The sequence below is a fragment of the Ochlerotatus camptorhynchus genome, unplaced genomic scaffold, assembly GCF_037179485.1.
Source record: "Ochlerotatus camptorhynchus isolate MF236.1 unplaced genomic scaffold, CSIRO-AGI_Acam_v1.1 ptg000153l, whole genome shotgun sequence".
NCBI lineage: Eukaryota > Metazoa > Arthropoda > Insecta > Diptera > Culicidae > Ochlerotatus > Ochlerotatus camptorhynchus.
This window is the reverse complement of record NW_027040643.1, coordinates 43520-331877: the sequence shown is the minus strand read 5'-3', so window position 1 is coordinate 331877 and position 288358 is coordinate 43520. Positions and strand designations below refer to the sequence as shown.

The 288358-nt window shown below is 41.2% G+C and overlaps 3 protein-coding genes and 1 pseudogene across 3 annotated transcripts in view; 2 read left to right on the top strand and 2 right to left on the bottom strand.

The window, feature by feature from the left end:
• The window catches only part of LOC135701286 (uncharacterized), a 2826-nt gene extending 2139 nt beyond the window's left edge, over window positions 1–687 (top strand). The window contains exons 3-4 of the mRNA XM_065222027.1: window positions 1–532; window positions 600–687. The exon at window positions 1–532 is cut by the window's left edge and continues 1569 nt beyond it. Of these exons, the coding sequence (XP_065078099.1) occupies window positions 1–532; window positions 600–673 (606 nt within the window). The 3' untranslated portion in view covers window positions 674–687. The remainder of the gene's footprint in view (window positions 533–599) is intronic.
• A 29582-nt stretch (window positions 688–30269) lies between these two features.
• Window positions 30270–30830, top strand: LOC135701288 (uncharacterized; annotated as a pseudogene).
• A 109-nt stretch (window positions 30831–30939) lies between these two features.
• LOC135701291 (uncharacterized) lies at window positions 30940–53966 on the bottom strand. Its single transcript, XM_065222030.1, has 3 exons — window positions 53856–53966; window positions 31182–32174; window positions 30940–31115 (listed from the first exon to the last, which is right to left on the bottom strand). Exons 1-3 carry the CDS (start codon window positions 53871–53873, stop codon window positions 30954–30956), a joined length of 1173 nt encoding a protein of 390 aa, XP_065078102.1. The 5' UTR covers window positions 53874–53966; the 3' UTR covers window positions 30940–30953.
• Window positions 53967–82077: 28111 nt separating this feature from the next.
• On the bottom strand, window positions 82078–276257 carry LOC135701285 (uncharacterized). Its single transcript, XM_065222026.1, has 9 exons — window positions 276252–276257; window positions 241736–242195; window positions 121360–121554; window positions 113276–113676; window positions 96726–97327; window positions 85438–85777; window positions 84805–85368; window positions 84143–84742; window positions 82078–84023 (listed from the first exon to the last, which is right to left on the bottom strand). The coding sequence occupies exons 1-9, from the start codon at window positions 276255–276257 to the stop codon at window positions 83568–83570; spliced, it is 3624 nt and encodes a 1207-aa protein (XP_065078098.1). The 3' UTR covers window positions 82078–83567.
• Window positions 276258–288358: the final 12101 nt, after the last annotated feature.

Genomic DNA, 288358 nt, shown 5'->3' with positions numbered 1-288358 from the left:
CGTTTCAAAGGTTGGAAAACATCCAGTATGAGCTCGGAACCGATTAATGTCTGGACCACTACGACTACCACGAGACCTAGAATGGCGCGTGTCGGAAGAGTGAAACCTACGGAACCCCCACCGGTTCAGGCCAGTTACAGCGAACAAGTGGAACGGTCCGAGCCCAAAACTAACTTGGAAGAATCGATTGACGATCGACGCCAACGAAGGACTCGACCTGTCAACCGTCAATCTAACCGTATTCGACCGGGAACAAGTTCAGCGGAAATCATGAGCATTGGACCACCACGGGAACCTAACGGTCAACCTCGAACTGGAATACCCCCAGCGATGCAGGACTTTATCATCCGCAAGGTGAAGGAACACTGCGATAAGTGTAGCCCTAATAACGAGGTCATAAAAAATCCAAGAAGCAGAAGTGCATCACCAGCCAGATCTTACACGCCTTCCAGAAGCAAAAGTTCCTCCAGTTCACGTCTACCGCGAACGCAAACTGTGGCACCGCCGACTAGTCTCTTCGGGATGAATCCACGTACGTTTGCGACCTCCATCATCTTAGAAAATGACCATTTCAATAATTCCGCATTATTTTATTCTAGTGCGAACCATATTTCAGATGGAAATCTTCAAACCATGGAGAAATTTGATGAACGGCAAACATTTAACATCCTAGAGACTCAATGTCGTTACCCAGTCAGGAATGCCTTCACCTAGCTCTATGTGTTTTTGCTTGTGTGTGTGTGTTAATCTTATCGTTAGAACTGTCAAAATAAACAACATTTATTGTAAAACTAACATCCTTTTCTTCTTTCTAAATTCTCCCCCCGAAAGCTACCCAAGAACGCTCAGCAAACGGCAACTGTTTGGTTCCGAGAATCCTCTGCTCCAGTTGGGTAATAACAATCCTGAAAATTTGGTCCAATCGACTCGACATACATTTCACACCGTTAGGAAAAACATTGCCGAAGCTATCCGTAAGCTAACCAATCAACCAGAGCCAGTCATTGCTCTTCCACCAGAACCCACGGCGGCAGCTGCTGAAGCCGTAGCAGACATCAGAAAAGAGATCAGCGGAGGTCAGCGAGCCGCAGGTCAGCGAGCCGCAGGTCAGCGAGCCGCAGGTCCTCGTATTCGAAGTGACAACCCTCGTGAAAACCGAATACGTCGTAGAGGTGGGGGCCTGGTGGGAGCCACTCTCGATGGACTCGATGACTCACTTTGCACATGCGATCGATGCATTCCCGTCCCGAGGGCACGCCGACAGGGCACAGTAAGCAGGCAACGCGAACGACCTCCAATTCGTGAACAACGCGGTCAACGTGGTCTTCGGAGCCGTAGACCTGGACTGATCTCGGAAGGATCCAACGGTGCGCCCATTGTTGCTCCTCAAGTTGACTCTAATGTACCGCTCGTGGGAGCGGCAGGGCCCATCGTAGCACCTTCGTCGAGCAGTTCACCGGCGATTATGGACAGTCTGATAGGTGCATGGCGGTCGTTTTCCAACAGCCTTGCTAGAGCTTCATCATCTCCCGGGGGAGGTTCTGAGGTACTTGTCGGCAGTGCTCTTGGTGGTGGCGAAGGAGGAGGAGGAGGAGGAGCAGGAATGGAACAGTATCCCATGGCGAAGATGGTGGGTTCCATGACGCATGAATTCATCGACGGATTCCGGACGCAGTGGGAGAGCAACAAGAAGCCAACTGAAAGGCCAAGGCAAAGCTCCAGGCTTACCAAAGCGGTTCAAAGTGGGATCTCGAAAAGTATGAGCACCTCGAAGAAGAGCTAAGATGTGCTGTGATTATTTATTGTACGCCTTATGTTATTATTTATTCAAATTATCTTAAAGGGTGATAATCTTTAATTTTGATCCGATTTACAATGCAGGGGTTCGTGGCCGTATGTGGCTTCTTCAAACCAAGCTCATTTTAAAGAAAAGTAGTTTCATATGAAACTCAGTCATCTATTCACGTAATAAATAGGCTGTTTTTTAAATACTCCAACTGTGAAATAGAATCGAAGAACAGTCCTAGCATTTTTCCGTAATGATTTACGTTTGACGTTTCCTGATCTTCTTGTTGGAACACTCTTAAAACTTTGTTTGAAGTTTGTTTTATGCGACAACACGCCGGAGACCTTATTGTACCATCATTCAAACGGCCTTTGAAGTCATCGGCAAGCTAGATGCCGTGCTTTGGTTTGTGGACCTAAACTCCAATGAGAATCGAGTTTTGCCTCATCATTCATTGGATTTCAGCTTACCAAGGACATAAGTTTTTTTTTTTCAAAAGCATCCTCGCCTGCTCGCATCCGGAAATACACGCTAAATAGCGTTAATTTGTGCATATTCAAAGTCTGTCAAAACAACGGAGGGTTCCAGCTTAATTTTGAAATCCTTAGCTGTGCGCTTAAGCAGCTTGAATGCATTAAAATAATTGATTTCTTTCTTGTTAGGTAACAACATTTACACAAGTGATATGAATATGCAGTCGCTGCCGTTTCGGAGAGAGCCATAGATTGTGATGAGCTGCCTAAAGCCATTTGGCGCACACGGAAAAGTGCCATAATTAAAATATAGGCTTTGGTGACTTTCTAAATATTTAGCCATTTTGAAATCCAAGATGGTGGCTTCTGGTTATATTAAAATCTGGGAAACATTGTCAAATTCCCTTCAATGTGGGTAATTTGGAATCTGGTTGACGTCTAGAGAACAAAAATCGAGGGCCAACGTCATTTTGCAATCCAACGGCTTGCTGGTATAAAAAATGTGGGAAACATTGTTAAATATACTTCAATATGGGTATTTTTGGAGTAGGGGTGACGTCTAGAGACCGGAAATTGATGTCCTACGCCATTTTGGCGGCTTCTGGTATAAAAAATCTGGGAAACATTGTCAAATACACTTCAATATGGGTATTTTTGGAATCGTCACGAGACCGGAAATCGATGTCCGATGCTATTTTGAAATCCAAGATGGTGGCTTTCGGGTATACACAATCTGGGACACATTATGAAATACCCTTCAATATGGTTATTTTTGGAATCGTGGTGGCGTCCAGAGACCAGAAATTTTTATCCAACGCCATTTTGAAATCTAACATGGTGGTTTCTGGTTTTATCAAAGTCTGGGAAACACTGCCAATTCTTTTCAATATGGGTATTTTGGAATCGTTCTTTAGTTCTGGCTGGCATCTTTTCTGGACAGCAGATAACTCCAGGCAATATTTCTGAAATTGGCGTTAAATCCAATATATTACAGCTCACTGTAAAACTTACCACGACAGCTTCTTTCTCATTGGCGTAATTCTCAGCGTATTTCGATCCATTATAAGTGAATCTTTGGTCTAAGTAGACTGCAGCTAGTAGTAAAATTCTTCTTTATTTTGATTTGTTATGTGGTTTACAATTGCTAATACAGGGCAAGAGGTTAGTCAGAAGGGCTCTTCATCTTTGGTGAACTTTTTGATTTTGTGTTGTACATGTTGTGTTTTACTGTGTAATGTTTTTCAATTTTCTTCTTGTGAAGTATGTTGTTTGAATGTTTTAATTTGTTATTCTACCTACTTAACCTTACTTAACCTAACGTGCCAAATCCCTGACGATCTGTTGATCGGATCGCCTACAGCAATCTCTGAACCTTGCGATGGAGTCAGCTCTCTGTAACTCCAGTGTCTGAAGACCAGTCAGGCGGTGGACCTCAGAATTTCTAGTCCGCGGGGGACTGTTAAGGATCAACCTAAGGATCTTTTTTTGGATCCTTTGGAGTTTGAGGTGATGGCATTTGGCGCAACTCTCCCAGATTGGCATCCCGTATTCTATTACCGGAAGGATGATTTGTTTGTAGACAGCAAGCTTATTTTACAGGGACAGGGTAGACCTCCTGTTGATGAGTGGATACAACGATCTTATCAAGATGTTGCACTTGGTTTTGGTTTTGTCTACGTGCTCCCTGAAAAGAAGCTTGCTGTCTAGTGTTAGCCCGAGGTACACGACCTCTTTGGACCATTCCACCACTGAGCCATTTAAGCAGATCTTATTATTCTCAGACGGGACAAGTCTGGCAGATTTTGAGTGTGGAAAGATAATTACCTGGGTCTTTGCCGCGTTGATACGGATCTTCCAGCTGTTGAAGTATTCAGACAGGACGTCCAGGCCTCTCTGAAGTTTGGCAGTCAGAGCTCCGCTGACCCTACCCTTGTAGACGATGGATGTGTCATCTGCGTACAGAGACAACGATCCACCATCAGGGAGAGCCGGCATATCGGAGGTGAACAGGTGGGGCCAAGGATGCTTCCATGTGAAACCCCGGCACCGATTTGATGCTATTCAAAGATACTCGGAACGTCCTGTCCGATAGATAGTTGTTTATTATCTTCACTAGGAAGATTAGAAGACCGTAATGCTGTAATTTGAAAACCAGGCCATCATGCCAGACATTGTCGAACGCTTTTTCAACGTCCAACAACGCCATGGCAGATGTTTTCGAAAATCAGTGCCAGATGGTTGTAGAATCTGGAACTCAAGTGTTTGAGTACCAGATTCAGGATGTTGTCGAAACCTGGGGCCTTCATGTTTTTAGATGATTTGATAAAGGCCAACAGTTCGTCAACCGTAATCTCGGATTCCTCTGGAAAAATGTTAGGAATCTGATGAAGATTGGTTACATTTTCAGCAACCTCAGATTCATGAGGGCTGACGATGTTTTGTCCGAGATTATGGGAGCTGACGAAGTGTTGACCTATCTCGGCAGCCTTCTCTTCAGGAGTTATCAGATGAACCACTGGGTCGCCGTAACGATCCAGTGGGGTCAGTGGTGAATGGGTCTTGGCTTATTTTTGAGAATTTTAGTTAGTTTCCAAAATGGCTTTGCACAATCTGGGAGAGAGCAGATCCTGTTAGCAAAGTCCTGATTTCTGAGGTCCACCATCCTGGCTTGGATTGGTTTGATTACAGTGGGTCTTAAGGACAGGCAGACCAGAGCGTTGGTACTGCCTTCGGATGGTGTTACGGAGTCTTATAAGGTCTTTGGTAGATCTGTCAAGGTTCAGAGTATTGCTCACCTGTCTGGATACTGGCACGTGTTGTTCCCTGGCCCGGGATATCACCTCCTCAATGGAATGCAGACACCGGTCAACGTCTTAGGGCGTCTCCGGATAATGTGAGCCTCTTGCAGGTCTGCCACGGATCCATCCCTAGCGTTTGATTGTTTCGGGCAGTAGGCTGCAATGATGGTGAGGGGGCCGACGGGTGTGAAGACTTCCACTCCCAATGCTTCAACCATTTTCAGCTGGAAACTGGGTAACAGCCGGCAGCAGATGTTGTTCCTGGTAGCGATGGCCACTCAACCACCTCCAGAGCAACCATTTTCAGCTGGAAACTGGGTAACAGCCGGCAGCAGATGTTGTTCCTGGTAGCGATGGCCACTCAACCACCTCCAGAGCTTGTCCGATCCAGCCTCACGAGCCGGAATCCAGGAATAAATACGTTCATCTCCGCTTTCATGTGAGTTTCGGTGATGATAGCGATGTCGATGCTATGATAATTTTGCTCTTGAGCGAGCAAGCGTTCCAGTTTGCGATTTTGATGAGCTCACGGTCCATAACTGAGCATGAAGGTAGCCACAGCTTGGAGCTGGTCGGATTTGTTTTTGATGGTGTTGGCAATGTCGTGAATCTTGAGGAAGATGATCAGTAGTTCCGCTGCAGTGAACCAAGAACCATCGTTGATTTCGGGCTGCGGTAGGGACGGTCCACCCTGACGCCAGTTTAGCCCAGGGCTGTGGGGAGATCCTGCGGCTGTGGAGCAGCAGTCGTCTGTTGACCTGAGTTTGCAGGGGCTCCGGAAGTTTGATCGTTCATTTCCGGTACCTTCTTGCGGCCGGGCTGGTTTCTAGTCGATGCTTTCTTCCGGATCTTGATGTACTCGGCGCGCTTCGGGCAGGCCTTGCTTGTAGTTTTGTGAGCAGCACCGCAGTTGGCGCAGATGCGATCGGCTTCATCGAGTCTGTCGCAGGTGTTGGTTTTGTGTTGGATGCCACACTTGATGCAGCGGCTGACCATATGGCAATTCTTTGTTCCATGCCCGAACAGTAGGCAGTTAGAGCATTGGGTGATTCCACGGCTGACCGGCTTGTACCACTCCCACTTAACCACTATGTTGAACAGGACGCGGATGCCCTGGAGGTCCATCAAAGTTGTTGAGTTCTTCTCAAGGTGAACCAGGTATAGCTGGTCGCGGTACTTGATGGCCTTGTTGTGGCGGGCCATCTTGTGAATTTGGACCGGCTTCAGTCCATTAGCCACCAGCTCTGCCAAGAGGACGCCTGTGTCCATGTCGTATAGTCCGCGCAGGACCACCTTGAACGGCTTAACAGCCTCGATGTCGTGGGGAAGTACTCCACCAGTGATTGGTCTTTACCGCCTTGTAATATTTCAATGCCGGAACCATCAGTTTGTATCCTTCCGTGCACAGCTGGATGGTGCACCGGACGCCCTGCGTGATGAAGAAGTTTATTTTTTCCCGCAATCCTGGAGGGAAGCCCTTCACGTAGAAGGGCGGCATTCTGTCCTTCTTTGGCGGTCCTGTTGTTTCCGTCACCGGTTCTGCACCGTCCTTCAGAACGGAGAACCGATTGTTGTCGAGCAGCTTCTCCGGGGCTGTCGCACTGTCACTGTTGTCTTGAGGCATAGACCGTTTCCCGGGATTGCTGGCACTCGAGATTTTTTACACATGGCTGGGTTAGCGAGAGGGTCACTATTCAACGCGCGAAAAAACGGAACAACGCAATCGAACGAACGAAGAGAGCGAGAGTAAAAACGTCGACTGTACTGCTCAACAGCCTGGCAGCGAATGATTATAGCCTGCAGCTTTGAAAGCGTTGATCCCGTTTCTCCATCGATTGAAGTAGGGAGAATGGTATACAACGCACCCCCTGGGCAGAACGCACCAGCTGACTTTGATTTGAGTTTTTCAAGGCTTTTACGTAACTTTTTTGTGGTCTTATCAAGTAGCACTTCTAGCATAGTATCTGAACTCAAAATCCTGCATGATAAATCCTAGAATTGGATTAAAAATTCCAAGAAAAACTAAAAATAAAATGAAATATTGCGTCTTACCCCGGGGGTGCGTTATGTACTGTTCTCCCCTACATTGGCGTATTATAAGCGGTTGTTCTGTAGATGATTTTACGCGATTATAGCTTTAGTCCACTGGTAAAAAAAACTCGCTTAAGCCACAGTCCACCGTCTGAACGCTTTTTGAGCACAAATATAATGGCTCAAACGTGGTAGTGAACTCCACGATGAACTCCCAATGTTGTGAAATATCTATGAAGTTAAGCAAATGTAACAATTTAATATTTGAACATATAGGTATGTTGGAAAAGTTAAAATTTGGCCTAAAGTTCTTGTTCTACGATCAGCTACAACTTTGCTCAAGTCCACTTTTTAATTGAATTTCTAGATAATTAGTTATTGATTGATTTCTAAACCGATAGATTTGACACTGCAATACATGTGCAATACTTACCCAGTTCAGGATACTGATCTCCAAGTTTGTTAAAAAAAAGTAGAAGGGTCTGTGCCTAGGGGCACGAACGGAAGCTTGACGTAGGACCGCTAGTGGACGGAACAAATGTGAACATTTAGTTCTTTTAATTGATCAATCATCAATTATCTTAACTCTTTCCGTTTTTTATTTGCAAGCGTATCAAATTTATAAAATTTATATCAAAGAGAAAGTTGATGAAGAGAATCCAAGATACTGTCAACTTGAGTATTTTCGATTCATCTACCCGACTTTAAAAGGTGTATTTTGATTTTTTGTTATATATGAATTTTTAAGTTTTTGCATTTTGGTATTAAAGTGTATTCAATTCACCCCTCACAGGATTTCCTTCCGAATTATATGAATGGGGCGGGGCGGAAAGTATCGTTTGTGCAGTATATGTAAAAAATGAGGGACTTCGAGAGATTGAACTCGTGAGAGCTAATTTACTTACAAATTTGATTTTATTGGCTTTCTGGGGAATGAATACACACTCAAAACGAATTATTCCCACTTCTCTCAAATTCTATTGGATTTTTAAAACTTTCTACCAGCGTGTTCTGGAAAATGGTCGGATGATGATTAATCTCACCAATACATTTGGGCCTACAATTCCACACCTTCTATAGAGACCAGGTTGAGCCTTGATAGCTAGCTGCTTGCTGGAACTGATGACCTTGACAAATGTCCAAATAATACTCTTAACAAATTTATGGTGGTCCTGAAGACGACCGTTTTGTAGAGATGGTTGAGTAATGCTGAGCTGAGCACGACGAGCTACTGATTCCGATCCTAGCCTAGCGGTGGGACTTCTTCCTCCTTCTTTATGGTTGCTCATATGAGCTCTGCAGCTCGCTGCTTGCAGGCAGCCTTTCGTTGTTGTTGTTGAAAGCACTCCTGCTACTGCTGCTGCTGCTGCTGGACTGAACACCACCACTTACGGTGATTGAATGAGCACCGTTCAGTGGGACCGCATCGAATTCGATTTTTAAGTTTGTGTTAGGGAATGCGCTGTTTTCAGGCATTCGGTGATAATTTTGATCACCATTGCAACAGTTGGACATTTGGTATTTTTCAATAGTGACCTATTGAAAATTAACTAGGTGTTCATTTTAGCAGATTGGTAGATAAATTTCCAATCGTTTGGCTTGTTTAGAATTCAAATCTACTGCTATTGGTCGAAACCTGACCTCTTTTCGTAATGCTGTGCATTTTGGTTTTTTTGAAATTGCGTGGATTCTATAGATCCTGTGGAGATCTATCTAGCCCTGATGTATGCGTTGGTAGAGGGAAAACTGTATACTTTGCGGGAGACGATGTCTTAACACTCGATAGCAATTTTAAGAAATATGAAGTAAAACAAATTCTAGCTAGTTCAGCATGATGATTTTGTTTGATTTTATTTATTTGTAAGTCGCCGGGAAATACCAGCTGGCGATTTGTTTTTTATGATAACTCCTTACTTGAAAACAGGCAAAAACTCACAAACAGGCTGCTTTTCCATGGTATACAGTGTGATAATTCAATGCAAAAAATTCTATAATCCACATTAAATTTCATATGTAAGCGCCGATTGAAACAATCTTTTCGACGTCACTACAAGGGTGATTGATTAAACGAAAGAAACGAATCGTGCGGAATGAAAGCCGAGGAAAAACTAATTGCACCAATATATTCAGGCTTACAATTCCACACCTTATATAGACAGGTTGAGCCTTGATAACTAGCTGCTTGCGGGAACTGATGACCTTGACCAATGTCCAAATAATACTCTTTAACAAACTTTTGGTGGCCCTGAAAAGGACCGTTTTGTAGTGATGGTTGAGTAATCTGAGCTGGGTGTTCAACACGGATGAGGCTGTCGAGCTGTATGTCGTTTGGAGCGAGGGTGACACGCTTGGCATAGATGACCAACCCGCAGCGACTCACGAAGAGCTACTGATTCCGATCCATAGCATAGCGGTGCAGTTTCTTCCTCCTTTGATGGTTGCTTATGTGGGCTCTGCAGCTCGCTGCTTGCAGGCAGCCTTTCGTTGTTACTGGAGAACAATTTTCAACGCCACACGCCAAAAACACTGCTACTGCTGCTACTGCTGCTACTAATTTCGACGATCGAACACCACCACACAGTGGTGTGGTCGTTGGAAGCGTGTGGTTCTGAGTATGGCGATGAGTGTGCAAAATATTACGCAATTCCATCCTCTCTATTCGCACGCACCCGAGGATTGGAGGCGAATGCCACTTCGACTTGTTTCGTCTACTTACTACTCTCTGACGACTGTGCTGGGGAAGCAGCATATGCATGTAGGTAATTGGTAGATTTGTTAGTTAATTCGACGCTTTTGGACAATGCTGGACATTTACCAGTTTTTCAATAGTTTCTTGTAGAAAATCAACATTCGGAAGCATTGTTATCGATGCGTAGCCATATTTCTGATCGATTGGTGATAAAATTATTGAAAGTGGACCAGGGGCAGCTGAGTTATTAACGTTCATAATCTTTCTTAATTTGTTACATGTTCCATTTTCGGTTTTCACAAAGTGTACCCCCATATAGAAATCAAAGACGTAGTCCTACGTCAAAATGTGTATGACAAGAAGCATCTCGTAATGCCTATTCCACCTGGTTACTCCCGGAAGCGGAGGAAGCTTTGCGGATGCCTGCTGGAAAAGCTTCCGAAATTCGCTCTTCCTGTACGCTTTCGCGATACGAATGAGTTCCTTCAGTTTGTCGTTGAACTCAGTTGTTTTAATAACATCGTTCACGACGAGATTCGCACCGTAAAAGAGACAGTCGTGGGCCACTCAAGGTTGTTTTGTATTCCTTGATAACAGTTTTGAAATATTCAACTTCTTCCAGTGTCGTGCTATCTTCCTCTTGCGGAGTCGCGTTGTTTTCCTCTTCGTATTCATCAGCCATATTTTCTGATACAAACCATTTTTCCCACTATGCCAGGTTAATGATAGGGTAAATGTTGGCTTCGGCACCCATTGACTGTTTTCGGCAACCAAAATTTATACGTTAATTTCACTATGTTTTCCCATCAACGCACTTCCCTGAATGTGTCCAAACGATTGTTTAGCCTTTCAGCTTCAATCTGATTATATTTGAACGATCGAGCAATCCAGTAATGCTACATTTTTCTTCAAATAAAGCATACGCACTACAAAATGGGGTTGATTTCGAGTTGCCGATAATAGAACAGCTGGTTAACACGCAGTTCTAATGAGAAGGTTGCCGAAGAAAAAGAGGCTGCCGACAATAGTCACACTCACCTGAGAAGTTTGGAGCGTTGTAAAAACGCTTTCAAAACGTTTTGAAAAATTCTGTCGATTGGAATGGATAGAGAAGCAAGCAGCAGATGAATGTAAACAAACAGACACATCATATATGTGCGTAACGCTGAGAAAATGCTAGTAGAAGTGCAGACGCTGCTTAGATTGACGAGAATACGTTAATTCCCCTACTATAAAATGATAGAGATGAAACAGGTCTCCAAAAATGTGATGGAGATAATATACGCCGTTTAATTGATAATGATGATATCACGAACGTTCTCTCAAACGATAGGGATGGATAATAACATCTCCATCATTCATAGGTTCTCTGCTGATAATATCACTCTCACTTATATCAATGATAGGGATAATACCCTCTATCATCTATCATTTTGACGTAGGACTACGCCTCCCAAGTAACAATCTAAATGCTTGGAAGATTTATTCTTATTTTATCATTGTTTTATCATAGCATCCCTTCCAGCCTGTGGTTGTATTACGGTTTTGTGTGCTTGTCATAAAATTAGGCCGTCAAGTCGTCTTTAAAACTGTTTTATGACTACTAAATTAAAACTCAGACTTCATAGTTTTAACGGTAGCTGTAAGGTGGTTCTGCATCACTACTTATAACTGAAGAATAAAACCAAAACAAAACATACAATTATGTTTTATGGTACACTTTTTATGACCGATATAAAACTTGAAGCAGTCTTAGACCTTCATTAAAGCTTCATTACAACTATCATCTATTTCAGAGGCCTAAGATTCACAGATAAGAAATATACTGCTACAACAAAAAATACTCTGAAATTTTTTGTCATTATAAAAAACAAATCTATTCAGATATATGAAATGAAAACCCCTTCAGTGTTTGTGAACACGATGAAGATGAGACGATCGACAATATGAAACTCCTGGAGGAACTACAGTTATACGATCCCTACATAAGGCACAGTGCGGTGAAGGAGCTCTTAAAAATATTGAACAAGCGGCTTTCCGATACACTTCCGAAAGATCCACGAACCCTTCTTAAAGCAACGCCGACAGTTTCACTAAATCCGTTTGGAGATGGCCAGTATTGACATCACGGCTTTAAACCTTGTATTGAAAAAGCTTTTAGTGGATCCAATAAGCATTTCTTACATCTTGATTACAAGCGAAAATAGGAGGATCGCTTGGAATGTTGACTTTTTGACAGGTGGTCATGGTTTTTGTTTTGTTTTGATTCGCTGTACCGAATAAAACCAGCAAGCTAGTTATATAGCTTAAATATAACTTAACGCTCTCAATTTGGACTACGAAATGCTAAGATACAACCATTAGGTTTATGTTATGCTATAGAATTCCAATCTAGGAGAATATGTTATATTGAGGTATTTTTAAGGAGTAGCAAGTTATGTCGCCGTATGAACAAATTTCACACAGTATGAATAATTACGCTTTAATTGATAGGCAATAAAACACTTTCATACATCTATGTATAATTAAATAATATGTGACTGGTTATTGCTCAACAGCAGTAACAGTTTTGTACTAAATAGATAATCTTTGAATGACTCTTTAATGCATGGTGCTAATGCAGACTAATTAAAAATATCCCTATATTTTAGTATTCATATGGCGCACTAAATTTATGCTCCTATTTGGTATAATAATCACCATAAATATTGCACGGCATGCTGTGAAGCATATACAGATTGGTTTAAAATTATAATAAAGTCGTCTTATTTTCAATGTACAATAATATCAGCCATTATTACCAACTGACAAGGATCATGATTTCACATCAAACATCGAAAGAATAAAACCACAATAAAATATTTCTCAATATTAACTATCATCCAAAAACCCCAACATAAAACCTTCAAAGTTGTCAAAATGTTTTGCGTTTCATGTTTTATCAACTTCTTCAGGAGCGATTTATGCAGTTGTAATATAGTTTTATGGTAGTCATTAGAAGGCTGTTAAAACTTTCTGACCTGGAGGAGGTTTTATGTTTTCATTTTTAACAATCACGTCTAGAGTGTGATAAAATAGACATAAATCCTATGCTCCTAAAGTAGTTCGCATATCAAGTTTTAATGACTGCATTAAAACTGGGCCAATTGGCCATGACATGGCTGTATTGCGGTTCTCAGGAGATTGTTAAAGCAATGTGGTCGTCAGTGAAGGTTTTATAATTTGGTTATATCAACTGCTATAAAACATAAATAAAACAAAAATTGTTGCTTGGGCTGTGATTTCTATATGGGGGCACACTTTGTGAAAACCAAAACTGGAACATGTAACAAAATATGAAAGATTTTGAACGTTAATAACGCAACTGCCCTGGACCAATTTTAATAATTGTATCACCAATCGATCAGATATATTTCTACGTATCTGTTAAATTTAAAATTTCATAATTTTTCAAAATGTTGCTATTACAAATTACAAGAGTGTGCAACTGTTGCTAAGAAAATTAAAATTATCACTGATTCCCTGCGAAAAGCGATTTCCCTAACACAGATTTCAAAGTTGAATTGCGTCCGGTTTATTCAATCACCGTGCGGTGAGTGGTGGTGATCTCCAGTACACAACGAAAAGCTCCTCGCAAGCAGCTACCTACCAAGGCTGACCTCGACCGCTGATCGGGTTCAGTTCCAATCACCGTGTGTGGTGGTGTCTGGTCGTCTGCATCAGTAGCAGCAGTGCTTTCGGCGCGTGGCGTTGAACATTGTTCTCCAGTACACAACGAAAGGCTACCTGCAGCCCACATGAGCATCCATAGAACGAGGAAGAAGTCGCACCGCTGTTGATCGGAATTAGTAACTCTTCGTGAGTTGCTGTGGGCCATATATGTCAAGCGCGTCATACTAAAGAGTATAGACCTTTTTGACGTGTAATCGTCTTTCTCTATCTAACGCACATCAATGAATTGACGGTTTGTTTTCCCACTAATCTGTTTCCCTCTTGCTCGCACTCGTTCGATTTAAATGGTACAGTAGTGTGCGCCGATTAAACGTCAAAAAGCTCTATAAACAGGTAGAACCCACTCAAATTCCTATTCCTACACAAAACACAAGCTCCTGCTGCAGTTAACAAACAAGATTTTTTATATATGACCACGTAGTCGTACGTCACCATTGCGTACAACCCCATACGGCTGTCCTTTGTAGTTTTTTTCTATCAGTGATAGTATCATTGATAGTTCTATCATGTATGTAAACACAAACGTTATAAAAAAACACAGTTTAGGTAGCACTTTCTTGTGATTGCTTCGATTTCCAATCATTACAACTTCATACGCAACAGAAACACTTGAGAACGGCGCCGGTGGTGTAGTGGTAAGCGTGATTACCTCTCACCCCAGCAGGCCTGGGTTCAATCCCAGTCGGCGCCGCCGGGATGTTCTGAGGCATAACATCTCTAATCACGCCTTCCTTCGGATGGGAAGTAAAGCCGTTGGTCCCCGGGTCATGAGTTGATGGGTCGATAGGTAGGGTCCAGGTGTGGGAGCTGCCTTCCTGGCACGTCGGTAGCATTGGTGCTCAGCACGGAAAACAAGATCGACGGAAAAAACAAACCAAAGGAAAAAAAAAAAAAAAAAAAGAAACACTTGAGAAAACAATCACACATTCAAGCTCGCATCATAATGGGCTTGTAATATTTTTTTGCTTTCGAGTGAAAAAGTTTAAAATATCACCACAGGTATCAGTAAGATGTAAGTCTCTAATGGTAATTGATGATTTGCAAACCTGTTGCTAAACATAATCTGTATACGCATAGAAGTAAACATGGAAAAAAACATTCCCTCCCCCTATCGAATTGTTCCAACACCCTTAACCACTAGAAATGCAACGAATCGAAATCATTGCTAAACAAACGTAATAAAAATTGCCGTCTTCCTTGGCATGCATTCCATTGAAAAAATTTGTTGGAATAATGATTACTTTCCTATTTTATAACGTAGGAAGTTATTAAATAACAAATTTTGTCAACGCTGTCGAATGCAAACGCAATCGGAAGCTGCCAAAGCTGAGTGATGACAACGCTTCGTGTTTTGATTTGCGCTATACCGTCTGCTCAGTGGTGTGGGTACGTACATGCATAGATGTTGGTGTGCGTGTTGCTGCAGTTCAACGTTCTCTCATCACAAACTAATTGGCACTGTTATCTGTCTCTATAAATTCCAAAGAGTGAAGGGGGTCTGATATAATCCGATTTATTATACCAACGCCGTAGATGGACGCCATTACAAACAAAAGACGAATTTATGTAAAACTACACACAACAAGAAAACGCAGCACACGGAGGCTATTTCTAGTATATAGCGAGCTATGTGATAGAAAACTATATTATAGCCCATAGGAACACCTAAACTATGACGTGATACCTAATAGTTATGACTTGCAAGTTAAAGTTTAGATCTATGACATAGAGCCAAATTCATTGTCGTGTGTACACTCTAGCGATAGTTTCTATATCATAGTTGCAAGGTATAAACTATTCCATCAAGCCGGAATAGTTCATAGTTTATTGGTCTTAGTTTTTTGGCAGCAGTCTGTGCGCGGCACTTTTATTTTTGTTTTAGAAACCACTCATAGACATCTTATCAAAATGAATTCGGAGTTGTGTTCGGAATATGGACTCTGGAGACTATGGGATGATCCACCGGAAGATCCGCAACAACAGTAAAAGTGCTCAATTCATGAAACTGATCGTAGAGCTCCACGGTTTTTTAGAAACCACTCGTAGATGAATTATCACAATAAATTCGGAGTTGTGACCAGAAAATTTAGACTGGGGACCACGGGATGGTCCACTAAAAGATCCGGAACATTCGTAAAAGTGGTCAATTAATGAAATTGATCCTAGAGCTCCCCGGTTTTTTTTCAACAGAATTCCAAGGAATGAATTTCAAAAATTCCGTTAAAAGCACCTAGAAGTTATTAAACACTTAAATACCACCTAGAAATTATCCATGATGATAAATTGAAAAATTATGTCTATGAGCAGTTCTAAAAAAAACATAAAGTGCTGAGATCAGTTTTCTTGAACGATCCACTATTTTTATCCGGATAATAATAATAATATCCGGATATTTTGGAGCACCATCCAATGGGGTCCATTTTCCAGTTACAACTCCGATTTCATTCTGAAGAGACGTCTATTATCTTCCAGGGGAGCGTCTATGATGTTCCAGAGGAGCATTCATGGTCTCCAGGGTTTATTTTTTCGATCATAACTCCGAATTCATAATTATAAGACGTCTATGAGAGTTTTCGAATAATACGGTGTTGTTGGATCAGTTTCATGAATTGACGACATTTACGGATGTTTCGGATCTTTCGGAAGACCATCCACTGCACAAGTCCCAAAGCCATGTTTAGGAAGACAACATTTTTGCGCAAAAACCGTCAGTTTAAGGTAGAGTCTTGCGGAAAGTTCCTTCATATTTTTTGGCCGATCTTTTAATGTTTGTGAAATTAGGGTGGTCGAAAAAATTATTATTATTATTTGAGATAGACTAATGCAATGTTGTTAAAAGTTGTAGAACAATCAATTCAAAGCATTTTTGTTTATGACACTAAATTTATATCTCTTATGGTTCATGAGTAATGATTTTTTTTAAACAAGCAGGTAAGGGTGGCCCCCTAAAAAACAGATTTAGTTGAATAACTTTTCATACGTTCATTTCTCGTAAAAACATTGTTTTGGACACATTTAGAACTTATGATGCCGCATATTGATGACGCAATCATGTTGCTATCTTTTTTATTAGAAAGTAATGGATATATTCTTCGATTTTTTTTTTAATTGTCAATATCTCTAAAAGCAGTAACCCGGTTTTCAAACTTTGGATTTCATTAGAAATATCGTGTTTTTCTTCATTTTTGGTGAAAAAACGGTGAGAGTGTTTCTTGTTTAAAGTATTTTATTTATTTTATTTTAAATAGTCAAATTTTTTACCAAAAACAAGCCATACATTTTCAAATAAAGGAGATATTAACTTAGTCGCTCCAGCAAAAACATGAGTCATAGAAAGTTCTGAAAGTATTTAAAACAAAGTTTCTACGAGAAATGAACTTATAAAATGATATTTAAAGAAAGCCGATTTTCTAGGGACCACCCAAACCTGCTTGTTTAAAATAATCATAATTGTTGAACCATAAGAGATAGAAATTTGAAATTAGAGCAAAATTGATTAAAATTGATTATCATACAACTTTTTAGAACACTGCATTGGTCTATTTCAAATATTGAAAAAGTTTGTATTTTCAATTCACCAATTTTAAACCCTAATTTTACTAACAAAAAAGATTGGCCAAAAAATACGAAGAAACTTTCCACAATACTCCATGTACCCAAAAGTGATGGTTTGGGTGCAAATATTGTTGTCTTCCTAAATACGGCTTGGGGACCTTTGTGCACTGGTCCCAAGTGTAAAATTTCTGGTCATAACTCCAAATTGATTCTGATCAGATGCCAATGAGAGGTTTTGAAAAAACGGACCATTTCGTGGTCCCAATGGTCCATTTTCCGGTCACAACTCCCATTTTATTCTGATGAGACATCTATGAGTGATTTCGAACGATCAGAAGAGCTCTAGGATCAGTTTCATGAGTTTACCTCTTTAAGGGATGATTTTGATCCTCTGGAAGGCCATTTCGTGGACCCAAGAGTCAATTTTCCGATCACAACTTCGAATTCATATTAATAAGATGTCAATGAATGGTTTTGAAAAAAAAAACGCTGAGTTCTAGGATAAGTTTCATGAATTGACCACTTTAACGGATGTTCCGGATCTTGCGCATATTGGTATCCTGCTTGGTAATAACCGGTGAAACATTCTCCAGAACATAATCAAAATCCTGCTTTGTCATTTTGACAAAATTACGGTAGTATGCTGGATCTTCGTCACCCAACTCCTTCAGAAGATTAGTTTCGATTCCGAAGCCTTCACACCAAGCAATCCATGATGTTGTCCAGATTGTACCACTTCTCCGCTTAATTCGCCTCTTCAAGATGAGGTACGCTAAAGCTGCAGTAATTCTTTTCTTTTTTATCTAAAGCTATCAGAAGTACCCATTTTTGCATTCCTGAAACTATTTTTTTATGATGTGCACAGGTTCATTAAGCGAACAAAAATGAAAAAAAAAAATCAATCGTGTGTACACTCGAAAATTCTATTATATAGCACTACGTCATAGTTTTCTACTTTTTTTTTTATTATAGTCACTTTAACACTCTTGGGTCATTCGTGACTTGTCCGGGGGTGAGATTTGAACTCGTGACTTTGGCGTGAGAGGTATGGATGTTAACCACTACGCCGGGGTCGCCCCCTATAGTTTTCTACTACATAGCTACTATTACGTCAAAGTTCATAAATCGGCTATGTCATAGAGAACTATAACATAAATATCATGCGCCGTGTGGCGACACCTTAAGAAACACAAATGACAAATCCCAAACAAGACTTTCGAAAACATTATTTTATTTTAGGAATTCCTTGCAAAAGGTGAAATAAAACCACCGAAACGTCGAAATAAAGCGTTTTCGCTGCATATACAGACTGAAAAAGCCGAATAAACTCAGATCATATGAATCGCACCAGTCGCAAGCTCTCACGGTTCCTCAATACTAACATTTTTCGGTTAGCAAAGAAAGCTATACGTGATTATCATGTAACCTTACTGTCGTATTTCACCTTCAAATCAGCAGCAGTTGTGCACACGACTGTCTTCCACAACAATAGTTTACAGACTGAATTTTTTTTTTCTCTCCTCATCCCTCTTCACTCTTCCGGTCTGATTTAGCGTTTTTCATTTACGTTTTTCCGTCATCGTCAGAACGATTGATCGCAACGCCATTTCCTTATGCGTTTTGTGAAGTGTGTCCTGGATAGCCTCTACACTGTAATAAATTACTTAAATATTCCTTCTCGACCAATTATTATTTCTTTATGTCTTACTGTTAAACTGACATTTATTTCATTCACAAACACTCTTATTATTAATTTAATTATAACCATGCAAATTGTTTACTACATTTCTCATTGCCTTCACTTGTTCAAGTATTAGTTCCTACATCCTTCCTGTTCTCTACTCTTGGATTATCAAAATAAAGGTAAATAACAAATTAATTTCAATAATCATTCTTTATTTTTAGGAAAGCATCGTCGTGACAATATTACATCATGTAATTTTCAGTTAAATTTGACGCATAGAAAATTTTAAAATAAATTTGCTATTCTACCCGACTTATTTCTCATGCAGACATAAAATTCATTTGGACAAAAGTTACTCAAAATCGGTCGATCAACAACCGAAGGATTTTCGAAAATTTTAATTTATTTTCGTTGTGTCAAGTTTAAGTGCAAATTCACCAAATGGAACACATCCCAAGTCTAGATTTGCGCATTTTTTCGTTAATAACTTGGGTACAGAACCGTTTCTTGTCGTGTTTGTCGTATAATAGCTTCTTTCATCGATCTGTGTGCTGAAAATAGCTGGGAATGTCTTAACATGGCCGTGAGGATACAAAAAGAAAGTCGACGAAGATAATCTGTCAATGTTACTTAGGACCTAATGCATTGTTCAGCTTGATTTAATTCTTATCGCGTCAGCAAAATGCTAGGGGCTGCTGAGCCACCCTATTAAAAAAAACTATCCTCGAACGATAACCCAAATGGTCGAACTATTTCACAAATGGTTTGGATGATACCCTAAACACGTCGTTAAGCAAAATAACCATACAAATTTCATTAGGGCAGCATTTTGTTGTTGTCACCGACACACTTACAACCAACACAAAACAAATACATATATTTTTTTTTTACCGTGTCCTCGCAATCACATGGTAGCCACGGCTGAATGTCGTTCAATTATGTTTGACGTTTGCTTTTATCCATATTCGTCAATAACTCAAAAAAAAAACCTCTTGCGGTCCGCTTCAGCTTTTGATGCGTCCTGGTGGTTGTTCCTCAAGTTTTTAACTTTTAAACATTTTTTTACTACATCTACTGCTACTCTTGGATGATCAAAATAAAGGTAAATAACAAATTAATTTCAATAATAATTCTTTATTTTTAGGAAAGCATCGTCGTGACAATATTACATCATGTAATTTTCATGATTGGAAATGTACGTTTTCATCATTGCTCAGATGCGTATATACAGTTGCTATGACAACTTCGTTCAACTTGCCTCGTTTCGTGCACTGCAGTTTAATGAAAAACGTGATACACGAAATCTTCAAATCGTGAAGGTCGCTTGATTGTGCCCCTGTTACGGAGCGAACGAGATTCCCCGGTGGACACAGGAATGTTCTCCGATGAACGTGAAGTTCCAGTGATCGAAGGAATATTCTGCGCTGAGTGCGAAGATCGATTTTCCTCCGTTGGATCAATGTTTTTCTCTGTAGTTCCATTTATGTGTTGCTCAACGTCTTCGTCATCCGCTGATTGAAGTGGAGGAGCAATTTTGATCTCTCGGACGTTTCTCGTGTACTGGATACCCGTTGTACTCATAACCACAACCTTGGCCCCGTCCCTCACAACTACTCTATACCGCTCGGAGGAAAAAGTAGGGTCGGTTTTGCTCCTTTTCTGCTGTGCCAAAAAGACTACATCTCCAACGTTGATATTGGATTCTTTTGCTCCACGTACAGAATCTGCATATTGCTTGCTGGATAGTTTATACTCTGCATCCCGTTCACGAACGTTGGTGACATCAATGTTGTTGCTTTCAGATTTGTTCCAAAGGCCAGGGAATATTCCCCGATATTTCCATCCTGTCATCAACTCAAATGGAGTCACTCGCAGCCTCGAATGTGGCACGAGCGTGTTGTGTCGATGAACAAAGTCTTGGAGTGTCGTTCGCCAGTTCTTTCCTTCGAGTTTCGCAACAGACAGCGCCTTGATGATACCTTGATTTTGCCTCTCAACCGCCCCGTTTGACTGGGGGCTGAGAGGTATTGCTTTGCGTATATCTACTCCCTTTTCCTTCCAAAACGAGTTAAATGCCAAACTTTGGAAGGGAGGACCGTTGTCGCTCTGGATTACTATCGGTAAACCCCATGTCTGGAAAATCTCACAAAGTGCAGAATTTGTACTCCCCGCATCAATCGCTTTCATTTCTACAACCGCAAGATACCGAGAAAACGTGTCAATTACAACCAAAAATTCGCCTGTCCCGAATTGAGGAACCGTCAAAAAATCAATTTGGAGGATCTCCCATGGTCCATCCGGCATCTCCCTTGTTATTAATGGCAAAGGTGGGTTACGTCTAGACAGTAGAGTGCATATCTCACAGTCTTTGATAAATCGTGCTACCTCATTGGACATCTTTGGCCACCAAAAATACTTTCGCATGATCCGTTTTGTTGCCATTTCGCCCACGTGACCACCATGAACTGATGTGATTGCCTTTGCACGAAGCTTTTCCGGCAATATAACACGCTCGTTCTTGAACAATAATGACCCCATACAAAATAGGTACTTCCTCTGCGCCTCATACGATCGTAGTTCTTTAGGCCATTTTTTGCACGTCAAAGCTTCTCGCACTCTTTGCAGCTCGATGTCTTCCTCGGACATGACTTCGATTTCAGACCAAGTTATTTCCATCCGTTCTGAATCCAAAGCATAAAGAAAGTGCTTGTCATCGTCTCCATCAAAAGGTTCTGCTACTTGCGTCTCGGACACCAGGCGAGATAGCACGTCAGCTATGTTTTCATCTCCTGGTACGCGTTTGATGATGAAATCATATGGCTGCAAGCGCAGCGCCCAGCCTTCGGCGCGAGAAACTGCTTTTCTCCCCAACCGATGATTTGTGTTGAATATAAACTGGTTCGCCTCAGCATCCGTCCAGATTACGAAAGTCTTCCCTAGCAGGTAGTAATTGAATCTTTCAACACCCCAGACTACAGCTAACGCCTCTTTTTGAGTCTGAGGATATCGCTGCTCGGTCTGAGAGAGTACTTTCGATGCGCATGCTATAATCCTTGGATTGTTAGCCTCATCATACTGAATAAGTACTGCTCCTAATCCGGATGGTGATGCGTCCACAAACAGTTCAATACGATGATTCGGATTGTAGTATCCCAAGGTTTTTATGGATTTTAGCGCTTTTTTCTTCAGGTACTCAAACTCCACTTCCTCATTGTAAGTCCAGTAAAAAACGTCAGAACTGGCCAAAGCTCGCAGACATTCGGTTTTTGTTGCCCGGTGAATGATAAATTTGTCGACGTATGTAATCAGGCCCAAAAAACTCTTAACTTCTGCGCAGTTCGTGGGTCGCCGGAATTCCCTGATTGCGACAATTTTACCTTCTTCAATTTGCCATCCGTGGGGTGTCAAGATGAAACCAATAAACTTTACTTCTTGGCTACCAAAGATGCACTTACTTTCATTCAGTTTTACATTATGGTTTGCCAATCTGGAGCGTACTTCGATCAAGTTTTTGTCGTGTTCCTCTTTTGTCAGACCAAATATCAACACATCGTCCAAATAGTTCACACAGCCTTCGCATTCTCCGAGTATCTTTCGCTGGAGTGCTTCCTGGAACAAATCAGGAGCATTGCACAATCCAAATGGCAACCGTACGTAGCGAAACATTCCAAATTCTGTGTAGAAATTGGTTAAATGCCTTGACTCCTCGTGCAGTTCAATATGGAAAAACGCATTTGATAGATCAATCGTTGAGAACCAGGTTGCTCCTTCTAGCTTTGCTAGGATTTGTTCCAACGTAGGCATAGCAAAAGGAGTTCGATAAATGTATTGGTTAGGTCCTCTTAAGTCAATAACCAATCTGAAGTCGTCCTTTCCCTTAGGAACCATCAACATAGATGAGCAAAACGATGTGTCCATATCATCAGTTACCGGTTCAATAATATTTGCTGCAACTAAATCTTTCAGACGTTCTTCTACCCAAGGTTTCACTGCCAATGGAATATTCAGGAACACATTCCTGCATGGTGGCTTCGTGGTATCGTAATAAATTTTCACAGCTGGGATGTTAAATTTCGGAAATATTTCACTGGCAGAAATAGTTGCAATTTCTCCAGCATGTTGATGGCATTCATTTATAGTCGTAGCTTCGGTATAGGGACGCACTGGTACCTTCAATCCCAGCATCAATACACTGTATCTACATGCAGTTGATCTACTCAAAAGTGCACGAGCTTCGTTAACGACGTAGAACTTTTCTAATAGTGTAGGCCTGTCGTCAGAAATATACAGGTACGCGTGAAATGTAGCTTCAACCTTGATTTCTCCAGACGCAGCATACGCTTTTAGAGAACGGTCGGTTTCGAAACTTACGTTGTACATCTCGTTCTTGCACCTTGCATCTGACATGATTTTCTCAAACGTAACCAAAGTAAACGTATTTACTTGAGCCCCTGAGTCTATTAGAAAGGAACATTTTAGTCCAGCTACTACAGCCAAGATGACTCCGTCGTTGAGTTCTTTAGGCCTACGCTCAGTATGGAATAGATCCGTGAATGAATGGTGAACAGCATTGAGGCTAGCAGCATCATGAAAATTATCAATCACATTAGTCTCGGGATTCACTGGATCCACACGATCAATAACTTTACTTTCAACCGCAGAATCCGTACACACGATGACTGACAAATCAGGATCAATTCCCTGTGATAATATGATAATGTATATTGAAATAAACGCTTTTTCATGAATTTCAAAAGTTCAGAGGATTTTGCTTTAAATAATATTTACACTTACATCACCATGATCAGCTCTGTTACTCTTGGTATCTGGTCGATCAACTTTATGATCCCGATTTTCGTCCTTGATTTTCTCTTCAAACGAGGACGACTGCCCAAAACTTGCGATGATTTGCAAATTAGATTTTAATTCCTGTTTCAATATAATAATAGTACATAATACAAATTAAAAAAAACTATTTAGTAAATATTGAAATTATTTTATTTGATAGTTTAGTTCCATATCTGTGTCAGTTCATATTTCTTTATAATGATAATCCATTGATGACATTTAAATGTTTAATCGAGTGTTTAATAAATGTGATGTATGTTCTACTTATTTGACAAGCATTCTTTCAACGTACCCAATCTATTGGTCATCGATATGCTCACTTACCGGTTCATCAACTTTCGATTCTTCTTCGGACTTGCCTCGAACCTCAATTGCTGCAATCTTATTTGGTGGGGCATCCAACATCTCTCCTCCCGTACGTTTGAATGATCCAAAGCACACTCTTTGAATATGCCCAACCTGTCCACATTTGTTGCAAATTTTGTCCTTGACGTTACAATTGTCGGGTGAGTGATAAACTCCACCACAGCGCCAACAGTTTCTTTCCGATGAAGCGTTGTTCCGAAAACCTCCGCCTCTATTCAGCCGGGATTGAAATCGTCCTCTGTTCATCTCGGGTTGAAAATGTCCACCTCTGTGCATCCTTCCTGCTCGGGTAGCGTTACCACGATAACTTCCTCGTGGATAAACGCCGCCACGAAAACCGAAGTCAGTTGGATATCTTTGCTGGCGAGCGGCATCCCAGTTGGAGAAAGATCTAACTGGTGCGACCAGTGCCGGTCCTTCATTTCCGTATCTTCGCGTGACATATTCTTCGTTAAGCCGGATAGTCTCGATTTCCCGCACCTTATCCACCAAGTCAATAAAAGTACCCTTCCGGCTAAGCATTTTGAGAGCTGTGGTGCGTACATCCCGATTCCTTGCATGTTCAGCTACCGTGGCAACGATTTGCTCAAACTCCTTACCCTCATCGAATTCACAAAGACGGGCAGTTGAACCAACACGTGTAAGGAAACTGAGATCCGTTTCATCAGGTTTCTGAGACATCATTGCCAGCTTTCGTCGCATCAGCATCACTTCGGACCCAGACCCGAAATAACTCTGAAGTCGATGCAACGCGTTTGAAAAAGGTTTCTTGTCTGGATCTGGTGACTCGGCGTCTGACTTCGTGTTCCTAAATATCTCGAGCAGACGGGCACCAGCCTTCACTTTGAACACCGTAAACTTTGTCATTTCGTCCTCTATGCCGGCTAGCTTAAGGGAATCACTCAGCAAGTCCTTCCACTGCTCATATGTATGACGGTAAATTCCGTCATCGTCCGTTGCTTTACATTCCGGGACATTAATAGACGCAACAGAGAGCTGATTCATCGATGATAAGAATTTCGACTCTTCGAAGCTGGAACCCGTTACACGTCTCGTACTGCTCAATCCATTGTCAACATCGAATTCAATCTCGGGCTGTTCCTCCGGTTCCGCCTGTCTGACGCCATCTTGCTGTGAAGCTTGAAGCTCTTTGTTCACTTGAAGACTACGTTCCAGCGCTTTTTCCAGAGCCGCGTTCTTAGACCTTGCATTCGCCAGCTCTCTGGCCATCTCTTTGGCTTTCTTTTTCTGATCACGCGGCGTTCGAACCGATTTGCCTAAAATTGAGAAAAAAAAAACAACGGTCTTAATATACAATTCTTGATTTCTTTCAAGCATGCAGGAACCCACTCTCCCTGCATTAATTTTTATTATTTTTTTTTATTTTAAATATCTATCATTCTAATACTTAAGAACAGTAACCCACACGTTCTGCTTCATAGTTATTATTATCACTTTCTTATGATTTTTGAAATAGTAGCCAACCCGCTCTGATCCATTTGGAATTCATTCAATCATGCAGTAGCCCACGCGCTCTGCTTCATTTTCTTTCTTCAGAGTAGTAGCCCACTCGCTCTTCTCCATTTCATGTTAACAATGCAGGAACCCACTCGTCCTGCATGCATTGTAATTTTGGTTGTTGTTTCAAAGCTCTTAATATTTTTTTTTTTTATTTTTACTCGCGTTTTCTAGGAAAAATACTCACCTACCGACGACGCCATGTCGTATTTCACCTTCAAATCAGCAGCAGTTGTGCACACGACTGTCTTCCACAACAATAGTTTACAGACTGAATTTTTTTTTCTCTCCTCATCCCTCTTCACTCTTCCGGTCTGATTTAGCGTTTTTCATTTACGTTTTTCCGTCATCGTCAGAACGATTGATCGCAACGCCATTTCCTTATGCGTTTTGTGAAGTGTGTCCTGGATAGCCTCTACACTGTAATAAATTACTTAAATATTCCTTCTCGACCAATTATTATTTCTTTATGTCTTACTGTTAAACTGACATTTATTTCATTCACAAACACGCAAATTGTTTACTACATTTCTCATTGCCTTCACTTGTTCAAGTATTAGTTCCTACACTTACCTCTGTTGATGTTTGAGCTGCGCAGTAGCGAATTATTTTCTCATGCCTTTCAGAGCTTTCATGGGCTTTCCTATTCAAGCTGTTTTTATATCTTGCGGTTTCAACGTCCAACGCATTAGGAAGGTGATTGTGCGGAGTTGTGAAGAGCAATGTTTGGCCTTACTCGAACCTGGCATTTATTTCCTCCTGGGCTTTATTCGCAATATAGATCGCAGACCCAGTAACATGTTTTCGTAGTCTAAAGAACCTCGCCTCACCTGTTACCTCGCAATAAAAAAAGTTCTTAACTGATATTTTTCTTAATATCAATTCCCCAGTGATAAATGCATATTTTTATTTGATGATTCCGGTAACACTAATGAATCCACTAAAATGGGATACATATTGTTGATCAATAAGTAGTTAAAATCCAGCATTTCCATAGAGAGGGGGGGGGGGGGGTTTATTAGCCCACGTTCCCCTTATTAGGTGAACTGAATCCGAATCAGATAATAAATCCTTGTGCTAAGTGTAGATTCAGCATAAGCTCTAAAAAAGATTTCTTATAATGAACAGATGCGCCTAAATGTAGGCGTTTCCATTAAAATAAAAGCGCTGAGTCACCTCGCTTTTTTACTGAAAACGAAGCCACCTCAGATAATGAGTCACTTTTATTTAGTTATGAGTATCGTTTACACATTCGTATGGAGACATTTCTAAAAGCGTAGGTCACTCAGAGCATGAGTAACCTAGGCTTTTAGAAAATTTTCCACATGAATGAGTAAACGTGACTCATTCTCTGAGAAAGGTTCGTTTTCAGTGTAGAAATAGGAATGAGAAAGAGTAACTCACATCTAAGTAGAAGTAGCTGACTTTCTGAGTTAGTTTGGTTTCCAGTGCACTCAAAACTGCTTTTTAAGTCGTATGCAATGTTGCAAGCAACGAAAGCTTCCCACAGTAAACTACAACGAACATCAACGCCTCTACATATCGACATGAGAAGCTTCAACTTGCTTCGCAGACAAGTGGTTTTTCATTCAAAATCACTAAAAAGTAGATTCATAGACTTACTGAAATTTTTCTTGCTTATCCTCAAAAATCTTCTCAAATAGGGGAAATGGCTCTAATTTTGGCCTATGGATCTAAGATTGGGCCCATCGCTAAAAATCTACTATTTAACAATTTTATCTAGATGAACGCGTCATTGGGACGGTACTAATGTATATTTTTGGTCGCTATTGGAAATTTAGTCGAATGCTGAATTTATGTATGGGCCCATATTAGGGCCATTTAGGCCGACATTACATCCATTTCCCCTATGAGGAAAGTAAACGAAAATTTTACTCAGCCTATGAGTAGGAGAGAACAGTCCATAATACACCCCTGTGGTAAAATGGCCCCGTGCGTTTTTTCATTGCTTTCCTATTACTGATTCTGGGATTTAATATGCCATAATGCTAGCTCAATCGGAAGGCTTGGGGCCTTTTTTACCCCAGGAGTGCGTTTTAGACCATCCTACCCTATACAAATAGAGTGAGTGAGAGGTTTCACTTATTGGAACAGTTTTTCCTGGAAAATCGAGGCAAATTTTACTCTGTCTATGAGTGAAGACTCCAAATCAAGAAGACTGGCAATTCTTCCAGAATCCAACGACATATACAGTAGAGCTGCGCTCGAGTGAAGGTGGAAGTACTACATAGAAAAATGAGCAAATACACAAATCTTTCTTCTGAGGTTGTAATCCAATTGTACCAATCAAATTCGTTCGAAGTATCTACCTTTGCGCGGCAGATGACGCGATTGTGTCGGTCTCATAGCGGTCGCATGAGAAAATGGAAGAGTTGCCTGTCTTCTTGATATGTTGTTATAGCTATGAGTAAGCTACGGTTTTGCAAATTGGAATGAACTAAACTCAAATATGAGTTGGATTAATGTCGTGTACGTTTGGCTTATCCATGTTGAGCTATATACCCAACCGAGAAATGTCTCTGTTGTTACTGAGTTGGTTGGAAATTCTATCTAACATTCTGTTGTTACTATTTGTTACTCTAAGTGGGGTATAAGCGTGAACAGAAGGTTGAAAAGCATAACAAACTGGCGTTAATCATTGAAATTTAATCGAGGAAGAACATAGATAAAGCCTAAATGTATGCTTCCTTGACATATAAACATTATGTGAATTTTGCACCGCAGCATTTCGGAACCAGGACCTTTTCAATTTTACCAATTTAAACAAGATTAGAGCAATTTTTGTTAAGCATATGAATTGTAATATCTTGTCAATATTCTAATACAAAATTTAAATGACATTGTATTCAAATATGGATTCACTTTGTGTATTCAACGGAGGTCTTCCATAGCATGGTTATTTTACCCCCATCTGCCTTACAACAATTAAATGGAATATTTTTCCCTTGGTTTTTTTCCCGTCGATCTTGTTTTCCGTACTGAGTTAATGCTACCGACGCCAGGGAGGCAGCTCCCACACCTAGACCCTAGCTATGGACCCATCAGCTCATGGACCGGGGTCCAACGGTTTTACTTTCCATGCGAAGGAATTCGTGAACAGAGATTTTATGCCTCAGAAAATCTCGACGGCGCCGACTGAGATTGAACCCAGACCCTTTGGAGTGAAACGCAGTCATGCTTACCACTACACCACCGACGCCCCTATTTCTTCTTCTTACTCGCATTTCAAGTGTGGCAAGTACAATTTGATTGATGCAATCTATTAGCTACATGGTTCATCTTTCGGCTCAATAGCTCAACTTTTTTTTATTAGAAAAATAGTAGTTATTTTCAACAATACTACTTGTTACTCTAAGTGGGCCTTCCTTAGCTCAGTCGGTAAAGGCGCAGCTACGAAGCAAGACCATGCTGGAGGTGGCTTGGTTCGATTCTCGATCCGGTCTAGGAATTTGTCGGGTTGGAAAATTATTCGACTTCCCTGGGCCTAAAGTATAATTGTACTTGCCACACAATTATACTAATGCAATAATGGTACAGGCTTCGAAAGCTTTCAATTAATAACTGTGGAAGTGCATCTAGAACACTAAGTTGAGAAGAAGGGGCATTAATGTGCCCCATGAATTTTAGTGTGGAAAGCATAACCATCAGGCGTCAAGCATTTAACTTCAATAGAGGAAGAACATAAAAAAGTAAAGCCAATATCAATTCACTTTGTGGATTAAACGGAGATTTTCCTTATTAAGAGCATTTCACCCCATCTCCCCTATTAAAACGCCACATTACGGACGCGATCGGGATTATCCAGTCAGTTGTGATTCCGTAGATGTGCTCCTTTCTCAAATTGTTCCTAAGAGTGCGACAACCTAGGTTAAAATTACGAAGCCAGTCAAATATGAACCAAATTACTTTTTCAAACAACCTGTGCCTGATCCAGGTTCTCTGGTGAGCAATTAAACCTTGCTAAAGTTACGCCATGCTCCATAGAGACGCATCCAACTCTAAATCATGTTGGTTAATAAGCTACATGGAAATCCTCATGAAATACGTGAATCATGTTTTGATTATTTTTGGGAGGTCTAAAATTAATTTAAGAACATCAAGTTCAGCACGGGAACCTTTCTCTGCTTTATAAATTTTTAGTTACAAACAAACCTCGCTTTGCACGGTCCACAGGTAGCATTTTTGCTTATACAAGTTTGTTACTTATTAAAAAAAAAAACATTGTTCGGTATCTCTCAGTGGATTATTTTCAAACAGGCGTCGAATGAAAGGTAAAAGGCTATATTTTCAAACGGTGGAAGATTTAGCGATTTTTGTTTTTTTTTTTTTTTTTCTGACATCCAAATACACACCGTGATTCTCTATCACGTGTGCTAACAGTGCGTGATCTTGTACTTAGGGGATTGGAATTGACGAACAGCATTGCTAAGTTCAGTACTTAAACTCATGTCAACTTCGACAAGACGGACCTGACTTATCCAGAATACTGGGAGCACCAGAGTACGCAAACTGCAGATATAGTTCGCTCATAGGTATCCAGAAGCATATGTGACTTCTGATCATTATCTCCTCTCATTTTAAGCGTGATGGGAGTGCTTTTCTTAGGAAAACAATCTTACAATTTCCACTACAGAACAGCTACCATCTGAAAGGTCACCATGCGTTCGTGCTTTTCTCATTCAAGCAGCAGCGTTTGTTATGTTTAAGGTAGCTGACCGAAACCCAAAACAAAACCGGCACTAGTCACAACGAGGCGCGCCGAAAGCGGATGCCAATTTGCCCTTCCGTCAGACATGAGTCGTATTCCGCAGAATAAACTGCTGATCGAGGCAAGTCAGCATTCGATCATCGGCAAAACATGGTACGTATCCACTGTCGAAGGTCACTGCCAGTGCCAGTGCTGCTACTCGTAACAAATTGTGCACTTTCGTTTCAGTTGCTGCTCATATCGCTGCTGAATGTGACCACATTGATCTTAGCCGTCGGCTGCAGCAAAGTTTCCTGGCCAGCCCTGGAACAATCAGATGAGTATTTCAATCCACTGATGCAATCATTTTCCAAATTTCCCTTTCACGATATCTACGAAACGGCTCCATTGCCAGCGGATCTGCTACTTCCGGGCTCTCGCTTTGTTAAGGTGAAACCGCTGCGGGAATGGTCACGGAAATCCACGAAGGACTTGCAGGGTATCAACGGAGAGCGTAAATTCCGAATCTGTGACCTGCTGTCTACGGTGCTAAATGGACGGGAGCATAGAAGGAATGCTGGCAAAAACCGGATGCGGCCTGGGAGGCTGCGAAAGTTGATTAAATATTGTAAGCAAAACTAGGCTTATATGCGTTCACTTATTACTAATGTTAAACCCTTTGTGCATTTACTATACATTCTGTAAACAACGTAATTAAAAATGTACAAAATTTGCGTTTATTTTCATTAAACTTATATGAGTATTTTAGGTAAATAAACTAACAAACTCTTTGTTAACTTGCCGCACTGTATCGACAGCATCACCCACGACAGGTACCCCTCCTCCTCCTCCAGCAACCGACGATATGAACTCCGCTATGACCTTCATCATCATTTGAAACCTCTCACCTGGATTCCAGTTGGTTGCCTACAAAACAAACGAAAACTTTCAATTCACTTCAAAGATCCTCCCCCATTGCCAACCACAACTCACCACTGAGTCTATGGCATCGTTTAGATTGAACACCACAGTCGGTTTATTAGACGATCCTCCCTCGCCCGGATCGCTCTGCACGGAATCCGCCGAAGATACCCAATCGAACAGTCCACCCTGCCCGAAGAATCCCAGCGGACCTCCGTGAGGTCGTTGAGGCTTGTATCCTCCCGTACAGGGATAACCTCCGACAGCATCGTAGAATACGTTATTGAACACAGCTCCCCCACTGGAAGTTCCCGTATCGTAAGAAGCTCCCGTATCGGATGCCACCCCGTGACCGTTGTAGTTATTTGATGGGGAGTAGTAATTCACATCGGCCAGCACCAAATTCAGCGGAGGAATCAAAGTTTTTGGATCGATTCGATTCCCATTCGAATCACGACCCGTTCGGAGTCGATTGAAGAGATCATATGGAATGCACGGCTGACCGGGCCTTCGTCGTTTGAATTTGTACTTGTGCTTGACGCGATTTTCACCAAATAGGTTACCGAATCCACCAAACTTGTTATTGTTGGTGAACAGCAGATTGTTGAACGTAACTGGTTTGCTACCGGAAGTGCTGCTGCTGCTGAAGTCTTCTGCAGCATTCGGAGGATCAACACCATCCTCTGCATCTCCATCGTCATCGTAATCATCTTCCGGTTCTGCTTCTATCGGTTCGTCATTTTTCGCCGGCGGAAGTCTATTGTAGTTAGCATTTGGATATCGATTGAACGTTTGCTTGGTTGAACCAATGGTGACATAAGGTCGGAAGGTGGTCGTTGTTCTTCGGTAATCGTCTTCTTCGTGTTCGTACACGTTGTATCGGCTGTAGATATCCAGACGTTTGTCCTGACTGTAACCGCCTCGGATGCTACGACCTTCAGGTTCGGGATGCTGCCCAGAGCGAGAGCTGCCGTTGCGGTCGCCATTCGTTTGAGTGCCGTCCGGGAAAGTGAACGGTCTTGCATGGGTTATTTGGCATAGTACACTTAGTAGAATAATTTGTATCTGAAAAGTAACAAGACAATATCAAAATATGAAGAACGCAAATTTGATTTATTTACGTGATAATTCTGATGTCATAAGATAGCTAACTTAAGAGCGGTGTTCGTAAAATCATCTCATTCATTGAGCCTCTCTGAGAGAATAAACTCCCTTGCGAATCTGGCAAACAAAACTCACGCATGAGATTCTCATGCGTATTTTCACGCACTCACACGCACCACGCTAAAAATTCATTCCAGCCTAAAATTAAAATAAAACGCTAAAACGTCAATTAGCAGCATGCCCATGCATGTTGTATAAGTTTTCCATCCATTGATGCAAAACAACAGTAATAACAATTAATAACGCCAACATTTAAAGCAATACATTTTTCAACCTGAAACTCATCGATGATTTTTGCACAGTTGAATTTTGCTAGGCTTAGACATAGGCGAATAAACACGTGATGAGATTTGAAACAAAATGGTGAGTTGACAACCTGGAAGGAGCGGAATACCTAGCCCTGGTCCTCACAAGTTCCTACTTCACGACTCCGCGAGTCACATGACAACAAAAGACTACCAGCTGAAACATGGACACAGCTGGGTGGCGTAGCTTGAGCAATGTTGCCAGTCCGGCAATAGCAAAGTGAAGAGGTGCGACGCGAACACTGGCGCGTTAACCATAGTACGGTGATAAAGGAAATGCTTCACCAAACCCGAGCGTCTGTTGTCTTTAAGACCTTGGCAACTTTCCAGAATGGTCTGGAGCGGTCGTCCAGATTCGGGACATGCCGCCCGAAACTTTCGTTCCGGAGTGAGACCATTCTGGAAGCAATCTCCTTGTTCAGATCGGCCATTTCACGTTTCCTAGCTTGATCTCCAGTCCTTTGAAGCTGGCGTCTACGAACATTTCTCAGGCGCATTAAGAGTTGGGTGTGGGAATCAATGGCAATAAACTTACCCCTCACAGGAACTCGTCGGACGCACGCCTCGTCAGCCACGGTTATGGCTTGGTGGAGTCCCTCCAACGCTCGGTCGATGTCCTCCACGGAGTCAAGCGGCGGGTTGTCGATGATGTGCCTGTCTACCACGCGTCAAAACTGGGCCCAGTTTACGCGATGGTAGTCCTTGCGCAGGCTTGGAGCAGGAGCCACATTGCAGCCCAGTTCAGCCACCACCGGTTGGTGGTCGGAGCTGAGTTCGTTCAAGGCTACCGGCTTGGACAAGCCGATATTTGTCAGAAACAGGTCTAGCGTTGATGGGTTGCCCGCCGGTGAGATAAATGTTGGCTCATCCGAAAACCAAACATGGGACAGAGTGTGGTATTTTATTCCTTTCTTGACGACGCCCGCAACACCACCCCTCCTGGAGCTGGTGCGATCAAGCCGGATAATGTTGTGGTCAGGCAACCAGAAGCTGTCGCCGGACTTTAGATGGGTCTCGGTTAGAAGGCCCACGTCGATGCTGTGCTTGCGGAGGAAGTCGGCAAGCTCAATCTTTTTTGCTCTTACAGAGCAAGCATTCCAGGTGACGATAATTAGCGGTTTAGACGCCATACTGGATGATGAACTTACCGAGCACTTGGATCTGTTCGGGCTTATTGCTGCACTTACGAAGAGCACCGGACATGTTGACGAAGATTTCCATCAGTTCATCCGCTGAGAACAGATCGGGGTTGTTGTTTTGCGCTGTTGGTTGTCTCCAGAGTCCAGGAGGGGATGGAGAGCTTTGGCCAGCAGAATCACCGGAAGTTGCTTGAGCTGAATGCACCCGCGAATTCACTTGCCTTTGCTGAGGAGCACGAAGAGGCGGGAAATCCTCCGTCCGAAATGCCGGGACTTTGTCCTTATTGCGTCCTGGTTGGTTGTTAGTTGCCGCCTGTTTTCGGATGCGTTTGAAGTCCTCGCGTTTGGAGCACTGTCTGTCGGAACCTTGATTAGCACCACCACAGTTAGCGCATTTTAACGCCACGGCTCCATCCGCAGGGCAGTGGGAAGTGGCGTGTTTTTGAGCGCAGTTGCTACAGCGTGGCTTGATGTTGCAGTTGCGAGTACCGTGTCCAAAGTTCAGACATCGTTAGCACTGGGTCACATTGCGATGGCCTCCACGGTATGGTTCCCATCGTACGATTATGGAGTAGATTGAGCGGATAGCCTGCAGCGCATTCAGCGTCACCGTTCCCTTCTGGAAGTGCACCAGGAAAAGACAATCCGGGTACGTCTTCACGTTTTCGTCTCTCCTCATCATCCGAAATACAGCGATTGGGGCCAGCTTGTACCGGTCCTTGAGTTCTTCTTCGATCGCCTTGGGATCAACATCCGGTAGACCCCTGATGACTACCTTGAAAGGCTTTTCACCGGGGATGTCGTGCGTGAAGTATTCCGCATTGGAATCCTTCAGGAATTTGACTGCGATTTCGTATTCCGCTTTCGTCCGGAGCATCACCTTAGTGCCGATCCTGCTGATCTTGTACTCAGCTGCGATGCCCAGCGATGCGAAATCGCCAATGAGCGTCTTGAGTGGCACTACCTTCACCACCAGTGGAGGAAGCTTAATTTTCGGAGAGGTATTTGTTGTATTTGGGAGGGGGGGGGGTGTGGGGGTTTAGGAGAGGTTGTTGAGGGGGAGAGAGATTGTTGTGAAGGGGGGAGGGGGAGAGATTGTCGTGAAGGGGGGAGGGGGAGAGGTTGTTGTGAAAGGGGGAGGAGGTTAACATACATTACTTTTCCTCATTGTCACGCCGTGATCCACCTTTAGCCCCTGACCTAGTCCTGCTTGATGCAGGACCTAGTGCCGCGCCGTCCGAAGCGGTACTGAGCAGAGGCTTTTTTTTTTGACTTTAAATGATCTTTATTTCTTGTGTTTGTGTGGTTTACATGTATGAATTTTTCAAGTGACACAGATGCGTCTTTTCAACTTTAGTACAGTGAGATTTTAATTATTATTTACAGTTTCTAGTCCTATCAGGCCTATTTTCTAAAGTATGACCACCTTGGTGGGATTGGTTTGATTTGAATTGGAAAAAGGAGTCTACTTATAACTACTATTTACAACTACAACTAACCTACAACTACTATATACACCTAACCTACTATATACAAATTGCTTATCAAAGCATGTTCTGATAAATTACATTTTTGTGCAAATTTAGTCTTAATTTCGTTAATTTTGGAATCTATTTTGGCAATGCCTGCCTCTTCATGTAAATTTGTTATTCTAGTGTCGAAAGGACGATCAAGAACCATCCTCAGCACTCTATTCTGAGCGACCTGAGTTTTGTTCCTGTGAGTCTGTGCACATGATTCCCACACCGGAGCTGCGTAGAGGATCGCAGGTGCTATGATTTGTTTGTAGACGGCCAGTTTGTTCACCCTTGAGAGGCGGGATCTGCGGCAAATCAGCGGATACAGACATCTAGCCACGGCAGAACATTTGATTACGGTTTTCTCCACATGCGAGCGGAATAGGAGCTTTTCGTCAAACAACATCCCGAGATAGGTTACTTCGGCGGACCACTCAACCCTTGTGCCATCCATAATTACAGTACAAGATGGAGCCGGTTTCAGTTTGGGCGATTGCCGATGGAGGAACATGATCGCTTGTGTTTTGGAGGCATTGATTTTGATTTTCCACGTGGTGGCATAATCAGCAAAGGCGTTAAGGCATCGTTGAAGTTTGTTCGTTATTTCGCGAGGCATCCTTCCTTTGAAGGCTATTGCGGTATCATCTGCGAACAGGAAGAACACGCAACCGTCACCGAGAAGAGGAATGTCGGAAGTATAAATGCTGTAAAGCAAGGGGCCTAGCAAACTCCCTTGCGGGACTCCTGCTGGGATGGAAAACGTGTCTGAAAGACAACCATTCAACGATACCTTAAACGACCTTTGCTGGAGGTAGTTACGGGTGATTTTAACCAGATGTAATGGGAAGTTGAAGTTACAAAGCTTGTACACAAGTCCGTCATGCCAAACATTGTCAAACGCCTTTTCAACGTCTAACAAGGCCATGGCTGTGGACTTGGATACAGCTTTGTTACTTCGGATGTTATTCATCACCCGTACTAGCTGATGATTGGTGGAGTGCCCCTTTCTGAACCCAAACTGTTCCGGAAGGAGAATGTTATTTTCCTCGACAAACTTGATCAAACGATTGAGAATGAGTTTCTCGAACAATTTGCTCAGCACTGAAAGGAGGCTGATTGGTCTGTAGCTTGAAGGCAATGTTGGATGTATACCGGGTTTGCGGATTGGTATGATTTTTGCTACTTTCCAGATGCTTGGAAAGTAGTGCAGTTCCAAACATCTGTTGAAGATAGCGGTTAGAAGAGACTGCACTTTCATGCTGAGTCTCTTCAAGATCAAGTTGAATATACCGTCAAACACGGGAGCCTTCATGTTCTTGGTGCATTTCAGCGCTGAGCAAATTTGTTGTACTGTAATCATATCCGCCGGAGGCACGACACAAGGGGAGGCATCTAGGTTTTGAACGCATTGCGCAACCTGATATTCGAGCGGACTTTGGATATTCGAGCCAAGCAAATGCGATGAAGCGACATGCTTGCCGATCGCATTTGCTTTCTCCTGTGGGGTGATTAAAAGCCGATCGTCATCATTTTCGACTCTGAGAGGTGGAATGGGTTTGGGACGAGTTTTCAAGACCTTGGCTACCTTCCAGAATGGTCTGGAGCGGTCGTCCAGATTCTGGACAACACGCCCGAAACTTTCATTTCGGAGTGAGTCCATTCTGAAAGCAATCTGTCTGTTCAGATCAGCCATTTCACGTATTTTGCCCAGATCTCCAGTCCTCTGAAACTGGCGTCTACGAACATTTCTCAGGCGAATCAAAAGTTGGGTGTGGGAATCAATGCCAATAAACTTACCCCTCACAGGAACTCGTCGGACGCACGCCTCGTCAGCCACGGTTATGGCTTGGTGGAGTCCCTCCAACGCTCGATCGATGTCCTCCACGGTGTCAAGCGGCGGGTTGTCGATGATGTGCCTGTCTACCACGCGTCCAAACTGGGCCCAGTTAACGCGATGGTAGTCCAGGCTTGAAGCAGGAGCCACGTTGCAGCCCAGTTCAGCCACCACCGGTTGGTGGTCGGAGCTGAGTTCGTTCAAGGCTACCCGGATAATGTTGTGGTCAGGCAACCAGAAGGGGTGCACGACGTTAGGCATACGGTCGTTAGGCATACGGACGTTAGGCATAATGTACGATAGGCATAATGGACGTTGGGCATAAAGGACGTTAGGCATAATGGACGTTAGGCATAATCTACCGGATGAATTCCAGAAGGATGATAATGGAGACCGTCTATTGATTGCTGACTTCGGTGACAATAATGAAAGAGCCTTAATTTTTGGAACTCATGAACGACGTCTTGGACAGGCAAAGTATTGGGTTACAGATGGTACGTTTGCCACAGTTCCTTGTTTGTTTCGGCAACTCGTCACTGTTCATGGAAGTATCTCTCCCTCACATCAGCAGACGGTTCCGCTAGTTTTCATTCTGATGACAACAAAATCAGAATCGTTGTATCGAAAAGTATGGCAGGAAATCCTGGAAGCAGCAGGTATGTTTTTTGTTATTGAATAAAAAACCACAGAATTAACCATTATTGATTTCATGAGCTGTTCTTTGGCATCATATTTTATTCAACCTTGGCTGTTTTTTGTTATTGTATGAAAAATCACAGAATTCACCATTCTTTATTTCATGAGCTGTTCTTTGAGGAAAACCTTTTCTTCTTTGACTTTTGCAATATGTGTGTAAGAATATATTACAACAATTGTGTGATTTTTTTATTTCTAGATGCGATTGATTTCAAGATATAGTTCAAAACTAAGCTGAGTTTTCATTGTAAGATTACTTAACCACTATCGCTACTAATCATGGATCTAAGTAAATATGTAGATACGTCACTTATGATATGATAAATAATGGATTCCAAACTGTGCTTATTAAGTAAACTATGTTTGTTTAACTTGTATCATTTTTTATTCAACGCTAAGCCTAATTTAAGCATTGTTTACAGGTTTCTAGAGTTGCACAGCAGCAAGAAATGTTATGCCTATCATCCATTATGCCTAACGTATATTATGCCTAACGTCCATTATGCCTAATGACTTTATGCCTTACGTCCATTATGCCTAACGTCCGTATGCCTAACGTATTTATGCCTAATGGGGTACACTCAACCAGAAGCTGTCGCCGGACTTTAGATGGGTCTCGGTTAGAAGGCCCACGTCGATGCTGTGCTTGCGGAGGAAGTCGGCAAGCTCAATCTTTTTTGCTCTTACAGAGCAAGCATTCCAGGTGACGATAGTTAGCGGTTTAGACGCCATACTGGATGATGAACTTACCGAGCACTTGGATCTGTTCGGGCTTATTGCGGCACTTACGAAGAGCACTGGACATGTTGACGAAAATTTCCATCAGTTCATCCGCTGAGAACAGATCGGGGTTGTTGTTTTGCCCTGTTGGTTGTCTCCAGAATCCAGGGGGGATGGAGAGCTTTGGCCAGCAGAATCACCGGAAGCTTCTTGAGGGGGGGGCGGGTTGCACCCGCGAATTCGCTTGCCTTTGCTGGGGAGCACGAAGAGGCGGAAAATTCTCCGTTCTGAATGCTGGGGTTTTGTCCTTCTTGCGTCCTGGTTGATTGTTGCTTGACGCCTGCTTTCGGATGCGTTTGAAGTCCTCGCGTTTGGAGCACTGTCTGTCAGAACCTTGATGTGCACCACCACAGTTAGCGCATTTTATCGCCACGGCTCCATCCGCAGGGCAGTTGGAAGTGGCGTGTTCTTGAGCGCAGTTGCTGCAGCGTGGCTTGATGTTGCAGTTGCGGGTACCGTGTCCAAAATTGAGGCACCTCTGACACTGCGTTACGTCACGATGACCGCCACGGTATGGCTCCCACCGTACGATGATGGAGTAGATCGATCGGATGGCTTGTAGCGCATTGATCGTCACCGTCCCTTTCTGGAAGTGCACCAGGAAAAGACAATCCGGGTACGTCTTCACGTTTTCATCTCTCCTTGTACCGGTTGATTTCGGCTTCGACCATCTTGGGGTCGAAGTTTGGTAGACCCCTGATGACTACCTTGAAGAGCTTCTCACCGGGGATGTCGTGCGTGAAGAATTCTGCCTTGGTATCCTTCAGATATTTCACGGCTACTTCGTACTCCCCTTTCGTTCGAAGCATCACCTTGGTGCCGATCCTGCCAAGCTTAAACTCAGCTGCAACGCCCAGCGATGAAAGATCGCCAATCAGCGTGTTGAGTGGGACTTGCTTCACCACCAGTGGAGGAAGCTTCATTTTTGCTGCACTCGGGCTGGCAGCAGTGTCGTTGTCGACGGCGTCGCCGAAATCACCAATGACGCTGACGTTCGTCGCGGTGGCATCGTCCCGTCCACTCGCACCATCGGACTGGCCTTGATTTTTCTTCTTTTTCTTAGACCGCTTCACCATGGCTGAGGTGGGATTCCCTACATCGGTGGGAAGAGTAGCGTACCTATTCGAAATAGGTACACTCAAGCTACCCTCACCGCTGTCCTTCTTCTCCGTTTTCTCTCGGAGCCTGCTCCGGGAGCGCTGTCTTCCCATCACACGAAGCGACCGACACTACTGACGACGCGATTAAACTGCGAATGTTTGGAACAAACTAGAAACTTTAGAACAACTCGACAGAGCGAGCAAAGACCGAACTGTACTGCTTGACGTTCAAGCAGAGAATGATTCCACGAACAACACGAGCAGTTCGATGCTGAAACTGTAATGATGTTGAGCAGAGGCATGAGAGCAGCGCTGATTTATATCTTTTCAGGTTCAAGCATAATGATGTGCAACCAAGTGGTATTCGTTTATGATGACTGGGTTTGGGAAAAAGGCTTATTTCATGAAATCAGTGATAAAATTATCATTTGTACATTTTCAAAAGTTTAATTACAGAAAAATTGGAAAAATATTTATTTCAACAGGTTTCCTATCGATTGGCGTATTTGGATTTTAATTTCATCTATAAATGGCAAAGTTACAGGCGTTCAAAACCTTACACTCCTTCACCACACATTATTTTTGATTTGCACCCCAGTATAGTCGACAAAGACGTAGTTCTACGTCAAAAAAGGTACAGTATCAGCACCTCCCCTACCAGTGTCTCCTCGAGATCGTCAAGTCGACGATGACAGGAGCACATAACAATAGCTGCAATTTCCAAACCTACGACTAGATGCTTCCATTCAGATAGCAACTTGAGTGCGGTACAATCGATAGAAATGTTTCAGACACATCGTCGGTACATGAGCAGATCGGTGATCATCTTTTTTTGTCAGTGGTTAGGGGGAGGGGATACCCCTCACCATCCCTCTCCAACTGGGGAGTTTGGTAAAGAGAGATGATCAACCCGATTCGTTCCTTCTTCAAAGTTGTCCTTGCTCGCTTTCTACTCTCTATATACAATTTTCACACTGCCGTACTCTAACGGAACCAACAACTCTATACTTCCATCTACTCATCCCAAGTAACAAAATGAATTTTATGGTACACTTGAAGAAGTATTCAAGACAAGTTCTATAAAACTGAACATAAAACTAATTATTCTACAAAGCTACTCTAAAACAGCCATAAAACCATCATAAGACGAAGGAGGCCCATACTAAAGAAGGTTCTCAAGACTAGTTTTTAAGGTTCGCTTAAAACTTGACATTCCTATCGATACATGCTTATATTGGCATTCAAGATCTCTTTAAACCTCTGATAAAACTACGACAAGTTGTCATTGTGTTATGTTTTTCTCTTCAAGAGTGCTTCCAGTACGTGATAAGTTTGTTTCACAGGTTCCAGTTTTTGCTAGATAGGTAGCTTGTTTCTTGATGGAAAATCTGTTCGAGTTATAAATTCTTCGATTATTTGTTATTCCTTTACCTATAACGATGTGAATAAAAATTGGTCATGGAGATATTAACAAAGACGATCATTTTCGAGCTTGTAGTTCAGCGATTTTCCATGCTGTATTTATTTTACCGTCGTTAAGCAATACAAAAGTTCGAAAAATCTAACGCGCCTCGACGATATTGCTTAAATATTGATTTATTTAAAAATAATAATTTTATTGGCAAAGTGATAAATTTGAAACAGGCAGATTTTTTATGATTTTGAAAGGGATTTTACAGATTCCTTTGTCAAATCCAGAACCTTATTTGGAACGGTAATAATCAGTTGACATAACTGAAATCGAATGATTATTATTGTCATTTATGTGTCAATGGCTACATTCCGAGAATGTCAAAAGCAATCGCCATCATTTTCAATGGTTTGAAATAAACCCCTAACAAGATTCTGTTAAGACTAATCTTTCTTGCACAGAACTATGGAGGAGCGTGATAAGTTCAATTAACCTTGTTGTTTTCTTGAATAAGATCAGTTGGGCTTGAATACAATTAGTGATTGATATTCAAGACAGATAAGTTTTATGTAAGATCGCCAATAGTTCAGTGCTTCTATCACAAACATTGCAAATGTTAACGTTCAAATGAAAAGATCTAATAATCAATTGTTGTTGCTAATTCCAACTCCATCTTGATTTTATTAATTATTCTAAACAACACAACTTATGTAGAACTGTACAATGAAAACATCGCGATGTAATTAAATGTTTTATAAAGTATTGAGAAGTAAAGTGATTTGCAATGAATAATTTAATTTGGAATATTTCTTATACCCCCTAGAACCTTTTGGTATGTAAATTGCAGTAGACTAGAAAATAGCTCGTCATCGAGTTTGTCATTTGAGCATCGGAAGGATTGTTCTCCGGCTTTGTTTCCTTGTGTCTTTGTATACCTATTCGCACCTGTTCGTCTTGTTTTGAAGTCGATGCTTGCTGAGATGAAGGCATGTTAATATATTGGATAGGTTTTACTCAATTTCCGTTTGTAAGATCCACTATTTTTCATTTTTTTTCCACCTGTTGGCGGCCATTAGTTTTGACAGTTTGTTTATGTATTTTAGGAAAGTCTTTCTCAAGAGTTTTTACTCTTGGTTAAAACCTTTTTGTTTTAAGAAAGTTTTATGCCAGCATTCTCAAAATACATTAAATTTATAGAAGAATGCCATAAAACTTTTTCAAAACCGTTCTCAAGTTTTATGAAAGCTTAAAAAGAAGGCTTGATAGGGAGTTGAAGTGTCTCTTAAAACTGTTCATAAGGTCAATCACACATACAAAAGATGGAGTTTTATGGAGGCTTCTACAAGTATTCTTGAAGCACTCTTCAGAAATATCAATGATATGAGACTAAGTTTACTTGAAAAAAGCCATGGTAAAACCACATAGACTCAGCCATGCTTTGATAAAACCACCATAAAACATGGTTAAAACCAATTAACATTTGGATTGTTACTTGGGATATATCGTATAAATGACCACTTTAAGTGAAACTTATAAGCTATAGCATATTCAACTATGTAGAATCTTAGATATTATGTTAATAACAATATATATCTCCCCTGATGTAATGTACAAAGCTCTCTGGAGAGGCACATTTTGTCGGGATATCGAAAAACTTTGTATTGAGCATGTAGATGATTCGAAGATCTTATTGTGTCTCATATATGCTCTTTTTGATTTCATGTTGTATGTTTGGGATCTACGAGCATTTTTGGATACATATCTTTGGATAACATCTTAGATAACAAGGTCTCAACTTCTGAATAATTTGGATGTCGTACACCCAACAGGGAAATGTAAGATTATATTACAGATATGAAAAGTATGCGGGATTTGCAATATTTCACGACATGAACAGATTTCTGTAATGTGGTCGCCGGAAGGTTTTTAAAAAAATTCGTAATTTTTCTGCTAACTTATTTTTTTAACAAAGTTTGTTTCTTCAAAAACATTGCGTCTAGAAATTCATCTCGTGAAGTTTGTTATACAAAAAAAATGCAATCTGAAAAAAACCTTGCTTGTACGCTGCACTGGAACAAAAACCTCACCAAAATAAGAAAACAAGATTTTCTTGATTTTTCATGCTTCTATATTTTTTTAATATATTTCAATATATGCAGCTTAAAGTTACAACAAAATAAAAACGTTATATTTTGTTTACAAATTTTGAGACGTGTTCAAAAACTGAAGTAATTCGAAGCTTCTTGTTTTCCAAAAAGTAACCATGTAATAGTTACGCCTACCAGATATAAACAATTTGATCAAGAGACAAGTGATATAATAAAATGGGTACTTTGGGCTCTTTTCTAACAAGTTATGAGATAAAAACCTTTAAATTTGAATAATGTCTTATTTTTTCAACGATATAAAAAAAAAATTATTTTTTATGTTTTTTTGTGCTGTTTCAGACTTGAAAAAGTTGTAGAATCTTGCACGATCAGATCATATAATTTATGGACGAATGAAAGTTTACGTTATTATGAACACATTGGCATTAGAATCTCGTCCGGAGTCGTCCGGATTGGCGATTGCGAGCCATTTGAAAATGGCATGTTTTGCATCATTTCGTGGCAAAATTTTATCCCTTTATAAGGTCATACTTCCAGAAAACTTCCATAACACAACGGTTTTCTGCAGATACCTATGACAAACTTACCGAGTACTACTTCTGTCGTCCTTTAATCTTTTACATTAATTGTGGTACTAGATTAAAATTACACTTCAGTAAACTACTCCCGGTTTGATACCCATGGCCAGCATAATTTTACTAATGTCGCTAATCTTTTAAATCTAGTACCTCAATTGATGTACTAGCATAACGGAGTGTAACGCTAGAAAAACCATGTGTCATTAGTTTATTTTTATAATTTGTGCGTGTAGCAAAAGTAAGGTTCCTTTGCCTTGTAATTCAATGTTTATCACAGACCGTTTTCCCCATAAAGTATTTCACTTTTCAGGTAGATACTGGAAATTTTGAAAATTAGCGAGTACCATTTGGTTGTAATACTCTCTCATACACACACACACACACACACACACACACACACACACACACACACACACACACACACACACACACACACACACACACACACACACACACACACACACACACACACACATTTACCCATTCGATTTTACATACACTTAGGTTCGTTAAAGCTAAACTAGCAGAGCGTCATAGCTGGCGATAACGAATGAAAATAAAGCAGAATATGTGCACGGTAATCGCAGTGGGACTACTCAATAAATGAGTAAAATTTTACTCATAAATGAGTAAAAGTTATTCTACTTTGGGTCTAAAATAAAAAAATGGGTAAAATTTGTAAAGCTTCCCTCGGAAATGCATAACTTTTAGTCAATATTGCGTGCTTTATAGTCTGATGATCGAAACAATCGTTATGAACAATGAAATCGCAAGCTATGTTATTAAAACTTTCGTTATATTTTTTTTTTTATTTGACCCATTCCACGTGACGTTACAATGGTATTGATCAATTTTTATGAGCTTTTGCATTGTAACTGATAAAAAAACTAAAGGAAACCCCAAATCTTTTTGCAGATTTGGAAAGTACGTTGAATTTCCTGTAAGAATTGTTCAAAAGTTTCTGATATGAGTAACCAACCCAAGTAGCATTTTAAGTTTTATAAAATACTACAAAACTACTAATAGCCGGCGCCGGTGGTGTTGTGGTGCTACTAATGTAAGCTACTAATAGCCGGCATCGGTGATTGGCACTAGATTGCGGAACAGAGACCGACGTTAAATAAAGGACAGAAAAAATACAAAGCTACTATAAAGCAACATCCATAAAAACCTGGTCAAGACTGCTTTGCCATTGATGCATCCACCAAAACCTCATTGTTGCTAGAATCTGTCTAGTTAGCCCACCCTGGAGAAGGTTCTGAAGGGTATATTTTCGAAGCTCTTTAAGACTGATTTACTGCAAAATGGTTGTACGATAAACGCATTGAGATCCATTTCAAAACCGTATTTAAGCTACAATAAAAGGTATTTGGCAACAATTAAAACCATTATCCGAGCCATTTACCCTAACTGCTTGCTAGGTTCACTAGAAAAACAACAATCAAGATAAAAAAGGATTTATAAATACCATCCGATCTTATCAAAAAACAAAACAAAAAAACTGATCGTATAACAATCCTGCCAAATTTCCAAAATTATAAATTAGTTCTCATGAAGTGGCCTAGTTTTAGGTGCCATATAAAATTTGATGCGAAGTGTACGTGAAAACATTGAAAACTAGAGTCCGCCCACGGAAAACATCGATTTTACAAATTATTTTACATTAAGAAAAAGAAAATCTCTTAAATAAAGAAAAAAAAAAAAAAAAAAAAAACATTAAGAAAAAATATATTCTTCAGACCGATCATTAAGCTTAGCCAAGATTTTTGTTTCTCATAATTTTTGCATTCTAAATATTTTCTCATTACTAAATTAACAAAAATAAAGTTATTTCCAAGGAAATATAGATTCATTCCGTCTCGCACGCTGAGCCGGTCAAGTCGCATCGGTCTCGTTGTACGACACTAGTTTTTGAGTTTTTGAGTTTTTCCCCACGCGAGGGTTTTTTCTCGCCAAAGTTAGTTGGCATAGTGTTAAGACAACTAGTGCGCGAGTGAGGAAGCCGTTAATCATACGCCGAGCGCTTTGATTACGGTCCAGCTTTAACATCAACATCTGTAAAATCATCACCACTATCGGCCCATTGATAGCAACAACGAAAGCACGTTAAATTGCCTACCGAGGCAAAAGAGGCATACCAGCTGCAAGGCTATCGACCCAACAGCCGTTGGGGAATACAATAGCATCGCACCAGTCATCTGCCGCCTCAGTGCAATAGGTATACCGTGTCGCTTTGTTTTCACCAGTATCGCATCTCCCCGCATGGTCCAGTATTAGATTAGGCTGGGTCATAATTAGGGTGATCCAAAATCTTGTAAATAGTATATATCTATAATTTTTTTTTTTTTTCTCTTGATTTTTTTTTCTCGTACTATTTTTAAGTAGAGTATAGTTAGGGTGATCCAATTTTTTTTTCTCAGTATATATATATATTTTTTTTCTATTTTTTTTTTCTTGGTTTTTTTTTTTGTTTCTTTCATATTACTCTTTAGTAGAGTAAAACTATATCATTTTTTTTTTTTTTTTTTTTGTTTATTTTTGCATTTTTGTTTTTCTATTTTTGATATTATTTGAAATTACTGTAATTATTTGTAAAATATTTACCAAAAACATCATTGCGGTGATATTTAACCGCAATGGATGAAAATGATAAAGGCGGGGGATGGTCGCTTTCCATCTCAGACGACGAAACTCTTGATTCCACCTCACACGAAAGTCTCGAGGAAGTTGTGGAAATGGAAACCCTTGACGTTCCAGTTGACTCGCTCTCCAGCAAAAATACTGGAGCATATCCCAAGAAAAGATATCGCCCACAACCCTCTCCCCCACCATCTCCTCCTCGTCCACCTGCACCCCCCACACCATTGCCCCCGAAAACCTCTGCGCTCCCCCGCCTAAAGGCTTACCCAGAAGCCTCGAAAGGCCCATGGGTTGTTTTTTTCCGGCCCAAACAAAAACCTTTGAACATTCCGAGGATCTCTAAGGATCTAACAACACATTTTTCGGCCGTTACCGATATTTTCAAGGTAACACCAATAAAACTGCGCGTTACCGTTGATGACCGGAAGCAGGCTAACCAAATTGTTGCGTGCGAGCTTTTTTCATTGGAATACCGAGTCTACATACCCAGTAGTGAGGTAGAAATTGAAGGAGTGGTCACCGAAGCGAGTTTGACTTGTGATGATTTCTTGGATCCCGATTCCTTCGGAATCTTTAAAAACCGTGCCCTGCCGAAGGTGAAGATATTGGACTGCCTTCAAATGCAGTCAGTATTCGTAGTAGGCTCCAAAAAAACGTATTCCTTGTCAAACTCGTTTCGTGTGACCTTTTCGGGTTCAGCGTTACCTCACTACGTCGCTATTGGCAAGGTTCGGCTGCCTGTACGTCTGTTTGTACCTCGGGTAATGAACTGCTCGAAATGTAAACAACTTGGTCATACATCGGACTACTGCTCGAACAAACCACGCTGCGATCAGTGTGGCGAGCAACATCAAGAGGGCCCTTGCGGTGCTCCTCCAAAATGCGTGTACTGCAAGGAAAGCCTGCATACCCTGACTGACTGCCCGAGGTACAAACAGCAGGGAGAAAAACTTAAGCGGTCTCTGCAAGCTCGCTCCAAGAGAACACTAGCAGAACTCTTGAAGAATACCGCTTCATCTTCCCAGACCACACCAAAAAACAGTAACACGTTTTCCATTTTGCCAGTTGATGATCTAGACTCTGACTCAGAGGGCGGTGAGGGTAGTCCGTTTGTCTTTAAAGGCAATACGAGAAAACGAGCAAAAAAACACACCACCGAAAAGCCTCGTAAGGCCACTCGTACGGACCACCCTCCCACCTTGGAAAAATCAAGAGGTAACGGAAATGCACCGAAACCCATTCCACCGGGTTTTCAACCTTGTAATTATGACAAGAACTTTCCGTCACTTCCAGGATCATCTAAAACCCCAGATGTCCCAGTTTTTCGGCCAGAAAAGCAGCTGAATAATCAGCAAGAACATGCCCCCATGTTCACGTTTTCTGGTATTGTGGATAGCTTCTTCAGTATATTCAATATCTCTGACTCAACGAGGAGCATTATTAATTTAGTGCTGCCAATGGTGAAAAATCTTTTGAAGCAACTAGCTTCTAGGTGGTCCTTCCTTGCATCGATCATATCCTTTGATGGATAATTCTCCGAATGAGGTCGGGGATATGATCTCTGTTCTTCAGTGGAACTGTAGAAGTCTTATGCCAAAACTTGACACATTTAAATTTTTAGTTAACAACTCACTTTCTGATGCATTTGCCCTTTGTGAAACATGGCTCTCTTCAGACAACGATCTTGCTTTCCACGATTTCAACATTATACGCCTTGACCGCGCAGATTCGTATGGAGGGGTGCTTCTGGGGATCAACAAGCTCCATTCCTTCTATAGAATCGATCTGCCTTCGGTGACAGGCATTGAAGTTGTTGCATGTCAGGTTAATATTCGAGGTAAATGCCTCAGTATTGCCTCAGTATATCTTCCACCGAAAACCGCGATCTCTCGTCAAAGTTTCGCGGATATCTGCACGGCTATGCCGGAGCCACGGTTGATCTTGGGAGATTTTAACTCTCACGGTACAGGCTGGGGGGAACTGTACGACGACAACCGCTCAACCTTGATATACGACATGTGCGACTTCTTCAAAATGACAATTCTGAACACCGGGGAAGCAACACGAGTAGCCAAACCTCCAGCAAAAATAAGCAGATTAGACCTCTCACTTTGTTCGAGTTCACTATCGTTGGATTGCTCGTGGAAAGTAATTCAAGATCCCTACGGTAGTGACCATTTGCCAATCAAAATTTCTATTACCAATGGTTCATCTTCTACTCGCTCGGTCGACATCGCGTACGATCTTACGAAAAACATTGACTGGCGAAAATTCGCGTCCGCGGTTCTTGATGCCAGTCAATCGGTTGACGTACTTCCTCCGCTGGACGAGTACTCCTTTCTCGCGCGTGTCATCATCGATTGTGCGCTGCGAGCACAGACGAAACGTGTTCCGGGTGTTTCCGTCCGCAAGCGACCTCCCACCCCGTGGTGGGATAAGGATTGCACCAACGCGAACAGCGAGAAGTCCGCCGCGTTTAAACGCTTCCGCAAACACGGTAAGGTCGGGGATTTCGAGCGGTACACCGACCTTGAGAAAATCTTTAAGGACTTAATTAAAGCAAAAAAACGCGGATACTGGCGTCGGTTCGTCGATGGTTTGTCGCGAGAGACTTCCATGAGAACACTCTGGAATGTCGGCAGGAGAATGCGAAACGCGTCATCACCGATTAATGAAGACAAGGAGTACTCGGACAGATGGATTTTCAGCTTCGCGCGGAAAGTTTGCCCGGATTCGGTACCGGTTCAAACCAACGTTCGTGATCGTCCGTCGGGTAATAACGAAGTAGATTCCCCGTTTTCGATGGTGGAATTCTCACTTGCTCTCCTTTCATGTAACAACTCAGCTCCAGGAATGGATAGAATCAAGTTCAACTTGCTCAAAAATCTCCCAGACGTCACGAAGAGACGCTTGTTGAACTTATTCAATCAATTTTTGGAGCACAACATTGTTCCGGATGATTGGAGGGAAGTAAGAGTTATCGCCATTCGAAAACCCGGTAAACCCGCGTCGGATTATAACTCGTACCGTCCCATCGCGATGCTGTCCTGTATACGGAAATTGTTGGAGAAAATGATTCTTTTTCGTCTAGACAAATGGGTCGAGTCGAATGGTTTACTTTCAGATACGCAATTTGGATTTCGGAGAGGCAAAGGAACGAGCGACTGTCTTGCGTTGCTTTCAACTGAAATTCAACTGGCCTATGCGCAAAAACAGCAAATGGGTTCAGTTTTCTTGGACATTAAGGGGGCTTTTGATTCTGTTTGTATCGATGTCCTTTCGGATAAACTCCACGATAGTGGGCTTTCACCAATTATGAACAACTATTTGAGCAACTTGTTGTCTGAGAAATATATGAGCTTTTCTCATGGAAACTCGACAACTTCACGAATTAGTTACATGGGTCTCCCCCAGGGCTCATGTTTAAGCCCCCTTCTTTATAATTTTTATGTAAAAGACATTGATGGTTGTCTTGATGAAAATTGCTCGCTTAGGCAGCTTGCAGATGACGGGGTTGTGTCCGTTATAGGGCCAAGTGCACCGGACCTGCAAGGACCATTGCAAGATACCTTAGACAATTTGTCTACTTGGGCTATGAAGCTGGGTATCGAATTCTCTCCGGAGAAAACTGAGTTGGTTGTTTTTTCTAGGAAGCATCATCCTGCACAGTTACAGCTTCAACTAAAGGGTAGAACAATCACTCAAAGTATATCTTTCAAGTATTTAGGTGTCTGGTTCGATTCCAAAAGCACGTGGGGAAAACATATTGCGTATGTGAAACAAAAATGCCAACAAAGAATCAATTTTCTTCGTACAATTACCGGAACTTGGTGGGGAGCACACCCGGAAGATCTGATCAGGTTGTATCGAACAACCATCTTGTCGGTTCTAGAGTACGGTAGCTTCTGTTTTCAATCCGCGGCGAAAACACATATCCTGAAGCTGCAACGGGTTCAATACCGTTGCCTCCGAATCGCGCTTGGCTGTATGCACTCGACGCATACGATGAGCCTCGAAGTACTCGCGGGTGTTCTCCCACTGACAGATCGTTTCGCGGAACTGTCCTTCCGGTTTCTTATCCGTTGTGAAGTAATGAACCCATTGGTAATAGAAAATTTTGAGAAGCTGCTCGACAGAAATCCTCAAACAAGATTCATGAGTCTCTATTACGAGTACATGACGCTGGAGATTGGCCCTTCTTCATTCAATTCCTCTCGTGTTTGCCTCCAAGACTTTTATAGTTCCTCTGTAAATTTTGATCTGACCATGTTGCAAGAAATCCGTGGAATACCAGATCACCATCGGTCGATGGTTGTTCCCTTAATTTTTGCAAACAAGTACCACCATGTTAGTAACAATAAGAGTTTTTTCACAGATGGGTCAACTATAAACGCTTCCACTGGATTTGGAGTATTCAACGAATTTCATAGCGCCTCATATCAACTGCAAAAACCCTGTTCCGTATACGTTGCGGAACTAGCAGCCATATTTTACGCAGTAGAGCAAATTGCCTCACTACCATCTGATCACTATTTTATTTTTACTGATAGCCTTAGCTCGTTGGAGGCTATTCGATCAATGAGGCCGATGAAACACTCCTCGTATTTCCTGACCGAAATCCGAGCTAAATTGAGTACTTTATCTAACTGCTCCTATACTATCACCTTAGTTTGGGTCCCATCTCATTGCTCAATTCCGGGTAATGAGAAAGCGGACTTGCTAGCTAAGGTGGGCGCTATGGAAGGCGATATTTTTGATCGACAAATCGCCTTTGCGGAATTTTTTTCAATTACCCGTCAGCACGTCCTCACCAACTGGCAACAAAAATGGAATGAGAGTGATCTGGGAAGATGGTTACATTCTATTCTCCCACAGGTGTCGAACAAGCCATGGTTCAAAGGATTGGACATGAGCCGTGACTTTATACGTGTCATGTCAAGGCTCATGTCCAATCACTACTCGTTAGACTCGCATTTCTTCCGAATCGGGCTCGCAGGCAGCAATTTGTGCGCATGTGGTAGTGGCTATCACGATATCGACCACGTACTTTGGTCATGCACCCTACATTGTGTTGCTAGATCCGAGTTATCCGCATCCCTCAGGGCCCGAGGAAAACAACCTATGCGGCCCGTTAGAGACATCTTGGCGAGCCGAGATCTCGATTATTTTAATTTAATTTATGTGTTTTTAAAACGGATCGATCTGAGGATTTAGTAGTTAGTGTCATCTTGTGTTCTCTCAAGTTGCTAGGTCTCCATCGGTGTACCCCCATGTTTGTCTTTTTCTCCAGTATGTCGCTTAGTTCTAGATCAAGAGCACATTGCTCTAAAAAACCTTGTGTTCTCAATCCCTACCCTGCCACCCGTTTGTTACAATTTGTTACCCCTAACCTCGAGAAAGCCGCGAGTAATCGGCCCCCGCTTTACTAACGTTAGTTTTAAGTAATTTTGTACCCAAACGATGAATATCGGCTCCGCAAAGCTACGGCAAATGAGCCTGGAAAAATAAACGCATTATAAAAAAAAAAAAAAAAAGGAAATATAGATTGAAAATCGAAGATTGTAAAAAAACAAACAAAATAATTGTAATATGGCCGATGCATAAAAGTTGTTTTTCATGGGCCATTTGTGAAAAGGTTATATTGCTTTCAAAAAATCCTTAAAAAATTCATAAGGTTTTGAAATGGCTTTTATAAAAAAAACTTGTAGGCTGAATTGTATTTATCTTAAGCCATTTTGCTTGATCCTTACCCGTTCAGATCTATGGCAGCATTTATGGCGGCATTACAAAATGTTAAACGTCAAAGTTTGTTTAAATTTTGATAGTTGCGCTGTGCGATTCAGCGTTCTTCCAGGCGATTCTCTCCCGATGGCTTGGAAGCTGTTACTCAGAAAGTGTTCACAACATTTCGCATTTCGCACAGCTGTAACCTCGATCATTCCCGAAAAGATCGCCTTCTTCCGGATGGTTCTGGAAGTGCACCATCAAACGATACAGGAATTTACGGATGAATGATTTTTTTTTCCAAGTCATGACCCTTTCACCGAATAAAATTGCAGCTATGGATCGGAAACAAACTAGTGTCCGCTAACTGATAGTTTCAGTGGTTTGCTGTCGGTACTGACGCAAGTTATTCCAATCTTCATCTATTCGCAAGGTCTGGGGAAGGCTGGTCTGTTTTCAGACGTGCTGGTTTTTCTGAAGAACTAATTTTTACTGAAATCGACGTCCCTTCGGTCGTAAGCATCGCTTGAATTTTTCCTCCAACTTCGTTTATCTTTCGAGATATCCTTGTCATAAATTTGGTTTTTATTCACTATGAGGATCCATCCTTAAAGTTAAATTTGTAAACAGAGGAGATTTTATGATACACTTTTAAAAGCCTAAAAGGCAACAATATATGCCTTTTACTCTCATTTTAAACCTAATAGTTTTATGATTGCTTTGATAATGATAGAACAGGTTTATAGAGTATTTTATCAAGACATTAATCAAAAATTGCTAATGAAGTTTATGATTGATTTATAGAACAGTGTTATGGTGGGATTGAGAACTACTTTAAATTTAATTTTAAAACAAGACAGTTTTTGACTTCTCGCCAGACTGTAAAAGTTTTTTAAACCGGTAAAAAGGTGAACTATTAAGCAGGAACGTTTTATAATGTGAAATGCTGTATTTAAATTAAATGGATTATTCATTGCCATTATAAAACCATTATTAATCAGAGTGGATGCCAAATGATTGCAGAATTGTTACTTGGGAAGTTGAATGGTTGTAGTGGATTAGTGCGTTCGAAATCGTTCTGAACCACTCAAATAAGAAATTTTTAATCAATTATTGTAGAAAATTTATCACACTTTCCAAATCTGCAATCATATTTAGGGGTAAATGTTAAATTTTATCAGTTCTAGTATATATTATCTGTCATAAGAACAGGGAAATAGGTGCATACATGCTGGTAGAATGTTTCTATTAAATTTATTCTATGCAACATATGCAGAGGTTGTAATGAATCTAACCTTACATTGAATGTAAGAGAAATTTGTCTCGCGTGTAGGTCAACCCAAACAAATGTTTTTTTTTCGGATATTTTTCTGTTTTGTACTATTACTGTGTCCATATATTAATTTCCACCAGTGTATAATCAGCAAAATAGTCGACGTTTTAAAAGCTTCAATATGTCAGTGCAAACAGTGAAAAAAATTTTAGTAGATATAATTGAGCTTTTTTCAGCACATACAAATTTCAACTTTTGGCATTGAGATCCATTCTGTTTGAAAGCGATTGACTTAAAAAAATATCCACTACTATTCCATTGCGCAGGTTCAGATAAAGGTTTATTACTTATTTGCCTGGCAAACTTTACTTGTTCGGAAATATTATATTTTTTCAGCACACTTGTGATAACTTGACAGGTATTTTCCGAAAAACCGCACAAGAACTCATAGGCAAATACCCAGAACATATCACTAACCAATTTCGTTTCGCCCATTGCATGTAGAGTTTATTGAATGCTCGTTCTCACATAATCACAACCACCGCAACAACATTTCAGTCACTTTAACGAACGATCCACTCATTACGAGATTCGCGAGTAAACTGAATTTTGAATAACAAACAATCCAGTGCAAAAAACCTTTTTTCTGTCGAAACCACCCATTTCAGATAAATCGCCTCCGTGTGCCAGCGCGTCCCCTCTCCCAACAGCAACGAGACAGAGGACAAGAAAAAATAAACCTGACCAATTTACCCGGGGACATACTGATCCACTCACACATTTCACTAAGCAAAGAATAATCAACCGCTAACGAAAAATTCATTCATACATTTTACAACATTGGCCGATATGGACAAATTTACAGCCACAACGCTCCCCCACCGTGATGATGCGCGTTGACACCTATTCTCATTTCCAGCTGCTGCTGCTGTTGATGACTGATTAATCTGCTAGCCCAACAGACCCAGATTCGTCGTCATTCAGTAAACAAAGACCATTGTGCACTCAGTAGCAGCGAGAGGTTCGTCGTTTGCCGGACACCCAAAATCGCTGGCAAGTTCCTGTAAATGGTATTTGACCATCAGCCAGTCAGTGAGTGGTGAGGCAATCCAGAGTGTTTGCGAAATGTTTCACACAGTTGACCTACCAAGCGCCACTGCTGTTGACTGCTGTGGTTGATGCAAATTAGAATTAAACCAAATTAAAGCATGTGTCATTTGCTATCACGATCAGTTCAGTATAAAAATATCGAAATCATGATCTAAGACCCATCGACAGTGTTCACTAATCGAACCGCCCACGCCACAAGGTATGTCGCAATTTTCTACTCACTGAAACAGAAACCTGCTTCGCGACAGCGGCAAAACCTGCAGCAACACTCAATTCCTAAACAGAAAACTATGACGTCGGCGTCGAAACCAGCTGTTAAGGCATTTGCGTACGGTTCGATTGATGACGTTACGGAGCCATTGAGAGCGCTGCTTCCCACACGGTTTACTATAAAAGGTACGAAGACACGTTTCTTGGCGAGTTTGAGTTGTCTACGAATATTTCGCAAACTTTCAGCGGCTCAAAGAATCGACTACACAGCAAAAAAATAATTTTGATATCACATCAAAGTGGATGCACTACAATCATGTCGAAAATTTCATGTAATTTTTATGACCACATAAATAAACAAATGCAGTAAAAGCAGCGTAATGTCAGTTCATGCATTGTATTAATGATAATTTTGTCCTTTTTAGCAAGTAATATTACACCATATTTTCGACATGATTGTAGTGCATCCACTTTGACGTGATATCAAAATTATTTTTTGCTGTGTATTAAACACAAGGTAAGTTGGTCTAAGGCCATTTAGGAGCTGTTCGGGGCTGATCAACTTTTCCCGCGAAAAGTGATCTTAAGGAGTGAATGATAATCCGTCTAGCACGTTTTATTTTTTCATCCGAAACACACAAAGGTGTTTTTCTTATGCAATGTCGGCTCTTGGAGAAAACACTTTGCACTATTGATTCTAAGAATCAATTGCCCATTCGTCTTTACTGTAATAGTAAAGCAATAGTTTCGTTAACACCTCTTTGACGGCGGTTAACTTTTGCCGCGTCAAAGGAAAACTTTCCACGGCTTCAAATGATTTGTAATTGAAATGTCCATAACAATAATGATAGTAACATTGGATAATGCGATGCATTACATAAAATAGCCGACCTTGGCACGTGTTTGTAAAATTTTTGGGCAAACGTAGTGAATAATATCTGCATTTTAGGGTGCCAATGAAAATGGTCATCTTGAATTTCCAAAACCGACCATATGAGCAGTTCCACGCAGACTCGCAAATCGTTTCGGATCGATGTTTGTAGAATTACATGTTGTTTTACATCCAGTTCGGGTCACTATAACCGTCAAAACGCATCTCTGTGGTGCTTAGTTTTTTCACTATTTTTTTCTGACTAACTCTTTAGTTTGTCCAAGTAGTGATATACGGATCACCGAACGATTACTTTCCCCTGCAAGGATATCCACAAAGCCATCTGGAGATCACCTGACCAACACACAGAAAACCAAATCGATCACGTTCTAATCGACGGGAAACTCTTCTACGACATTATCAACGTCCCCACTTACCGCAGTGCGAACATAGATTCGGACTGCTACCTAGTTGCAGTATGCATGCGCTCAAAACTCTCGACGGTGCACAACACCCGTCGAGGTCGAACGCCGCGACCCAACATTGAGCAACTACGGGACGCCGGAGTTGCCCAGGACTACGCGCAGCTGCTGGAAATTACGCTATCCACGGAAAAGCAGCTTGGTGCAGCTTCTCTTGAAGATGGCTGGAGGGACATCCGTTCAGCCATAGGTAGTACTGCTGCAACGGCACTAGGTACTGCAATCCCGGACCGAAGAAATGACTGGTTTGACGGCGAATGCAAACTGTTAGTAGAGGAGAAGAATGCAGCACGGGCGAGAATGCTGCAACACCGCACGAGATTGAATGTGGAGCGATACAGACAAGCGCGGAACAGATAAAACTCGGTTTTCCGAAGGAAGAAGCGTCAGCAGGAAGACCGAGATCGCGAGACGATGGAAAATCTGTACCGCGTAAACGACACACGGAAGTTCTATGAGAAGCTAAATAGTTCGCGCAAAGGCTACGTGCCGCAAGCCGATATGTGCAAGGACTTGGACGGTAACCTTCTCACGAACGAGTGAGAGGTGATTGAGAGGTGAAAGCAGTACTATGACGAGCACCTTAACGGTGATGCAGCAGAAAACGAAGGTGGCACGGCAACATACCTTGGAGCACGCACAGAACACGACAGGCTACCGGCCCCTGATCTTCAAGAAGTTGAGGAGGAGATCGGTCGGCTGAAGAACAACAAAGCAACTGGTGTAGATCAACTACCAAGTGAGTTATTAAAATACGGCGGTGAAGCACTGACTAGAGCACTGCACTGAGTAATTGCCATGATTTGGGAGGAGGAGATATTACCGGAGGAGTGGATGGAAGGTGTCGTATGCCCAATCTACAGAAAAGGGTGACAAGTTGGATTGGTGCAACTACCGCGCAATCACACTGCTGAGCGCCGCCTACAAGGTACTCTCCCAAATTCTATGCCACCGCCTGCCAGGCGGGATTCATAGGTGCCCGCGCTACCACGGACCAAATTTTCGCGATTCGGCAGGTTCTGCAGAAATGCCGCGAATACAACGTGCCCAAAATCTGTCAGCAGATTATGCACGAGTACGGATATCCGTATAAGCTGACGCGATTGGTCAAGGCGACGATGGATCGAGTGATGTGCGTTGTTCGAGTATCGGGAACACTCTCGAATCCCTTTGAATCTCGAAGGGGGTTATGGCAAGGTGATGGACTTTCGTGTCTGTTGTTCAACATCGCGCTAGAAGGTGTGATAAGAAGAGCTGGGATAAACACGAGTGTCACGATCTTCAAGAAGTCCATCCAGCTTATTGGCTTCGCCGATGACATCGACATCATGACACGCAACATTGAGACGATGGCGGAAACGTACATCAGACTGAAGGCGGAAGCTAGGCAGATTGGACTTACCACCAACGCATTGAAGACGAAATACATATGAGGAAGAGGTTCTAGGAAAGACAATGTTAGCCCCTCCCCCGAGTTCAGATTGATGGAGACGAAATCGAGGTGGTCGTCGAGCTCGTGTATTTGGGCTCACTGGTGACCGTCGAAAATGATACCAGCAGAGAAATTCAAAGACGCATTATGGCAGGTAATCGTGCTTACTTTGGACTCCTCCGGACGCTCCGGTCGAATAAAATTCGCCGCCGCACGAAGTTGACTGTCTACAAGACGCTGATTAGACCGGTGGTCCTCTACGGCCACGAGACCTGGACTATGCTCGTGGAGGACCAACGCACCCTTGGTGTTTTCAAACGGAAGGTGTTGCGTACCATCTACGGTGGAGTGCAGATGGATGACGGAACGTGGAGGAGGCGAATGAACCACGAATTGCACCAGCTGCTGGGAGAACCATCCATCGTCCACATTGCAAAAAATGGGCGGCTACGGTGGGTTGGGCACGTCGTAAGAATGCCGCACGACGACCCAGTGAAAATGGTTCTCGAAAGCGACCCAACAGGAACAAGCAGAAGAGGCGCGCAGCGGGCAAGGTAGATCGACCAAGTAGAAGGCGACCTGCGGACCCTTTGCAGACTACGAGGCTGGCGAAGTGTGGCCATGGATCGAGTAGAGTGGAGACGAGTTCTTCGGACAGCACAGGACAACAAGGCATTAGTCTGATTAACGACGACGACGAACGATTACTGCCAAATATATGAGTTTATTAGAGCAAAATAATAAGTAAAAAACCCAAACCATTATTGCTGAGAGTGTGAACCACAAACAAGCTTACCAAGCCTACCATTGTTCTATGAACTGTGTATATCGTATACACTAGTGAACATTAATATAAGGACACTGTTCGAACCGCTCGGGATCGACTGTAGCAAATCCCCCGTCCAACGAGTGACAGCTGACGCAGGCGAATTCGGCAACGTCACTCCACGCAAGTTTACATTTTCAATTGGAAAGAGAACTATTGAAACAAAAGGAACGTTTGGATGATGGTTACAAGTTTCTAAAGTTAGTTATGAATAATCTGGATTTATTTTCTATTGTTGTGGAAAAGGCAGTCTAAAATAGAATGTATTGAAGTTATCCAATAGAATTGTACGGCAGAAATAGTTTGAAAGTGAGAAAAGGGCAATCCTAATAGTGATTTTTGATTTCTTAGGTTGTGTTGAAGCTGCATAAGTCCTGAAACAGATATTTCAGGTTTATTGTCGGTTTATCGATACAAATATTAAGTTTGATAGTTTCCATGAATTTAAACCTAAAACTTTAAGCTTACACTAGATTAGCAGAAACCGATTGTTGCTAGAGAGTACCGGAGCTCGCACCAGTTGGTCAAAAGGATAAACTAAAAAAAGGACCGTTCTAATCCGAACATTTCTCAAAGAATTTTAATCTTGTTCGGAAGATCGCGAGATGGCACTGCCGGATGAATGTGGATGAATCGATCGCACACCACCCTTGGTGCTGTCAGACATGCTTCGAGACGAAATCCTGAAGCCGTAAGGGAAGCAGCACTGTTTAATCACGACAGAAATGGAGCATGGAGCTAGAACTCAGGTGTCTGCAAGAAGAGTATGCGTTGCAGCAGGAGTATATGTAGAAAAGGTATGACGTAATGGCATCGAAGATGACAGCAATGACGGTGACGGTGTTGAAAATTATCGAAGCTCGAATATGAGCAGCGTTAGTTGGACCAGGAAGTGGATCGATAAGCAGCTAGAGGCGAAGGGAAAGCCTGTTCCCTTCAAGGCCTACAGTCTTGAGGCGATTCCGAACCCTGGGTCAAGCAACGCGTGAGGATTCGGGGGAAGCCATCCGTCAACTCCCTTCGGTCCCCATAAGACTCCGTCGTTACCTGAGCCGGTGCATCCTACGGACACAATACCGAACTCTAAAGGGTTGGAAAACGATGAGGAAAATGATGAACCGTTGGTACCAAACCACCCACAACCAACACCGTCTGTCAGAGAACAATCGCAAGGGCAGCCCTCGCTACACCCCTTACCACAGCTATCGCAGGATCCATCACCGAGACCCTTGCTGCACCCGTCGCCGCAGCCTTCATTGCACCTTTCGCCGCAAGCTTCACCGAGACCCTCGCTGCACCCCTCATCGAACCCTTCGCCACGCCACTCACGGCACCCTTCACCACCTCGTTTACCGCATCCTGCGCCTCGTCGCTCACTGGATCCCTCGGTGCATTCTGGGGAGCCAACGTCGAATCCAAACAGACCGAGGAGATAAGAAGTAAATAAAGTTCAAGACCCTCATCCTCAACGTAGCACGCCGCGGGAGAATAGGCACCCACATGTCGCACGAATTCCTCATCCCAGTCCTAGGGAAGTTCAAACGGAGAGAATATTCGGTTCAAATATTAGCCAGACAAGTGTGGCCAAAGAAGCTTCCGGAATTTTCGGGGGCACCCGGAGAATGGCCAATTTTCATTACTTAGTTCTTACGAGAATTCCAATGTGGCGTGTGGGTTCTCAGATGTTGAGAATCTGATAAGGTTGGAGGAAAGTCGTAAGGGCGTGGCTCTTGATACTATACCAAGCAGGTTAATCCTACCCGCAAAACGTTCTAAAGGTGATTGAAACATTACGAAGAATCTACGGCAAACCGGAAATTCAGATTCGTTCGCTGATTTTGAAAGTGTAGGGGACCCACCAAAGTCGGAGCGGCTTGACATCAAGTTTGGCATGGCCCCTCTGGGATTTTACGCCAGTTCTCAATTTAGTGTTCTTTGAGCACTTCCACAATTTTTTCAACCCCGAAAAATTCATAAACAGGACTGGGAATCGAGCTCAACTACCTTCAGCATGGTCTTGTTTTAAAGCTGTGGCTAAGTGAGCTAAGTCAATGACAATCAAATAAAAAATAATTAATCAAAAAGAACACCATGAGGACGGTTTCAGTCCCGGGCTTTGAATTGATGGGTCAATATGTAGGGTCCAGCTGTGGAAGCTGCCTCAGTACGGAAAACAATAGTGACGGAAAACAAATCAAGGGAAAAAAAGTTTTCACATGCTTCAAATAAAAAAAAAACGTTTGGATACAGGCAAATCTGTTGTCTATAATTTTTTGGTTCTAAGATTCCAAATATTTGGTATCAATGATCATTAATCAGGGGATGGCAAGCAATTAAAATATATATGAATGAATGTCTTCACGGAGGAAGGTGGTTCTTATTCTCTATAAAACGATCTGCGTAGTTTATGAACAAACCCAAAGTAACTGTCAGTCGATCTTCCAGTTTAATATACTCGATTAAATCATCTACCGCGTTATTATGCATCTACTGTAATGTGCTGTTCTTGTATATGAAAACAAACAATAAACCTATAAAGTTTAATGCCTCCGCCACGGCAGCACGGGCAGGAACGAATATATCGATACCATAAATTGGTATGGATGAGCCTGGCATAAGAGGTAAAATACCAAAAAATAATACCAAAAAATGTTCCCACTATACCATTACAATACAAAATTATGATAAGGGAACATGCATAAATGACGTAGCATTTGAGGGGGGAGGTGAGGGTTTCAGAACTTGTGACCGGCCATGTATTGGATATAGCCAAATAAGCTACAAGGGGGGGAGGAGGGGTCTAAAATTGATCAAAAATATGCTACGTCATTTATGGATGCTCCCTAATGCAATACCAAAACAATACCACTGAGGTATTCTTTTGGTATCCAAATATAAATGTTTGGTATTTACAAAGTATTTTCCATGTAGTTTTTTGGTATTATTCTTTGGTATTTTACCGCTTATGTCAAGCTGGTCAATACCAAATGTTGGTATTAGATCAGAATTAGGTATTCATTAGTTATTTTCTCCTGCTCGGGAGTACGGCCAATAAATCGGTCTCAGGAATAAATCATTGCAATTGAGGATTGCATCGATTTTTGCCTGAAATTATTAATTATGTTGTTGGATATTTGTTCTAAAGTCTCAACATTCGAAATTCTATTTACCTCGGTAGTACTGTACCAGAGAGGCAACTTTAAAACCATCTTCAGAACTTTGTTCTGAATCCTTTGAAGTGCTTTTTTTCCTGGTAGTGCAACCCAGCACTTGCTTTCGTTTCCACCTCTCCATAGTGTATCGTCGATTCACCTTCACTTATGCTTCTGAAATTCTGTTGATATCAACTTCGGAGCTGTCGAATTCAGATTAGTTATATTATGTCATATTTATTCGATACATGTTAAATCGACTTTTAGGTGGCCATATGGCCCTGTGATTATTGTTTTGAGTGGCCATATTTCGTTGAGTAGATGTGATTTGATATGACAATGATAGATAACAATTTTGACTATGTTGAGCCATAATTCGGGATATCTGGAACCGGTTCTACGGTGGTTGTTCGGACCAGTTCTCGAAATTATTTTCCACAGCAGAATGGTTTGTTGCACAGTTTGAAACTAAATTTATTTCATATTAGTTTGTATAGTTGTATATAATCTATTTAATAACTCACATTTATGGTTTCTTTGTTCTTTTCAGGTTACGTTGACGGAAGCCTTTCCTGAACTTCGAATTGCATCAACAATCTAAATAAGAGTGACGATTTTAATCACTGTCCCAAAAAATGATTGATTGTGATTGTTGATTTTAATCACTGTCCCAAAAAATAATTGATGCTATCCTTTCCGCATGGTCCTTCACTGACGTTTAGGATCAACGTCTCTTGCGCTTCGCAGGTAGGGTATGGCGCAAGGTGTATTGATAGTGCTAATAAGGTTCGGTTATTAAATGTTAGAGCTAATGGTAATATTTAGTGGAGTAGATATGATTTGAAATATGGTTAACAAAAATAAAAAAAATAATCATTTAGAACCATAATCCTAAATATATGTAACCTGTTCTATGGTGGCCATATGGGTCTATAGTTTTCGTTTTCTGAGCCGATTGTTATTATTTCTTCAAATATTAGAGAAATCAAATTTTACCTCGATGAACCATAATCCGGAATTCCAAAACTCGAAGAGACGAATGGCATATAGCAATAGATTCATGTCAACGGGATCGGAAAATGTTTCTGTGTGCGTGTTTTTTTATGTAGTAAGGTTTAGGAAAGCTTCAAGAAGCCTGGCCTGTAGTGCAGCTCCACTAAAACCCATTCCTTACTCTCTCCTCTGCCTGGATCCCCCCGGGACCACTGTGAAGCGACTACTTCGGGGGGTGGCTGTGCTCATGCACTTGTCGTACTCTCAGCGCTAGCTGGCGTTGCTAGATCGCTGCTCTTCTCTCCATTTACGCTGCAGCTCTGACATAATCTGCGTGACTGCCCTGCTGACGGCATTCCAAGAGTCCTCCTCTCGACACATTTCATCGACGACATTCTCCACGTTAAGGACGGGCATCTCCGTTCGCACTGTCTCGAACCTTGGACAGTCGAAGACCACATGCTCCGGCGTTTCATCGACGTTGCCACACTCCGGACAGAGGGGTGACGCTGCGTGTCCAAACCGTCAGACAAGAACTGCGTTAGGTGGAAGTTGACTTCTTCGTGTTTTCTGTTCACCCAGGTCGAAAGAATCGGTATTAGTCTATGTGTCCATCTACCGTTCTCCATCGTGTTCCACTCCTGTTGCCATTTAGCCAATGACTCCACTCTCACAACTTTCCGTACTCTTCCGGCTTCTCTCCATCTGTAGCACTCGGTGTCCTCCGCCAAGGTGATGCCGATAGGAATCATTCCGGCGATAACGCATACTGCTTCCGACGAGATGGTTCTGTTCGCACTCACGACTCGCATGGCCATGAGCCGGAACGTACTGCTCAGTTTTCTTTGGTTCTGCTTCGTTTCCAGTACTACAACCCAGGGTGGATCTCCATACCTCAGTATCGATGACGACACACTGGCCAGAAGACGCCTCTTGCTACTGCTGGGACCAGCGTTGTTCGGCATGATTCTGACAGGCATATTCGACGTGGCTGTTGAAGTCTAGCCGGTCATCGAGCATTACTCCCAGGTATTTCAGCACACTTTTCGATGCTATGGCGTGCTCCCCGACGGTGATTTCAATAGCTTTTCCGTTTTGTGGTGGGCTATCTGCAGCTTCGCTCCTTGCATCCAGTTACCAATCATGTAAGTCGCTAACACTTCCACCTCTTCCAGCGTCTCGCCTGTTACCGTCAAGACGACGTCGTCCGCAAAGCCAACAATCTCAACTCCTTTGGGCAGTTTCAGCGTTAGCACGCCGTTGTACATCTCGTTCCAGAGCGTTGGACCAAGGACGGAGCCTTGTGGAACTCCCATTGTGGTCCTAATCGATCTCTGTCCCATGTCTGCTTCGTAGACCAGAACCCGGTTCTGGAAATAACCCCTCTGGATCCTGCACTGGTAGTCAGGGTTTCTCATTCTATGCAGCACTTCGGCGATGGCCTCCCAGCTGGCGTTGTTGAACGCATTCTTGACGTCGATCGTTATCACGGCGCAATATCGATCTCCTCTCCGCTTCTGTTTGGACGCCTTCTCATCTCTCTCGACCACTGTCCGAATTGCATCCACCGTCGATCTCCCTTTCCGAAATCCGAACTGCCTCTCCGACAATCCGTGCTCACTCTCCGTTGATTTCGTCAGCCTGTTTAGGATGATCCTCTCCAAGAGTTTTTTCCTGGTTTCGGCAGCAACACTAGCTTCTGTATCTTCCACCTGTCAGGGCATGAAGTAGTTCGCCTCCTCGTGGTGTGCCCTGGAAACGTTAATTATCGAACCCAAGGGAGAGATATTGCGGCTAAACGAACTACCGCAGAGTAGGGACGCTGGAACCCCATCCAGCTCATCCCAGGAGGTTGAGAAGCCCTGCACAAACCCTCGTTGTGCAAAGGCAGGAGTGACACCGGGTTCTTAGAGTGCTTAGCACACGCAGCTGGTAAGCGGTCACATCTGTCCTGTATGGGTCCTGGACAGCTGGCTGGCTATCACGTCTGCTCTAGAACTCAGGCGAACAACGAACAGCGAACAACAAGAGGAAGGCCCTGCACAGCTGCTCACTGTGCAGTAGCGAGTGTCACGTCGGACACAACACCTAGTGATGCGCCATAGCGCAACCGGCCCCCTCCCATGACGTAATGCTTTCGGGCGGTTCCGGGGAGGGCAAGGGCCTAGAGCACAGGGTAAGGTTTAGTGGGTCGGAAGAGCTACTTCTCCCATCCCCACACCCTGAGTTATCTTCTCAGGTGTCTAGGAGCAGATTCCCCCCTGTAAATATAAAAAAAAAAATGCATTTCTTCAGCACTATCCTGAACATGTCCGGGGATGACTGGATCGCCGCTTTCAACGCTACGTTGGGGATTCCATCCGGACCGGGAGCTTTCTTCACCTTCAATCTTTTCACCTCTGCTACGAGTTCTTCGTTGGTGACTTCGACGTTATCTCCATCTCCTTCACCGTACGGTGTAGGTGGGTCGTGCTTAATCATAATCCGGAATATCCGGAACTGGTTCTACGGTGGCCATATGGCTCTATGGTTATCATTTTGAGATCCATTGGTCATATTTCATCGAGTAGATGTGATTTGATATGTCGAATGGTATGGTTATGAAAGATAATAAATTGGACCATATGGAACCATAATACGGAACATCCGGATTCGATTCCAAGGTAGACATGGGTTCTAATGATTGTTCTATATTATTTTCTTGAGTAACAAAAAATAATATGTTGTCGCAATGATAAGTAAGATATATGATAAAGATTGAAAAAAAAACACCCCCGTGCCAACACATCCTTATGTTAGAACCACTCAGCGGAGTGATGTTAAAACAAAATTCAATTTATTCGGCCATAGCATTTCAGAGATACACATTTTTGAAAATAAAAGTTTGTCCCGAGCTTTTACGGGTTAAAGCAGTAAAATTTACGTAATTTTACCAGTTTTTTTGGTGCTTTCACCATACTTAAAAAAAAATATGTGCACGATGGTCCCCCGGCGAGACAGGGGGTTGGGGCAGGCCCAACAAGCCGCCCTAAAAAAAACAAAGTTGCAAATACTGAAGAAAGAAATACAGATCGGAACAATCGGCACAGACCTACGCGACGAAATAAGGACTACGATTGGAAACTCGGAACATGGAACTGCAAATCGCTCGGCTTCCCGGGTTGCGATAGGTTAATCTATGATGAACTTCAACCACGCAACTTCGTAGTCGTAGCACTGCAGGAACTTTGCTGGACGGACAAAAGGTATGGAAAAGCGGGCATCGAGCGGCTACTTTCTACCACAGCTGTGGCACCACCAACGAGCTGGGAACCGGCTTTGTAGTGCTGGGTAAGATGCGCCAACACGTGATTTGTTGGCAGCTGATCAATGCGAGGATGTGCAAGTTGAGGATTAAGGGCCGTTTCTTCAACTACAGCATCATCAACGTGCACTGCCCACACGAAGGGAGACCCGAAGACGAGAAAGAAGCGTTCTATGTGCAGCTGGAGTAGGTGTACGACGGCTGTTCGCAACGGGACGTCAAAATCGTCATCGGCGACATGAACGCTCAGGTAGGACGGGAGGCAATGTATAGACCGGCAATCGGGCCAAACAGCCTGCATGCCGTATCGAACAACAACGGCCAACGATGCGTGCAGCCTCTCGGGGTATGGTAGTTCGAAGTACCTTTTTCCCCCGCAAGGATATCCACAAAGCCACCTGGAGATCACCTGACCAACACACAGAAAACCAAATCGATCTCGTTCTAATCGACGGGAAATTCTTCTCCGACATTATCAACGTCCGCACGTACCGCAGTGCGAACATAGATTCGGACCACTACCTAGTTGCAGTATACATGCGCTCAAAACTCTCAACGGTGCATAACACACGTCGAAGTCGAACGCCGCGACCCAACATTGAGCAACTACGGGACGCCGGAGTTGCCCAGGACTACGCGCAGCTGCTGGAAGTTGCACTACGCACGGAAGAGCAGCTTGGCGCAGCTTGGCGCAGCTTGGCGCAGCTTGGCGCAGCGTGGCGCAGCTTCTCTTGAAGATGGCTGGAGGGACATCCGTTCAGCCATAGGTAGTACTGCTGCAACGGCACTAGGTACTGCAATCCCGGACCGAAGAAATGACTGGTTTGACGGCGAATGCAAACTGTTAGTAGAGGAGAAGAATGCAGCACGGGCGAGAATGCTGCAACACCGCACGAGATTGAATGTGGAGCGATACAGACAAGCGCGGAACAGACAAAACTCGGTTATCCGAAGGAAGAAGCGTCAGCAGGCAGACCGAGATCGCGAGGCGATGGAAAATCTGTAACGCGTAAACGACACACGGAAGTTCTACGAAAAGCTAAATAGTTCGCGCAAAGGCTACGTGCCGCAAGCCGATATGTGCAAGGACTTGGACGGTAACCTTCTCACGAACGAGTGTGAGGTGATTGAGAGGTGGAAGCAGTACTATGATGAGCACCTCAACGGTGATGCAGCAGAAAACGAAGGTGGCACGGCAACATACCTTGGAGCACGCACAGAACACGACAGGCTACCGGCCCCTGATCTTCAAGAAGTTGAGGAGGAGATCGGTCGGCTGAAGAACAACAAAGCAACTGGTGTAGATCAACTACCAAGTGAGCTATTAAAATACGGCGGTGAAGCACTGGCTAGAGCGCTGCACTGGGTAATTGCCAAGATTTGGGAGGAGGAGATATTGCCGGAGGAGTGGATGAAAGGTGTCGTATGCCCAATCTACAAAAAGGGCAACAAGTTGGATTGCTGCAACTACCGCGCGATCACACTGCTGAGCGCCGCCTACAAGGTACTCTCCCAAATTCTATGCCGCCGTCTGTCACCATTTGCAAGAGAGTTCGAGTTCGTGGGGCAATACCAGGCGGGATTCATGGGTGCCCGCGCTACCACGGACCACATTTTCGCGATTCGGTAGTTTCTGCATAAATGCCGCGAATACAACGTGCCCACAATCTGTCAGCTATGGCAGATTAGGCACGAGTACGGATATCCGGATAAACTGACGCGATTGGTCAAGGCGAAGCAACTATTGTTTCCAAACCTACGACTGGATGCCTTCCTTCGAATAACAACTGAAGTGCGGTAAAAAATTGGTAGAACTGTTTCAAACACACAGTTGGTACTTGAGCGGGTCGGTTTTCATCTCTTTTTGCCAGTGGTGGCGGGGTGGGGGACACCCCTCACCATCCCTCTCCAAAGGGGGAGTTTGGTAAAGAGAGATGAAAAAACCGATTTGTACCTTCCTTAAAAGTTGTCCTAGCTCTCTATTCTAATATCTATATGCAATCTTCACACTGCCGTACTCTAACGGAACTATCAACTCTATGCTTTCATCTACTCCATCTATCGTATAAAAAATTACCACTACGGTCTGTTATTCGAAATTAGCATCTTCAACTATGTAAATCGTTGACTTCACGTAGAAGTAATACTAAAACATATAGTCAAAGTAATTATTATTACATTTATTTATATAATTAATTATGCTTCAATCAATCATAATTACCTTAAAAAATGCTGCGCCTTCATCACAATTAGTCACGTTCATTACCAATTCGCAAATTCGAGCTTATCCCCTCCCAGCCGAATTTAAATGACATCTTCTTCAACCATACGTAAAGTCGTCCAGCACTTTTCAGTCGGCAAAAATACCCCATTTAGGCGATAATGAATCGCGTGAATATTTATATTTACTTGAACACAAAACTGTTTACTCACCATCACCAACCAGGGCTCATTTTTACAACCGACGCCACACATTTTTCAGTTAGGCCGTGTTCGAGTGGAAGTGGGTGTTTGATCTTCGTCAGCAGTGGCCAATAATGACCGATGGCGTCAACGCGGTCGCTTTGGATCAACGCTGAAGCGGAACGAATCTTTCTTGTCTGTTTTTTTTTCGGTTCCAGTCGACCTTGACCGGTATCTCCTTTGTGAGCCGATCGTGCGTCAGTGGTGTGGAAATCGTCATCGTAAAATGTAAAACCGGAGGAAACAGGCGAACCTTGGATTTTTTTTTATTAAAAACAATAATTTATTTCAATGTTTTCCTTTCAGCTTACTATTCTATCCATCACTAAACTGTACTTGTGTTCATTCTTGCTTGCTATGGTTTTTTTTTTTCATTTCTGTTTAAGTAATTATATTTTGTTAGTAAGTGAGATAAACAACATTCTTCTTCGTGTTAGTTCAATCTTGCAAAGTTCGATTTAAAGATACACATTTCCCCCCTTAATTTCTTTTCTATAAGACTGGAATTTGCATTCCAGCTACAAGTTTTTTTCTTCACCAACGTTCCAAAATAACGATCAAATTTGATGCAATTTTCACTAGCTTCATTCTCGAACCGCATGTCGGACCACCCTAAATGATGAGTTTCCAATAAATACTTTTTGTTTTGCTTTTCTTTGTGTGTATATATATAGAGGGATTTTGAAATTGTTTACATTCGAAACAAACTTTTGAGTTGCTGACTTTCTGAGATTCACTTACAGCGAGCGTGTTGCTAATTTTTTCACTCTTTTTCCTGCTTCTACTGTTTTTTGTTTTGTTTTTAAGTACATATGTATTATAAGTATATCTCTCAATTGTTATCTACTTCTCCTTTTCTTGGATGCTTGTTTTCCTGTCCAGAGTCCTTATGGTTACCAAAGTTGCTTCAAGTCTAGAGTAATTTTCTTCAGTATTTTGAAATGTTGAATCCGGTTCGCTACAGCAATTTCATACTTCATACTTTTTGTTTTTTTGTTTGTTTTTATTTGCTATCAATTGTCAGTATTTGTGTATTTATTTCCACTTGTGTTTGCTGCTGCTTGTTTGGTTCTATATTAGTCTGTGAATGTATTCGTGTATAGTCACTCTATCGCTACTCTTAGTTGGCAATACATGTGTATGTGATTTCCAAAAACAAACAAAAAGTGTTGCTTCTTTGTGTCCGTTGTGCGATGTACAAGATTTCTTAACTGCTACTTAATTCCATCCCGTTTAATGAATGCGAATGCGATAATGACAAACTACTTCAATGGGTTAACTTAAAGCAAAAACTTAACCATAAAATAAAATAAAATGAGAAGACTTTCGTGATTATTTGATGAATAACACAGACGATTCGAACTAAAGACAATTTGGACATTCTTTGGTGAATTAAGGATTTCAAGTAAGAGAACTAAAATACTTGCTGAATAAACGACAACGATGAGCTCTGTTTGGTTGATCCTTGCTTCCTTTGGCACTAAGTATTATATTCTGCTGCAGCTTCTTTGTGTATGTGAGTAAGTGAAACTCCTTGGTATGTTTTTATGTTTGTGTGTGTGTGTGTGTGTCTTAATGTTTTGAGGCCAAATTTCGGTTCCCCTTCTTACAATCGAAATTAATTACATTTTATGCATCAAAATGGGTGCGCCCTTGAGCTTTTTTCATGTTTTATTGTGCCTGCTTCTATGTGTAGTAGTAGTAGTTGTTGTTGTTGTTGTTGTTGTTGCTATACTTAACTTCTTTTGGTTTTTGCTTTGTTTGCATTACTAGTGGATTACATTTACGTTTAAGTTTTAGTAATATCTTCGGTATGATCTGTATGAATGTGTGTTGACTCAAGTGCTATATGTACAGGTTTGCAGTTCCATGAGGGAGATCACTAACGGGGTTCCACAGGTTGAGATGAGAGTGGGATGCAATGATGATCTTCTTGGCTATGTGGGGCTAGTTAAACATCTTTGTTGTTGATTCTTATTTTACACAATGCTTTCTCGTGGTTCAATTAATGTGTAGATCAATTCGCGTGTTGAGTTTTGCGTACTTATTTATCAGCTTTCAAACTATCTAAAACTTGCCTCAATTTCATGTTTGGTGTATTTTACTTATTGTTTTGTTGCTGCTATTTTGGGTGTCACTTTTGATTTTTAGTTTAAGAAGATGGTACATTGAGATTTCGAATTAGAGAAGTTACATCATACTACCCAAGTAACGTTTCATGTTTTACTTAGTTGGAACATGCCTTGCTCCAAGACTTTGAAAGAACCATGATCGTTACTAGGATACTCAGGATACAGAATTGTGTTGCAAGAAAATACTGTCAACCGTGGTTTCACCCAAGCTTTGAAGTGGCTGTTTTGTATAGGAATTAATGGAGTTCTTTAACACTCCGAACACGATGCCTCCGATAAAATGTGTGACGGCAAATTGGCAATGTTTGAAAAACCATAGCTCAGCAATTTATCGATCGACTTTAAATCAATTGATTTTGAATAAATCTTTTAAGTATGAAGTTTTAAATGGTTCCAGTAGATTTAAAATTTATGAATAAATGACTGAGCTATAATTTTTCAAACATTGCAAGTTTGCCGTTACACATTTTACAGGAGGCATCGTGTTCATTTCATAATATAAGGGCACTGAAAACCTTTTATTGCGTCAATTTCTTTGAGATGGTGCCTGAAAATTGCACCAAAAAGGTGCATGAAGGGATGAACTTCAATGAAATTTTTGCTCAAAAAAAGTGTATCACAGTGGTGCATACAAAAAATTTCTGGTATAATTTAAATTTTTTCAAGTTCGTTCATGTAACTTTCCAGAGAGGTGGTAAATCGAAGAAAAAGCTTTTGATTGAATATTTCTGGTGTAAAAATATCATCGAGGTGGCGCATGGAGGGACTAATCAAAATGAATAACTCTGGTGATAAAATTGAATCACGCTTAAAAATTTGGAGGTGCACATTTAACTGAAAATTTCTGATGGAAAGTTCGCAAGACTGTGGTGAATGTAGAAGCAAGGTTTATTCATTTTTCTGGAGCAGATTTTTCATTGAAAATTTATGGGGGAAAATTTGCACCATTCTGGTACATGAAGAGGCAAAGTCTGAAAATTGCACCACAAAGGTGCATGGTGAAACAAACTTCACTGACAATTTTTGGTGCACCGTTCTGGTGAATGGAAGAGCATGCTTTATTGAAAATGTCTGGTGCAAAATTTGCATCGCTCTGATAAATGAAATGAACAGAACACTTGCACTGATCTGGTAAATTAAGACACGAGCTTTATTTAAAATTAAGCTATATTGAAAATTTCTGGTGGAAAATCTGCACCGTTCTGGTGAACGGATGGGCAAGCTTTTCGGAAATTTTTTGGTGTTAAATTTGCATCTTTCTGCGGAATAGAGAAACAAACTTTTAAAATAATTTCTGGTGTAAAATTTGCGCCATTCTGATGATTGGAGGGAAGCAGCTTTACTGAAAATTTATGATGAAAAATCTGAAAATAGGGTAAAGCTTTATTTGGTGGAAAACCTGCAAAATTCTGATGTTAGGAGAAGCAAACTTTTGAAAATGTCTGGTGGAAAATGAAAAAAAAAAGAAATCTGCACCAATCAGAAGATTAGAGAAGCAATTTTTAACGGTGGAAAATTTGCATCGTTCTGGTCAATTGAAATTTTCTGGTGTACAATTTTCTGGGGGCAAGTTTGTATTGAAAATTTCTGGTGTAAGATTTGCAACATTCTGCTGCATGGAGGTAAAATATTCACCCCAATGTCAGTATACTTCTTCTAGACAAATTAACATAAAATACTCTTGAAATTGCACTTGTTTCTAAAACGGGAAACATTGAAGTCAAATACATTGTAGCATCTATTAAAGATGCGCCACATCCTCCGCATGGGCTCATTCCATCCGTAGTTGGTTCGTGAGAGGCGGTTGTTCAGTAATGCATGCAACTTCAAGAATGTCCGGAACTAGGAGGGAATTAAGGGGGTATTCCCAATCTTTTGCCTTTTTTCGGCCTGTTTTTCAATTTTTTTTTTTCAAGGAAAATGAATAGTAATGCGCCTAACTCTTTGGGATTCTTGTTTATTGAACATTAAAGTTTACAAATAAATTTTTTTCGACATAAAAAAATACATTATTGACGTCACAAAATGGCGGCAAACAGACCCCTGTTCGCCGCAAACGCCTGGACGGGCGAAGACTTTTCTCTGGAACGGCTTCATCTGAAACAGATTTCGTGATGAAATTAATAATCTGCATAAGATTCTCTGGAGCTTCTCCCGTTGGCAGCAAAAAATCTTGCAAATTAACAAAATGGCGGCCATATGAAAAAACAGGCGATTTTTAGCCCGCTTTTTTGCAGCTTTAAGGTGCTTCAAACAATGTTAAATGTTAATATTTTTGGCTGAAAGTGGGAGAAGCTCCAAAGAATTTAATAAGGAACAAAATGCGCAAAGATTCAAGTCAATATCTCTTATAGTTTCTGAGAAAAATTTTCGCCCAATAAAAAAAATGTGGTTTCGAGAAAAACGCGTTTAAAGTTTTGACTTTAGTTTAAACCATTTTGGGGGTTCTTACCATTAGTCAGCTATGCCTGGACACCGAATTCGCTGATCGGAAAACGGCTTGGGGGGATGAAAGTATATAGTCTAAAGTACAAAAAAACGTGAAAAAAAAATTTGATTTTTTGAAAAAAAAAGATCGGGAATACCCTCTTAAAAGATCTTTTAGAGTAAGTTTCAACAGCTTCAGGGCAGTTTGGAGAGAACAAAAGACCCTCAAGACAGTTCCAATTATTTGTAGAAAAGTTCTGAAAAATTTAAGGGTGTCCTTAAAAATCATAAAAGTTCAGAGCATTTTTTGAAAACTTCAGGGATGTTCCTAAAACTTTAGGGAATATCCGAAACATTCAGAAAAGTTTCAAACATTTCTGGAAATTTCCATGAACTACAGGAAAGTCCAAACGTTTCTGGAAGTTTGATGATCTTTATGGGTAAGTTCCAAGAAAATCACGCTTCAGGAAAACTTAGTGAGCTTATATGAAGCTCAGAGAACTTCACGACAGTTCGACTAAAAATTTTAGAAACTTTACATAAATTTATATAAACTCAAGAAAACTTCAGGTTAGTGAGTGCTGATTGAACCAGCGACCGAAACGGATGTGTTTTGTTTCTTCTGTGCTTTTTTTTTTGCTTCTGAAAACCTTTTCGCATGCGTTTTGTTCTCGAGTGACTGGAGGTGAACTGGTGATCGCATTTAAAAGTTTTGAATACCGTGCGTGATTTTTTTGATCTCTTGTTGCTTATGCAATGGTTCTTGGTGTGGTCTTGCGTTTTTCTTTGTTGCCCCGTACAACCTCTATTACGCTGATATATTTTTCTGTTGCTGCGATGAGCAACTTCTTTGTGTGGTGTTAAAGAAGACAGTCCGAAAATACATGACCTTGATTATGCGTGGAGTGCGTTCTTTTGTGGCAAACATACTTTTGAACATAAAAACCAATAAATGATCCATAAAATATTGGAAAACGTTCCATAAAAAACATCCAAATGTTCCATAAAACTTCGGAGAAAATCCTTAAAAAAGTGTGAATGATCCATACAAAATATCAATATGATCCATATTTAATGTAAAATTTAGCAACACAATTGTAAAAATGTACCGCTTAATTTCTAAGGAATGAGCATTGAAATTGTACGAATTACCCATAAACATATTGCAATTGATCCATAATACATTCAGCAGTGAACCGTATACTACAGAAAGTGATCCTTAGAAAATCATGTTTGCGTACTTAAAAATATAGCCATGTTCGTATTAATGAAAGCAACTTCCTCAGAGCAGTCTCGTTTTGGACAGTTTGAAGCTGAAATAGGTTTTATTAAACTAATATAAAATCAAAACCAATCTTAATGCTTATAAGGTGGCAAAAGGAACCAAGAAGTCTGTCTCAAATAAACAACCTAGCAGAAATAATAGAGTGAGGAGTGATGCCGCAACCGAATCTGGAAAAGGAAGTACCAATGTGGTCAGCCTGGAAGAATCCCTAGACCAGTTGCTGCAGGAGAAAAGCGCAAATAAGAAAGCGCTGGAAAAAAAAAATTCCTCCCAGTGCTGTAAATTTTCATTTCATTCGATTGAAGATGAACCACTACAACCATTCAATCAATTCTGTGTAAACGAATTCTCACATGACCATAATTTGAAGAGCCCCTTTCTCATTCGAAGCTCATTGTCACTGTCAATTGAGTCACTCAGTATCATTTGATATACGACAGTGGAGTATGGAAGAAATCCAGGAAAATGGTCCCGAACAGACAAGTCGACCCGATGTCGGATCAATGTAAGGCTAATTTAAGGTCGATTTCGACCCAATGTCGTGTTAATGTCGGGTCAATTTTGGGTTTTTGTCGGGTCAATGTCGGGTCAAAATCGGGTTGGGGTTTGATAGAAGTCAGGTTGGTGTCGGGTTGGCTTAGCTTTTTCGCCGGAATGTCGACCAGAGCTCCGTTTGTGTGTAGGTTACACTCAATCGAATGATATATAGCGTTTCTCAAATGAGAATGATCCATGCCTTCGTCAAATGACTAAGCAACTGATATCACCCATTCGGAGGAGGTCCCCTTTGATAGCGAATAGCTACTTTTCTCATTTTCATCAAAAATGTTCAAATGATTTTGAGAATTTACAGAACTGATTACTCCATGAAAAGCGATAGGAGGCTGAGCGGGAGATTTTCAAACCGAGAGTTATCTTCCGTCACTCTTTCAACAAAGATTTGGCTAGATTTAGCATTTAGGGATTCAATTATTATTTTAGTTAAGCACTCAAACGATGTAGAATGAGCTACTTACTAGTTACTTAGGGTAAATCATGTATATAGCGTTTAGGAACAAATTGTAGGTTACCAGATTTTAGGATCAAACTGTAGTATCTAGATTAAGCAAATATAGGGTTATTAAATTCAATATTTGCACGCATTCCACCTCCAACTAACCTACTTCAGTAGCTACATAGAGGTAACTTTAAGAAGGTCCCGAAGAAATGTGCTCAACTTTTTGGCTAAGCTCTGGTACTATCTTCGGTCCCAAGCTTATCAATGCACCCCTATAAAACACGAGAAAATCCACGAACCCCTCATTTTACCTGTCAAACTTTCATAGCGAATCAAAACAAACATTGTGTAGTACTATAATTTTGACTAGAATGAGGTACGTTAATCGATTTGCTTGGGACCAATAGGCAAGTCAAGTAGTGAGCCAATTTAAAATCGTTAGTTTCGTATTGATTGTTGGTAGCTAGTTCACTACAAATAACTACAATTTAATTAAACGATAGGTGTATTAACAAATTTAGGCAATTAAAATAATTTAGCTGTAAAACGTTTTTTAAATGGTTTGGAATTGTATCTTCTTTTCCTCTTTTTTTCTCGTTCATACTCCGACCTATCTAAGGTTTGGTTCAACGGAACTGTGAGTTCACAGTGCCGTTGAACCAAACCTGACGTCTGTCATTTTTGACAGCGACCGTTACCGTAGCTCTCTGAATCCCCCACAGGGTTGTTACTGGACTTGGCGGTACAGGGTTATTCCGATATTCCGAACAGCCATGATCCATAAATTAGACGTATATTATTCACGTTTTGGACACTGTATTATTAATTTTGATCCATAAACCATGAAAAATTGCTCCATTACTGCTTAACTACTTAGATTTACTGTCCTGCCGTGTTTTTAGGTAGATGTGCGGAGCGATGGTCAAGCGTCTAGAATTAGCTTCCAAAAGAAGCTTCTATAATAATCTTCTTAAGAAAAAATGAAAAAAAAATGTTAATTTTATGGATCATACCTAGGGTAGGTGTTCCAGTTGTTGGTAGACGTGCTTATTTTGGTGTGTTACAATTATAGTATAATATACATATGTTTTTTTTTTAATTTGATCAATAAACCTTGGAAAATTGCTACATTACTGCGTAGCTACTCAGATTTACTGTTCTGCCCGTGTTTTTTTTTTGTCAGAAGAGCAGAACGATGGGCGAGCGTCTAGAATAAGCTTCTTAAAAAGTTTCTAAATGAAGCTTCCATAGGAAACGTCTTAAGAATATTATTATAGAATCTTCTTTTGGAAGCTAATTCTAGACGCTTGCCCATCGCTTCGCACATCTACCTTAAATACACGGGCAGGACAGTAAATCAAAGTAGATAAGCAGTGGAGCAATTTTTCAAGGTTTGTGGATCAAAATTTAAAAAAAATAGTGTCCTAAACATGAATAATATACGTCTAATTTATGGATCATGCCTATATTTTTAAGTGTGCAAACTTGATTTTTTATGGATCACTTTCTTTAGTTTAAGGTTCATTGCTGAATGTTTTGGATCAATTGCAATATGTTTATGGGTAATTCGTACAATTCCAATGCTCATTATTTAGAAATTTAGTGGTACATTTTTACAATTGTGCTGCTAAATTTCACATAAAATATTGATAATATTGATATTTTTTATGGATCATCCACACTTTTTTAGGGATTTTCTCCGATGTTTTATGGACCATTTGGATGTTTTTGATGGAACGTTTTTCAATATTTTATGGATCGTTTTATCAATTCTAAAGGTGCAAACTTAGGGCTGCCTTCTTTTGTACGTACGAGCTAGAAGAGCGTTATCAGTGATTGCGGTGGTTCAAGGAAAATTAAATAAAGCATTTCTGAAAACATGACGCTGCAAAGTCTCTAGGCCAATCGGGTGAGATCTTTCCATTTTATCTATTTATGTTTTATTTTTTGTCACTGATTTATTAAATGCTCTATATTGACGAATAGAGTTGCCAAATCATTCACCCTCCCACTAACACAACTCTTTCCTTCCTGTGACACCTATGAAGGTAGTATGGGTTCCCTGCACCTTCTTAAGTAGATGTTGGATTAACTTTCCCTTCCTTCCCCTGCGATTGTAAGGATGTGGCCAGGTGTATAATGCGATGCTTGTATTGTAGATTTTATTTTCGTGTGGGGAAAATCACTAATCCCAAGTGATATTTTCTGCGTCAACACTCGATATTTTCTGCAAAACGTATTAGTTGACCATTATATAGCCACCCACGATTTGTACAATCGCATATGCTATGCTATGCTATGCTATGCTGCTACTCAAGAAAACTTCAGGTTAGTTAAAAGTTCATGTCATGGCGGTCCTATTACCATCCAAAAACTTGTGGAAACTTTGGGAAAGTTCCGAAAAATTCAGGCGGATAAACTTTGGCAAAACTGCAGGAAGATGTTACAAGAACGAAGTCCAAAAATCTATAAATTGGTTGTATCATGATTGTCGGGAAAACTGCGGGAAATGGAATAAAAGTTTTAGTGCTTCAGAAAAACTAAAAAAAGAACTGTTTGCTAGTTCCATTAACATTCCGAAAAATTGCGATATTCTTATGAGAATTTTATGAAAATCCCACGGATTTTAGTGGAAGTTCCGAAAACTTTAGGGTAGTTCTGAGAACTTAATGAATGTCCAGAAATAGAGGAGGTTAAAAAAATGTTTAGGGTGAGTTCCGACAGCTACAGGGCATTTAAATTACTTCCAGGAAAAATTTTGAAACTTCGGTGAAAATCGATAAGCTTAAGGACAGGTCCAATCATTTCTGGAAAATTTCAGGAAAATCAGAAAAATTCAGTGATTTTTAGAGCAACTTTGAAAACTTTCGAAAACATCCTAAACATTCAGAAAAGTTTCAAAAATCTCTGGTAAGTTCCAAGAACTGCAGGAAAGTTCAGAAGTTTGCGAAAGTTCAACGATCTTTATGGGTAGGTTGTAAAAGCTTTATGAGTGAGGTTCCAAGAGCTTCAGGAAAAATTTTTAAACTTATATGAAGATCTATGAATTTCACGGCAGTTCCGTGAACTTCAAGCAAAATTCAGGTGAGTTCAAAGTTCTTATCAGGGCAGTTCCATTACCACCCAAACAACGTTAGGGAACGTTAGGAAATTTCAGAAAGCATCAGGCGGAATAACTATGGAAAAATTACAGGAACATTAGGGATGTTACAAGAACAAAGGCCAGAAAACTTTGAATAAGTTGGTAGTATCATAAGAGTAAGGAAAGTTACAAAAAATGCAATGAAGTTTCAAGAACTTCATGATAAAAGTTATAAGCTGTTTGTTAGTTCGTAATCGTTCGCAATCGTTAGTACGCAGTCGTTCTGAGAACTTCATGGCATTTCCACGGATTTTAGCGGAAGTTCCGAAAAAACATGGTAGTTTTGAGAACTTCAAGAACGTCCAGCACCAGAGGAAGCATAAAGGTCCTTTAAGGATACGTTCCGACAGTTTCAGAGCAGTTCCAAAACTTTCAGGAAAATCAAAGAATTTCAGGTCAGTTCCATTAATTTCTGACAAATTGCCAGGCTTGATGGAGCCAAACTCGCGAGTCTAAAATGAACCGAGCGTAGCATTTTTCTGAAGAGAAGAATTCCTACTGACAAATCATTCCACTGTACCTCACAGCTTGTGAGCGAAGAGGGTTAAAACCAAGGGCCTGACATGCTGCCATCTTTTCGTAGCTAGCATAAAAATGTGATCACATATCAATCTAAGCGGTCCCAGAGCGTGAGCCCGCTCCTATGCTCGCTATGGAGACTTGTTATTAATAGAGATAGGGGTGCCACCTCCTTGGTTAAAACCAACGGGTGGAGGTGGCTGTTAAATACGAACAATCGTCACCTACCTCGCATAACTATAGTCACTATATTTATAGTCTGTCGGAGAGAATTTCGATCTTTCAAAAAGCGGACCCAATTCAATATATTGTAGACCAACAATTGAAAAGCTGCTATCAACTTTTATAATAAAAACGTTGATTATTTTTTTCTCGCCAATTGAATGCAAATAACCAGCATAATCGGAAACTTTCCCCAACGCAAAGATGATGTTAGTTTGCGTAGGCAAGCCTTGTGTCCCGAGAAAAGGGTTTCCGAAGTTTTGTTCGCAATAGCTGATGTGCTCTTTTCTGTTGTTGGTCGTGATTTGCTCGATTGGTTCCACTATTTGACAGCTCAACTGGTTCCCGAGATTCTATCCGCCAGACTATGAATATAGCGACTATACGCATAACTGGTTCCAAACGTATACAAGCCTTAAGAAACCTACAGGGTTTGTTAACGTTTGGTACCAATTTCATAAAGAATGATCATTAGGCTGATTGGACATCACGCCCCCCCCCCTCCCAGGTTAAAACGGGAGTGAGGTTTGCTGCCATGTATTTTCATGTTTTCTTTCAAACGCTCTTACCACCTCTTACTCTCACCCTGGGTGAACTCGCTTGGATCGACATCGACATCGACATGTATCCGATCGACTTTTTCATTTGTCAACTTGTCACTCCCAACAAAGTTTCCCCATTTTTGGGTAGGTTCAGTTTTGACCGATCTGGGTGGATTCTACCCAAATTTGGGTAGTTTTGAAATAGCGTGTGTAGACTCGAAAAGTACACCTAACTTCAAATCATCCTCTCTCTAATTCGCTCTTCCTCTCTTTCGGGGAGTTTTTGTTTACTTCTTCCATATAGATCAGTGCACGGTCCCTAACCTCACTTTTTGCTCCCTATCATTTTGCTTCTGAGTAAAAGAGATAGCAACGAATGGGAGCCAAAACAAACCACCCAAAACTGTCAAAACTTACGGGTGAGAGAAGAGTGCGGCAAATCTTCGTGAACTGATCAATTCCTGCCACCACTCACAAAGTAAATGTATTTGAAAACCTCCTGTGAGTTTGAGAAGTTTCATCAAGCCTACAAATTTCAGCAACTTGACAGCAGCTACCAAAACTTCAGTTGAGTTTGTTGATTTTTAGGTAAGTAGCGTGGAAGTGTTTAATGGGGTGTTTACATCTGTGCGGATTTGCTAGCGCTAGTGTACTAGCCAACTAGCACGAATTTCAGTTGCTCCTGAAATCTCATGCTGGTTGACGCTGATGCCATGTTTACATTATGCTAGTGAACTTTTTTGAAATAGTATAAGTGTAAACACCCCATAAACCAACAAAGTAGCTAAAATAACACAACAGTTTGCTACTTCAAAACGCAGAAGTACAAAGGTTGCTGGAACCAAAACCCCGATCAGTACTTGGCTGTTAATCAAACAAAAAGCCAAGTGTGCACGATTAGCAGTAGGTACAGTTGAATAAAATTTGAAACCACCCAGCAACACTAATCAATCGCAACAATGTGGCCGTTCGGTTATACGGAGAATTTTGAACAAACGATATCCACACACGACGTGGTGTCGTATTCTGTTGACGGTGTGGCTCTCTGCATCGCGCTGCTACCATAGAGGTAACTCTAAGACCAGAAGGTCCCGAAGAAACGAGCTCAACTTTTTGACTCAGCTCTGGTACTATCTACGGTCCCAAGCTAATCGATGCACCCCTCGAAACATAGAAAAATTCCACGAACCCCTCATTTTATCTGTCAAACGTTCATAGCGAATCAAAACAAACATAGTGTAGTACTAGAATTTCGACTAGAATGGGGTACGTTAATCGATTTGCCTGGGACCAATAGGCTAGTCAAGTAGTGAGCCAATTTAAAATCGTTAGATTCGTATTGATAGTTGCTGCTACTGTGGAGATGGCGTAGGAACGCCAACCACTTGAAAACCCTGGAAGCAACCACGAGACGTATGCAGCTCAATGACGCGCTAGTATAACTTGCTGACGCCGCAGACCAAAGTCCAGAACGAGCCCGTTTGAAAGCAAAGGAAGAAGGAAGCAAGTAAATATATCAACTTTGTAAATTAGAAGAAATATAAAAAAACAGCTAGTCTTTAACAGCACTCCATAGTGGTTGCATCTTATTATGATGACAATCCAAGCGGCCTAGCCGGTTCCTTAAGAACCGACTTGGGCAACAACTCCTTAGCGTAACTGAGAGCTTCAAGGCAGTTCCATGGTTATCAGTGCAATTTCGGGAACTTCTGATAAGTTTCGAGAACTTCAGATAATTTGCAAGAATTAACTTTCCGGCAGTGGCTAAATATTTAGGAAAATAGTTAGAGCCATTAAAAATCAAAAATTAAAAATAGTCCAGAGAACATGAGGAAAGTTTAAAAAATTTAAAACAAAATTTGAAAGGTTCATAGAAAGGCCGACAACTTCCAGAAGTTTAGAGATCTTTAGGGCTGTTTATTAATTTTAGGGAAACTCCAGGAATTTAAGGAAATATTAGAGAACTTCACTAAAATTATAGAACCTTCAAAGAAGTTCAGATGAATCAAAGTAAATTCCGAGGATTTTGGAGAAGTTCATTGAGCAGACTGCGGAATAATAAGACAGCTTCTTTAAAATCACGGGCACTTCAGGAATGCTTTGAGAGTTTCCAGGTGGTTTTATTAGCTTCAGGAACTTTTAAGACGTTCTATCAGCTTCAGGGATATCCAGAGTGTAGGGTTCTATCTCAGTCCGTGACACCTCTTGAGAATCTCAATAATTTTCACAACTAATCTCCCTACCCTGTGCACCACTCACCTATTCTGTCGGTGTCCTTCTCTCTCTCTCTCTTTATCATTACCAAGGGGTGAGACACTTAGTTTAAGAATCATACTGGTAATCATCAACTCTACACAGAGATCTTAGGGGAAGTCAAGATAACTTCGGAGAACTTCCAATGTGGTTGAGGAAAATTGTGGAAACTTTAAAGAAGCTCCTTGAACCTCAGGGAAGCTAGGCCTAGAGATCTTAAGAGAAGCTCAGGACAGTCCCAATAATTTTAGGAAAGTTCAGACTTTCGGGGAAGTTTAAATATCGTTAAAGGCTTTTATCGATACATTAGTATATGTATATGTACAGTATATGTTTGTAACTAAAAGGACTCGTTATTGGGTTCCACCTCTTGCTTATCTCTATAGCTAAGGGTGCTTCCTTCTGGAGTCCCCATTATTTTTATACCCGGTACCTATAGGGGCACCCCTCATGAGTTTTCAGAGACGAACCAGTCTACGGCTGAAATACTAATAAAATAATTGCAATGTAATAAATTCAGGATAGCACCATGAGCTTCAGGCAAATTTTGAGAAACTTTATGAGATTCCAGGAATTTTATGAAATTCCAGGGTAGCTTCGATAACATCAAGGAGGACCTCAGGACAGCTCAATCAACTTCAAGGAAATTTCAGGAACTTTGCAGAGGTTCCATCAATCTCAGGGAATATCCGAAAACTTCATCGAAGTTCCGAGATCTTCAGAGAAGCCCTTATAACTTCAGTGATGCTTAAAGATCTTTACGCAGTTTCAATATTTTCAGGGATGTGAAAGGTCAGTGAAATTCAGAGCAGTTCCATTAATTAAGCCAGCCGATTGCTGAAAGTCTCTTTAATAAAAAAAAATAAGAAGAAGACCTTCAATTTAAAGAAAATTTTCAATTTGTAAATCGAAGATACCAACAAGATTTCCGAAATGGCCCATCCCTTACCACAAAACTTTTGCCTGCCACATTTTAGTCATTGCAAACACAAGTCTGTTCATTCAGAGAAAGTTTCATGTGACGCTCACCAATCGTTACTCAATGTCAGTTCGAACAAATGCCATTGTTTGCATTGCTTCAAAGATTTGTAAAAATTAAAGAAAAGAAAAATTGCCAGCGATCAGGGCATAGGATCGCTTCAAACATATAGAAATATAAATCCGATGGAAAATTTCCATCCCTAGGAAACTAAATGTTGCATGTGATTTTTTTTAACATTCCTCCGAGGAATAGGCCGACATTTTAGATAAAACCATATGTACAGGATTTTCAATAGCTTAACATAAATTTCATGTAGAAGATAACGCGCTTCGTTTTCAACAATTACGTTTCATCCGAATAATTCGATAAACTAGAGAGTTAAACGGTGCTTTTTTTTTGCATCCAAGCGATGGCGACTGTTTCAGTCGAGTTTTTGTTGAGATTCTACGCCTATGTACAATCCACGTATTTGGTTTTTTTTTTGGTATTTCAGCTTCGGTTTCCTAGCCAATTATTCATACCCCTAGCACTATAGAATACAAATATTACACGAGCAATAGAGCTTTGAGCATTCCCCAGAGCGCGCGTACCTTGAACGCCCGAACCTTTGCAGCCCTAATGTCCCGTTGACACAAACCTTGACAGTAATCGTTGTTTTCGCCGACACCATTGCATTATTCCATGCCACATGATGGCACTGCTGCAGCCACTAGACAGAGGTTATCGTTGATCCTAAAACTATCTCCATCCTCCGCTGTCGTCGCCGCTAGCCAGCGATTATTCTCCTCCTCCTCAGTGGACGACTGTGGTTCAATTCGTATCGTGACATTTATCTAATCACCGTGTCAGACGTTCATCGCGTAGAATACGGCTCCCTGACCCTGGGAAGCGGCAGTATTCTGGGCAGTGCTGCCAGATTGCATGGAACCTCCAGCGGAGGTCGGGGGACCTCCTGCAGCTGTCGGTGGCCCATGACCCTGGGATGTTGGTGATAGTAAGTTGTTGGAATCGCTTGGTTGAACGCTGGCCGCCCCTTCAGGAGCACCTCGTTCGCTGAACTTAACACCACCTTTGTCCAAGGGGTATTGCGTGTAGGCTGGTGGTTTACCCTGTGGGGCATTGGGAGCATTGGGACCGTTGGGGCCGGAAGTAGCGGTCGTGGCTGTAGATGCATTGGAATTTGATCCCAACCGCGGTAGAGTGGAGTAGTGCGGCGGCAGAGTACCTCGACCGGCAACTACATGTAGCTGCATTCCCGGGAGTGGATAGCCTACTGGTACCCGGATGGTTTGCTGGGTAACCTGAAATACGGAGTTGGTTAGATGCGGGCTTACAACAGACTGATGATGAAAATGAAAATAATCTACAGATGAGTGATTGAATGGGAGATCTACTAAAATCACAGGTTCAGAGACCTCACCTGTTGATACTCAACAATATTGTGCTGCCGGCGGTAGTTCTCCTGTTCTTGAGCCGTGTACTGTTCGTAGGTTTCTGCGTTGTACGGGATCAGCACCATAGTTTGGTGGTAGTTTCGCAGCGGAGGCGGAGATTCTGGTCTACGCGTAGGGCTCCGCGCAAACTTACCGTAGGCCGCTTGATTCGCTTGATGGTGTATGTGATGAGCCGTGTGCACAGCGTGATGTTGAGTGTGGATTTGCTGGGATTGAACGTGAACCGTATTGGCCTGGATGTTGCCAGCTGGCAGTTGAGCACAGTTCTGATAGATAGCCTCCTGACCATGATAGCTATGGCGTGCTTGAGCTGGGATGTGATAGTAGTTGCCGTGTGGATCGACGGCAGTGACCATATTGGTTCCTGTTGTAGCAGCCGCTGCTACGGCCGCTACAGCTTTGGGCTGCGCACTTTCAACCGGGTAGTAACTCCAGGAGGCGGTGTGTTGATGAGTGGTGATCTGCTGCTTGGCTGCTGCCAATTGCATGCTATTGGCCGTGTGAGGCCGCGGAAGCGTGTTCGACTGAACGGTTTGCGTTGGAGCCACACTGGTTTGAGATTTTGCCTGTGAAAGAAAGATGAGTTAACGAGTAACGGCTTCGTGATCGTCTGAAGCTGAATGGTTACCTGAGGTGGCGTTGGAGTTGCCAGTTGAGCTTGCATCTGTTGAAGTATTTCATTCGTAGAACCAAATCTCGGCTTGATGCCTCGTACCGTCGGCCGTGAGTTGAATCCGTAGTCATTGTGCTCGTCGTCATCCGATCCGGCCCCAGAAGCCGGTGCCGAAGTGGACGTCTCCGCACTGTACCGTTTCTTCAGTCGTTCCGTTCGAGCTCCCTCTTGCTGTACAAAAGCGGCCAATTCGTCCGATTCCTGGCCAGGTGTTCCGGCAATAACATCCGGTGCCACCTTCTTACCATCGTCATCGTGCAAGGCGGCATCAATGTCCCCTAAACTGTACTCGGTGCACTGGGAACTGCCCATCGAATTCCTATCGCCGGGATGAGCCAGCGTGTAGTACGACAGATCATCGCGTTGACCAGCAACGCATGCCGTTAGAGGAGCTAGCGTCGAAAGGAACTGCCTTCGCGAGTCAGCTTGGCGCTGTTGCGGTGGTTGGTGGATTTGTGTGTGAGCGCCTTGGATCTGAACCCCCATTCCAATGTCAGGACCAGCCGGACAGCGACAGTCCTGTGAAGTATAAGTCAAATCAATTGAGTTCACGTAAACAAAATAATCGCACCCACTGTGAGTACTTACCTGCGGAATGATCACAATCGGATTCTCGTCTGCCTCCGGGATTTTGTCATGCCGCCGATCCCGATGGAACAGATCGGTTATTTTCTTGTAGGTGGAACCATTGGAGCCACTCGATGAACTCGAGGCGGACGAACTCGGCGAGAAGCTCTTGTCTGGAATGTACTTCGGTTGCTGGGGATTCTCCTCTCCGGCCGGGCTGTCCCGTCGTTCCATTTCGTTGAGGTCACCATCGTTCATCTGGTCACCGTCGGGCCCCTCGTCGATGGGATCATCGATGTCGCACGTTAGCTGTCGGATGCGTTCCTCCAGCGAGGTGACGTCCTTGACCGGGATCTTTTTCCTGCAATGGGAACGGTTTTAGTGTTAGTTATGGTTTACTCTCAATCAGTAGCCGCAGAGTAATGGACATTTAATCATACATTAAATTTAGGGTTTTTGTGTGGTAAAAGTTATTATTGAAAATGTCCTCAGAAAATTCCAAAAGGTTTAATTGCCTAACTTAAAGAGCCAATAACAGTAATAACAGTGAGTAACTTCAAAATATAAGGCAATGAATTTTTGAATCTATAAACTCATAGGTGATTTTTACGCTGGTGAATTTTGCAAGGCCCATAGGCGAATAAACTCACGCATGAGATTTGAGTTTTTGATTTTTTCCGAACACTGCAGTGTTGGCAAATGAACAACAGGGACGCTGAAGTAACTGAACCCCTATCAGAGAAATTGGCAACACGGCGAGTAGAGAGAATGACAGCCAGGCGGTGTTTTGAAGTATAACCTCATTCCTTTTGTTACAGTGCGAAATAAAAACACGTTGTTTTTTCAAGTCCGATATTTATACTTTATTTTGACGCGTTTACGAATTCCCCACCGTTAATTCCACTTCGGAACGTCCACCTAATGCCCATAGGTTATGGGCCCAGTTCGGGAATCGTGAAATCGGGACGAATATCGGTGAAAAAGGAAGTTTTTGCGTCGTGGTCGGCGGTCGGTATCGAAAGTTTGTTTCGGCTGCTGTTTGCGTTTTGCGGAGGAGGTACAGTGTACCGCATAAATACTTGTACCGATCCGATAGCTGTGAGCATGGCAGATCCCGAAAAATTTGCCATCAGTAAGCTTGGAAACAGCAACTTTGCGACGTGGCGTTTCCAAATGGAAATGTTCCTCACACGGGAGGAACTGTGGCATGTCGTGGCAGATGACAGACCGGATCCGTTGACGGACGCGTGGATACGCGCGGATAGGAAGGCCAGAGCGACGATTGGCTTGTGTCTTGAGCAAAGCCAATACATCCTGATCAAGGACTGCACAAGTGCAAAAGCGGTTTGGGATGCGCTGAAAGCGTATCACAAAAAAGCTACGATTACGTCGCAGCTATCGTTATTGATCCGGCTGTGTGAAACGAAGCTGAGTGAATCGGGAAACGTAGAGAAACATCTACTGGATATGGATTCGCTCTTCGAGCGCCTGGAAGATGCTGGTCTCAAGCTGGAGGAGAAACTGAAAATCGCCATGGTACTTTGGAGTATGCCAGAGTCGTACCATTTTCTAGCATCGGCTTTGGAAGCTCGCCCCGACGGTGATATCACCATGGAGCTGATCAGGACTAAGCTGCTGGATGAGTACCGGAAGAGACAGGAACGTGCAGGAAAGTCGGACGCTGATGAGCGGGTACTGAAAACGCAAAAGGTGAGCAAGGACGTAGTGTGTTTCTTTTGCAAGAAACCAGGCCATTTCAAACGGGATTGCCGAAAGTGGCAGGCTCAAAACGCGGATACGCAGGGAGCATCCGGAAGCAAACCTTCGAAGGGCAACCAGCGGCAAGCGAAGGCTAAGCAGGCGACGGATTCGAGTGATGGAGCTATTTGTTTTTCGGCGAGTGAAACCAATGAAGCCATCTGTGCAGCAGTGAAGCCGGGAAAGTCGTGGACAATTGACAGCGGTGCGTCGTGTCACATGGCTAACAAGGAAGCTTTTTTCGAAGAACTGGAGGAATCACCTGGTGTGACGGTGAGAATGGCTAACGGAGTCTGTACGAGATCGGGTGGTCATGGTTGCGGAACTGTGAAAGTTTGGAATGGCGCCGAAGGATCAGTCGACATCCAGCTGGAGAAGGTGTTGTATGTACCGGAACTGGACAGCGGGCTGTTATCCGTAAGAAAAATCACTGATAACGGATATAAAGTGCTTTTCAAGCAAGATACCGTCGAAGTCCTGAGCAATACGAACAAAGTTGTCGTTCAAGGTGAGGGGTGTGGAGGATTGTACGTCCTTAAGGAGGAAGAGCGTGTAACGCTGGCGGTAACTCATAAGCACACCGTGAATTGCCAACATACTTGGCATCGCAGGTTCGGCCATCGCGATCCTGCGGTAATGGACCGACTGCAGAAGGAACAGCTAGTGACGGGGATGAAAGTGGTCAATTGCGGAGCGAAGATCGTTTGCGAGTGCTGCATGGAGGGAAAGATGGCCCGACTGCCATATCCGCAGCAAGCAGCACGGAGGACGACAGAACCGTTGCAGCTTATCCACACGGATCTGTGTGGACCTATGTCAAACGTGACTCCAGGCGGTAAGAAATACTTCATGTCGCTGATTGACGATTACAGCAGGTACATGGTGCTCTACCTGCTGAAGGACAAAGCGGAGGCGAAGGACTGTATCAAGGATTTTGTACGGCTGGTGCAGAATAAGTTCGGAAGAAAACCTCGGGTGATTCGCTCCGACCGGGGCGGTGAATTCGTCAATAAGGAATTGAAGCGCTTTTACCTGAATGAAGGCATTGAAATGCAGCTGACGGCGGGATATGCACCACAGCAAAACGGCGTGGCAGAACGCCGTAACCGCTATCTGCAGGAAATGGCTGTCTGCATGCTCCTTGACGCTAATATGGAGAAGCGTTATTGGGGTGAGGCGATTGCAGCGGCAGCATCCGTGCAAAATCGTCTGCCATCGCGTTCGGTACAGAAAACTCCGTTCGAGCTGTGGAACGGCGAAAAGCCAGACCTGAGTCACTTGAAGGTATTCGGGTGTGACGCTTTCGTATATATTCCGGACGCGAAGCGCGGGAAGATGCAGAGCAGAGCCGAGAAGCTAACCTTCGTCGGGTATGCGTGTGGTTCGAAGGCACATCGTTTTCTGGACAAGAGGTCTAACAGAATAACGATCAGTAGAGATGCTAGGTTTGTGGAGCTTGGTCCAGAGCTTCAGGAGGAGTCGAAACTCCGCGAGTCGAACCAAGAAAGAGATCCGCCGAAGACTAGGAATGATTCACCGGAGCGGCAGGTTGCCGAGGAGATCGAAATTGATTTTTCTGGTGGAAAGAGTGATGCGGGCAGTATCGCCAATGAGCCTGACTTTGAGGGTTTTTCGGATTCAGACGAAGAGTACTTCGGATTCGAAGAATTGTTCCGAGACAACAATGAGCCTCGCAATGAGCCTAGGAGGTCACAGCGTAGTAATCTGGGAACGATGCCGAGTAGATACGGAGATTTCGTGGTTGGAGTAACTCAAGTTGCAGTAGCGGAGCCAGTCAGTTACACCGAAGCCGTGAAAGGTCCGGACAAGGACAAGTGGGTCCGTGCTATGGACGAAGAATATCAGTCGCTGTCGGCGATGAACACTTGGTCGCTCGTACCGTTGCCAGCAGGACGACAGGCGATTGGATCCAAGTGGGTTTACAAGCAAAAAAGGGACTCATCAGGACGTGTAACACGTTTTAAAGCCAGATTAGTCGCACAGGGATACGCGCAGCGGTTGGGTGCAGATTTCGGAGAAGTATTTGCTCCAGTCGCGATGCAATCAACTTTTCGAGTTCTCTTGGTAGTTGCGGGACATAAGAACTTGGAAGTGCGGCACATTGATGTAAGGAACGCATATCTCAACGGGCGGCTGGAAGAGGAGGTGTATATGCGGCAGCCTCCGGGGTACGCTGTTCCTGGAAAGGAAGAACTGGTGTGCAGGCTCCACCGAAGCCTGTACGGACTGAAACAGTCGGCGAAAGTTTGGCACTCCACCGTGAAGAAGGTGTTGCTGGAGATGGGATTCCGGCAGTCCGAGTCGGACGTCTGCTTGTTTATGAAGCAGCTGAACAGCGGAGAGTGGGTCTACTTACTACTTTACGTAGACGACATGATTGTGGCGTGCAGAGACAAGCAACAGCTAGACCGGCTGGAACAGGAGTTGCACAAGCGATTCGAGATTTCCTGTTTGGGAACAGTGAACCAGTTTCTGAGGATCAGAGTTCGTAAGGACGAACAGGGATTCTATTCTCTGAGTCAACAGGGATCTATTCGAGAAATAGCAGTGCGTTTCGGTCTTGAAGGAGCTAAAAGCTCGAAGTTTCCTTTGGACCAAGGTTACCTGAAGTACCAGGAGAGTGAAGCTTTGCCGAACAACATCCAATACCAAAGTTTGGTGGGAGCACTTCTATACCTGGCGACAAATTCAAGACCGGATATTGCAGTAGCAGTTTCATTCCTTTTGTTACAGTGCGAAATAAAAAAAAGTAGAAGGGTCTGTGCCTAGGGGCACGAACGGAAGCTTGACGTAGGACCGCTAGTGGACGGAACAAATGTGAAGAGCATTTCGTTCTTTCAATTAATCAATTATCTATTATCTCAACTCTTTCCGTTTTTGAATTGTAGGCGTACCAAATTTGTAGTAATATTTTTCAAAAAGAAATTTAAGATTAAGAGAATCAATCAAAATCACTTGCACTGCACCCCTGATTCCAAATTTGGTTACAAGATTACAACTCTGGAGAGCATTTTATGTAGTCGTTGGGGGTTGTGATTCTGGACAAACAAGCTCAGATAAATTCTATTTCAACTCTTTACTGATGTAAGCTTGATGGCCCTGAAAAGGGCCGTTTTATTGAAGAGGACATCCATGGCCACTTACGCTTGGCGTGTTTATAGTGTAGGTGACAGCATCACGGACCTCATTTTCCAGGAACACCTTCAGTACACCTCGTAGATCAGATCGGAGATACGTTTAACACCACCACGGCGAGCCAGACGACCGATGGCGGTTATCTCGAAGAACTTTGCGATGACGCTTGGCGCATTGCTGTTCACCACGCCATCCGAAGCGAAAATGAGCTAATTCCACACAGCAGTGCTCTTTTATATCTTTTCAGGTTAAAGCAGAATGATGTGCAACCAAGTGGTATAAAAGCTACAAAGACTCCTCCCATTATGAGTAGTTTGCTATCAAGTAGCGACACTGGCTTTTTTTCCTTTTGCATACACGGCGAATGAGAACGACCCAAATTTGAGTTTAGTTCACTCATAATTGCCAAAAGTGCAGGAACTCAGCGATGAGTAAATTTGTCTCATGGTTTCATAAAAAATCTGCCAGAAAATGAGGAAATTGACGCAAACTTTATTCAGTCTCGGAGTAGTACCAATAGACTGAGTGAATCCAATCTTTACTTTTCTCAAATTCGGGAATTTTTCCCTGGAAAATCGTTGAAAAACCTGGGAAAACATGAGGCAAATTTACTCATCGCTGAGATCCTGCACTTTATTTCTTATATCTGAGATAACTAAACTCAAATTTGGGTCGTTCTCATTCGCCGTGATATCACCCTGAAAGATATCGGTGCCGGTGGTTAGCATGATTACCTGTCACCACAGCAGGCCTGGGTCCAATCTCAGTCGGCGCCACCGGCATGTTCTAAGGCATAACATCTCTGATCACGCCTTCCTTCGGGAAGTAAAGCCGTTGGTCCCCGGTTCATGAGTTGATGGGTCGATAGGTAGGGTCCAGGTGTGGGAGCTGCCTTCCTGGCACGTCGGTAGCATTGGAGCTCAGTACGGAAAACAAATCTCGCGTCACTTTTCAATAGGTCCTATCTACATTGATCGATTCTCTTCATCGACACTCTCTTTCGTAAATAACTCGCCTTCACAAATGTTTCCTGCCGTCTTCGTCGAATTAGATGCTAGATTGTTGCTTCTTCCATCGAAAATATCCGGCCGTGTCGATTCAAAGTTAATCAAGGTTGATCAAAATAATTTGTACCACTGCGGCCAGTTTGATTGCATGAGCATTTTGTGTGGTCGTTGGTTCTGAATATGGACAAACAGGCAGATGAATTCTATTCCTACTCTTTACTGTAATAAGCTTGATGGCCCTGAAAAGAGCCGTTTTGCTGCCAAAGTTGATGATGATTTAAACTCCGAAACCAAACAGAGTGCGTCTTCAAAACGTAGATGACATCCATGGCCGCTTACGCTTGGCGTGTTTAGTGTAGGTGACAGCATCACGGATCTCATTTTTCAGGAACACCTTCAGCACACCTCGTAAATCAGACCAGAGATACGTCAGACACCGCCATGGCGAGCCAGACGACGGATGGTGGTTATCTTGAAGAATTTGCGTTTGGTTCTGAATATGGCGATGAGTGTGCAAAATATTTGTGCAATTCCATCCTCCCTATTTGCACGCGCCCGAGGATCGGAGGCGAATGCCACTTCGACTTGTTTCGTCTACTTACTACTCTCTGACGACTGTGTTGGAGAAGCAGCATATGCATGTAGGTAATTGGTGGATTTGTTAGTTAATTCGACGCTTTTGGACAATTACCAGTCATTTACCAGTTTTTCAATAGTTTCTTGTTGAAAATCAACATTCGGAAGCATTGTTATCGATGCGTAGCCATATTTCGGATCGATTGGTGATAAAATTATTGAAAGTGGAGCAGGGGCAGCTGAGTTATTAACGTTCAAAATCTTTCTTAATTTGTTACATGTTCCATTTTCGGTTTTCACAAAGTGTACCCCCATATAGAAATCAAAGACGTAGTCCTACGTCAAAACACTTTGTTTTTTCAAGTCCGATATTTATACTTTATTTTGACGCGTTTACGAATTCCCCACGGTTAATTCCACTTCGGAACGTCCACCTAATGCCCATATGCAGAAGTCTATGGAACTAAAGGAAAGATCCGAGAAATGCAGGAGTATTCCAATTAACCTTAGTAGGCTTCAACAATAGAGGGAATTTTAGGAGGAGGTCAGTTCCATTAGTTTCAGAAAATTAGCGGGAAATTTTAAGAAAGTTCCCAGATTTTCAGAGAACTTCTGAGATGTTATTGAGTTCTTCACAAAAGTACAAAAGTTCACGGAAGCTCAAACATTTTAAGGACCGTTCAATTAAATTTAGGGCAGTACAACAAGCTTAATGAGAACTGGAGAACTATAGAGAAGATTCGAGATATTCAGGGAAGAACAGAGATCGTAAGAGCTGTTCCGTTGACATTAGATATATTTTTTTTTAATTTCAAATAAGTTTCGAGAACTTCGGCGAATTGTTACAATTTTAGAAAAGATCCATGATCGTTAGTAAAATTTAAGAAACTTTAGGAAGCCCGTAAAATTTTAGGGACGCTTAAAATTTTTATGAGAAGTATTGGGAGCATCAAGCTAGTTTCTCAAACTAAAAAAAAACTTCAATGCAGATTTATTAACTTCATGAAACATTTTGGGAACGTTCAAGTAGTTCTGAATAACATAATTATATGAAAATTCACTTGGATTTCTCCGCAGCATTCGCTTTGCGTTCTGCGTGAATTATTTTAGAAATTCGCTTGTAACGCTTCTCTGAATTTTCTAAAAAAATATCACCAGAACATACTCAAAAAAACTTCTCGCAATTCCATTGAAATATTCCGGAGAAACTATTCTCCAAAGTCTCCTAAGAATGAATTTACATTGCTCCACACTAATTCCTTAGATTCCTCCTCATAATTTGTTTGGCAAACTCTCCTGGCATTCTATTCCGAACTCCATTGAAGATCTCCTGGAGTTATTCCCAGATTTAACTGTAATCCTTATTTTAGCATTCCCGTCACTCCCAAGTATTTTCCATTAATATCCAAGGACTTATGCTCCGGATTCATTCATGAACAAACTTCATGAAATTATTCTCAGAAAGCCCTTGGAATTTTCCTTTGAAGTTCACAGGAGTTCTGCTCCTCAGAAATTCCTATGAATTTTCATTAAAATTTATTATGAATTAAATTTAGGGTTTTGGCTATCTGCGTTGTTTGGTGTTTTCTCCCGGACCAAAAAATTTATGACATCGCGAGTGATAATTTTAATTTCAGCTTAATTACGCGCTGTAAGGTGCGTGCAAGAGTTCGGTACGGACGGTGCTGCTGTTGGTTCACTCGCAACTATTTTTGCAAAAAAAATTACGTGTTTTCGACCGAAATTGACGTTGAAAGTGTATCAAAAGTGCTTCTGAACGTGTTTTGCAGTTGTAGGGGAAATGCAGGTAATGTCGGCCTAAGTGTCTCTAATTTGGGCCCATACATAAATTCAGCAATCGACTAAATTTTCAATAGCAACCAAAAATATCCTTTAGTTACGTCCCAACAACGCGTTCTTCTAGATAAAATTGATAAATAGCTGATTTTTAGCGATGGGCCCAATCTTAGATCCATAGGGGAAATTTGCACATACCCAGTTGATTTCCAGTGGAAATTCCATATCACAAAATTGATCACCGAGTTTCTTTTTTTTTTGTCGTTCGACGACGACGGGTTTGCTTTCGCGAGAGTGACGTTTATTCGATCCGTTTCTTTGCACGTGTGGGTTTTTTAACCAGCAGTGTGTATGTGTGCTTGTGATTTGCATTGCCTCCCGGGAGGCCGGTTCACCGTGTTTGGATGTCACGCTTTCGGTGTGTAGTTCTATCGAGAGTCTCGTCACCGTATGCTAGTTTGAACACGGTTCGGTTGGTAAATTTGCCGGGGAATGTGCTGATAATGTGTCTGTCGCGAGTTTTGGTGGTGATTCGGTGACGTTGCCGTTGATCAGCGAGATTACGACTGAAGGATGCCTCGCTGGATATGCCCAAGACTGGTCGAGCGGTAGCTGATGGCCGTAAACAGTTCCTGGGGAAAGCACTAGACGTGAACCTCCTCCAAGATGACCATGACAATACAAGAAAATTCGTTTTCGTTGAAGGAAGTATTGCAACAAAGTTAATACTAGGGGAAATGGATGTAATGTCGGCCTAAATGCCCCTAATTTGGGCCCATACATAAATTCAGCAATCGACTTAATTTTCAATGGCGACCAAAAATATCCATTAGTACCGTCCTAATGACGCTTTCATCTAGATAAAATTGATAAATAGCAGGTTTTTAGAGATGGACCCAATCTTCCCCGTTCACATTACAGCGTATATTAAGTGATATACGCTGTCTTGCAATGAGCTCTCATACATCTAGTTTTCACTGGAAATCTTCTGGATGAGTGCTCATTGCAAGACAGCCTATAAAACATGATATAAGGCATAGTCTGTACGAGGTATTAGATCCATAGGCCAACATTAGAGCCGTCTCCCCTATTAGATATTTTTGCAAACAGTGACAAATAGCAGACATGAACCTCAAGTGCAGGTGTCGGGCAAAGGTGGCATATCCTAGACAAATGGTAAGTTACAAATTCGCTGTTGTTGTCGTCGTAGGCGCCGTCGTCTTCACCGTCGTCTTCAACGTCGTTTTCACCGTCGTTTTCACCGTCGTTTTCACCGTTGTCTCCGCCGTCGTCTCCGCCGTCGTCTCCGCCGTCGTCTCCGCCGTCGTCTCCGCCGTCGTCTCCGCCGTCGTCTCCGCCGTCGTCTCCGCCGTCGTCTCCGCCGTCGTCTCCGCCGTCGTCTCCGCCGTCGTCTCCGCCGTCGTCTCCGCCGTCGTCTCCGCCGTCGTCTCCGCCGTCATCTTCGCCGTAGACAGTACCGTTAGAATAATTAAAATTAACTATCAGCCGCTGAAACTATATGAATTATAGCGTATTTCTGTTTTTCATTACATACCAAGAGAAATTCGGGAACGTAATTTCATTTGAATAGCTTGTTTAACCAGGGCTTAAACAATCGACACGTTGGTCATGATTGCCTGAACAATGCGTAAAGAGCAAAACGAAACATTAAACGTCGCGTGAAAGTGGAGCTTAATGAAGGCCTAAGTACTCTTTTGTAGCTTTGAGTTTTCGGGTTTGAAAGATCTTCGGTTGTAGTGGCTTGCTTACTGAGCACAAAAACGAAGTCCCAGGTCCTTTCATATTGAACATGTATGGTAAGATCGCTAGTTTATCGTGTATTTTGTAAAACTTTTCGTTGTCGTCAGTGCTGGGTTTGAATAGTTATAACAACTTGACAAACGGTATGATGTGATGTGAGGGGCTCGGTGACCTTACAGCAACCGTTTTTGCTTACTGAGCTAAACATCATGAGTCTAATCTCAAGCCCATCCACATTAGAGATTCGTCAATCGTTTTATTTGTTAACATGACTACATGGTAATAACATCAACTCGATGATTAAAAATGAGCTCATCTGCCTAGTGGCAAACTTTTTTGCTTACTGAGCGAAAGAACATGAGTTCAATCCCAAGCTCCTTCGCGTTATACAATCGTTAGGATATCAATTCAGCTTATCGTTTACCAAAACGAACCCTGCTGCAAGCCCAACCATCTTACCCAACATCCCTGTGATGCCTCGTGGAAGTGCAGGAGGACTCCTCGGTTTCCATCTAAGCGAGTGTCACGTCAACACATTCCTACCCATTCCTCTCTTGTCCTGCGTTCAGGCGCGGCTGGCGCTGGTATTGCCTAATTTGAGATCACCAGGTTTTACACATTGAGGATGATTGCTAGTCCCAAGCATCGTCTATTGGTTCTCTGTGTAATTACAGCTGGTCTGGCAATAGCAGAGTAGCAACCGTTGGCGGTCAATCAAGCTCATGCTCAAAGTTTATATCGTACATAAGTGTTTATGATATACTAATTAAATGAGACTAAAATATCAAACAAAAGAACTACTTTTCTTCTCTTTGGTAACTTTTGTGTTACAAATATAAGTCTCTATTTCTTCAACAAGGTTACTAAAATCACTATTTTTGACGGCATTGATCGCTACCTGATATATTATTTTTGATTGATCACAATCATAAATGTTTTCCAGGTGGAAATAAACTGCCGTCTCTTCACCTTCCGTTTCCAATATTTTCCTGATAGAGCTGCCAGTCAGCCGAAAGTAATCGGATCAAACTTGTATGCCTAAAATAAACCACCAACGAAACGAGCCACCCACAATCAGAATTCTACGAACGAAAACCGATTCCTGTACGTTTAACCAATGCAAAAAGGTAAACCCTAAGGCCAGCATCCTAATGAGAGCTCTTCCACGAAATTGAGCGATTCTTTTTCATCAGCTAATTACCGGTATTCATCTAAAATTCTCACCCTATCCCAACAAGTGCTGAATGTACTTACTTTGGTTCATATTTGATGAGCGACCGGCGCAGAGTATTCCTTTCGATTGTCCTCCGGATGGTATCGGTTTCACCTCCGCCTCCTCCAGGACTTCCACCGGTGGTGGAATTCACCACCGAGCCGCTTCCGCCTCCACCGACGACACTGCTGGGGTTGATGTTATTACTACTGCTATTGCTGGTGATGCTGTGCTGATGGACCAGTGAGGCCTTCTTCGAGTCGTCAAATGCCTTCAGTGCCTCCTGAGTTAGTGCCGTCGGATTGCCGGCCGTGGTGTTGGCATTGGTCGTATTGACCGTGGCCATCATCGCACCCGTAGCCATGGTCGTGGTGGCCGTCGTCATGGCGCTTGCCGCCGTAGGGAACAACTGCCGAACGGCCGAGTTGGGCCGCAGAGCATTGTGGAACAGACCGGACGAGTGCCGTTTGAGCGTATCGGACATGTAGTTGATCGGTTTGCCGGATCCCATTTCACCTTCGCCAAGCCCGGATTGGACTTCTCCGTCGCAGCACGCCTCCCGGATGGTAGATTCTTCGTTAAAGCGAACCGATCGCTTCGAACTGGTTTCCTCGTCCGATGTGACGTTGGTCGAGTCATCGTTCTGGAATATACAAAGAGAAAGCATTAGCTATATTTTTTTTCATCTGATTGCAGATTGAGATTGAGCAGCAGTGGGAAATGCTTTCCCAACAGGTTTTTAAGCACTCTAAATTGCCAATCTACAACGTCATTTACTTCATGATCCCCCCTATCTGTAGACATCCCCTCCCCTTATTTTAAATACTACACGTTAAGCTTTCGATTTTTATTGGGTGGATTTAGCGATTCGCTGAAAGCTGTCCTTTTCACCAACAGGAAGATTTATGGTCGATGGCATCTTGAGTTTTGCGAAAATAACCGAACAAGGTCACGACCGGTTGTGGTTGAAAACATCCCCCTCAGTGCCCATTCATCCAGTCAGTCCATTTGCTTTGCACTTGGAAAAATCAATCTGCAGTCAAAAGCATGTTTCACAATCATTTCTCGAGCTGACGCGAACCACACAAAAAGAGCACCGAACATGTTCGGAGTGGCTTGGAGAAGAAGGATGAACCTATACCATTTGAAAATCGATATCGAACCATACAATAAATATTGGCACACATTTGCAGTCTAAGCACGTTCGCCAGAGCTAATAAAACGCTATTTGACGGGAATGAAAAATTCATATTTTCCATTGCACGCATTGGAAGTGCTCTGGATCGGAAGATGGCGGTGGAGAATGCAGCGTGGGGATATTTTATTGCTACTCTTCCTTTTCGTCACACGATTATTGCTCGGTTGCTTTTGTTCAAGCAGAACGACATTTATTCGTTCGTCAAGCAAATCCATCATCATTTCGATATCTGCTGACGAATGACTGGATTGACGAAATTGTGGATGCTCGGATCTTGAAGTCGAGTTGAAGAATTTGAGGTGGAAAATTTAAGGAGTAAGCTCACTTCTGAGAAAAAATGTGATTTTTCAAGCGTTTCAAATGTTAGAACCCTAGCATGACTTTGATTGATGAAGTAAATAGATACCGTATGCGTGATAATGTTTGCACCATTGAGTAATGACAAAATTAAAAAAAAATCTGAATAATTTCATTTTTGAGTTTTTTTTATTTATTCAAAGGGGGTATGTTTCCCAGAGTCTTAAACTATGTTAATCATCGATCGAGTTTTCACTTGCTGCAATTACGGCCTCCACACGCTTCCGGAATGCACGGCAGATTCTAATAATGTAGTCTGGATCCATTTCTCTCCAGGTTGACCCGTACCTGTTTGCCTGAGGCTTGCTGTACTCGGGTGGCGTTTAGAACAGGCCTTGGCCTTGATGACGCGCCATATTGAGTAATCCAGCGGATTAAAATCGGGGCTGGATGGCAGCCACATATCCTTTGCCCAGAACGGAAGATGTTCCTGCAACCACTTCTGAGTGCGGTTCGAGGTGTGGCACGGAGTCCCATCTTGTTGAAATACAACATTTGGCTTCGGACCGTACTTTTATTTGATCCACGGAAGAACATACTTAATTAAAATCCCGATGTAGACCTCCGTGTTGACCTTGTCGCCTTCTGGAATGAACACCGGGTTCATTTTTTTGCCATCGGAAGCCACCAATTCAAACACCATAACGCTAGTGGGATGCTTGGTCAGATACACGTTCGTGTGCTCGTCGGCCACGTCTTTTACCGGAAGAGAACTAATATACCGGTCGGTTCTGGAATTTGATACGGGATCGACGGTAAACATGCTCTCGTCGGTGAACAGGATTACCGGATTTTTTCGCTTAAGAAAGTTCAAGATTTTCTTGCATCGTTCGACTCGTAGCTCCCGGATGCGGTTGGTAATCATGTGAGTTTTTTTTCCGTGTCCTCGGCTTCGCCCCGCAATCTTCCTTTACGATCTTCCGTGCCGTAAAGTCATTGTTACTTTGCCATTTTCCTTATTGAACGCACTGGAGTCACCCGAATTTTCCCTTTGATAGCAGCGATAACCCTCGGAAGCCGAGCTGACCTCGGACGAACTGTGGCCACATTCGCGGATAGTTGTCCTTTCTTTTCTCGGTCTAAAATCCTTTTGACGGTCCACCGAGACACTCCCACGGCGATTGAAATGTCTTTTTGCGACATTTGCGCGTGGGACAAATCACGAATACGCGGCCACTTCGTCATGGTGCAACTGTCAAACTAAGTAAATCATTTTCTTTCATACACAGCCTACTACGGTATGAGCTATTGAGTTCTCCAAGCAGGATCTCACGAACACTACACTTATAATATAATTTTACACACACTAGCGTATACTGTTATGTGCACGGTAAGAATCAAACACCATTTATGAGTAAAAGTGAACCCATTGTCAATAAAAGTGACACTACTAATTAATGAGTAAGTCTTATTATACCAATTAAGTAGTTAGCTACTGTTAGCAGAAACTCATTGTTGTTAAAATCATTTACTCATTAATGAGTAAAGCCACTTTTATTAAAAATGGGTTAACTTTTACTCATAAAAGGGTATTTGACTGTTACCGTGCAAGCGTACGGTTTGTTTTCGTTTTGTTGTTTATTTTTACTTCAGAATGACAGTTCTTACAGCAAACAAAAAAATTCTCACAGCTAACAAAAAAAATCATCTCACTAACACACGCATATCGCACCAATACGAACCCGCCTGGAGAGGACTATAGGTTACGTGCATGCAAAGAAAACCAAGGCATTGTGTGCACAGGTGAAACGGGAGCCTTATTTGTACGATGGTGCAAACATTATCACACATACGGTATCTACTGAAGAATTTTACTGTGACATCCCGAAATTTGTTTATCATCAATAATATCCAATCAACAACTACAAACGAGCATTTCGATGTTTTATTCGCTTGTACTAAATATCTTGTCGTGTTGACCCTTTGTCTGTACCTTGGGGTCAATTTGACCCCAACACACTTTGACAGGCTAGAACTTTTATATTTCTAGGTAGAGCAGGAATTAGGGCGTAACAGCTTTTGTAAACAATGACTTCTATCGCTGATTTCTAGGAATTCAAGGCACGTCCACGCAGACCAACATAACCATCGGATAGGGGAAGGTTTTCCCTACCCGATGAGGTTGTTGGTTTGCGTGGATGAGCCTTAAATTTCTAGAAATCATCAAGAGAAGTCATTGTTTACAAAAGCTGTTAGGCCCTAATTCCAGCTCTATCTAGATTTGCTAATAATTTTTTCTAATGCATTCATGATTGGGTGTGTACTCTGGGAATCAGTTATACTTGAACAATTATCTCTTGCAACAATTTTCCTGAAAAACTAGCATTCTCTGTACTCTGGGGTTAATTTGACTTCAAATTCGTCTTCTTCTTCTTCTTCTTTCCTTTATTTAACGTCGGTCTCTGATCCGCAATCTAGTGCCAATTACCGACGGACATCAATTGCTATCCATTGAATCTGCAGGAAGGAAGGCAGCTTCCACACCTGCGTAGGATATCGCACCCATTCAACACACATGTGCCGGGACCAACGGCTTTACTTCCCTTCCGAAGAAAGACGTGACCAGAGATTTTTATGCCTCAGAAAAATCCCACCGACATCGGCTGGGATTGAACCCAGGCTGATTGGGGTGATAAATCAGTCACGCTTACCACTACACCACCGGCATCGGCAGTACTTCAAATTCAAATTGCCGTATCTAAACGATAATTAAATGGATTAACATAATTTAAAATGTTTTGCAAAGTTAATTAAAAAATTAAAATAAAGGGGACATAACTCTCGTGGGGGAGGGGTAACTGTAAAATTGTGGCCATGAATTTTGGGATGTTAATACCACATTATCGTCACCATATGGGATACTGTTTTCTTCAGAAAATACAGTCAAGATTCCTAGTACGGTTAATAGGGACTAACCGGCATTAACGAATACACGTTGCATATGGGAGTAGACCTAATTGGGACCAAGCACTGATTGTACGGCAATTTGAAGAGATAACTTCCTGATGTCTTTGGAGAAGTTGTTAAGCAGATAGTTGGCCACAGTCAGTTTCCGGTAGGAGACAACTCTGGTCCTGTGGAAGATCCGGAATATCTTTAAAAATGGTCAATTCATGGAAATGATCCTAGAGCTCCACGAATTTTTCGAAACCACTTATAGACGTCTTATCAAAATAAATTCGGAGTTGTAACCGGAAAATGAACCCTGGGGACCACGGGATGGTCCACTAGAAGATCAGGAACATCCGTAAAAGTGGTCAATTCATGGAACTGATAATGTAGCTCCGTGTTTTTTTTCTTAACCACTCTTAGACATCTTAACAGAATGAATTCAAAATTGTGACCAGAATATGAACCCTGGGGACCACATGATGATTCACTGGAAGATCCGGAACATCCGTAAAAGTTGTTAATTCATGAAACTGATTCTAGACCTCCGTGGTATTACCGGTATACCGGTAAATTCGGAACATCAGTAAAAGTGGTCAATTCATGAAACTGATCGAGAACTCCGTATTTTTTCGAAAACTCTCATATACGTCTTCACATTCAGGTTCACATTCAGCCAAATTACTTCTTGAAGTAGGTATTACATTCCCTAAAAATTTCATGACAATTGGTTGATAGATTTATTTTTGGGGAGTACAGTCAGGTATCCTTATTGCCGGATTCCTTATTGCCGGTATCCCTTATTGCCGGATCCTTATTGCCGGGCTATTCGCGAATAACGATACCCACAGCTTATGGGATTTTCACTAATGGGGGCTGTAGTGGATTATCTCATTTGTTTCAATACATAAAGCTATACTGTCTTCGACAAAGTTGCTGTACTGGGTTAGACCAACAAGCCTGTGCCATTGGATTCAGGTTAAATTGGGAACTACGTCGCTAGAGGCGCTTCATTTTTATGTTACTTATGACGGGCGCTATAATATATGGATCATATTTCCAACATAGAATATTTCGTGATCCTGTCCATATAGAAAGTAACTGTCTTCAGAAAAGTTGTTCAGGTGACCAAGTCCTTTCGGATGGTGGCCATATTAGTTCAGAACTCTCTCACTACGCAGCGCTAGTGTGCATGTGAAATTCCTATATAAACTGTATCTCGAGAGCCTGGCCATATAAAAAGTTGCTGTTTTCAGCAAAGTTGTGCAGGTGATCAAGTCCTTTTGGATGGTGGACATATTAGTTCAGAACTCTCTCACTACGCAGCGCTAGTGTGCCTGTTAAATTCCTACATAAACTGTATCTCGAGAACCTGGCCATATAGAAAGTTGCTGTTTTCAGCAAAGTTGTGCAGGTGATCAAGTCCTTTCGGATGATGGTCATATTAGTTCAGAACACGCTCACTACGCGGCGCTAGTGTGCAAGTAAATTTCCTGTATAAGCTGTATCTCGAGAACCTGGCCATATAGAAGGTTACTGTCTTCAGCAAAGTTGTTCAGGTCACTAAGTCCTTTCGGATGATCGGATTTCAGAACTCTCACACTACGCGGCGCTAGTGTACACATGAACTTCCTTAATATGTTATGTCTCCAAAGCTTGTCCATATAAGATGTTGCTGTGCAATGTGAGAACAGCAACCGGAAAAGGGATGACGTGTAGAGGCCGGAAATCGATGTCAGATGCCATTTTGGAATCCAAGATGGCGGCCATCGGTTCAAGAAAAACTGTCAAATACCCTACAATATGGATATTTTTGGAAAGGGGACGACGTGTAGAGGCCGGAAATCGATGCCAGGCGTCATTTTGGCATCCAAGATGGTGGCCATCGGGTCAAGAAAAACTGTCAAATACCCTACAATATGGATATTTTTGGAAGGAGATAAGCTGTGGGTATCCTTATTCGCGGTTCCTTATTCACGCCCCCGTTACCCCGGCAATAAGGATTCCTGACTGTACTTCTAAGTGATGCAATTTAAATGTGAACACCCTTTACATTATTTCTTGCTAATTTCCATACTTTTTAGTTCTGAATACAACCAATGGCTGCCGAAAATGTAACCTCTAAATCACGTTTCGCAGAGTTACTGCCATACGAAAGATTTTTTGTAATACTTTTCCTCGGAAAAAAATACCGTTCCCATATTCGTGAACTGCTGCCGTGAACTATAGTTCACGGTCCGCGCGAAATGTACACCGTGACCTATAGTTCACGGCTCTCGTTCACGAATATGGAAACGGATTTTTTTTTTGCTAGTTATCATTTTGAGGTTGACGCAAAGAAGAATACTAAGATTAAACTGTCAGATGAAAAACTTTCTATTTTAGTGTCCTCTTTCACGGTCCCTTTCATCCAATGAATACCCCCCGAATGCAAGGTAATTTTGTGGTTTTGCTGCCCCTCGATAGAGATGAATGAGAGCACATGTTTGAAACGATCGGTGATGATCCTCTGAAGAAGTTAATGCTTATATCGTCATGATATAACCGATGACAAATATTTTACTGTTCGGTTCGCTAAAATTTAAGCGCAATATCGCATAAATTAGCATTGTATGTAAGCTTGTAAACGATTTCGCTGTTTATGCTAAGTATAGCTCAAAATTAAACAAAGGGAGATTTTTCGCGATCGACGCATTTCGCGCCAAATCGTATTCGGAGCTGGCAGCACCCTCTCAGATTTCAATGAAATTTTCTGGATGTGTGGACCTTGACTTAATATGCCACTTTGCATACTAAGTTTTTCCAAAATTTATTGTAACATTTGGGAAGGGCCAAACTTTTTCTGCCGCTTTTTTTTTCAAAAAAATATTATGGAAAAATGACAACTCCTACAAAAATGTGTTGTATAAATGACTTTTAGGAAATTGTCCAAGTTATCGTAAAAAAATACTGGAAAAAATTCATTTGAGAACTACACTGAAAAAAATCAATTTTAAAAACTTAAAGTCGATTTAAAAAAAATGGCCATGTTTGATTTGGATCAAACTTTGCCTCAAGATAGGTAATTATGTTTACTACCAACCGTCCATACATCGCAAAATGGGCACTTTTAAGGAAAAAAAGTTTTTCTTATAAAAACTTTTTCATGTCTGAACTGATTTTTTTTTTGATTTGCCATTTTCACACAAAACTAAACCAGTGAAGCTCAAAATCATCTCAGAATCCAATTAAGCTAAATTTGCGATTCAATTTTGTCTAATCAGCACTTAAGTTCACTTTGATTAATCGAGAATTTCATATGAAAAGGGCTCATGATGCATTTCTCGTCTCATTTCGATTATCTCATTTCTATTTGGACATGTAGACCTTGTCAAAAAATATCATTCCCTTATTCTGTTGTCTACTACTGATGCAAAATTTGATAATATGTGAGAGAAAAAAGACAAGATTTTTCATACATCATTTATTTATAAATTTTCAATGTTTTAAACCTATTTTCATACGTGCTATTTTTTCCTTTTCCCAATCAATTTAAATATTTTTGTTTCATCTTCTGAATTAGAATACATTTTTGCCGCTACTTTGTCACCAGTTATAGGCACAAAACTGTGGAATTTCTGTGTGCCAGATATTGTCTTTGTGCTGTTATATAGTTCTTCTAGTTCTTCCGACATTTCGATGTACTGTTCAGTGGATATGTACTCGAAATGTAGTTTTGTGATATTTTTATCTGTTTGTTCAACTGCCCAGTTATATAATTCTCGTGGAGTTGTTATGGTGTTTCCATAATCTCGAGCAAGACTAGCTCTCTTTGCCATTCGCTTGAGAGTGCCACCAATGGCATAACAGTGACCTTTTCCATGAGACGTTGCAAAAAAATGCCATGCTGCTTCTAATCCACGCTTTGACTGAAATCTACACAGACTAGCAAAGTTTTTTTTTATTTTGTATTGTGATGCTGCCCCATCTGACATAAAAGTTATTTTAGAAAAATCTATCGATTGTTTAATAAAATCTATCATTTTTGAGATGAACAACTGAACTGCAACTCTATCGTGATTCATTACTTCTGATATGATAATGAAGCTAACATTTTCAAGTTTATTGTCTTTCTTAAAATAAACTTCAAATGGATGTATTGTTGCTTGAGAATTATTCCAGTGATATCCTTGAGCAGCGTTTTGGATAATGAATGAATAATTTTCAGAAAAATCACAAATTGTTAGAATTTCGCCTTCTTTTAATGATTCTTTTTTATTTCTTAGAAAAGATCATTGTTGTTTGTAAATAAAGTCATGAGTTATAAGTTTGTTAATGTTATCAATGAGATACGGAACCAATTCATCAACAGGCTTTATAATCGTTTCCAAAATACAACGATCAGTATTCAGCCACTGTTGAAACACAACATCTTGTTTGTCATTTATTTATTTATTTATTTATTTGTCTGCATCAACAGGCTGTGTATAGCATCAATGATGATTTAAGTAACTTATATAGGTAAGTCAAAAAATAAAAACTAAGAATAAAATACATAAATAAAGCACACAATCATTCACGGTTAACTGTGCCAGAAAAGAACGATGATAAGTATCTTCGTAGCAGCTGTCGAGGCATATGGAAATCGAAGATGCCCGAGACTCGATTGAACACTCGTTGAAGCCCACCGATTGCACCGTTAATGCCATAGTTTGTGCGCTGAAGTGGCAATCTCAGCATAACGTTGTTACGTAGCGCACGGGGATGGACGTTAATGTTGACTTGCCCCAAGATTGCACTGCAATCAATTCTACCTTGTAAAGTGTCCGCAATGAACAGGGCCCTAGAGGTGTCTCTTCTAGTTCGGAGAGGCTCCAGATAAATCAGCTGGTAACGACTTTCATAGCTGGGCAGATGAAATGGGTCTCTCCAAGGCAGCTTCCGCAGAGCGAATCGAAGAAAACGGCGTTGAACGGACTCAACTCGATCAGCACCATTGTTGTAGTTTGGACTCCAGACCACAGCACAGTATTCCAGAATGGATCGCACCAAGGGACAGTACAGTGACTTCAAACAGTAGATATCGGAGAAATTCTTTGCTATCCTGAAGATAAATCCCAATGTCCTAGACGCCTTGTCGACAACGTACGAGATGTGCTGCTTGTACGTAAGTTTAGAATCCAGAATAACACCCAGATCTTTCACATGGTTCACACGGTCGATTACAGTGCCGATAAGTTTGTATTCAAATGTGATTGGTTCCTTCTTCCGAGTAAAATTGATCACTGAACACTTAGTGGGGTTAACCACCATTCGGTTCAAATTACACCAGCTGGCAAAGGCTTCGATATGCTTTTTCAGGAATACAGATGGAACGCCATCGGGTCCTGGATTGAAGGACGACTTGAGTTGTGATGCGGCAGTGGAAATCATCTCGACGTTGACATCCATCGCACCCAGTGTTTGACCGTACAGTGGAACATTACTAGCTGCTAGGGTAACGTGTTCGTCAGTTAATCTCTCATTCGTGAAAACACTGGCGAACTTCTCAGAAAACAAGCGACAGATCTGCTGAGGAGTGGAAGCAACTGCTCCATTCAACACCATTGAAGAAGGTAGGCTGGATTCCTTGCGCTGCTCATTTACGTAATTCCAGAATGACTTCGGGTGCGACTTGAGTTTCCTTTGAAGCCCTCGTTGATATCGCGAATAGCATCGACGGATTACTCGCTTGAACTCATGATTGAGCCTAACGTAGTGACGTTTCAGCGAAAGCGTACGATACTTAGTGAATTGTCTTAATGCGGCTCTCTTGGTCGACTTCAACCTACGCAGTTCACTCGTCTGCCAGGGAGGATGAGAAATTTTACGGTGAACTCTTTTCGGAACGTGCCTGTCAATAACATAAGCCAAGACAAAAAAGCAGCGGTTTCAACATTATCAGGATCGAGGATGCTCTCCCAATCTATACTAGATAGCACGTTGACGATACTACGGTGATCGGCTTTCCGGAAATCGTATGACACGGTCGTGGAAATGTCGTCAAAGACCCGATCGTGATTGTCAGCAACAGTGACAACCAAGGGAGGGTGATGATGTACTTGCTTTACTAAATAGTGGAGAAGGTGCCGTGGAGATGAAAGGAGCGGTGTCCTGAACGCTAACGAAGCAGAGGTCCAGGCTACGGTTGTTTTCGTTGACTACGTGGTTTATTTGAGATAGTGTTGCTGTACTATAGCAGTCGAGACGGCTAACTGATCCTGTATGAAATACAGAGTGTACAGGGTCTGGGTAGAGAAAGCCGCTGTGAGATGGTTTCCAGGAAACACCGGGTAGATTGAAGTCACCCAGAACGATTATCTAACGATTCTAATAGCAAAGTAAGTTCCTCTTCAATATGTTCATTGGAAGCACACTTTTCGCAAGCACGGAAAAAGCAATCAGTTGTTCTAGTAGAAATATTATAAAGCATTTTTTCTATTATTGCATCTTGTGACATAATTCTTAAACTGTTGATCATTAATTTTACATTTTCATGAATTGTACAAATACATACATTATGTATACCAGTAGCTAAGAATTCTAAGTTGCTATAAGAGTATCGGATTTTGCGTCAGTAGTAGACAATATAATCAATAAAATTATTTTCTAATGATATAAGCCCTTTTCATATGGAATTCTCGATCAATCCAAGTGATTAGTTGCTGATTAGACAAAATTGAATCACAAATGGAGCTTCATTGGGTTCTGAGATGATTGATTTTGAGCCTCACTGGTTTAGTTTTGTGTAAAAATAGTACGTAAAAAAAATCAGTTCAGACATGAAAAAGTTTTTGTAAGAAAAACTTTTTTTCCTTAAAAGTGCCCATCTTGCAATGTATGGATGGATGGTAGTAAACATAATTAGCTGTCTTGAGACAAAGTTTCATCCAAATCGAACATGGCCATTTTTTTTAAATCGACTTTAAATTTTAAAAATCGATTTTTTCCAGTGTAGGCAGATCTCCACAACTTTCACGACCAACATTACGCTTTGATTGTCATGAAAGCCTTCCGAAATCATATATGGTTCTAATCGGAATGGAATGTGGCCCTTGCTTTTTTTGATTTAACCTGGGCGTGCCTAACGTCTAAATTTGCATAGATTTCAAAATTCAATTAGCTTTAAAAACACTATTTCTCAATCTTTTTCTTCACAACAAGTTGCATTTCGTCGGGAATCTATTGAAGTTTTTGAATCCATCTGAAATCATTCAGATCAATACATGGTTCCGGAGTTATTCCGGTTCCCGTTGGGGTCACTTTTGGTCGGCATTCGCTTTACTGTTCTGTAATAAGTATACACACGATGAACATCATGTTTTTTCTCTCAAATGATGTAATTGGACCAATGCCAGCTATACTGACGTTCCACGGTCATATTGGGCATCCTGGAAATGTTCCGGTGTCCCCGGGGAAGTGGCCAATTCTCACCAAGAACCAAAACCTATCGTGCAACACATCAAACTTCATGATTTTACAAATCTTGGGCGGTAATGGCCTTATTGAGAGTCCACGGCTGCACTAGCTCTCCCGGGCATGTCCTGATGCCCCCGGGGAAGTGGCCAAATTTCAACAAGAACAAAAACCTATCGTGCAACATATCAAACTTCATGATACATCTTTGCCTGTAATGATCTTATTGAGACTTCACAGTCACACTAGCCCTCCCGACCATGTCCTGGTGCCCCCGGGGAAGTGGCCAATTCTCAATAAGAACAAAAACCTATCGTGCGACATATCAAACTTCAAGATTTTATAAATCTTGGCCTGTAATGGTCTTATTGAGAGTCCACAGTCACACTAGCCCTTCCGGACATGTTCCGGTGCCCCCGGGGAAAAAGCCAATTCTCAACATGAACCAAAACCCATCGTCCGATATATCAAAATTCATTATTTTACAAATCTTGGCTGGTGATGGCCTTAATGAGAGTCGACGGTCACACTAGCCCTCCCGGGAATGTTCAGGTGCCCCTGGAGAAGTGGCCAATTCTCCACAAGAACCAAAACATGTCATGTGACATATCAAACTTTATGATTTTGTTGAACTTGACCGGTAATGGTCTTTTTGAGAGCCCACGATTCCATTGGCCCTCCCGGGCATGTTCCGGTGTCCCCGGGTATATTTTCAATTTTTAGACAAGAGCCAAAATCCATCGTGCGACATATCAAACTTCATAATTTTGCACGGCCAGCAATGGTGTTGACAGCTAAGAGTGGAATAGCTATGAACAACAAAATCGGGTGTTTTTCCGGGTCCTGACCATGTAATGTGTGATTCACGAAAATATTAAGCGTCAATTCTTAATCAATTGAATTACATTTTAATAACCTTTGCGGACTAATAAGAGTGCTTTTGAGGACATTTATTGTGTATCATCTTGCCGCTTTCATCTTGCAAGAATGTGATGTCAATTACTCAAGGTCTGACACAACTAGCATCAACTCAAATTAGGTTCAGTGGTTATCGAGATATGTGGACTCTAAATAAGGCCAATACTGGCCGAGTTCGACACAAACATGAAGTTTGATATGTTTTTTTTTTTTAATAATTCGTTTATTTTTAAGTTTGATATGTTGCACGATGGGTTTTGGTTCTTGTTGAGAGTCGCCCACTTACCCGGGGACACCGGAACATGTTCAGGAAGGCCAATGTGATCGTGAATTCTCTATAAGACCATTACCATCATATAAAATGTTATATATCACACGACGGGTTGTGGTACTAATCAAGAATTGTCCACTTCCTCGGGGTACCGGAATATATGCGCGAGAACCCCAATTTGATCGTCGACTCTCAATGAAACCAAAACTGACAGAGTTACGTTAAGGTGTTTCGCTGTGAGATCCTTATTCTCGTAGCCACTTCGAAACTTTGACTGCACAAATATCAGCTTCTACGTACCACAATGAAACTGTTACTCCACGTTTGCTGTACTGCAGCATATATGAAGTAGCAATTTCAGGTGAAATGGTGCATTATTTTCCGATATGTGTGTAATTGAAAATTCGCAGTGGAAGTGCATGTATAGCCTACGTGGTGGCCATTTGTGGACTCTACAAGGAATCACTCCAAATTTTGAAGTTTGATGTATGGCGGGTTATGGTTCAGATCGAGAATTAATAATTTCCTTGGGGCACTTGTACATTGCCGGGGGCACTGGGACATTCCCGGGATGGCGAATATAACCATGAACTATCAATTAGACCATTACTGACCGATATCAGAAAAATTATAAAGCTTGATGTGTCGCACGACAGGTTTTAGTTCTAGCTAAGAATTAGTCACTTCTCCGAGGGCACCGCAGCAAGGTCAATATGACTGTGGGTTCAATAAGGTCATTACCGGCCGAGTTTTGAAAAACCATGAAGTTTGATATAACGCACGACGAGTTTTGGTTCTTGTCGAAAATTGCCTACTTCTTCGGGGCACCGGAACATGCCCGAGGGAGCTAGTGTGACCTTTGACTGTCAGTAAAGCCGTTACCAGTTTTTTTAAAATGATAAACTGTGCTGTATCGCACGACCAGTTTTAGTTCTTGTTGAAAATTGACCACTTACCCGAGGGTACTGGGGGTGGCCAATGTGAACATGTCATCTCAATAAACCCATTACCCACCGAGTTAAGAAAGTTTGATTTATCGTACACACTTAGTTTTTTTTTCTTCCGAGCTCGGCTATGCAAATCTCGGCAAAAATAAGTTTTACTGAGATTTCAGCAAAAGTGTCATTTTGATTGCTGAGTCTCGGATAATGCTAAGCTGAATCTCAGCAAACAAATGAAATGTTTGCTGAGATCTCAGTAAAACATTTTTTGTCGAGATTGCACAGCCGAGCTCGGTAGAAAAAACTAAGTGTGTACGACGGGTTTTGGTTCTTGTCGAGAATTGGCCACTTTCTGGGGGCACCGTAACATTTCGGAAGGCGCTAAAACACGCCCGTGAGGGCTTGTATGTCCGTGAACTCTCATTAAGACCATTACCGGCCAAGATATGTAAAATCAAGAAGTTTGATATGTCACACGATGGGTTTTGGTCCATGTCGAGAATCGGCCACTTCCCCGGGGGCACCGGACCCACAGATGGCGCGTGGGTGAAAATGGAAATGACGTTTTGATATCTGTCAAATTGCATGGCATTTTTTTTAGTAACTTATAATTTTGGATTGACTTATAATTTTTGTAATTGTGGATCTCAAAACTAGGAGTCGCATGACCAGTTTTGGCTTTTTTGATTCGCCAATGGCTAAATAAATTCTTACACAAGTGTCGGATCGTTTTGCGATTTTTGAAGAAAAATTTTCTTGTAAAATTTCTTAGGGAGTAGTTGGATTGATTAATTACTATATGACAATGGGTGACCTCCTCAGATTTTAATTTGAAAAAGTAAGTTTTCCCATTTAAATTCCTATGTAAATTTAAAACCCCGGGCGCTAAAATATAGTTACACCGACCGACCTGAAATTTTACACAGTTACTCTAGGACCCAAAAGGTCCCCGGAAATCATACTGGAACTGGAATATGAATGTTGTCTCACCCTACTAAACATACCATGTAACCAATAAGCCCACTAATTTACCTTTTATTTATATTAAAGCTAACATACGGCTAAGGTGGGGCTCCGGCACATTGATTTTAACCATATTATTGGTAGACAAGTTGGTTACTTGGTATTTCCCTCACTGTCTTTCCACCAGTCTAATCAAAAATTGTGTGTTCCAACTTGTTCATTAATGCATACTTTACCCGAGCAGGAGAATATAACTAATGAATACCTAATTCTGACCTGATACCAAATTTTGGTATTGACCAGCATGACATAAGAGGAATACCCGAGCAGGAACGAATATCTCGATACACCTTAAATTGATATGGATGAGCCTGACATAAGAGGTAAAATACCAAAAAATAATACCAAATAAATGTTCCCTCAATATCATACCAATACTAAATTTTGATAATGCAATACCAAAACAATACCACACAGGTATTCTTTTGGTATCCAAATATCAATTTTTGCTATTTACAAAGTATTTTGCATAACATTTTTTGGTATTATTCTTTGGTATTTTATTTCTTCCCGAGCAGGAACCGATAGCTATCGATAACAAATGAATATCTTAATGTGGTATGATACCAGATGCTTGTGGTATAAAACCTTGATTTGATATTATTCAGTTATCGAAATAATTTGTAAAATATCAAATGAATGCCAAAATAACAAAATGTGAGCTTTCAGTTCTTAGACAATAACACCTAAAAGAATAATTGAATTGATATTAGAAGACTTTCAAAATAACAAACTATGGTATTCTGGCATCTTAAAAAGCGTCTGTTATCCGTTTGTTATTGTAATAACTAAATTATTTATTAGTTCGTTATGCTTAGAATATTTTTGAGGTATTATTTTTGGTATTTTACCTCTTATGTGAGTCTCACTAATACCATAAGTAGGTTGCCTGTTATGCTATTTTCATACCTGATTTTGGTATTGATAAGTTTTTTTTTTCCTGCTCGGGAAGAGGTAAAATACCAAAAATAATGCCTCGAAATTTTCTACGAATAACGAACTAATAAATAATGTAGTTATTACAATAACTAACGATAATCAACGCTTTTTTTGATGCCAGAATACCATATTTTGTTGTTTAAAGGTCTTCTAATACCAATCGAGTAACTTTTTTAGGTATTATTGTCAACCCGAGCAGGAGAAAATAACTAATGAATACCTAATCCTGACCTGATACCATAATTTGGTATTGACCAGCATGACATTAGAGGTAAAATACCAAAGAATAATAGTAAAAAATTTCATGTAAAAAACTCTGTAAATAGCAAAAAATTATTTTTTGATACCAAAAGAATACCTGTGTGGTACTGTTTTGATAATGCATTATCAAAATTTGGTATTGGTATGATATTGTCGGAACTGTTTTATTGTATTGTATATTTATTATTGAAGAATTTCCCTGATTTTCCAGGATATCCCAGGTAGTAGACACCTTTTAAAATAGCGTGTAAAAACGTAGATTGTGTAGATTGCTCCGTTTTACTTCAAAATTGAGAAGGTCGTATAACCGATCCTACATACTAAATCGTAAAATTAAAATAATTAATCCAAACATCTTACCTGAGCCGACTGCTGTGCTTGTTGATTGTGTTGCTGCTGCTGCTGCTGAAGCTGGTGCTGTTGCTGTTGTGATTGCTGCTGTGCCTTTTGGTTTTGTTGCTGTGAATGCTGCTGCTGTTGCTGCTGCTGATGTTGTTGTTGTTCATTTTTCCACAGTTTGCCACCTTTCAGAATGCCACTAATTGCCTGTGCCGTGCTTAATGGTTTGTGTTTTCCTATTTCATAATGACTATTGACAGTGGGTTGCTGTTGCTGCTGTGAGCCAGGATCTGACCCGGTTCCCGACTGCTGCTTCTGTTGCTGCAACTGTTTCTGCTGCTGCAGCGTCCGGAGGTCGTTCGGATTGGCACCAGCAGCTAAAGGAGGCACTGCTGTGGAACCGGTCTCGTTGCCCGATGTCACTGCAATGATAGTGGTAGTAACCGGAGGAGGTTCGGAATCAGTTTGGGTTTTCTGAATAATTCTCCGCTCGGTCACGGTTGTCATCGTGATGGTTTCGACGATATAGCGCTGCTGGGTTTGGGCTTTGGACGACGTTGTTGACGACGACGTCAACGATTGGCTCTTATCATCATCATCACCTGGGAGTTTGAAAATTCAGTTCAGTTCGGAAAGGGGTTTTCCCGTAGTCCGTGGTAATCAACGGGGGGGATTTGAGCGATGTGTTTAAGGTAACATCACACGCACAGGTCATGCAAATATAAAATAGAGAAACACAATCAATTATGTAGCACATTGATTTTCCCCGAAACGGGAGGTGCATCCAACCTAGTGTCAAAAAATGCAACGCTAATTGTGCTACATATGTACTAAAGGCAAGGCAGATGGTGGCTTGGATGTTGCTATGGTGAATATTGATTCTTGCACCCTGTTTGTGCGAAATGGGTACTATATAGCTGATACGTGTGGAATGTTTCTACGAATGGGACGTGAAGTGCTTCAGAGGGTGCGTGAAATTTGTGTAGATACGTGGTTTGAAGCATGAATGATAGCACTTTTGGGATTCGATTGATTTTGCCGGGATTTAGCAATCAGTGTGAAAATAGCTTCATTCCAATGAGCTGTGGATGAGGTCATTGAGATGAACTGTCACGTAAAATTTGCTTTGGACTGGTTGAAAGGTGATCCTCAACTGACTTTTTGTTGATCCAAATTTGGAACTTGTTTACAGCACGAAGTCAAATAAATTGACAAATGAAACTGTTCACTTGTTCGATAATAATGAGGGCGACTTTATTTTAATTAGCAGTTAAAATGACTTTTTGTTTAGATGAAAATGTGTTCAGAGAGCAACTTTGTTGAGTTAACTGTGTACACATAATTCAGATACGTTTTACTAACACTGGTTTATGGGTAAAACTGCATTGAGCTCACCATAAACCATAAAATACTAACTACTGAAAACATAGATTGCCATTAATAAAATGCAATCAATTTGTTTTGTTAGCTATCGATATCTGAGTCGTAAAATACTTCCACCAACTAGCGTTGGCCAGACCCTCATCTTGATAAACCAAATCCCCTATCATTGATCTTTCCCTTCAGGCTCATTTCATTGCCTTAGTATATAAATAAGTAGGTGGTTACCCCAAGGCAGCGCCTACCGATCACTAATCGTTAAGATATGAATATCTTAATTTGCTATGATACCTTATTTTAGTATGCCTGTGGTATAAAACCTTGATTTGATATTATTCATTAGTTATCGAAATATTTTGTAAAGTATCAAATAAATACCAAAATAACAAAACGTGCCCGAGCAGCAATTGGGGCTTCAAAATGGTTAGTTGACAACCTGGAAGGAGCGGAAAACCTAGCTTTGGTCCTCACAAGTTCCTAACTCACGCCTCCCCGAATCATATGATAACAAAAGACTACCAGCTGAAACATGGACACAGCTGGGTGGTGTAGCCTGGACAATGTGGTCAGTCCGGCAATAGCAAAGTGAAGAGGTGCGACGAGAACACTGGCGCGGTAACCATAGTACGGTGATAGAGGACATAGAGGGCTCAAAACGGCGTCTGTTCTCCATGTTAGGAGCGGCTGATCACCGTGGGACTCTAAACAGAGATGTGCACGATGGTCCCCCGGCAAGACAGGGGGTTGGTGCAGGTCCAACAAGCCGCCCTAGAAAAAAAAACAAAGTTGCAGATAATGAAGAAAGAAATACGGATCGAAACAATCGGCAAAGACCAACGCGACGAAATAAGGACTACGATTGGAAACTCGGAACATGGAACTGCAAATCGCTTGGCTTCCCGGGCTGCGATAGGTTAATCTATGAAGAACTTCAACCACGCAACTTCGAAGTCGTAACACTGCAGGAACTTTGCTGGACGGGACAAAAGGTATGGAAAAGCGGGCATCGAGCGGCTACTTTCTACCAGATTTGTAGTGCTGGGTAAGATGCGCCAACACGTGATTGGTTGGCAGCTGATCAATGCGAGGATATGCAAGTTGAGGATTAAGGGCCGTTTCTTCAACTACAGCATCATCAACGTGCACTGCCCACACGAAGGGATACCCGACGACAAGGAAGAAGCGTTCTATGCGCAGCTGGAGCAGGTGTACGACGGCTGTTCGCAACGGGACGTCAAAGTTGTCATCGGCGACATGAACGCCTTGCTAGGACGGGAGGCAATGTACAGACCGATCATCGGGCCAAACAGCCTGCATGCCCTATCGAACGACAACGGCCAACGATTCGGGTACATTGCAGCCTTCCGTGGTATGGTACTTCGAAGTACCTTTTTTTCTCAAAAGGATATACGAAAAGCCACCTGGATCAACACACAGAAAACCAAATCGATCACGTTCTAATCGACGGTACATTCTTCTCAGACATTATCAACGTTCGCACGTATCGCAGAACTTAGTTGCAGTATGCATGCGACCCAACATTGAGCAATTACGGGACGCCAAAGTTGCCCAGGATTACGCGCGGCAGCTGGAAGCTGCACTACCCGCAAAAGAGCAGCTTGGCGCAGCTACTCCTGAAGATGGCTGGAGGGGCATCCGTTCCAACATAGGTAGTACTGCTGCAGCGGCACGAAGTACGGCGATCCCGGACCGAAGAAATGACTGGTTTGACGGCGAATGCAAACTGTTAGTAGAGGAGGAGAACAACACTGCACGAGATTGAATGTAGAGCGATATAGACATGACACACGGAAATTCTACGAGAAGCTAAATAGTTCGCGCAAAGGCTACGTGTCGCAAGCCGATATGTGCAAGGACTTGGACGGTAACCTTCTCACGAACAAGTGTGATGTGATTGAGAGGTGGAAGCAGTACTATGACGAGTGACACGGCAACAGACCTGCGACCACGCGCAGAAGACGACAGGTTACCGGCCCCTGATCTTTAAGAAGTTGAGGAGGTTAGCTGTCGGCAGGAAAACAACAAAGCAACTGGTGTAGATCAATTACCAAGTGAGCTATTAATATACGGTGGTGAAGCACTGGCTAGAGCGTTGCATTGGGGAATTGCCAAGATTTGGGAGGAGTAGATAGGGTTAAATACCCCATTTCCGGCCTATTAAGCACAACCCGCATTTAATCATTCTTAATCTAGCGCAGCTTAGCACCAAATGGAATGTTATTTTTACTGATGGCTTCTAAATTTATTTACCTTTCCGTATGTACCAGAATATTTGATAAAGAGAATCCCATCGTTGAGATATTGTCAAAAATCTACGGATTCAAAACTCGGCCTAACGCATTGAAACGCCATTGAAAGGACAATGAATTTACTTCGGCCTATCGGATGAAGATAAAAATTGATTCGGTCGGAGCACTTCTTTTGTTTTTGGGAATAATGGGTGCAAGCCTTCATATCACGCATTCTCATTGACTTCGTTCCGTAGCTTATTAACTAAAGTATCGTACCAAACGCATAATTGACTTGGTAACTCTGAAATCATGGATTTATTTGAAGTTTTCTGCTCGATAGGCCCAAAATGGGCGATTAGGCCGAAGTAGTTCTCTACCCTATTACCGGAATCTACAAAAAGGGTGACAAGTTGGATGCCCCGCCTACAAGGTACTCTCCCAAATTCTATGCCGCCGCCGCCTGTCACCATTTGCAAGAGAGTTCATGGAGCAATACCAGGCGGGATTCATGGGTGTCCGTGCTACCTCGTACCAAATGTTCGCGACTCGACAGGTTCTGCAGAAATGCCGCGAATACAACGTGCCCCCACATCATTTGTTCATCGATTTCATATCCACATACGACACATCGATCGTGATCAGTTATCATCTATCAGCTTATCAAGGCGAAGATGGATCCAGTGATGTGCGTTGTACGAGTATCGGGTACACTCACGAGTCCCTTTGAATGTAGAAGGGGGTTATGGCAAGGTGATGGACTTTCGTGTATGCTATTTAACATCACTTTAGAAGGTGTGATAAGAAGAGCTGGGATAGACACGAGTGGCACGATCTTCAAAAAGTCCATCCAGCTTCGCCAATGACATCGACATCATGGCCCGCAACTTTGAGACGATGGCGGAAACGTATATCCGACTGAAGGTTGAAGCTAGGCGGATTGGACTTGCCATCAACGCATCGAAGACGAAATACATAAGAGGAAGAGGTTCTAGGAAAGCCAATGTTAGCCCCCCATCCCGTTTTCAGATAGACGGTAACGAAATCGAGGTGGTCGACGCGCTCGTGTTTTTTGGCTCACTGGTGTTCAGAATAGATTAGATTAGTGATCAGGATCACAAGCGTATCGTGAAAGCGATTAAGCGGAATTCCAATGTTTTGGTCAAGGATGTGGCCAAAAAGTTGAATCTGTCCAACTTTCGTTCAGACTCTGAACTTCAGAGAGCCAAAGACCGGGAGGGACGTACAAGGCTCCAAATCGTGAAGAACGGCAAAATACGGTGGGAATGTCATGGGCCCGGAAACTGTACACCCTTATCCTGACGAAGCCTCATTGTCTCATCATGGATGATACTGTCAAGGTGGACTTCCGGCAGCTTCCAGGGCTACTGTTCTTCACCGCCCAGCACAAGTTTGATGTTCCAGAGGAAGTAAGGAAGCAGAAACTTTCAAAGTTTGCCAAGAAATACATAATTTGGCAAGTGGTCTGCTCATGTGGCAAACGGAGTGCGTCTTTCTTGACTACCGGGACTGTAAACGGGGAGATCTACTTCAAGAAGTGTCTACAGAAGCGTCTGCTTCCTTTGTTGAAGCAATACAAGGGCCCTGCAATCTTCTGGCTGGATCTAGCTTCGTGCCACTATTAAAATGTTGTCATGGAGTAGTACGAAGCCAACGGGGTCACTTTCGTACCCAAGGACATGAACCCTCCACTCCCCCCCCCCCCCCCCCCCAACGCACAGGAACTAAGGCCCATTGAAAAATACTGGGCTTTTATGAAGCAGGCACTACGGAAGCATCTCAAGCAGGTCATACATATCTGAGAAAGACATGAAGAAAAAGTGGGTTTCCGTACAGAATAAGCTGCAGCCAGATGTTGTATAGAACCTAATGAGTAAACTCAAGCGTAAGGTGCGAGCGTACGGTTATGGTATTGAAGTTGAATTAAATAAATATGCCAAAAGCTTACTAATGGGTTATATTTTATTTATTTCCTTGATATGTTTCCCGTCACTATTGTTTTCCGTGCTGAGCACCAATGCTACCGACGCCAGGGAGGCAGCTCCCACACCTGGACCTTACCCTTATCGACCCATCAACTCATGAACTAGGGACCAACGGCTTTACTTCCGTTCCGAAGAAAGGCGTGATTAGAGGTGTTATGCCTCGGAACATCCCGGCGATGCCGACGGGGATTGAATCCTGGCTTGCTGGGGTGAGAGGCAATTACGTTTACCACTACACCACCGGCGCCGCTGTTTTTTGTTGTCTGAAAGTTTGAAAAGGATCGGTCAACTAGGTAATTTTCTATAGCGTTTTTTCCGTGATGCAATTTGACGTGGGGCACCCTTTAGACGAAATTTCTGCTGAATTAGTGCCCGTAAACCGGACGATCATCCACCCTAACAAGTTAAATTTTTGATTTCAGCACTCGTTGGCTTAACAATTCTACCGCTCGTACAGTTCATATCTAGTTGATATAAATGAACTCTTACCTTTCCTAACAAACAACTGGTCGTAAACAGCGACTGAAAATGACAGCTATAGCTCTGCTCATGATCCAAGTTCACGATAGCAAGAACGAAATGGGTTCATGGTTCACGAAGTTTTTTTGGGTTAAACTTAACAGGCGTGAACTACAGAGCACCTAAATTTACACTACAAAATTGGTGTAAATTTAGGTGCTCTGAGACTGACATTTAAACGAGCGTCAATTTTGACATAAAATTGAGTCATAATAGACGCAAAATTCAGCTCAATCCAGCGTGCTTTCGAACTTTTCAGTCTCAGAGCACTTAATTTTACATGACATGTTTGTTTACGTCTCATCCTTTTTGTCAAAGATGGATTTCGTCACGTGTAAGATTAGGTATTTCTAAGTGTGTATGTTCATGGATTTGGGATTAAATTCTCGAACATCCGAATTAAGTGATCAAGTTTACGGGAACAAACGCATTAATTCAGATGAACTAGTAGCACCGACGAACCGACGTGACAGCTCATACAAGCTACTTTCAAATTCGTGCCCAACACACCACATGCGTTAAACACTACCGACATCAACTTATCCAATTGCGTCATATCATGAGCATGGACACGAACCCACGTATAATGTATATTACCTAGGTTTGCGTCTCACCTCGTTTGACAATTTTAATTGTTGGCAAACGAAATGCTCCTGTGGCATGTCGGTTCGTCGATGCTAGCAGTTCATAAAATCATGATTTTTTGTTCACGAATAACGGAACGTTTTTTGTTTTTTGCATGTACCAATTTGGGCCTTACACTATCTGCCTTTAATATTAGTGGGGCAGGAGTTGATGAAACTTTCTAAAGTAACACAAATTTGAGATCTTCAACTTCAAAGTAGGTCAGTAGTGATTGGTACCGTAAAATGTTCTATTTGATGAGACTGCTGGGAATAGCCAGACTGAAATCAAGTCAATCTGTACCAAAATGTATCCTTCTAGGGCTCGAAGGAGTTTACAAACATTTGAAACAACTGATATTATACTTACTGGCCAATTAATTGGGACATTTCGTATGTTGTTGTACTTATGCAGGGCACCATGAGTCGGTATATTTATAGTCTGGCGGATAGAATTTCGGGAACCAATCGAGCATATCACGACCAACAACAGAAAAGAGCACATCAGCTTTTGCGAACAAAACTTCGGAAACCGTTTTCTTGTGACTCAAGTCTCAGCTACGCAAACCAACGCCATAATCGGGTTGGGGAAAGTTTCCCCTATCCGGTGATGCTGTTAATTTGCGTTCGGTTGACGAGGAAAGAACTATCAAAGTTTAATTTATAATCCTTTTCCATTGTTGGTCTACAATATATTGAATTGGTTCCGCTTTTTGATAGAACGAAGTTCTATTCGCCAGACTATGAATATAGCGACTATAGTCGGTAGTGGTAAAAATGGTTCACTCAAGAAGGCCTGCAGAATTTCTGACAAAATTTGTGACACCATGCGTTTTTGTCCTGTTGGAGTGGAAAAAGTATGTGCCAATAGAATTTACCGGGAAGTCACTCAAAATCTTCGCCTGATAAATTACATTCATTCAATGAATGAGTGCAAAAAGTTTGGGTAGGGATCCACTTACAAGCATAACCGTCAGATAGACAGAGTTCTAGAAGCATTTCAAATTATTGATTGACTGGATTTTATGAATAGCTAAAATTCGATGACGTTGAAGCTGCGTTACGGAATAATGCACAATTTGAAATTTAGCGTCCAATCATGATGATTGCAATCTCGTTCCCTGGCTGCTGGCCCGTTGCGTTCAGGTGATTGATGATGATAAGAGGAAAAGTGTATGCATTCGGTTTGATTTTTGCTACTGGTCGAAACGATCTCGATGCTCCTACCTACCGATAGAGATGAATTTGATTTGCTCACGTGAAATGCTGACGTGTGAGAGTGGAAAAAAAAAGTGATTGAAAAAATAGCACGCTGCAACAAAACTTACCCTGTGAGGCGTCCTGCACCTGTTTGATGGTGAGAAATTTAGGCCGTTCCTCCCCGGCGATGATTTCCTTCTGGGTTATTCTCCGCTCCGGGGAGGATTTCTGCAGGGGCACCAGCGCTATCGGGAGGGTCGCATGAGGCGGCAGCGGGGCTTCCATCGTGGGCGAAATGTCGTCCGAACATTGCGAATCGCATTCTGCAAGGGGTGGGAAGAAGACGGAAGACAGGAAGAAAGAAAATTAAAATTAATTTCAGTTTTTAATGGCTTTAAGAGTCTAGCGACGGTGGCGAAGAAATGCCGAAGAACCTGCAGGTCGCGAAAAAGTTGCTCTCACGGGAGGAGCCAAACAATTGCGTTCAAGTTTATGAGCACTTCATGACAGGCGTTTTAAATTTTTTATTGCAGTTCATGTTTGGGTGGCGGTGAAAGTTTGATGAAGGATAGCCTCTCTGACAAACGAAGGTCAAAATATACTGTCCACACGTGTTGTATGTGAATGTAAGAATTGATCCCTCCGGTGACTTTTACATTCTACGAACAGTTTCTACAAGCAAATTTTTAGAAAGTCACCCCTCAATTTCCTTGGAAGGCGTTGAATCGTCCGTGAGTTCATTAGCTTTTTCTAAGGCACGTATCAAATTAAGACTTTTGGTCTCTCAAGACGGGTTTTTCTCCCGGGAAGATATTTATAGAGAACAAGTTCCAACGATTAATATTACATCAACATTGAAATCGAAACGGTGGCGGTGGGGAGATGGACAGAAAAGTTGTTTTCAAGTTTCAAGCCTTATCTGCCTCAGCATTCCGCTCTTTGTTGTTGGTTGCTTTTTAGAGTTCCATTCCCATACAACCAAACACACTTACTGGAGCAAACATCCGGAGTAGTATTTCCAACCTCATTTCCCGGGAACATGATTTTCGTTTTCCGGGATTCCATAATTTCCGGGTAATTTGAATAATTATTCAAAGATAGCTTTCAAATCAGCTAAATTTCATTTTATCCTTTAAAATGTGAGTGTGAGTATGAGATGTTGCTTCTGATTGACGATGATGGTGACTAGGGTTGTATTATTGGTTCTGGTTGTACTGGTAATATCGGGTGGTTTACAATACCGGTATTTTCGGTACTGGTCCTTTTCAAATTTTCAATTTTTGATGATAAATTTATTTTAAAGTATTTTTAGTACCACTGTCAACGAGTATTGATTTTGAAATATTTTTAAAAACGCCATGAATCACCAAACCGCATAGAACAGAAATGAAAAAAAAATCTCTGAATCAAAAAGTAGAAGAGGCTGTACCTGAGCACGAACGGAAGGTTGACAATTGTTTTGCCCTTAGTTCTTAAAGTTGCTTAAAATCTATAAACTTAAGACTCTTTAAATATTGCAAATGGTGACCGGTTGTTTGAAAAGAGCCAATCCACTATAGGGGAAATAACTCTAAAAAAGATTGGGCCCATCGCTAAAAATCAGCTATTTATCAATTTTATCTAGATGAAGATGATATTGGGACGGTACTAATGGATATTTTTGGTCGCTATTGAAAATTTAGTCGATTGCTGAATTTATGTTTGGGCCCCAATTAGGGGCATTTAGGCCGACATTACATCCATTTCCCCTACGAAGTGGAATGGATACCAACAGAAAAATAGTTGAAAATAATAGTTATTTAAACAAATATTGAAAACATGGTATTTGGGGCTAACCAGGCTAAAATAGTATATTACAAGCTGGAACCATTTTTATTTGATCTCTGGGGCTGTCCTCAATTGCTGGATTAAATTTAACTTGTGGTTAAAAGTGACAGATGTAAAGTTAACGATTAACCTTGATAAACGAGCGTGATTATTACTGACATTCAAAAAGGTAGATTTTAACAACCATGTATGTACGAAAACTGGTTGATCGTTGATAACACAGGGATTTTGAAGCATGAAAAAAATCATGCAAAATGTCACTTTTAGCTTCGAGTTAAATTTAACATGCCAAATGGGTCATAGCAGGAGATGGTTTTCTGTTGAAAAAAGTAGAAGGGTCTGTGCCAAGGGGCACGAACGGAAGCTTGACGTAGGACCGCTTGTGGACGGAATAAATGTGAAGAGCATTTAGTTCTTTTAATTGATCAATTATCTATTATCTCAGCTCTTTCCGTTTTTGAATTGTAGGCGTACCAAATTTGTAGTATTTTTTTCAAAGAGTAATTTGATTAAGATAATCAATCAAAATCACTTGTACTCCTGCTTCCAAGTTTGGTTACAATATTACAACTCTGGAGAGCATTTTGTGTGGTCGTTGGCTCTGAATATGGACAAACAGACAGATGAATTCTATTCCTACTCTTTACTGTAATAAGCTTGATGGCCCTGAAAAGAGCCGTTTGCTGCCAAAGTTGGTGATGATTTAACCTCCGAAACCAAACAGAGTGCGTCTCTGTCACTTCAAAACGTAGATGACATCCATGGCCGCTTACGCTTGGTGTGTTTAGTGTAGGTGACAGCATCATGGATCTCATTTTTCAGGAACACCTTCAGCACACCTCGTAAATCAGACCGAAGATACGTCAGACACCGCCACTGCGAGCCAGACGATGGATGGTGGTTATCTCGAAGAATTTGTGTTTGGTTCTGAATATGGCGATGAGTGTGCAAAATATTACGCAATTCCATCCTCCCTATTTGCACGCGCCCGAGGATCGGAGGCGAATGCCACCTCGACTTGTTTCGTCTACTTACTATTCTCTGACGACTGTGCTGGGGAAGCAGCATATAAAGGGTGATACGGTCAAAATTTGGTCAATATCAACTTGACGTATTTTTTTCAATTTTGCATTTAAAAAACCTGAACACCCCTCATTTTGAAGGTGTGTGTGTGTGTAGAATGTTGCTCCTATTTTGATTTTGGAATTCACTCTTCAGTTGTCAAAATGCCGTCCAAGCAAGAAGAGCAGCATATCAAAATTTTGCTCGTGCATCGCGAAAATCCGAGCTACTCGCACGCAAAGTTGGCAAAATCGCTAAAAGTTGCCAAATCAACCGTTACAAATGTAATTAAAGTGTTTGGGGAACGTTTGTCGACAGCCAGGAAGTCTGGATCGGGGGGAAATCGAAAACCGGAAGCCACTGAGACGACAAAGAGAGTTGCCGGTAGTTTCAAGCGAAACCCTAACCTCTCTCTCCGAGATGCCGCAAATAAGCTGGGTGTATCGTCTACAACCGTGCATCGAGCCAAAAAACGAGCCGGACTATCGACTTACAAGAAGGTAGTGACTCCAAATCGCGATGATAAACAAAATACGACGGCCAAAGCGCGATCCCGGAGGCTGTACACGACGATGCTGACGAAGTTTGACTGCGTGGTAATGGACGACGAAACCTACGTCAAAGCCGACTACAAGCAGCTTCCGGGACAGGAGTTTTATACGGCAAAAGGAAGGGGAAAGGTAGCAGATGTTTTCAAGCACATGAAACTGTCAAAGTTCGCAAAGAAATATCTGGTTTGGCAAGCCATCTGTACCTGGGGCTTGAAAAGCAGCATTTTCATAGCTTCCGGGACTGTCAACCAAGAAATTTACGTGAAAGAGTGTTTGAATAAACGTCTGCTGCCTTTCCTGAAGAAACACGGTTGTTCCGTACTGTTTTGGCCGGATTTGGCATCTTGCCATTACGGTAAAAAGGCCATGGAGTGGTACGCCGCCAACAACGTGCAGGTGGTTCCCAAGGACAAGAACCCTCCCAACACGCCAGAGCTCCGCCCAATTGAGAAATACTGGGCTATTGTCAAGCGGAACCTAAAGAAGACCAAAAAAACTGCTAAGGGCGAGCAGCAGTTCAAGGCAAACTGGCTTTCTGCCGCGAAGAAGGTGGACAAGGTGGCTGTACAAAATCTGATGGCAGGGGTCAAGCGTAAGGCCCGGCAATTCGGATTTGGAAAAGCAGAAGCCTAACTGAATATTTTTCCTGAATTTTATACTAATTGAACTTGAAAAAGAAATTTAATTTGATTTTTTAAATAAACGATTTCACCGATTTACACGCGTTTTCCCTTGACTAAATTTTGACCGTATCACCCTTTATGCATGTAGATAATTGGTGGATTTGTTAGTTAATTCGACGTTTTTGGACAATGCTGGACATTTACCAGTTTTTCAAAAGTTTCTTGTTAAAAATCAACATTCGGAAGCATTGTTATCGATGCGTAGCCATATTTCTGATCGATTGGAGATAAAATTATTGAAATTGGACCAGGGGCAGCTGAGTTATTAACGTTCAAAATCTTTCTTAATTTGTTACATGTTCCATTTTCGGTTTTCACAAAGTTTACCCCCATATAGAAATCAAAGACGTAGCCCTACGTAAAAAAAAGTTGTTGCAACACGATTAAAAGTTTTGAGAGATATTCAAAAATGCTAAAAATTGACAAAAAAACCCAACTTACACACTATACAGCAAAACAAAAATAAACAAATTCTATTCGACTACAGTAAAGGTTCGATTTCGGAATCAGATAAATTTTGACTACTTAGCTTTCCACAGGTTTTAATAATTGCTAAGTTGACTATCTGATCACGCCCAAAGTTTAAAAATTATCCGAAAAATATTAAATAGAGTTGCAGAGCTCAAGCAAATTAAAGATATTGGGAACGTGTTGCTAAAATCAGACCCTTACAGTGCTGAGAATTTATAGTGTAAAATTGACTAGTTTGATTAAGTTTCTTGAGCGGGATCAGTAGATAATGAATTTTGTTTTGTGATAAATGTGTATTATTATAAGAGAAGTAAGCGATAAATTATTTGTATCTATATTTTTTTCGCAAAAAACATATCGATGCAATATCCAACCAGTGTAGTTTACTGATGATTCGATGATAGTCCCGACCATCACAAGAAATTTAAAATCAATTTTTTTCTAAATACTTTGCAAACGTTAGTGAAAATTTGCTTTCCCTTCTCTCTTACGCACTGCATCAGCCGAAAACTCTCGTTCCAGGCTTCTTTTCCGGATCATGGTGATCAGCAAATTTAGCAATCAACCATTTTGTAAAGCATCTGCATTAATTTTCCATCAGATGCCACTGCTGTTGTTTACGGGGACATCTAGCGGAAACTACGCTTAATCAGTTTTCCGTTAATTATTCACAGAGGACAGTACAGCGCAAAACAACTTTTAGCTTTAAATTATGTTTATTTCTATAATTTGTGTGGTTTACATGTATGCATTTTTTAAGCGACACAGATGCGTCTTTCAATCTTTAGTTCATTTGAAATGATTGATTATTATTTAAAGTTCCTAGTCCTATCAGGCCTGTTTTAGAGAATGACCACCTTGGTGGGATAGGTTTGTTTTAAATTGGAAAAAGAAAACTACTTATAAATACTATTTACAACTACGACTAACCTACAACTACTATATACAAATTGCTTATCAAATCATGTTCTGATGTTTTGCATTTCTGCACAAACCTAGTCTTAATGTCAGCAATTTTGAAATCTTATTTAGGAACGTTGGAGATCGGAAATTCTTGTATCGAAAGGACGATCAAGTACTATCCTCAGCACTCTATTCTGCGTAACATGGATTATGTTCCTGTGAGTCTGTGCACATGATTCCCACACCGGAGCTGCGTAGAGGATCGCAGATGCTATGGTTTGTTTGTAGACCGCCAGTTTGTTTACCCTTGAGAGGCGGAATCTGCCGCAAATCAGCGGATTCAGATGCCTAGCCAAGACAGAACTATTGACTACAGTTTTCTCTTCATGCGAACGGAAGAGGAGCTTTTCATCGAACAACATCCCGAGATAGGTTATTTCAGCAGACCCTTGTGCCAACTAACGATTTAAAATTGGCTCACTACTTGACTATCATATTGGTCCCAAGCAAATCGATTAACGTATCCCATTCTAGTCAAAATTCTAGTACTACACCATGTTTGTTTTGATTCGTTATGAAAGTTTGACAGATAAAATTAGGGGTTCGTTCATTTTCCTATGATTCGAGGGGTGTATCTATTAGCTTGGGACCGAAGAGAGTACCAGAGCTGAGCCAAAAAGTAGAGCACGTTTCTTCGGGACCTTCTGGTCTTAGATTAACCTCTATGCTTGTGCCATCCATGATTACAGTACAAGAGGGAGCTGGTTTTAGTTTGGGTGATTGCCTATGGAGGAACATGATTGTTTGTGTTTTGGAGGCATTGATTTTGATTTTCCACGTGGTGACATAATCAGCAAAGGCGTCAAGGCATCGTTGGAGCTTGTTTGTTATTTCACGAGGCATCATACCCTTGACGGTTATTGCAGTATCATCTGCGAACAGGAAGAACACGCAACCGTCTCCGAGGGGAGGAATGTCGGAAGTGTAAATGCTTTGAAGCAAGGGGCCCAGCAGACTTCCTTGCGGGACTCCTGCTGGAATGGAAACGTGTCTGAAAGACAACCATTCACGATACCTTAAACGACCTTTGCTGGAGGTAGTTACGGGTGAATTTGTGAATCAATGTAAAGGCAAGTTGAAATTACAAAGCTTGTATACACGCCCATCGTGCCAGACATCGTCAAACGTTTTCTCGACGTCTAAAAATGCCATGGCTGTGGACTTGGATACAGCCTTGTTACTTCGGATGTTATTCACCGCCCGCACTAGCTGGTGATTGGTAGAGTGCCCCTTCCTGAACCCGAACTGTTCCAGTAGGAGAATATTTTTTCCTCGACAAACTTGAGCAAACGATTGAGAATGAGTTTCTCAAACTATTTGCTCAGCGCTGAAAGGAGGCTCATTGGTCTGTAGCTTAAAGGCAATGTTGAATCCTTCCCGGGTTTGCGGATTGGTATGCTTTTTGCTACCATCCGGACGCTTGGAAAATAGTGCAGTTCCAAGCATCTGTTGAAGATAGTGGTTAAAAGAGACTGCACATTCATGCTGAATTTCTTCTAGATCAAGTTGAATATACCGTCAAACCCGGGAGCCTTCATATTCTTGTTGCTTTTCATCGCTGAGCAAATATGTTGTACTGTAATCATATTCGGCGGAGGCATGACATTAGGGTAGGCATTGGTTCTGAACGAATTGCGCAACCTGATTATCAAGCGGACTTTAGATAGTCGAGCCAAGCAAATACAATGAAGCAACATGCTTGCCGATCGCATTTGCTTTCTCCTGTGGGGTAATTAAAAGCCGATCGTCATCATTTTCGACTTTGAGAGGTGGAACGGGTTTGGGATGATTTTTCAGGACCTTGGCTACCTTCCAGAATGGTCTGGAGCGGTCGTCCAGATTCTGGACAACACGCCCGAAACTTTCATTTCGGAGTGAGTCCATTCTGGAAGCAATCTGCCTGTTCAGATCGGCCACTTCACGTTTTTTGCCCAGATCTCCAGTCATCTGAAACTGGCGTCTACGAACATTTCTCAACCGAATAAGTAATTGGGTTTGGGAATCAATAGCAACAAACTTACCCCTCACAGGAACTTGTCGAACATACGCCTCGTCAGCCACGGATATGGCCTGTTGGAGTCCTTCCAACGCCCGGTCGATGTCAGCTACAGTGTCGAGCAGTGGATTTTCATCGATGTTGCTGTCCACCATTCGTCCGTACTGCACCCAGTTGACATGGTGGTAGTCTTTACGCAGGTAGCTTCTAGCAGGAACCACGTTGACACCGACTTCAGTCACCACCGGTTGGTGGTCGGAGCTGAGATCGTTGCACGCCTCCAGCTTGGATAGTCCGATATTCGACAGGAAAAAGTCCAGGGTGGAGAGGTCTAAGTTGGTTCGTCCGGAAACTGCACAGTGTACAGTCCATGTTATGCGTGGTCGAACAATAGACATCCGTTTCGGTTTCACTGGTAGTTCCTCCAAGCTTCATGGCGGCCATTAGGTCGCTCCCAACGATTAATCTGGAACTAGTACGGGTTATGGCGGTTAGGTCGTTCTTGAATTGGATTCCTAGTCCGTTGCTTGTGATACACTGGCGTGAGCAGTAAACAGTGATAAACTGGACGTTTCCAGTTGGTAATTCTACCTCCACAGTCCAGGGCCTCGATGATAGAAGTGCGAATGTGGGGCAGAGTGCAGAACTCCCTGGAGCTGGTGCGATCAGGCCGGATAATGTTGTGGTCAGGTAACCAGAAGCTGTCACCGGACTTTAGGTGGGCTTGCGGAGGAAGTCGGCAAGCTCAATCTGTTTAGCTCTTACAGAGCAAGCGTTCCAGGTAGCGATAGTTAACGGTTTAGGCACCATACTGGATGATGAACTTACCGAGCACTTGGATCTGTTCGGGCTTATTGCGGCACGTACGTAGAGCACCGGCCATGTTGATGAAAATCTCCGCTAAGAACAGATCGGGATTATTTGTTTGAGCAGTTGGCTGTCTCCAGAATCCAGGGGGGCTGGAGAGCTTTGTCCAGCAGAAGATCCAGACGTTTCTTGAGGGGAGCGGAACCCGTGAATTCGATTGTCCATGAAGAGGCGGAAAGTCCTCCGCCCTGAAATCTGGGGCCTTATCGTTCCTTCGTCTTTGTTGATTGTTGGTGGACTCCTGTTTTCGGATGCGCTTGAAATCTTCGCGTTTAGGGCACTGTTTGTCGGATCCTTGGGTGAGCACCACCACAGTTGGCACACACCACAGCTTCATCAGCAGCACATTCGGAGGTGGCGTGGTTTTGAGCGCAATTGCCGCAGCGTGGCTGAATGTTGCAGTTGCTGGTACCGTGTCCTGACACCGTTGGCACTGAGTCACATCGCTATGGCTGTCCAGCTGACGATGATGGAATTGATTGAGCGGATGGATTTCAGCGCTTTGAGCGTAGCTGTTCCCTTCTGTAAGTGTACCAGGAAAAGGACATCCAGGAACGCCTTCACATTCTCGTCCCTCCTTGTCATCCGATAGACGTCACTTGGGGCCAACTTGTATCGGTCTGTGATTTCAAATTCGATAAACTTCGGGTTGAAGTTCGGTAGGCCCCTGATGACGATCTTGAATGGTTTCTCACCTGGAATGTCCTTGGACCTTGGAAGTCCTCAGGTTTTCGACGACCAAGTTATACTCCGCTTTCGTACGGAGCACCACCTTGGTGCCGACTCTGTCCAACTTGAATTCAACCTTAACGCCCAGCGACGCCAGATCCGCGATGGGCATTAGGATGGGCATTTTTCACTACCACCGGAGGTAGCTTCACTTTTGCCGCGTTGATGTCGGCATCCTTGTAATTTTTGGCAGCGTCACGGAAATCTCCGATATCGCTGACGTTTGTCACAGTGACATTGTCGCGACTAATCGTACCATCGAACTGGCCCAGATTCTTCTTCATCTTCTTGCTGCACTTTTCTGCCACAGCTGGCTGGGTATTCCCATCGATGGAAGAACAGCAAACCTTTTCGATGTTGGTACACTCGAGCTTCCTTCACCGGGTTTCACGAGCGATGCTTCCCCATTTCGGGGCACACATACACAAACACCGCGAAAGAGAGAACGCGAACACTATCGCAACACCGAACTGAACCGCTAGACGGTCAAGCAGAGAATCGATCAAATTGCCAGTGGAAGCGATTTGGCAGACCCTTTTGTAGACGAACTGCTGCTCTTCCTATTCCACAATTCTTGCATAATCAGTTTTTACCGAACTCCGATCAGATCGACCGTCTTGCCAGAAAGCGCTGTGGAAGGCAAATTTACGCACCAGCTGGAAAGTGATGTCCGTGCGAGAGAATATATATTCATTCCATCTGCCGCTCTTCTGATAAGCTCGCGAAATATTCCTATTTTGTTCGTTAAATTTCTTAATTGTTTAACTATTTTCACTATTTGTACTATACACCAAAAAATTGCTGAATAGTGTCTCTGTCAAACGGCATATTGCACGACATATTTTCCTTAATAGTTTTGAGAAATATACGTTTGAAAACACCCCCCATTTTCGATTCACACCTCAATTTCAATTTCGTTATGTGACCTCCAGTATAGTAAACAAAGACGTAGTCTTACGTAAACAAAAAGAAAACTTCATTCGGGCTGTCAAAATGACGTTCACTACCACTCGAACTTCGAAATAATATTTTTTCTTCAAATTTGTCTCAGAAGTCGTTTCGATCAGAAGTGATACAATCTTCAAAGACACAATTTTGAAAATTTAACAAGATTCAAATTGGCCAAAATATTATCAAAAATGAGAATCATTGGCCATAACAAACAATATGCAAAGTTTCATGCAAATTCGGAGAAGGTCAAGTTTTTCTGATTCGTCATGCGGCGTAGAACTGCTCATTTGTAAAAATAAACTTCCGAAACTCTTATAGTTTCAATGACTTTTACTCTGTACCGGGATCCCGAAAATTCCCGGGTCATAGGTTTTTATTTCCTGATTCCCGGGAAGTTGATTCGCGGGAAAATTGAAAACCACGCTCTCCGAAGGCTCAGGCTTTTATTGCCAAGAGGCATTCGGATTCATCCTCTATTCATCCTCGCAATTTATCGCTTTTAATTAATTTAAGCTTAATTTTTGCCACGGGCATTGTGGTGCTTCTTGGTGTTGGGAAGTTAGTGCGAATAGCAACAGCCAGGAGGAAGTACGAAGCAGAGATGATTGTTCGAAACCAAATTAAATACGGTTCGTAAACTTGAAAACAAACGATGGAAATTGGAAAAGTTTATTTACAGTAAATGTATCAACGTATGGGCTGGAGTGATTAAATAAGCTTATTGCTTACTCGATTGAATTCAGTTTTGGTTAGAGGTTAATCGGATTGATAGGTTTGGTTTAGTTGTATGGGATCTATTTTGGAGAAAAGGAAGATTGCACAACAATGCTTGTTATGAGGATGTCGTAAACGTAAAAGAAATGGAAATCTACCAGGAAATGGACGACAAAGCATTACACGGTGTTTGTATGGAGAAGCTTTATAACAAAAAAATAAGCATCGTTAAATCTTTCACTACTTAAATATAAAGCTTTTTACCTTTCATGTGGTACCTGTTTAAAAATAATCCACCGAGGGATCCCGAACAACTTTTTTATATATGTTTTATCACATAACCATACAGTAAAGAACAAACATGTATAAGTACAAGTTGTTGCTAGCTCAAGACCGTTAAAAGAGCGATTTGCTTAGACCTTTAACTTATAATACAACGAAAAGTCCCAGTGCTTAACTTTTTCTTCTAAAATTGATTTCAGACCTCTTAAAAATTAATAAAATATATTTTACATAACTAAAGAGGCATTGAATATAGCTTATTAACCTAAATAATTAAGAGTTTTATGTGCCTCTATGGAGCATGGAGCATCTTTAGCGTGGTCTAATTGCCCACTGGAAAACCTGGATTAGAGAAAGGTAGTTTGCACAAGTCGTCAGGTTCACATTTTACTGGCATCGGTGAAAACCTAGGTTTTATTTGTCACACTCGGCTGCCGACAGAAGCGGCATGTGTGTCACATGATTGTCTGTTTACTCGCCAGAAACCATTGTGTGGTCCTCCTCATTGTTCTTCATCAGCAGTTCTTTCGGTCGATGCGTCGGCGACTTTGGAAAGCAACCGTTTCGTGATGAATGTGTGAGTGCTGACCACGTTTTGCGTCCATTGCTGCAATGGAAGCGCTCTGATCTCCGTTGGCAAATCTGCCATACAGTGAACCTACTGGAAGCGTCTCCCTGGTGGAGGAGGCTTATTGGATAGCGGAAGATAAAATGTTTATTGTGCTGTACCTTTTGACTATAGTTTTAAGATGCATTGGATAGTAAACAAGAATCCTCGGCTCTGTAAAGTTAATTCGGTTAAGCCTTATAAAATAAATTAATAAAAAAAAAGTTTCACAACGTGCATATAAAGTTCCAACAGAACTTTCTGGCTGCTTTAGAAGCTATAGAAAGCACACGAGGAACTTCAGGCTCAAAAAGAATCCTATGCGTACTCTTAGTAACTTGAAGTTCAAAAAAAATTCAAATAGCATCCCTAAGCACTTCTTAGAAAATTCAGGCAAGGCTGAAAACATGGCCGCAACAAAGTTCCGAACAAGTTCCCAGCGGAACTTCTTAGCAACTTGAAAGTTTTAAAAAGGTTCGTCAAAGCCCACATGAAACAATCCGCACAAGTCTTCATTACGAATAAAATTTCATGTACGTAAATATGAAATGATCAGTGACTCAAATAAATCACGTGAACACGTGTATTCGGTATGCAATCTACGAACGCTAACCACTGTGCCACAAGTGTGCAGGAATACCGTGCGGGCAAACACCAATTTGAAATCCATCAAGGTCTTGTGTTTCGTATCCAAGTCAGTCAGCTGGCACTGAAAACTCCAACAGTAGGCGGAACAACAGCTCACTTCAATATATCTCAGATGGCTTAGCGGTTCGTACTTGGGCTCTCACGCAGAAGGACTTGGATTAATTCTTCAAACTGCTCTAATGCTACTACTAATGATGTCAAATCAATACACGTTCATGCCTGGTTTTGTAAATAACTTTCATAAAGACCTGACTTTAGAATTAGCTTTCATAAAAGTGCGAACTAAATATAAAATTGGAGTAGAGGTCAAAAAGCCTTTTTTAACTTATTTTCTAACAGTGCCGTTCAAGTTCTTCCTGAAGCTCATTGGTATGCTCATCAATGAAGGTACCAGAACTTTCAAGTTCTTATAAAGACTTAAAAATGAGGCTGCTTAGATTTCTATAGACCAGCTTCAACCTCAAATAGCCTTTTATCAGAACTTTTGGTTACTTGGGACGCATGTCCAGAGTTGCGACCGATCACAATCACGATCGTCAAACAGCCGATGGTAGTAACGCTTGGTACATTCCTATCAATCTGCTTGTCGAGGCACTCTCTATGACCATCCAACAAATAGATGAAAGAAGTAAAAAGCAACTGGTGATTGCAGTTGCTGCTTTGCTTGCTTATATGAGTGTGTTGGTGAGTGAGCCCAACAGCTTTCGTTTAATGTTGCCTGCTTTGTTTGTAACTCACACAGTCGCGCGTGCCGGGATGAACTTGGAATGCGTAAGCATTGTTTTCATTTTCTTCTGTCGTTTCGCTTTTCTCATCATCGCACTGCAGAAGTCTTCACTGTTTTCGTTGCGTTTTACATCATCAGCAGCGAGTGTTACGTTTTGCCTGTCAGCAGCGACCATTACTGATGATTGTTGTTTGCCATGGCCAGGGCTCTACATTTTCGAAGCTCTAAAATGAGCTCGTGTTTTGTTTCTCTCATACATACGTGTTCGACGCTTCATTTCTATAACGCCTAGCTAGACTATCAGCAAGAAACGAAAATAAAAAAGCAGGACGCTTAGAATGAAAGGCTGGCTGTGGAACTTCACGTCGTTGCTTCGCTCATCGCTTTCAATGTAACTAACGTCGATTTTCTAGTTAAACGAAACCTCATTATGGCTTTCAATCCCCTTTCACGAACACTCTATCACCGCTCTTTCTATTTGTTTAAAATGCGTTATTTCCCGTTTTCGATCATTTTTTTTTAGATAAATATATGGATGGAAGATAAATTAAAAATATCTTTAAGTGTATCCACGTGAGAAATGCTTTAAATATCTATTTTCATTTTCCGTCATATACGTCATGAAACCTCTATTGATGTGTTTTATGAAAGAGAAAACTATCAAAGTCGAGCGCTCTTTCACTCATCCGTTTCACAGAGGCTTGAAAGAAAGACCAATGGAGCCACGGGAGAAAGAGAGAGAAGCGATTGAATATTTGTTTGTGCACGCCGACTGAGGTTCTAGAATGCTGCGAAGCAGTTCGACTTTAACAGAAAAAGAAAGCCAGCAGCCTCTTCGTCGCATCGATTTGGTCGATTGAAGCTGATATTGTGACGCCCTGGCCATGGCTCTACCTCTCACTGCGTGACAAAACGTTCTATCAGCCATAGTCCGTTGATGCGTTGACGAGTGTTGAGTGAGTGTCATGATATTTTGCATCACTGCGTACGTCTGTTCTTCACTTATTTTGGGAGTAGTGCTAAAACAACTACGAAATAACGTGACAGATTACTTAAGAAAAAAAGCATTCCAAGCAAGCAAGCGTTTGAATTTATGTTTGCAAAAGCAGACACGGATATATGAAAATTCATTCTTGTATTATTGTAAGATATTTTTTTTTTTCAAAGGAAATTTGAAGAGATTTTAGAATTAATTGCAGGAATAACCAACTTATTTCTGGGAAAATTAAGAGATTTTTGGAAAGAATTTTTTGAGATCAGAGTAGAATTTCTAAGTTGCTCTGTGGAAAATTCCAAAATGATTGTGAAGAAGATTCCATTATCCGGAAAAATACAAATGGTATCGAATTTTAAAGGCACAATTGCAGACGGATTTAAATGAGTTTCGAGAATAATTCCAAGAGCAGAGAATGTATAAATTTTATATATGTTGGACGTTGGTTGTTGCTCCAGTTGAAAAACATTCTTGAAAAATTATCATCAATGTTGTTGATTTCCGTTTTTTTTTCCCGGCGATAAAGGGTGATACGGTCAAAATTTAGTCAAGGGAAAACGTGTGTAAATCGGTGAAATCGTTTATTTAAAAAATCAAATTAAATTTCTTTTTCAAGTTCAATTAGTATAAAATTCAGGAAAAATATTCAGTTAGGCTTCCGCTTTTCCAAATCCGAATTGCCGGGCCTTACGCTTGACCCCTGCCATCAGATTTTGTACAGCCACCTTGTTCACCTTCTTCGCCGCAGAAAGCCAGTTTGCCTTGAACTGCTGCTCGCCCTTAGCAGTTTTTTTGGTCTTCTTTAGGTTCCGCTTGACAATAGCCCAGTATTTCTCAATTGGGCGGAGCTCTGGCGTGTTGGGAGGGTTCTTGTCCTTGGGAACCACCTGCACGTTGTTGGCGGCGTACCACTCCATGGCCTTTTTACCGTAATGGCAAGATGCCAAATCCGGCCAAAACAGTACGGAACAACCGTGTTTCTTCAGGAAAGGCAGCAGACGTTTATTCAAACACTCTTTCACGTAAATTTCTTGGTTGACAGTCCCGGAAGCTATGAAAATGCTGCTTTTCAAGCCACAGGTACAGATGGCTTGCCAAACCAGATATTTCTTTGCGAACTTTGACAGTTTCATGTGCTTGAAAACATCTGCTACCTTTCCCCTTCCTTTTGCCGTATAAAACTCCTGTCCCGGAAGCTGCTTGTAGTCGGCTTTGACGTAGGTTTCGTCGTCCATTACCACGCAGTCAAACTTCGTCAGCATCGTCGTGTACAGCCTCCGGGATCGCGCTTTGGCCGTCGTATTTTGTTTATCATCGCGATTTGGAGTCACTACCTTCTTGTAAGTCGATAGTCCGGCTCGTTTTTTGGCTCGATGCACGGTTGTAGACGATACACCAAGCTTATTTGCGGCATCTCGGAGAGAGAGGTTAGGGTTTCGCTTGAAACTACCGGCAACTCTCTTTGTCGTCTCAGCGGCTTCCGGTTTTCGATTTCCCCCCAATCCAGACTTCCTGGCTGTCGACAAACGTTCCCCAAACACTTTAATTACATTTGTAACGGTTGATTTGGCAACTTTTAGCGATTTTGCCAACTTTGCGTGCGAGTAGCTCGGATTTTCGCGATGCGCGAGCAAAATTTTGATACGCTGCTCTTCTTGCTTGGACGGCATTTTGACAACTGAAGAGTGAATTCCAAAATCAAAATAGGGGCAACATTCTACACACACACACCTTCAAAATGAGGGGTGTTCAGGTTTTTTAAATGCAAAATTGAAAGAAATACGTCAAGTTGATATTGACCAAATTTTGACCGTATCACCCTTTATGTCCTCAATCGAGCGTGAAATATTCAGTGAGTAAAGCTGTTGCCAAGGAGTAGGTCATTCCGCACACCAATCTTGGGTCATCTTTTTTGTCAGTGTGCCTCAAGTGTGCCGCTTTTGTAGGTCATAGAGCAAGCTGCGATTGTTTGTAAAATACCCATCCCGGAAACCTGGTATTTCTGACACCTTGAATGTTTTGGTCTGAAATCGCAAGGATAAATCGGATTAAGGATGACGCGGGAAGTGGCGGGTGTTCAAAATTTTGGTGAATTAAGGGTAGTAATCGGGTCCAATTAACTGCCTCTTTCTTTTGAGCCTACTCTAGAACCTACATTTCGTATTTAGATCTATAAGGTAACGGCTGGTCTGAGTTCCTCTGGCATATTCAATTAGAGGATGTTCCTAAATATACAGTCAAACATCACGTATTGTTCTGAATAATTTCAATGACAGTTGTCCAGCAGTGCTCCCATTTTAATTACAACAATCCAATGCCTACGAGATTGTGCCAAAGGTATGTCGAAGGTATGCCAAAGATGTGCCGATGGATGTGCCCAAACTGTGTCGAATCTAATTTCAGCACAATGTGCTGAGTGAATTACCCCTTGGCTTTTGCTCATTTAGAAACATAATTCGTAATTCCGAAAAGCATGTTCCGCACAGTTCATTTGTAGATCAAATCAAAGTAAAGCTGGTTCCGTTTTGATTCGTTGTATTTGAGTCCACCTACTTGATCTATAATGCATAATTGAAAAAATATTGAAATTCATTATCCAAAATCAACGAAAAATATGAAGGCTTTGTAGATTCTGTTCCCATTTTATGAAAAGACCTAACCGAAATAATGAACATCGCGTAAAAGTAGAACTTAGTGAAGGAATAGGTGCTTTTTCGTAGCGTCATGTCTCCGGATTTGAAAGATCGTAGTTCTGATATGACTAAGACAGACGTTTTTGCTTACTGAGCTGAAAATCGTGGGATCAAACCCAGGCTCATCATAGTTTCATAGAGTTTCATAGTGATATTGCTTGCTCATCGTGAAAATTATCGTCGTTTTCGTCGGTGCCGGATTTGAATGGCTACAACAACTCTGAACAACTTGAACATAAAAAAATCCGGAAACATTCTGTCAAATCTGTCATTAAGGATTTTTTTGAGTAAAATTTTGCAAAATTTCAGTGAATCAAGCTAAGGGTGTATAGAATCACAGTGGACATTGGTTGTCAGGCAAAGTTCATTTGTTTACATCATGGCTTCACCGGTGCAAGCGCGTTGCGATTCGATCCTGCACGCTCGAAACGAAAATCCCGGTCTATCCGCTCCTGGCAGTTTCCGGTCAAATTCATGGGCAGGAATGTTATACCTCGGTTGACCGGAAGAGTTTTCCGGAAGAATGTAAAATCAAAAAGAAGTGGAATTTCCCCTAAAAGTTTCTTGTCTGGCAAGCAATTTGCAGTTGTGAGCTGAAAAGCGAAACTTTCGTTATTTCTGGGACCATGAACCAGCAAATTCAAGGGGAGTGCCTACGGAAGAGACTACTGTCTTTTTTGGAGCATTATAAGGTGAATTGCCTATTTCTAAATGCACTGTCAAATTCCACCAAACAGTGGTACAGTGAAAATGGCGTCACAGTGGTTCCTAAGTAGAATATTGAATCCTTGCAATATTCCAGAGTTAAGGCCAATTGAGGAATACTGGTCAATTGTGAAGCACAAACTGAAGAAAAAGAGTTGAACTGCAATTGACCTGAAGGATTTCAAGCGGAAATGGAAGCCAAACAAGTGGGAAAAGTTTGAGCAATGGCCTATGGTAAGAAGGAAGACTGAAACAATGTTATTACAATAAGAATAAAATCTACTTATGTATAGCTGTTACATTGAACTATGAAAAATAGAACGCATTTTTAAATCCTAACAAGATTTTCGTGTCCGGATTTTTTCTTGTTCAATCTTTAAGTGGTGTAATGTGATATGAGAGGCTCAGTGACTTTAGAGCGACCATTGTTACTTACTGAAAGGGGTTGTTTATTAATTTATTTGATAAAACTCAATTGAACTAACTTTACAGAGCTGAGGATTCTTGTTCACTATAAAATTCATCGTAAAACAAAAGTCAAAAGGTTCAGCACAATGAACACTTTGTCTTCTGCTATCCAATAAGCCTTCAGAACGGGAGCCGCTTCCAGTAGTTTAATTGTATGGCAGTATCGTCAACGAGGGGCAGAGCAGCAATGGACGCAAAACGTGGTCAGCACTCACACATTCATCACGAAACGGTTGCTTTCCAAAGTCGATGACACATCGACCGAAAGGACTGCTGATGAAGAACAATGAAGAGGACCACAACAGCAGTTGCTGCCGAATAAACAGACGATCGCGTGACACACATCGAGAGTGGTCTACTTCTGTCGACTGCCGAGTGAACACTGGCTGAAAGAGGGTTAACGAATCTTGAATGTAGAATCATGCCCCTCTACATTCAAAATTCGTTAGCCTCCTTTTTTTCAAAACGAACCTTGTTGCATACCCAACCCTTATATCACAGGAGTGGAACTTCGGATCAGAAAGTGGCTCCACTTGACATTTGCGAACACTAGCGCACCTAGCGGTAGAAGGCATCTTCTACCTGCAGTTAGATAGGCAGCATGCTATGATAGTGAGAGTGCACATAGAAAGCTCGTGTGGAACACTACCACAACCCATCAGTTGGTATGCACATGAACTACAACTTCTACATGACCTTCTGCATCAAAATGGTGACAGAAGGTAGACTAGTCTTCGAAAAACCAGGGATTTACGACATTATGACAAAAATCGAAGGAGCTTGTAACCGTTGGTTTCATATACCCATTTGCATTGACTCTGTCAAGTGCATTAACATAGAGTAGTTACTCGTTTCAACGCACCTTGCATTTGGTAGGCAAGTGCTGCCATCTGTGTGTCACAAATCTGTGTTCATTTTCTAAGCAAATGAATTGGGTCTACTCCAGTATGTCTTACACTGTAAATCCAAGCTAGGGAAGAAACATAATTATCGGGCTGAATAGTAGGGGACTTGTCAAAAAAATGAACAGGAAAATTGTAGGCGAATCCTCTGGAAGTCGGAAAGTTGCCATTGAAATTGACCATCACCTGAGGCCTCCCGGTTGACCGGATCGACGGTGAGGTGACCATTGAAGAGCAGAGCATTACCAACAACTACCGTAGTTCATCAGCACCTGCGTCCAATAGTCACCACCACCACCACAGCACCCTCATGAAGAACCGTAAGTCGCGCTGGTTATGATTTTTTCTTTGTTAAAATCCGATATGCATGCAGAGTTAGGACATAAGACAAAACACGAAAATTGTTAAAATTGTAAAATTAGTAGACAAACACATACACAAACAAGTTAAAAACGTGATCACGTAGTAGTTTGTAGTGAGGTTAAATGGGGAAATAAATAATACCCGATGTACGAAGTTCAATTTTCAAACCACAAATTAGTAGCTTTTCTAATAAGGTTCAACAAACCATCATTGTTTTTTCAATCATCATCAAAATTCTGCCAACGAAAATGTCATCATTGCATTCTACTGGCCTACCAGAACACAGTGATGACATTTTCAATGGCAGAATTTTGAATTTGAACGAAAAAACTGCTTTTGATGATTGAAAATTCAATGATGGTTTGTTGAATCTAAAAGAAGAAGAAAGTCTTCCTTGGTTTTCACACCTTTTATTTGAATTCGTTCTACTACGTTGAAAACTTCATACAAAGTGGAAGTTTCCCACCCCTCGCTTTCTTAACTCTTGCCGTGGTTTGAAAAGGTAAGGGCAGTGTAATTAGAAGTTTCGACCCTGGCCGATGAACCCTTTAATGTTCATCCAGTTCTTGATAGTTCTTCTTTATGCTGCGATTAAAGTGTCAGGCATCGGGTAAAGCCTAAAACGACCCTGGGAGCGTTCCCTTCCACGTTTGGACTATGGGAAGTAAAAAAAGGAGTTACGAGCTCTCAAGGCGAATCCCGTTACCCATAAGAATATTCGAGGAAGAATTGCAGAGGAAGCTAAAAGGTTCCAAGACCAAATCACGATGGATTTGGAAGAAAATATCGTGTGCCTGAAGTTGGATTCAACGACGCAGCTTCCTAGGTGCGAACACACAGTACCTGGAAAAATGATGAATGGTGGTAAGGACTCTCAGATCACCTGACCAACACGCAGAAAACCAAATCGAATCACGTTCTAATCGACGGGAAATTCTTCTCTGACATTATCAACGTCCGCACGTACCGCAGTGCGAACATAGATTCGGACCACTACCTAGTTGCAGTATGCATGCGCTAAAAATTCTCGACGGTGCATAACACACGTCGAAGTCGAACGGCGCGACCCAACATTGAGCAACTACGGGACGCCGGAGTTGCCCAGAACTACGCGCAGTAGCTGGAAGTTGCACTACCCATGGAAAAGCAGCTTGGCGCAGCTTCTCTTAAAGATGGCTGGAGGGGCTTCCGTTCCACCATAGGTAGTACTGCTGCAGCGGCACTAGGTACTGCAATCTCGGATCGAAGAAATGACTGATTTGACGGCGAATGCAAACTGTTAGTAGTAGGTAAACGATCTTGTAAATTATAGCTGTTATACTGAGCCTTATGTGGTTTCACATTAAATCTGTTTGTACTTAGACATGCATGGCTTAACCTTTGAGACAAGCGTATATTACTGGTAGGATCAACCAGAATGCAGCACGGGCGAGAATGCAGCAACACCGCACGAGATTGAATGTGGAGCGATACAGACAAGCACGGAACAGACAAAACTCGGTTTTCCGAAGGAAAAAGCGTCAGCAGGAAGACTGAGCTCGCGAGGCGATGGAAAATCTGTACCGCGTAATCTACACACGGAAGTTCTACGAGAAGCTAAATAGTTCGCGCAAAGGCTACGTGCCGCAAGCCGATATGTGCAAGGACTTGTACGGTAACCTTCTCACGAACGAGTGTGAGGTGATTGAGAGGTGGAAGCAGTACTATGACGAGCACCTCAACGGTGAAGCAGCAGAAAATGAAGGTGGCACGGCAACAGACCTTGGAGCATGCGCAGAAGACGGCAGGCTACCGGCCCCTGCTCTTTAAGAAGTTGAGGAGAAGATCGGTCGGCTGAAGAACAACAAAGCAACTGGTGTAGATCAACTACCAAGTGAGCCATTAAAATACGGCGTTGAAGCACTGACTAGAGCGCTGCACTGGGTAATTGCCAAGATTTGGGAGGAGGAGATATTACCGGAGGAGTGGATGGAAGGTGTCGTATGCCCAATCTACAAAAAGGGCGACAAGTTGGATTGCTGCAACTACCGAGCGATCACACTGCTGAGCGCCGCCTACAAGGTACTCTCCCAAATTCTATGCCACCGCCTGTCACCATTTGCAAGAGAGTTCGTGGGGCAATACCAGGTGGGATTCATTGGTGCCCGCGCTACCACGGACCAAATTTTCGCGATTTGACAGGTTCTGCAGAAATGCCGCGAATACAATGTGCCCACACATCATTTGTTCATCGATTTCAAATCCGCATACGACACAATTGATCAAGATCAGCTATGGCAGATTATGCACGAGTACGTATATCCGGATAAACTGACGTGATTGGTCAAGGCGACGATGGATCGAGTGATGTGCGTTGTTCGAGTATCGGGGACATCCTCGAGTCCCTTTGAATCTCGAAGGGGGTTACGGAAAGGTGATGGACTTTCGTGTCTGCTATTCAACATCGCGTTAGAAGGTGACACGAGTGGCACGATCTTCAGGAAGTACACCTAGCTTCTTGGCTTCGCCGATGACATTGACATAATGGCACGGAAGTTTGAAACGATGGCGGAAACGTACATCAGACTGAAGGCTGAAGCTAGGCGGATTGAACATGCCATCAACGCATCAAAGACAAAATACATGAAAGGAAGAGGTTCTAAGGAAGACAATTTTAGCCTCCCACCCCGAGTTCAGATTGACGGTGACGAAATCGAGGTGGTCGATGAGTTCGTGTATTTGGACTCTTTTTTTTTTTCCTTTGGTTTGTTTTTTCCGTCGATCTTGTTTTCCGTGCTGAGCACCAATGCTACCGACGTGCCAGGAAGGCAGCTCCCACACCTGGACCCTACCTATCGACCCATCAACTCATGAACCGGGGACCAACGGCTTTACTTCCCATCCGAAGGAAGGCGTGATCAGAGATGTTATGCCTCAGAACATCCCGGCGGCGCTGTCTGGGATTGAACCCAGGCCTGCTGGGGTGAGAGGTAATCACGCTTACCACTACACCACCGGCGCCGTTGGACTCATTGGTGATCGCCGAAAATGATACCAGCAGAGAAATTTAAAGACGCATTATGGCAGGGAATGGTGCCTACTTTGGAGGACGCTCCGGTCGAATAAAATTCGCGCCGCACGAAGTTGACTGTCTACAAGACGCTGATTAGACCGGTGGCCCTCTATGGCCACGAGACCTGGACTATGCTCGTGGAGGACCAACGCGCCCTTGGTGTTTTCGAACGGAAGGTGTTGCGTACCATCTACGGTGGAGTGCAGATGGATGACGGAACGTGGAGGAGGCGAATGAGCCACGAATTGCACCAGCTGCTGGGAGAACCATCCGTCGTCCACTTTGAAAAAATTGGGCGACTACGGTGGGCTGGGCACGTCGTAAGAATGCCGCACGACGACCAAGTGAAAATGGTTCTAGAAAGTGACCCAACAGGAACAAGAAAAAGAGGCGCGCAGCGGGCAAGGTGGATCGACCAAGTAGAATGCGACCTGCGGACCCTCCGCAGACTACGAGGCTGGCGAAGTGTGGCCATGGATCGAGTAGAGTGGAGACGACTTCTTCGGACAGCAGAGGACAACAAGGCCTTAACCTGATTGGTAAGGTAAGTACGTAGCTCAAACCACGGAAAACATTCGTGACAAAGTATTCAAACCTTTGTCACGATTTGGTCTGGAAATCGAGAAACTGTACTCTGTCACCACAGATACCGGGGTGAATTACGTGAAGGCAGTTTCTCTCATGAAGACGGTACAGGCAAACGCCTTTATTCTCATTTTCCATCGAACCGTATTTCCCATACAAAACAAAAATGTTTTGTTTCAAAAATACGATTCGAACGAAAACGAGAATAAGGGTGAATATTAGAAATGGAAGAGGACACAACAAAGTATCACAGCATTGGAGTCGACTCTGGAGGTGAGAATGATTGCAAAAATACCTAACATCTACCCGTTCGCAACATGAGAAACGAACGGAGGGTGTACAAGTGTCTTCTTTCGGTTCGGTTTATAGATTCAGAACAAAGTATGAACGCGTTCAAGCACAACACTGGTTACGGGTACAACAGCCCATTTAGCTCCTGCCTCAGGGCTTTTCGCAACATTAGTGACTTTTTTCACTTTAGTATAACTAAAAATTATTTTAAAAATAGTACTAGGAACGTGGGTTAGTAGTAGTCTGTGTGACATAGTCGAAGGCGAATGACAATAAATAAATAAATAAAACGTGATCCTCATTATGAATTCATGGTTCACGGTCAACATCTCCGTTCACGAATATAAATATTAAGGGCCTTTGAATGTATGTAGGGTAGGTATAAATTTCCTGTCAGGTTTTAACAATCAAGGAGAAGAGCTGAATGTGAGTTCAATTTAGAAATTTATGTCCTGCACATTCTAGGTACCAAAATAAGAACAACACTTGTCCTCGCTGCTAGATGGACCATTCGAAAATCTATTTTTTTTTCTGATTTAAACTGATTCAAAATTACTGCAGAACACCCATTTGCACTCCACCCGTAAAAATAAGAATAAATAATTCATGCAACAACCCACTTTTGACACACGTTCTGATTAATGACTCCCCGATGCGGAAGGCAACTTCAGCTCGTCACTTTTCCTACCCCGGTGCAAGACCCTCAGTTTTGTCGACGTCACAATTAAGGATAATATCATGCACAGTGCCTATTGCCCTCCGGACCAGAACCATTAATTATTGCGAACATCACGGAACGTAGCCCATTTCTAGCACAACGCGCAACACCTCTACAATAGTTTTTCCGCTGTTCCCCGGGTTACGGAGTGGCACGAAAAAGAGTCCTGCCAAAGAATTCCAGCAAATGATGTAAAGTAGGACAGCGGGAGCGGTTTCGTTCGCCCGCAATGCCCTCGGCACGATGAGAATAAATGAATAATGAACACATTATTACTTTCCCACATAAGGACGCACTACGCTGCCTGGCTCACATCAGGAAGGAAGCCTTTCTTTCAATTGTACTCCGGTGGAAACTATGACGAATACAAAATTAATTATGGTGCTTTTTCTCCGCTTACCAATTTACAAATTTGGTTGTCAAATGCGTTGGAGCTGAAAATCTATTATTTCTATTCAAATGGAAAAGCTCCAAATGCCATCGACAGAGCAATTAGATATGTAAATTTGCCATTGCTTTATTCTAACTTTTCGGCAGGTGGCATCAGTACCGCTCTGTCTCACATCCCAATATGCCTCAACTTTTCAAGTGACCAACAGTTGGAGCCAGAACGGTACGTCGTAAACACACAGATTGGAAAACGAACAAATTCGATTCGTACAAATAATTTCCGATCGATTATTTATCTGTCCGAAACAATTTTGCCAGTGGATTTTGGCATGGTATTTGGGAAGCTTTGTGCATGTTCGACGAAATTGGTTGCGAAAGCATGTCAACTAGAATGCGGTAAAAAGTTGCTTGCGCTGCAGTTTCGTTCTTCTCGCTCGTTGCCAACCACAGGGAAATGGGTGCTTTCTTGCTCTGAGCGATAATGTCAAGCGTCAAGATCTGAAACGAGATATGTGGCTTACGTTTTTCCAATGATTGTACGAGGAAGATTCCATTTGTCGATTTTGTTACTGCTGCTGCTGCTGTTGCTGAGGGATCGTTAACTTTTTCTTAAGTAGAATGCGCCATTAAATAAGTGGATTTTGTCAGGTATCATTCTATTAAAATTTGTTCCCAGCTATTCTTCTGGTAGTGGTAGTTGTACTTCGAGGCGATCCATTTATTATGTCACGCTAAATTGTGGAAAAATTAACCCCCTCCCTCTTTCGTCATGTTTTTCCCATACCTAATGTATTGGTTGTCTCGCCTAAGAGAGTGACATGATATATGCATCACCCCTTCTCTTGGTGGTAGGTACGTTAGATTCGGAAGAATACAAGATGAAAAATTCAAATACCTGATCTGAAATCGGTCATATTGCTTGTGAAGATGGAACGATGCAACTTTTCCAAACTTCTTCCACTTAGTTGACAAATTTATTCAAATAGCAAATCTCGAGAACTTATAGCTACAGGATGTTCTTGAAGTTCAATTCCTGAACATTTGAGATATATTGGAGAACTGGTTAACTGTAAGAGATTCATAGTAGTATGAACATTCCAGAGATGCCACTGACAAAAATTGAGACATATTAAGAATAATGGTATGCGATATAACGCGTTGTACCATTTATTTCGCTTCGAAACGGTATTCCGCGGAATTTCACGGAATATTTTGAATCGTTACGCTCTAACAGAACTCCGTGGAATTTAGTTTATTTACAACAACATTGGAAATAAAGGGTTATACGGTCAAAATTTGGTCAATATTAACTTGACGTATTTCTTTCAATTTTGCATTTAAAAAACCTGAACACCCCTCATTTTGAAGGTGTGTGTGTGTAGAATGTTGCTCCTATTTTGATTTTGGAATTCACTATTCAGTTGTCAAAATGCCGTCCAAGCAAGAAGAGCAGCGTATCAAAATTTTGCTCGCGCATCGCGAAAATCCGAGCTACTCGCACGCAAAGTTGGCAAAATCGCTAAAAGTTGCCAAATCAACCGTTACAAATGTAATTAAAGTGTTTGGGGAACGTTTGTCGACAGCCAGGAAGTCTGGATCGGGGGGAAATCGAAAACCGGAAGCCGCTGAGACGACAAAGAGAGTTGCCGGTAGTTTCAAGCGAAACCCTAACCTCTCTCTCCGAGATGCCGCAAATAAGCTGGGTGTATCGTCTACAACCGTGCATCGAGCCAAAAAACGAGCCGGACTATCGACTTACAAGAAGGTAGTGACTCCAAATCGCGATGATAAACAAAATACGACGGCCAAAGCGCGATCCCGGAGGCTGTACACGACGATGCTGACGAAGTTTGACTGCGTGGTAATGGACGACGAAACCTACGTCAAAGCCGACTACAAGAAGCTTCCGGGACAGGAGTTTTATACGGCAAAAGGAAGGGGAAAGGTAGCAGATGTTTTCAAGCACATGAAACTGTCAAAGTTCGCAAAGAAATATCTGGTTTGGAAAGCCATCTGTACCTGTGGCTTGAAAAGCAGCATTTTCATAGCTTCCGGGACTGTCAACCAAGAAATTTACGTGAAAGAGTGTTTGAATAAACGTCTGCTGCCTTTCCTGAAGAAACACGGTTGTTCCGTACTGTTTTGGCCGGATTTGGTATCTTGCCATTACGGTAAAAAGGCCATGGAGTGGTACGCCGCCAACAACGTGCAGGTGGTTCCCAAGGACAAGAACCCTCCCAACACGCCAGAGCTCCGCCCAATTGAGAAATACTGGGCTATTGTCAAGCGGAACCTAAAGAAGACCAAAAAAACTGCTAAGGGCGAGCAGCAGTTCAAGGTAAACTGGCTTTCTGCGGCGAAGAAGGTGGACAAGGTGGCTGTACAAAATCTGATGGCAGGGGTCAAGCGTAAGGCCCGGCAATTCGGATTTGGAAAAGCGGAAGCCTAACTGAATATTTTTCCTGAATTTTATACTAATTGAACTTGAAAAAGAAATTTAATTTGATTTTTTAAATAAACGATTTCACCGATTTACACGCGTTTTCCCTTGACCAAATTTTGACCGTATCACCCTTTAAGTTTAATTACTTTAACCACACGCAAACCAAAAATTTATTACAATGAATTGTAGTTCCATTTCCTATCATCCTCTGTTCATGAACATCGCAGTTGACATTGCAGACGATCCAATAATTTTTAATCTTTTTTATTCAGTGTTCTGGATATGCTTTCACCTACACAAGCAAGCATTTGTCTTGATTGTTATATATATGGGAAATGGCTCCAATGTTGGCCTATGGATCTAAGATTGGGCCCATCGCTAAAAATCTGCTTTTTATCAATTTTATCAAGATGAACGCGTCATTGGGACGGTACTAATGGATATTTTTGGTCACTATTAAAAATTTAATCGATTGCTGAATTTATGTATGGGCCCAAATTAGGGGCATTTAGGCCGACATTACATCCATTTCCCCTATAACATGGTAGAACGCCTCGATTATCTCCAGCAGAAAAGCAAACGAAGTCGAGTATGCTAGGAAATGAGCTCTCTTGCTTTCATGGAGAGAGCAGTGGAGAAAGCACAGGTCTGAAAATCGGAACGTTCGTGGTTCAAGTCCCCCACACGTCGGCACTTTTTTTTCGACATGATTAATTTCACTCACTAATACACTCCACATTTTTCTTTCTCAGCTCGGTATATCGCATCCTCGGTTCATGCGGTCTCCACTAACATCCTCTGATGATGAATGATGAATCCCACATAATTATAAGCGAATTTTACATCCCCCGGTTTGGTGTATGACTTTACCATATTTGTGTTAACGTGTTAACGATTTACGTAGTTGGAGATGCTTAACTTCAGATATCAGACTAAAAATGGTCATTTTATACGATCGATGAGGAGATGAAAGTATAGAGTTGATAGTTTCGTTAGAGTACGGCAGTGTCGAAGGCGAGCAAAGGTCAATTTTGAGGAAGGCACGAATCGGGTTTATCGTCTCCTGTTCGGATCGAATAAAACAATCCGTTCTTGAATCAACCTCTTCTTGCAGGTAGATCAAACTGCAATTTTTATGAGAAATTTATTGAAATTAGTACAGTGTTTTCATGAGTTTTAGTGTTAGTATTACTCACAATTTTAGTTTGTTTTCCTCATCTAAACTTTCCTTGTCTTTCCAATCTCGCTTACAATACTATGCCTGACACAATTAAACGCATTAATTTTATTTATTTTCAACGTGTTCTGCATGTTTTACCTATCCGTCAATCTATCTTGTCGATCCGTCTATCGTCGACTAGCCTCCTCTTTGTGTCGTAAAAAACTGTAATTTATTTATTTCGTTCTAAACGTGTTTCAATCTTTGTATGTTGAACTAACCTGGTGTTTTAAACTGCGGTCGTTTAATTATTTTAACTTCTCAAAAAAAAAACGCATAGAAATTTTACCTTTTTCCAACAAACACGCTCTAAATCTTAATCGACAGTGAGCTAAACTTCAGTCTTTATTTTTAATTTCTTTACTTCTCCTCTGCAAAGCCTCTGTCAGATCCAATGACATTTATATAAGGTCTGGACCAAAGGGTTTATTGGTGTTAGTGAAATGTGCAATTGTTTAGTGGTGTTCGTATTTTATTGCAATGTTTATCTTTTTCCACGAAACAGCTGTTGGCAGTGACGTATTTCTATCTGTTCTCAGTATGTTGGCAGTGACGTATTTCTATCTGTTCGGAGATGTTCAGCAACTTCTAACTATCTTTTCTCTCTCTTTCTCACCCTTCACTTCTACTTCACCTGTCACATTATCACGCCTCATCGGCCAAACAGCTTCTCGCCTCATCGGCCGATCGCGAGGCGGACGGACCGAACATCTCCTTTACACGGTTATTCTACACGGATAGAAATCTCCTTATACACCCAACCGGTGGATGTAAGATTCGCTTACAATTATGTGGGATTCATCATCAGAGGATGTTAGTGGAGGCCGCATGAACCGAGGATGCGATATACCTAGCTGCGGTCCGATGTAAGAAAATTGGAGACCGAAAAATGTGGAGTGTATTAGTGAGTGAAATTAATTATGTCGAAAAAAATAGAAAAAAGGTTGCCGACTGGACTCGAACTACGGACGTTGCGACTATCAGACCTGTGCTTACTCCACTGCTCTCTCCATGCTTCTGAATATGGTTAGCCTAAAAGCAAACATGAAGCGCTCATTTTCTCGCATGCTCGACTTCGTATGCTTTTTCTGCTGGAGAGATTCGAGACAAGTGTGTGCGTCGTTCTACAATGTTCTACAATGTACGTCGTTCTACAAGCTTACTGGTATAGTCGAAAGCGTAGATGGAACACGAAATAAAAAAAGACAAAAAAAACCATTACATCGCCTGCATGGTCAATTTCTAACATTCGTTGCGATGTTCATGAACAGAGGATGATAGGAAACGGAACTAACATTCATTGTAATAGATTTTTGGTTTGCGTGTATCTTTTGGCAAATTTCTATTGCTGATTATTCATAGAATGTATAAGTCAACTAATAAGCAGACGCCTTGCAAAAAGTTAATGAAGCTCATGTGTCAAATGAAACGTATAAGATATCACACATACCTTTTATGCATTCCTATAGGACCTATGTGGTTTGTCTTATGGAACGTATAAGGCTGATGTTTTGGCAAAAATGTATAAGTGAAACACATGAATAAAATAATTGATTTTCGTTTCGTGTAGAATACTCCTTTTATGACTATGTTTTACACATTTTCGACAATACGGTTTATACGTCAAAAAATGTTTAGATTTTAGTTACAAATGAAGAATACTTTTTATGCATTTCCGAGTATGTCAACGACGAACAAAAATATGTAAAAAGTAGTCGCCGCTGAGAAAAGAAAATTTATGCCGCGACGTGCCGCCATTTTCAAAATAGCTTTCATTGGAAAAGCAGCGTTTTAATTCAGTTCCCGGATTATTTCTGTAAAAGTGTCAGCGGTGGGTCAGCGGAAAATGGAGGAATGATCCAAAACTTTGGAACAGGACGGCTTCACGATACTGGCAGGTAATTAAAGCATTTACTTTTATTTTTAACCAAATAAAAAAATTTAAATGTAAATTATTCATTACGTGTTAAATGAAATTTTCATCTAAATGTAGATCATGTCCGCGGATGCCTCCGAATCATGGAACAACTGTCCAGAAAAGGCGTTAAAAAACCGCCAAACGTGATGCATTGGGAGACGAGGAGGAGTTGGCAGCACCGCTGATTTGATGGATTGGTGTAAGTGTTTTGACGATTGATGCGAATAAAATCTAGAAAGGATTTATTCCATTTAATTAAATTAATAAATAAATAAATATTACTGTTAAAATTCTTATGCATTTTTATTCAATATTTGAAACGAACTTGAAATACAAAATTTGTTTTATCTTAGGTATAATTTTCAATGTAAAAACTATGCATTTAACTATGCATGTGGGAGCATAAATTACGCATTTATACTTTGTTCGGGGTGTCAAAACTACGCATTTTTAAGTTTACTATGTGGTGTAAAAGTATGCAGATTCTGACGTACATTTAATTTACGCAAAAGAGAGTAAAAACAGTATACTCCTTTATTGGGTAGTCCCATTTTCCAAAGAAAGAGCGTCATAAGAGAGTTTGTTGTGATTACCGTGTACCAAACTCCCCAAGGCAACTGCAATTTCCAAACCTATCGACTAGATTTCGAGTAACATTTGAAATGGGCCTATGTCCAAAACGTAAATAAATCGGGTTTTGATACCATTCTTTAGCACCGCTTGATAGCTACTAATCGTGTAGGAAAGTTCCGCATAATCGAGAAAAATCATTAAAAATAACTCGATTTTCGAAACAGCCGATCAACGAAATTTTTCGATTCATTAATAGGCTCGCACGCTAAAACGGCCAACCATTCATTTATTTCATTTCATTGATAAGCCTAGTAACGTAGAAGGGCCGATGATTGAAAAATTTCAAACCAAAGCTAGGCCCTACTGCTTGAGGCAGGGCCGAGGATTTGTTTTGAATTTATTTGACGTTGCGAAAAGGCTTAGCAAAGGGCATAGCATTTCTGATGACAAGCACAAAGGCTTAACAAAAAGGGCCTATCCATTGAAAGGTTCACCAAAAGGCTTATTAATTTATGAAATTAAATTGTTATCGATTTTCATATATTTTTGAAAGCTTTTCGCAGATACAGTTACTTTTGTTATTGTGAACAATATAAATGCCTTAAATACTTCATTTTTCTTATATATGAATTGAACAGTGGCGCAAAAATTTAAAATTCATTTTCTGGTTTGTTTACGCCCATTTCAAATGTTACTCTAGAGATCAGGGTTTCCCAACCGGTGGTCCGCGGCCGACAGGGGGGCCTGCGTAGTCTTTTCAGGGTGGCGGCGAGGGTCTTTGTTTGTTTGGTTTAAAACACTACAAGGGACGTTGGAGGCGAACCAGCCCCAGGCTGAAAGCCTCCCTAATAAAGATAAATAATAATAATAATACAAGGGACAGCCCTATGGGGTTGTATGGCAGGGTTGTCATCTTATCACTCATTGCGTACTGATTTTCACCCTGCGCAAGTGTAAAGCAGCGGAGAAGAGAAGACAAACACACACGCAGAAATAACTAAAGCCCAATGTGTAACCATCGCTCCGACGGCTCCAACGCAAAGAGCGCCACTCAGTGTAGGGTTGCAAATGGGAAACACAGCAAAAAGACAAAATTCTTCTTTGTTACGCCCTTCTTCATTTCCTATGCATGCAGTCGTGGTAAGCAAAGTTTGCAAAGAATTCAAAGAAGACATTAGCGCTTGTTGTATTATATTCAATCCCTTCGCCGCACGGAGTGTACCGCTCATTGTGTGGATCGCTTTCTCACAGATTAGTTGGAAAAGAGTGTGCGAAGTAAATGGGAGAACCACACACTCTTTGTCGAGTGTTGTGAGATGCATGCACAACGTTGCTTTGCTAACGCTCTGAGATGCTTTCCAGCCCTGGTTGTACGCAATGGTGACATAGGACTACGTGGTCCTACAATAATAAATGTTATTTGTTAAATGCAGCAGGAGCTTGTGTTTTGTGTAGGAATAGGAATACTGACCTGCTTGACGGTCTAACAAAGAATGATGCATATTTTGACCATCAATACCTCTTTTATACCTACTCGAAGGCTTAATTCTTCTTGCAAGCTGTTGCATTTTTGTTCTTCCATCGTTTATGATTGGTTAATCATAACATAAGTTTAATAATTTATTTATTTATTTCTACTTGTCAACAGATAAAATAGTTACCCTAATGACAATTTTCTATATCTAAACATCAAAACTGCTTCAAACACAAAATTAACGCAAACATCTCTTAAAGCTACGCTTATTTTTCTCGCGGGACACATTAAAATCGAACACATAATAACAACTATTGAAAACGCGGCACATACTCAACATTGGTTCGTGTACGCCATAGTTGGTCCTCGAACGCCGGTTGTTGAAGAACGCATGCAGCCGGAGGTCCCGTCGTTGAGTGTTGATGTCAAGAAGACTGAGAAGTGTGGAGCAGTCGACGTTCCCTTGCAGAAGATCCGCAACGAAACAAGCCTTCGCCACATTACGCCTTCCTTCCAAGAGCTCCAGGTCGATGAGGTTACAGCGACTTTCATAGCTCGGTAAGTTACGCGGGTCGCGCCAACGAAGGTGTCGCAACGCAAAGCGAATAAATTTTCGCTGAACAGCTTCAATTCTATGGATGGCATTCTGATAGAATGGCGACCAAACAACGGCAGAGAATTCAAGTATAGGTCGAACCAGGGAACAGTATAAAGCCTTCAGACAATACACGTCCTTGAAGCTTTTGGCGAAACGGAATAAAAATCCTAACTGCGATGAAGCTTTAGATACAACATAAGCAATGTGATCCTTGAACGTTAATTTGCAATCGAGCATGACTCCCAAGTCCTTGACAGTCGATTCGCGTTTGAAGCTTATTCCTCTTAAGGTGTAATCGTGGAAATGCATCGCCCGTTTACGGCCAAAGGAGATGACCGAGCACTTGAACACATTTAAAGACATCCTGTTTATCCGGCACCAATCATCAAAGACTTCAAGTTCTTGGTGGAGGAAATGAGCGTCTTGAGGTCCTTTTATTACGTAGTAGAGCTTCATGTCGTCGGCGTACGAGAGTTTAAGGCATTTGAGGATCAAGTTCACGTCGTTCATATACAACAGGAAAAGCAATGGCCCCAGGTGGCTGCCTTGAGCAACACCAGATGTAACAATGAAGGGTGGAGAAGCGTAGTCACCGATCTTAACAGACATAGATCTGCCAGTCAGATAGGAGCGAAGCCATGTAAGTAGACTCCCATGAACACCCATTTTGTCATATTTAGAGATGGTAATTTCATGGTTCACTCTATCGAAAGCTGCAGAGAGGTCGGTTTATGGCGTCAACTTGATGGCCACGTTCAATCTCACGAATAATGAACGATGTAAAAACAGTTAGATTAGTCGTCGTCGAGCGCTTAGGCATGAAGCCGTGTTGATCCTGAGAAATACTGTACGAGCAGTCTTGAACCAACTTTTCCAGGACAATTAGCTCGAATAGTTTGGAGATAGCACTCAATGCAGCTATTCCGCGGTAATTGGCGACAGTCTGCTTGCATCCTTTTTTGTGAACAGGGAAAACAAACGAATCCTTCCAACATTCTGGAAAAACTCCGGAGGTCAACGACAAGTTGAAGACCTTAGCTAAGGGCTCTGAAAGAGTGTCTAAGCAACGTTTCAGTACTAATGAGGGAATGCCATCTGGACCAGATCCTGTTGATGTTTTCATCTGTTTCCCGGCTGAAATCACCATGTCGCTGTAGATGGTGAATGGAGAACCAAACACCGACGTACTCGTGGCAGCAGAAATTTCCTGAGCATCAAGAACTTCGTCTGAAAAAACGCTGCTGAATTGTGTGCGAAACATATTGGCGATATCTGCGACGGAGTTGGCATCAGTAACGCCCTCAGTCATATTGGACGGCAATCCCGTTTCTTTCCGTTGCTCGTTCACATATCGCCAGAATTCCTTAGGATTAGTTTTGAGACGACTCTGCAAGTGAGACTGATGTGCGTTGTACAAGCTTGCATTGAGATCTCTGTACTCGTTGTTGACGCGGACGTAATTAGCCTTCGTAGAATCTGTGTGATATTTACTGTGTTTCCTCAGTGCAGCCCTTTTCACCTTTTTCAGATGCTTAAGATCAGAGTTCGACCAGGCGGGTTTGGCAGGTTTACACCGTAGTTTTTTAGGCACAAACTGATCGATAGCGTAGAATATGATACCACACATGGTCGAGGCAGCCAGATTCGCATCCCCGGAGTCTAGTGTCGCATTCCAATCCACATTAGCGAGAAAGTTATTCATTCGCGCGAAGTCTCCTTTGTGAAAGTTGTAGAAGACGGTTTCGGCGTGGTCTTGGAAGCGTTTCTCAGGATCGATTGCAAGCGTCAACAGTAGAGGTGAATGATGTCTGCAGTTTTTGACGAGCGGTGCCGGAGCATGGGTAACAGAGCAGCTTTGTCCCAAATCCTCCCCGACAAAGCACAGATCGAGCAAACGGTTGTTTGCATTCAGAACGCCATTCACTTGCTGAAGCCTTGCGGTTGAATACGCGTCAAGCAAGGAGAGAGAAGCCGGTCTGAACGATGAACGGGAATTGTCAGGAAAGAAGAAGCCGTGAGCATCGCTAAGCCACGATACAGTGCCAAGGTTGAAATCGCCCAAGATGACGATGCTGTCCCTGGCATCCATTTGAGAGACAATCCAATCCAGCGAAAGTGCATGCTTCTCAATCAGGCTGTGGTCGTTAACGCGGTCGGGAGGAACGTATATCACGCAGATATAGATTGTACCACTTAGAGTTGAAATTGCAACCCACAGATGCTCAACCGTCGAATCTTCAGGAGGTTTCAGTAAGCGAGATACGAAGCAGGAGCGAATGGCCAGAAGGACTCCACCACCGGAGGTCTTGTTGCTGTTGAGGGTTGATCGATCTTGACGGTAGACGGAATATGTATCGTTAAACAACTGCTTTGACAAAGTGTTGTTATTCAGCCAGGTTTCCGAGAAGGCGTATATGTCGTAGCATGCGTCGCTGCATGCTAGCTGGTATTCGGCGAGTGAGCTGTTCATGCCACCGACGTTCTGGTAGTATAGCAGAATTTGAGATGCTGGGACGCATGGAACAGCGGGCTGCAATCTGGAAGTGGAGGCAGCATCAGGCAGAGCAACGTCGAAAGAATAAGGGTACTTGCCGTGGATGGCAGCTTGGAAAGCCCTGTCCCCAGCACTAGACGCAGCTGAGCTAGGTGGGTCCAGGGCTTCCATACTGCTTTGTGACGTGCGTCCCAGGCTAGATGAAATGGCGGCTGATGTTCGGCTTGAAACGGAGAATTGGTCGTTGTGATTGAGGGTCTCGGTGTTCTGCAAACGGCATGTCAGCGGGCTTTGGTTCTTCCTGGAAATCACAGGAACGACAGGAAGTAGCTGACCAATGTCAAGATCGGAAGAATACTCGCCAAAATAAGTTGGGTGGAAGATCCCCTCTCCGCATCCGACCACAGGCCCGGAAAGACGATGATGCGCGGAGACAGCAAGTGGCAGGACTGAGGCGGAGGGATTGGGGACTTCCATGAGGCTTTCTACGATGCGTTCCGAGTTTCGAGATGGAGTTGGCACAGCGGCATTCAAAGTGCTGAAAGTTCGATCGGCATCAGGTATCGAATTTGAATGGTTGAGTGTGTACTTGCCTGTCATAGGAGGTTGGAAGACCCCCAGCCCACATCTAAACTCAGGTCCAGGACGACTGTGATGAACGCAGGCAGCGACGTGCACGACTGTGTTAGAGGAACTGGGGGCTTCCAATAAACTTTCTACAATGCGTCCTGGTTGGCTAGCATGGTACGTCAGGAGTCTAGAAGGCGTTGAACTTGTTACGTCCACGCAACGCGTTAAGTAATTGTTACTGGAAATGGAGGCCGGCTCAGGAAGAGAAAATTTTGATACAAAGCGGTACTTGCCTGTTAGTACAGGCTGGAAGACCTCTTCACCGATTCCGAAACCAGGGCCGGGACGACTTCGGATGAATGGATCTTCAAGCAGCACGACTGGTTCGGAGGGATCAGAGGCTTCCAAGACACTATGTTGTTGCGTCCCGGATCCACCCGGTCGAGTACCAGTTCTCGAATGGGAATGGGCCTGTCACTGTGCCGGGCCAATCCGAGTGATTTTCGTCACCTTTGACCGGGAATCATCAAACTCGCGGAACTGTATACCTTCCGGCCACGACTCACAGGAAAAAGCGACATCTCGTCTGTTTGCACAGACGCCAACTTTGAAGGAGACGAAGTTCAAGGTAGATGGATCTTTCCTTCTGGGAACCAATTTGGTCACCCGAGGTTTTTCGTTGGACTCCATACACAAGCAATCGGTGACGAGAGATGCAATTTCATCGTTTGTAGTGCTAGGATGAAAAGCCGATAAATAGATCCACACCAGATCATCGTTTAGATCAACGGTTCTAACTGAATCGATCGATCCTTTCGTCCCACATTGCATCGATTTGTTGTCTGAGCTAGAAGTACGGCGACGCTTCGAAGAACCACTACCAGAATCAAAACGATCAGGTCTAGGCCAACGTGGAGTTGAGCTAGCCGGAATCTTTGAGTCCACTTTGGCTGCCAATGCAGTAACAGCCGAATTCAGTTTTTCAATGTCTTCCTTCATCGAATCGACCGCACTTGGCATCATAGAACCCAAACTCGCGTCGCGGCTGACAATATTCCGGAAGTGACCGTTGGAAAAAAGTTCCGCACAGTGGTCGCACATCCAGAAAACGTTGTTCGCGTACAGTCCAAGCTGATCGAGAAGTTCGACATCAACTTTGGCACAAATCACGTGAAATGTGTCCCCACAAACTCCACGACAGACGATGCGGTCTGAGTCAGAAACGGTTTTGGTGCACTTTTTGCAAGCCATGGTCACAAAAGTTAAAATCTTATTTTTCACGTGAAACCACGACTACCACGTATCGAAAAACTATAGTTGGGACACTACTTGAGCAGAAAGTACGGTAGCACAGTGCAGTGCAGCAAGGATGCAAACAAAGAGTGATAGAGTGAACAATAACAGATAGTCGCCACCACCGATGTGTGGGACGATAATTATGATCACAGAATTTCTCTACTAAATCACTAGTCACGCAAAAACCTCCACTTTCCTGAGGTACGGCAAACAAATCTACACTCAACAACACGAAACACGACTGAATCAATTCTAAATCACACGGGTAAAACGTTGATATATAGCCGGCGGGTGACCGTAAGTTTACTCACAAACGACACAAACACAAACAGTTGTGTTTGTAACATACATAGAGGAGAAAGCGGATGAAATTTTTATTCAACATGTTCGATTCATCGTATCTGCACCGTAACTAAGCCCAATGGCTTGTACCAAGCACACCGCTCGTAAGTCCACCGGAGGAAAGGCTCCTCCTTAAATCGCCCAGCACTTTCAAGACCGATCTGCACTTCCAGAGCTCGGCCGTTGCAGGAATCCAGCAAGGCTATCTGGTCGGTCTGTTCGAAGATACCAACCTGTGCGCCATCCACGTCAAGCGTGTCACAATTATGCCAAAGGACATTCAGCTGGCTCGTCGTATTCGTGGTGAACGCTCTTAATTTCTCCGTCGAAATCTAACAAAACTGGCCCTTTTCAGAGCCATTAAAAGGTTCCACAAGAGAGTTGAGTCCTCCGTGAATGATCAGAACTTATCAACTTGCACAGTGCGGTTGTTACTAGAGACCAAGAATTCCTCCACATCTCCACGGCTGTCTCGGGAAGGATAGTTGTGTTAGTGAGGCAGGTTATTTTTAGATCAGGATTCATGTGGTAAGTGATGCGATCGGTTAAATCAGAATTTGTTTTTAGTGGGGATAGGATAAGGCAAAGTGACAAATTGCAAGGATGGGGACGGGCCTGGAATTGAACCCCGACCTTCTGCTCAGTAAGCAGAAACGGTAAACACTGAGCTACCGAGCCTGGTCAAAATGCTACGTCGAAACGTTTCGCCTAGGAATGATTCTCTGATGACTGTGTTGGGAAAGCAGCATAAGCATGTACGTAATTGGTCGATTTATTAGTACATTCGACGCTTTTGGACAATGCTGGACATTTACCACTTTATCAAAAAAATTTGTTGAAAATCAAAAGCATTGCTATCGATGCGTAGAAAACTGTTGATCGATTGGTGATAAAATTTTTGAAATTGGACCAGGGGCAGCTGAGTTATTAACGTTCAAAATCTTTCACAATTTTGTTTAATGTTCCATTTTCGGTTTTCACAAAGTGTACCCCCATATCGAAATCACAGACAGAATGGGGTCAAATAATATGCCAGAAGTGACAATATCATGACTAAAATCAAAACAGTTTTTGAATCGGGTTGTCTACAGTGGGAAAAAGTAAGTGGAGTTAATACCGATGGCGCTCTAGCAATGCTTGGTACACATCCAATTTTTATTGCCGTAAACCAGCAAAATTTTGCTGGATTTTGCCGAGCTGGAAGGTCAGCAAAATCATTTTGCTGGTTGACCAGTTATATGGTCTGTCAATAAAGTGACATCATATTACTGAAAAACCAGCAAAATTAGGAGGAGCAATTTCGGATTTCTGGTGAATTAAAGCTCAATCTCAAAAACTAACAACACAAACAGGTAGATGAATGGTTCCTCTATCATTTGGTATAGTTTGTTCAAGAGATTGTTCATTTATTCGCGAGAAATCAACGATTGATATGTTTGTTTACAAAAGCAATAACGCCCAAATCTTGAAGTAGTCCGGAATTATTTTACAGTCGGGGTCGAAATTGGAGTAGCCGGAATTTCAGCACCGATGAGTAGCAGCCTACCGCCATAATGCTCGGTTTTCTCCGCCGAAGCTGCGGCCATCTTCGTTGTCGTTACAACACCCTCGGACCGGCCCTTACTGGTGCTATCCGATTCGTACAGCGTGATACAAGCCCTTACATCTGAGACCCCGACTCACCCCTGGATACAGGGTATCGTGGAAGCCACACCTCCAAACACGGTGTTTTCCTCGATCCATGGGCACTGCGGTATTCCAGGAAATAGCGAAGCCGACCGCCTGGCACTGTCTGGACCAGCCCCCTTTACACCGACGAAGTGCCACTACAGGACATAAAGCTATCCCAAGCAACATTGCAGGTTTTATCGCGGTTTTATAGCACTCTACAAGTCAAAATCATGGTCTAGAGAACCCTCATAAAACCTAAATTGTTACTTGGGATGCCTGTGTCCGCAATATCAACATCTACTGGAGCAGTACGCACTTCCCAACAGCATTAGGGACATACTGGGCGACGAACCTTCCACTTTAGCGACAGTTATTTGTTTCCTCAAGGACGCTGGGCTATACAACAACATTTAGGTCCTTTTAACTTTCTTTTGGCTTACGGGATATCTCTGCCGGGCGGAGGATTACCCCTCCTACGGTGGAGCTCTTTCAGAACCGTACATAACTTTGATGTACCAGATTGCTTTTTCGTTGCCTGTATTGTTAATCTTTTACTGGAATCTGTTTTAATTGCTTTTTTTTTGAGTACATGTGAATTGTAAGCCAACTCCGTTTCAAAATTTGCAGGCAGAACTCTCCTCTGGGGCACCCTATTTTATAGAGATGAACTAGCCAACGGCTAAAAATCTCTCTAATAATGGCAAAAAAAAATTACAGCGGTTAGAATGATTATTTTTAAAGGTTTGGATTTCATTCTAAATATCTTTATTCTAAGCTAGTTAGGTTTGGTATCATGTAAATAAGTATTTGGTACACCAATTTTGTTAATAGTTTCTATATAATAGGTAGACGCGTCCCTAATCCGGTCGTGCTGCGATTCTGTTTTAAGCTGCAAGCATAGTGAAACAAAAATGTATAAGGTAAACGTAAAAAATGTTGCACTTACTTGTTGGTGTATCAGTAAACATAATGTGCATGAGAAAAATAATGCTAGAATGTAGCAAATTTACTGCTAATATTGTAGTCAGGAATCAACCATTCGACGGGAGCAATTGGGTTTTCAAGCACTGACGTTTCATTTGACAGATTGAATACAATTTACTGAGTATCCAGCAAATTATTTCATATAACTGGATGGTCGATGAAATTATGGTTCTGCTGGAACCAGTTCAGCAATTAATTTTGTTGTAACTAGAATCTAAATTTTGGTTTGTACCAAATCAAGATTTCAGAAAGAGATTAGAGAGCTTGCTATTTACGCCACAGGATATGCCCTTATCATTAAGAGCAAGACTCTGCCGGAACTAATATTAAAAGTCCTTGATTATGTCATCAACATTGTTAACTATGTCAAATATGCAGCTCTGAACACTCGTTTATTCAAAGAACTATACAAGCAAATTACTTCAGATCACGTGGTTCTTCTTTTCTACACTGTTTTGCGCTGGTTGTCCAAAGGAAATGTCCTCACCCGTGCTTTTGTATTGAAGGACGAAATCAAAATGTTCTTGGAAGTTCAAAGGAAAAATGATGTATTGCTAATTTTAGTGTGGAAGCTTGGCATAAGCGTCTCGCTTGTTCAATACATTTTTGTGCATTAAAATTCACTGGACTTTGTGGGGTATAAATGTGTCACCCTATGAATAGAGATGTTAGTCGACAATGTTCGTGCAACACGGCAGTGTGGCACGAGTACGAACGATCGTTGGAAACACAAACGCTCAACCGAGTCAGACGACGAGCGCAATCGACACTGACACTCGTCTAGGATTGGTCGATCTTCAGAGAAAGATCGATCTTGACGGATCGATCTTATATTTGGCTCTAGAAAGGTAGGTACTAAATAACCGACCTTTGATCGATCGATCTTATGGTTTTTATTTCAATTAACCTTTCTGACGTTTATAACTCGCCCACTTGCATAATCCCATGGGCTTAGTTTGCTGTCCTCACTTTCGCTCTAGCCAAAAATGTTGGTTTGTTATTGTTATCCTCACTTTCGGAATATGTATACTTTCAATTATATTTTTATTTCATTAAATGTTGTCGTAACGGTAAGGAGCAATGGGCACAATGGGTAGCGAAAACCTTCAAATGTTGCTATATTCATAAATATCGGAAACGCAAATAGTGACGCCATTGTAGGGAGCGATGCTGATGTTGACGTTATGTTCGTTTTTTCGATGAAATTACCAAATTTTACACCTTATTGCTTTTTGAAGATCGAAAAGATCGAAAGAAGAGATCGATTTTTCGGTCTTTTCGTGGACAAAGAATCGATCCGAAAAATCCAAAATCGGGATGAAAAAGATCGATCTTCCAAAGATCGATCCAAGATCGCCCAATCCTACACTCGTCCTCTTTCACATTTTATCTATCGCCGTGAACGGACGTCTACACAGCCGGTGAGTAGGCTCCAAAGGGAGCGATCTCGTCGGAGCAACGGTATATTCACAGACTTGAAACTACGGGCCCAGTAAACTACTTGCTAGAGGGCTAGCAAACCCACCTAGTTCACTTCCTTTAAGCATTCAACTCCTAACCTTTCGGTTGCCATGTTTCAAAGACTCTGAAGTATGACTGACAAAAAAGCGAAGGAGCTAAACTCGGATCTTTAATCAGAAATTATTACTTATTTTCACTCAGTGGATTATCAATGTGAGCTGTGTTTCCCTGAGCTGATACAAGAAGATGCTGATGTAGTCCGCAAACCGTTTTCTTCCTCAATGGATGCGGAAGTCTTGATGAAACACAGGATGAATTTTTGGACCTGGGAAATGATTCCTCATCTCGTGATTTGTTCCGTGAAAAAGATTTGAACCAGTGGTTTTGAAAACCATAAGTCGTATAACAATGTACAGCCAGTATCGTAAATAACTACAGTTTAAGCCAACATCGTATATAAGTATGAAATACATCGCATTATGTTTAACGTAAATCGTATAGAATGCAAATTTCCAACTTATATGCTAACAATCATTTTTCCATCGTACTAAATCACAAACTAAATCGGATAACATCGTAAGTCTATTAAAATTGAATTTGTTATTACAGATTAAATCGTATGTGATGTCAAATCAACTCGTTTAAAAAGAAATTAACATTTGCACGTATATGGCCTCCACTTTTGTAGGTAAAAGCCCTTTTTTGCATTCTATACGATTTGTTTGTTTGTATATATGTATGTATATCACAGAAACAACTTTGAATATACGTGCATTCTGGTTGTCTGGGGTCGTGCCATGTCGTATCCCAAAGACTTCTAGCAGACATTGCAGATCCTTGTCCCATTTGCATCTTCGTACGTACGTACGAGAGCGGATTTTAAACTCTTCTCCACATTAAAACCATGAAGAAAAAAAAAACAGATTGAACGTTGACGAAGATATTAGATTGGCATGATCACAAACATATAGCATCGTAACTAGATCTGAGATCTACAACAATCGCACTGAACGAGTTGTTGGCTGTTGTTAACATAGTATTTTGAAATAAAACGAATAACTAACAAATCAAATTAATGGTTTTTATTCATCTCAGCGTTATTTATACAAGGTACTTTCCAGGGGCCCACGGAACACCCAATTGTTTAGAAAGAGGGTCGTGGAGCTGAAAAGGTTGGGAGCCACTGGACTAGATGCTTACGTCAGATGGCGACTTGAGTGTGAAACAATCGATAGAACTGTTTCCGCACATCGAAGGTACATGAGCAAATCGACGATCATCTATTTTGCCAATGGTGGCTGGGGGAGATACCCCTTGGCCTAAAATCAATTACAATATGTGAGGACGGCTTCAGCGTAGTGGTTAACATCCATACCTCTCACGCCAAAGTCACTAGTTCAAACCTCATCCTCAGACAGGTCACGAATGACCCAAGAGTGTTAAAAGGACTATCGTGGCTTATTCCGCACATCTAAGACGAGAGTAAAGTATGTCCCTCCCAACACACAATTTGAGCTGATTATAACACACTTAAACAGAGACCCTGAGTTCGGTAAAGAAAAGTACCATTTTAGATCGGGAATGCTAAAAATTACAGATGTTTCGGTATTTTCTCGCTTCATTGCTGAAAACTGTAAATGAAATGACCGAATTTCGGTAATTTCATTTTAACTTACCGAAAACGGTAAACATTTTTACCGGCAGGTCTGTAAATCAGCTTCATCACTGACTTCAGTGAAACATTTTACTGAAGTTTCGGTAAACAAAGCGTTCCATTACTGAGTTAGGTAATGGTCTAGGTAAACGTCAAATCAACCATATTGTTATTTTCGATCGACTTAAAAGCGTTTCTGCTTGTGAAAAATAAAAAGGTGAAATTATGGAGGCTGTTGTTCAACACCAAAATGAGTGAATCGTAGATATTTTCCGTAAATAATTAATTTTCGTTATCTAAATGAATACCGATTACAGATGGCCGATGTTGTTGCTTGTTTTTTCTGTCGGTCCAAGTTTCATTCCCGTTGGCGACGATCTGGAAACAGCATTAGGAATATTCTTCCAAAGCTTTCTTGTTTTCAGTGTAGCGCCGAATCCTTCCGACAAAAACTTGGTTTTGTGCATTGGTGGTGCATGGGTTGCAGTGACCGCCACCTTGAAACAGTATTAAAGCAAATTACAGTTGAGTCGGTTACCTTTTTAAAAAATTACAGATCTCTCGGTAATTTTAAATTTGCATATCGTCCTCAAAATTACAGTTCTCCGGTAAAGTCGACTACAAATCAAGCAATGCACATCGGTAAACGTTACCGATCGTTAGGTAAATTTGACAGCTAATTTTGCTGATCCAGTTTACAGATTTTTCGGTAATGTTCTCGATTACGGAAAACATTACTGACCGTTCAGCTGTTGAGAATTCGGTAAATGAATTACCGAAGTCGGTGATTTTTTCTAAGTGTGTAAGCTTTTTTTTAGCTGAAGAAGCATAATTTTGCCTGAATAAGCTCTTATTCAACTGTCAATGTTTGTTGGAGTCTCTCTATTGAAACTCTGGAAGACGGGAAACGTTTTTATTCTTTATCTATTCATTTATTTGGAAGGCTCAACCGTGTCAGCTTAACGGAGCCGATTATTTTCTTTTTCATTACAATATAACTCTTAAGTGTCCGAAGCACGACTGAATTATTGACGAAGGACAATTAGGTTTTTTGATGTTGATCACTTCAATAATAGTAACAAAATTATTGGGGGCCTCCCTTAGCTCAGTCGGTAAAGGTGAAGTCAGTGTTTGCAAAATCAATCTCAAATCTCATTTATTGTGCCTCCCTGACTCATAAAAACCGCTCAAAGGTCAGTTGATAGCATGCTCAGTATCAAAATGACAGCAAATTGAAATCAAATTTCGATATCAACATCAAACTGAAACCATAATTTGATTTCAGTCTACGCGTGTTTTCATTTTTCTTCAAAAATATGTTGATACAGCTTTGTATTAATTTCCTTCCTATGTTGATACAGCTTTGTATTTAATTTCAAATTGAATACTAGTATTGTTATCAACAAGAAAAATGTACATCAAATTGAGTTTTCAGTTTGCTCTTACTGATAGCAGAATTAGTTTTCAATGTGATGTCACAGAAAGATTTTTTTTAACCGTTAAAACGCCCAAAACGATAGCAACCTGAGTAATCATTATCAGCAACATCACAACATCAAATTAAGTTGCTCATCCACTTTTGTTAAAACAACAGTAATGACAATGCATAACGCATTTTTTCGAACCTGAAAACTCATTGGTGATTTTTGCTATATCGGTGGTAGTGTAGTAACACCCGTTGAAAAAACAAAAGGTGATGGTTCGCCAAAGTTTGGATGCAACCGCATCCGTTCAAGATGCCCCGAAAAGGCCTCGCAAGAAAGCTGGTGCCAGCAGCAGCACACAGAAAGATTGCTTCAGAGTAATCAGTTCTTGGCACTCCCCGAAGAAGCAGATGTAGATCCAGTTGAGAAACGGAAAAAAGTGCCCCCACTGTTCACCTCGACGAAGGAACTCGCGTTGCTCATGAATGAGCTGGCTAAAAATCAAATCCATCCGCAGTTCAAGCTGTGCAGCACGGGAATCAAAATCATGTGCTTGACGCTGGTGGACTACAGAGCTGTTGGCACATTTCTTCAGGGGAACCGGTTTCAGTTCTACACTCACGACGTCCCTAGAAGCAAACCACTGAAAATGGTGATCCGTGGTCTTCCAAATCTCCCTGTTGCGGAGATTAAAGCGGAATTGGAACGCCTTCATCTGCAACCAATCAACATTTGTCCCATTGCGAAACGTGATGAAAATAGTGCATTCCAGGACCAGTTGTACCTGGTGCACTTCGATAAGGGCTCCACCAGTGTCGCTGCTCTGCGGCTGATTCACGCGCTGTTCAACATCGTGATTCAGTGGGAGCAGTATCGCCCTCGCCACCATGACGTGACACAGTGCACTATTTTTTTTGGCATTTGGGCACGGTTCGAAGAATTGTCACATGAAGGCTCGTTGCGGCAAATGTGCTGGAGCTCACTATACAACCGCCTGCAAGAAGGAAGAAGAAACTGAACCTAAGTGCGTGAACTGTGAATCCAACCAGCTGGGCAGCGATAGGAAATGTCCTAAGCGAGCGGCCTTCATCCAGATCCGACAACAGGCTTCCACGAGGAACCAGTCTAGTCGTCACCACAATAATCGTGCTCTTATTGTCAACATGGACACGTTTTCAGTACTTCAGGCTTGTTGTATGGTCCCGGATCTAGCACCGCTTCCACTAAACCAGCCCCCTTCCCACCTAACCAACCAATTACCAAAAATCTTGTTAGACTCCGTAACTCAATTCGAAGGCAATACCAATCCAAGCCAGGATGGTGGACCTCAAAAATCAGAACTTTGCTAACAGGATCCACTCTCTCCCAGATTGAGCAAATCCCTTTTGGAAACTAACAAAAATCCTTAAAAATAAGCCAAGACCAATTCCACCACTGAACCCCTTGGATAGTTCCGGCGACCCAGTGGTTCATCTAATAACTCCTGAAGAGAAGACTGCCACGATAGGTCAACACTTCGTCAGCTCCCATAATCTCGGACAAAACATCGTCAGCCCTCACGGAGCTGAGGTTGCTGAAAACGCAACCAACCTCCATCAGATTTTTAATATTTTTCCCGAGGAATCCGAGATTATGGCTGACAAACTGTTGGCCCCAGGTTTCGACAACATCCTGAATCTGGAACTCAAATGTTTATTTTCAATGAACTGTAAAAAATGGGTTTACTTATTTAAAACCAACCCGTACTTGATCCCGGCGGGTTTGGGTCGGCTTTGCATCCGAGTAGTCATAAATCCTCTGCAAAGCTTCTCTCAGCCACATCTCCAACAGCGTAGCTTTTAACCCCGGCGACACCGGACGGGAGTGCGGTTCGACGAATCCACGGGAAGCTGCAATTTACAATGAAATGGTCACAATTTTTAAAGGAACTTGTAAATCAATTTCAAGATAAATATTTCACAACTTCCAGCAACATTGATGACAAAACTCAACAAAAATTTTTGCATTTTTTTTTATCAAATGTTAAATTCAGTCCTCTATATCCGTAATACGCGCGCGAGGCTCAAACCTTTGTAGACTACTATTTTTTTACTACTACTATTAAATCAAATATCAAAAATCCATGATCACCATCGTGGTTTTAGCACCAAACGTAATGTTATTATTACTGATGGCTTCCAAATTGTAAGTGTAAGTGTGCCTACGAATTGCATTCCCTCCTTATTATATGACACAATATATGCTGGGTATGGGACGGTCCAACCAGGGCACCCGATTGAAGCGATTTGGATGGGGAGAGTGGAATTGCCAACTTCCTGTCGTTAACAGATCGTGAATTGAAGGCGGACTCGTCTTCCCCACTCATTGGGACATCCCCTAGTGCGATGGCTTGTACATTACCGGGTGGTAGGATTTTATTGTTGGAAGGAGATTCTCTTTTATCCCGCGGACTAATCGTAAGTGTCTCTGCTCTCCGTTTTTGGCCCTTCATACAATGGTAAATTGAATACAATCAGGTGTTGTACTTGATCAAGTCGTACGAGGTGGACAGCCCACTGTCTAATGGTTGTGCCTGCAACAATGAGTGGTTTCTTTTACATACATACATACATACTAGAGTTTTTTTTGTTTTGGTATGTGGTAGGTGTCGATAAAAACTGTCAAATTCACAAATTTACTGTAATAAACCAATGTACTGATACCAGCACTGATCCGAATCGAAATTTTGACGTAGGACTTCGTTTTTCTGGAATATACTGGGGTGCAAATCATAGATATTGTGTGACGAAATAGTGTCAGGTTTTAAACGCTCATAGCATGGTTTGGATGGATTTCAATTCTTTTCACACCATTTGATTCAAGTTTGATGAAAGATTCGTTTGATTCTATGTTATATCAATTTATCATTTGTAAATTATTGAAAATTTATCAAACTTTTTGGCCACAATTAACCAACGTGCTTACTTGCCATTACTTTCGAGAAAACAGAGCGAGAGACGAGGCGTTCGTAAGGTTATAAAAGAGTGTATCTTTTTTTTTTTTGTTTAATGATTCATTTGATAAGGCTCAACCGGATTAACTTTACAGAGCCGAGGATTCTTGGTCACTATACAATACATCTTAAAACTATAGTAAAAAGGTACAACACAATAAACACTTTATCTTCCGCTATCCAAAAAGCATCCTCCATCAGAAATGGTGCCGCTTCCAGTAGTTTCATTGTATGGCAAATTGTTGTACGCCAACGAGGGTCAGAGTGCGTCCATTGCAGCAATGGACGCAAAACGTGGTCAGCACTCACACACTCATCACGAAACGGTTGCTTTCCAAAGTCGACGACGCATCGACCGAAAGAACTGCTGATGAAGAACAATGAGGAGGACCACACAATGGTTGTTGCCGAGAAAACAGACGATCGCGTAGCACACATCGAGAGTGGCCTGCTTTTGTCGACAGCCGAGTGAACACTGTAAAAGAGTGTATCTGTACGATTTGTTTCAGTTTTCTGAAATGAATGGTCTTTAGGGTTAAACTACTAGTTAAGACATATGTTAAGGATTGTATATGATTGAATAGTTGATCAGTAGAAGGTCTTCTGAATAATTAATCCTTGTAAACTTATCCAAGGGGCTTTGGAATTCTCCGAAGTTCAGTGATCGTCTCTGAATTTGCATTAGCTTCCAAAACATAGGGAGCATGAACATTATTAAAGAAGCATTAAAGAAGTACCATGAACCGTGGAGAGATCTCGCAAGCTTCGGAGAAGAATTATGAACATCACGATAACTGCGGAAGCTTAAGGAAAGTTCCGTGAATTTTAGTGAAGTCCAGAGAACTCTCATCAACTCTCTAGGGAGCAAAGATATCTTTAGGGAAGTCCTGACTATCGGGAAAGTTTAGAGATATTCAAGAGAACAGAGACAGTAGTACCATAGAGGTAACTCTAAGACCACTGGGTCCCGAAGAAAATCATTATTATTTTTGGCTCACTCAGTACCAGAACAACGGTCCCAAGCAGTCCCAAGCTATTTCACTCACCCCTGCATGTTCTGCATGAATCCACACACCCCTGATGTTATCTGTCAAACTTTCATAGCGAATCAAAACAAACATAGTGTAGTAATAGAATTTCAACTAGAATAGGGTACGTTAATCGTTTGCTTGGGACCAATAGGCTACTAAAGTGGTGAGCCAATTTAAAATCGTTAGTTTCGTATTGATTGTTGGTAGTACTACAGTAGTTTTTAGGAGAACTTCAGAGAAGTTCTGAGCAGAAGTTCAGAGTAGTTCTGTGGAGAGTTTCAGAGTAGTTCTGAGGAGAACTTTAGAGTAGTTCTGAAGGGAATTTCAGGGAAGAGAAGTTACATTGGTCTCAGGAAAATTTCGGGAAATTTATGAAATTTCCTGGGACCACCCGGAACATGTCTGCCCAGCGTGGTCCGGAGTACAGAAAATGGCGACCAACATTCATATTTTTAAACTCTCATGTAGTTTGTTGTGTCACATGAGGATGTAGGTTCAAGTTTCACTTCTCCGGGGGTATCCGGAATATGTTCGGATCTGGCCGAAGTACTTAATATGGGCACCAATGATCTTATTTATGTGTCGTATGTAGGTGCTGGTTCAAAAAGAATCTAACCATTTTCTCGGGGAAACCCGGAACATGTCCGGATGCGGCCAACTTGGTCTTGAGTACTTAATATGGCCACCAATGATCTTATTTTTGAATTTTAATGTAGTTTAATGTGTCGCATGAGGGTATTGAGAAGCATGTCGCCACTTTCCCTAAGGGTACCCGGAATATGTCCTGATCGGGCCAACGAGGTCTTAAGTACTTAATATGGCCACAAATAATCATATTTTTTTTTAATTCTCATGTAATTTGATGCAGCTGGCGCCAGTGGTGTAGTGGTAAGCGTGACTGCTTTATAACACCCCAATGGGTCTGGGTTCAATCCCAGCCGAGGTCGGTAGGATTTTTCTGAGGCATACAAATCTCTGGTCACGTCTTCCTTCGGAATGGAAGTAAAGCCGTTGGTCCCGGCCCATGTTTTGAATGGGTGCGATATCCTACGCAGGTCTGGAAGCTGCCTTCCTGCTCATTCGATTGCCGTCAATAGATGGCAATCGATGTCCGTCGGTGATTGGCACTAGATTGCGGAACAGAGACCGACGTTAAATAAAGGAAAAGAAAGTAATTTGATGTGCCGCATGTAGGTGCTGGTTCAATAAGAATCTAACCACTTCCTCGAGGGTACCCGGAACATGTCCGGATGCGGCTAACATGGTTCTGACTACTTACTACGACCTTGGATGATTATTTGGTTCGCGTCTTGAAGGTTCTCGTTAATTTAAAATTACAAAAAATACAACTGAAATCATTGAGCACTTCTCAGGTTGCCGCTCAACAGCACCAATTTTATTTTTTTCAAAATTATGAAAAAACGTGTTTGAGTTACAATGCGACATTTGCCTTAACGCGCTTATTATGGGTTGTCAAACGGATTACAGTAGATTCGAAAATTTGCGCTTGCCGCTATCATTGTGTTCAGTCCTTAAGACTGATTTGGAGGATTGTTTACGAAAAAAATAAACAAACCACCCATATCTGTCAAATTCCTGTGGAGAAAAATCGAGGTTAAATCATCGTGCACTTCTCTATGTTCAATTCAATTCTTCCAGCCTGACACCGACTTTCAATCTCACGAACTAAAAAGACACTAAAGTACTCTTTAGCAAAACACTGTAAATCTGTCACGTCTCAAGTGGCATCCACGCTGTGACATGGATATTTATATGAGCCAACCATCAACTACCAGAGTGAGCGATGACGACGATTACGACAACAGCCTAGAGATGATACCATGATGCCAGCGGAATCAGATCCTTTTATATGTGATATGGATAGGGTAAATTTTCCATTAATGGCCCTTTTCCCCTTAGTGTACCACTGTAAATTCCATCTGCAATGGATTCATGGAAAACATTGGTCAAATCCTATTAAAAACGAGCTTAACTTTTTTAATATAAAGCCTTGCAGGAGCTGTCCAATAAACAAAGAGTTCAAATAAGCGCACGTAATTTGAATGTTTTCACTAGGAATACTCAGAGGGAGAGATAGGCGGAAAGAATGTTTTGAGCCAACTGAACTGTCACAATCCGAGCCAATCGAACATTCCTATTAGAATTTTTCCGAGGATTTCTTTTTCTTACTAGATTTATTTTGAGAGTATTGCAATGCAACAGAAATTTCATCAACTTTATGTTTCGTGTGCTTCTCAAATTCAACTAGTTTTTTGAAGCAAAAACAATATTCTAACTCTATTGATTAATTGATTTTAGTTGGTTAACTAATAGCACCAAGAAATGTGCAAAATATTGCGATGCACCCAATTATTATTTTGCACGTAAATCAAATCAAAAATAAAAGTCATGTAAAATGCTAGCTTCTAGCAAGGGTTGCAAGATAATTTAGGTACAAATCCCTGCTGCCGAATTGTATTTTGTTTCCTCCGCCTATCTCTCCCTCTGAGTATTTCTAGTTTTCACTAGTGGACCGTTTGATTATGGTGACAATTTGTCAAAAAATGATGCACTTTAGACTGTTTTGAGATTGAATTAAACGTTATTAATCTATTGATTCTACCTTGTTTATAAGCTGGATTACGTGGAATTTAAATGAAAATAAAAATCCTTGGTGGTCCATAAAATGTTAATCATGACTTCAATTTGTAACGCAGCTGTTCAATGGTAAACTTTCACCTTATTATAAAAGTACAAGGGACAGCCCTATTGGGTTGTACGCAATGGTGACGTAGGACTACGTGGTCTTATATAATAAATCTTATTTGTTGACTGCAGCAGGAGCTTATGTTTTGTGTAGGAATAGGAATTTGCAGGCTGCCTTTCGCTGTGTACTGATGAACACCATCACTTATCACGCGGGGCTAGAATAAACACCGTTTGGTGAGACCGGATGGAATTCAACTTTGAAATCTGTGTTAGGGAAATCGCTTTCCGCAGGTAACCGATGATAATTTTAATGATCATAGCAACAGTTGCACATTTGTGCAATTTTCAATAGTAGTATTTTGAAAATGATATAGTCTTGAATTCAATAGATGCGTAGGAATATATCTGATCGATTGGTGATAAAGTTATTGAAATTGGTCCAGGGGCAGCTGAGTTATTAACGTTCAAAATCTTTTATAATTTTGTTACATGTTCCATTTTCGGTTTTCACAAAGTGTATCCCCATATAGAAATCACTGATGTAGTCCTACGTCAAAAGAACATTACTGAGACCATAATCAAAAGGTTCTGAATTCTGCGAAAATGGCTAAAGCAGTTCCTAGGGAGTCCATAATAGGCCACTTTACCCTTTATTCATTCTTTCTAGCCGTACAATAAATGTCCGCGCGATGTCGTGGTAGGCCACTCGGAATATTCTTCTCTCATTCTGTTGCCACACGGCCGAGGCACCGTCTATTGCATAATGTATTTATTCGCTGAACGAAAAAAAAATAAAAATAATCGTTCATGTCATCCACTTCCATCACTGTGATCCATATACCGGCGGTTGATACGATTTCGCAATTTTGGATTATAATCACGACCGCTTTCCTCCATGATGGATTCCATGGAGACGCTTGATAGACCACCTGTATCTGTGTTATACCTTAGCTGCCTGTTAGGATGAGGTTCAATTACATTTCAAAACTCAGTTGGGTTCCTTTCGAGGGGGGACACGACTTACCGCCTGCATCCTTTTCCGAACAGATTTAACCACAATCCATAACGGGAGGCAGACATCAAGCTTATGCATGAAAACGGAACCGGGCGCGGCAGACGAACGATTCTGAATAATTGATCGGCATATGTAGGCAAATGTAGGTACGCAATGTTCAGCAGCGCACTTTTCCCGTGGATTCGTCGAATCGCACTCCCGTCCGGTTTCGCCGGGGTTGAAAACTGCGCTGTTGGAGATGTGGCTAAGAGAAGCTTTGCAGAGGATTTATGGCGACTCGGATGCAAAGCCACGTAGTCAACCGAACCACACCGACCGTTGTGGGTGGATAGGTGTGCGTGAGTGGGAAGCCATATGACGAGTGTACATTGAAAATGTTAATGTGTGATATGGTGTTCCGAATATCGGCCGCATAAGCAGGAGCTGCAATTGGAAAATTTGTACGAGCAATCTGTCGCAGACGGTTTTTCTGCTCCGGTTGGTATCTTTTTTGCATATCGATAAGGCTTTTGTGCAGCCGGAAAATCAATCATCTCTCGTCCGTGGGTTTGCTCGATTTGCGTTTAGGCAAAATGTTGGCCTAGTTTTATCTTATGGTGGCACATTTTGCACACTTAGTTTTGTTTGTGAAACATTTTGCGAGCTGCAGCAAGATAGGCCATCTTGGTGGTTACTCATGGTTACTCCTAAAGATGGTCGGGTATGTAATTCTAAATACCCGAACCCTACTCGTACCCGAAATGTGCTTTTCTTAAATACCCGTACCCGACCCGAACCCGTCGGGATCAAGTATGGGTTGAGTTTTGGATAAGCAAACCCATTCTTTACAGTAAATTGTACACATATACTAATTTTAATAGTATCTGTTTTTGTGAACGCATATCAATAATGTGTTTGTTTTTTAAGTTTATACATTTATTTGATAAGGCTCAATCGAAGTAACTTTACAGAGCCGAGGATTCTTGTTCACTATTAAAAAACATCTTAAAGCTATAGTCAATAGGTACAACACAACAAACACTATATCTTCCGCTATCCAATAAGCCTTCTCAAACGCTCACTGGAAGCATAAAAAAGAAAAGTTCCAAGTGCACCCTTCAAAGGGAGACTAGCCATACCTGGATGGGAGGAAAAATGCTCAAAATTGTATGTAGAAAGATTTGACTAATTCAACACATACTTCGAGGAATATTTATTCAAAGCTTGAGACAAAGCTGAAACAATCAATCGTGGTTATTGGCGCATTTCTTTGAGGGACTCTCACGAGAAACCTCAATGAACACCATGTGGAGGGTGGCTCGCAACATGCGTAACCGCTCATCTTCTAATGAGAGTAAAGAATACGCCAACCGATGGATATTCAAATTCGCTAAAAAGGTCTGTCCGGACTCAGTTCCAGCACAACACTTTCTTCGAGAAGCGTCTCCGAGCGGCAGCTCTCTGGATAGACCATTCACAATGCTGTAATTCTCTATGGCTCTTCTTTCATCGAACAACTCCTCACCGGGAAGCGATATGATTAAATTCAATCTTCTGAAAAATCTCCAAGACATCGCTAAAAGATGCTTGCTAGACTTATTCAATTCGTTACTAGAAAACAACATTATACCGCCTAAATGGAGACAGGTCAAAGTAATAGCCATTCGAAAACCTGGAAAACCAGCGTCTGACCATAACTCATACCGTCCGATTGCGATGCTTTCGTGCATTAGGAAATTGTTGGAGAAATTCTTCGGAGACTCGATCAGTGGGTCGAAGCAAATAATTTGCTATCAAATACACAGTTGGGGTTCCGCAAGAGCAAAGGAACAAACGATTGTCTAGCGCTGCTTTCCACAGATATTCAACTGGCCTTTGCACACAAGGAGCAATTGGCTTCAGTATTCTTAGACATTAAGGGGGCTTTTGATTCAGTTTCCATTGAAATTCTGTCAGACAATCTGCACAGATGTGGACTTTCTGGAATTTTAAATAATTTCTTGTACAATTTGTTGTCAGAAAAGCAAATGAACTTTTCCTTTGGACAACTGACAACTTCCTGGGCCTGCCCCAAGGCTCATGTCTCAGCCCTCTTCTTTTTTAACTTTTATGTCAAAGATATCGACAACTGTTTGCCAGAACAATGCACGCTAAGACAACTGGCAGATGACGGTGTGGTTTCCGTAAGAGGTCCACATGCCGTAGGACTATTGCAAAATTCCTTTGATAACTTGTTTTCTTTGGATAAGAATCTCCAAGTAGCATTTCTTGTTTTATTGCACTCTATTAGTGGTTTTTGAGATCAATTTTATAAAACCGTCAATAAAATTAATCGCTCCAGCACAACCTTTTGATGACCGCTATAATATCGTCTTCCAGCTTAGTGGACCACTCTTGATAAGGTTTATAAAGCATGTTTGAGAATCATAATAAAGCTGTTTTAAAACCTTTTGTCATAAAGCCTCATACTCTACAATAGGTTCTCATAGCCTCTAGCTTTATTACGCTTTGGTGAAAATCAGTTATAAATCCAATTTAATTTTTATTGCTTCAAAGCAACCGCCATAAATTGCTTGTTGTTGTTCTGTTCTGCTGAAACTTTTTTTTCCGTATGGTAATCTTTAGCTGTAAAAATAGTTTTGAGTGTTGGTGTCAAGATCACCATGCAATCAATTTTGTTTCATGGCGACATTAGTGAAAATCTTAAAGGAAATATATGACTTGATAGAAGTTCCAAAACATATGCGCTTGAAATTGTATCGTGTATATTGGGATAATATGAGCGTTAAATAAATGCACCTCCAAAATAATTCAAATTCACAAAAAAGATTGTTTCAGAATTTTACAGAAAATAGATCTCAATAAATAGATTCATCAAATCTCTAATTTAGCCATAATTTTATTGAAATTTCTTAGATTTTATTCCAACGCTAATGGCATTTTCATAGTGAAAATATGGGGACAGAGGACAGCAGGCAAGAAAAACACCAAGCGCAATTTCTTAAAATGTCTAATGCTTACATTGGATAAAAGCAGAACAGAATCATGACATGACATCGTTAACCGAATCACCCGTAAATGTGTATTGAAAAAATCCTTAATAAATTGAAGGCAAAAAATGATTTCTATTGGAGTCGCTAAAGTGAGTTTTCATTATTTATTTACAAAGCGATATGTTACCATTTTTGGCTCGTAATACTAGAAGGGGTGGAGGAGAAATGTTTTGCCACTTTGGTGCCAGTATTGTCCATTCACAAGTTCTATAAGTCCACTGCTAGGGTAGTTTTAATCAATGGTCTAGGATCGCGTGACAGAATGTCCGATAAGCGAGTATTCAAAAAAGGTAAGAAAGTCTTCAATGCTAATTGTTGAATTGTTGTGACCATCCACAACTGTAAATCTGATAAGAGACGCAAGTTGACGTAGGTATCATAATCCGACTCTAGATAATTATATATTTCCTCTTCATGAGTCATTTTTGGTGTAGCAGTGTGTCCATTCGAAGTGAAGATGGTTCAGAATGGTGAGGAGGCACACTCTTTACAGCTTCCTTTGTGACATCCGCAGAAAATGCAGTGGCATTTTTTTTTTCTTGGTTGGAGTTATTCACGAAGGTTTGTGGCTGACTGTAGCAAATAAATGGGCTCATGCTAACAATTTTGTTGATTTTCTTTGCGCTCTGCTTGGAAGAATCGGAAATTTTTGATTCTTTTCTATGTTGGAAAAATAAACCGCCCATTTACACTTCTGACAAATTTCAACTGAATGCTTATAATTGTTTTAAAATAACTGTTTAATGGCCAACTAGTTTTATTGTGCTTACTTTAGCAATATAAGGATTTATTTTTGGGTTTTATAAGGGCAATTCATATTGTTTTTTTATACTTCAAGGCAATCATAAAACCTTTCATAAGTGAAAATAGCATAAGCATCAGTTGGTTTTTTTATAAGCTTTATAGGGGTTTTGTAGATAGCTATAAGAATGTTCCATGACTTGCATTGTATATGACCGTCATAAAGCTGTAGGTAATGGTTGCGGCTGCAATACAACCTTTATAAATTTTGAATATAGCCAAGCAGCTCTAGATTTGTTACTTGGGTAGGGATCGAATTCTTTCCGCAGAAAACTGAACTGGTAGTGTTTACTCGAAAGCGGTACCCAGCCCAAATGCTGTTTAATCTTTTGGGCAGAAACATTACTCAATCATTGTCTTTCAAGTACCTTGGGGTCTGGTTTGATTCAAAGTGCACTTGGAATACCCATATTACGTATTTGAAGAAAATGTCAACAGAGGATCAACTTGCTCCGTTCAATTTGTGGCATATGATGGGATGTGGCATATGCTCATCCGGGAGACCTCATAACGCTTTATAAAACAACTATTCTCTCTGTTCTAGAGTACGGCTCTTTCTGCTTCCTCTCGGTAAGAAAGTGTCAACTAATAAAATTGGAACACATTCAATATCGTTGTCTGCGTATTGCTCTAGGCTGTATGCACTCAACGCATAACATGAATCTCGAGGTTCTGGCAGGAGTAACACCCCTCCAGAACCGTTTCTGGGAGCTCTCTCTCAGGATACTAAGCAAATACGGAGTGACGAAACCACTTATAATTGCAAATTTTGAAGAAATTCTTGGGCTGAACACACAATCTCGGTTTATGAGAATCTCCATAACTACATATCGTCAGATATGTGTCTTCCTTGGTATACTCCAGACCAAGCTCACTTCACCATTAGCAGTTCCTCAATTGAATATGATCTGTCCATGAAACAAGTGATTCATGGGATTCCAGATCAACTTCAAACTATTATTATCCCACGTATTTTTACTGAAAAGGACCAACACGTCAATTGCGTGAAAAGATATTTTACAGACAGGTCGCGTCTCAATGGCTTCGGTTTCTTCAATGAAAGCTCTAGCGCCTTCCGCAAACTTCAGGAACCTTGTTCCGTTTATGTTGCTGAGCTGCACATAACATATGTGGAACTTCATGCAAAAAGCTGACTCAAATCTGACCCCTTTTTTGTTTTGCCTCATTGGTATAACTGGCATAGTTGGACATCGATCTGTCAAAATAAAATTTTCGTGATATCGACACTGAGCATTCATAAAGACCAATGTCGAAAACATAAATAATGGCTTCTTGCGTAAATGTCTCGTAGGTCAAAGTCAATCGATGTAAGTCACTAATTTTATCGGATAGGACTATTTCTCTACACAATCATGGTGTTGGTTTTCTTGAAGGAGTTTTCATTTTCGAGAAATTCACACAAAAATTAATTGTTTACGTTTGCAGCATTGGTGCTTAATACGAAAGTAAACATTGACGTTGATGGCGACTCTGCAACTCTTTACTCCTGGTAAAATCCCATAATAAGCATCTGACAATCTGTGCATGAAATCTAGCGGACTTTGTCTTATCTCTTCATTCCTCCAGCAAGCCGCCGTTTATTCACGCTAAGATTGACAGAATCATATGGAATTTTCATAGGCGTGAAAGGGTAAGGAAATGTTCACCAAGTTTCACGCGCAGACTGATGTTTGATTGTGGGATTTTACGATAGGAGGCCCAGATAATTTGTCGTCTCTTTTGTTCGTCCGCTGTTTAAATGCTTGACGGAGTTTGAAGGGTGGGCTTTCTTTTTTCGACTAGCTCGACATGGGGCTTCTCAAAGGATTTTTTATCTGGTATTTTCAAGTCGGTCAGAAGCCAATCAAGAGCGTTGTTATTCAGTAATATTGCCTATTTACAGATGCATTATTTCATCGCCTTATTGGTTTGCAATGGATTCATGACGGAAATTATGTTAATTGAATATAATTTAATGCAAACAATTCGAAGATTTGAGGATTACGTTGAATAGGTGAAAAACTATCATTTTGTCCGTGGTATGTTGAAATATTATTAGCTGTGCTTTTAGTGAGTCAACTTATGATTACATAACGAAATGTTGAGTTGATGCATATTAAAGATTATTTTCGTTAGTAAATAGTACTTAACTTTGATACAGCTAGCTAGGAGTCCCACCCTGGGACCTTAGCCATAGTGGTCGAAAAAAAGTTTGTTATGATTGTGTGTAGCTCCTCTTTTGCCTTTTCAATCAACAAGGATCAACCTTACCATGTTTTTTGTTAAAAAAGAAATTGGAGTAGTTCTTTGTGTTGGGATTTTTGAGGACATTCACTTTGGACGGCAATTTAGAAACATCTTGAATATTGCAGGTATCGATAAGCACTCGATTTCATGTATCGTTCTGCTTACAAAATTCTTGCACAAATGATGCAAAGTCAGCTCAAAACACTGAATATTTTTCAAAAGGAACTTCTGATTCTTGTTCCAAATTTTGCTGCTTCTCTCTGGACTTCAAAATGCAAGCACTTAAGGGGAAGCTCACCGGCCCAAAAATAAAAAAATATTTTCGGTACGTTTTTATTTTTCTAAAAATATTGGGAAAAATTATCAAAAATCCAAGAAAATCAGTTTCTTCCTTAGATTTTTGTCAAAAATTACATGCAAAAAATTTTTTTCTATCCAATCATGAAAAAAAATTGGACTCTCAGAAAAACCGAAAAGTTGATGTTTTGTGGTTTTTTGAGTCCAACTTTATGCCATAATGACTTATAAAACATGTTTTTGCACGTGAATTTTCTTTAAAAAATTAGAAAAAATGTGATTGTTTTAGATTTTTGATTCTTTTTTTTTTAATATTTTTAGAAAAATCAAAACGTAATTATTTTTTTCGAAGCGGTGAACTTCCCCTTAATTCCAAATTTACGCGGTCCTGTTTTTCCTCCTACGAAACCTAATGAAATCAAAGTTTGATGCAATTGGTTCCAAAAAATAGAAAGTGTCCAAAGAAGGAAATCTTACATACACGTTTCTTCTGAGTTTACCACAGTTTTGTTGTGTGAATCAAGGTGATGAATTTGTTAAATATAGCTATATAATTTTAAATAAAGCACATAAATGGTTAACGAAATAGTAAGGCATGAGTTCAGGAGTACTAGAAACACATAGAATTATAAACCACGGTAGAATCATTCAAGAGAATTGACAAGCCCCTTGATCCCCTTTCTCATTTTACAGCTGGTATAATCAATTTGACAGATCGAAGTCCTTCTATACCATTTTAAATCACTGAAATGGGGATAATGATTTTTGATGATCGAGTTCCACATATGTTATGTGTGAGCTGGCAGCAATCAACTTCGCATTGAGGATGATTTCACACATGCCCGCAGACCATTACTTCATCTTCTCGGATAGTCTCAGTTCGATTGAGGCTATTCGGTCGATGAAACCAAGTAGGCACTCATCTTATTTCCTTTCGAAAGATCATATATGATTACCTTTGTATGGGTCCCCATACATTGCTCAATCCCAGGTAATGAGAAGGCGGACTCTCTCGCAAAGGTGGGCGCGCAGGAAGGCGAATTTTATGATAGGCAAATTTCACACGATGAATTTTACCATTTAGTGCGTCAGTTTACCCTTTCGAGTTGGCAAACCGATTGGGACAATGGAAATCTTGGACAGTGGTTACATTAAATTATTCCTAAGGTTTCTTCGAGAGCGTGGTTTAAAGACTTGGACTTAAGTCTTGACTTCATTCGCGTGATGAGTAGACTTATGTCCAACCACTACTTGCTAGATGCTCATCTCAATAGAATAAACCTCGTGGACAGCAACATCTGTCGGTGTGGAAACGGTTACGATGACATCGAACACGCAGTTTGGCAATGTACGGATAATGACGCCGCCAGAGAGCGACTTTTGAATACCCTCGAGGCCCAAGGAAGACAACCCTATGTTCCTATCAGAGACGTTTTGGGAGCTCGCGATATTTGCAATATGCAGTCGGTTTGGTTTATGTGTTTCTTCAAATGTCTAGTATAAAAATCTAATTACTTTGTCTTTTGTCTCTTTTTATTATTTTTTTTTTGTATTGTCCCACCGTCTCGATGAGTCTCATCGTCGCCTACTGGTCCCACCATAGCCGGTCAAACTCCAGGCGAATCTAGAACCGAACTACCATTCATACTGGCGACAACGCTCTGATGAAACAACGAAACCCCATCCCAAAGCTCCTCCCCTGATCCTATCCTTCAACAATGTACTCCTCTAACGTCGAGTAAGCCGCGAGTATTCCTACTAGACATAGAATTAAGTGAATTTTGTTACAAACAGTGAACAATGAATTATCGGCTCCGTAAAGCTAACGTGATTGAGCCTTCCAAATAAACGAACTGGATAAAAACAATAAGCCTTCTCGATCAGAACGGGATCCACTTCCAGTTGTTTCATTGTATGGCAGTATCGCCAACGGGGGCAGAGCGCTTCCATTGCAGCAATGGATGCAAAACGTGGTCAGCACTTACACACTCATCACTGAGCCAAAACATCATCCTGGCATTGAATTTGTCAGACGATCTTTTTTTTTCGATTTATCACCTGTTGGTATATGAATAAATCAAATGACAATCTTCCATATAATGAATCATTTTAGATCGATTTGCGAAAACCAAGTAGTCATAAATCAAACATAAAATCATAGGATAATTGTATTATTTTCAACTAATAATAAAATGAAATTATATGATGAAATTTCGAACGAAAATCAGATGTAAAACATCAAGCCACATTTTACAATTGAATTATGATTATATTATTTACAACCTGTGATTTAAACTGAGCTGGGTCCTTGAGAGGCGAATGATGTTGGCGAGGTAGAGCCGAGGGGCAAAGATTCAGTTATTCAGCAGATTGATATTGGCTTCGTAGACATCCCAGGAGTTGTCAACGATCGATGTCAATCATACAAGGTCTGGAACAACAGGCAGCTTGCTAGTGTTAGCAGCAAAAATATTGTAAACATTGCTGAGCAAGCGAATGCCGATGTCACGGCAGCACAACATTCCATACTGCGATTAGCAGACGTGCCGTCACAGAAAACAGCTGTTTCGTGAAAAAAGATAAACATTGCGATGAAATACGACCACCACTAGACATTTTCACATTTCACTAATACCAATAAGCCGGTTGGGTCAGACCTTGTATAATTGACATCGGTCAACGATGTCATAGGAGCGATTGCTCTGGCTCTTGGGAAAAGTATCCGTAGTTGCTATGGGGCCTGGGAAAGAATGGGAAAACTTCAATAGTCTCATCGTGTATGTGTTTCTGGAAGGAAACTTATCTTCTGGCCTTGTTTGTTAAATTGGTTCTGGATGTTCCAGTAGCGCTGACCGTTCCGAATGCTGACATTATTTAACATTAAACACATGTGGGTTAGCAAAATGATCTACGTATACTTACACCCAACCGGGGGATGTAAGATTCGCTTACAATTAGGTATGTGGGATTCATCATCAGAGGATGTTAGTGGAGACCGCATGAACCGAGGATGCGATATACCTAGCTGCGGTCCAATGCAAGAAAATTGGAGACCGAAAAATGTAGAGTGTATTAGTGAGTGAAATTAGCTATGTCGAAAAATATAGGAAACAGATTGCCGACTGGACTCAAACCACGAACGTGTGCTTTCTCCACTGCTCTCTGCATGCTTCTGAATATGCAACTCTCTTCAGAGACGTCCGTTGTTTCCCTTGATACTCCTGCAGAAAGACATCATTAGACACGAGTTAAAAAAGGGAGAACAGGAACGGGTTGAATTTCTGGTGTTGTTGTGATGATCTATATTTAGCACAAATGGAACATTGTTGAATGCAGTCTTTTGATAAGCTGTTCATCCCAGGCCAAAATAGGTTAGTCCTGGCAATCTTCATAGTTGATTCTATTCTGAAGCTAATATGAGCACACTTAGTTTTTTCTACCAAGCTCGGCTGTGCAAATCTCGGCAAAAAAAATTTCACTGAGATCTGAAATGTATGCTGAGATCTCAGTAAACCTTTTTTTTTTGCCGAGATTTGCACAGCCGAGCTCTGTAGAAAAAACTAAGTGTGAAGTTTGTCATTGAGCGATCGACGAAGAAATGCATGAATCAACATATATTTTTTTCATATTGGGATTGTCCAGAATCCACCTTTGGATTAACCGGATTGTTTTGAATCCCCCTCAATATTGAGTGAAATCCTCCCTGGGATTGTCCGGAATCTCTCCTAGGATATTCCATATTCATTCTTTGGATTGTCCGAAGTCCCCTTTGATATTGTTGGGAAGCCACTCTGGGATTATCTGAAATCCCCCCTAGGCTTGTTCGGAATCTCTACTGGGTCGGTCATAAATCCCCATCAATCTTCTATCGATTTTTAGGGGGCAGCTTGCAGTTCCTTTCGTAGACGTGCAATACAAAAGTAAAATTGCCCTTCCATTGCCGAAAAATCTTCCCGGTTAAGCATTCCTGGCTTAACTCATGCGCATGATTAAAAAACTGTGAACAGCAAAGTTTAAGGAAAAGCATTGGGCTTTTTGTTAAAAATACTTTCAAGATTGAACACTCACGAATAACATCTCAAAAGAGCGAAAATTGCTCAAATTATGCGATAAGTGAATTTTAACCTACGTGTATCTCGAAAATAACAAATTTGGGCAATTTAAGCATTATGAGCTTTTGTGTTGTTAATTGATTGTGTTTTAATATTAATACTATTTCAAAGATATTCGATAACTTTCGGTAGTATTTAAGAAAATACTTATTTTTTCAATAATTCATAACTTTTTTAATTATGAGTTGTTCAGCAAATACACAGTGTCAATAGGTTCTTCTTTACCTAAGCTACAAAATTAATATAAAAAAATATTTTAAAAATATATGCAATTTGAGTAAACATCTCAAAAGGGCGAAAATTTCTCAAAATATGCGATAAGTGAATTTGTAACCTACGAGTATCTCGAAAATAACAACATTGGACAATTTAAGCATTATAAGCTTTTTTGTTGTAAATTTAATATGTTATAATATTAACACTATTTTAAAGATATTCGATAACTGCAGGTGGTATTTCGGAAAATACTTATTTTTTCAAGAATTCACAAGAATTCATAACATTTTTGTTTATGATTTGCCCAGCAAATGCATAGTGTCAGTAGGTATCATTTTATCTAAACTTCAAAATAAATATATAAAAAAATAATTAAAAAAAAATTAATTTGAGTTATTTTATTTTTTGTAAAAAAAATAATTTTTTACTGTGCATATTTTTTTATGGAAGGCACAATACTTGTCCGCAACTTCTTCTAAGACATTCTAAGATTTCGATCAAACAAATCGTTCACGAGATATATATTTTTCTATTGATGCATATCATTTTTGCTTAGGGAACCATAAATGTAAAATGGCATGTTGGGCAATAACAAACAACTGTGCAAAGTTTCATCATAATCGTAAAAGGTCAATCCAAAACGATTTGCGAATCTGTGTGGAACTGCTCCTATTTTATTCATGATCAAAAACTGTCTTGCCCCAAGGAACTGGTGTATTATTTGTATGTACTAGGCCGCAGCGGTATGATAATGCATTATAATTTAATAATTTAGTGAAGTACATTAGGTCCAACAAACGTTCAAAAACATACTCGATGTTAACTTGTGCAACTTTTAAATCTGAAAGTTATAAATTGCTCCCATTTCGTAATTTCATGATCGATTTTGATTAAACAACTTCAAATCCATAAAAACATGTTTCTTGCCTTGGATTTTTCAACGGGTTAGCGTATGTTTTGCTTAACTTCGATAGTATTAAAACTTGCGGTCAGAACATTTTTTAGAATTTGTGCTAACTCCAAGGGGTGGTCACTCTTCACACGTATTTTTTCTAACTGTGCCTCGCGTGTGCCGCAGCTGTGCCGGCAGTACCGAGCGTGTCATCAGACTGATTTTTTGTTTGTATAATGGTATGTTTAGCAACCCAGTTAATTTGACAGTTCAAATGTTTTGTTTTGGGCCTCCCTTAGCTCAGTCGGTAAAGGCGCAGCTACAAAGCAAGACCATGCTGGAGGTGACTGGGTTCGATTCCCGGTCCGGTCTAGGAATTTTTCGGGTTGGAAAATTTCTCGACTTCCCTGGGCATAGTGTATGGTTGTGCTTGCCACACAATTATACTAATGCAAAAAATGGTACAGGCATTGAAAGCCCTCAATTAATAACTGTGGAAGTGCATCTTAGAACACTAAGTTGAGAGCACGAAATAAGCTAAATATGCGATAAGCAATAAGCTTGAAATGCGAAGAATAAGAAGAAAAAGAATGCTTTGTTTTGAAGAAACATGTCGAATGAGAATGACCCAAATTTGAGTTTAGTTCACTCATAATCGCGAGGCTGCCCTTTGGTTCAGTGAGGATTAGGGCACGTTCTGCCAGGTTGGTCGATGCAGATTTCATGTGTCAGTAAGTGATGAAAATGGTTATGTGCATTTCACTTTAAAAGGTGCATTTCATATTTCATCACATGTAGTTACAAAGAGCCTGAACGAAATGTGGTGCTTGAAAAGATATCGCTTGAAAATACGATATGACGGCACATTGATACTAACTGTATAAAACACAAGTAAATTCTTCCAGAAATTAGTTAGCATAACATATTGAAAAATATGTTAATTGTTAGTGAACAAATGTAATGTTGCATTGAAATACTTTAAATGGCGTTAAATTTAAATATTCCCCTTGGTGGGACCAGCATACCAAAATCTACAAAATCTGCAAACATTATTTTACGGAGTTCTGTTGATGAAAAAAGTTAGAGGCAAATGAATGTTAATGAATGCACGAAATGAATGTAAATGATTTGCCGTGGCTGGTCGTAGTTACTTGTATCCAGTCGTTGCTAGATGGAGATCACCAGGAATGGGACGAAAATTTGTCAGCATTCACAGCTGCGATCAACTCTGCCAAGCATGAAGCAACAACAGTGAGTCCGCATGAGGCGAACTTCGGAAGGAATCTACTACTACACACGGATCTCTACACACAGCAAGACTTGAACCGCCGGAGGAGCCGAAAGTGGCACAGGATTTGCGACTGTCAGCGATACGCCGAATTCAACAGCTCAGCATCCAGCAGCATATCAAGAACAACCATCAAGACTTACTTACTTACTTACTTAAGGGTCCTGTGCACCACCAGCGGTGCAAAGGGCCAACGTGAAAGACTTCCATCCTGGGCGGCTGCTCGCTTTTGCCTTGACCTGGGCCCAGGTCAGATTCCTATCGACTTGCTTAATTTCCTTATTGAGGCTCCGCCGCCATGAGCCCCTGGGTCTGCCTCTGCTGCGATGGCCTGCCGGATTCCAATCCAGCGCTTGCTTGCAGATTTCGTTTCCGCCCCGTCACTTTCGCTCTCGAGTTTCTGTTCCTTTCGGCTTCTGATGACATCGACGATGGAGCTCGGCATTCGAGATCCAGTTGTGAGGCCACCAGGCACGAATTATATACCGCAGGCATCGGTTGATGAAGACCTGCAGCTTTTGGGTGTTCTCCGCTGATACACACCACGTCTCGCTGGCGTATAACAACACAGATTTCACCTTCGAGTTGAAATTCGGATTTTGGTGCGTTGACTTATCTGGTTGAATCTCCATACGTTTCGTAAACTCCCAAAGGCAGCCCTAGCCTTCTTGATTCGTGCACCTATGTCGCTCTTGGTCCCGCCGTCCGACGCTATTTGGCTGCCAAGATATTGGAAACTTTCGACCTTCTCCACTGCTTGCCCCGCTACCGTAAAGTTGGAAGGGTTGCCCGTGTTGATATCCAACGATTTGGTCTTGTTGACGTTGATGGTGAGACCCGCCGCAGTGGAGCGTTCGGCTAGGTCATTGAGCGCGCTCTGCATATCAGAGCGCCGTTGTGAGAAACAGTAGCGGTGATAGTATACATCCTTGTCTCACACCAGCGCCTACCCGGATAGGGTCGGACAAGGCTCCGTTATGCAGAACTCTGCACGTGAAAGCCTCATACTGCGCTTCGATGAGGTTGACGATTTTATCCGGGACTCCCTTGCGTCTCAGGGCGCCCCACAGATTCTCGTGATTGAGACGGTCAAAAGCTTTTTCGTAGTCAATGAATACTAAATAAAGGGACTCTTGGAATTCATTGACCTGCTCCAGGATGATGCGGAGCGTGGTCCACACAAGATCTTCCGCCACGGAATCCTGCCTGCTGCCGTCGGAGAGTCGCGTCGATCTTCTCCTGTATCCGATTCAGGATAACTTTACACAGAACTTTGAGAACAATACACAGTAACATGATACCTCGCCAATTGTCGCACACAGTCAGATACCCCTTCTTTGGGACCTTCACTAAGATGCCCTGCATCCAGTCGGCCGGAAAAGTCGCGGTGTCCCAGATATTACAGAATAGTAGATGTAACATTTGTGCGGATAGCATGGGGTCAGCTTTGAGCATCTCTGCTGATATGCGATCGACCCTTGGAGCCTTGTTGGATTTCATGCTTCGGATAGCTGCTTCAATCTCCTGCAGTGATGGGGTCTCGAAATTGACGCGAGTGATGCGCCGCACCCTAGGCAGATCATGCCGAGATGTTGATGGCTGGTTGGCCGTCGAAACTTGAAGAAGTTGTTCGAAGTGCTCAAACCAGCGTTTCAGCTGGTCAGTGGGGTCGGTAAGCAATTGTCCAGTCGTGTGCTTCACTGGCATCCTCGGGTTCATCCTTGCTCCACTCAGGCGTCGTGAGATATCGTAGAGGAGGCGTATATCGGCAGTGTTTGCGGCTTTCTCCCCTTCGTCGGCCAGGGAGTTCACCCACGCTCGCTTGTCCCGTCTGCAAGAGCGCTTGACTTCCTTCTCTAGAGCCGAGTACCGTTGACGGGCTTCGTTCTTGGCTCCTCTGGTTCTCACCCGCTCTATCGCGGTTTTTGCTTCTCTACGCTCCTCAATCTTACGCCAGGTTTCATCTGTGATCCACTCTTTCCTCTGGGTGCGCAGCTCACCCAAGTTGTTCTCGCTTGATTCTATAAAGGCATTCTTGATGGCCGTCCATTGTTCTTCTACGCTGCCACCTTCTGGAACGTTCGCAGTTCGAGACTGAAACTCTTCAACAAAAGACCTTTTTACCGCTGGATCTTCAAGTCGGCGTGTGTTGAACCGCCGTCCAGTCTCTCCCCCCGTCGCTGGATCCGCGCCATGCGTAGGCGGATTTCGCCGATTAGAAGGTGATGGTCAGACGCGATGTCGGCGCTGCGTTTATTCCGGACATCAAGAAGGCTCCGTCTCCATTTTCGGCTGATGCAGATGTGGTCGATCTGATTTTCGGTATGTCCATCACGGGAAACCCACGTGACTTTGTGCACTGGCCGATGGGGGAAGAGCGAGCCCCCGATCACCATGTCGTTATTGCCACAAAATTCTGCAAACAGCTCACTGCTCTCGCTCATTTCGCCGAGACCATGGCGTCCCATGACACGCTCATAGTCCGTGTTGTCAGAGCCGATCTTCACAATGAAGTCACCAGTGTAGATCTTGATGTCACCGACGGCATTCAGTTGACTGTAAAAATTCTCCTTGTCCTGTAGCTCGGCAGCATCGGTTGGCGCATAACATTGGATTATGGTAAGGTTACGAACCCGTGTTCTAAATCTGGCAGCGATTATCCTCTCATTAACAGGCTCCCACTTGATGAGCGCAGCACTTGCCTGGACGCTAAGTAGGAGACCAACTCCACGATGGCGGGGAGCGTTTTCACCTCGAATACCAGAGTATAGTAGTACCTGTCCCGACGGCAGTTTGTGTTCTCCAAAATTTGGCCAACGAACTTCACTCAGTCCCAGGATTTCTAGCTTCATGCGTCGCGCCTCGTTGGCGAGTTGTGCCAGTTTACCCTGCTGGGCTAACGTCAATACATTCCATGATCCAATTCGTGTCCGTTGTTTTGCGCTAAAAGTCGTTGCCGTTATATCAGTTCGATGTCTTTCTCTGTTGGTTTCTGTAACAATTGTAAAGGTTTCAGAGACAGTAGGTGGTTGGCCTAAGGACTCCTATCCGCCGTGATGGGGCTGCCATCTTAGGTGTAGCTTCCGGGAAAGAGCATTTCTTATTCAGCCGCTGGATGCCAGTCAGACGCTGTTTGAGCCGCACCTCCATGGTGAACAGACGCTCGGGTTGGCGAAGCATTTCCTCTATCACCGTGCTATGGTTACCGCGCCAGTGTTCGCGTCACACGTCCTCACTCTGCTATTGTCGGATTGACAACATTGCCCAGGCTACGCCAACCAGCTGTGTCCATGTTTCAGCTGGCAGTCTCTTGTGATTATAGGCGTGTAGGCGTGAGGTAGGAACTTGTGAGTACCAGAGCTAGGTATATCGCTCCTTCCAGATTGTTACTCACCATTTTGTAGCCATCAAGAAGCAGCGGTAAAATCTTCGGGCAAGAGCAGTCGTATTCAAGGTAGGAGACCTGGTTTGGCGCCAATCGTTCGTACTGGGAACAAACTTGTACCTTTTGGAGGACGTTTTGAGCGGAAAGAAGGGAAGATACCATGCGAAGGATATCAAAGCCGACTAAATCGGATTGTTACAGCTCTTACCACAGGCTAGGCCTATCAACGAAGAGCGAAAGCTTCAGAAAACACCATAAGCCAAACGGGTGTAAGGGCAAATTCCGTCAGGTGTGTGTGTGTGTGTGTGTTTTTTTTTATATTTATTATAGAGATTTTTAGCCGAAGGTGTGATGAGCAACAACGTAATTAACTATCTCTCCACCTTTACGAGCACGATTTGATGAGTCTTTGGTGATTTGCAATGCAACGGATCTTAGCGCAACCACGTTATTTTTGTTTTACGGAATAATAAACGAATTGTAAAACGTCGCTCTCAATAAAAATCAGCTCATGGATTACTAATTTACAGATAGATTTGTTTTATACCTGCATGTTGCTGTCAAGACAATGATATTGACTTAATCTTTGTCAAAATACTTGCAAACCTCTAGTCAATATTTTAGCTACACTCTTTGGGCTGTACGGTTCAGTGTTTAGAAGCACAAATAAGCTTGGCCCTATATTATTATTTTTTAAACGCTGATTTAGGGTTAAAATCTTTTGTGATCCTATGCACTGGACAGTGCTGACTAAAAGCTTGCAAGCATGAAAATAATCGTATTAAACAAATGTGTCTTACCGACCGAAAGTGCGTCATTACCTGTAAATAGAGAAGAAAGTAAAAGTGATTAATACGACGGACACTGAAACATGCATGTTTGTAAAAAAAAGGTTTACATTATATGGAATACAATTTTTTCACATTATTTGGCAAGCAATAGGCAGGTATTTTTTTATGTGAAAAAAACGGCGTAAATACGTTATACACGGCCAATGAGATCGTCCCCAATTTGAGATCAGTTTGCTCATAAATCGCAAAAAGTACAGGAACTAAGCGATGACTAAATTTGGCTCATGTTTTCCTGTGGAGAACCTCAAAAATCTGCCGGAAAATAAGAAAAATTAACGAAAATTTTACTCAATCTAGAAGTAGGACTAATAGACTGAAATAATCCAATCTTGACTTTACTCATACTTGAACTTTTTCTTGGAAAAACGTGGAAAAGCTCTGCAAAATTTACTCATTGCTGAGTCCTGTACTGAGTAAACTGAACTCAAATTTGGGTCGAAATCATTGGCCGTGTATCAAGAAACCCAGATCCTCATGAGTCATGATGTTAAACTTCACACATTGGAAATCTTTGCAATTTCGATTTCAACTGTAGCAACTGAATGGATTTTTTTCTACTTGCCACCCACAAGCTGCAACTTCGTATGGTAATTCAAAATCAAAAATTCCACCCACTGTCACCCGAAACTCAATAAAGCTTTCACCAAAAGCATCCAAATAACACGGAAGAACGATTCATCCAAGGCAGGTGGGCTTTGAATAGAATCGGAAGCACTTGAAAACCCACGCTCTCCCCTTACTCACACACTGCCAAACAACCGGAAAAAGCAAGCTAAGAAAATATTCACGATTCTTTTCAACACCTCAACAACGAAGAAGAAGAAGGAGAAGAAAATAAAAATGAAATTCTAACTCAAAACGAGCTGGCATTGATATTGGTATCACACCTCCTTCCAGCAGTGCTGGAAAGCCTCGAGAAATGATGACACTTTTGAGGTGCAAAAGTTGAAAAGAAAGACCGAAGCCTTCACCTTCGGGATTGGTTCTATCGGGGCGTAACGATTTTTGTTTTGCAACTTGGAAATGAGGAAAAGTTTTGCTGTTTTTGAATGATTTTGTTTTGCATCCGGAGCTGGGTCAGTTCCAAAATGAATAAACAATTTCACGGTTTGGTTACCTCATTGGAGACGTTCGCTCTTCGCGTGATTACAAACCTTTCTCCAAGTTGCCAAATGCGTTCAATGGGGCGGAAAATTTCATCTTCAGCAATTGATTTCATTGCCGACAATAATAGTCTGCTCCGGCTGGGATGCTTTTGACCTAGTATAACCCCAACTCGAAATCTCCCAATAACTATTCCATTTTCCGGTGCAGAGGCTTCATTCATATTAATGACCCCTCTAACAACCGACAAACTTTTGCTGGCGACTTTGGCTAGAATCGAGAGTCGCTTCGGATCAAGCTACATTTTACTTAATTTAATTGTTGGGAAAAAGTGGAAAGCCTCCAGTCCCAACAAACAATGGCACGTTGGCAGCAGTAGCAATAAAACGGAATGTCTCTGTCGCTCCATTCACGGTAAAGAGCACGACAGGACCATCCGACTGACAGACAAACGCCACTGACTGTGAAGTGAGCCACCCTCGTCGACTGGGCAAGGTTTTAATGGAGCAGTATCTGTTTCACGTTGTTCGTTTTTTTTGTCGTCCGAGTTCTACTGCAGGTTTTGCAAATATCTCACCTGTAAAGGATTTGTTGGCGCTTGGGCTTCTGTTAATCTGGAATGGGCAGCTTAACCGGTGTAGGGAAATTAGCTTTTGGAATCGGCCCGCATTGCACATTTTAGAATCTGGGTAATCGTTTCTTGCATGTTTTTCCTTTATCTGTGTAAGTCCACATCGATACATAATTCAGGATGCTATGGATGTCATCCAATTTACCGGAAGCCGCTTTTAGCGACTTGGTCATTTCGTTGGGAAAAAAAAGTAGAAAATACAGCTTTGTCTTAAATAAAAAAAAAATCTTCTTATGAGAATTATATTCCGTATGGAGTAAAAGTATTGTTTATAATTTGTGCGATGATGGTTTATGCCAAATAAATTACGATTTCGAAGTTGCCGAGTAGGTGCATAAAATAATAAAAAAATAGTGCATAAAATATCCTGTAATTCAAAGTCAATCGATGTAACCCAGCAATTCTATCAGCTTTTGGGACTTTCTCTATACAAAAATATCGTGGTGACTTACTTGAGCGAGTATTCATTCTCAAGAAATTCGTGGAAAAGTCAGTGTTTACGTTTGTGACATTGGCCTTTATGAAAGAAAATCAAATATTTGGTTGCATGCTCAGTACACGCTATTTGAAAACTACCCAAATTTGAGTAAAATCCACCCTGATCGGTCAAAACTGAATTTATCAAAAATGGGTAAACTATGTTGGGAGTGACAGGTTACTAATTGAACAACGTCGGTCGGATCCATTGCTCATGTGTCAGCTTGTCACTCCCAACATAGTTTACCCATTTTTGAATAGGTTCAGTTGTGACCGATCCGGGAGGATTCTACCTAAATTAGAGTAGTTTTGAAATAACGTGTAAGTATTGACGTTGACGGTGACTTGCTAGCTCTTTACTCCATAGAGATTGCTAAAGTGTGATTGTGTCAGTGATTTGTTTTCATCGGGAAACATTTCCGCTATGAGGTTTTTTTTTTTCCTGATGTAAACATTTTGCTTGTACCTATACGTGACGTTGTGTGCGTACGATAAACGTCAGCAATCTCGATGGTAAAATCCCAAAGGCTAGCGGATTTTGTCTTATCTCTTCACTCCAGCATGGTACCAGTGAGCCACCGTCTCTTCATGCAAAGATTAAAAGGATCTTATGAGATTTTTCACTGCAGTGAAAGATTATGGTAATGTCTGACATGTTTCTCGCACAGAGTGACGTTTGCTTATGAGATTTTACCATTGGAGTAAAGAGTTACAGAGTGACCGAAAAGGCTAACTGTCAAGGTAACGCGGCCATTCTTTTTTAGACTAGCTTTGGGGCACAGGGGGCCTATCAAAGGATTTATTAACGCGTGTTTTCAAGAAGGCAATACAAAGACATGAGTTCAAGAGTGCTAAGAATATATAGAATTATAAACCACATTAGAAATATTTTAATTGACTACCCCTTGATCTCCTTTCTCAATTTACAGCTGCCAGTTTGACAGATCGATTTCCCCTACTATGCCACTTGAAATCACTTGAAATGGGGTCGATTTTTTATGACCGAGTTCCACATATGTTATGTGCTCATTGTCTCATCATGGATGATGAGGCTTACGTCAAGGCGGACTTCTGGCAGCTTCCGGAGTTACTGTTCTTCACCTCCCAGCACAAGTTTGATGTTCCGCTGGAAGTAAGGAAGCAGAAACTTTCAAAGTTTGCCAATAAATACATAATTTGGCAAGCTTTCTGCTCATGTGGCAAATGGAGTGCGCCGTTCGTGACTACCGGTACTGTAAACGGGGAGATCTACCTCATGGAGTGTCTACAGAAGCGTCTGCTTCCTCTGTTGAAGCAACACGAGAGCCCTACAATCCTTTGGCCGGATCTAGCTTCGTGTCGCTATTCAAATGTTGTCCTGAAGTGGTACGAAGTCAACGGGGTTACTTTCGTACCCAAGGACATGAACCCCCCCCCCCCCCAACGCACCGGAACTAAGGCCCATCGAAAAATACTGGGCTATTATGAAGCAGGCACTATGGAAGCATCCAAAGGAGGTCAAATCTGAGGAAGACATGAAGAAAAAGCGGGTTTCCCTACAGAAGAAGCTACAGTCAGATGTTGTACACCCTTTACGATTAATCTCCAGAGCCTTAGTTTTCATTTTGTAAGGTAAGTAACAATTGATTTTATGGGCTGTGGACGCCGGTACCTCAATAATCAAATCTTTGATTTCTCGGTGAACTAAAATTGCAAGCACTGCACGTAATTTAATGCTTTTGAGTTCACAAATATGTGTATGGGGCTGAATATATGTATTACGTAGGTACACAAATATATAAAGAACATGTGGATTTTTCAACAGCATTCGCTAAAGAAAAAGTACTGAAGTAAAAGGACGATCAAGTGCACACCCCCCTAAATATTCTTAATTACAGAACAGTAAAGCCGAATGCCGAATGATTTAGAGTTGTAGAATGCTATATGACCTCCATAAAGCTTGCAATATTACTTGGGAAAGGTTAAAAACGTACCGTGTAAATTGCAACTTGAGCAGGGTTTTTGATCCAATTTCCGTCCTACTAAGCACAACTCGCGCTTTACTTGTCATTTTTGAACGGGTTTGAACAAAAAAGTGATAATTTCTGTCAAAGATGACTTCCAAATGTATTCACCTTTCTATAAGTACCGTTGGATTTGATAAAGAGTCACAAATTATTGAGATATTGTTCAAAATCTAAAAGGGTTAACTACCCCATTTCCGGCCTATTAAGCACAACCCGCACTTAGTCTTTCTTAATCTAGCGTAGTTTAGCACCAAACGGAATGTTATTATTTCTGATGGCTTCTAAAATTATTTGGCTTTCCTTTGTAAGATTTGATAAAAATAAACAAATTGTTGAGATATTGTTAAAAGTCTAACACTGCTTTTTGACGCCAAACTCGGCCTACGGATTCTAAATTTGGCCTAACGCATTGAAACGCCAATGAATTCACTTCGGCTTATCGGATGAAGTTAAAAATTGAAACGGTCGGAGCGCTTCATTTGTTTTTGAGTGGGTGCAAGTATTCATATCACGCGTTCTTATTGACTTCGTTCGGTAGCTTTTGAACTAAAGTATCGTATCTAACACCTAATTGACTTGCTAACTCTGAAATCATAGATTTATTGGATGTTTTATGCTCGATAGGCCCAAAATGGGCGATTAGGCCGAAGTAGTTCTCTACCCTACTGCTTCTTGATTTAAAATTTGGCCGTTGAGTTTCAATTCCGTCCTAACGCATTGGAACGCCATTTGATTTTCTTCGTCCTACGGATGAACGTTGAAAAAGAAGATTCGCTAGGAGCGCTTTTTTGTGTTGAGAACAATGAGCGCTCTAATAGAATTTATGTTAAAGCTAATGAATTAACGCATCGGAACAAACCTATTATTGATTTGTGCACGGTAAAATCATTGATATTATTGATCTTTTCTGATCGATAGAACGAAAATAGGCGATTACGACGAAGTAGCGCTCTACCCTATATAGTGAAACAATAGTAAATGAAGAAGAGTGAAGAAGTTTGTTTTCGTGGTTTTCGACGCTCTTACGTGTGCTGGGGCCTGCTCTCAGCTTAGTGCTCTTTAAAGCACTTCCACAGTTATTAGTTGAGTTCATTCGATGCCTATTAATGCATGAATTTATATATTGTGTGGCAAGCTATAATACACCTGATTTCTAATTTTCGTTCGAGTCATTTTTCCATACAAAAAAAAAGTTTAATCACGTTTATCTCCTTAATTGAGAGGCTTATTGATGAATTGAGGGGTTGGGGGCTTGAAATCTTTAATCGCCTTTATCTCCTTAATTGAAACCTAAATTGAGATTTTTACATCGGTTCGATGAAGGGTGGAAGTTTTTGCGCGTGAATTTTTAAAATTTTTGTTCAGCATTTTTTATATTGAAATAACGACGCGATAAAGTAAACTTTTTTACCTATATATTTAAGCAGTGAACCTGGAAGAGCGATTGATTTTAAGCTTATGAAACATGGAGTGGGGCTAACTACACAGTTCGAAAAAGTAGTGTACATTTCTGTTCAATGTGATGCACATAAGAGGAGCGTCACATATCATACTAGTTCATATTATAAATCATGTAAAGTTCTGAGACATTTGATGCATTGTCGCAAATATTGTATACAAGAACAAAGTTTTGTAAACAAAATTACCCAAGTAACAATTCTGCAATCATTTGGCATCCACTCTGATTTATGATGGTTTTATAATGGCAATGAATAATCCATTTAGTTTACATACAGTTTTTCGCAGTGTAACACGTTCCTGCTTAGTAGTTCACCTTTTCGCTGTTTTAAAAACCTTTTACAGTCTGTCGAGAAGTCAAAAACTGTCTTGTTTTAAAATTAAATTTAAAGTTGTTCTCAATCCCACCATAAAACTGTTCTATAAATCAATCATAAACTTCATTAGCAATTTTTTATTAATGTCTTGATAAAATACTCTATAAACCTGTTCTATCATTATAAAAGCAATCATAAAATCATTAAGTTTTAAATGAGAGCAAATGGCATATATTGTTGCCTTTTAGGCTTTTAAAAGTGTATCATAAAATATCCTCTGTTTACAAATTGAATTTTAAGGATGGATCCTCACAGTGAATAGAAACCAAATTTATGACAAGGATATATCGAAGGATAAACAAAGTTGGAAGAAAAATTCAAGCGATGCTAACGACCGAAGGGAGGTCGATTTCAGTAAAATTTAGTTCTTTAGAAGAACTAGCACGTCCGGCGGAACGGGTACAATCAACGACTGAAAACAGACCAGCCTTCTCCAGACCTTGCGAATAGATGAAGATCGGAATAACTTGTGTCAGTACCGACAGTAAACCACTGAAACTGTCAGTTAGCGGACACTAGTTGGTTTCCGATCCATAGCTGCGATTTTATTCGGTGAAAGGGTCATCACTTGGAAAAAATTAATTCAACTGTACATTCCTGCATCGTTTGATGGTACTCTTCCAGAACCATCCGGAAGAAGGGGATCTTTTCGGGAATTATCGAGGTTACAGCTGTGCGAAATGCGAAATATTGTGAACACTTTCTTAGTAACTGCTTTCAAGCCATCGGGAAATAATCGCCTGGAAGAACGCTGAATCTCACAGCGCAACTATCGAAAGATAAACAAACTTTGACGTTTAACTTTTGCAGGCAACTTTGCCTCCATAAATGCTGCCATAAATGCTGAACGAGTTAAGATCAAGCAAAATGGCTTTAGATAAATACAATGCAGCCTGCAAGTTTTCTCCATAAAAGCCATTTTACAACCTAAGGATTTTGTTAAGGATTTCTTAAAAGCAAAACAACTTTTTCACAAATGACCCATGAAAATCAACTTTTATGCCACCGCCATGTTACAATTAGTTTGCTTGTTTTTTACAATCTTCGATTTTCTATCTATATTTCCTTGGATATAACTATATTTTGGTAAATCTAGCAATAAGCAAACATTTAAATGCGAAAATCATAAAAAAATAATCTCAGCCTAGCTCGATCTGAAAAATAATTTATTTTATGCAATGTAAAATAATTAGTCAAATCGACGTTTTACGAGAGCGGACCTATTTTTTCGATGTTTTCACGTACATTTCACATAAAATTTAATAAGACACTTAAAACTAGGCCACATAATGAGAACTATTGTAATAAATTTGGATATTCAACACGATTTTTATACCATCAGTTTCTATTTTATTTATTTTGATAAGCTCGGATTCATAAATCTTTTTCTATCTTGATTGATGCTTTCCTAGTGGATTTAGTAAGCGGCTAGAGGAAATGGCTCGGAAAAGGTTTTTATTGTTGCTAAATAGCTTTTGTTGTAGTTTTCAAATGGTTCTCAATGCGTTCGTCATACAACCTTATGCAGTAAATCAATCTTGAAGAGCTTCGAGAATACACCCTTCAGAACCTTCTTCAGGGTGGGCCAACTAGACATATTCTAGTCTTAATGAGGTTTTGGTGGATGTATTAATGACAAAATAGCCTTGACCAGAGTTTTATGAATGTTGTTTTATAGTTGCTTTGTAGTATTTCATAAAACTTAAAATGTTACTTGGGTACTTACAAGTTGCTCATTTGCGTGAAATGAAATACAAGTTTACGTGAATGAATGTTTACATCATATTTAAAATTCAGATTTTTTATCTGAGTAGAGATAATTTGGATGAGGTCCTTTCCAGTTATTTGTTTAAATTTAATTCAATCTTTACCAAATAACGTCTCAAAAACTTAATTGGGGAGCTCGGCTAGCTTAATGGCTGCCACTTTTGCTTACTGAATTGAAGATCGTCTGTTTAAGACGTGTTTATCGAAAATCAACTTCTCAAGAGCAGTTGTTGTTGTCGTCTGTGAGGTCGCCGGCGGGACCGAAATCAAGTAACAGCAAGTTGAACGGGAACTTGATCGTATTTTTTGTGATATGAGGAGCTCGGTGGCGTTGTTGCGACCGGTTTTGCTTACTGTGATGTGATGTGAATGGAACCCACCATCAGTGCAAGGATTACCAATGTCTGCAGATACTTTACCGGTTGAAAAGTTCTGCCTGATGGTTTGTTGCAGTAGGGTGAATCAGCTTCATTGAAGACCTTTGGAAGACAAAACGACCAGATGGCCATCTGTAATCACTTGACAAGGGACTGGTCAATCCACGAACCCTCGTCCAGTCAACAAATCCTTTGATTCCCTTAGGCTGACCCCCAACCCAGTATATAATATAATGTTTTAACATATATGAATTACAGTAATGTTCCACCACTTGCTCAAAATGTGCAGACAATCCATTTGGCGTTCAATGATAATTTCAAACACACACACAATGGGATGCGTGGAGAAAACTACGTTAAGAATTTGTCAAATATAAGAGAATCATGTAAATTAAGTTTAAATAGATTAAATCAGATACGATCTCACCAAGTTAGTACAAATGAATCCACAGGAAGCAACCTTGCTATTGTTGCATTGTAGTTCCAATCAAAGATGGTTCGCTTGATGGAAATCTACATAAACTAGTCCCGTCCTATGTAGAACCAGTTTGAAGTGTCCAAATGTAGTGATCCTCCGGCTTGGGATAACAGCTGTAGTCGATTGCTGGATCCGAGTGAAGGTAGCCAAGTATCAGAACCAGCAACTTGCAATTTCTTGACGTGAATACGACGAACTAGTGAATATCTTGGTTCCAATAAAGGTTTCTCTTCGTTTTCGAAACCGTATGTCAGCGGCAAATCACAGTCAGTACAGCAGCATGACTTACAGCCAGTATCCCTAGGGGATTCGATGCAGCTCTCACAGAGTTTCTTCTGCATACAAGGTTTAATTCCTTTTGAAACGGATAATCGCGTTCTTGGCCAATTCGAAAATGTTAACCGGATTAATAACCAACTAAGCATAAAAAACTCTGAGAAAAAAACGAACGACATGTTCGTTCACACGCGCAGCCTACTCTGTTGTGGTGACCGATTTTGCTTACTGAGCAGAAAATCATGGGTAAATCGGATTTCTTTCATAATACATGATGTAAAGCGTAAAAAAAATTGGTTAGAGGGCTGGATGCGTTAAAGAAGTTATATTTTAGTTTCAGGAAAGGCGTAACAAGTTCAACGGAAACTTTTTTTTCTTGATTTGTTTTTTGTCGATCTTGTTTTCTGTGCTGAGCATCAATACTACCGAAACCAGGAAGGCAGCTCCCACACTTGGACCCTACCTATCACTCATCAACTCATGAACCGGAGACCAACGGCTTTACTTCCCTTCCGAAGGAAGGCGTGATCAGAGATGTTATGCCTCAGAACATCCCGGCGGCGCCGACTGGGATTGAACCCAGGCCTGCTGGGGTGAGAGGCAATACACCACCGGTGCCGATGAACGACGACGGAAACTTGATTGTAATTGTTTTGTGATATAAGAAGCTCAGTGGCCTAATGGCAACCGATTTTGCTTACTGAGTAGAATAACGTGGGTTCAATCCCACGCTCCTTTGCGCTATTGAATCGTTAGGACATCAATTCAACATATCGTTTACCAAAACGAATCCTGCTGCAATCCCAACCCTTTTATCTAACATCCCAGGGATTCCTTGTGGAAGTGCAGTTCTTGGCTTTCATTAAAGCGAGTATTACGTCAACATATTCCTACCTATTCCTTTATTAACCTGCATTCGGACGTGGCCGGCGTTGGTATTACCTAGTTTTAGATCCCCATAATTTATACATTGAAGATGATTGCTAGTTCTAAGCAACGTCTATTGGTTCCCTGTGTAATTACAGCTGATATGGTAATAACGGAGTTGCATCCACGGGCGGTCATGGGGTTAAGATCTAATTTTTGTCATACTAAACGCAACCCGCAATCATCTTATCTTTTTTGAACGGGTTTGAATAAACAATGGAATGTTTCTATCAGAGATGGCTTTTAAATTTATCTACCTTCACATCGTTGGATTTGATGAAGAGTCTCAAATTGTTGAAATATTGTTAAAAATCTAACATTGCTTCATGAATCCAATACCATTCAATTCCATCCAACACATTGCCATTGGATTCACTTTGGCATACGGATGAAAGCAGAAAAAATAATTCGCTAAGAGTGCTTCTTTTGTTTGTTCGTATCTAAAGACACTTTTTTTTGCAGATTTTGAACTAAACTATCATGCAGATCGTATGATTGATTCGTTAACGTCGACATCATTGATTCTGCTCGATATGACGGAAATAAGTGCTTTTGCCAAAGAAGTTATCTACCCTATTCTTAATAAACAAAACATAATGTTTCCTTCTCTTATTGAACTCTATTAACATGTAATAAAATTGTCTCATTTTGTTCAACCTAATACAAAATGCGCAAAACACAGACAATCCCAATGTATTCATTATGTACCTTCATCACTGCTGAAGTAGAATCGACCAATAATCTCACCAACATCCACGCTGATAGTCATTTTCCACCACGTTAACCACCGATCACCACCGAAGACATATTTATCTTTCATCAATCCGACATCGGCTGTATCGCCACTTGCCCCAAAGAGCCCCAATTAGTCCCAAATAAGCACAATCCACTGAAAATCGCGAAAATTTATCATTTTTTAGGCTTAGCCCCACTCGCATCCACTACGTTTACGGTTGCTTGACACGCAAAGTCCACATGTAATGAGCAGTTTTCACACACATCAAAAGCTTATCTAATTTATTCGACCAATTTATCGTCTGTTTTGTCCCTACAAGAGCGATAGTTTTGACCGGCTAATTAAACAAATTGGTTGAAATTTCCTTTCGTTTACTCCAACAAGTTGAGGTCACCGAATTTGATTTCACTATCAGTTTCCAAATCTCCATCATCAGTTGTCCATGATGTCACAAGTTACCGCCGATTGGAGGTAATCCACCATGCTGGACCAACCGCCCGCAACCCAATTACATAGTCACTAATCACCAAAAACGAGCCCGCACCACTTTCGACACCGGATGGAAGGTTAACCACTCGAGCCCCGTTGTAAAACCGCACGAGTTCTCGCACGATTTTCGGGGGTGATAATCGAAATCGATCGAATCGTAAAAGTGCGTGTAGGCTGAACTGGTCCACCGCGAAGAAAGGTCAACCCGAGAATGGTCATCAAGCCAAATCAACTAAAAACATGCCGACATCAACCGAACCGTCCAAAGCTTTGCTCGGTGTAAGCGATGTACAAATCAGCAGTTTTTTTATTCACTCTCACTCCCGGTGCGTTCTGTTTGCTTGCTGTTTGCTTGCACACATGAAGCCAACAACTTTGTTTACTAGAGAGAGGGTTCTGTATTCTGGTCTTCGGCTGAATTGTGGTTGACTGTTTTTTTTTCTCATCAAAACCACATGCCGGTGCAAGTTGACAGGGGCGTGTGTAGGGTTTTCCTAATTTATCATTCATCGAGCGATTCTATTTTTTTTTCCAAAGCTTTATTATAGAGAAAATTGAGTGATTCTAGACGAATTCTCAAATGCGTTAATTTTCGTATTTTTATCTTTGCCTGAAAATTTTCCGAAACGTTTGTCATGACCACGAATTGCCATTTTGCATCTTCCGATCACCATTTTAAATCGAGCCTTAATTTTGAAACGGGCCTATAGAAAAACGTTAGGCTTATCTTCAGAAAACTGTTACTCGAAAAATGTTTGTCCCCCTTAGAGAACATCTGTAACAATTTGAACAAAAATGCACTCTTAAAAAATTACACTATTTTTTTAAATTTAAAATAAAAACTTTAAAAACGTTTTCCTCAAAAACTTATTTTTTGTACTTGAACTATTTGTTTCTAATACTTCTGCGTGAAATTAACGATTTCCATAGTTCAAGATGGTAATTTCAAATAACAGACTAAAGTGATAATTTGTATACGATAGATGGAGAGATTATGTGTTTTATTTTATTTTTTGATACGTTTAAGGGAACAATGAATGCCACGAATTGCACTATTGATCAAGGTGGAGAAATGATGGACAAAAAAGATATGATATTTGAAAGTTTTTGGGTTGGGAAAATATTTAAAAAAAAAAGTGTTTAACCCTCTTTAATATTTTTTAAATATTTTGAATAGCTCATGCAAAATGCTAACTTTTGTAAAATTTTCCAGTTGAACACTTTAAAATTGACGGAAATACTAGCCATTTTTTTAAATCCATAGTTATTTTACAATTTTTTGCAAAATGTTACACATCAAACAGTTCTTAAAAATAGTTTTCTGTTCTACAAAAAATTATTTTTAAACTAAGTTCAAAAAGTAATCGTTTTTGAAAAAAAAATCGAAAAAATAAACCTTTCGAAAGTTGACCTGATTTTTCTGGAAAACAAGTTTTCTAGGAGTTGGTTGGAAATGCTATCTAACATGAAGCTTTAGTGTAATAATGTATAAGCTAGACAATGGTAGGAAGGTAGTAGGATAGTTCCGCTAAAGTACGGCAGTATGAAAATTGAATAAAAGTTGAAAATGAGCGAAGGGTCATTAATGCGACAGTTCAAAGTCAAACGCACACCTTTTGCCTAACCCGTACGATGTACGCGGAGATTTGAAGTATCGTACAACGGGGTATCTTTGATAATGCGGGTATCTTTAATAGTATAATGTAAAGATTAAATTTACTCGCTGCGCTTTTTCCAAATTAGAAACATTGGTTGCATATTGTAGCTTAGGGTATTGCCGTTGATATGGTTTATTGTTTTTATATAGTATGTATTACATATTTTACAAACATATTAAAAAATAATTTTCGTATTTTTCGCCTGTTTGAAAAAGCACTCAAACCATCGCATACGAAATGTATTTCCGATACATCCATCACAAGTTCAATGTTGTAATCTTATTGCTTATGATGTTTTCTGATTATATACTCATTCAAAGTTTCATATTTAAAGAACTAAATTGTTTGAGTTTCACCCATTTTTTTATACATTCATCGAGCATTATTAAGTAACCCCAAATCAAAAAACTGAAGTTTGGTCACAAAACTAAAAACATAGTGCAAATGCTTTAATTTCCGTTACACACATTACTAACGAATTGACCCTTGGATCCTCAGTACTTGTTTTAAAAATATAAAAATTGAAAAACATTCATTGCTGTAAATATCATTTGGAATATACTTTAAAAACCTATAAATGTTACCCCGTTTTACGGTACTTATGTCTTCAAATCTACAGGCAAAAAGTGTGCGCCCGCCTTTGCTCATTACTGTGCGAGGCTGTGGAATAGTTCAAGCAACGTTTCATCACTACCTAAAGCCCCACGTTGCCGAAAGCATTTCCAGTCGATGAGGTGTGCTATAATGCAATTCTACTTTCCCTTTCTTTCTTTGCTCCTCTCCAACCAATGACGTTTATATAAGGTCTGGGCTAAAGGGCTTATTGGTGTTAGTGAAATGTGCAAATGGTTAGTGGTGTTCGTATTATATTGCAATGTTTATCTTTTTACACGAAACAGCTGTTGGCAGTGACCTATTTCTATCTGTTCTCAGTATGTTGGCAGTGACGTATATCTATCTGTTCGCAGATGTTCAGCAATGTTTACAACATTTTTGCATCTAACACCAGCAAGCTGCCTGTTGGCCCAGACCTTATATAAATGTCATTGCTCTCCAACCTGGTCTATACATGGTATGGAATTGTAGGCCTGAATGTAGTGGTGCACTTCGTTTTTCACTCGGCTTTCATTCCGCTTCGCACGATTCGTTTCTTCCGTTCACTCAATCACCAGAGATGCCAGATTTTATTCTATGCAATTCCTAGACTTATTCAAATCTACGGATTTCTACGGCTTTTTTTTAGTCGAAGGTGATAATTTTTTTTAGTTCTACGGTGTTATTTTACGTTAAATGATAAATCGATGAAAGAACTTTTGAAAAACTACTAGGGACAGCCCTCTGGGGTTGTACGCAATGGTGACGTCGGACTTCGTGGTCTTATATAATAAATGTTAATTGTTAACTGCAGCAGGACTTGTGTTTTGTGTAGGAATAGAAATTTAAGCGGGGTTCGCCCTGTTTATACTCTTTAGTATGACTATGATTGCCCTGAAAAGAAGCTTTTGATATAAATTTTAGTTGGGACATGTTCAGAAATTTAACTCTTTTGGAAAATCTTGGAGGCCCTGAAAAGAGCCGATGGTAGTACAGGCATGAATACCATGATACTGTTGCACGTGTAGCTTTTGGCATACTTTCACTGATTGCTTCCCGGGGATCCTTGTTAAGCCATAGCCAGATGTGCGCGTGAGGACTTCCACGGTGCTGAAATTCAATCGTATCAACCAGCTTGATGAAGTACACACAGCACGTGACTGGATCATCATTGACCAGAGTTGCAGTTGTAGTGCAGTCAATTCCTGGATTGGATCTGTTAAGTCATTGCCATTGTGTCCTTCTGACAATCGATGTAGGAGATTCAACAAATGGGGCCACTTCATCTCATTTGCACTGAGTGTGAGCAACATCGTAGTTCGTGCTCGTCATATATTAATGACAGAGGAACCCTGTATTGCGCGGGATCGATCTCCAGGCATTTGTCCTCATTCCAAAGGAGCGTTTCCTGTTGCCCAAGCAGCAATTTTGTCTCATTATCCACGGCAGCTCAATTTGAGGATCCACTGCATGGGTTTCATGACCATCTTTGGCGATCTGATCAATTGTGATCCCGTAGCGGTGCTACAGTGGTTTTCGTAATCTAATAAGAAAGCCACGTTTTAACCGGAGTTTCCTTTATAAAGCCGGACAAGTACGACGACTTATGGATGACGTGCTTTTTGATGAACACGTTGAAGGCCTGATCATCATCGAGTTGACGGGGAAGAGAGCGTCGTCTCTCTTACATAACGCAAACGGTTGAACAACATTCGAGCAAAAAGAAAATTATCAAATAACTATCATATGACACATGGGATTTCGTTCTAATTCCTCAATTTGGTGTAAATTAAACCATTTCTGATCTGACCATAATAACTAGGACATCGTTGCTTGCTATTTTCAGAATGCACACATGCACAACATTAGCAGCTCTTTGTTGCGGCTGTTGAATTACACCAAATTTTGCTAGCTGTCCAAAAACAGCTTCAAAGCTGTAAATTTATTTCTCGTTATCGCTAGTACTAAACAATAATAATTTGAGACTTACATTTCAGTGTTGTATACGGTAATTCAACTGGTTATAGTGTTTTAACTAGCACTGTGTGACTCGTTCTAAATATGTATAGAGGTTATACAGTGGAATACATGTTTAAATACAATTTACCAAAAAATATATAATTCCGCTATCAATGAAGTAAATTTACCTTCACGATCCAGTAAATATATGTACACACATGTACGTAATTTATAACTTTAGCAATACTTAAATTAAATTTCAGTTTATCGAAAACCTGCACGTTATCTGTAGCTATTGTTTTTCGCTTGTAAACAATCCCTGGTATTCTTTAATAGTTATACAAATATGTCTATTCTGTTGACGTTCATGTAACTTGTCACTTCGTCGAGGGAGTGCACGGTTGCACAATATTCTGGGACGACCCAGTGGTCGTCACAACATATTATGAGAAAAACTAAAATACATACATTCGTGACGGGCTTCGGCGACAATGTCGTATGACAGAGCCTGTCGTATGACATTTTAGTTTTGTACTTTAATTTAAAAGCTTCACAGATAAAAATTCTGAATTTTAATTGTGGTATAAACATTCATCCACGTAAACATGTATTTTATTTCACGCAACCAAGCAACTTGTAAACAATGTTGTTTACAAAGATGGGCTTTTGTATACAATATTTTCTACATTGCATGAAATGTGTCAGAAATTTACATGATGTATAATGTAAACTTATATGATATGTGACGCTCCATTTATGTGCATCATATTGAACAGAAATTTACACTACTTTTTCGAACTGTGTTGTTTTGCAAGTGTCGGAAGCAAAGGCAGTCGATTATCACAGAAAATGTGTCGACTACGGTGACCGCTTACAAGAACGGTCTCGACACGATTTTTATTCGCCTTCACACGGCACCGTCGAAAACATTTCTCTTTAAGTAAAGATTGACAGTATATTATGGGAACTTTCGGCGGAGTGAAGAGGTGCCATGTTTCACGCACAGTCTGACGTTTTCTTACGGGATATTTTATAGGAGGGAAGAGCTACAGAGCCGCCGTCAACGCCAAATTATTCTATCAAAAAGCGTTATTTTTTAATTACTCAATTAACAACTTATCGATTAATTTTTGTTTGCTGTGCTGCCATTTTTCCACCAATGAGAGTGCAGCACATGTTTTAAACGATCGGTGATGATCCTGTGGAGATATTAATGCTTATATCGGCATGATCTAACCGACTATAAGTAGTTTACTTTTCGGTTCGTTAATCGATTAAACGATTATTCGAATGAAAATCGGACATCACTAGATAAATGTGAAACGTCATTTCAAATATAAGGCCGTTCATAAATAATGATACAATTTGAAAGGGACCGGGACTATTCACAAATTACGTCTCCATGGTAACTGAAATAAACACGAGTGTTCACCGGTTGATTATACTCTAGATTGTAAAATTCGATTCTGAAGAGAGACGTACACTGAAGAAAAAAATCCGTAGAAACTGTACCGAATTCCGTAGATTTTGCCTACGGATCCGTATTTCCGCAAAAATTTGTAAAATCCGTAGATCTACGGAGATTTCCGTGGATCTGGCATCTCTGTCGCCTTTGTAGCGATGTCAAAACGTGTGCTTCGATCGACGCTTGCATAGGAAATTTAATATGGATTTTAGAATTTATGTATGCTACCAAAATTTATGAATGGTCTGCCACTAAATGTTATTGATTATTGAATTATCACACTGTATACCATGAAAAAGCAGCCTGTTTGAGAGTTTTTGCCGGTTTTCAAGTATGGAGTTATCTAAAAAAAAACAAATCGCCAGCTGATATTGCCCGGTGACTTTACAAAAGAATACAAGCAAACAAAATCATCATGCAACAATAGTTAGGATTAGTTTTCCTTCTTATTTCGCAAAATTGCTTTCGATTTTTATGACGTCGTCACTATCGTCTCCCACAAAGTTTACATTTTTCCCTCTACTAACACATACGTCAGGGCTAGATCTCCATACCTTGTATAACCCAGGTTGGCTTCTCTCGTCATGACCAACATGGTCATCTCAGAGATGAAGCAGAAGGGTGGTTGTTTTCGTGCTGTACCATCATCAGCATTGTTGACGGCTACTCTCGCCTTGAGTTGTTACATTCAAAGTGTTTTTATGTTACTTCATACGCGAAGTTTGCGATTTTCAAAGTTGGTTGGAAATGCTAAGATTTTTAAGATACCTAATAAGTAAAAGTGTTTGCACTCAATTAATGTAATTTGGAATCTGAGATAGTACTGCCAACAACTAGTCAATTTGTTAAGAAATTCCTCTTCGGTATATTGGCCAACATCAACTTGTTTCCACAGACAAACAGACATAACACTCGTAAGTTGTTCATCGAACAAGCATTTAACTGACAATTTAAAAGTATCGTAGTTGGTAGTACCGCCACCTGTGGCGCGCATAGTCGATTCCCTTGTGTTTGACGTTTACACACTACCGCCATCTGTTCAGTGTAGTGCCCACCACAGTGTACTCAACAGATGGCGGTAATGTTTTTGCGACGATGTTTCACAGTGAGAAATATTCAATGTGTTATGTCTGTTTGTCTGTGTTGTTTCTCTTTACCTGAGTCTAAAACAGAACGGGTAATTCTGACATAGAATTTCACTTCTCATAGGAATTGGGTTGTTTAGCTTCGAAAAATATGCCGATTTTTCTACATTATCTGATAGAGCTTCGTCTTCTGAGCACAACAAAGTTGTTATCGATCCCGTAGACATTCATCTCGATTTTTTAATCAAGATTTATTCGTTGACAGTTCGCTCGTACACTAAGTCCCACCAAGGGGCGCTAAGATGGTGATTTTTGCTAATGTAATCGTACTTATTTAAAATAGTTCCAGTGTACCAAAATTGGTGAAATTTTGGATTTCAGTTCCATTTTTAATGCAGATAACGAATATGCATTTATCTCAATACCCCTAAACAACCCAATTGCATTGGAATATATATTAAATCGAATTTGGATTTATTCTCAGAACTTCCATTGAATTTTCCTCACACTTCTCTTAGAGTTGTAGCCAGAACTCACTTGGAATGCTCTTCAGAATTCTTTTAAAATTCTCCTTAAAATTCACTTGAATTTCTCCTACCGATTTCTAGCCAATATTCCTAGGCATTCATTAAGTTTTTTCCCAGTTTCCCCCATCGCTGGTTTGCATCTGACGTATAACAAATTCGTTCCTTACGGTTACAAAATCGAAAGTCGGTGGACATGAGTGTTTTACGAAAAAACACTCTAGTCGTCGATTTCAGTGTACTTCCGAAACGCCCGGTCGCGGGAGAAGTTCAAAAATTCCTCGAAAATAAAGTGAAACTTAAACTCGCGGACACGACAAACATTCAGCTACACAATCTGCGTAACTGTGTATACATCGAGACAATCGATGGTGAAACCGCCTTATGCTATGAAAGGGCAAATCACAACAAGCACACTATTGTTTGCGATAACAAGGAATTCAAGATTCCTGTGTATGTTGAAAGTGAAGTCGTGACAGTGCACGTGCATGACCTTCCTTCTCACACGCAGCATTTGACCGTCATCAATTTCATGAGGCAGTATGGAGTTGTGATATCTATCACACGGGAACGGTGGAAGTACCATTTCCCGGGAATCTACAATGGTGTACGAGCCCTTCGGATGAAGGTTAGTCGCCCCATTCCATCATGTGTGACCATCGATGGCGAAACAACGCTGGCGACATACCGGAATCAGCCCAATACCTGTCGTCACTGCGGAAAAGCAACCCATCCCAAACAAAAGTGTGTGAAGACTCCGAAAACAGCTAGTAGTACCAAAACACCACAAGCAGCACCCAGAAGGTCAAGTGATCCAAAGTTGAATGGAGACGAGTTTCCACCATTATCATCAGCATCTGAAGAAGAGGAACCGAATATGGAGCCAGACTCCCCACTAACAAAAACCAACGAAGAAACCGAAATGCAACAGAACAAAAACAATAACAAAAACAACACAACCAGTGATAACGACGATGACGATGGCGATGACGGTAATGACAGCTCGGATACCAACGATTTCATCGAAGCTACCAATAAAAGGCGACGGATGTCAACAAGTGAATTGACTCAGAAGGCAAATGAAATGAAGAAAATGTGTTAACAAAATAGTAACCGTTACCAAGCATTAGTAGAAATTGATTCTATATGTCCGTCGGCGGCAGAAGTTGAAGAATATTTAATCCGTTCAAAAAAATAAAAACGAAAAGTGTAATATTAGTAATTAAATTGAACTGCTATGAACTTCAGTCACGAATGACCTTTATAGTGTTAAAGTGACTATAATAAATTAAAAAAAAAAAGTTTTTCCCTTTCCCTTTTTACTTGTGAAATCATGCTTCGATTCCTGATTGAATTCCTATCAGAATGCACTTGTAATTAATCATTTTGTTCGACCATTTTCCACAGAGATGGCGCTGTTCCGCTGGTAGGAAGAGATAAAAATCCCCATATAGAAATTGAGAGAAGTGCGAATAATTCGCCTCCGGTGCATATTCAGGTCAAAAAAAACTGAACGACAACCTAAAGAAATTAGTCAGGGGCTTTGTCGTTCAGTTTTTTCCCGGAAATTAATGCTCAACAAGCTACAATTAAATAAAAATGATTTTTCCCCATACAATTTTACCTGCTTTACTACCAGTCCCCAGAGAGCCAAAAAAATTCAAATTTTTTGAGAGAAATTCTCTTTCACGAGCTCAATCTCTCAACATGCCATGTATTTTGTTGACACTTGATTTGTGATTTCCCTTTCACAGATTACAAAATAGAGTACCTGACACTACAAAACATGTCTGGTACATCTATATATGCATTTAGATTATTGTTCGAAGTCCCTCCTTTTTTACATATTCTGCGCAAAAGATACTTTATGCCCCGCCCCATGCATAAAATTCGGCGGGAAATTATGTGAGGGGTGAGCTATTTTGTGTGCAGAATGTGTAAAAAAGGAGGGACATCGAATAATAATCTAAATGCATATATAGAGATACCAGACATGTTTTGCACTGCAGTGTCCTCTGTGAACAATTATAGGAAAACAGATTGTGCCTAGTTTCCGACAGATGTCACCGCAAACAACAGCTGTGACATCTGATGGAACATGAATGCAGAAGCTTGACAAAATGATCAATTATTCTAGTGCGAGCACCAATATGCTACCGACGCCAAGAAGGCAGCTCCCACACCTGGACCCTACCACCTATCGACCCATCAGCTCATGAACCGGGGACCAACGGCTTTACTTCCCGATTCCGAAGGAAGGCGTGATCAGATATGTCATGCCTCAGAACATCCCGGTGGCGCCGACTGGAATTGAACCCAGACCTGCTGGAGTGAGAAGTAATCACGCTAACCACTACACCACTGGCGCCGCTGATTATTTTTGTATTGATTCTAATCTTTCTTCGTGCGTGATTAAAAAAGGATACCATATGTGCAATGCTACAATATTACAGAATTGACCTCAGATAGAATTTGTTCAGCACTTTGGAAGAAGGCTACATAACTGTTTTTATGAGCATGGTCTGGTGGAAAATACGCTGAGGCGAACGCGTGCTCTTCACCGGCTATGTGTGATTTTACCCAAACATACTCAAATTCTTTAAATTTTGATGTACAGATGATTTCTGAGTTTAAATTGGCCGAAAGAGCTATAAGGACGACGCCATCTGACTTCTTCTGAGACGCATGAATATTTCTGTCATCTCTGAATACATTGAAGGCATTTCCAACGATTTCTTCACATTTTACGCTTTCATCCCAGCTTATTTCAGTTGCCAGAATTACCGAAAAGGATAAGCATAATAAATTTTGATAGATTTCCTTAATTTTTTAGATTGCACTCGAAAAAATCCAACCATTTCTTTTGTGAATAACTTTTTATTACATGGGTAAAAATTGATGAAATTTTGAGTAAAACTAGATTAGAGTGTAATGTTAACATGTGCAAAATCTCGTCACAACCTGTCAAGTGGTTATCGATATGGCTTCCAAGAAAGAAGTGCTTCGACAAAAAATTATGGAAGCGGTCGTGGAAATTTTATGCCAGTCCCACAGGTGGATCGCGAAACAGTTTGGAATCGACAGTTCGACCATAAAGGTAATTCTAAGACCAGTAGGTCCCGAAGAAACGTGCTCAACTTTTTGGCTCAGCTCTGGTACTATCTTCGGTCCCAAGCTAATTGATGCACTCCATGAAATATAGGAAAATCCACGAACCCCATATTTTATGTGACAAACTTTCATAGCTAATCAAAACAAACATTGTGTAGTACTAGAATTTCGATTAGAATGGGGTACGCTTTTAGATGCACTTGGGAGCAATAGGCTATTCAAGTAGTGAGCCAATTTAAAATCGTTAGTTTCCACCGGTTGGTTCGACCGTGTTCCGTGTGGTAAAATCGTTCAAGTAGGCCCAGACTACCGGACCCAGCGGTGAGCTGACAGCGGAAGAAAAGCGAAGAAGACCGACCCCGTGAACGCAAGGAAGGTGAGGGATTACTTCAAGCGCAATCCGAACCTTTCGATTTGGGACGTGGCCAAGAAGCTCAATTCTTCCGTCTGGTTTGTCCCGCAAACAATGAAGCGGGCCGGACTTCATGTCTTCAAGGTAAGGAAGGCGCCTAACCGAACCGATAAACAGAATACGGTGGCCAAATCCTGCGTAAGGAAGCTGTAGCGCGAGTGGTTGGTGCAGCCGAAATGCATTGTAATGGACGACGAGACGTACATTAAAGCTGACGCCTAGCAGATCCCCAGCCTGGACTTTTTCGTTGGCAAATCCCGCCTGGACGTTCCGGAGATGTTCCGGAAGAAGAAGGTCGACAAATTTGCCAAGAAATACTTAGTGTGGCAGCCGTACATAACGACCGGCACCATCAACGGCCAAATATATAAAGAAGAGTGCCTCCAGAAGCGCTTGCTGTCCTTCCTCCGGTCCCACGATGGGTAGCGTTAAGTCCAAGGTGCGGTCATTTGACCTAGGAGATGAGGTTGAATAAACTCACTTTTCAAAAACATAGCTTATAGGGGAAATGGCTCTAATGTTGGCCTATGGATCTAAGATTGGGTCCACCGCTAAAAATCTGCTATTTATCAATTTTATCAGGATGAACACGTTATTGGGACGGTAATCGATTTTAAATTGGCTCACTTCTTGACTAGCCTATTGGTCCCAAGCAAATCGATTAACGTGCCCCATTCTAGTATAAATTCCAGTACTACACTATGTTTGTTTCGATTCGCTATGAAAGTTTGACAGATAAAATGAGGGGTTAGTGGATTTTCCTATGTTTCGAGGGGTGAATCGATTAGCTTGGGACCGAAGATAGTACCAGAGCTGAGCCAAAAAGTTGAGCACGTTTCTTCGGGACCTACTTGTCTTAGAGTTACCTCTATGGTTGTACACACCAACTGCTCATTTGTTAATAACTTTTCACTCAGTAGTTGAAATTTGTTTTAATTTAAAGTTATTGATAGATTAGGATCATAGTTTACTATAGATATGCAAAGAGTAGGTAAATCTTAACATTTGAATCAACACCAATGAATTTTTACACTTAAAGTCCGAGATGAACGCAAAAACAATTACAGTTTATTACTAGAACTAAAATCTACTTTATAAAGGGTGATACGGTCAAAATTTGGTCAATATCAACTTGACGTATTTCTTTCAATTTTGCATTTAAAAAACCTGAACACCCCTCATTTTGAAGGTGTGTGTGTGTAGAATGTTGCTCCTATTTTGATTTTGGAATTCACTCTTCAGTTGTCAAAATGCCGTCCAAGCAAGAAGAGCAGCGTATCAAAATTTTGCTCGCGCATCGCGAAAATCCGAGCTACTCGCACGCAAAGTTGGCAAAATCGCTAAAAGTTGCCAAAGTTGCCGTTACAAATGTAATTAAAGTGTTTGGGGAACGTTTGTCGACAGCCAGGAAGTCTGGATCGGGGGGAAATCGAAAACCGGAAGCCGCTGAGACGACAAAGAGAGTTGCCGGTAGTTTCAAGCGAAACCCTAACCTCTCTCTCCGAGATGCCGCAAATAAGCTGGGTGTATCGTCTACAACCGTACATCGAGCCAAAAAACGAGCCGGACTATCGACTTACAAGAAGGTAGTGACTCCAAATCGCGATGATAAACAAAATACGACGGCCAAAGCGCGATCCCGGAGGCTGTACACGACGATGCTGACGAAGTTTGACTGCGTGGTAATGGACGACGAAACCTACGTCAAAACCGACTACAAGCAGCTTCCGGGACAGGAGTTTTATACGGCAAAAGGAAGGGGAAAGGTAGCAGATGTTTTCAAGCACATGAAACTGTCAAAGTTCGGAAAGAAATATCTGGTTTGGCAAGCCATCTGTACCTGTGGCTTGAAAAGCAGCATTTTCATAGCTTCCGGGACTGTCAACCAAGAAATTTACGTGAAAGAGTGTTTGAATAAACGTCTGCTGCCTTTCCTGAAGAAACACGGTTGTTCCGTACTGTTTTGGCCGGATTTGGCATCTTGCCATTACGGTAAAAAGGCCATGGAGTGGTACGCCGCCAACAACGTGCAGGTGGTTCCCAAGGTCAAGAACCCTCCCAACACGCCAGAGCTCCGCCCAATTGAGAAATACTGGGCTATTGTCAAGCGGAACCTAAAGAAGACCAAAAAAACTGCTAAGGGCGAGCAGCAGTTCAAGGCAAACTGGCTTTCTGCGGCAAAGAAGGTGGACAAGGTGGCTGTACAAAATCTGATGGCAGGGGTCAAGCGTAAGGCCCGGCAATTCGGATTTGGAAAAGCGGAAGCCTAACTGAATATTTTTCCTGAATTTTATACTAATTGAACTTGAAAAAGAAATTTAATTTGATTTTTTAAATAAACGATTTCACCGATTTACACGCGTTTTCCCTTGACCAAATTTTGACCGTATCACCCTTTATACTGTATCTATACCAAGCTTAAACCACAGACAAACATACATAACACTCCCAATCACATTCTTGGCAAATAAGGTTTTAGTTGGGAATGTGCTTCCATTTGTCATGGTGGCGCCACTGAAGCACTAATCAAGCCACTACATTCCGAACTTATCAGTGATGTCAGTTCTTTTTCAGGTCAATTATATAGATGTCAGCTGTTGATAATGATAGGGGGACCAAGGCATCCCACCGGAGACGTTCAGTAATGACCCGATTTTGTCAGCCCTCGTTTAGAAAATCTTTTCTTATGTTCTTATGAAACCCATGCGCTTTTTCAGTGGTCTTATTGCACCAAAGTATACCTTAAATACCCATGTTGTAGGTGCATGAAAATGATTTGGAATTACGATTTAGTGAAATTATTTACAAATTACTACAAAATCGAATCATTATTATACCACATACTAATCTGATGAATACAGAAAAAAAGTTGTTGCATATTACACTCAAACAGTTGATTGATATTACGCTGTACGATGTACACAGAATTTGAGAACAAATCATTTTAATAAGTGTAATCTTGTGAATGTTAGTGTTCAATACACAATGAATAACATTGATTGATACATATTGTTTGCTATGTACACATTAAAGAGATGAGCGGTGGTATAAGGGCACTCATTTGTGATGCATTACCACGTTTTAAAACTTGTTTCCAGCTGAAAAAAATCACATTAAATAATCAAATCAAATCTCTAAAAAGACTGAGCTTCTGTGAATTTTTCCTACGTATCCTTATTTCTGCAAAATTCAATCAATTCTATAGATCTACGGAAAATTTCGTAGAACCGACGTCACTGTTTTGATTTTATTCAACATAGCTGACGCGTTGACAGAACGAGGGAAAAGCAAATAGATCGCAATTTTGCAACCGATTGCGAAACAATTTTTGGTAATGTACATGATAGAGGGTGTTAGTGTGCATTCAAAATACGCTTGACGATATTTTTTGAAAAATTTTCCTCTGAGAGTTATGTCTGTTTGTCCTTGCTTTAACTCTATTCTATCTACTGCTTCAAAGAACTATGTTTCAGCATATGAGCAGTTCGTGATCAAAACTGTGTATGCCAAGCATGTTGGTCGCTATTGAAAATTTAGTCGATTGCTGAATTTATGTATGGGCCATATCTAGGGGCATTTAGGCCAACATTGCATCTATTGAGAGTAAAAAAAAAAATCCGACATTAAATGAATTTTTGATGATCATTTTTGCCTGTTGCTTTTTTTTTTTGAGCACTGTCTTTAGCTGGTCTTTTCTTTCAATTGAAATTGAAAGACCAAAATTTCAGTCGCATTCTGTTTGATAAAATAGGGGAAATGGCTTTAATGTTGGCCTATGGATCTAAGATTTAGCCCATCGATAAAAATCTGCTATTTATCAATTTTATCTAGATGAACGCGTCATTGGGGCGGTACTAATGGATATTTTTGGTCGCTATTGAAAATTTAGTCGATTGCTGAATTTTGGTATGGGCTCAAATTAGGGGCATTTAGGCCGACATTACAACCATTTCCCCTAGTTTCAGTATTATTATTAAATACCGTCGAAAGAAGTCATTACTTCCGAAAATTCGGGTTGTAAAATTTGTCGGTGCTTTCCCTTATACGCTGCAGGTGTTGGATCCTCTAGTTGTGAAAGTCATCCGATGCTAACGCAAAAAATTTGTTTGCCGTTAACTCTGTCGAAAAATAAATCACAAACAGTGCTGCTTGTTCACAACATTTTCTCGAGCAGGAACCGATAGCTAATCGATAACAAATGAATATCTTAAGTATGATACCAGATTTTGGTATGCATGTGGTATAAAACCGTGTTTTGATATTATTCAGTTATCGAAATATTTTGTAAATTATCAAATGAATACCCAAATAACAAAATGTGATCTTTCAGTTTTAAGACAATAACACCTAAAAGAGTTATTGAATAAGTATTAGAAGACCTTCAAAATAACAAACTATGGTATTCTGGTATTTAAAAAAGCGTCTGTTATCCGTCTGTTATGGTAATAACTATTTTTTTTATTAGTTCGTTATTCGTAGAACATTTTTGAGGTATTCTTTTTGGTATTTTACCTCTTATGTCAGCCTAACTAATACCATATTTTGGTTGCCAGTTATGCTATTTTCATACCTGAATTTGGTATTACTAAAACGCTGTACAGACTGGAGAGTTATAACATGTTATAACGGTTGTCAAATAATTGCAACACAGAAACCACCATCAAGATAGCGCCATAACATGTTATAACTCTGTAGTCTGAACGTACTATAAGTTATTTTTTCCTACACGGGTTATTATAACATCGGCTCTGAAAAAGACGAACGATGTACATTATTTTAGTGTCCCGTAGTCGCGCTATCAGGCAACGCCCGTCGCCATCGCTGATCGCTACGTCAAGCCTACGAGGGGCGGGCGCATAGGGTCGAGTGACCATCCAGGTGTTGAATCTGATTGCAGAAGTGTTGATGGTGCGGTGTTTTCTGTTGATGGTGATTCAGTCTTGTTGTTGTATTGTGTCTGCTTTTCTGTTCGGTGTTGGTTGATGGTTTCACTTAGAGAGGGTCTAGTATAAGAGAGGAGCGGACTGGTGTGAGCCAAGCGAACTGTCAAAGCCAGAGCCAATCGAGCAGCGCCTATCTTGATTGCATTGGCAGTGTTGCTATAAATCACCTTGGCATAGGTTGCCAATGCAGTTTATGTTGAATCCACTCCTCTCTAGCTTCACTCTTCCTGAAGTTAATCAATTTTTTGACCGAGCCGCTGGTGTGGAATTGTTGTTGTTTTCAGTGTTTTCTGCTCCGTTTGGCTTTTTCAGCAGCTTTTTTCTGCAGCCTGTGGGTCCATTTTTTTTCGTCATATTCAGGCCAATCCTGCTTCCAGTGCCATTTGTTACCAAAAACAGCGTTCCTATTCAATACAAAGTCGAATGGATCAGTGTTCACTCGGCTGTCGACAAAAGCAGGCCACTCTCGATGTGTGCTACGCGATCGTCTGTTTTCTCGGCAGCAACCATTGTGTGGTCCTCCTCATTGTTCTTCATCAGCAGTTCTTTCGGTCGATGCGTCGTCGACTTTGGAAAGCAACCGTTTCGTGATGAGTGTGTGAGTGCTGACCACGTTTTGCGTCCATTGCTGCAATGGACGCGCTCTGACCCTCGTTGGCGTACAACAATTTGCCATACAATGAAACTACTGGAAACGGCTCCAGTTCTGATGGAGGAGGCTTTTTGGATAGCGGAAGATAAAGTGTTTATTGTGTTGTACCTTTTGACTATAGTTTTAAGATGTATTGTATAGTGACCAAGAATCCTCGGCTCTGTAAAGTTAATTCGGTTGAGCCTTATCAAATAAATTAATAAACAAAAAAAAAAAAAGTCGAATGGATGTAATGTGGGCCTAAATGCCCCTAATATGGGCCCATACATAAATTCAGCGAACGACTAAATTTTCAATAGCAACAAAAAATATCCATTGGTACCGTCCCAATGACGCGTTCATCTAGATAAAATGGATAAATAGCAGATTTTTTGCGATGAGCCCAATCTTAGATCCATAGGCCAACATTAGAGCCATTTCCCCTAGGTACCTAAAGTTATAAAATGTTGCAAGATTCTTGAACTTTCACAAAAAAAATTCAAATTAATTTAGTTACAGGATTAGAGGCAGCATTCTCTCTGTATCCCTTTATATCTTTTCTGATTTTATGATTACGAAGAATTACAAAAAATTAAAAAAAAAAAACACGATTCAAGTGAAACGTTTCACCTAAACCCTGATCTAGTGGTCACCAGCCGACTTGAGAGTAATTCTTGTCGAAAAAATTGGGCATCGAATAATTTTCTACACGGCGAATGAGAACGACCCAAATTTGAGTTTAGTTCACTCATAATCGCCAAAAGTGCAGGAACTCAGCGATGAGTAAAATTTGTCTTATGGTTTCCTGTGGAAAACCTAAAAAATCTGCCTGAAAATAAGGAAATTGACGAAAATTTTATTCAGTCTCGGAGTAGTACCAATAGACTGAGTGAATCCAATCTTTACTTTTCTCAAAATCGGAAATTTTTCCCTGGAAAATCCTGGAAAAACCTGGGAAAACATGAGGCAAATTAACTCATCGCTGAGTTCCTGCACTTTTGGCGTTTATGAGTGAAGTAAACTCAAATTTGAGTCGTTCTCATTCGCCGTGTAGATGTTTAATTCCCAGTTCATGTTTCGCTTGAATACCTCATTGGATCTAGTAAACCGGGCATTATTCAAACATTTTTTGAGAGGGACACCTTTTGAGACTTCTAAAACAAAGGTATTTTTGTTATATTTCTAGAACATTAGAATAACTGCAATCACTTCAGTAACGTTTCAGCACAGACAAACAGACATATTAATGTTTCCGCTGTTGACAGCCCTTTTCTCGAAACCACATTTTTTTCGAGACAGGGATCTCGGAGACCGTTCGATCATTTTTGCTAATTCTTCTGTCCGCGATGTAAAAATGAATTATCTAAAATCTAGCATAGGATTTTTTGGATATTCAAACTTTTCGATTTTCTTACGCGCATTTGAGTAGCGATTTTTTTAACGAAAAATCAAACTTTTTTTTTCGAACGAATTTTGAAAAAGTCCTATGTTAAATTTTAAATATTTTTATGAAGAACTCAAAACACATATTATATCTTTTCTCCGATTTTTCGGTGCTGATAACGCTGTCCCGCAAGCGACAAAACAGATCGCGTGCATCTGTCTGGTTGCAGGGCCGCCAACAGTGGAAACATTAATATTTTGTGTAGAAAATTTTCGAAAATAAAGCTGAAATGTTGCTTAATAACATACTAAAAACCCATTTGCATTTATTCTAATGTTCTAAAAATATTAACAAAAAATACCCTTCTTTTAGAGATCTCAAAAGGTGTCCCCCCTTATCTAGTAGTAAAGTCCGAAGTATTACCACTTTTGATTCTCCTAAACCTTCGCACGCCACTGCAATTCTCGCTCCTGCACATATATGATTGCCACTATGCATGCAAAATAAAAAGAGGCGTTTATGTTTGGCACTCCTCGTGTTGCACCCACTCCCAATTCTCCGATAACTACGTCATCAACTGTTTGCCAGTCGTCGTCGTCGTCGTCGTCGTGAAAGTTCGAAACCCGATGGTCATCTCTTCCTGTTTTCTACGTTTATACACATTCAAATTACGGGATCTGCTATCCATCCGGATGGGTGTATGTCGCACCAACATGGTTCAATGAATCAACTGTACATCATCGGGACGGTGCGGGTGGTTGCAAAGCACAAGTCCGCCTTCCTTCCGTTAAGGTTCTACTACTACCGACCATCGCCACCGCCACATGCAACATGAGCCCTTTGCAGCATTTGATTTGTGTGTGGGAGAGACAGCGCTCTGGGATGGCACAAAGGAAGCATTGTTTTCGATGCTGACGTCAATGTTATGTTCATGGGGAAAAAAAATACAATCCTCTCTGTCCACGGACTAGGAATGAGACCGGGATGGAACCCAGCTGAGGCAAACGTTGCCGTTGAAGATACCGTAGCGAAGGTTTGCAGTTAATCTTCTTGCGGTGTGGTGTGATCCGATTCCTGCTGAAAATTTGAGTCGTACACGGCCAATGAGATCAGCCCAAATTTGACTTGAGTTTACTCAAAAAATGCAGGAATTCAGCGATGAGTAAATTTATCTTCCTGTGGAAAACCTCAAAAATCTGCCGGAAATTGGGAAAATTTACATTTGCTCACTCTAGTAGTAAACAGTGATTAAAAGTAAATTGGTACGCACAAATAGACCCGTAATTCTTTATTCGATAAGTTTAAAAAGTGTATTAATGATTGCTTTACAGTACTTTTATTAAAACTTCATAGTTACAGCATTAGATGGTTACATTTCTCCAGTTCGAACAAAATCTCGAACCTTCCTCTTGATGGAGCCCATCAGCGCGCTCACAGTGGAAACGGACACGGAATTAGCGCAGTATTTCCATTTTTCCCGCATTTGCTGGATGTCCTTGACTGCCCTGCCGGTTTTTTGAAGTCGCTGCTTTCAAATTGCCCAGTATTTTTCGATTGGTCGAAATTCCAGGCAATTCGGAGGATTCATTTGCTGTATGACAAAATCGATGTTGTTGGCAGTATACCACACCAGAACCACCGTGGAGTAGTGGCAGCTGGCCAAAGATGGATTTGCCTCTATGCTTGCGGATGAACGGCAATACACGCTTTTTCAGGCATTCTTGGATGTAAACTTGGGATGTCATCGTCGAGGATGTGATGAATGCTTCCTTTTTCAGGCAACAACTGCAAATCGCTTGCCAAATCATGGCCTTCTTCGCGAACTGGTCGGCAAACACGAACTTGAATCTTTATGGCACATCCCCACGTCCAGTTGCGATGTAAAACTTTTGACCATGAAGCTGCTTAAAATCGAGTTTGACGTATGTTTCGTCATCGATCAAAGTGAAATCCTCGGGTTTCGTCAAAACACGGTCGTACAAGAGCCTTGAACGCTTTTTGGCCACGGAATTCTGCTTCATGTGCCGGTTCGGATGTTTACTGGCTTTGTACAACTTGTATCCTTCCCTGGCAAGGATGTTCCGCACCATTGTGTGAAAGTTGGCGTTGTACTTTCTGGCCACATCTCGGATCGAAAGACCGGGGTTGGCTTTAATGCACCTCAACACCTTGCTGCCCAACTGACGATCCCTGGTTCCAGTTGTTTCGTAGGTCCGCTGAATCTTTTCCACATTCAGGGTTTCTTTGTAGGTTTTGAGCACTCGAAAAACTGTTGTTTTCGGAATCGTCAGCACTTTAGCCAGCGTGGAACCGGTCCACTCCGGATTTTCCAGGTGTTTGGGCAGTATATTTCTTCTTCTTTCGAGTTCCATTTGACGTTATTTCTGAACGCGATCGACTGCTTTGATCAAACTTGCATCAGTTGTTCTCTATAGAAGTGTAAACAAACTACTGTCAAACATTTTCGATTACCAGCACTAGAGGCGTGTTAGCGGTGCGCGAGGGGGGTGCCAATTTACTTCTTGTCAGCCTTTAGTACCAATGTATTGAAAGAATCCAATCTTTACTTTTCTCATATCCGGGATTTTTTTTTCCTGGAAAAACCTGGACATACATGAGGAAAATTTACTCATCGCTGAGTTTTTGCACTTTTTACAATTTATGACTAAACTCATATTTGGGTTGATCTCATTGGCCGTGTAGCGGATTTTTTGGGATTTGGTGGAAAATGTAAAATTGCTGAATCGAACAAACAACAGCAATCAGGGATGACTTTTCGTAGCTACAGGAAAACTTTATAAAAATACTAGGGTGAATGATGGCTTCGGCATCGATTTACTGTTTTTGGCTACCAAAATTTATATACTTACAAACGTCATACTTACCTGAATGTATTTCAACGATTCCTTACCCACTGAGTAATCCTGATGCGCAAGGGTTTTCTTAACTATAAAATTTAAGTTGCCGGCTGAATTTAAGTTGCCGATAATAGAACAACACGCATCTCAAATGTCAAGGTTGCCGACATTGGTCACACTAACTGGAGTAGTTTGGAGCGTTGTAAAAACATTTTCAAACAATTTTGTTCGATTGGAATGGATAGAGAAGCCAGCGACAAGCGAATGTAAACAAACAAACACGTCATACGTGGTAAATCCCGGGAATACGTGAACGTGACTTCCCTTCCATTGAAATTAGCCAAACCCCCTTTTTCGAACCAGACTAATCCACTTCTTTTCGGTCCATGTTTCCGCGATGGGTAGGATCCATCATCGGTTGAAAGCTGACTGAAGTAGAAAATTGCTTATTTCCTGTCGAGTCAGTCTACAAAGACCGTACTTCTTCAATTTTGTCGAAACGCGTCCTTTTTTGAATCATGGCTCCGGACTTGGGTTCCGGCAAATCCAACGAGCGTTCGCATATTTTTGCAACAAAAGCATCATCTCTGCTGAGAAGGGAAAGACACACGTTCGAGAGGCAAGAAAAAAGGAAGGCAGGATAAGTGGAACAATTTTGCTCGATATGGATGATGCTTTGAAAGGGGATGATTCTTAGCAACGTACGAAGGTATAGCATATCGTTATATACCTGGAAAGCCTATTGCATATGGCGATAATCCCCTCGAGTTTAGTGAAGCCAAAGAGATATTTGGTACCGTTTTAGGGGTACATTTTCGCATCACCTTAAGGCCATAGTGAGCTTTTTTTTCTGGAAGAAGCTGATAAAGCATGTTTTGGGAGCAATTAAGCGGAAGAGCTGTATTTTGGTATATATTGAATGGATTTCGTTTCACCGATGACAAGGGAATAATTTGCGGGTATTTTCGATTAGAAACTGGTTTCGTGACGGTAGAATGGCTTTTTGGCAGTTCCTTGGAAGGTTGGCTTTGTTCATGTGTTGAGGTAGTTGAATTGTAGCATTGTACATGTCCTTATTAAAGAGATTTCCATCTAAAATTATCCACTAAATTCTATAGAATAACTCCTCCCTATTTTCTAAATAACCTTTCAAAATTAGCTTGAAATTCCTTGGAATACTCCCGCAGTTACAGTTCCCCTGTAAATTTCGTTAGAATTATCTTCAGAATTCCTTATGTATTCTCCCAACATTCCCTGTGAAATATTGGATGGACATTTTTGTGCGTTGGCTGTGTCGCCTGTAGCGCCTCTGGTACGGAATTGTCCCAAGGAATGGCGCCAGTGTACAAATACAATTTGCATACAAACATGACAGCTTTCGTTAGCCGGCGTGGTATAGGGGTAAGCGTGACTGCTTTCTCACCCCAATGGGTCTGGGTTCAATCCCAACCGAGGTCGGTGGGATTTTTCTGAGGCATAAAAATCTGTGGTCACGTCTTCCTTCGGAAGGGAAGTAAAGCCGTTGGTCCCGGCCCATGTGTGTTGAATGGGTGCGATATCCTACGCAGGTGTGGAAGCTGCCTTCCTGCATATTCGATTGCCGTCAATGGATGGCAATCGATGTCCGTCGGTGATTGGCACTAGATTGCGGAACAGAGACCGACGTTAAATAAAGGAAAAAAAATGAAAGCTTTCGCATCACCCCACTATGAATCACACTGCCACAACTTTCCAGTGGACTGCATAATATACCGGCAATTGTTCACGACCAGGGTTGCTAATCGTATACGTCTTCAATCAGTGATGGATCGATCTTTTGGGGCGATTTTATTACTTGTTATTTATCTTTGGTTCATCAATTCAATTAATAAGACTCAATCGAATTATCTTTACAGAGCCGAGGATTATTGTTCACTATACAAAACAACTTAAAACTCTAGTCAAAAGATACAACACAAAAAAAACTTTATCTTCCGCTATCAAAAAAGCTTCCTCCATCAGAACGGGAGCCGCTTCCAGTGGTTTCATTGTATAGCAGTATCGACAACGGGCGGCAGAGCGCCTTCATTGCAGCAATGGACGCAAAACGTGGTCAGCACTCACACACTCATCACTAACCGGTTGCTTTCCAAACTCGATGACGCATCGGCCGAAAGAACTGATGATGAAGAACAATGAGAAGGATCACACAATGATTGCTGCTGAGAAAACAGTTGATCGCGTGGCACTCATCGCGAGTGGCCTGCTTCTGTCGACAGCCGAGTGAACATTGGCTACTTTTTATTATAGAATGCTAAAGTGAAATCAAGCTGAACATTGCATTAGGTCCTAAGTAACATTGATCGATTCTCTTCGTCGACTTTCTCTTCCGTTAATAACTTGAGCACAGAACCATTTCTTGATGTGTTTGTCGTATTAGATGCTTGATGAAAGCTTCTTTTATCGATCTGTGTGCTAAAAATACCTGGGAATGTCTTCACATGGCCGTGGGGATGCAAAGAAAAAGTCGACGAAGAGAATCTGTCAATGTTACTTAGGACCTAATGCAATGTTCAACTTGAAATCCAGTTGAATTTTCAGATTACCCATCGTAAAACAGTGTTTAGGAACAAAAGGTCAAAAGGCAGAAAGGCAAAGGACAAAAGGACCAAAGGCAAAAAGTCGAAAGGCAAAAGATCGAAACGCAAACAAAAGTTCGAAAGGACTAAAGCAGATGTAAATATTCTGAATCTGGTTTCCTGTGACTTCAAACAAATTCTCAATAGTAAAATATTATTTTATACTTTTCCTTCTTCTATACGTGAGCGGTGCTTTAACGTATATAATCTACTCTGCTTTACATTACACTCATTCTTAAAAAAGTAGTCTTTGAATTTCAACTTTTCGACGTTTTGTCCTTTCGACCTTATATCCTTTCCAGGTTTTGTCTTTCGACCTTTTATCTTTTCGACCTTTTGCCATAGATTGCCATGGAATCAAAAGGTCGAAACACAAAACATCGAAAGACAAAAAGTCGAAAGAGAAAAGGTCGAAAGATAAAAGATCGAAAGGCAAAAGTTCGAAAAGCAAAAGGTTGAAAAACATCTACTTTTTACTCTACAATTCTGATTGTGATGTATTTGCTCTCTGTGAAACATGGCTTTCTTCCGATAAAGAACTCAACTTCCACGATTATAACATTATTCGCCTGGATAGAGAAGGTTCTTATGGAGGAGTACTTTTAGGGATCAAAAAGTGCTGCCCGTTCTACAAAATTTCCCTTCCTGCTCTATCAGGCGTCGAAATCGTCACTTGCGAAATAAAGACCTTTGCATAGCTTCAGTATATGCTCCCCCAAGAACCTCCATGAGCCGTAGTCAACTCTGGAATCTAGTTTCGATTCTTCCATCTCCAGTATTAATTCTGGGTGATATGAACTCCCATGGTACTGGGTTGGGCGATCTATACGATGACAATAGAGCGGCTATTTTTACGATTTATGTGACGATTTCAAGCCGACTCGACCAATCTTTGTGTTGAAGACCACTATCATTAGATTGTCAGTGGAAGGTTATCAATGATCCCTATGGTAGCGATCATTTGCCAATCATCATTTCAATTAAGTGTGGCCCTCAATCTGCAGAACCATCTCGAGTTCCATTTGATCTTACAAGGAACATCGACTGGCAGAAATATGCAACGGCGGTGACAATCGGTGTCGAATCAATAGATACGCTTCCACCATTGGAAGAATATCGATTCCTCGCCGATTTGATATACAAAAGCTCACTGGAAGCACAAAAAAGAAAAGTTCCAAGTGTGCCATTCAAAAGGAGACCAGCCACACCTGGATGGGACGAAGAATGCACAAAACTGTATGTAGAAAAATCTGATGCTTTCAAAGATTTTTGTAGACTCAAAACCTCTACATATTTTGAAGAATATTCAAAGCTTGAGACAAAGCTGAAAAAATTAATCAAAGGAAAAAACGCTGTTATTGGCGTAATTTCATCGAGGGACTCTCACGAGAAACCTCAATGAACACCTTGTGGAGAGTGGCTCACAACATGCGTAACCGCTCATCTTCTAATGAGAGTGAAGAATACTCCAACCCGAGATGGGAAGTGGGCAGGAACTCACGGTCTCCCAGTGTTGGTGAGTTCTTTGTCGTTAATGTTCACGAAAAGTTCACTATTTTGCCATACAGAAGTTCAAAACAAAACATTTTATCTGCGGATTTGGATAGTTTTTGACCTGTTTCATACGACCGGAAGGTGTATGCTGCTCACAAATGCCGTGCCAAACTGATTTCCTACGCAATAAATCAATCTTTGATGTGAATTTCGCTAATAAACACGAAGAGCATTTCTTATAGCAAAACTTGCCATAACAAAATAGGCGGTTCATTTTAGTAAACAAACTAACACTTCTTCCGACTGTGTCACCTCTCTTACTCGCCTAGAATCCAACCGATGAACATTCGATTTCACTAAAAAGGTCTGTCCGGACTCAGTTCCAGCACAACATAAGTTTCGCGAAACGTCTCCGAGCGGCAGCTCTCTGGATAGACCATCCACAATGCTGGAATTCTCTATGGCTCTTCTTTCATCGAACAACTCCTCACCGGGAAGCGATATGATTAAATTCAATCTTCTGAAAAATCTCCCAGATATCGCTAAAAGACGCTTGCTAGACTTATTCAACTCTTTACTAGAAAACAACATTATACCGCCTGAATGGAGACCGATCAAAGTAACAGTCTGACGCCTGACCATAACTCATACCGTCCGAATGATCCTTCGAATACTTGATCAGTGGGTCGAATCAAATAACTTGCTATCAAATACACAGTTTGGGTTCCGCAAGAGCAAAGGAACGAACAATTGTCTAGCGCTGCTTTCCACAGATATTCTACTGGTTTTTGCACACAAGGAGCAATTGGCTTCAGTATTCTTGGACATTTTGATTCAGTTTCCATTGAAATTTTGTCAGACAATCTGCACAGATGTGGACTTTCTGGAATTTTAAATAATTTCTTGTACAATTTGTTGTCAGAAAAGCAAATGAACTTTTCTCTTGAAAAACTGACAACTTCCAGAATTAGTTACATGGGCCTGCCCCAAGGCTCATGTCTCAGCCCTCTTCTTTATAACTTTTATGTCAAAGATATCGACAACTGTTTGGCAGAACAATGCACGCTAAGACAACTTGCACATGACGGTGTGCGGTTTCCGTAAGAGGTCCACATACCGTGGACTTGCAAGGATCATTGCAAAGTTCCTTGGATAACTTGTCGTCTTGGGCTAGGAATCTAGGAATCGAATTCTCGCCGCAGAAAACTGAACTGGTAGTGTTTACTCGAAAGTGGTACCCAGCTCAAATGCAGCTTAGTATTTTGGGCAGAAACATTACTCAATCATTGTCTTTCAAGTACCTTGGGTTTGATTCAAAGTGCACTTGGAATACCCATATTACGTATTTGAAGCAAAAATGTCAACAGAGGATCAACTTTCTCCGTTCAATTTGCGGCACATGGAGGGGTGCTCATCCGGGAGAACTTATAATGCTTCATAAAACAACAATTCTCTCTGTTCTAGAGTACGGCTCTTTCTGCTTTCTCTCGGCCAGAAAATGTCACCTAATAAAATTGGAACGAATTCAATATCGTTGTCTGCGTGTTGCTCTCGGCTGTATGCACTCAACGCATAACATGAGTCTCGAGGTTCTGGCAGGAGTAACACCTCTCCATAACCGTTTCTGGGAGCTCTCTCTCAGAATACTAATCAAATGCGGAGTGACGAACTCACTTATAATTGCAAATTTTGAAGAATTTCTTGGGCTGAACACACAATCTCGGTTTATGAGAATCTACCTTCACTGCATATCTTCGGATATGTGTATTCCTTGGTATACTCCAGACCGTGCTCACTTCACCATTAGCAGTTCCTCAATTGGATATGATCTGTCCATGAAATAAGTGATTCATGAGATTCCAGATCAACTTTGAACTTTTATTATCTAGAGCGTTATCTACAACTCCTACTGCCGCAATCGCAGCTTTATTCAATGTGACACCACTATACATATATACCTACTACCCATCATAAAGACTCGCATAAAAGAATATTGCAACGCTCATTGGAATATTGCATAAACCCCCAAAACGTTAAGCAACACCTAAAAAATGTTGAAAAAACTGAAAAACGTGCTGAATACGCTTGGGAAAGATAGAATTTGCGTCTTTGGAACTTGAACAAGTACTGAATCACTTAAGAAATTTTCGGAACCACATCGGAAAATACTGAATCATTTCATAAATGACCAAATTCTCTTCGGAAAGTACCGAATCACTTCACAAACGATCGAAATCATTTCGAAAAGTACTGAAGCACTTCAGCAATGTTCTTAACCACTTCTGAAAGCACTGAATCACTTAATAATAATCGGAATCTCTTTTTTAAATTATTGAATCACTGCAGAAATGTTCGGCGTTACTTTGGAAAGCACTAAATCACAACGAAAACGTTTAAATCCCTTCGGATTGCTCTGAACCACTTCAAAATCACTTTTAAAAGAATTGAATTATTCCAAAAATGTATATCAGGGGCACAGCAATTTCAAATTTATTATTTTTCAATTATTTTCTGAAAATGACTATTAGAGGCACAAGCCAATTCAAATTTCAAGGTTTTTATCATTTTTTTTGTCATCCTGAACATGTTTACAAGGGGCGCAAACCATTTAAAATTATTTAAATTTCCTCTGAATGTATCTACCAGAGCCAGTGGTGCAAAATGTCATGGCATTCACATCACACTCGTCTACGCATCAACCGACTATCGCTGACAGAACGTTTTGTCACGCAATGAGAGGTAGAGCCATGGCAAACAACAATCACCAGTAATGGTCGCTGCTCATAAGCAAAACGTTACACTCGCTGCTGATGATGAAAAGCACAACGAAAACAGAGAAGACTCCTGCAGTACGATGATGAGAAAAAGCGAAACGACAGAAGAAAATGAAAACAATGCCTATGCATTCCAAGTTCGTCTCGGCAGGCGCGAGTGTGTGAGTTACAAACAAAGCAGGCAACATTGAACGGAAGCTGTTGGGCTCACTCACCAACACACTCACATAAGCAAACAAAGCAGCAACTGCTTCAAAACGAGCACAGATGAGTGTCGTGATTGTCGGGAATGACTAGATCGGTGATGGATCACAACAGAAGACGACATTCACCAGTTGCTTTTTACTTCTTCTTTGATTGATGGTCATGGAGAGAGCTTCGACGAGCACATTGATAGCGTTACACAACAGAAGACGACATTCACCAGTTGCTTTTTACTTCTTCTTTGATTGATGGTCATGGAGAGAGCTTCGACGAGCACATTGATAACGTTACACAAAGCGTTACTAAAGGGTGATACGGTCAAAATTTGGTCAAGGGAAAACGCGTGTAAATCGGTGAAATCGTTTATTTAAAAAAATCAAATTAAATTTCTTTTTCAAGTTCAATTAGTATAAAATTCAGGAAAAATATTCAGTTAGGCTTCCGCTTTTCCAAATCCGAATTGCCGGGCCTTACGCTTGACCCCTGCCATCAGATTTTGTACAGCCACCTTGTCCACCTTCTTCGCCGCAGAAAGCCAGTTTGCCTTGAACTGTTGCTCGCCCTTAGCAGTTTTTTTGGTCTTCTTTAGGTTCCGCTTGACAATAGCCCAGTATTTCTCAATTGGGCGGAGCTCTGGCGTGTTGGGAGGGTTCGTGTCCTTGGGAACCACCTGCACGTTGTTGGCGGCGTACCACTCCATGGCCTTTTTACCGTAATGGCAAGATGCCAAATCCGGCCAAAACAGTACGGAACAACCGTGTTTCTTCAGGAAATGCAGCAGACGTTTATTCAAACACTCTTTCACGTAAATTTCTTGGTTGACAGTCCCGGAAGCTATGAAAATGCTGCTTTTCAAGCCACAGGTACAGATGGCTTGCCAAACCAGATATTTCTTTGCGAACTTTGACAGTTTCATGTGCTTGAAAACATCTGCTACCTTTCCCCTTCCTTTTGCCGTATAAAACTCCTGTCCCGGAAGCTGCTTGTAGTCGGCTTTGACGTAGGTTTCGTCGTCCATTACCACGCAGTCAAACTTCGTCAGCATCGTCGTGTACAGCCTCCGGGATCGCGCTTTGGCCGTCGTATTTTGTTTATCATCGCGATTTGGAGTCACTACCTTCTTGTAAGTCGATAGTCCGGCTCGTTTTTTGGCTCGATGCACGGTTGTAGACGATACACCCAGCTTATTTGCGGCATCTCGGAGAGAGAGGTTAGGGTTTCGCTTGAAACTACCGGCAACTCTCTTTGTCGTCTCAGCGGCTTCCGGTTTTCGATTTCCCCCCGATCCAGACTTCCTGGCTGTCGACAAACGTTCCCCAAACACTTTAATTACATTTGTAACGGTTGATTTGGCAACTTTTAGCGATTTTGCCAACTTTGCGTGCGAGTAGCTCGGATTTTCGCGATGCGCGAGCAAAATTTTGATACGCTGCTCTTCTTGCTTGGACGGCATTTTGACAACTGAAGAGTGAATTCCAAAATCAAAATAGGAGCAACATTCTACACACACACACCTTCAAAATGAGGGGTGTTCAGGTTTTTTAAATGCAAAATTGAAAGAAATACGTCAAGTTGATATTGACCAAATTTTGACCGTATCACCCTTTACTACAAGATGCGCATAAGCTGTTTGACGATCGTGATTGTGATAGATCGCAACCATTTCAAATTTAACATTTATTTTAAATATTTTCCTTTTCGTTTATATCAGGGGTGCAAACCATTTCAAATTTAGAGCATTTTCAATTTTCACCTGAACATGTTCAGAGACGTTAGTTATTTCAAATTTAACATTTTTTCCACTTTTCCCCGAACTTGTGAATCAGGGGCACAAGTGTTCGAAGATAACCTAGCTAAGTGCAGGGTAGTACTGAAAAGTACCAACAAGTCAATTGCGTGAAAAGATATTTTACAGACGGGTCCCGTCTCAATGGATCCACTGGCTTCGGTGTCTTCAATGAAAACTCTAGCGCCTTCCGCAAACTTCAGGAACCTTGTTCCGTTTTTGTTGCTGAGCTGGCAGCAATCAACTTCGCATTGGGGATGATTTCCGTTATGCCCATAGACCATTACTTCATCTTCACGGATAGTCTCAGTTCGATTGAGGCTATTCGGTCGATGAAACAAGGTAGGCACTCATCTTATTTCCTTTCAAAGGTAAGGGAGCAGATGTGTGTGCTGGTCGAAAGATCATATATGATTACCTTTGTATGGGTCCCCTCACATTGCTCAATCCCAGGCAATGAGAAGGCGGACTCTCTCGCAAAGGTGGGCGCGCAGGAAGGCGAATTGTATGACAGGCAAATTTCACACGATGAATTTTACCATTTAGTGCGTCAGAGTACCTTTTCGAGTTGGCAAACCGATTGGGACACTGGAAATCTTGGACGGTGGTTACATTCAATTACTCCTAATGTTTCTTCGAGAGCGTGGTTTAAAGGCTTGGGCTTAAGTCGTGACTTCATTCGCGTGATGAGTAGACTTATGTCCAACCACTACTCGCTAGATGCTCATCTCAATAGAATAAACCTCGTGGACAGCAACATCTGTCGGTGTGGAAACGGTTACGATGACATCGAACACGCAGTTTGGCAATGTACGGATAATGACGCCGCCAGAGAGCGACTTTTGAATACCCTCGAGGCCCAAGGAAGACAACCCTATGTTCCTATCAGAGACGTGTTGGCAACCCGTGATCTCTGCTATATGCAGTCCGTTTATGTCTTTCTTCAAATGTCTAGTATAAGAATTTAATTCCTTTTGTCTTTTGTCTCTCTTTATTAGTTTTTGTTTGTCTTGTCCCCCCGTCTCGATGAGTCTCATCGTCGCCCACTGGTCACCCACCATAGCCGGTCAAACTCCGGACGAAGCTAGAACAGCACTACCGTTCATACTGGCGACAACGCTCTGATGAGACAACGAAACCCTAACCCAAGCTCCTCCCTTGATCCTATCCTTCGAAAATGTACCCTTCTAACCTCGAGTAAGCCGCGAGTAATCGGCCCAACTCCTACTAGACATAGAATTAAGTGAATTTTGTTACACACAGTGAACAATGAATTATCGGCTCCGTAAAGCTAACGCGATTGAGCCTTCCAAATAAACGAACTAGATAAAAAAAAAACTTATTTAGTTATCAGCCTTGATCAATTTTGTTATCAGTTGTTATCATGAAAAATTCACTATATATTTATTAACGATGCAAGGTTAGTTCAAAACTTTAAATATTATTCGCATTGAAACAATAAAAAATAGTGCTTTTAATCTTTTATCATATATCAGTTATCAGCGTAAGGCTTTGATATCAAAATGATAACATGATTTGAAATTTATGGAATAAATTTGTATGGCTTACAGAATTTGTTATCAAGATATTATCAATTATAACAAAATTAGTTATTTTTGTGATATCCATCGAGCAATTTTTTGGTATCGTTTTTGTTATGTTGGTTGATAATTCGACCATAATGATAACATATTCAGCTATCAAAAAGTGATAACCGGGTAATACAACTTGTTATCAATTTTATATTTTACTTTGCTCGGGTAGCGTCGGACGGCGGGACCAAGAGCGACATAGGTGCATGAATCATACGAAACGTATGGAGATCAAACAAGATAAGTCAACGCACCAACATTCAAATTTTCAACTCGAACGTGAAATCTGTGTTGCTATACACCAGCGAGACGTGGTGTGTATTAGCGGAGAACACTCAGAAGCTACAGGTCTTCATCAACCGATGCCTGTGGTATATAATTCATGCTTGGTGGCCTCACAACTGGATATCGAATGCCGAGCTCCATCCTCGATGTCATCTGAAGCCGATAGCAATAGAAATTCGAGAGCGAAAGTGGTGGGTCGGCCACACACTTCGTCGGGGCGAAAACGAAATCTGCAAGCAAGCGCTGCTTGGAATCCGGCAGGACATCGCAGGAAAGGCAGACCCAGGGGCTCATGGCGGCGAAGCCTCAGCAAGGAAATAAAGCAAATAGATAGGAATCTGACCTGCGCCCAGGTCAAGGCAAAAGCGAGCAGCCGCCCATGGTGGAAGTCTTTCGTGTTGGCCCTTTGCACCTCCGGTGGTGTACAGGACCCTTAAGCAAGTATCCTTGGTTGGCAACCTTGGTTTGCAAGGTATTGTGTGTGCCCGACACCAGCACGCTAACTGAACGAGTTTTTAACATAGCTGGACTGACCGTATCCTCCCTAAATGGCCACCCACATTAGATCCGTTAGCGTTGCGTTGACGTAAATTTGACAGTTAGACAATAGATTTAGCTGTCACTTTGCCGCAACGCGTCCGATCCGGATCTAATATGCGTGGGCCTTAACAATGTGGATAAAGCAATCTTCATTCATGACAATTACAGCATTTGAAAAAATAGAGTTTTGCAGTAAGCAGTGGCTGTTACGTAATGCAACAGATTGCTTTTATATACTATCCACCCTTACATAACGTACTTTTCTTATACTTAATAAAAGAGTCGTAACACTTTGCCATATGACTCCACCCCCTGCAATTTTAACAATCATGTGACATACTTATCTAAACACTGCCAATGAAAACACTTAAAATTTAGTAAGAGTTACTCATATTTGAGTTCAGGTTACTAAAATTCGCGAAAACGTGTGTAGAATGAGTAAATTTTCCGACGCTTTCCGAGGAAAACTTTTCGAATATGAGAAAAACTGATTGTGTTTTTAGTCGTTCTACTAGTACACTTCTAACCTGTGTATAATTTTCTTAAATTTTCGAGAAGTTTTCCCCGGGAAAGTGTCGGGAAATTTTCTCATACTATGAGTGACCTACGTTTTAGCGGTTTTGAGTAGTCTGAACTCAAATCAAGAACAACATGTGAAAAGGGCATACAAGCTTTTTGTAAACAAACGTTCTTATGCCCTTTTCTCGCCACTCATATAACACCAACGCAAACCATTAACATTTGCGGGTAGGGGAAGCTTTCCTCTTCCCGATGATGTTGTTGCTTTGTGTGGGCAATAGTCGGTTGGCGAGAAAAGGTCCTACAAAGGTTTGTTTACAAAAAGCTTGTATGCCCTTTTCACATGTGGCTCTTGAAATGTGGGTAGCATTTTTGTCCATGTGCGATTGGTTTGGAAAGTATTTTTTTCTTAATCATTAAAAATAAACTCACGCCGACCAACGCCGCCACACCGCCGCCGCCGCGGAAAATATTTTGATCGGCGCACAGGTCTAGTGTGAACTTGGTCACCGTTTGCTTCAAACGGTGATGTCTTTTGAAACTTGGCTAATTTTGGCTCAACCGAGGAAAACTAATTGCCCAAAGCAATTTATCAAAACACTCGGGTAAATTATTCACAATAAATAGATGCCGGCTAGATGATTATCATTAACATTTTCGGTGCTGCCGCTCTTCTTTATTGTTGTCCCAGAAAAATGGAAGTTCCTTGATCACATTTTTAACGACTCAAGTCCTTCTTAAAAGCTTATTTCTTTTTCCAGCAATCATTACCAAGCACAGGGACAACCGGGAAAATTTGACACAGAGTACTAAATTGATGGCTCCAAAGTTGGACTTTTCCAGGAGTTGGTACACAATTTTCCACTGTTTTCCTTCAGCTTCACGGTGGCAGCTGCTGCGTTAAGGATGAAAACGGTGGCTCCGGAACAATCAAGAATGTAATTTGATACGGAAGATTGACAGCAGCGCCTCGCCATTTCACTGCCCTGAAGGTAGATGGAGGATTTTTTTTTACACGTTGCTTGCTACCTGTTGCATGCTATGGTGTCTATCGTTTGATCATCGAATCAATTTAAACTTTACCAGTTTTGATGACGAATTTTCCGCTGATTGACTGGAGTGACACTGATACAATTGCGACACCACTACAACACAGCAATCAACAGGTTCTTCCCCGGCTTTGTCCGTCTTCCATCCCGACGCGATTGACTTTCCACGGTTCAACTGTTTTTATTTAACCCCATGTGTGATGTATACAGCGTGACGGTGACGGTGCTTTATAGTTACATGTGTGGATACGGCGCGGTCAAGCCCAGCGAGGCACATCATTTTACGTGGCGGAAGGAAATTGGAGTTTCGGGAATCACTCACGCATGGCCTGGCATGGTTTGTCCCATTAATTGTTAGTGCCATTCAGTTATTAGACATGTACATACGTTGAATCGCCGTAATTTACTGCTGCCCACTTCCGATAAGGCAATTGTAAACATTCATTTTACGCTGATGGTTCCCCCCGAAATGCAACGGAAGTTTGGTTCTATTATTTTGATGGCGACATTGCCCAACCTGGTGGAACGTCAAGCAACAGTTTGCTGATGGTTCCGTAAATAATTTGCTAAGTTTTTTATTTATTTATTTTTTTCATTAGACCAAGCATTCCGAGCATAGAAGCAATTTCCATTTGAGCAACCTCCGCTTACCGGTTTACAAACGCTTCGGTAGAATTCTCAAACACCACCCGTTTTTTTTTTAATGCAATAATGTTTGCCATTCCGGTCTCAGAGCTGGGTTGAATCCTATTTCACTTATCGTCACGTCGTTTTCCTTGTAGTCCCTCGTTCTTTGGACGACAAGGAGGGTCCAGATCTGAGTTGAAGGGTTTGTGGTGAATTTCAACCCTAGCTTGTTATGAGGACGAGCTTTCCCTAATGCTAATGGAGCCACAATGTTTGAGGGAAAAGTTTTTAATAAGGTCAAATTAGACCCGGAGCTTGTTTTTGCTTGTCCCGCTGGGTGTTAGGTATGGAAGTTGGTGAATATGGTAACATTGTAGATTGCTTTCTAGTCTTTCTGAGTCTAAGGATTTGTGATTAAAAGAGTGCGATAAAATTTAAATAGTCAGCAAAAGTGAGGTTATTATGACTGGAGGCTTAAGTTTATGGCTCATAAGCATAAGTTTTTCCACTTTTATCAATCGTCTATCAGCGGCGCCGGTGGTGTAGTGGTAAGCGTAATAACCTCTGGCCTGGGTTCAATCCCAGTCGGCGCCGCCGGGATGTTCAGAGGCATAACATCTCGTGGTCCCCGGTTAATGAGTTGATAGGTCGATAGGTAGGGTCCAGGCGTGGGAGCTGCCTTCCTGGCGTCGGTAGCATTGGTGCTCAGCGGAGTAAGCAAGATCGACGGAAAACAAATTAAGGGAAAAAAAATCAATCGTCTATTTTTACTTAACCCATTGTAAATGCATGATTTAAGGTTAGGAGTTGTTTAGTCGATGTGGTAAACAAGAAATAGCTATAGTTGCGGGTTCAATTTCCGGAAGTTTCGAGGACATTGTATCAACTTCTAACTAAGCTGATCTTGCTATTTTTACCTTGGGATGAATACTTAAGGGGTTAGGTTTCTGATAAGTCTTTAGTGGGAATGACACTGATGAAGACTGCACATTGTAGTCGAAATACGTATTGTCGTGGATACCAAAAACAATTAAGTGGAATTTAATGGAACATAACCTTTTTTTCTGTTTACTTAAGAATTCCGCTAACAACCCAATTTTAGCACTTCATTACTTCATAACTAAGCTTGCCAAACACTATACAAAACCATGCTACGGTAGGCTTAAAAATCGCTCTAATAAGGTGTTACGGTTCGTCAGCCTTTGTTAAGCTTTATTTTAGGCCCATGGCTAAACATTTCGATAATAAAGATTTAAAAGTAAGCCCAATGACAGCGCCTTTACCAACAACAGAGTGACAGTTTGAAAGGTAGCCTAATAATTTAGCAAAGAAGCAGTTAACTCCAAATGAGAGAAATTACATTAAAGCATTTTCAGTCTGAGTGTTCAGTAGCTTCTACCTGTCAAAGAATTGCTCAAATTATAAAGAAGTAGGGTAAACAACTACTTCGGCATAATCGTCCATTTTGGGCCTATCGAGCAGGAAACATCACATATATCAATTATTTCGGCATTCTAGTCAATTATAGCATTCGATTCAAAAGCTACAATGCAAAGTCTTTAAGAACGCAAAGAACGAATATTTACATCTTTTTATCTCCGAATCCATTTTGTCATTCCATTTTTAGCTTCGTCCGTAGGCCAAAGTGAATTCAATGGTGTTTCAATGCGTTAGGACGAATTCAGAACCAAGGAGCAGTATAAGAGTTTTTAATAATATCTCAACAAATTGTTACTCTTTGTCTAATTTTACGGTACTTATGAGAAGCTAAACAAATTTAGAAGTCATCTGTATTATAAACATTCCATTTGGTGTAAGAATCCGCTCGAAAAAGAGAGGTAAATGAAGGCTTATGCTTAGTAGGCTCAAAATTGGTCCCGTGTTCATGAGTTGATGGGTCGATAGGTAGGGTCCAGGTGTGGGAGTTGTTGAATAGCTGCGCTGAAAATAAAATTTATTTTTTATACCAGGGTTGCGTTTGTTATTTGCAAGTTCTAAACTCTAGCCTTGGAAAATTGTCCTACGATCACTCGGAGAGCGAAACCGATGCTGTAGCACGAATCGTCAAGGATTTCTACGTGGACGATTTACTCAGCGGTACTGACACTGTGGAAGAAGCAATGCAGCTGGCTTCTGCTGTGCAGAGCATCCTCTAGTCCGCAGGGTTCGAACTTCAAAAGTGGTCGTCGAATTCGTCCGAAGTGTTGTCACACATCCCGGACAACCTAAAGGATGATAGGCCAATTGTAGCAGTTGATGACATCTAAGGTTCCGTTAGCACACTCGGTCTGCTGTGGCTCCCTGAATCGGATACCTTCCGGATCAAAGTTCCTGAGCGCTTCTCTGATAATCCGATCACGAAACGAATCGTGATCTCCGAGATGTCCAAACACTTTGATCCCTTGGGCATCCTGGGTCCAGCGGTCATCACAGCCAACGTGTTTTCCAAGAAACTTTGGAAGTTGAAACTGAGCTGGGACGATGAGCTTCCCAATTCACTATGCACCTTGTGGGAAGACTACAGACTTAGTCTGGCTGCTCTAGGGTCATTTTCCATCCCTCGTTTGGTCAAAGCTCCAGGCGCCGGAGACAACGTGCAACTTCATGGGTTTTGCGATGCATCCCAAAATGCTTACGGAGCATGGTCGGAAGAAGTGGTGTCGTCACAACCTAACCGCCAAATCCCGAGAAACTTTTATCCAAACCCCGCCTAGAGCTCTGCGTCTGCTGTCCTCCTCAGCCAACTGTTCCAAACCGTTATGTTGAGCCTCAACATGAATGCTAGTGCTAATTATTGGTCTGACTCTTCAATCACTCTCCACTGACTGTACAACCCACCGTCCAACTACAACACTTTCGTAGCAAACCGTGTCGCGGAGGTGCAGCGACTCACTGAAGGAAGCACTTGGAATCAAGTCGCCGATCTGGAGAACTCAGCCAATCTCATCTCGAGGGGTGTCGATCCCTGCGAGCTCGTCAACAACGCACTATGGTGGAAGGGTCCATCGTCCAGGGTCCAATCCAGCGAAGTTGCCAAGTATGTTTCCACTCCAAGACGCCTGTGAATTTTCTCCCGAAGCTCTCGAGGTGAAGCTTCGTACGCTTGCTGCTGTGAAAGTTGTGCAAAATGAGTAATTCAGCGAAGAAATCGCTATGCTTCAGGCCAGATGCGAAGCAGCTTCTGAAAAATATTGGCCACTAAACCTCCGTAACCTGGCACGGAGACACGTCAAATCCTGCTAGCGTTGTTATCACACACAACCACAAGCAGAACACCAGCTGATGGCCAGCTTCCGAAAGTTTGCATCATTCCGACAACCATTTAATCAATTCTGTGTTTCTGTGTAAAGGAATTCTCACATGACTATAATTTGAAGAGCCCCTTTCTCATTCGAAGCTCATTGTCACTGTCAATTGAGTCATTCACTATCATTTGATATACGACAGTGGAGTATGGAAGAAACCCAGCAAAATGGTCCCGAACAGACAAGTCAACCCGATGTCGGATCAATGTTAGGCAGTCGCTTCTGGATGCACTCGGTGCGGTAAATTTCGCTGTTGATGGTACCCATTGTGATGTACGGTTTACTCAGTTTACCGCATTGGCATATGGCCTGCCAGAGCAAGTATTTTTTGGTGAATTTGTCCACTTTCTTCTTCCTTATGTCTTCCGGAACATCAAATCGTGATTTGGCAACGTAGAACTCCAGCCCCGGTATCTGCTTTGCGTCTGCCTTGATGTAGGTTTCGTCATCCATAACCACACACATCGGTTTCGTTAACCACTCTCGATACAGCTTCCTTGCGCGGGATTTGGCCGCCGTGTTTTGTTGATCACGTCGGTTCGGTGCCTTCCGGACCTTGAATACACGAAGCTCAGCTCGTTTCATGGTTTGCTGAACGAACCAGGCGGAACACTTTACCTTCAGAGCCGCGTCGCGAATCGAAAGGTTCGGATTACGCTTGAAATAATCCAACACCTTCCGGGCCTCCACAGGGTCAGCCGTCTTCGATTTTCTTCCACTTCCAGCCCGCCGCTCGGTTGTCTGGGACTCCTTAAACGATTTTACCACCCGAGACACTGTTGTATGGGTGATTCCCAATTGTCTTCCGATCCATCTCATGGTCAAGTCGGATTTTCCATGACGGCGCGCAAAATTCTCCGGCGATTTTCTTCTTGTTTCGATGACATCTCAATCACCACTGAACCGATTGTTATGAAATTTTGCACATGTAAACAATTCACTCCAAACTAGTTATACCCAGATTTTTATCAATTTTTACCCACGGATAAAAAAGTTACACACGGATAAAAATGGTGCATTTTTTTCGAGTACAAGCCTTATGTAGCGTTTCTCAAATGAGAATGATCCATGCCTTCGTCAAATGACTAAGTAACTGATATCACCCATTCGAAGGAGGTCCCCTTTGATAGCGAATAGCTACTTTTCTCATTTTCATCAAAAATGTTCAATTGATTTTGAGAATTTACAGCACTGCATCGTAGCGTTGAAACGGTTCGTTGCCCGCCGAGGCAAGCCAATTGCTAAGTTCTGTGACAATGCCACCAACTTCAAGGGCACAGACAGAGAACTAAGAGACCTCTCGGAAGCAACTCAACGACCAACAACTCCGACTGAAAGTAGCATCGTTCTGCGCTGAATCATCCATCCAGTTCTACTTCATTCCTGTGAACGCTCTGACATTCGGCGGCCTTTGAGGGGCCGCGGTCAAGGCTTTCAAGCAATACTTTCGGAGAGTCGTTGGCTTGGAACATTTTTGAGGTATTTTTTTTGGTATTTTACCTCTTATGTCAGCCTCACTATTTAATACCATATTTAGGTTGCCAGTTATGCTATTTTCATACCTAAATTTGGTATTAATAAGTTATTTTTTTCCTGCCCGGGTGAAGCGGATTCCGTGGTGCGGACATTTTCTATGGATCAATTTCGTTACTTTAAAGATCGTTGTTGAACGAGTTATGGAATATTTTCAATATGTTTATGGGTAATTCGTACTATGCTCGTTCTTTAAACATTTGGAGGTACAGTTTAACAATTGTGTTGCTAAATTTGACATAACATATGGATCGTTTTGATACTTTGTATGGTTCAATCGCTTTTTTAGGGATTTGCACCGGGGTTTAATGGCTCATTTGTGTGTGTTTTTAAGCATTGGTTTTTCAATTCTGTACGTATAATTTAAAGGGGGCTTCATAGGCTAGTCAGTAAACGCAGGGTATTACCAAGCCGGAGTCGGCGGGTTCGATTCGAGTGAACCTTTCGGGTTGAAAATTTTCTCGACTTCCCTGGGCATAATAGAGTATCATTGTGTTTGCCACACAATATTCAAATTCCTGCATTGGTATAGGCATCGAAAGCTCTCAATTAAAAACTGTGGAAGTGCATTTAGAACACTAAGTTGAGAGCACGCAATAAGCTAATATGCACTAAGCAATAAGCTTGACATGCGAATAATAAGAAGAAGATGTATAATTTATTAGTTTCTGTATGCAAAATATATATGTTTGTCGTTAAAAAGCTTTATGCCAGTTCTTGCTGCCGCCACCAGAGAAAAATAACACACACCGGTGACATCATGATCGGTGCACAGGTCCATTCAAAACCCGCTGCTCCTCACTGTTGAAATGATATCCCCAACAACTGTTCCTGATTTCAGCATAATTTTTCGGGAGAGTTTTAAAGATAATATTGTGGAATTTTTTTCCGCAATGTAATGTAGAATCTTACATTTCCCGGAGATTTAGATAGAGGATACTATGCAGAACAAACTTGTAGAAGATTATAGATCAATTGACCTTCGATACACTATCGAATTCACCGTAGTTTATAATTCAATAAAACTTTTACTTTAATATCATATTTCAAATTGAGTTTGAAATCGTACCAACAATCAACTCACCAATGTATTCAAATCACGCATAACTCTATTGCTTTATAAACCCATTCTCTAGTCCCACATGTGCCCACACTAATTCAATAAATCCCAAAGTCACCCAGGAGTCAATTCCAAGAACGGGAGCATCAATTTTTACACCTACCTTCATCATGCAACTGCTTGGCGGCACATTCCGCACACTCGGCACATTCGGTACAAACGGTCTGCTGCTGCTGCTGTTGTTGCTGCTGCTGTTGTTGTTGTTGCTGCTGCTGCTGTTGCTGCTGCTGCTGAGCTGTTTGTCCTGCCCCACCACCACCGCCGCCACCTACTCCTCCTCCCCCACCGCCACCACCGGCGGTGCCAGTTTGGGAGGTCTGAGTGCCGCCGCCCGTTTGTTGTCCCTGCTGACCGGCAGCAGCCCGAGCGGCCAACATGGCCGCCCGTTGCTGCTGTAGCCGCTGGATAACTTGGAGCTGCTGAATGTGTTGTGCACCGAAGACGTGCCCACCGAGGGCGCCGCCGAGCGCATTGTCCAACAGCCCACTGCCGTCCTTGTAGCCCTCGGGAGGACTAAGCGTGGCCTGATCGACAAACTCGATGGGTGGAGCAAACTTGGGACTCTGCAAAAAAAGAAGAAGAAGAAAACAATTCGTTAGGCATCACTCGTCGGGTGACAAATTAACGTGACTGGGAAAGCGTGACAAACTACATGGTTCAGGGGCAACGTGCGCGATGATGATGTCGACAGACGGCGACGACGACGACGACGACGACGACGACGACGACGACGGGTTCTTTGTTACGGTAAATTGGAAAAGGGTGCAACTTCCTGCTTCTATTAACCGTGTGCTCGTCGTCGTTTTTGTTGAGACTAGGTACTGGAACTACCGACCGTTTCGTGCGTCGTTGGTCGTGATTGCAGGTAGAACTTTCATTTTCGATATGGTCGTGTTTACTCATGTGTAATCGATGACTAAATGGGGGATAAATCAAACCGAAGAGAGCTCAAGCGGAGGAATTCTTTGTAAATGGGTGCGGAAGAGCTGTTATTGTACGAACGGAAGATTGAATGGTAATCGTTTAAAAGATGTTGACGAGTTGAATGTTTCGTGGAAAATTTATCCTACCTAGAACTATCCGGATTCCCAATATTGCTATGCTTTTATCATCCCCATAAGGTTGTCAATGATCGGGGTTTTTTAATCTAAAATGCGTTTAAAAATTATGGATCAAATGTATAAAATTTGGAAGTCAGATTTTCAGGTTTAAATATTTTAAACATTCTTTGCTTTAAAAGTTAAGTCCGGCTGCAGGAGATCGTTGATACAATGTTTTAAAAAATTTGTATATTGACAATCCTGAGATATTTTAAGAATAATATTTATTAATGATCATGGCTCTTCGCTGATTTTTTCAGGAATTCTAGAAATTTCCTGAAGCTTTAACAATTTCCCAGAAGTAGGCTAGATAGAACTCATTCCGCAAAAATAATGATTTTGGAATTATGAAATGATTAGATGTTTTGATTATATTTTGTATTCGAAAGTTACAAGACAGATGACGCTGCAATGTATGTATTTGACAAATAAAACCATTCAAGTACTGGGACGACGTTTAGAGGTCAGAAATCGATCATTGATGCCCTTTTTTGAATCAAATACTCCGTTAATTTACATCCACTGGATTTTTTTTCCTCTGTTCGGGACCTAACACTACTGCAACCAGTAAATTGATCGATTGTAGTATATCCCGTGTCCTTAGTTTAGTGCATGTCGTATTACTCCATCACTATTGAGAAATGATGAAGCATTCGATTTTTTTACAGTTGCCACTCTTGCATTTATCGCAAGGATCCGACTCTAATTGAAAGGTTCCGCTATTTATACCCTTCGGAGTGTTGAAACACCCTCCAAAGGCGCGTCCCTTTGTCAGTCAAAATTGGATTCCTTAGCAACAAAATTAAAGACACCGATAATGACCATGCATCAGAACCCTAGTCTTAACCACTTCAAACTAGGGAACAATGAATAGAAGATTAGGAATCACATAGGGGAAAAGATGGCTTCGGCAATACCTTAACCTATTATCGTCAGGGGGTAAACAAAGTCCTAGAGCACTCAAATTTGGCCAATAGTTGCTCTGAAACACAATGTATCCACATGCCAAAATTGAGCTCTCAAGGACGTTGTTTACCCCCTGACGATAATAGGTTAAGGTATTGCCGAAGCCAACTTTTCCCCAAGATGAAGACAACTAACTCATTTTTTTGACGTAGGACTACGTCTTTCGGGAAGATGGGAGTACACTTTATGAAAACCGACAAATGAAATTATGAAAGATTTTGAACGTTAATAACTTAGCTGCCCCTGGACCAATTTCAAATAAATTATCACCAATCGATCAGAAACATTTCTACGCAGCGATAACAATGCTTTGGACTGTTAATTATCAAATTGAAACTATTGAAAAAGTGGTAAATTTCAAGCATTGTCCAAAAGCTTCGACATAACTAACAAATCCACCATTTACGTACATGCATATGCTGCTTCCCCAACACAGTCATCAGAGAATGGTTATTAGATGAAACAAGTCGAAGTGACATTCGCCTCCGATCTTCGGGCGTGTACGAATAGGGAGGATGCAATTGCGGAACATTTTGCTGCCAATTCAGAACCACACGCCCCCAACGACCACACAAAATGCTCTCCGTTTTTTTTTCCTTGTATTTGTTTTCCGTGCTGAGCACCAATGCTACCTATAGCGACTATAATGCTGCCCACACCTGAACCCTACCTATCGACTCATCAACTCATCAACCGAGGACCAACGGATTTACTTCCATTGCGAAGGAATGCGTGATCAGAGATGTTATGCCTCAGAACATCCCGGTGGCGCCGACTGGGATTGAACCCAGGTAATTATGCTTACCTGAGTGAGAGGTAATTACGCTTACCACTACACCACCGGCACCGCAGCTCTCCAGAGTTGTAATTCTATAACCAAATTTGGAAGCAGGGGATACTCTATATAAGTTCTATTCTAACTTTTTTTTTCTGAAATGACTTTTCAGGGCCACCAATGTTACGTTGGTGATAAGTTTTAACCTCCGAAACCATACAGAGTGCGTCCCTGTTGCTTCAGAGCGTAGACGACATCCAATGAAGTGGTGGTTTTGCGTTTGGTGTATTCAGTACAAGTGACGGCATCATGGATCATAATTTATAGGAACACTTTCAGTACACCTCGGGTTTCCTTGTAGATCAGACCGGAGATACGCTTGACACCACCACGACGACGGATGGCAGGCCCTGGATGTTATCACGGAGAATTTCCCAATATCGACAAAGCTGCATCATCATGACCGAGAAAATATGGTACCGGCAGAGCTGGTTGTCTATATAACAGGTTGCTAACTACGCTTTTAGCTTACCCACCAAGGTGGTCATTCTTAAAACAGGCCTGATAGGACTAGGAACTGTAATTAATAATAATTGAAATATCAAAAGAACTAAAGTTGAAAAGACGCATCTGTGTCACTTGATAAGTTATACATGTAAACCACACAAATTCAAGAAATATAGATTATTTAAAGTTTAAAAAAAAAAGTTGCTTTTAGCTTAGTTTCGATTCACCCGTTCAAAGACAAACATCAAGCAGCAATGACTGGTCGTGGCAAGGGAGACAAAGCTCTTGGAAAAGAAGGCGCCAAGCGTCATCGGAAGGTTCTGCGTGATAACATCCAGGGTATTATCAAGCCTGCCATCCGTCATCTGGCTCGACGTGGTGGTAGCGTATTTCCGGTCTGATCTACGAAGGAACCCGAGGTGTGCTGAAGATGTTCCTAGAAAAATCCGTGATGCCGTCACCTATACTGAACACGCCAAGCGCAAAACTGTCACGGTCATGGATGTCATCTACACTCTGAAGCGACAGGGACGCACTCTGTACGGTTTCGGAGGTTAAAACTTATCACCAACGTAACAAAACGGCCCTTTTCAGGGCCACCAAGTTGATTTCAGAAAAGAGTTAGAATAGAATTTATATAGAGTAACCCATTCAATTTGTCACTAAACTAAATTTATTCCGTTCCACTTTCATAAACTGAGAAACCCTCATCGTATGCATTCTCCTGCTGCGCGACATCTTCGAAATCGTCCGAACCGTTAAATCTAGATAGAGCTGGAACTAGGGCGTAACAGCTTTTGTAAGCAATGACTTCGCTCGAAGATTTCTAGGAATTCAAGGCACTCCCACGCAAAACAATAGAACCATCGGGTAGGGGAAGTCTTCCTCTACCGGTGGTGATGTTGATTTGCGTGGACAAGCTTTGATTTAGTAGAAATTATTGAGAGAAGTCATTGTTTACAAAAGCTGTTACACCCTAATTCCAGCTCTATCTAGAAATAATACAGAGTACAGAGAACATAGACTTAAAGTACAGAGAGTACAAAAGGAGAGGAGCCAGTTTCGCTACTTGATAGCAAACTACTTATGATGGGAGGAGTCTGTGTACTTTACCGGCGTGTTCAAAAAGAAAGGCAATCACAATTTCATTTGTTACATGCATGAGGCATGTAACAAAAAGTGTGTTGGTGAGTTCTTCGGCGTGAATGTTCCCGAAAAGTTCAGTATTTTGCTAAAAGCAAATGCAAAACAAACCAATTTATTGGCATATTTGGGCAAATTTTGACCTGTGTGATGCCACCGGAAGATATGCTGGTCACAAATGCCGTGCCAAACTGATTTCCTGCGCAAGTGATATGTATAAACGCGAATAAACACGAGGTCCAGTGATTATAGCAAAGCTTGCCATAAAGAAACCATCACAGTTCAGGGTCACCACAACTTTCTACAAAAGAGTTGAGTTATGAAATTCACTTAATTCCAAAATAATATCCCGAACAACAAACTAGAAAATCGAACAAAAATATCGTAGTCCTACGTCAACAATGCGGTCGTGTCTCCAACTTTTTTCCTTGTTTCAAGATCATCCTCGGTAGACAAAGCCGAGTCTTGTCACTATCAACAAGGCATAAAAAGTAACAAGGACTAAGATTTGTTCCTTGTATTACTGAAAAATCCTGTTCCCCTAGTTTGAAGTAGTCACGTGAGCTGACGAAAATATGTGATGAAGTGACAAATTTGAGCAGTCTATGGCTGCGCAATGCACTGAACGGTGTTCTACTTCAAATGTGTTGACTGGAAAGCAATGTCTTGCCGACGCAGTTAGTGGGGACATTTTGAATGAAATTAAATGCCTTGCCTCTGTAATTAATACTATGGACGCACGTTTGCCGTCCCGTCCCCCCCCCCCCCCCAGCCTAATGGGCGAATTGAACAACAAAAACTACCGAAATAACAACGATGCCGCCGACTCCGGTTGGAGGGTTTTGGGCGACAGGAAGGTGTGGAAAGATGATTGGACGGAGTACGATGCTCGAAAATCGCAACATCTGAGCCAGAAAAAAATGGCTACAACAACAACCACAATAACAAAAACAACAACAGCAAACATAACATCAACCACAACAACAACAACAATTTTGGCAACAACAACAACAATAACATATCTAACAATTATCGAAAAAACAACACTAACCGTAACAGTTTCTACAGCAGTGTTAGTCAGAATAGAAACAACCTACTGCCACCTGATCGAGAGCTTCTTGCGGCAGCGAAAGATCGGTTTTCCAGGCCGCCGCAAGCTAACTATCGACCCACAATGCAATTCCAACGAGGGGAAATCTTAAACCCCTACCCGGCGTGCGATGTTGTTTGTACGAAATTGACGCACCCCTTGGAGGAAGACAATGATCCGGCAGACCCCGACATTATCCAGGACTTGACAACTTCTCTACATCAAGGAGAGTCACTCGTTTTTTCTATAAAACTGACACGCTCAATAGAGGAAGAAAATAACGAAGACCACGACACTTTGCAGAACGAAACAAATTCGGAACATGGATCAGGGGTAAATAATTTTGATAATAGTTTTATGAATGACAAGTTACCATCAACTTCTTCATCTAATCTTCAGACCAGTACAGAAATTTTGGTATATTGCCAAAATGTTAACCGCATGAAAAGCGCCGGTAAAATGAATGAAATTAACCAAAATATATTAAGTTCTACTTACTCTGTCATAATGGCTAATGAATCAAGTTGGGATGATAGTGTGAGAAGTGAAGAAGTTTTTGGTAACAATTATAACGTTTATAGAGACGACCGCAATTTTCAATGGTCTGGAAAAAAAAATCGGGAGGTGGAGTATTAATAGCGATTTCGACCCAATTGAAGTCAGAAATTATTATGGCTACTACATTTAAAGAATTCGAACATGTATGGGTAAAAGCGCAAGTAGCAGATGAAACTCATGTCTTTGCTTCGGTATACTTTCTTCCGAACAATGCTCATAAGGACAAGTATGATAAGTTTTTTGACGTATTTAGGACTACGTCTTTGATTTCTATATGGGGGTACACTTTGTGAAAACCGAACGCCAGGGAGGCAGCTCCCAGAGATGTTATGCATGTTGCCGGTGGCGCCGACTGAGATTGGACCCAAGCCTGCTGGGGTGAGAGGTAATCACGCTAACCACCGGCACCGATATCTATCACGGCGAATGAGAACGACCCAAATTTGAGTTTAGTTATCTCAGAAATAAGAAATAAAGTGCAGGAACTCAGCGATGAGTAAATTTGCCTCATGTTTTCCCAGGTTTTTCCAGGATTTTCCAGGGAAAAATTCCCGAATTTGAGAAAAGTAAAGATTGGATTCACTCAGTCTATTGGTACTACTCCGAGACTGAGTAAAATTTTCGTCAATATCCTCATTTCCTGGCAGATTTTTTAGGTTTTCCACAGGAAACCATGAGACAAATTTACTCATCGCTGAGTCCCTACACTTTTGGCGATTACTCACTTAACTCAAATTTGGGTCGTTCTCATTCACCGTGTACGCAAAAGGAAAATAGCCAGTGTCGCTACTTGATAGTAAACTACTCATAATGGGAGGAGTCTTTGTAGCTTTTATACCACTTGGTTGCACATCATTCTGCTTTAACCTAAAAAGATATAAAGCAGCGCTGCTGTCTGGTATCAGCTCATTGTCACTTCGGACGGCGTGGTCAGCAATAGCAGCAGTAGGAAGGTGCTTAGTCCACTTTTCTATAACCCAACAAGCAACAATTGACTGGTCGTGGCAAAGGAGGTGTCAATCGTCATCGCAAATTCTTCGAGATAACCACCATCCGTCTGGCTCGCCGTGGCGGTGTCTGACGCATCTCCGGTCTGATCTACGAGGAGTGCTGAAGGTGTTCCTGGAAAATGAGGTCCGTGATGCTGTCACCTACACTAAACACGCCAAGCGTAAGTGGCCATGGATGTCTTCTTCAATAAAACGGCCCTTTTCAGGGCCATCAAGATTACATCATTAAAGAGTTGGAATAGAATGTATCTGTGCTTGTTTGTCCATATTCAGAACCACAAGCCCCCAACGACCACACAAACTTGGAAGCAGGGGTGCAAGTGATTTTGATTGATTCTCGTAATCAACTCTCTCTTTGAAAAAGATTACTACAAATTTGGTACGCCTACAATTCGAAAACGGAAAGAGTTGAGATAGTAGATATTTGATCAATTGAAAGAACTTAATGCTCTTCACATTTATTCCGTCCACTAGCGGTTCTACGTCAAGCTTCCGTTCGTACCCCTAGGCACAGACTCTTCTACTTTTGGAAAAGCGGAATTTTTTTGTCTAGTTTACCCCCTGAAGTGAAAGTACATATCTAGATAGAGCTGGAATTAGGGCCTAACAGCTTTTGTAAACAATGACTTCTATCGATGATTCCTAGAAACTCAAGGCTCACACACGCAAACCAACATCCTCATCAGGTGGAGAAAGACTTCTCCTATCTGATGGATATGTTGGTCTGCGTGAGCGTGCCTTGAGTTCCTAGAAATCATCGATAGAAGTCATTGTTTACAAAAGCTGTTTCGCCCTAATTCCAGCTCTATCTAGATATATATGGGGACTTTAACCAACGCAATGTTGACTTTATTTCTGATATGGACAATGAAAGCATCTTACTTCCAATCGTTGGGGAAAATGAAACACTCCATTTCATTTTTGATAAAATTGCATATTTAGGTCTTAAGAGATGAACTAGCCTATGGCTAAAAATATCTCTAATAAAGAAAAAAAAATATTTAGGTCTTAATCAAATTAAGTATGTGAAAAATCAACAAAATTGTTATTTAGACCTTTTATTAATAAATACTTATGAAGATTTCTGTGTGACTGAATCGTTTAGTCCCATACGGAGAAATGAAATGTTTCACACAGCAATAGAATATTCTTTATTCGTTCACATAAATGAAAGAACATTGTCGATTGGCAAGCAATATTAAGAACTGCAGGAAATGTTGAATGTGCAGTTGACGTATTCTACAATGTGTTGCTTGAAATAATTCTTGAAGAAGTGCCAACTAAAAGAAGAAGACGTCAGAGTCATTCAAAACATCCAGTTTGGTACAACAGGGAACTGAAAAATTTAAAAAATCGAAAGCAAAAAGCGCACAAATTTTATAAAAAAAAATAATAGTGAAGAAACTTTGGCATACTATTTAGACATTTGCGATCAGTTAAATTTGGCCGTGAATATGGCATTTGAGGAGTATAATTTAAAAAGTGAACTTGAAATAAAATCTTGTCCTTGGAAATTCTTCAATTAGGGTTTTTGATCTAATTTCCGTCCTACTAAGCACAACCTGCGCTTTACCTCTCTTTTCTGAACTAGTTTGAACAACAAATGGAATATTTCTGTCTAAGATGACTTCTAAATTTATTCACCTTTCCATATGTATCGTTGGATATGATAAAGAGTCACACATTATTGAGATATTGTTAAAAATCTAATACTGCTTATTGATTCTAAATTCGTTCTACGAGTTTCAATTCCGTCCAAACGCATTGAAACGCCATTAGATTTTCTTCGTCCTACGGATTAACGTTGAAAAAGAGGATTCGCTAGAAGCGCTTCTTTTGTTTTGAGAACAATGAGCGTAAATATTCATACAATGCGCTCTAATAGGATTTATGTTGTAGCTAATGAACTAACGCATCGGAACAAACCTATTATTTATTTGTGCATGGTGACATGATTGATATTATTGATCTTTTCTGATCGATAGAACGGAAATGGACGATTACGACGAAGTAGCACTCTACCCTATGTGAAAACCAAATTAAAATCTGAGAATTTTCCATCAAAGATGCATTTGGACGACAGGGTAGGTGAGAACTCGGATGATATATGCAATTTGTTTGCAAATTTCTTCCAAGAAATCTATACTACGTTGAAAAGGAAGAGGACTGTGACCGTGAATATTTTGAACCTTATCCAGAATTTTCAAGTGACATCAGCTTAAGTCAAATCAAGGTTCATGATATCTTAAAGGGTTTAAACAATTTAGATGCATCTAAAGATCCTGGCCCTAACGGTGTTCCGCCAGTTTTTATGAAAACTTTAGCAACTGAACTTACTGCTCCATTATTATGGATTTTCAATATGTCACTGGAATCCGGAAACTTCCCTAAAATATGGAAAAACTTGTTTTTAGTGCCTATCTTTATATCGGGCAAAAATTCCGACATACGTAATTATCGTGGTATAGCTATAATCTCTTGCATTCCGAAACTTTTCGAGGCGATTGTGAATGAAAAACTCTTTCTTCAAATTAAAAAACAGAATAACTACTATTCAACATGGCTTCTTTAAAGGCCGTTCAACAACTACGAATTTGCTCGAATTAATTAATTATTCCTTGAATACAATGGATAACGGAAACCATGTAGAAGTGTTGTATATAGATTTCAGCAAAGCGTTTGATCGAATTGACATAACCATGCTTCTTTTTAAACTTCAAAAAATGGGAATTCATTACGCACTCCTCAAGTGGCTTGAATCATATTTAACTGACCGCCATCAAATAGTAAAATACAAAGGAAAGACATCAAATCCCGTTGATGTCACTTCTGGAATTCCTCAAGGCTCCTATTTAGGACCGCTTTTATTTTTCATCTTCGTCAATGACATATCTTTCATTATTAAGAAATTGAAACTTTTAACCTATGCTGACGACATTAAACTTTTTTTGGAAATAAAAGATGTCAAAGACATCATCACATTCAAAGAGGAAATACAGATATTCCATACTTGGTGCCAAAAAAGCCTGCTACAATTAAATACCGTTCCGATTCAAATTTCGGACGATTCAAATTTCGGACACTTTCATTTTTAATTAAATATTACATCCAGTTAGAAACAAAGTAATAATGTTAGATGATCGTGGAGGGCACTAGTCAAAAAAATTTAAAATTTACAAGACATGTGGATCATATTCGACCGAGATAATCAACTTTTAAAAGTGTCCGAAATTCGAGTTTAAGTGTCCGAAATTTGAATCGGCACGGTATAAAAAAATGTAACTCAATTACACAGCAAAAAAATAATTTTGATGTTACGTCAAAGTGGATGCACTACAATCATGTCGAAAATATAGTGTAATATTACTTGCTAAAAAGGACAATCATGATTAATACAATGCATGAACTGACATTACGCTGCTTTTACTGCATTTGTTTATTTATGTGGTCATAAAAATTACATGAAATTTTCGACATGATTGTAGTGCATCCACTTTGATGTGATATCAAAATTATTTTTTTGCTGTGTACCATTAGTAGAAAACAAACCCTACCCGATATAACAATCACTTTAGGAAACCATATCGTAGAAAAGTGTGATAGAGTCAGGGATCTAGGTGTTATTTTGGACTCAAAACTTACTTTCACCGATCATTATATCACAATTATTAACAGAGCTAACAACATGCTTGGTTTCATAAAACGTTTCTGCTATAACTTTCACGATCCGTATACGATATGTAAGATCGATATTAGAATATTGCAGCATAGTTTGGTCTCCTTTTTCAATCACACACGAAGAAAGAATAGAGTCCGTTCAAAAGCAGTTTCTATTGTATGCACTCCGCAAGTTAGGTTGGACTGTATTTCCTCTGCCATCTTACACAGCTCGGCGTATGCTCATAAATATCCAAACATTAAAAAAGCGTCGTGAATGTGCTATGATTTCTTTCGTAAACGATATCGTATCACGTCGCATTGATTCTATAGAACTATTGTCATCCTTAAATTTATATACACCATCTAGGCATTTACGAAATAAAAATATATTTGCTACAAATCGTCATCGTACGAATTATGCCAAATTTGGACCCTTGAACCAAATGATGGATACATATAATAAGCACTGCGATAACATTGACTTTACAATGACAAAAACCAAATTAAAGCAATATTTAATTCCTCGCATAACGTCAGCTAGAAGTAATGTTTTAACTTGTTCTCAAGACATATTATAAAAATAAACAAAGGAAAAATTGAAAAAATAGCTCTTAAGACAACAATTGTAAAACGATCTACACTGATTGACGACAAATAAATAATAATAATAATGACTAGGAATCGGTGGTAGATCTTACATCCCGTAACGTACCACGAAAAGGTGATCTACCCACGTTACGGGGCATCCACTGGATTGGTCTATCCACGTAATTGTCTACTTCATGTCTATCCGGATAATCCGAAAGGTTACTCAGTGGCCTTCAGTGCTCATTTTCCGGTCACAAGTCCGAATTCCTTCTATGAGTCTTCTAGAAGTGCTTTCGAAATAACCGCATAAATTGCCTACTTTTACGATTGATCTGGGTTGGTTCTCCTTTTTTCTGTACTTACAGGTACCGCAATTGAAAAAAAAATTAACATCACATCTCCGAATTTTGCAGCTGCATTTGAAAGAACTGGAATATCTAATAGAAATGCGAGTATGATTTTGGAAACAATCATTGAAGGCAATCACACGAAGTCATCCAACACACCTGATTACGCTATAAATTATCAGACCGTTCGCCGTTCCCAGCAGCGCCGGTGGTGTAGTGGTAAACATTATTGCCTCTCACTCCAGCAGACCTGGGCTCAATCCCAGTTGGCGCCGCCGGGATGTTCTGAGGCATAAAATCTCTGATCACGCCTTCCTTCGGAAGGGAAGTAAAGCCGTTGGTCCCCGGTTCATGAGTTGATGGGTCGATAGGTAGGGTCCAGGTGTGGTGGGATCTGCCCCCTGACGTCGGTAGCATTGGTGCTCGGCACGGAAAAACAAGATCGACGGAAATCAAATCAAGGGGAAAAAAACCAACGGCATCGCGACGATGCACTTTGCCTGATACAGGAATCTGATCTGTCCGGGTGGGTACATATGAGCCGTTGAGCTAAGAATCAAATACATAGTCCCATTAGCCTAGCGAATCGACCGTTTCGCGAGCTTCAGATGCTCGAGAGGTATAATTCACATCAATTATGTTTTATACGATGTTTCTCGTGTGTTCCGCCTACAACGACCGGCGACGATGCGGGATTACCCGCCTTGTAATAAGTAGGCACTCGTTAAGTTTTTCCGGTTTTCTCGTCGCAAAAAGCACTGTCGGTGGTGGCTGGCTACATAGAAACCATATGCTGTACACCGTACAGACAATGGAGTGCATTCCCGACATTTATCGATCGCAATTCCGACTGACTTGGTTGGGAAATGCTGGACCTGAATGGAAGATTTCCCCCTCAGACGTCTGGGCGACAGTACTTAATCATGTTGCTTCATTTGTGCAAGGTAGATCTATTACTTGGAAAGTCAATCGGAGCGTTAATTGCAGTGCACTGGAGAATAGATTGATTAATATGGGTTGATTGATGAAGAGAAGTAGAATTTCAATCTATAGTCCATACACATGCACACTGAATCAGTGCACCCATCCCCGGTAGATGAAATACTAAAAAAGTTAAATCCATTCAAATCAAAGGGTTTTCCCTTCCCCATTCACAGCGTCCCTCACCGAAAGCTTTTTTCCTTCTTTCCATGAGTGGAATCGCTTGTAAGAACTTGAACAAGTGAAAAAATCCACATGAATAGTGCTTGAAACAAATTAAGAGGCATATTCAATATTGAGCCAAGAGATCGTCATCACCGCCATCGCCGCCTCCACATGGTGGAACTTTTGATGAAAGGATAACTCGTTTCATCACATTTTCGAGTGCCGGTGCTTAGCGTTCCATCGCGGCTTGACTGGAAAAAGGATTACGCGATGGTGGTTATATTGTATAAGGTGTTGCTCTACTTCGGCCATATGGTGGTCATTTCCGCCATAAGCGTAAAAATTATATAACAATCAGCTTCAGCTGTACGTTCTTAATATGGTGTGATGGGGAAATTTCATAGGCCATAATTGGAACACACCGTAAGAGAAACGTATAGTCTTGACTGGTACATCTACCCTAGAATAGTTGCATGGAGTTGAAACGAGTGATGTGTAGGCAAGAGTATCATTATGCAGATTCGAAAAATTATTTAGAATGCTCTCAGTCTACAACTGTGGAAGTATCAAAAAAAAACTCAGCGTTGAAGGTTTCCAACTATAATCCAGGTAGTTTCACCCTTCCCTCGGTCATGGAGGCTGACGTTACTGAAGTAAAGGGGTATGTTTAGTCTTTTAATATTTGCAACTATAACGATATTTCATAATGCTTCAGTAAGCCTCAAACGATTAATTCTTGGTTTTTATAGAACTTCCTTTACGGAATCGGCTGCTTTTTGCAGTCTGAGCTTAAATATTTATACTCCCATTTTGCCAGTAGTATTTCTTTTTATTTGACTATAATTTTCGTTATTAGTAGGGGAATTTACATAAAGAGTGTTCAATAAAAAATGAGAATGATTTCAGTGCCGTCCAGTGCTCTTGTGAGAGCATCGCGACTAAGTTGGGCCCCTTCCCCAATATTCATTGAAGTTGTTTTTTTTGAAGAATTTATACATTATGTTTAAAAAAAATACTGAATTCGTTGAAAAAATTGTCATTTTTTATTGAACACCCGTTATTCTCGGCAGCCTTAGCAGTAACCATCTTTCTATAGCCTTTTTCTCTAAGGAACTCACACATATGCAGTATTGGTTTAATTACAATCTTTTGCTGCCAGCTTCGCTAACAATTTCAGTCGAAAGAATTGCCAAAAACTGTTTTGAAACGCTTTTACAAAGCTTTAATCTTCTCTAGTGAGAGCGACTTTTGTAGGCAACATCTTTTTATTCGGTAAACTTTCTATTTGAGCTGCGTGTCAAACAGCTGTGCTTTCATCGGCAACTCGAAATCAGCAGCATTTTGTCGTGCGTGTGTTTCATTTAAAAAAAACCCTGCTAGATTGCTTTTTCTCAGTGATGAAAAAATAGTCAAATTGAAGCTGAAAGCCTAAATAATCGTTTAAATGCATTCAGCGAAGTGTTTTCGTAAGAAAATCCAGTGAAATTGGCGTTTCAATTTGGGTTGCCGAAAATAGTCTGTCATGCCGAAGCCATCATTTCCCCTAATTAAATAAGAGAAAAATTTACGTTTATGTGTATTTACTGAAATACTGAAAATTGCCAGTTTCGCGCGTTTCTGAGAGAACATGGCAAATGAGAAAACGAGTGGTTGTTAGTTTTTCGGTCATATCTCAAAAGCGGTAAAATAATCACCAGGGGAAAAAGAGTTTTCTAGCTTGAAAACAAAATCATTAGACCAATTAACATAACCCTGACAATGGTTTTTCCTAATTTTCCAGGATATTGATAGCTGGAAAAAAAAATTTGTTGTGAATTTTCGACTTGCCTCTTCGAGCGATAAACCGATGCAGCGCTCCAAGGATCGCCACGGTGCAGAAGTTGTAGAGAAGCTCTACATGAACTGCCTTAGTGACACAAAAATGGCTACGAAGCACTTTGTTGGAGGAGCCTGTTGCCTTTACGATACTGGAACGGTCCACAAAGATCTACCCCGATGTTGAGAAAGGGCATCGTTGGAGTAACTCTTTCTGGAAGCAGATCGCCCATGAAGCTACAAGGATTACAGCGAACACAGCTTATATAAGAGTGTACTAATCTTCGAACCAAGTTTCGAATACGAATTGGCCAGAACTTTTCCCGGAAACTTGCTACAAGCAACTGAGGTCCAGCGTGTAAATTTTTCAGATGATAATATGTTACAATTGACTTGGTAAGTTGATGCCGGTAGCATTACAGTATGTTTCCTAGTTTCAGTTCGAATTCTAAAGATTCCGACGACGAGAATTGAAGCATGGTTTCGTAGGACTGAATTTGGTGCAACCTGACCGTTTCTGGCTACTGCTGCGATGTCTTTTGCGAAAACTTTGACTCATGGCGGTTGCCGGGCTTATTGTTATGACTGAAGCGACGTAGAAGAGCAACGATACGAACGAGCCGGAAACGACGATAAAATGAAAAAGATTTTATTTGGTGAATGCACCTGCGCCGGTAGTGAAAAGGATCTCTCTTCCAGTAGTTGAGCCAGTAAGTCGACGGATGTTTGTTCCGTTATAGGAAGTCAACGCCGTGTCGGTTGGCTCAGCTCGGACCACTTCACCAAGATTATGAGTCTTGCAGCTGTGTCGGATAGATTCCACTGGTCTTCCACGGTGGAACCAGTGTAGGCTTATCTTCGAGTTTGTTCAAAAGTTTTACCTTTAGCGCTGTACTGGTTTGAACCTGCTGGTAGAGATGGCTCAACAGAAGTTTTGAAGAGATTTCCAACCTTGGCAGACAAATACGTTTCTGCTTCATTGAATCATCAAGAGGTACTAGTTTCGACTTGGCGGCCAATTGATATACGGCAATCTTCCCGTCGGTCGAAACGGTTTTCAGATAGATGCAGGCCCCATTGGCATTCTCAGGAGGCATCAAAGAAGTCGTGTAATTCATTTGATACGCAAACGGGTGCGGGTGCTCCCATCTAGGAATGGTGATCGATGCGAGTCCATGTAAACCGTTGCGGAACTCCAACCAATGCTGCTGTTGAAACTCGTCTAATGGATCGTCCCAGGATTCAGACGTTCGCCAGAGAGATTGGACATAGATTTTAGCAAGGACTATCACCGGACCAATCAACCCGAGTGGGTCGATCAGTTTTGTTGGTTCTGACAGCACAATTCGTCAGGTTCGCAATTCCTGTCCTTCTTCTTCGTCGTCGTCACCTGTCAGCATATCATCCGCATCTTGAGACAACTGATCAGCCCCTGGCGGTTATTTCGGTGGTTATTACGATAGTTTTGAGCGATTCCGAAGAGGAGAAACGCCAGAGAATACGATACTGTGGAAAACCAACACTTAGAAAAAATCATGTAAATTTAGGTGCTCTGAGAGTGACATATACGAGCGTCAATTTTGACATAAATTTGAGTCATTACAGACGTGAAATATAGCTCAATCACTTTTCGTCGAGCAACGAACTTTTCAGTCTCGGAGCACTTAATATTACATTACATGGTTGTTTACGTCTCATCTTTTATGTCAAAGATGGATTCCGTCACGTGTAAGATTAGTTATTTCTAAGAGTGTAGATAATAATCAAAAACTCGTGCGTCCTAAAACGAAGCGAAATATCCTGTATGATAGTCGGCGCCAGTGGTGTGTGTTAAGCGTGACTGCTTTCTCACCCCAATGGGTTTTGGTTCAATCCCTGCCGAGGGATTTTTCTGAGGCATACAAATCTCTGGTCACATCTTCCCTCGGAAGAGAAGAAAAGTCTTTGCTGTCCCGACCCATGTGTGTTGAATGGGTGCGATATCCTACGCAGGTATGTAGAAAGCTACCTTCCTGCACATTCGATTGCCGTCAATGGATGGCAATCGATGTCCGTCGGTGATTGGCACTAGATTGCGGAACAGGGACTGACGTTATGTAAAGGAAACAAGAATATCCTGTATGTCATCCTGAAACATAGAACCCACGTCTGATTAAATGATACTCCGTTGCCCGACCGTGCTATCAGCTTTCACCACACCATGCTTCATCGATCATCGTAAGATCGCTCGTCCCCTCAATCGAAACCACCCACTTCTGCAATAAGTTCCCAGACTTTGGTATCGTTTCAAGGCGAACAATCCAACCCATAGAGCCAGCCGCCACAACCATTATTAATCCTAGGGTTGCTCCAAAAGCGTCAACCATCGATTTCCGTTCTCTACACTGTGTCCCCGTTCTGAAAATACCCATATTGTTAAGTGTTTGAAAGATTTCTTATAACCAGAAGTCCTATAACCAGTTGGATTCCAAAATGGCGTCAAACACCTTTCCGGCCTTTACACGTCATACGAATATTGTTGAGTACCGGCGGAGTGAACGGACTTCTTATCGATAGACACCCGGATTACACGGTTTCAGGGGCATCATAGTCATCATGCGGCCAGCAACTCAAAATCCGCCCTGCCATTTTGGACTTCAAAATGGCATCGGACACCTATTTTTGGACAGTACTCATCGGTTCCAATTCGAAAATACAAATATTGCAAGGTAAACAAAGCATCCATATTTAAAAAAAAACCCCTCTCCACTTGGCTAAGGGGCTACCTTCTCCTTTTCTATGAGCATAACACGGTAAAAAAAAACATCATGTTCATGTAAAGTGATTTGCTGTTGAATTTGCACTACTTGTCAACCATTGCAATTCGATGGGCAAATCCTTTGGAAGAGATCATATCGAACGAAGCACGATGAAACCAACAGCAAATCACTTCATTTTAGATTGTATTGCACATCGTTGTTGATGTGCTGCACTTTGAACTCGAATTTTCAACCATACTGATATAAACAATCTAAATTGGTAGTTTAAATAATTTTCACTTGGATTTAATTTTGGCTGAAAATGGATTTTTTATAAATATAGAGTCTTGCTCATACTGCAAGCCTTGTTATGTGTTATTCAGATATGACCATATCTTATTAAAGGGTGATACGGTCAAAATTTGGTCATTATCAACTTGACGTATTTCTTTCAATTTTGCATTTAAAAAACCTGAACACCCCTCATTTTGAAGGTGTGTGTGTGTAGAATGTTGCTCCTATTTTGATTTTGGAATTCACTCTTCAGTTGTCAAAATGCCTTCCAAGCAAGAAGAGCAGCGTATCAAAATTTTGCTCGCGCATCGCGAAAATCCGAGCTACTCGCACGCAAAGTTGGCAAAATCGCTAAAAGTTGCCAAATCAACCGTTACAAATGTAATTAAAGTGTTTGGGGAACGTTTGTCGACAGCCAGGAAGTCTGGATCGGGGGGAAATCGAAAACCGGAAGCCGCTGAGACGACAAAGAGAGTTGCCGGTAGTTTCAAGCGAAACCCTAACCTCTCTCTCCGAGATGCCGCAAATAAGCTGGGTGTATCGTCTACAACCGTGCATCGAGCCAAAAAACGAGCCGGACTATCGACTTACAAGAAGGTAGTGACTCCAAATCGCGATGATAAACAAAATACGACGGCCAAAGCGCGATCCCGGAGGCTGTACACGACGATGCTGACGAAGTTTGACTGCGTGGTAATGGACGACGAAACCTACGTCAAAGCCGACTACAAGAAGCTTCCGGGACAGGAGTTTTATACGGCAAAAGGAAGGGGAAAGGTAGCAGATGTTTTCAAGCACATGAAACTGTCAAAGTTCGCAAAGAAATATCTGGTTTGGCAAGCCATCTGTACCTGTGGCTTGAAAAGCAGCATTTTCATAGCTTCCGGGACTGTCAACCAAGAAATTTAACGGAAAGAGTGTTTGAATAAACGTCTGCTGCCTTTCCTGAAGAAACACGGTTGTTCCGTACTGTTTTGGCCGGATTTGGCATCTTGCCATTACGGTAAAAAGGCCATGGAGTGGTACGCCGCCAACAACGTGCAGGTGGTTCCCAAGGACAAGAACCCTCCCAACACGCCAGAGCTCCGCCCAATTGAGAAATACTGGGCTATTGTCAAGCGGAACCTAAAGAAGACCAAAAAAACTGCTAAGGGCGAGCAGCAGTTCAAGGCAAACTGGCTTTCTGCGGCGAAGAAGGTGGACAAGGTGGCTGTACAAAATCTGATGGCAGGGGTCAAGCGTAAGGCCCGGCAATTCGGATTTGGAAAAGCGGAAGCCTAACTGAATATTTTTCCTGAATTTTATACTAATTGAACTTGAAAAAGAAATTTAATTTGATTTTTTAAATAAACGATTTCACCGATTTACACGCGTTTTCCCTTGACCAAATTTTGACCGTATCACCCTTTACTACCATGATCACATGTTTCAAAGTGATATTGACCAACATCGCAAGGCTTTTAGTAGAATCAAGATGACAATTTGACAATGTTTTGTAATCGAACTTATCTGAATAATACAGTATTATTGAAAACAGCAACAATTTTGTATTACTCACGCTCTAGAACGCAAATTATTTCGGGTGTAGATGGAGAACTATTGCATTTTTTACTTGACTTCATTTGTTGTTGACTTGCCATCTTCGCGAGTAATGTTTATCATGTGCGTTTTTGACATTTGCTTTCAAAAGCAAAACTAATCAAATTCAATGGATGAAAACAGTGGTGCCGATTCAAACGATAATCATTTTGATTTAAAGGTGTTATACAGTACATATTTATCAACGACAAATCACTTTGTTTCAAAACGCAAATAACTTGAAAATCAATGATAAATCACTTCGATTCGTAGTGCCGCATAACAGACTAAGTCAAGTGCAAAAGCATTTGGATTAGATGTGATAACGTTTCACCGTGTAAGGTGGGTCATCATGATCATTTTTTTTTCAGAAAAATGATTTATTGGTTCCATTTAGGGTCCCAAAAATCTAAGCAAAATTTAGGGACGATTGGTTGTAGCCCGGCTTTCCGCATTGCGATTGAAATGTGTATGGAAAAACCTACTTTTTTTAATTTTCATTCCTAGGGACCACCAGTTCCTAACAACTTTGCCCTAGGATGTTATAGCTGCTCAAAGATCGATGTTTCGAATTAAATGTCAAAAATCACTTTTCCTGCCAACACTGCCCAATGAAAGTTAGATTCCAAACTGAAATAATTTCAGAGTTTCTTATATTATCGATTTGGTATATTAAGATGACTTATTCTAAAACAATAGCTGTATGCGAAGAGGGCCTTACTACTCCCTCCCCCGCCGCCTCTCTCATGTCAATGGAAGTAAAGTTACACACTGAAATAACTTCGGAGTTTCCCATCTTCTCGAGTTGGTTGTTCGGATTGGTTATTCAAAAACATTTGCAAAAGGGAAAAGCATTTTCTTCAACTCCTCCCGAGATGCAGTACAACAGCAATATTTGCTTCAGGTGATCGAACAGCAAAGAAAAGACTACCCTAATGGTAGATTATATTAAACCGAAATATAATCATTACAATTCTAAATGTTAAGAAAACGTCTGACGTTGTAAATCACCAAAAGAGTAGGGAAGGCGGAGTACACACTAAGATTTTTTTACAGGAGTCAGTGTTTTTTACTGGGTTTTTAAATTGCTGAAAAAGTCGGTAAAAATTCAAATGACCGTTATCCGTAAGGAATCAATGAAATCTATCATTTTTATTTTCTATCATTAAATGGGGTTTACAGAACTAAGTATGTACAAGTTCAGAACAATTTTTCTCATTAATAAATTTTCCACAGATTTTTAAACTTTTACCGAACAGTTCCGCAATTCAAAAACTCGGTAAAACCGTACTGACTCGATTAGTGTGTAGGCACTCATTTTCAGACTGCTCCTATGAGATTGAGCAAATGATTTTGAATAACCCATCCTAACATACCAACTCGAGAAAATGGGAAACTCCAATATTATTTTAGTCTGTAACTTTACTTTCATTTATATAAGTGAAGGGGTGGAGAGGATACAATAGGTCCCCAAAGAGGGAGGCAGCGGGGAGAAGGGGTGTAGTATACCCCCTCTCCTCCACCTACGCATGTGATTTAAACATCCATACATGCAAACATTAATGCATGTAAACTTCCTTTTCACGTAAACTAGCAGCTTGCAAGAAATGTTGTTAACATAGGTGGACTGTTGAATACAATATATGGAATATTGCATGACATGTGTCATAAATTTACACGATCTATAATGTAAACTTGTATGAAATATGACGCTCCATTTATGTGCATCAAAGTAACGTAAATTTACACTACGTTTTTAGCTGTGTATTGTTTTAAAATAATTCATCTGAACATATCCAATCGATAGGATAAGAAACTCCGAAAGTAGTTCAGCTTTCAATGACTTCCATTGGTACACCGGCAGTGTATAGACATTCTACCACCGTACTTCCTTTTGGAAAGTTTTTAGATACTTTCTGGACTATACTTTGACATGGTACGTTGCATGGTTTAGAGGTGGCATCACTGGTGCACAAAGTAGTAGTGAAAAAAAAAAAGAGGATCATGTGGAATCCAAATTTCAAGTGTTTTTGGTGGAAATTATTGAAAAAAACATATGTAAGGTTTAAATAAGTGTGGTGACTAGTGGATTATTGCAAAAGATGAGTGCGGGAAGTCCCAGAAAGGCATGAAAAAGTAAAAAAAAAAAAATACTTAGAGCAGATTGTGGAGAAAAAAAAAATGGCGAGAAGCAGAATGAAACGGATGACTGAACGATGGTGCAATGCGAAGAGGAAACAAACGGTTCCGGCCTTTGCATAAGATGACGAAAGACGCATAAAGGAAGAAGAAGGAATGGATGGTTTGTTCCCCGAAAAGGAAAAAAAAAGGAAAAGATAAGTACTAAACATTTTTGGTTTGTTTTGAGTTAATGGTAATAAAGGTGATGGATAGCACAAATATATCAAATTGAACATTGCATTGGGTCATAGGTGGCATTGATTGATTCTCTTCGTCGACTTTATCTTGAGTACAGAACCGTATATTGGGATGGTTGTCGCAGTGAATACTAGATAAAAGCTTATTTTATAGATCGGTTGATGAAAACAGCTCGGAATGTTTTTACATGGCCGACCGTGGGGATGCAAAGTGAGAGTCGACGAGGAGAGTCTGTCAGTGTTATATACTTGGAAACTAGTGCGGTGTTCAGCTTAATATGAATGGGGTAAATGTATGATTATGGGATCTTGTATCAAGGCTCGTGCATAAATCGAGTACACGCACGGGGAATGCAGCTCAATTTTAGGTTAGGTTTACTCGCTATAGGGGGTGGGTTTGCTCGGGATGGGTAGGGTTTTACTCGGGTTTGAGTGGATGTCGATCATGTTCACGGAAAATCTATAGCAATGTGGGTGACATTTGATTGAATTTGGGTGGAATTTTGTTCATTTATGGGTGGACACACTTTTGGTTTTTTTTTTTTAGTAAACTCTAAATTGAGTAGAAATTGTGAGCTTGTATAGAATAATAAAAATAGGCGAGACAACAACCATTTGAAGCGTTTGTTGTAATGCAATCTAGGGTAATTTTTTCTTTTCAATTGCCAGATTTAATTATGGTAAAAATTTAAGAGAGAAGTGGGAGTCAAACAGTGCTGACAGATAACCGATAATATTAAAGCCATTTTTTGATACTTAGGGAGCAAATTGAAAACGGAGGAACTGGTTGTACATATATGAAACACATATAGATTTTTTTTTTTTTTTATTTGAAGGGAAAGCATAGATGGAATAAAATAGAGTGCATTAATGGAGAAGTGGGATTTAAAACTTGTCATTTAAAAAAAAAATGACAAACAAAAATATTGATGCGATATGTATAGCTTAAAAGGGATGGCAGCACAGTAAAACAGAAAATACTTATAAGCGAAACGTTTTTCATTTTATGTTCAATGAATTGAGGCGCGAACTGGGTAAGAATGACAAATCACATAAATGGCCCACGTGATTGGATTCATAATTACATACTACATAAAACACTATTTTACAATACAAATACGAGGGAAATAATCATAGACATTAAAAGTTAACTGCGCACTAGGAGCAATCGACTACATTCAACCAGAGGATTGATCCCCGTAGGACGGGTCTATGATCGGAGCTACTACACCAAGCGCGACATAGCTGCTTGTAAAGGATTCAGTTGGACTGATTTGGTGAGATTGTTCCTTTTTTCTACTTTTGTCTATTTAAACTTAATTTCTTTGAATGCGTATCGTTTGGAATAATTTGATTCGGATGAGACTCTTAACTTTTATTTTTTTACATTGTGTTTCAATCGGTATTCTTAAGAACTTCACAAAATAAGGTACCAATATTTAAATTGAGCAGCTCGACTAGCCTGGTGGCTGCCGCTTTTGCTTACTGAGTAGAAGACCGTGGGGGATCCACATTGTAAAGATTCCCTATTGTCAGCTTTTTTACAGACTGGAGTTGTTGTTTGAACCATTTAGTTTATCAATTTAATTTATCTGTATAACAATTATTCACAAGCATTCTTCCAGGTTAATTCAAGAATAAATTGTTGATGATAAATCTTCCTAATATTCACACTACAGTTATGACCCGATCCTGTCAACCTCTCCGCGCATCAGACTGTTATTTTTCAATAATTCCACATAATTGTAATTTCATACCTTTCTCCTTCAAGATGAATGGTACACATACTTTGCTAGCTGACAAAATGGGGTCATTGCTGTATAACACTAGTTTACAAAACAACATAAAAAGTGTGAACTTTAGTGGTTGACCAACGTTTCTAATGCAAAATCCTACGCTGAATTCAATGCCGTGGTCAGAAAAAATTAAAGTAGAGCCATTTTTGAGATATACAAAAAATTTGATTTTTTGAATTTTGGACAAAAGTACGATTACTAAAATGTCAATATCTTTAGAAATAGTGCACAATTTTAAATCTTTTTTTATGAAAGTGAAGCTAAATAAATTTGCTATCGTTCACTAAATATTATGTCTTAATTAAAAATTTAATGTTGAAGTCATTTAAAAATTTACAGCATTTTTTTTTTATTTTTCCTGCGAATTTTCCATAAAAATCTTGTTTTAATCAACATTTTTAATGGGATAAAAAGATTCAACAAATCATTCCATAATTTATTCTTAAAGTCCATTAAAAACTGGAGAAAATGAGCCTTTAATGGATGAAATCGGTTGGAAATTGTCGAAGTTCTGAAATTTTTTGTAAAATCATGGAAATTGAATGTTCCAAGATTGGCCGTTGTCCCGCTCCTAGGTTCATGCACCACTTCCAGTAAGCCTTTCTGCGGACGTGTACGCATACGGTGCATTTCACTAACACTACCAGCTGTCACGCAAAATTAAATGGGATATTTTCAACAATATATTTTACGCTAGTGTTTGTGAGACCGCTCGGCGAGAACCTAACGCAACCAACTCAATTTGACAGCTTTCTTTCTTTAACATTGCTTAACGATGTATACGACAAAACGTGAATGCAAGTGTAAAAATGATCCTTGTTTTGTTACGCGTGTGGCAACTATATATTTACAAAACCGGTCAATTTCACTGCTTCGTTGCAAACTGCATACAGGCTTTATTTTAAAATTGATCCTGGAGACTTTGACAAACCGTGGATTCCAAAAGTATTATGTAGTTCGTGCAAAACGTGCTTGGCTAGGTGGATGTCAGGCGCAAGGTAAATTGATTTTTTGAATAACTTTCATATAAACAATTTATGTACAGCATGGTAGTGCTTTGTTCTTTCCTGATCGACATTATCTTACTTCATCTATTTTTGATAAGTGTTAATGTCTTACTTACTAACTCACTTATTTGTTATCTGTCAGTCGCTATTTGTCCTTTGACACGCCCACCATATGGCGTCGACCGTTTTGTCATGCAACGGATTGTTATTTCTGCTTGACAAAAGTTAAGCAACAAGGACGTCACAAAACAGTTGAGTATCCACAAGTGGCTTCTATGACAAAACCTGTTCCACATTCAAGTTCGGTCCCGTATCCTGTTTATCCAAAGCGGAAACGAGCGCCCTCTGTTGAATCGACCGTTACAAAAAGTGAGGAGGAATTCAAGGAGGAATGCGAGGAAGACTTCGAGGTGGAATTGGAAAGAACCCCAAAACTGTTTACACAATCCGAATTTAATGATTTGGTGCGAGATCTCGACTTATCAAAGGAGAAATCCGAATTGCTGGCATCACGCTTGAAAGAACACAACATGCTGAGCAAGGAGGTCAAAATTTCTTGTCACAGGAATCGTCACAAGAAATTTGACAAATATTATTCTACAAAGGACAAGGCATGTTTTTGCCATGACGTAAACGGCTTGTTTGAAGAGTTTGAGGAGCCATATGATCCAGCTGAATGGCGTTTATTCATCGATAGCAGCAAGTTGAGCTTGAAAGCCATTTTACTGCATCAAGCGAATGAGAAACCTTCTATTCCATTAGCTCATGCCGTTAATATGAAGGAAACGTATGAATCAATGGCTCTATTGCTCAATTTGATAAATTACAATCAACACAATTGAAAAATTTGTTCCGATCTTAAAGTGGTTGCCATGTTGACTGGATTGCAACAGGGATACACAAAATATATGTGTTTTTGTGCAATCTCACTGCGTCCTAGCAAGAAGTACGGTCGACTTGTTTCGCGCTCCGTTGTTTTGGAAGTTTTCTCGGTATTCGCTTGATATAAATTATCAGTTTTTTTCTCACTAAGTGACTCCTGGCATAGTTCCCGGTAAATTGATCGAAAAGTGAGTTTTTTTTAGTAGAAAGTGTCATTTTCGGAAAGAGTAATCCGTGCTATTGGAAATTCGCGAACCAATTTGGGCATCATCGTTGCGTGGTCACGCATACGCGCTTACGCATACCCGCGCACGTATCATCATCATCGAGTGTGAGCACCCGTTTCTACATCTACATCGTTCATCAATCATCGTGCGCCTGTGTGCGCTGAGTACCGAGCCTCGATCAAGTGCACCACAACGAAGGTCATCCACGCAGCGCGTCTCTTCCAGCCATCTGCGTAAACGCCTACACATATAACGCTCGGTGGTAGTAGTATAGAATTATCAGATAAGTTTTTGTTTTTTTTTTGTTTCTTTTCCTCCTCCATTAGTTAAATTTTCATTTTGTATTTCTGTGTTTGTAGTGTTTTCTGTGTATTGCGTCTGTGCGTTCAGTGGGAGAGCGTTTTGCGCTCCCACTAGTTGAACAAAATGGATGTTTTGTCAGAAGACGACATGGATGACCATTCATCTCAGAAAAATGATGATGTCATCCATGGTTCGTCGTCTCAGTCTGACAATGGGCAGGCTGAGAAAAGCTCCAGATTGCGGGCCTACCCGAATGACTCGACTGGCCCATGGGTTGTCTATTTTCAGCCCAAAAACAAACCCTTGAATGTTGTTCAGATATCTGATGATCTGACAAAGCGATTCTCTGCCGTGACCGAAATAACGAAGGTTAGGCACAACAAACTTCGTGTGACCGTCGCTAACCTGAAACAGGCCAATGAAATTGCTGTTTCCCAGTTTTTCACACTGGAATATAGGGTGTACATTCCAGCCTCTGATGTGGAGATCGAAGGCGTGGTCACTGAGGCGAGCCTGAACCCCGAGATACTGGAGAAGCAAGCGGTTGGCCGATTCAAGAACCCCTTGCTTCCTCCGGTAAAGATACTGGCCGTTCATAGAATGAAGTCAGTATCGCTCAGCGAGGGTAAAAAGAGTTTTACCCCCACAGACTCGTTTCGGGTGACCTTTTCTGGATCTGCCCTTCCTCAATACATCGAGCTGGGAAAACTTCGTCTTCCTGTGCGGTTGTTTGTACCTCGGGTCATGAACTGCCAGAATTGTAAGCGGTTGGGACATACGGCCTCCCACTGCGGCAACAAGGCACGCTGCTCCACATGCGGGGAGAAGCATGAGGATGGCGCTTGCGCAGCTACTGCACCAAAATGCGTGTACTGCAATGGAACTCCTCCTCATGCTCTCTCGTCGTGCCCGGCGTACAAACAGCTCGGGGACAAAATGAAACGCTCCCTTAAGGAACGTTCCAGGCGGTCTTTTGCAGAAATGCTTAAGACAGCCAAGCCATCGACCAACGAGACAAATCCCTTCGCTCTTTTGTCAGATGACGAGTCTGGCTCTGACTTGGCTGAGGAGGGAGTTTCTTTCAGTTTTCCGGAAGGTTCTGCCCGGAAACGAAAACGCATCCGTTCGCGGAAAGTTGCAGATCAAGAACTCCAAATCAGCTTGCCCAAATCAAGGAGTGGTGGAAAAAAGGAGACTTCTACTCCTCCTGGATTCCGCAGAACTGATTATACCCAGGATTTTCCACCTCTTCCGGGGACATCCAAAACCCCTGATGCCCCAATTTTAAGAACAGAAACCCCTTCTTCATCTGGGCTGTTCTCATTTGATGACATTGCGGACGGTATTCTCAAATACCTCAACATTTCTGATCCTCTGAAAAGCATTGTCCTCACATTGCTTCCGACTGTGAAATCCTTCTTGAAGCAATTGACTTCAAAATGGCCCCTTCTTGCAGCTATCATCTCCTTCGATGGATAATTTTCCAAACGAGGTCGGGGATTTGATCACTGTTCTACAGTGGAATTGTCGAAGTCTTATTCCGAAATTAGATTCGTTCAAGTATTTAGTCCATAACAATAATTGCGATGCATTTGCCCTCTGTGAAACATGGCTTTCTTCAGAAATTGATCTCCCTTTTTTTGATTTTAACATTATTCGATTGGATCGTGAGGATTCACGTGGAGGAGGGGTACTTTTGGGGATCAAAAAGTGCCATTCCTTCTATAGAGTGAATCTTCCCGAATTCCCCGGTATTGAAGTTGTCGCATGTCAGGTTACCATTAAAGGTAAGAGCCTTTGTATTGCTTCTGTATATATTGCTCCTAGAGTCTCTGTTAATCGCAAACAACTTTTCGACATATGTGCGGTACTTCCCGCTCCATGGTTGATCATGGGAGATTTTAACTCCCACGGTACAGGCTGGGGGGAGCTGTACGATGATAACCGTTCTACTTTGATTTATGATCTCTGCGACAACTTCAACATGACAATACTTAACAATGGAGAAGTAACACGTTTGGCTGGTCCATCCTCGAATGGTAGCAGATTAGACCTCACCTTTTGCTCTAATTCACTATCGTTGGATTGCACTTGGCATGTAATCCAGGATCCGCACGGTAGTGATCATCTGCCGATCAAAATTTCGATTGCCAGTGGGTTCAACTCGTCAGAATCCGTTAACGTCGCGTATGATCTAACCCGTAACATTGATTGGACTAAGTTCCAATCCGCGATAGACGATACAGTATCGTCAGTGGAAGAGCTTCCGCCGTTGGAGGAATATAATTTCCTCTCTAATCTCATCGTCGACAGCGCACTTCAAGCTCAAACACGACCGGTGCCGCGATCGTCTATTCGTAAGAAAACACCATCGCTCTGGTGGGATCAACAATGCACGGAGGTTTACCGTAAAAAGTCCGACGCGTTTAAACTTTTTCGGAAACGCGGAACACGCGAGCATTTCGACGCATACACATCTCTTGAACGCGAACTCAAGAGCCTCATCAAGGCCAAAAAACGGGGTTACTGGCGGCAGTTTGTAGACGGATTGTCGCGCGAAACGTCTATGAATACGCTTTGGAGTACGGCGCGAAGAATGCGTAACCGGTCTACTAACAACGAAAGCGAGGAATGCTCGGATCAATGGATTCTTAAATTCGCGCGAAAAGTGTGTCCGGATTCCGTGCCGTCGCAGTTGACTCCTCGCGAAACCGCGAATTCGGTAGACGAAATCAGTCAGCCTTTTTCAATGGTGGAACTTTCACTCGCTCTCCTTTCGTGTGGCAATTCTGCCCCGGGATCTGATAGAATCAAGTTCAACTTGCTGAAAAACCTCCCAGACGTCGCTAAGAGGCGCATGTTGAACTTGTACAATCAGTTCTTGGAGCTCAATATTGTTCCCGACGATTGGAGACGAGTAAGGGTGATAGGGTGATATGGCAACAATAAACAATAGCCATTAAAAAGCCTGATAAACCCGCGTCGGATCACAATTCGTATCGGCCCATCGCGATGCTGTCGTGTATTCGGAAATTGATGGAGAAAATGATCCTTTTTCGCCTCGACAAATGGGTTGAGACGAACCACCTTCTTTCAGATACTCAATTTGGTTTCCGTAGGGGTAAGGGAACGAACGACTGTCTCGCGTTGCTTTCCTCGGAAATTCAGTTGGCTTTTGCTAAGAAAGAGCAAATGGCTTCTGTGTTCTTGGATATCAAGGGGGCTTTTGATTCAGTATCCGTTGAAGTTCTTTCAGAGAAACTCCACGTTTGTGGATTGTCTCCATTTATGAATAATTTTTTGTACAATTTGCTGTCAGAAAAACATATGAGCTTTTCTCATGGAAACTCTACAGCTTTTCGATTTAGCTACATGGGTCTCCCCCAAGGCTCATGTTTAAGCCCCCTGTTGTACAATTTCTACGTTAGAGAAATTGACAATTGTCTTAGTGACAATTGCACGTTGAGACAACTTGCAGATGACGGCGTAGTGTCTATCACAGGGCCAAAAGAGGTTGACCTGCAAGGACCCTTACAGGATACCTTGGACAATTTGTCTACTTGGGCTATTCAGCTAGGTATCGAATTCTCCACGGAGAAAACTGAGTTGGTCGTTTTTTCTAGGAAGCATAGCCCAGCACAACCGAAGCTTCAACTTTTGGGTAAACCGATCACTCATTCCATGTCCTTTAAATATCTTGGGGTCTGGTTCGATTCCAAATGCACCTGGAGATCCCACATTGAGTATCTGAGACGAAAATGCCAACTAAGGATCAATTTCCTTCGATCAATTACCGGAACGTGGTGGGGAGCCCATCCACAAGATCTTCTGACGTTGTACCGGACAACGATTTTATCGGTTTTAGAGTACGGTAGTTTTTGCTTCCAGTCGGCAGCTAAAACGCACATCATCAAGCTGGAACGGATCCAGTATCGTTGTCTTCGTATCGCGTTAGGATGCATGCACTCGACTCATACTATGAGTCTCGAAGTGCTGGCGGGCATGTTGCCTCTATCCTTCCGTTTTTCAGAGTTATCTCTGAGGCTCCTCATCATCGTTCTATGATTGCTCCGTCATTATACGCTGCAAAGTTTGGCCATGTTGATTCTGCAAGAACGTTTTTCACAGATGGATCTCTAAAAGAGGAGTCCGCTGGTTTTGGTGTATTTAATGAATTTCATAGCGCCTCTCGAAAACTTGAAGCTCCTTGTTCTGTGTATGTGGCTGAACTGGCAGCAATTCACTACACTTTGGAAACTATTGCTTCACTTCTTCCAGACCACTACTTTATTTTTACGGATAGTCTCAGTTCTGTCGAGGCTATCCGTTCCATTAGGCCGGTAAAGCACTTCTCGTATTTTCTCTTGAAAATACGAGAACTGCTTAGTACTTTATCCGTACGCTCTTTCATCATCACCTTCGCGTGGGTCCCTTCGCATTGCTCAATTTTGGGCAATGAGAAGGCGGATTCACTTGCGAAGGTGGGCGCTATGGAAGGCGACATTTATGATCGACAAATCGCCTATAGTGAATTTTTCTCTATTTATCGTCAGCAGTCGCTCGTTAGCTGGCAACATCAATGGAGTGAAGGGAGCTTGGGACGATGGCTACATTCAATTATCCCTAAGGTGTCGAAGTTTGCATGGTTCAAAGGGTTGGACTTGAGTCGAGACTTCATACGCGTGATGTCTCGTCTCATGTCCAATCACTATTGTCTAAACGCTCACTTGTTCCGTGTGGGGTTGGGAGACAGCAATCTCTGTGAATGTGGACAAGGTTACCAGGACGCTGATCACATCCTTTGGTCTTGTGCGGAGTATCGTGGAGTCAGATCACATTTTTATGATTCCCTTCGGGCTCGAGGTAGACAACCTAATGTTCCAGTTCGGGATATTTTGGCTAGACGCGATCTGGAGTTTATGAAACTCATATATGTTTACTTTAAGGATATTAACCTTAGATTGTAAGTTTGATTAACCTTGTGTTTAGTTTGTATTTTGTACGTGTGGGTTTTTTTTCAATGTTTGTTTTCAAGGTGAATAGAAATAATTTCATGCTTTAGGATTAATTAAATAGTTGTATCGTAAACCACATTTCAAACCTCCTTCTTCCCTTTTCCCATCCAAAAAATTGTAAATCTCCACTAACCTCGAGACAACCGCGAGTACTCGGTCCAGTTCCTTTAACTTTAAATTTAAGACAGTAATAATGTATAACGCAAAGAATAACTCGGCTCTGTAAAGTTTATTCGATTGAGCCTGTACAAATAAAGTAATTATAAAAAAAAAAAAAATGTGTTTTTGTGTAAATGGGACAGTCGAGCTCGTAAGGAACACTACGTCCGAAAAGATTGGCCAAAACGGGATAATTTTACAATTGGTAAAGACAACGTTAAAAATGATCCTCTTGTGGTAAAAGAACGCATAATACTTCCACCACTACATATAAAACTTGGGCTATTCAAAAATTTCGTCAAAGCGTTGCAAAAAGAAGGGCCGGCATTCCAGTACTTGAAATCAGTATTTCCAAATTTATCTGACGCAAAGATATAGGAAGGTGTATTTGTTGGCCCACAGATCAAAAAACTGCTCAATGATTCCGCATTCAATACAGTTTTGACACCAGATGAGTAAGAAGCGTGGAAATCGTTCCAGCGTGTTGTCACAACCTTTTTAGGAAATTTTAGAAGCCCAGATTATGAGGAAATAGGTATAAATCAAAAATATTGTGTTTGTTACATATAATTAATTTCAAATCCTTTTATTTCACTGAACACAGGTGTGAATATGTCTTTGAAGATACATTTCCTACATTCTCACATGGATTTTTTCCCGGAAAATCTTGGTGACGAGAGTGATGAGCACGGCGAACGTTTTCACCAACAAATGAAGATGATGGAACGTCGTTACCAAGGGTTTTGGGATGAAGCAATGATGGGTGACTATTGTTGGTTTCTGATTCGAGAAACAAGTTCAAAACATCGAAGACAAAGTCATTCGATTCTCAATCATTTTTAATAAAACCTAAATAAATTTCTTTTGTATCAACTCGGTTTTAAATCCTGATATGCCTTAATCAAATTGATATGTAGAGAAAAGAATCTCCCATGAAAACTTTACATGCGATTTGGATGCTTACAACGACACCTAGAAAAGGAACTCTAAAGCTGTTGTGTTTCAGCAACATTTTTAAGTGTTTTACAAAAATGCTCATAACTTCGACAATTTCCAACCGATTTCATCCATTAAAGGCTCATTTTCTCCGGTTTTGAATGGACTTTAAGAATAAATTATGGAATGATTTTTTGAATCTTTTTATCCCATTAAAAATGTTGATTAAAACAAGATTTTTATGGAAAATTCGCAGGAAAAATAAAAAAAAAAGCTGTAAATTTTTAAATGACTTCAAAATTAAATTTTAAATTAAGACATAATATTCTAGAAAACGATAGCAAATTTATTTAGCTTCACTTTCATAAAAAAAAAATTTAAAAATGGTGCACTAGTTCCAAAGATATTGACATTTTAGTAATCGTACTTTCGTCCAAAATTCAAAAAATCAAAATTTTTGTATATCTCAAAAATGGCTCTACTTTAATTTTTTCTGACCACGGCATTGAATTCAGCGTAGGATTTTGCATTGGAAATGATCATCACCTTACCGAGTTCAAAAATGCTGTAAACTAGTGAATTATTCTCTTTTGCAGCCTTCATTCAGACTGGATCTATTGATTTAAATTATTTGAGTTTTCTTCCAGCTCTTTGATGACGGAACATCATTAGATTTATACTGTAATGATTCACTCTTACAGCTTTCACCCTGGTTTTGTCTGTTGATTTGATATGTTTGAATTGGTTTTCAGCTCTTTGGTGTTGGCAGTCGCGAGCGATCAATTTTGCTCATGCTCATGCTCTAAGTTTATTTTCAGCATTTCGATGATGGAACGTCTTCAGATTTATATTATAATGGGGCTTATTACGGGTGTCACATCACGGTGAAAAGTTGTCACTTGTCGTCACGGTGAAGTGATTCCCATTTGATTTGTACGGTAATCACGGCTCTTATTCTGAGTATCACTTGCTTATCACCGTGTAGTGACACCTGTAATAAGGCCCAATGATACACCATTTGGTTTTGGCTTCGGGCAAATCCAAGTATAATGCATGATAACACTGATTCATTTAAAACCATGGTCGCATCACTTATCAAGGTGAATCCTGATCCAACGAACCCAACTTGCTATCAAAATCTCCTTTCCTGTGTCTTTTGTTGGGGTGCAGAGGTAAACACGGCCCACAAACAACAAAGGTCACTCTAATATTCCTTCCCTACTCCCACCTGATTGCAAGGACGTGGCCGGCGCCGTTATTGATCTACAAAATATAGAGTCACTGAAACTTGTACAATGAGAATGGACGGTCACTCCCAGCCCCATTCAATTGATTCATTGTACAATTTCACTGATTCTGATCAATCACGGAGTAGCAACCATTGATATGTGCAGTCAATCTAAGCTAAGCTAAGCTTTATTTTATTTATTTTATGTAATTTTTGCAAATAATAGTTATTCAATAATAGAATCCATATATTCGTACTTTGACACGAAGCGCTGTGGATTATAAGATGCTCGATGACCCTCGAGGGATCGATTTTGCTTACTGAGCAGAAAATCATGGATTTAACCCCAAGCTCTTCCACAGCACAATAAATCGCCACCATCATTTGTATATTTGATATTGAACATTAACCTCGGAAACTATTTGCATATCAAGCGAAAACGTAGTCCTGTATTGTCGCGAAGCGTTATGGTTCTGAGATGCTCGATGACCCTGGAGGGATCGTGTTTGCTTACTGAGCAGAAAATCATGGGTTTAATCCCAAGCCCTCCGTCATGACTCTTAAAATTCATTATCACTAAACAAAATTAATATGTTCTTTCGATAGCCGGCTATCGAGAGATTAAATAAACAACAAATAAACAATACATACTTTTGGTTGCATCGCCAACTTGAGGTGAATCCTAACCGAATACCCTACCCAACCCTCCAACTCCGTAGCACTTATGAGGGTGTCGCTAAGTCGGTGGCCTCTCGTTAAGTAAGTACTACATCAACATTTCCTTCCCTATCCCTAGTTATGGTAAAGATGGGCGTGGCCGGGAATAGCGATAGTCATGCTTCTGTTACTCTTGTTTAGATTGGAACCAATGTTTACTCCCCAGCATTATTCCTGAAAGTAGTCTAACTGAGATTTTCAGAAGAGACGTGAGTGTCGCTAGTATCCAATCTACGAAGTATATCATAACAACGCTAACGCTAACGCTATACTTCGACATGGTACGTTGCATGGTTTAAGCAAAATTGGGGTGTATAGAGATAAAAGTGCACTAAATTTGGTTTTACTATTCTATTTTTTTTCGTTCAAATTTCAAACGCAATGCGGAACGCCGGGCTACAACCAATCGTCCCAAAATGGTACCTAGTTGTTTAGGACCCCAAATGGAACTTAAAAAGCGTTGATGAGGTCTAGTTTGCGTTTTTCCATATAACGGTTAACGACCCAAATAAATATCTCCTTACAGTAAGGAAAACTTATGTCAAGTTTCGTGGAAAACGGTCCAGGAGTTCCAGATACATACAAACATTGACAATTATATACCGTATAAGTAGCGGTGGCTTTAGGCCAAAAAATGGAAATGTTTCGATCCTTACCTTCATGCTTGGCATGCACATTTGTGAACATGAACTGCTTATTTGTTAATAACTTTTCACTCAGTTGTTGAAATTTATTTTTCTTTAAAGTAATTGATCGATTAGAATCATAGTTTACTATACACATGCAAGAATAGGACAATCTTAACATTTGAATCAACACCAATGCATTTTTACACTTGAAGTCCGAGATGTGCAGTTAGCATTTCTCACTTCATTTTTGCAACGCAAAATCAAATACAATTTATTACTAGAATTAAAATCAACTTTTTTTACGTATCTATAACAAGCTTAAACTCTATTATATCGACTGCTTCAGAAAGAACTACACAGATAAAAATTCTGAATTTTAATTGTGATGTAAACATACAATCACGTAGACTTGTATTTCATTTCATGTAACCGAGCAACTTGCAAACAATGTTGTTTACAAAGATGGGCTTTTGTATACAATATTTGCTACATTGCATGAAATGTGTCAGAACTTTACATGATATATAATGTGACGCTGCATTTATGTGCATCATATGGAACAGAAATTTACACTACTTTTTGGAACTGTGTATGTTTCGTCAATTCTGTGCAAAGTTATTAGCAAATGAGCAGTTCGTTACCAAAACTGTGTATGCCAAGCATGCTTACCTTACAACATTCCCATTTTAGAAAGGAAAACACTTTTAAGCATGTGAATATTACCATTTCAGAGAAAAATTAGCATTTGGTGTTAGATTATCGCCTTTAGCAGCATGCTGTGGTTGTCAGTTGCGTCGCGTTATTTTCTCTGAAACGCCATCAATGATATTTTTACGACTGTCATGGAAATAGACGATTGAAATTGATATCTAATTTTACTGAAATCAAATAAAAAATAGACCCTTGAACCTTAGGAGGGGTGACATTAAGCCAAAACATCAATTTGGTTAACATATCTTAAACTATGTATGGCGTGTAACCCTCGTCTATCCACATAAAAGTGTTTTGAAACTTTTGTTTGCCTGTGGACATTTGTTTTGCCACTATTTATGATACTTAACTTTACAGCACTATTCCAATAAATCAACTGGTTAATGTTATCTACACTTTACTCCAGGAGTTCAACAAACATATTCTAGTCATCATTGTATGTATATTCAAGATATTTGTATCAATGAAAAGTTTATGGTTGACCCTAATCACATACAAATAGTCAGCTCAATTGGATGGAGGACAGCCGAGAAAGCCACGCTATTCGGGGTATTCCTGTATATGATCTTTTGTCATTTTTTCCATTTTTGTGATAAATAGGGCGATTTATAGGTTCGTACCCTATTCCATTATGATTGGCTGACAAAAAAAAAAAGCTTCTGCACCCAAACAGAATGTCAAACAGACTTAAGTAGTGAGATAAACTTGCTAAATTTATCGCAACCACACCTCGTTTGCGATTCTCACTTAGTCGGAATACCAAAACCGGTCGATAGTTTGACCTTTATAACGTTGAACACAAAAAGGCACCTCCGACGAACGCCACAAATTCGTAGGAAGCCACCCAGCCTCCCCAAAAGAGTTGGGGAATTGTAAATGTAAGGGAGAACAGCCCATAATGCACCCCTGGGGTAAAATGCCCACTTATAAAAAAAAAAGCAGCAATAACTTTTCCTCAGATGCATTTTCCGGGAAACGGATTGTGTTTTATTTCAACTGGAGGTTTCACAAATACTAGGTGGGGTGAAAAGTAACCTCCTTGACCGCCAGAATGCGCTGCTACTGCAAAAAAGGTTATGGTGCCTTGCAGTCGGTTCATGTTTAGTCAGACATGCCAAATTTCAGTGCGATACTGTCTTTAGTTTTATTTTGACAGCTGATTGTTGTTGACGTGTTTGGCATCATGTTAAGTATGGATAAAAACGATTTTTGTTCTCTCATAATTTTTTGAGAGGCAAAACGGCGAGGGAAACAAAAGAAAAGTTGGATAAATATTATGGGGCTAATGCTCCGTCAGATTATACCGTCAAATGTTGGTTTCGAGAGAGTTTCGTGGTGGCCGCAACTCCACTACGGATCAAGTCCGCAGCGGTAGGCCCTCCAATACGGTTACAGAGGACAATGTCAAAAAAAATACATGAAATGGTGTTGGCTGACCGGAAAGTGAAGATGCGCGAGCTAGCAGATACCACAAAGATTAGTACTGAGCGCACACGTCATATTTTGGGCGAGATTCTGCATATGAAAAAGTTATCCTGCCGCTGAGTGCCGCGCAAGGTCACTCCTGACCAAAAACACGAACGCGAGAGCACTTCGAAAGAGTGTTTGGACTTGCTGATGCGGAATCGGGCGGACTTTTGGCGTCGATTGGTAACTGTTGATGAAACCTGGATCCACTATTACACCCCAGAGAACAGAATGAGTACCCGGCAATGGACTGAAGCCGGCACGAGTGCTCCGAAGCGGCCGAGGGAGGTTCGATGGGTTCGATGGGAAAGGTTATGGCGTCGGTTTTCTGGGATAGTCATGGCATACTCTTCGTGGACAACCTCGAAAAAGGAAAAACGATCAACAGCTAGTATTACTATGCGATTGAAGGCCGAAATCGCTGCAAAATGGCCTCACATGAAGTGAAAAAAATATTTTTGCAGGATAATGCGCCGCCTCACAAGAGCATAGCAACCACCGCTAAAAGCAATGAATTACGGCTCCAATTTTCCCACAACGACCGCTCCCTCAGACTATTATCTCTTCGCAAACCTCAAAAGATGGCTCATCAATAAAAAATCAGCTCACGTGAGGAAATCACCGACGTCGCGGAGGAGTATTGTGCAGACCTTCCGGAAAATTACTTTTCGGCCGGGACCATGAAGTTGGAAAATCGCTAGAATTAGTGTACCGAGCTAAAAGGGGACTATATCTGTTTTTTTTTTTTTTTTTGCATTCCCAAAAAGGTTACTTTTCATCCCACCTAGTAATTCTTGAACTTAAAATCATATACTGACCTACTGATTCCTTTAAAAAATTGCATTTTGTGCAATACATGATACAGTTGTAAAAATCATCGACTGTAAATTAAGCATATATCGCAAAAAAATTAACCAATTCCCTTTTCGTATATTTTTTAGATGTTTTACTTCATGAATCACAGTTTAACACTCTATCGAGATCTTATTTCTGATGTAACATAAAAGAATAATCATTTGAAATACCTCATCCCTTTGCATTATCTGCTTGCAGGGCTTATTGTTTTGTCTGTCATAGGGTGCATTTTACCTCATTGTTGTCGTGCGTCTTGCCCCAATGTTGTGGTGCATATTGCACTATGAATTAGGCGTTTTGGTAAGCTATTATTTTGGAACCTATTTATAAAATCATGAAAAATCGTCGTTTTCTAGTTCTAAATCACTTGATCTGCGTAGAAAACATGGTAATGAACCATACACCATTACTTTATTATTGATTTTACCTTCCATACGCCGGCAATCGACGATTTTGCTTAAGCGGTGCGTTTTGCACCATCCTACCCTACCGCAAACAATAAAATATTGCATTCTTCCATCCACCTACCTCTTCTGAGGAGTAGTGGGGAGGACGTTTCGAGTTTCATCTCATTCTGAGGTTTACCACCAGCCCGAAATGGAAAGGTGAACCAAAGTCGAACGAAAGAGAGAGAATTCCCGGGAAAGTTTTCACTCTGGTGAAATTTATGCTGTTTTGCAAGCTTTTTTCCATCGACGCCTCCAGCCCACTATGGGGAAAGTGGTGGCCAAAAATCGAAAAATTGACTTGCTTTGAATGACGTATCTTGTAAACCATTTGATAGCCAAATAGTTCAAACCTAGATGCCCAAAATTTCAGCCCTCTGTGATGAAAACTCATTGCGCCACAGACATCAGACTTAGGAAAATTTTGAAAATTGTAGAAAAAATGCATTTAAAACAAATGCAATTTTCTCAGCGAATAACGGTCTAAACATTGAATTTAATACACCGTTGGAAAGCTAATTGTCTAAACTTTAAAATGGGTGTTATGATAAGGTTACACGGTTAATTAAAACTGGTTAAAAAGGGCAATTATTGAAAAAAAAAATATTTTTTTGCCTAAGTTGGACTATATCTAACGAGCAGGGCCGAGCAGTCTCAAGAGACCACCACTACGTTTTAGTTTAGGGTCTATACTATCTGCGGAACAAGGATCCAGCTGCATATAGCTGCATATGAGCGTCATTTTGGCACAAAGTCGTAAAAATGATTTTTTAAATGTTTTTTTTTTTTTTTTTGTTAATTACATATATCGATTATACGAGCATTAACCAAAAAAATCGTACAAATTAAACACTGGTTGAAAAGTGGAACTGTTAAATGTCAAATTTGGTCTTAAAAATGTTACACACTTAATTATTATTGTTGTTAAAAATGGGTAAAAACAGACCGAAAATTATCATTACATATAGAAACCGTATCTACCCAACTGGACTAAAAAGTTTTCAATGTTTTCACGATAACCTTTTGATATTTTCAATACATAATAACCAACGGAAAAAGAAAGACCACTACCAAAAGGAAATTACCTGTTCGAGTGCCATTTTACAATTTCTACCCACTAAACTTAGGTAAAACTATTATTGATGTTACCTACTTGCATTTAAAAGACGAGGACAATATTTTCAAATCATGAGTTTGTTTTCGGCTTTAACGCTAACAACGTGTGTGTGCTAACAACAATATTGTGCAGTAGTTTAATCGAAAATCTGAAAACAATTGTTTGTGATAATATGGATCATAGGAGCATCGTGTTACTTTTTGATCCAAAAGAATCTCAAGTAGTCAATGCAACAAAAGCATTTGAATATATCAAGAAAAATATAATATTGATCTTGCCAAAGAAGAACAACTTCTTAAAAAGTTGAAGTACGTAGCACAACATTTTTACAATGCGTGGCAAAAGGCTCACCGCCTACAAGAGCGCTTTGAGAAATACAATAAGGATTGGCTCGATAGTCATTTGGAACTTGCAGAGTACATCGCAGAAACACCTTCAACGTCAACTGGCCATGATGGACGCGGACGTCCACAAAAACAGTTTGATGAGCTTAGTGATAGAAGTAAGCGAAGGAAAACCGATGAAATATTTGGCGGTAATGTTGGCACTATGGAAAGGGCTCTTTTACTCACAAGACAAATTGCGTATAGACATGGGGATTCAAATATGGTGAATTTGATTGGCCATGTTCTCAAAAATCGAGAAAGTGCATTTAAAATGTTTACGACTCTCAAAGATTCGCATGGAATGATGTCACCTGAAGAGGCGTTCGAATATTTTTTAGACTGCGATTTTTCTAAATATCCATATGAGCAAACAGTGAAAAAGAACCCATCAAGATTTCCGAGCTACAATGTAATTAAGAGTATGAAAAAAGTATGCTCACCTTCAGCCGAGTCAATCGAAGAGTCACCATCAAAAATTCAGGTAGACATAAATATCCACATATTTTTCCAGTACACCAACTTTAAATGTTTCTTTCTTTTCAGGTCAAATTACAGGCACTCATGAATCATACAACAGAAAGAATCATTCAAATCATCGATGCGGAAATCGTCCAACAAATGAATATCAACGATGACACAGAGCTAGTGCTTTTAAGCAGCTGGGGTATGGATGGCTCAACAGACTATTCACAATTACAACCAAGCGCTATCAACGCCAAATCAAAAAGATGACAGTGACGTCTTTTCAGTGACAACTACTCCTATACAACTTTATTATAAGAACAACAAGAAAAACATTTTATGGCATAATTTAACACCCCAAAGCATTCGGTTCTGTTGGCCAATTATGCTGGAATTTATCAAAGAGTCAAAAGTGATGGTGCTTACAACCAAGAGATATATTGAAAATCAAATAAGTCAGCTTGTTCCAGTAAAAATCCAATTATCGAATGGTGAATATGTTTTGGTTGATTTTATTTTCGTTATGAGTATGATCGACGGCAAAGTTCTTAATTATGTAACTGATACTTCTTCCATGTCCAACTGTCCAATTTGTGGAGCTACTCCGAATGCAATGAGTGATATAGAGGTAATATTTTTTTTTTTTCAAATTTTAAGGGCCATAAAAATAACAATGTTTTTTTTATACTTTACAGAAGTTTGAAGCAGGATACGATTCGAACGAAGATGCTCTGCATTACGGCATATCTCCACTGCACGCTTGGATGCGATTTTTTGAGTGTTTATTACATATTTCCTATAGGATGGAAATTAAAACGTGGAAGATCACGAAGGATTTAAATGCCAAATATCTTGAACGGAAAAAACTCGTTACTCAAAAAATGTACGAAGCGTTCGGAGTACGAGTTGATCAACCCAGGGCAGGTGGAGCTGGGACCAGTACAACAGGAAATGTGTGTCGAAAAGCATTTTCAACTCCTGAATTACTTTCCAAAGTTTTGGATATCGACGAAGAGCTTATTATTAGATTTTGTAATATTTTAATAGTAATCAATTGCCAAGACCCGATCAATCCTTAAAAAATGGATGACTATTGTAAGGAAACATATCGGCGGTATCTTAATTTGTATGATTGGTACAACATTCCAGCAACAGTGCATAAAGTACTCGCTCACGCTGGAAGCAAAATAATCCATTCACCTGCTCCTCTTGGCATGTTAGCTGAGGAAGCAGCAGAGTGCCAACATAAACTACTAAAAAAATGTCGTACTCATCATGCTAGGAAAAGGTCACGAGTTGATAATCTACATGACGTCTTTATTCGAGCTATGAACTCATCTGATCCTTTGATAAGTTCAATAAATCTAGGTAATAGAATCCGAAAGCAGGTATCACTTGAATATCCAGATGTTGTAAAATCACTTTTAGTATTCGAAGATCTTGACAGCTCTGAAAATATAAACACTGAAGGCAATGCACTAGATGCATTAATGGATGATGTTGAACAACTGGATGATGATTTTGGTCTTGATGAAAATGTAGAAAATGAGTAGAATTGCTTGTGAATTTAATTTAGTTTTAAGATAAAGTTATTAAATAAATTTTATTATGACAATTAGTTAAAGAAAATTATGTTTTATTTTGTAGTATATTCATCCCTGCAGTATAAAAAATGTAGTTCAACTTAGTTAACGATGTTGACATGTGTTCAGTAAAAATAATGGAAACATAGTAAAAAAAATTATCATTTCGACTAGCTTTAATGATTTATTTCTCGCCTTGAGTATCATAACGGCATAACTGCATTGATCGATTTGTCTTCATCGATTTTCTCTTTTGTTAATAACTTGACCAAATCGAAGCCGATCGACTTGATTTTTTACTGACGGAAAAGGATCATAACCAGTGCTGCAAAATTTCGACACTAAAAACTGGTAATAACAAAACAACCCTGGTCACTCATTTCAGCAGAGAGTCACCATCAGTAGCAATCAATATCAATTGTCAGTGATATTACTATCAGTGACGACGATGTGCAGTTTTTTCATTTGCTGAATTACTATCGAAATCAAATTAATTTAGCAATCAAAGTGAATACGAATCATCATCATTATCAGCCTGGAGAACAATAATGTGACACAGAATGCACAAATTCACAGTTTTTTCACCAAGGGAATCTTTGTCACTGACAAAGAAAAGAGTGAGATTTTGACAAAGGAAATTTTGATTTTCAGTTTTATCAGTGTTGCTGCTGAAATGAATTTTGTCTATATCCACTGAAGTTTTCTCAATGAAAATGACAAATCTCAGCACTGATCATAACATCTTGCCTTAGTCCAAAAATTGCGTCGATCGGTTTCGGTTTGGCCAAGTTATTAACGAAAGAAAAAATCGATCAATGCAGATACGCCCTTATGATGCTAAAGGCGAGATTTGGACGGAAAAATATTTCCAGTAGAGGGAGGTTTTTTTTTTTTTTTTTTTTTAATAATTCGTTTATTTTTCCAGGCTCATTTGCTGTAGCTTTGCGGAGCCGATATTCATTGTTTAGATAACAAAATTACTTAAAACTAACGTTAGTAAAGCGGGGGCCGATTACTCGCGGCTATCTCGAGGTTAGGGGTAACAAATTGTAACAAATGGATGGCAGGGTAGGGATTGTGAACACAAGGTGCTCTTGATCTCAAACTAGGCGACACTCTGATGAAAAAGACAAACATGGGGGTACACCGATGGGTAGCTAACAACTTGGGAGAACACAAGATGACACTAACTTCTAAATCCTCAAATCTATCCGTTTTAAAAACACATAAATTAAATTCAAATAGTCAAGGTCTCGGCTCGCCAAGACATCTCTAACGGGTATCGCGGGTTGTTTTCCTCGGGCCCTGAGGGATGTGGATAACTCAGATCTGGCAACACGGTGTGAGGTACACGACCAAACAACATGCTCGATATCGTGATAACCACTGCCACACGCACATAAATTGCTGCCTGAGAGCCCAATTCGATAGAAGTGCGAGTCTAACGAGCAGTGATTGGACATAAGCCTTGATATAACGCGTATAAAGTCGCGGCTCATGTCCAACCCTTTGAACCATGGTTTGTTCGACACCTGTGGGAGAATAGAATGTAACCATCTTCCCAATTCACCATCATTCCATTTTTGTTGCCAACTGATGAGGACTTGCTGGCGAGCAATGGAGAAAAATTCGTTGAAGGCGATTTGTCGCTCAAAAATATCGCCTTCCATAGCGCCCACCTTAGCCAATGAGTCCGCTTTCTCATTACCCGGAATTGAGCAATGAGATGGGACCCAAGCTAAGGTGATAGTATAGGAGCAGTTAGATAAAGCACTCAGTTTAGATCGTATTTCAGGCAGGAAATACGAGGAGTGCTTCATCGGCCTCATTGAACGAATAGCCTCCAATGAGCTAAGACTATCCGTAAAAATGAAATAATGGTCAGAAGGTAGTGAGGCAATTCGCTCTACTGCGTAAAATATAGCTGCGAGTTCCGCAACGTATACGGAGCATGGTTTCTGCAGTTTATAGGAGGCGCTAAAAAAATTGATTAAATACACCAAATCCAGTGGAAGCATTTATGGTTGACCCATCTGTGAAAAATCTTTTATCGTTACTTACATGGTGGTACTTGATTGCAAAAATTGAGGGAACAACCATCGACCGATGGTGATCTGGTACTCCATGGATTTCTTGCATCATGGTCAGATCAAAATTTACAGAGGAACTATAGAAGGCTTGGAAGCAATCACGATTGGAGATTAATGAAGAAGGACCAACCTCCAGCGTCATGTACTCATAGTACAAACTCATGAATCTTGTTTGAGGATTTTGGTCGAGCAGCTTCTCAAAGTGTTCTATTACCAAAGGATTCAATACTTCACAACGGATGAGGAACCGGAAAGACAGCTCAGCGAAACGGTCTGTCAGTGGGAGAACACCCGCGAGTACTTCGAGGCTCATCGTATGCGTCGAGTGCATACAGCCAAGCGCGATTCGGAGGCAACGGTATTGAACTCGTTGCAGCTTCAAGATATGTGTTTTTGCCGCGGATTGAAAGCAGAAGCTACCGTACTCTAGAACCGACAAGATGGTTGTTCGATACAACCTGATAAGATCTTCCGGATGTGCTCCCCACCAAGTTCCGGTAATTGTACGAAGAAAATTGATTCTTTGTTGGCATTTTTGTTTTAGATACGCAATATGTTTTCCCCATGTGCATTTGGAATCGAACCAGACACCTAAATACTTGAAAGATATACTTTGAGTGATTGTTCTACCCTTTAGTTGAAGCTGTAACTGTGCAGGATGATGCTTCCTAGAAAAAACAACCAACTCAGTTTTCTCCGGAGAGAATTCGATACCCAGCTTCATAGCCCAAGTAGAAAAATTGTCTAAGGTATCTTGCAATGGTCCTTGCAGGTCCGGTGCACTTGGCCCTATAACGGACACAACCCCGTCATCTGCAAGCTGCCTTAGCGAGCAATTTTCATCAAGACAACCATCAATGCCTTTAACGTAAAAATTATAAAGAAGGGGGCTTAAACATGAGCCCTGGGGGAGACCCATGTAACTAATTCGTGAAGTTGTCGAGTTTCCATGAGAAAAGCTCATATATTTCTCAGACAACAAGTTGCTCAAATAGTTGTTCATAATTGGTGAAAGCCCACTATCGCGGAGTTTATCCGAAAGGACATCGATACAAACAGAATCAAAAGCCCCCTTAATATCCAAGAAAACTGAACCCATTTGCTGTTTTTGCGCATAGGCCAGTTGAATTTCAGTTGAAAGCAACGCAAGACAGTCGCTCGTTCCTTTGCCTCTCCGAAATCCAAATTGCGTATCTGAAAGTAAACCATTCGACTCGACCCATTTGTCTAGACGAAAAAGAATCATTTTCTCCAACAATTTCCGTATCGCATCGCGATGGGACGGTACGAGTTATAATCCGACGCGGGTTTACCGGGTTTTCGAATGGCGATAACTTTTACTTGCCTCCAGTCATCCGGAACAATGTTGTGCTCCAGAAATTGATTGAATAAGTTCAACAAGCGTCTCTTCGCGACGTCTGGGAGATTTTTGAGCAAGTTAAACTTGATTCTATCCATTCCTGGAGCTGAGTTGTTACATGATAGAAGAGCAAGTGAGAATTCCACCATCGAAAACGGGGAATCTATATCGTTACTACCCGACGGACGATCACGAACGTTGGTTTGAACCGACACCGAATCCGGGCAAACTTTCCGCGCGAAGCTGAATATCCAACTGTCTGAGTACTCCTTGTCTTCGTTGACCGGTGATGACGCGTTGCGCATTCTCCTGCCGACATTCCAGAGTGTTCTCATGGAAGTCTCTCTCGACAAACCATCGACGAACCGACGCCAGTAACCGCGTTTTTTGGCTTTAATCAAGCTCTTAAAAGTTTTCTCGAGGTCGGTGTACCGCTCGAAATCCTCGACCTTACCGTGTTTGCGGAAGCGTTTAAACGCGGCGGACTTCTCGCTGTTCGCGTCGGTGCAATCCTTATCCCACCACGGAGTGAGAGGTCGTTTGCGAACGAAAACACCCGGAACGCGTTTCGTCTGTGCTTGAAGAGCGCAGTCAACGATAAGTCGCGATAAAAAGGAGTACTCATCCAGCGGAGGGAGTATCTCAACCGAATCAGTACCACCGAGAACCGCGGACGCAAATTTTTGCCAGTCGATGTTTTTCGTGAGGTCGTACGCGATGTCAACCGAGCGAGTGGAAGATGAACCATTGGTAATAGAAATTTTGATTGGCAAGTGGTCACTACCGTAGGGATCTTGAATTACTTTCCACGAGCAATCCAACGATAGTGAACTCGAACTGAGGGAGAGGTCTAATCTACTTTCTCTTGCTGGAGGTTTGGCCACTCGTGTTACTTCCCCAGTGTTTAGAATTGTCATATTGAAGTTATCGCAAAAGTCGTATATCAGGGTTGAGCGGTTGTCATCGTACAGTTCCCCCCAGCCTGTACCGTGGGAGTTAAAATCTCCTAATATCAACCGAGACTCAGATAAAGCTGAGCAGATATCTGAGAGACCTTGGCGAGAAATCGCAGTTCTTGGAGGAAGATATACTGAGGCAATACTGAGGCTTTTACCTCGAATATTTACCTGACATGCGACAACTTCAATGCCTGTCACGGAAGGCAGATCGATTCTATGAAAGGAATGGAGCTTATTAATCCCGAGAAGCACCCCTCCATACGAATCTGCTCGATCAAGGCGAATAATGTTAAAATCGTGGAAAGGGAGATCGGTGTCTGAAGAAAGCCATGTTTCACAAAGAGCAAATGCATCACAAAGTGAGTTGTGAACTAAAAATTTGAATGTGTCAAGTTTCGGTATAAGACTTCTACAGTTCCACTGAAGAACAGAGATCATATCCCCGACCTCATTCGGAAAAAATATCCATCAAAGGATATGATTGAAGCAAGGAAGGACCACCTAGAAGCTAGTTGCTTCAAAAGAGTTTTCACGAATGGAAGCACTAAATTAATAATGTTCCGAGTTGAGTCAGAGACGTTGAATATATTGAAGATGCTCTCCACAATTCCAGAAAACGTGAACATGGCATCATGTTCTTGCTGATTATTCAGCTGTTTTTCTGGCTGAAAAACTGGGATATCTGGGGTTTTAGATGA

Coding starts and splice junctions, on each gene's coding strand:
- LOC135701291 (XM_065222030.1), bottom strand. Junction 31,116..31,181: donor ACGATGCCATAGACTCAGTG/GTGAGTTGTGGT, acceptor TTTGTTTTGTAG/GCAACCAACTGGAATCCAGG.
- LOC135701285 (XM_065222026.1), bottom strand. Junction 121,555..241,735: donor CAAGCAGTTGCATGATGAAG/GTAGGTGTAAAA, acceptor CACCCCTTGCAG/AATGCGATTCGCAATGTTCG. Junction 85,778..96,725: donor CTCATCAAATATGAACCAAA/GTAAGTACATTC, acceptor TTCCCATTGCAG/GAAAAAGATCCCGGTCAAGG.